This window comes from Apostichopus japonicus, chromosome 21, assembly GCF_037975245.1.
Source record: "Apostichopus japonicus isolate 1M-3 chromosome 21, ASM3797524v1, whole genome shotgun sequence".
Taxonomy (NCBI): Eukaryota; Metazoa; Echinodermata; class Holothuroidea; order Aspidochirotida; family Stichopodidae; genus Apostichopus; species Apostichopus japonicus.
In genome coordinates, this window is record NC_092581.1 from 19654129 (window position 1) to 19942486 (window position 288358).

The window sequence follows — 288358 nt, forward strand, 5'->3', positions numbered from 1 at the left end:
GATAGTTTATCCTCAAATATTAATGTAACCCAACACAGACGAAAACGTGACACTACATTTTAAACGTAGTACATCATTTTGAAGGGTATGGTATATCCTTCCCACCCCTCCCCTTTGCAAATAAATATGATATACGTTTGGACATGCTGGTGCTGATAACTATTCACATAAGGGCAACGGAGCCAGGGTCAGTTACCCCCTTCCCCACACTCAACTTTTGTGAAATCACAAAAGTACCCAATTTTTTTTTCTATAAATAAGAATGTCAATTTGTTGTTTTTGGAAGGTATCGTTTGTAGAAGGCATAAAGGGTCAACTTTGGGCGTTTTGAGATGATTTGCGGTTAGCTTCCTCAAATAAACCAAATGTCCAATTAACCTATAACCCCCACCCCCCCCCCCCCCACACACACTTGAACCTACTTGTGGGCCGCCTCCGTTCACGAATCTAAAACAACATGATCATTTCGCTGCGTCTTGCGCCTCAATCAAGGACGCAGCATAAAATCGTATTTCTGTAAAAAAGGTTAGCGCCCTCGAATCATAACATTCACACATTTAAACGTGTCAAAGTCGCCCAAGAACAGACATAACGCTAAAAATATATATAATTCTACAGATGGAATGATGATTGCTGAATATTTTATTACTTTTTAGTTTTATTTCTTGGCATTAATGTTAATTCACTGTCGTGAGTTTGATGATTAACGGACTGATACCTAAAGCGACTTCGTTTTGGTTCTTAGAATATGAAGCCCTAAACAATTAGTAAATTATAAACTTGTCAAAAGAAACACTTTGATTCAAGAAGTTCGCCACAGGATATAAAAGTGCGTTATATTTTATGTTACAGTGCGACAACTACTATTCCACACTTCCATATTAAACTTGGTTCTGTCTTCGACTGATATGTTCAAACAAACAACCATTACCAGTTGACATTTAGAGAATTGCCGAAGGCCCTGGGTACTGGCGTCGGTGAAATTGTTAAATTATCTTAATTTAATTGTAATCACCAATGTCTATGCTGGAATAGGCCACAATAATATATGGCGAACGACATAAAGAAAATTTTCACAATACTTCCTTGTTAAGATTATCTTGAAGCGAATGCTACATTATTGAAAACGAAACATTCGACTTCCTTCTGACATTTGGGTGAAAATGAGTGTAACAATGAACAAGATGAGCAAAGTTTAAACCGCAGCTAGAATCGAAGAAGCCCTTACAATCGAGATACCTTGACGCATCATGAGCAAGAATTTTGAATGACTTTGAAGAGAAAATCGCTGGGAGGGGAAAGTAGGAAAGGGAAAGGAAATAGGAAGGAAGGGGGAAGGAGAGAAGGGAATGTGGTGGGTACGTGGGGGGGCAAGGAAAGAGGGAAGGTAGAGACAGGGGACGGAAGTGAGTGATCTGGAAGGCAGGCATGTATGTTATAAAATAACACTTGCTATTATATGCACTGAAATACAACAGGTAAGAATATCAGCTCAAACGGGGGGTGTTACTGCGATTGCATGGATAATTACTAATTATCGCTTAACTTCTTCGAAAAGTCTGTCTACGCAAAAAAGTACCTTCCATGTCACATGGTAGCATACTCTATATTAATTTCCCAATTGCACGTACACACTAAACCGTCGAATTGGTATGTAAATTCCTGTTTAGAAGTTCTCAAAAGTTAATCCAGGCTACCAATCATTGGATAGCTGACACCTTCGCCATTCATAGCATCTTCGATATTCCGAATCATGAACGTGAAGCATTTATTCGGAGAGCCTGAAGTTTTAGTCACTTGTAAACAAATCTCTTTACTCAGTACAGTCTTTACTCAGTCTCTTTACACAGTTTTCGTACTGCTGCTCTTGTCTACAGTCGTTAAAACTTGCCTCAAATTTCTCCAATTTTCGCACAACGTGTACTTCCATTTATGTATATACTATGAAAAAAGCAGAATCCGTGTTTGATAAAATATCGAAGAAGATGTTCTTTTGCTATTTTTCGTCACCTTTCCTGATGTTATTGGACAGATTAATAGAGACTCTTTATGGAGTACGACAGGCTAAATGATGTAACTGAATAACCTGTGAGTCCTGCGCATGTTTAATATCCACTACACCGAGGAATCTATAGGATCTATAAGTAGGCCTTCATGATATTCGCTGGCGATACTATAACAACGAATTGAAAACTGGATAATTCCACCCCTGCTCCAAGTATCACCATCTTCTCCTCGATCGAGTCCATTTGAACTTAAAGCACCGTTATAGGTTAAATTATTCCATTCATATACCATTCCGCTCTGCGAATTGAGACTTCCTCCGAACAGCAAATGTTTCCTCCAACACTCTGAACATCGAGACAACAGTTAACCTGCAGTATCCGTATATGCTGCTAAAGTTGAAATTCATTTGTAATCAATATAATTGATAAACAATAAATGTATAGTCCAGGTATAAATTTATTTTTGACATAATGAGAGTGGAACCGATCAATTCTTAGCAATATGGTGATATCTGTATTGAGTTGCTATTGGCTAGTATAAGCCTATACGTATTGATTGTACCGTGAGATATATACTACTAGTACGCATTGTCACAGTTTGTACCAACTTGGAGCAAACAGATACTGTAGTATGATGTCATAGTTGCATATACTCCCTATGAAAATGTTTTTACTTAATTTTTCATTCTATTCTTTTCATTTTGCCAGTGGACTGGGTAAGGATATTAGGTAAGGGAGTGTGAATTTGTGACGTGAACAATCATAGCATGTCACCGGGGTGTGGTGTACTAGGCCTGTTTTCATATTGTGACTCATGCATTGTCCCAACTTTTTTTTGGTAGAAAATTGGATGCATATTTGAAGAAAAACGAATATAGTTTTGTCAATGTGCATCAATATATAACATATGGTTGCTTAAATGAGGCACTTATTTGGCAATAGACCTATAAAACGTATCAACTGCAATTATTTACCATATATCGATCATTCAGGAAATGAATGCAGATTTCACCAGAATAGTAGACTCCTCTGGGATCAGTGTAACCATTTTGCAAAAAGGTACCGGCATAAACCTTTTTAATTTCCTTCCAAAAGGAGAGGGAAGGCCCCTTCCTCGTTAGAAATTAATCCTAATATATTTACAATTTTAGTCTACTCCAAGTGACTGGTTGTTATGTGTCAGTAACTTACTACAACACCCCGTTCACTGTTGCAGAGAAAGTTCATTCGTAGTGATTATGCACACACTCTGCGTGCGTCGCCGCATTTTCAACTTCCGTACGTTAGTACGGTGCAAGTAACTAGTGTTGCTAAGCAAACTGATTCACGTTCAAAGCCGAAGCCTAAGAGCTCCCCGCAGCATCTCATTCATCATTTTGAGTTTTTAATGATGACAACAGAGTACGTTGAGAAGTGATACCGGACAATCGATGAATGGCTTCATGTAGTATTTTCTCAAGGGATTTAAACTGTTGTTCGTAGTGTCCACTAATTCATGTAGTTTATAGTCAACCATCTTTCGACGTATTTGTGGAAAATTAAGGGAAACACACTTGGCAGCTATGACTTGTTTTTACTCGGTTTGGGTGACTCAGAAGTGAGGTGTTTAGTAAAGCCAACGGTCCAAGAAGTTAGTTTATCCATCAGTCGTGGATAAGGTACACACGTAAAATCTTGAGGTATGTTGCTGGTCTCAACAGCTCAATACATCGCTTGGTAGTTACTGTATTGGAAGTTTGATGTTATAAAACGTTAGCAAAGACTAAGTTAGACTTAGGCCTAGATTGGAGTTGTACGAATCGCATCGTGCTTTCTAGGAATAGCAACTTTATCTATTTTTGCGTTCAGTCTCGTAAGATTAAGACTGCAAATATAAAGATTCAAGTCTGGTGCTATTCTTGACTCTTGCTTTTTAAGTCGCTATGTTGTTACTGTAGTGTCAACGTAATGGTAGGCCAGCAACGACGTTCTATTCGTAGGTAAGATAAACACGGCCTTGGCTGAAAACTTTCCAGTTTTCGAGACAGTGGTAGACTTTTCAACCTACCGGGCAACGCGTAGGGCCGACATTTGTAACTTGACTGTAATCTACTGTGCAGTACAGTACTACTATATTGCTTGGAACATTTTGTATTGGGCAACCGATAAGTTATATAATATTATACGTGGCCAAAGTTTCTTTTATACTTAAACCTACAGTAAGCCTAGGTTTGCAATTACTCCAGTATTTTGCTCTTAGGTCGTCTACCACAAGACAGGTTAACAATTAATACTGTAAGACATCACTTCACACTTTCAGTGATATTTAACTTCAAAATGGCTAAATATGTGACAATGGCCACAAAGTTAAGAAACTTTCCAGACTTTCTGTTAAAGATTGTGATTGGCCTCTCATCTCATTGTATGGAGTTCATACTTTTATGGCAATTTTTATCTAAAACTTAGCAATTCTTGTTGATACACTTTATAGTCAATGTTTTATGCTTTGTCAAATTGTACCTCAGATCCACGTCTTTCACAAGCTTACAACTGCATTGGTGGCTGGACTAATTTTGTCTACCAAATAAATACACACTTCTTTTTCATTGCATAACATAATTTTCTTCTTCTTAAATTACCTTTCCTGAACGTTTTATTTAAAATATATTTGCTAACATAAATTATTTGTCATGTTTGCTTTAGTGATTGATGTAAACAACCCTTGTGGCATAACTTTACAAATGAAAGATTTCACTAAGATAACATCAGAGTGGCTGCCCGATTGTGTGGGATTTAGCAAACAAAGTTGCATTTTTATCGGACTTGTATTTTTTATTTAAAAAAAATGTCTGGCAGTCCCATCCCTTTGCATAATCAATTTGTAGAAATGATAGAAATTATGTGGTTGTAACTTATAAATGACGGAATAATTCAGTGTTAATATTTCAGGAGTTTTGATGATTGAATTACACTTCTTGTTAAATACTGGAACATAGAACTGTGGTTTTCTCTCCAGAAGGAACCTTACATTGTTATGTAATTAATCCTTCAATTTCCCCGTGGCCCTTCCACTTGTAAAGGATCAGCCCCCAAACTTAATCAGTCAGAGGCTACTTTGAATTTGGCCACGAATTAAATAAACTGCAGAGATTTATTCATAAATTGTGTTATTTTCTATTGCTTAGGACATATGTTCTAGGAAGTCAAAGAAGATATCACCAGGCTTTATTATTCCCTTTTGTAATTTAGAATGCAGCATAATACACTGAATTTTCTGCTCATGGAAATGGTGGAAATTTATGCACCACCCCCCAAAAACTCGCTTTATTAGTTAATTAATGAATTAGATAATGTATAAGTTGTTCTATCCTAAGAGAGTTGTTGCCCCGACACTCTGTACAGTATGAGTTAATCATATTAAAAAATCATTAAGTTTCAGTTTGTGTTTCTGTGTATGGAAAGACCCTTTTTGAGCCTGTCTAATAATTACAGTAACATAATGAAATTGTTATTTGACTTATAGTATACTTGAAATTTTGAATGTTATCTAAATTAGGGATGCACCGGATCCAAATTTTTTGATCCGGCCGGAACCGGATTTTGCCGGATAGTACGTGAAATCCGGCCAGATAAAATCCGGCCGGAACCGGATTTTTTCATTACACAAAAGAAAATCATTAATAAGAAGTAGAAGTATGAAACAAGGAGCAAATCTTAGGTGAGGTATATGCATATTATAAAGAAGGTGAAATTAAGACCCCATTTATGAGTTTAAATATGACTTGAAGTGGTGTAATCTACTGTACATTCTTTAATAAAATAACTACAATATTAAACTGATGAAGGCTGCAAGAAATGATTTCACTGCAAACTGTATTTGTTGTATATAGCTTCATATAATTACAGTAGTTGTATTATTTTGGTTGATCTTTAGAAACAGTGGGTCAGACCATTGAGAAAATTAAATTAAACATGTTAAACCTAATTTTTCCTTACTTTGAAAGTTTTTATTAATTTTTGGAAATAGTTTACATTGATTTAAGTTAATACCAACACCTTTTTAAGGGATGATTCAGGCCAGATTTTGAAAAAGATCCGGCCGGATTTTGAAAAATATCCGGCCGGAACCGGAACCGGATAATTTCTCACTATCCGGCCGGATAGTCCGGCCGGACCGGATATCCGGTGCATCCCTAATCTAAATATTATCATAATTGATGCAAATAGTCACTTTGAGAGTTGAATTAATCATGCAAATTCCAATTTTTGCTCAATCAAAATAAATTACTTATTAAAAAAGTTAAAGAAGAAGAGTATGTATCACTGTTTGATGCTTGGTTTTAGGTTCAAGAGAATGTCGAAAAAAAGAAAAGAAAAAATGAGGAAATGTAAAATCCAAATAATTCTAGACATTGAAGAGGATAATCTGGAATTAAAAAGGTTTAAAACTTGAGCTAGAAGGGACAATTTAAGAAGTTAGAAAAAGGATTGTTCAAAATTTGCAGCTCTACCAATTGATACAGTATGACCAAGTATGGATGAAATTTACACTGAAAATGACTTTTTTCTTTGTTTTCTGTCTTTTGAATCAAGAGTGTAAAATCCAAGAGACAATGGGAAGGCATGGAAACTGCAGATTACAGTAATATTGTCACCGAGTGGTTGAGGTCCCTGGACCTGGTTAAATACGCTACTGCATTCCTGGATAATGGATACGACGACCTAGAGACATGCAAGCAGATCGGACCCGAAGATCTGACGGCTATCGGAGTACTCGATCCCTGCGACAGAGGGGAACTTCTGACCGCAGTAGGAAGGTTGAAGTTGGAAGGGGGCACGGCAGTATACTTCACGCTCCAGCCTTCGCAGACAGGTGCGGAGGTGTGCATCTTAGATGAAGATGATGACTTCATGCTGCCCTCTACCAACGGGTTCTCACCAAGACCGGACCACAATCACTGTGACGAGAATGGGCTTCATGGTTACACCAGGGGTTATAGGTAAGGTCAGAAATCCTGTTGGGGCTGGAAATGTCAAATTGACTAAATTCATTCCAATTGTTATTGTGGGAAAAATTTCTTCCAACTATTAATAATTTCTTTTGAAATTAATTATTAAAGTTTCACAACTGTATAATATTATATTCAAGGACAGACTACTTTATTAATTTTCTCTCCCTATCATTTAGTGTAAGATCTTAATTTCTATTATTAGGGTTGTCATGGTTTATTAGAGTTCAAACAGCAATTAATTTTTTTTTTTACCAAAGTGGATTATTAAAATTACAATTAATTGGAGCTGGTTGTGTTTGTTTGTCATTTAATATTTCCATGACAACAAAATAAAACAAAAGTTATATATATATTTTTAACTACCAAGTAAAAGCTGCAAAGGGAGTTACAGAATCATAACTTTTGTTTTATTTATTGTTTTCTTCACCACGGTAGAAACTGCCCCAGAATAATTTATTGCTTTATGAAAGCAGTTACTGATATTTTATGACAAGTTTGGCAATTAATAGCAAAAGAAGAAAAGAAACTCCTTTTTGCAATAAAAAATGAAGTGATTGCTTGGGAGACGTACAAAGTTTAATTGTGTACTAAATAAAAAATATATTTTTGGATAGAACAATTGTTTGATGCAATCTCAGTTTTGTTTTGTTAGTCATTTGGGAGTCGACCTTTCCTTATCCTGATAATTATCTCGTAGGCTTCAAAATGTTGACAGTAGGACTGCAAATCACAGTCATTTTTCTATTATTGGATGAAGAACAATTTGCATATATCATGAATATTCATTCATACTTGTACAGTACTTGTTAGTTGTTACCCACCATTTTTTTCTTATATATTTCTTTAGTAAGTCTATGGTTTTGAACTCTCCTCTTCTTTACTTTCTCCTCTGTCTCTATTTTCCCTCCTCTCTCTCTTCTTATCTTTTACTATTTACCTTTTGTCTGTTAAATTGTAATTTCCTTGTATTTTATCTCTTGCTCACCTTGAAAACCTATGCTTCTGTCAAGTCTCCCCTGCACGCCTATTTGGAGTACTTGTGATATGTTGATATGTTATATTTGTAATGTTGAATGTGGAAATAAAGAACTTCAAACGAAGACCGCAAACCGCTCTGCGGTGCTGGTATCAAAACTTCCTTACACTCTGCAAGAAGTTACCACTTGGATGGGTATTCCCCTTTATTCACCAACAGTAATTCAACTAATTTTGTCTGTTGTTTAGAACTGTTAACTTGTATTGATATTTAATAAGTCATCAAGAACCACAAAGGCTAAACAAATTGGTAATTGGAGGAAGTTAACTGGAATATTTACTTGCCATTAATTCTGAATCAATAGGTAAACCAGAAAGTTGTTTGAGGATCATTGTGATTTTTTTTATGATCTATGAAGCTGTTTTCCTTATTATTGGAAACTAACTTTTAGATGTGACCTGATATCGAGCAGGAAATGAAACAATATATTTACATCGTGTTTCTAAGTTTGTCTGAGTGTTTGACTTAAAAACCACAAATATACATTTTAGGCCTTGAGTTATTGGTCAGGGCCATTTCCTACTGAGAATGGCATGATATAAACAATAGAAAGGGTGTTTGAACTTCCAAGGCTATATAGACATACTATGGTAAATTTGCCTTTGAGTACTAATTAATCTCAATGAGTGTGTGCATTGAGAGAATAATATCCGTGTTGTATGGTTTTGTCACTTTTGTGTATGTAGCATATTAGATCTGTACATTGGGTTGTCGGCATCAGAAAGTCAGAAAGTATCAATTTGGATTGAGGTGAGGAACTGCAACAAATTTGGAAAAAAAAACTATGTGCATTAAGTGTTCACTTTTAGCAACATTGGACAGCAAGTTTTAATTTAAAGTGAAAAGTAACCGATTGATCTATCACTCTTTGAGGCCACGGTAAAGCTTTAATTCAATGACATTTTCCAGTTGCATCACCAGGCTGTGATACAATCAGGTAGGAACCATATTGTGTACAGTACATTTGACAGTGAAATTGGACCTTTGTTATGGATTTCATATTGTAACCTACTGTAGTTTGCTTGGAGGCTGTACAGTTGCATGTGGATATGTGCATGGTACACAGTTGCTAAAGGGATGTTTCAAAGATAGCAGCAAAGTTGTGATTAATCTTTTCTATTGTGTCTTCTGTAAGTGCCGTTCTGTCAGACACTGTAGTATGTTCTCTATATATACTGCAGTGTACCTGTTGCATGTTTCTGTTAATGTTTTGTACAGTTTACTATAGCACTGTATGTTCTGTAAGTACTAAGGTATATAGTTATGTTGTTGGCGTCTATCTTGGCGCAAAGTGCTCTATGTTCGGTGGACAGCTCAAGGAGTATGATGGGAATTCTTTGAGAGTAGTGGAACACTGTATATGTTACGCATTGAGCGATTATCAGACAATTCCGAGACTTTGTCTGATGATCGCTAAATGTGTGAAACTCTGAATAACAACTACTGTACCAGTGTTTACTAGTCTCAACTGATTCTCATCTGTATATAAATGCATACAGTTCATATAATGCTGTATGCTCTGTATTGTATTAATGTTCCATAAATTTACAATCACTTTGTTCTGTGAGTGCTGCCGTATGTTATAATGTAATTAATAAATGTGTTCTGTAACTACTATATTATATAGTATGAGTATAACATGCTTATAGAGAGGAACACAAGTTACTGTATGTTATATGTGCAGTTGATTATTTTCAATTGTGCACAGTAGGAACAATATGTAACATTTACTATATATACAGTATGTTAGTATTGATAGTTACAAAGTTAAGTTTCATCTGTAGGTTATATAGTATTGTTCTGCAAGTGTGGTATGTTCTCTACTCTCTACCAATATATATATCTTTCCAACTGCAACAATATGTGACTGAGAGAATTGACAAGCAGTGACTATATGTTTTTCTTCCATTACCATTAGGAGAGGCATTTCGGTGGATGCAGCGTGGGATCACATCACCCGATCCGGAAAGAGTCTCAACGCATCTCCAGTGAGAAGGTTAGGATCGTCGCACCATCACAGAAGAAGCTCAGAGGGGAGGCTTCTCTTAGCTGGAGGTGATCGGACACCAGATCTTTTGAAGAAGGTAAGTGGCAGAACTGTGTACAATAGTGCATTCATCGTTGTGTGAAATGGGCCTCCCATCCCTATGGTGGTAACCGCTTTGGTATGCGGAGATGCGAGCTATATACAGAGAAGACCGTTGAATTTCTAGCTGGTAGTGTCTGGACATTCTTAATATTTAACAGTAGCTGCTGTATTTAACCATGCAGGGGATTGTTGATCTGGTATATATCACATCCATTCACAGAAATGTGTAAAGTGTAAATTTGTGAAGGTAATTGTGGCCATTTTAGCATATATCTATCTAGTTTGGGATCCCCCATCAAGGTACTGTATATATGGAGAATTTGGTTACATTGCCACAATTAAGGTTTCAATTAAAGTCTGTTTTACTACTGCTCTCTAATAATGAACAGTAAAATTTCATTTGAAGTAGTTTTTCTGGGTTTTTGTCTGTTTTTCCTCTTCACAATACTTTTAAACTACTTTGCTATGTTTTGCTTGTAAAGCAGCTGAAAAGCTTACTATTCCATCGGTATGCAATTTAAGTAAAGTATCCTAAATAAACCTGATACTTCAGGCTATGTAAATCAGTGCATGTTACACTTCTGTAGCAAGTGAAGTACTAATTTACATGAACATAAGTGTCCACTGGAAACAAAAAATGTTAAAAGTCAGGAAACAGCCTGGATTGTGGGGAAAAAAAAATCTTTTTACCTCTGATACCTAGTTTTGCCTCGGAAAGAAATATCAAGCGACTTTCATAAATACCTTAGTGTATTTATATTCTATTCTGTCTGCAGTGAGGAGTGGACAGAACATATAAGTAGTTATAAACTAGCTTCATTTCTGGCAATAATTGGAAGAAATTTTTGGTTAGTTCCCATTGTACAGGAAGTAACATTAATTACAAAGTTGTTTCTTTCTAGCAGAAACTTCTTAACGAGAGCTTAAATGGAGGAATGTTAATGAATAATCTTACATGTTTACTGTTAAAGGGCAAGTTGCCCTTTCCGTTGTTAACTGTGGCAGCTTCTCTCAGAGAAGTGTTCAAGCAGTTAAAGTACTATGAAACAAGGTAACATTAATTATGGAACATTGCAAAACATGATCGTGGTTTAGTGAACATTTCCAACCATTATAAATGTGACATGAGTGTTCTAAGCTATGTGAGATCATAGAGCAGGGAGTAACTACTGTCTTCAGTAGATGTGGGTGTAGTGTATTTCCATGTAATGATTACCCACAGTTAACAATTGAACGTTGCACACAATGTTTATTATTATTTAGAAGCAAACAATTCTACAGCACACAACAACATATGAGTTGTGTACATCTTGTATGCCTGCAGAGAGCATACAATCATTGCCAAGCTTGTTAAATAATACTCTTGTGTATAGAGAGAAATACAAGTTACTGTATGTGATATGTGCAGTTGATTATTTTCAATTGTGCACAGTAGGAAGGTTTTACAGTGCTTGCATATAACATTAATAGCTAATTTTTAGAATTCCATTATTATAGCTAACATATATATATGCACCTCAATAAAGGAAATTAAAACCTAGGGGTAAGGGGAGAGGAAGATGGAATTTTTTTTATTTGATGCAATCATAGTAATTCTTAGCATTAATCTATGGAGATGAGTCATACTTTAATGCAAAAAGTACAACCAGCAAAAACAAAAAGATGCATCCTTGGTTAGTTGTCATAAACCATGAATTAAAAATATACACTAGTTAAAAACATGTGACTGTGTTACTGTGGTACAACCAGCAAAAACAAAAGTTGCACCCTTGTTTAGTTCCCATAAACCATGAATTATAAATATACACTAGTTAAAAACATGTGACTGTGTTACTGTGGTACAACCAGCAAAAACAAAAGTTGCACCCTTGTTTAGTTCCCATAAACCATGAATTAAAAATATACACTAGTTAAAAACATGTGACTGTGTTACTGTGGTACAACCAGCAAAAACAAAAGATGCACTCTTGTTTAGTTCCCATAAACCATGAATTATAAATATACACTAGTTAAAAACATGTGACTGTCTTCCTGTGGTACAACCAGCAAAAACAAAAGATGCACTCTTGTTTAGTTCCCATAAACCATGAATTATAAATATACACTAGTTAAAAACATGTGACTGTGTTACTGTGGTACAACCAGCAAAAACAAAAGTTGCACCCTTGTTTAGTTCCCATAAACCATGAATTAAAAATATACACTAGTTAAAAACATGTGACTGTGTTACTGTGGTACAACCAGCAAAAACAAAAGATGCACTCTTGGTTAGTTCCCATGAACCATGAGTTAAAAAAGTACACTAAAAACATATGACTGTGGTACATGTACTATTCTAGTACAGTTCTGTGTCATATACACACAAACAGTAGATCTTTCTTGCTTTTGTGCCGGGTAGAAGTGAAGATTGTTAACAGATGCACAAATTCCAATCGTCATCTGTAAACACTTCGGATGTGAGTTAGTAAACAAACTATCCTGGCAAACAGTTAAATCAGTATGAAATGTTTCCCGAATGGTAATTAGGATAGCATAGAAGAACGTAGTATGCATAGACTCCTGATGTGTGACCTGATTAATTCACTTTGGCTTTGGCTTTGAGTATAATGTTTCTGTGTGTTGCCGTGTTGGACAAATCTAACCGTAATTGTAATTTTACCGACTTAGCGATCTGTGTTATAGTCATTGCTGACTTTGCAATCCGCAGTCACTCTCACAATTTTGCAAGGTCAGTAAGAGTGACTCCATAATTTCTCCCTTTTGGGAAACCTAAAATGACATCAATGAACCACTGTCACACTTTCAATGTTTTTCTCTTTCTTGTGAACTTTGTTTTTGGTACATATGTTTGCAATTGTATTTTGTTTTTGTCAATATGTCCAATTTTTTCTGATTCGGATATGATTCGTTATTAATTTCACCATAAAAAATATTAACAGAAAACACAGAAGAATTTTAATCAAGAATATTACCACTGTCAGCACTGATACATGAACTTGTATTAATGAAAACATTTCTTCTTAATGATATTTTTGTGTAAAAAGCCTTCAAAAAATATATCTCAGAACAAGATTGTCACAGTTATTTTGGTTTGATATATAAAACAATATACATGTACATCTCTATTCTGTTAAAGGTCAAAGGTCATCATTATTATCCCTAATTATACTATAAAGTCAGATAATGATATTTAAACACATGTTCAAAGTCAAAGGCATTTTATACTGCCACCCTGAAGCATTTTACCCTCACTGCGATATCTAATTGTCTAATTAAACTTTCTTTAAAATGTCTCGCATAATTAGGAGCTCAGTCAAAACGTTCCAGAAGGTGAATTTGATTGACTATTTGTTGTGCGCATACAGTATGCTAAAATTTGGGGCTAATACTGATAATCTTTAAGTTTAAAGACCTTCTTTTGGTAGTAGACTGTATCACCTTTTTAAGAACGAAAATGTGGTAGTTTTTCTGGGATATATCTTTTTAAATATGATTGTATACATATGTATTTAATCTACTGCAGCTGAGCTTCATTGAAATGTCCTGAAAAATAGTTTTAAAATTTAAATATTGTTTTTAAAATGGAAATCAGTGAAAATTGACAATAAGTGATGAAAGGATATTAGACTAGAGATGTGTTTCTTTTGTCTTATAATTGTGTTAATTCTATCAAATAAAGAATAAAATACATCAAAACTTGTTTTATTAGCATTCATACTTAATAAAGGGATGACAATGACTTTGACAATAGGCGTTGGAGAGATCGAACCATCGCTGTCAATATTCAACCCCTTACACTCACACTCATATGAACAACGGTTTCAGCCCAGCCATGCTGTGTGATGTTATGTAAACATTGTGGCATGTTTAATACCCGCCACTCTCCAATTTATTGACCTGTTCTTCCCGTTTTGTTACTATTTCTTAGCAGCTGGTCATCGACCTCTGGCTTCTTCTGCATTCTTCTCCTGCTGTGCTATAAATATTGATTTTGATAAGTTAATTGTTATTTAGGTCTTGTTGAGTACTTCAGTGTTGTGACATACAGACTCTGTGCTGACTATTTTGTAGCTATCCCGGGGAGCAACAAAAGTCGCTATTATTATTCCTGGATGGATAGTTCTGTTCTGTACCACCACCATGTTGCCTGGTTGTTTGCAAACTGAGGGGTGGTTTTGTCAACTTTATTGATCTTGAGATGAATTTGATTGTCTGCTAGGTTACTACTTGTAAGGTTCAATAAACTGTCAGAGTGGTACATGTGTGTCATCCTAAGTACAGAGTACTTAGTGGTTACATCAGAAGAGTGCAATATGAAAATAGACCAAGATACAATATTCAGCTTTAATACTTTGTCTGTATCTGGCAACAGCGTCACTATACAAAGAAGGTGGGGGGGTTGGGGAGCCTGGTGTGTATAAGCAATTTGATGCAAAAGGAGATTAGAGGCGGGGGGTTGGAAATGGGGGAGGGGCTGGGAATGGGGGAGGGGTAAACACACCCACCTCCCTCCCACCTCAGTCACTCACTTACAGTTACTCACTTCCTGGAGTGGCGCTATATAAATCCACATTATTTATTATTATTATATTATTAACCAAAACACTGCTATCCCAGAAGCTTTAGAAATAAAGGTCAACTGGGACAACCTCCATTCCTTTAAAGGTATAATTGCCCGCTTCCACTTCTCCAGCCCTATGGGACAACACACAGGTACAATCACTAATAGCTCATATTCACTAGGGATGTCATTGTGAACCTAAACCCCAGCAGCCTCTCACATCCTCCTCCCCTGCAATACGGGACATGAAACGACATTGTAATTATACAGTATAGACACTGTACACAGCAGATGATGTACTATTAACCAACATTGACATCACAGCTAAGCAAAACATTAACTGATACATAAATTTTGTTAATAAGAGTCAGCTGTGTCAACCCATTCCATTAAAGGTATGCACCTCCTTCCATATACTGTACAGTACCTTGTCACAATAATATACCTACAGGTCGAAGTTAACCCTAACCCAGACATCCCCATCCTACCCATCCTACCCCTCCCCCCCTCCCTCTCCTTTCCCCATCTTTTCCAAAAATTGATCAGTATTTAACATTTTACAGTAAGATTGTCTGTACCAAAGATGACTCTATATAGTATTAACATACAATATGCATACAAGTATCACAGAAACTTTTACTAAATATTACACAAAACTCAACAATAATCAAGTTCGTCAGCTGTGTCAACGTTCATTCCATTAAAGGTACATGCGGCGGCCTTCTGTTCGTATTGATCTGTCATCTCTACCTGTACAGTCATACAGGGATGTTTGTTTTTATGTATATTCCTAGCAGTGCTAATAGCCTTTACCATAAACAATGCAATTCACCAACCCCTTGCTGACGTTGACAAGTTACCAGAGGGTGTACTACTATTGAATGATCTCTAGGGAGGGGGTTCACATCTGCTTTTGTTACCTCTGGGCTCATTTCGCATCAGCAAATCTCTCTCAAACATCCGATTTAAGATGTTATCTGTCATCGTTTTTTAAGCTGAAAACTTTGTTGTGGATGTGATTCGATCTCTGTACTTCTTTGGTGAGGAATTTAAATATGCCAAATATTTCTTCCGACGACATCATTAACGAGGAATGGAGTGAGAAGATTTACATAAGGCATGTTAATAAAAATGGAAACTACATAGTCAAATTCTTAGCACCGTAGTTATTAAGCATTGTTCTTAGGCTAATAAGTCTGTATCCATGTATTAAGCGCTAAGATTAGGAACAGCTAAGAAATTATCTTCCAGACGTTAGATGTTAAAATTGTGACAAGAAAAGTCTTCCATGAGGAGGTGAATACTAAATTTCATAAGAATTGATCCTTTCTTGACACAGTTGTAAGTGACAGATTACCCGATGTGGAATATTAATAATTAATTAATAACGATTAATGATTCACCGCTTAGTGCTCGTTGTTTGGATGCGAAATATCCCTTATATGACGACTCCTTGTATAGTTTGATTGATAGCTAAAATCATGTATCGTGAAGAAAACACTTTAAATGCAGTCAAATATATCAACTGTTGCACACATGTTTACTTGGTCAATAATCCTGGAGTAGTTCAAACATGTAACCAGGTGAGACTTTCTTCTTCTTCATGGCATTAGGTAATAAATTCGGAGACAACTCTGTTCACGATTGTAATTTCAGTTATAAGTAAGTTGATTCAACTCCATGGACCTTGAAAACAAACAGTGGGTGTGGGAGGGATGGGGGATGGGGGGGGGTGCAGGGGAAGAATAGGAAGGAACAATTATAACTTTTTATTTCAGTTTATTACATGAAGCATTCTACTGTAGTAACGATCAGGAAATAATTTAGTGTTCACATTTTGTGCAGCAGTTATGAAGGCACCGAATTTTGCCTTTTTTTTAAGATACTTTGGTTCCTGTGAAAATAAAATAACTGTGACACCTGATTGGACTTATACATGAATTTGACCCTTTTGCGATTGCGATACGGGATAAATTTATACCCTGTAATGACACGTATAAATCGTTATAAACGTCATATACCTTGGGGTCAGTTTCAACTTATTCCAGCAGCAATTAGGCTGGTCAATTTAATATCCAGTACGGTTTCATCTCATCTATGTCAGAAACGATGATGAAACGTTTCTCTCCAAACATCCGATGTCGAAGGAGCGAGAAGTTACGATCTGTTGTGAAGAGCATCTCAAGTTCCTTCGTAGATGACATTTTTCTTAAACATATTTGAAGACCCAAGCCCGTCTGGGGACATCTCTGTCAGCGACAGATCGGACGGAATCAATCTTTTATTTTTCTCGAGACTGTTCTGGAAGTTTTACTCTCAGCTGTCCTCGGTGATATTCTTTCTCTGGCGATGTCTCCCTGCTTCTCGATTTTTAACCGGCCCATCCAAGTATAAACGAACGGAATCGTGGTTATCAGGAAGAGGCTACCCCTTAATCTGATATACAGAGACCTTCGAATGTTCCGCAATCGTTAGGGTTTTAATCGTCCGTAGGCGTCGCATCTCCTGAACAGCTTGTCTTATCTTATATTTGTATCTTTAGTGAGCCTTACAGTCTTCCTCTCTTCTCTCTCCATCTCGTATTTTTCCCTCTTTTTTCCATCTGTGTGTCATTCTTTCTCAATTTCCGCCCTTTTTAGGAGAGTACTTTTTCATTCGCGATCAACTCGGCTAGTCTCCCTTGGAAACGGCAGCTGCACTTTTTTCGCATTATCTTGTCATTCCCGAGGAAGGAAAAAAACGTTACTTGCCCTGAGGGGCTTGCATTTGGATAAATTTTAGCAAATTTTTGTTTTCGCCTTTTTTTCTTCTTCCCAATCCTTTTTAGTTTTGACATAGACGGCAAAGGCAGCGAATAAAGGTGTGTTTGAAAACCTTCATTAGAAATGGGATTAATACATTAAGTAGCAATTGCACCTTTAACGTTCTGCGAATTCATTGACATGGAAAATAAAAGGAAGAGGGGGGGGGGGGGGAATTCAACAGTGATATGTTTAGTGCCTTCCTGTTTATCTTGGGAAGGTTTTGATGAATTACGTACTACTAGAATTGTAGGAGGCAGAGTAAATGTTTTCAGCGTGCATTCCCAAATTGGGTATGTACACATACAGTAGGTACTTTATGTTATAAATGTGAGGGGAAAAAATGGAATGAGAGTAAAATTGTACTGTAAATTATCAAACACAGCTGGCTGCTATTGAATTGGTAAAGGAGTACTAGTTGAAGTCGGTACTTAGTTATATTGTAATATTTACTCCACTTCCTCACTATACCTGTCTCCTCACAACCTTAGCACTCTTGATCTACCATGTCTAGAGTAACTACACACAAATCCCTAGCAACCAGTCGCTTGAGCAACGATCTCATTCTAAAACCCAAAATGTCTAGAAGTGTTTTCGAATGCTGAATTTGTGGTCTTTGCTAATCTTCCTTTCTGATTGCCATTCAGATGACTCCCTACTGTATTACCTTACCATTGCCACTGAGGTCAAAGGTCATATCTGGTCAATAGAGGTCAATGACAGAATAATAAAATAATATTTTAATTTATGTAAATGAGCTTGATTTTGATTCTCGACAAATTTTGACTTTGACTCCATCATTTGAAATGAATACAATTTTTTTATTCAGCATTGAGTACTGTAGCATCAAATTTTTTTTTTTATTAATGTAACTCAGTATCTGCTTTAAAAAGGGAAAAAATGGAATAAAGTCGAAAAAATGTAATAGAAAACAGGAAAAGAAACATCAAAAGCTAGGATCTTTGCAATTTGGATGTTTGGGAGAACTTGTCAGATAATAATTTTCAGCTTTCTTAGTTTCTAATCTCCTTCAAAATCATAGTTTGTTTGCTTTATAGAAAGAAGTGTATTTCAACTTCCTGCTGTTAAGAAATTCTGTTAATTAGTAAATTTATTTAAATCACATCCAATAAAACAGGCATATAAAACATGTATAGAGTAAATCGGCCAATACAGCTTCTTTTACAACGTCCACTTTGGTTCTTTTGTTTAAAGTGCAGCTGAGCGTTAATTTTATGGTTCCTATAGGAAAGGTTTCCGTGGTGTTTACAACAGGCAAATTTGTTTTTACAATGAGCACCAAGAACAATGGTCTTGGTCGGCTCTTTCCGTAAACTAGTAAATAATTGAACAGAATGCCTAACCTAATTATTTCAAACCGCAGTTTGGAGTTCTTGAAGGATTTTCAATTTGATTTCAATCCAATATGAAGTGCTAGTCTCGACTTGCCCTAGATGGTGGAATTAGCTCTTAATTAGCCTAAATAAATCAATTGTTGACCATAAAATCATTGCGGTTCCATGTGCGAATTAAGCTAGAATTATCTGTATACATACAAGTGTTAATATGCAAAGGTGGTGTTGCCTGTGGTGTAGAGTTTGTTTTAATATCTGTTTTTAGGAAGGAGCAGCCTGTCTTTATGTCAGTAGATGTGATGCATTGTATTAAACACTAAGTTACTGTTGGGTGATACCCCCATCATGAGAGGAGAGATAAAAGGCACATGAAAATATTAAGCTACTAAAATATCTGTTGCTTTTTTGCCCCCCAAAATTTAAGGTGCGAACAATGAAATGAAGTATTTAAATGTAATAAATAAAATAAAATGATTTAGGAACAGCCAAAGTTGGTTGTTACAACCAAGTGGAATGCTTTGTTAGAAACTTCTGATGAGTGGTATCCAGTCATGCCATCGATTTAGGGGAGCAGAAGAGAAGGAAAAGGGGGGAGGGGGAGGATTTGAAAAGGGGAGGAGAGGGGAAGAGGGGGGGGGGAAAAGAAGAATAGGGAATGAGAAGAGGAGGTGAGAAAAGATAAAGGTAAAGGATATGGGAATGAGAGGGAGTAGAGGAAGGGAGTAGAGGCAAAGGGAAGTGAGAGGAAAGGATGAGGAGAGGAGAGGAAGAGAGGGGAGGAGATGAGAGGGGGAAATGATAATTCACATTCAAAAGATATATGAAAGTAGTAAAAAGAATTGGTTATAATCACATGCATGTGCTTGTTAGAATGAGGGTTATCCAGTGATTACATCATTTGAAGAGATGGAGAGTTGAAGAGAAGGAGAGGAGGGAGAAAAAGAAGAGGAGTAGAGATGGAGAGGGAATGGAAGAGAGAGGAGAAGGGTAGAAGGAGGGGGGGAGGCAGTGATGTGGTGTTTAATTCTCTTTAGATATCTTTTGATGAGTATAAGCATAAACTCTATGCTCTGAAAGTCTGTGACAGGGTTATTCTTAATGGCTACAGCAATTACTAGAGCTAGTGCTACTGTAGGCTGTGTACAAGGTTTTTTGCAATTGTAAATATCATCAGTGCCTATAATCTACTAGAAGCATATATTAGGAGGATACTAACAAACATGACTGGTGTTTACATTTAAGTGAATAGAACCTTGAAGAATGTGCAGTGATTTGTCATGCAGCCTCTAGTTAATTATACATTAGTTATGGTGAATCATCCAAAACTGTGGTTTGAAAACATTTTTTTTTTTTGTAGTGCAAAATGTCAAGATTATGATTTTACATCGTAAATGATCATGGTTGAACTTGCTTCTATATCTAATTTTCGATCAAACCAAAGAAGATAAAATGATTACATGGAAAAGATGAAATAAACATGCATTGGCTTTATCTAAAGATCTGTTTTGATTTTTCTAACAATGTAAAATACAAATTTTATTGACTTGATAAACAGACCTAGGTTCCAAAATGAAGACTCTAGTGGGATAAATTTTAATCCGAGTTTTGTTTGGGTATCCAATACTGTAAATAGTACATGTTACATTACCTTCTTGCCACCCTTACCCGTCTTCACACAATCATAAGACGCTAACAGTAGGGTGGATAGAGAAATGACTTTATGTTAATAATTCATACTTAGTGCTCACTAGATTTCCTTCATTTTACCAGATCAATTCCACAAAATTGATCTGAAACTAACCGTAGATTATCATGAATGCATGAGATAGTTGTCAAAGAACTACAATATGTAGGATACTGTGGGTTATATGGTTAGATTTGAAGAGGGGTGGGGCAGGGATTGGGCAGGGGTGGGGCAGGAGCATAGGAGGGGAGGTCCCAAATGCAGTGTGTAGCCATAGAAGTACTGAACATTAGAAAGACCAAACTTGCAATGTGCAATTATGTTGCATATATATCACTACTTCTGATCGTCTGATTTCATCGTTACACACGCATTTTACCGTCACTTTGATGCCTTGCGATTTGGATCTTTTGGGATAATACATGATCTTCTTCATCTCAACTGAAAGTGCTTGTATTATAAATCAAAACATTGTCTTTCCTTGTAACCCTTCTTGATTGCCTTTTATAAATCAAAACATTGTCTCTCATTTTCCACACTTTTTTATTGTTTCAATTTGTCATCCTTTCATTGCTGAATCCTGCCCCAAGGATGAATATTTAATGGATTTGTTTTAGAGTTTATGCCGTTCTTTTATTTGAAGAGGAAGTCTTGGCATGGCTAGGAAAAAGGAATGATTCCTTCAAATCTATTCATTCCAAAACCATGCACGATTCTCTGAATTGCCCAAAATAGTCTTGTTTTATTCAAGTTTTATTTTTTATTGTCGTGGGGGGCGGGGGGGGATGTCTGTCTACCTCTCATAAAGGTTTGGTATATCAAGTGAAAACTGTCTGCGGTTAGATTTACCCCCTTGTTGCGAAAAGAGGTGCCTCAAAAAAAAAAAAAACCTGGGAAAGAGATAAGCAAAATTTTGGCAAATGGGAAGATTAATAAAACAAGTCATTCTGTTTGACTGGCAAGACAAACTTTTACATAACGATCCTAGAAATGGAAGAAAATGAGTCGATCTCAGAATGCCACGAGCAAGGCTTCTTCGATTTAATTTCCAGAAGGCTCAGTTACAAAGCCAGTGACTGATGGAACAACGACTGCCTGACTCTGTTTCTTGCAACGGTCGAATATATATATTATATCTCTCTCTTACAGAGGGACTCGATCTGTATGAGTAATACTTTTTACAAAAATTTAGAGCGGGATTGATTAAAGCTGAAGGCAAAAACTTTGAAACAGTTTTTCTTAATCGGTGGCTTGGGCAATTTTTAAGTGAAGGGAAGGCAGAGGGATATGTTCTCTAAAATATTACTTTTGCCCTGAGCCCTAGCAGGTAGGAGGGAGATGCATACATATATATATATATATATATATATATATATATATATACATGCTTAAAGTCTCTTTCACAGATTCGGTATGTGGTAACGTCATCGATACAGATTTGACCGTTTTGACTTCATCAAGAGTTTGGGTAGATCATAAGACATTCATACTTTTTTTGCTTCCCTGCTTCTTCCTTCCTTTAGTGTAATTTCCTAGTGTCGTCAGCCAATCATAAATCTCATCAAAAAGAATTGGAAGGATTGGATTCACGATGGAAGGTTGGTAAAAGTGAGGCCAACCAATTTTCCTTTTTTGGGGTTTTGATTTTGCTGGGATTTATGACTTTTAGTTTTTGTGGATGAAAGAACTCTTTGGGTCCTGTCTCTGTCTTGCATTGTTCAATGGTGGGATCAAAACAAACCCTAATTTAAATTAATATTCTCTTTTATAGATATTAACAGTGTTAAGGGTATACCAGGTACACATCTTCAGTATCTTTACATTAAAAATACTGGGGGCTGATTTTCTTACTTACCGAGGGACAAGGTCTACGCTGCACGAAAAAGTCAGAAATAATGGCTTACAGGTATCTACATATTGTGGAGTATATGGCCGCCGAATTAAGTATGGTATTTGTAGTCATGAATATGCCAACCTTTTATTTCGAAATTTCCTTTCTATGCCATATTTAAGATCTGTTTATACAGAAGTATATCATACAATAAACCAGTGATTTTTATGACAATTGTGTCTATTACAGTATACTGTAGAAATCAACAGTCTCTTTCATTTCACAAATTGTCAGAGTTCACCTTTAGCAAGCGGTTATGTTCATGCTTGTGTTGGAAAAGTTGTACACCTGTACAGCGAACTGAAGGAGAGAGAGAGAGAGAGAGAGCGAAGAAAAAAAATTGCGACTATGTAGGCATGAAAAGATTGCAAACATGTTATCCAATAATTGTTGCGAAGATTTAAAAAGCAAATAAAGAAGATGCAGGTTTTCAATAGCACTGTTGTCACTTGTTGTGACGTCCATAGCCGGGAGCTGCTACAGTGTAACAAAGTATTAGCCTGCTCATTGCTTACAATTACAGCCAAATTCAACCAGGAAAAAAAAAAGGAAGGCTTTTGAACAGTTCCATGCTAATCCCAATGGTGTTCTATTGTATGAAAAGTAAAGCAAGATTCACTAGCCGTAGGCTATCCAGGTGTGGGCATTGATTTTTTGTGACTGTTTCTCGAGATACATGGGTTTAAAATATGCCTCTAAGTACTGAATATCCTTTTAAATTAGATTGTGTGGGAAGCATTGAAGGTACTCCTTTGGGGTTTTTATATGTTAGGCTGATAGGTTAGGTCTAATTTAAAATGCTGATCGAGTCCAGGAGACCTTTTTGCTCATCATCATCTTCTTCCGAGAGACAGGAAGCCCAACGATTGCCTCTCCTTTTCATCCGTTACACAAGCAAGGACTTATCAACTTACTAAGATGATGATATCGGGAATTGGGACAATTTATGCAAGATGATGACGGACTTAACGTATTTTCACAAGACTTGCCGGACGGAATGAGAACACAAGACGACGCAAGTGGAGTCTTGTCCTATTCTGTGGTTATAATAGAATGCGTGTTTTTTCAATCCACACACTTGAAATAAAACAGGCAAGTAAAAGAGGAAAGGAACATGCTGGTATACATTACAGTGTTATAATCGGTTAATTACCTTGTAAGTTGTCGAACGACGGAATCAAAATATCGACAAGTGGATGCCACAGGGGTAACAAAGCCGCTAGCTGGCTATCTCTTTTCTTAAGTGCTGCCTCAAATAAACCCAGATATGTTAAATTGGTTGGCATGGCCTTGACATTTTGACGAACCTCTGTAAAGGTCAAACCATGTAGGAATTCATTTTTCTCTCCTTTTTGTTTTGTTATCCTTCCAAGAAGAAGAATTAAAGAAATAGAAGAGTTGTCACAAAAGCCTGAAGTTCTTGGTGTTGAGGAGTTTGCATGCAGACCTAGTATTTCACAATGTTAGCCAAAAGTTTGCTAAAGAAATGCAAGTTATAAATAAATTCTACTGGTTGAAAAGAACTAGTTCCCAAGTGCTAATTACAATTAACATCAATCTTAACTTTTAAGAACAGCCTAATATTATTTGCTGATAATGAGAAATATTACAGGGCTTGAATTATGTATATCATGCCAATTCTTTGACTGATGATGGTAACACACCTACAATACCAATATACATGTTTATTCATTAGTTCTTAATGTCTACTGGTAGAAAAATTGCCAGTACATTTTATCTACTGGCACATATGTATATAAATATATACACACACATGTATATATGTGTGTGTGTATATATATATATATATGTATATGTATATGTATATATATAAATATATATATATATATATATATATATATATATATATATATGGTTTATATCAAAGTTATTAACTGTAAATAGCGCCAAAAGCGTCAGGAAAATAAACAACTCATGAATCATGAATGCTTAGTAAATTCACAACGTATCTATTAATGATTGAGGAGATTTAGGCCAACAAGATGGCTATCAGTTCACTGGGTTGAGTTCTAACTGCTACTTTTATGCCCGATAATGGAGCTAGATGATAAGAATGTCACTGTAAACAAAATGGTTTTTATTAGTCCTGAATTACCCAGTGAACTGCTGTTTTGAGCTTCCATTAAAGATAACAATCACTTTGAAGTTACAAGGATGGGGGAATACTTAGTTTTTTAACACAGGAGACAATATTTAATTAGTGAAAATAATCAAGAGGAGTTTTTTATTGATAATAATCAAGAGGAGTTTGTTAATTTGCATAAAGTAAAGTCTTATTTGGTTAATAACTTTTGTAGTACTTAAAAGTCTGGTTTCAACTCAGTCGGTGACCCAGCGCCAATTTTATAAAGTAACAGCAGTGGTTTGGTAAATTATTTAGCGTCCAAGTCGGTGAATAGTAACCAAACGCAAGAATACTAAAATAAGGTTAGATGCAAGAAAATTCTCCACACCCATGGCACATGACCATCATAAATTAACTTACATAAAGTGAAGAGAAAGGGCAAGAATGAAAAACATTTTTTTTTTGGAACACAAAGAAATAGTTACCACCATATGCAATAGTTTCCATATGTTTGTACTTTATATTAATTACGACTTGGTCTGCCTCATGTGATTAACCATGGATGTTGGTCCTTGATTTGCTCCGTACATGTGTCTGTAATATTTATACAGCACACTAATATCTATCCTTTATTCAGTATGAATATGACCATGTATTTGACAGGTGTAAGACATAAAGAGGAGGTACCAGGCTATAGTTAACTTAATTGAGGCATATTATTGTTGTATGTCATCATGTGTTGTAAAAACATTATGTCTTAAACTGGAGACAGCTGATGCCCAAGGCTATTGCCATCTTTCATTCTGTTTGAATGAGCTAATTTATGTGTACAGTATGTCATTGGGAACTTGTAGCACAGAGCTATATTACAGAACATAATCTCCATGCTTGAATGCACGTCAATAGTTTAATACTGTCTTGAGCGCTAATGGTTTCATACACTCATGATGTCGAGGAATGTTTGCCAGGGTAATGTTTTATTAATCCTCCTTCCCAAAAATATGCATTGATGATGTTCTGTGGGAGGAGAGGAGGAGAAGGAGGAGAAGGAGAAGGTGGAGGAGGAGAAGGAGGAGAAGGAGAAGGGGGTACTGTAGGAGAGATAGGGTCATTGGAAAGAGGAAGGTAAGGGGGGAACTTTGATGGAGATGATTGTAATTTTGTTTATATGTTAGATCAGGATCTATTCCAGGGTTGGATGCATTTTGCTTCTTCATGAATCCCCTTCTTGGTCCTGCCCCCCCCCCTTCCCCAGCCCTCATTTATAAGAGAAATTATGTAAGAATAAAAATCTGTGTAAGTTTATATACTGTGTGTATATAAGAGTCTAGCATAACAATGAACTACTTTTCTTAATTTACTAAAATAATTGACGATGATTAAAGGGAAAGACCTTGACGTTAAATTTTTAATTTAATCAACTGAGATTATATTCCCTGCACAGAAGTCAAAGTAGGATATGTCAGCCTAATAAAAAAATTATTTCGGTCGATCAACGTTCGGCTGATCTCTACTCTCTTCGATAGTGTACCCATGTTTTCTCTATATATTATCGTTTGTCTTTATCGTGTTATTTTTAAATGTCAGTATCCAATTAGCAGGCTGATGCCGAAATGCTTTTCTACAACTTTTTGAATTTGCATGAAGTCCTCTCAGATGTTCGCCGATGTGACAACTAACGACTAACGAGTAATTGGCGGTTTGTTTTCGTTGGGAATTTGGGAAGATGTAGGAAGCGTTGTTCACTCTTTACTGGCAATGTAATTGTATACTGCCGCAAGTGAAATGTTACCTGTTAGATGGAATGTTGTTTTCATTTAACACCAGATATATTTATCCCGGAGGCAATTCGCAAATTGGGTATACGTACCCGGTAATATATATCCAAGATATACAAACTGTGTTGTTACCAGTCACTGTTATTATTTCATTTTAATATGTCACTGTTTAAAAACAAGAGTCCTTTTAAAATAACAGAGTTTTTTGCATTTGTAAAATTGTCAGAGTAATCTTGTTGAAGCGCAGTGAGACGTCAAGGATGCATCCAGTACGGTGATATTGCTTGACGAAGGGGGGGGAGGGATGGGGGTGGGGGAAGTTACATGTTAATACATAGTCAAAGACAACACTAAAAGCAAAGAAACAAAAAAATTAAAATGCAGATTCAAATTATTCATAGAAACAAAGGTTTTATGTTGACGTAAAGTCTTAAATTTACTTTACCTCCTTGCATACCTGTCTCCTCACAATGTAAGCATCTCTTCCTGCCTTTCTTGAGTGAACTGGTAACCTCCTTTTTTTTATCACTGTACACCCTGTCTTTCATTTCTGTCATACGGTCCGTTGGTTCTGCTGTTTTTACTGCTGTTAAACTCGTCCGGTCTCTCGCTATTTAACTCGTAACAAGCGGCAAAATATCCCGTCGATGACAGACTCGCCAATTGAGAGTAATCATGTACGCCAATGTGTTTGTCTTTCCGTCTGTTTAATTCAGGACAAAGGGACGGATTAATTAACAAGTCTGTTTGCACGACCGTGCAGAAGACCCTGGCTCCTGTACACCTTACATCCTCCCCAAAGAAAATAGTCAAAATAACAGACGGACAAATAACATGAACAAAAGTCAGGTAGTTTCGTTCGTGAGATTAATCGTTAATATTGCTCGGAGGCCCAAGGAATGCTCATCTTAGTCCGATACTAGAAGGAACTTCTTCTCCCAATTGAATGAAATTACTTTGTAAAAAAACATACATGTTCAAAGCAGTGAACATTTCAGTTATAGTGCCTTTTATTTTCTGTTAAATTTTTGCTAAAGTTTTACATTCAAGTTTGTCGTGTATTGCTCATGAATTTTTGACAGTTTTACAAAACAGTGCAACTAGTGAATGATATTTGTAATGAACAACAGGAAATGAGTAGAACTGTATGTGAAAGACAAAGTTTTTCCATGTTTAGTGTTTAATTAATCTAAAATAATTGCTTGATCCTCAAAGTAAAGATTAAACCTAGATTATCCTGATATGTCTGCAGGACTGGAGCTTATCTGCGGATAATGTGGATGTATAGAAAAATCCAGTTTTCTACACCACTCTGTGTATTTGTGAATTTTGTGCCATGATCAAGCTGTTTGTATCCAGTGTATCCAGAAGTATACAATTATAAGTAGCTAAATCAGATATCTGAATATTCCAGAATCCTAAATTCCTAGTTATGAAAATCTCCACAAATTGTTTCATGACAAGGCCAAATATAAGGCTTGTATATATTATTAAATAAGATGCATCTGAGGGGGGGAGGGGAGGGGGAGAGGGAGGGGGTGGAGCCTGTTTTTGTTGATAATTGAACTGTTGTGGCCTTTAATGTAAATTTTAATTATTGAATTAATTGCCAATCTTATCTCCCCCACCTCTCTTTTCTCTACCTCTTCCCTCCTTTCTTCCCTCTAATCTTTTCACATCATTTACCAATTTACCCAATGGGACATCCTCTCTTTCCCTTATTCTATATATGCAGTAACTTCTACACGCCTCATCCACCGAAGTATTATGACTCACTACTCCACCTCCCCCCCCTCCTTAAAATGTCAGTAGACTGTATGCCTAGTATATACAGCAACAATCGTAGGCTCGTCAAGTTTATATACATCCATTCTGCATTCAAACTTCCATTGAGGGTTTATAAATGACAACAATTGTTTTTTTCTCTTTGGTCATTACCTTACAGTTTTTAGACTTTTCCAACATCAAATCGATAAAATTTTGCAGTACTTAAAAAAAAAATTGCTGTTGTGCATACTAGCTAAAAAACTTTGAATTCAATATAGAGTTATACTGTAGATTGTTTTAGTTAATAGGAGAACTGATAAAACCTTGGTTCAATTTTGAAGCCAATTTTGTTTCTAGATTTTATCATTTAATGCTGGTATCAATATTATTTCAATTAATTAGCATAATTAGGCATATTTTAGTATCCTAGGAATATGCAGTTGAGGCTCTATATCTGTTAACTTCTGAACGGTATGTTTCTTTATTATGTTCTACAACCCTCTCCCTCCCTTCCTCCCTCCCCTACCCCCTCCCCAACCCTCTGAGCCTAATATACTTTAACCACAATGTTATCTGCAATCTTATCTGCCGGCTTCATTTTGAAGTTTTGTCAATCAAAGCATAACAGAATCAATTCTCTGTGAAAATCAGTTCCACATTTTGTAGATTTGCTCAAAATATTGTTTCTAGCTCATATATGTAATACAAATTGGTCATAATTCTTTTTCGAAGTTTCACTAAATGAGAGTCAAGCATATGAATTGAAGAAGAAAGTATTTATATGGAATCAATGATTACTAAAAATTATAGCATTATTTCAGAAATTAAGTAGAAGCTGAGAACGTGATAGCAATAAAAAAAATGGGTTTTTCGGTCATTTTAGCAACATTGATTGGAAAAGATTTTACAGGAAATGGTTGCATACGACAAGTTCATCGTGACTATTATTTTAGCCAGTTGTTTTCCGTCAGCCGCTCTTTAAATGCAAACTAGTGCAACATGTTTTGTACAAATACTTTATACTCTTACTCGCAGTTAAGATTTTTGCAATTAGTGAATGCAATCAACCCTCACGCCGTAAATGCAGTTAATATAATATATACAGGATAGCTCTTCACTCTTCTTCAGTTTTGTATAAAGAAGCCCTGAGCACTATAAGAGAATTTGCCCTGCAACTAGTGTTTTAACGCAAAAGTTAAGGTTATGATTGAGCAGCTAGAATTACGTTTGGAAAGAAAATGAAGATATAATGGCAAACTGCACCAAGCTCTTAAGTTGTGATTTACAAAGGTGTCATGTATATATATATATATATATATATATATATATATATATATATAATATATATATATATATATATATATATATATATATATATATATATATATATATAGTTAAAAAGGTTAAAAAGATGCCGAGTGTAAATATCAGATATTCAACATTTTGCAATCTTCCTTGATTTAAGCTAATCTGAAGTACAAATGAAAACTAATTTTGCATCACTGTAGTGGTTTGCAATGGAATAACAATTCCTCCCTCTGTCCCTCCTCTCCCCACCTTTATATGTCCCTCCTTCATTCCCCTCTCCCCCCCTCCCCTCACTATAAAAACAAAGAGGGAGAGTTATATCTTCTGTAACGCTTGAAACCGCTGTTATTTGTCTAAGATTGTAAGAAATTCACAGATATGCTACTACAGTACGTTTGCAGAGTTTATCCTAAGCCTTAATTGGAATTGATCGGATTTGATTCGATTATGTATTCAGTCAGCAAATAGTGCAGGTGATAGAAAAGAAGGTAGAATCGCACACCGTCTGTTAATGGCATGTACGATGTTTTACCATTTTATTATGTTCAGACTTGAATTTGTTTTGATCTGCTGGTGCTGTACGTACCTCACCATGCATTATAAACAGAAATCTTTGGAACTTGTAGAAACATGACCAGTTACTTTAGTCTCAACCCAGAAATAATGAAACTACACAGGTTTGCAAATAAAACAATATATAACAATACATAATATATACAATAACTTTATGTTGGACATAAACTTTCCTGGAATTGGATATAAAAGCTAACTCTAACAAGGGAGCAATCAACTGCTGGTGTATAATCATAAAGATCTCTCCTTAAGCTGGCCTCGGCAGAAACGAGACGGATTCAACTTGAACATAAACTGACCCAGTTGTAAATAGTCAGCAATCAGGGAATAATTATCCGAGAATCACATCGCAAAATGGCAGATGCAAAGTGGTCAGATTGCTGACAAGTCCAAAGATGTAGCTGATCTGTACGCAGGAACTATAGCATTTTATTAACGATAGAAAGTTCAAGAGGCTTCAAGACTGCTATGCAAAATTTTGAATACCTAAATTATTCCCCGGCAATGCCCCATGTGTTACGACTAACCCCTGTACGTTGTGGAATGACTGATAAGATATCGGGACTGTTTTTTGTTAACGACAAATTCTCATTCAGGTCACATTTAGAATCATTTCCTTGAGATTGGTGACATTTGTAATAACAGGGGCGGTTGGAGTTGTGGTTCGCTATCAACTGACACTCAGGAAAACCCTACATGACAAGTTTATCCCGAATGAAGAGTAAAAACAACGAGACTTAAAAAGCTGGCTAATTCTTGATCAGACGTAAGTCTGGAGCACGTGTCGTACTGCTCAACTATCCAGGATTTTACATGTTACAGTCAATTAAGTTGAGTGAGGTTGTCTTTATTCCGGCAGTACATGTTTGCAACAGGCTAAGTTTGGTTGGGGGATGGATATATACGTAGAAGTACGTGCGGATACTATCCGGATTGGTCAAAATAAATAACACAATTCAATTCAATGTATGGGATGGATATACATAGAAGTAAGTGCGGATACTATCCGGATTGGTCAAAATAGATAACACAATTCAATGTATGGGATGGATATACATAGAAGTAAGTGCGGATACTATCCGGATTGGTCAAAATAAATAACACAATTCAATTCAATGTATACTTTATCTTTAAGCTTTGGTGTACTGTAACAGGAGTGGAATAGACTTTGATAGTACATAGTATAACTATAACAGTTTGTGACTTAAGCTCTATCTTCTTTGAAATCTCCTTCCTCCTCCTCCTCAAATCAGCAGACTATAGTTGTTGTTGTTTTTGTATGATTGAGCACTTTTCTTGCTTCCAGAACTGCTGCTGTATGTTCAGGTGTTTATGCAGTACAAAGACTATATATCAGGACCCTCCTCCCCCCTGTACTGCTATCTACTGCAATCTCCTCTAATCCTGCAGCTTTGCCCGATGAAGTGTGACGATAGATAACAGGAAAGCTCCTGTACATGAAACCACGACCCTTTTCTTATCTTTAAAATCCCCTTACTTAGCTTTATATCTTCTGTTTATAGCTCCATGATTCAAGGAAGCTACAAAACTTGAGACTACCAACTAAACAGTTTGCTAACTGTGACCCCCTTTGGAGAAGGAAAAAAGCCTTGTTGAATGCTTGTAAGAAGTTTACAAGCATATGTTGTTTGTATTTTTGGGTTCTCCCATTTGGAAGGTTTCATGACAATTACTGCAAGAGAAAGTAAAAGATAACAGGCCGCGGTTATAAGCAGTACATGCTGTTTGTGTGACCCAGACACAAACACATCTCATTTTCAGTGCTTGTTTAATGACCATGCATTCTAATTAAGTGACTTCTAGCTGTTTCTGATGAACTAACTGTAAAATACCCCAAACCCCAGACAAGTTTGGAGGTTCACAACACAATGTTGATTATCCATTTATCATATCTCTGTTATACTATTAATACATCCTAAACCTTCGGAATTCTCCTCCATCCCTCTTGTGATGTCATAGTTATATACTGGAGTATAGTCATACATTGTTATCTTAAGTGTGAAGATTTTAAGGTAAAAGCACCTTTTTGCATTAATTTTGGTAAAATTTTGACACTATAATGCATGTTAAAATCTAACGCAGCTCATCAGCCAAAAGTTATGCAAATTGCTGTTCTTTTCGGTGCATATTAAATAGAGTTGATGGTCTGATCGTTTGATTAATTAGAGCATGTTTTGAGTAGCTTATTCTTGGTTAATTTGGTATAAAGCTACCGCAAAGAAAATTAGATAGCAAATCAACAACAAAACTGAAATTTTTCTTGATTATTACAAAAAACAAAACAAAAAAGCACAAACACAAATATTGAAAGGGTTCTAATAAGAAGTGATTGTCTAAAAAAAGATTCAACCAATGAATTACAAAAACCTGCGCTCTACCGAATGAGCTAGCCACCAGACCGTAGGTTTTGGCAAAGCCTTTATTGAAGGTAAAAGGTATAATAAATTTTATTTGCTCTTTCCAAACTGAACGAGAAAAGTTTTTTGAGCAGATAGCATACAACTTCTTGCTTTGAAAATGTCCATTAAATTTGGATAATAAGTAGACAGCTAGGTGATCTTAGCCTTTTTCTTTTTTTATCACTTTCCTTTTAGCCCCATCATGTTTTATCAAGTAACTTCCCATGGGAATCAATCTCGGGGCTCTAACTAAAGTAGTCACGGCATTTCATTCCCTCTGTAAATGACAGTACAGTTGAATCAATTGCGTAAATCAGTATAAACTATCGTCTTAATGGGGTAGCGGTGGATAGTTAATTGAACTCGGATTCTTTAAAGGTGATCGTTTAATTGTAATGTAATATCTTTCTGCTCCTAAGTTCCATTATTTTGATTCGTCTGCAGCAGTAATAACATCACAGAAAGGTGGTAATTATCGGGGGGGGGGGGGGGGGGGGATGAGGGGAGGGTTGGTTGTGTCGTAGGAGGCAGTCACTAAGGGAAGTATGAAGTTTAAAGTGGAAGTCTCACCATCGTTATAGCTTTAATATTGAGAAATGAAATTCAGCACCCATTGCTCAACTTTGTATCTTTTAAAGTGCTTAAAGGGGGGAGGGGGCCCAAAGCCAACAACCAGAACTCTAAAGTGGCCTTACATCCTGGAGTGTGTTCTGCGTGATAAAAGATTAGCCCAAACAGCTAAGAACTAAATGTTGATTTGTTTAAGAGATATCCTAGTTAAATTACTTATATCTGTGAGCTGTCTTTTTGTAGTTTAACTGTGATGTCATAGTGCCACTAGGGTTCTGGAGAACCATTCACCTTCTCTTTATTTGTATTTATATCTTCATATTTTCATTTTTCACCGTAGTCTAGTCAGTGTTGAGATTAAAACCAATGCCATCATTTGGGGCATGTTAAGAGATTCAATATATTAGATTCAGTATATACTGTACTTGCAAACCCTATCTCAATTGCAAAACAATAAACATAAAATAAATTAGAAAAGAATATTAAACATATTAACTTTGCATTTCACTTACCTGTCTCCCCACAACCTTAGCACTCTCATATAATTTAGAAATGAAACACCTGACAAAGTGAAGCACATGTGGCTCCATGATGTCATAATTATACTTGATCAAGCCTTCAGACATGTATGAAGGATAAATAAGTCTGTGAAATCTACTAAAATATCATTTAAGATATTTTCCTCAGATTTAGAATTACCTCTGTCACATAGGCCAATGATGTACGTTGGTTGAGCTGTTTCTGTTTCCTTTAAATTAAAGTTGAAAACTGCACCCATTTCCCAGTATCTTCCAAATTTCTTTCTTCCAGGTTTTAAGGCCATGTTTAATATTCAAGCCAATTGCTTTCCAATAACTAGTTTGTATTCATAGAATCAACCTTTTGTCCAGGTTTACAGGGGACCTCTTAGTTGACACTGACCATTATACTGTTGTCCTGTATAAGTAAGTATATCTATGTAGGACAGTTGTGTTAATATGATAAAAGCCCAGCTATAGGCTTTGTTTAATTCAGTGCACGCAGTACTGAGGTACCTCAAAGTGACAAAATGCATACATATTGAAGAATCTTTAGTATCCATTGCACTTTTTGATATTCACTCCGTTGTTTCTGAATCGGAATGAAGATAATAAGAGACATGGGAACTTGAGAGATTGTGTAGGATAGAGATTGCTAGGAGATTTGGAATATGAGGTTTAATGTGTACTAAATGCATTATTTCCATCTTGTTCCATAACATGCTTCAAATTGCATTGAATATTGTAAAATTGCAAACCAGAATAAGACATCAAGGTACATTCATACAGTTATGTTTTGGTTATACTACTAAATATTATATACCTTTCCTTAATTATGCAAATTACAATCAATACAAAATTAGAATAACCATGACAATATAAATATGTCATGATGTAATTAAGATGAGATGAATTTTACAAGGGGCTGATGGAATGTGTGTCTTGAGTTGTACTGTTTTGGACATTTGCTTGATAAATGACCTTTGACATAGTATGTATCATGTCATGACCTGAATGCATGGAGGAGTGGGGGGAGGTTGGGTTGGAGAGGGTGTGCGGGGGGGGGGTTGTAGAGGGGCACCTTAAATATTACAAGGGGTGATTTACATATCGGCTTGTGCATATATACCCAAATTGTCTGCAGCAAGTAGGGGCGTTTGCCTTCTAGATAACATTTAATTGAAAAAGTAGGTATAAGTAATATTATAAATCAAAAGAGAAAAAAAACATCTATACTATCTTATCTATACTAGCAAACGCCTGAGTAGGTAAGTGCATACTAAGTTAGAGGGCCAGACATTTGGAGACTAGCAAGATCTTCTCCAGGGAGACAAACTGAGGCCAAATCATATTAAGGAAAGACACACATAATGTTTAGAAGTTTGGTGGGTGTGTGGAAGAATGGCAGAATCTGCATGTCCAATCTGGTTTCGTATACCAACTCTAAAAAGTCAACCTGGCCAGTACGAAGTGACATCTGGATTATAAATGGGGAGGGGGAGAGAAGAGGATGCTTGACACTGCAGGGGAGGGAGGCCATTGCCCCCAATAATTTTCACAATGAGTTTCTCATGGGCATGGTGTTGCTTCTGACGGTAATTTCCAAACCACTGAACGTTTTTGTCTCGTGTTTGCCTTCTCCAGGCCTTTCTCCCGGCCTTTCCCTGGCCTTCCTTCATCTCACACCTACAGTGTCAGGGTCCCTGAATGGGGAAACCTTTGATATTTGGCGAACTAATCGCTTGGGTAGACATACTCTCCGCAGGGTATAGAGGAATATTCATAGTTTCTGTGCTGACCTGTACATTGCCTTTATACCAACAGTATTATACAACAATGTCCATGAGTAAGAAGTGGAACAAAGTTGTCTTCAGTTATCGTTACCTTATCAAGTTTGATAAATTTGTTGGTATTTTGACAACTGCTTGTAAAAGAATTGCATTTAGCATAAACCTTGTTTGAAGGATGTGTTTATGAACGCATTTTATGAGAAACATGAAAGTAACATGCTTGCGGAGTATGACAAAGTTGCATAAAATTGCATTTTGAATTTTGAGTTAATTCCACTTATATACATATAAATATATATATGTCATCAAAATAAACATCAAAATTTATTATAATCAAATATTAAAAACCATGCAAGTAAATATCGATAATTTCAAAATTTACCATCAAATACAAATGACATGACAATTAATTCCTACTGTATATACAGTAGTCTTCCAGCATGATAATGACTGTACACACTGAGTAATACCCTTCAAGTGTATACCGATATCATACATACACACACCATTGTATACAGATACATATAGTGCTGAATAAACAAAACACGACCATGAATGTAACACTGCCTGTCATCGTTCATTCTCTAATTTTGACTTTAATCATATCTACATAGTACGTTTTGCAGCACGAGGCATGTTTTTTCTCTCTCTCCCTTTCCCTTCAATCTCTCAATTCCTCGTCCTTTCAACCAAGATGTCTTTACAGCCGAACGGTAATGAGACGCGACAAATACAAGGTGACTCACGGTATGTTGGAATATTACCCATTCGGCAAGTGGCAATTTGATCCGAATCTCAGGCAAATCAGGGACATTAGAAGGTCATCGTGAAGATCGGCGGATATATGTGCCGCGGAATCCTTCGGGAGGATCCCCATCCAGGGGGACTGTGGGATGAATTCGTTAGTCTGGAGTTGAGAATATTATGTTACACCGTGTTTGAATTAATACACAAATATCCCCCACGCAGACGTGATACAAGTGTTGATGAAGTATGCCCGATAATTGGCTAAGTGGTCGCGAGGAATGCACCTCATCGAGGCAAAAAATAGGCCAGTTTTATTTCGGGAAAAGGAAATCTCTCTTACCCATAGGATCTGATAGATAGAACTCATACTGACTCATCCAACTGGTGAGCTAGATTTATTCGATATCTTTGGTTAATTTATGGAAATTGTGTGTCCCTTTCTGCAGAAAATGTTTTCCGAGCGGGGAAATACTGGAAGTTTACGGTTTTATGATTATACAATTTTACATTCGTAGTCTGCGTATGTCATTACCGTAGTGGGCGATCATAAATCAAACTTTGACGAATAGATGAATAGATTGATGCCCGAGGATTTCAGTTGAATGAGTATTGTAAACTTTAATAGAACTGTGCACCCTTAATATCTCTTAATGCGTTATCACTATGAAATTTGGATTTACTTGCTCCTCTCTAATACCTGTCTCCCACCCCACATACATGGTGCACTTTCCCATCTACGTAACTACACATTGGAACGTTTTAGCGCTGCGCCCTCGCTCCCTTGGCACCACCCACTCACAACTCCTTCCCAAACTACCACTTAGGAAGATACTACACGTTAGCGACTCTTGCGTACGTAACAAGTTTCTCTCCAGCTTTGGAAAGTTCATCTTGGACCTGCGACCAAAGGAACTCTTTTCCCGTTGTTATCACTATGAAATTTGGTTGTGAAGTAAATGCTACAGTATGTGCAACTTGGATTGAAACTTAAAGAAAAAAAGCATTAAAAACAAATTAAACATTAATGAATCAATGTATTTTACTTTGGTTGTGCTTCATCAAGTTGGTAGTCGTAGAAGCTTGAGTGCTGTACATAAAAGCTTGAGTGCTGTAGAAGCTTGAGTGCTGTGTGCCGTAGAAGTCTGTCATCAGTCTGAAGTTGAATCGGTTTGTTGTGCTGGTAGTTAGGTTGCATCGTATCACCACGACCCCTGCAGTAATTCACACCGGCAGGAGCTTATAAAATCATTTTAAATTCATCGGTTTTTTTTCACGTCAAAGTACTTGTTCAAGGTCAGTGCTAGATGTAATCAGAAATGATTATAAACATCTGTAGCTTAGTTAACTTGGATCGTTGTCAAACTTTTAGTCAAATTACTCACTTTAAACCTGGTACCTTTTTATTCAACTAACTAATAATTGCTCAAGTGTAAATTTACCAGCACATATTACACTTTCACTATATTATATATATTGTATATACAGTATATAAGTGACATATTACATGTGAAATAGTACAGTGTTTTGGTTCACCTTTCTAGAGCCCAGGTTCTCTATCCTGTAACATGAACAGACCTCTTGTGCTGGACAAGCAAGAAATGTTAACATACCCCTAGACATAGGGAGTAACAACACCAATGACCACAGCCCTACCATGGTATGGGTTGAAGTCAGCAAAAGTTTGGTCTACTGTATGTTGCCTGTGATGGCTGTCTCACACTTAGCTTAAAAGTTACACCCCTGCTTGTCCCCTTTGCTCTCACATAACGCCAATGACCACAGCCCTACCATGGTAAAGACTGAGGTCAGCAAAAGTTTGGTTTATGTTGTCTGTGATGGCTGTCTCACACATAGCTTAAAATTTACACCCCTGCTTGACCCCTTTGCTCTCACATAACCCTGAAATGTTTTCGCAGTCTCCTAGGAGTCCGCCGACCCAATGTTGAGAGACAGAGCTTGTAGAAGGAGATGAAATCACTGGATTTTTGTTTTCTGACTTCTTTCTGTTAATTCATGTTACTAAACAGAGACATTTCTTGGTGATGATAGGATTTATTAGGCACATTGATGAATGTTGTGTTTCCTTCTGTGCATGGTGAGTACCTTCTCCATGGGGATCATGTACAGTTTAGGGAATGTTAACAAGGGATCTCATACCTATCATCAAATACGTTTGCCGAGAGCCCTGCCAAACATCCACACGTACTATAGATATCCACACTGCACTTGTAATTTCTGTGTTCCACAATAATAGCTGCTGGTTTAGGATAGCTATTTTTAATTTTTCATGGTTCTGCCTCTTTTGTGTTCTTCCTCCCTCACTGCAAAAAGCCATTATTTAAGGGTACCCTTTGATCCATCTAATCTGGTAACCTGCATTTTATCTCTTGAGACATCGCACGGCATTTAGCGTGAGCTCAACAGATTTAATGAGGAGGCTCTATCAGACATTTGCAGCCCTTCACGTCATTAGAGTTGGAAGGAAGAGGAGGCGTAAGGTGACTCAGAAATGGGTCATGGGGGGGAGGGGGGGACGGGGCATGTAAGGGCAGAGAGAGGGGTGTGCAGTGTAAACATGTAACCAAGTACTGTTAGCTAGGAAGTTCAGAGTGCATATGTATAGATAAGGCCAGTACAGTAAATACCATAATTTGTAAATATCCCAACCAGTAATGTTTAGAAGTACTTGTGTAGTCTTTGTTTCCTCCCTATACCTGTCTCCGCACAATCTTAACACTCTTGATAATTCAGTGTCCTTTAGGATGAATTTGTGCTAAGAAGGTCACCAGTTCATGCTTGACACGGTATAGCGAGCTTGTCACTCATAAATATTCAAACCTGGTAAGTCTTGGAATTTTACACGTTTTTGAGTTAGCCCTCGATCGTTGCCAATTGATTAATCTGCATCAGATGTCCGACGGCAGAAAGCAATAATTTTCTGTTTTCTTTGCTGCTTTTGCTTAGAATAAGAGTGCTTAGGTCGTGAGGATACAGGTAAGCTTATAGCTATCAAGAGTCCAATAAATTTTGGAATAGCGCTGTATAAAATCTTGAAAGGTAACAATTATTTTGCTATGTGTAGTAGGAGGACTCCGTCTACAGTATTAGCTGCAGTTTATTCTACTAGCTAGAACAGAAACCCGAAGAAAAAAATAATAAAATAAATTAAAGCACAGTTTCATATGCTTTTAGTACTAATTCTCTGTTCTCTTCACACCAAAAAGTATAAGTAAACCCTATCCATTACTCTAAAATAAATATCATTCTCTGAGACATGAAAAAACCCTCTACTTTCAAAGTGCCAAGCTCTTTCAACAAAGATATAAAGAAATGGTGAGGTTTTATTTTATGGGCTGGTGCTCCTAAGTTTATCGTCTTGGAGATGCAGCATATCAATTTATCATTCCCGAAAATTTGGAATTGCGAGAAAGAAATGTTCTCTGAGTCAGAAGGAAAAGTAAATATTATAAACAGTCTCAGAGTTTGCTTTTCAGATGATTATGACTACATTGTAAGAAAATTTATAATAGGGAGTGAAAAACTTAGCATAAAGAGTCGGGTATCATGTTTGTATCGTGAAGGCTGTGTGTGTGTGTGATATATATAGGTAATGAACTAGCCCTGCAGGTGTCAGAATGACTCAGAAAAAGTGTGTCGTTGATGTAAAGGTTATATATATACCGTAGGCAGGGATGTGACAAACAAATGCTAGTTACGATGAGAAATTTCATGTTTTAGAATAATTACAGGTGTGTGTAACTTCAAAGTTCACAGCACTCACGAATGCAAACTCTGGAACCATTGTAAAATTGTGGATTTTCAATAATTTAGATAATAATTTTAGAAGCAATTTTTTTTGTTAATAAAGCAAGCTATCCCTCTTTATGGATAAAGTAGCAGGATGTCCTTTTAATATATAAGTTTATTTTCTTATTGATCAATACTGAAGCAGCATGCAAGCTATGTTTAATTACTTGTTGAGATTTTCTTATTGGAATATTACAACTCATGTATCTTTATCAGGCTAACTCTTTATATTCGACTGGATCGAAGTTAAGTTTTGCCAAACAGTGACACTAAGAAATTTTACGTGAATTTTTGGTACAATCATATTTTCCTGTGAAAGATGGCATAATTCCTTATTTCATGTAGAAGCAAGGTGCCACTGTGTTGGCAAACTAGTACATAGGCGGTATGTTAACTTGAATAAAATACTATTATTTTTGGGTGTTTATAAATGTGATTGATTTTTTGTTTGAATTTGCAAACAGTTGCTTTAAGTAGACTGAGAGAGCAGTGTAATTAAATGCCGATTAGACCCGAGATTTGAACCCTGCGATAGACTGGGAACATAAATGTGGATCAGTCCTGTGAGATTTGATCCCCGGGATGTAAAATGTGCAGACCTGTGCAGGGTTCAGAGTCAATTTAATTGCTGATCATAAGATAAAAGGAGAGGGAAGAGAAAAAGACAATAAAAACAAAAAGAACACAAACTTTGTCAGATTTTTATCCAAATTTCAGTATATATTGGTTTTCGAAAACAAGACAAGTCAATAACCCCCATGCATGCATACATGCAGAGATAAAAGGTTGACTCAACATGTCGGTAATTTTATGTTTTCAAACTTATCTGGGGCATTGTATACAACTGTTTAGAAGTGTACTTTCTCTTCTCACAACAGTAAGAGGCAAGTAACATACAGTAGATGGATAGATGCCCTCAAAAGTCGTATGATTTCATCTATAGATCCCTTGAAAATTAACTTTAAAACCAGTTTTCCATTCCTTTACAGGAAGTTCCTTGTAAGCTAAGTAAGCAGACTGTGTAGGAAATCAAGAGAGGTCGGAAATAATCACATTGTCAATTTTTACAATTATTCATCAAAATTTCTATTTTGTTTATTAATATCCCAAACTAGCAATTGTTTTTGGTTTCTATTGAATGGTGGTGATCCTGTTATATGAAACAACAGAACTGATTAATCCAGCAAAATAACCTGTTTGAGAATTATGTATGAGATTAATGACATATTTCACCCTTAGTTTATATGTACCATTCTTTCCATCGGATCGAAAACGATTTCTTCAGCTCCGTTTCGATCAGCATTTCTCAATCTCTAGCAGACCTGAGAAAACTGCGTTGCACAGTTTTGGGGCTTCAAAATTTATCCGTCATAATACATACTGCAGCATACATATACGCAGTTTTAAAGGTAATTCTAATATCACCATCCTGTTAGCCGTTTGAAATATTTTATTACACTTTGAAAGATACTGATCGCAAATTTGTTGGAAATGGCTGGTAATCAATATTTTTCAAACAGTATAATCTTCGATTTCATTTTGAGGCCGCTGTCTCGTACCGTGTCACTACTGCACAGTCGTTTCTGTTGTTTATTGAACTGGAGGGAGGAAGTTAGTATAATTGGCCTTTGATGTTCGTCCACAAATTTGACGTAAGCAATGATAGATTTATGTAGATGCAGCATCAATACTGCAGTTATGGCATAAATAAAAAAAATAGAAAAATGTTATGTCATATTAAAAAAAAAATTTAAAAAAATTAAGGAATTATTTTTCAGGCTATAATTACTACTGTAGTTATATCATGCCGAGTTGCATGAGGAGGCTTCATTAATTTAATTGGTCTAAATTGTTATTAATAATTTGTTTGACTCAAACGGAGTCATTGGCTAAATATGGAGTCAAGTCAGTAATTGACTCAGCTACTGTACAGATAATTGATGTCATTTTTTAATACTTTTATTGTAGGCAACATTCATAACTTTATAGTAGCAATTAATGCAGGTTTTCATTTTAGAGATGTATATATAATTGAAATTGTAGTAAGTTGGAAACCCAGAACAGTGTAAAAACTTTCAGCCTCCATCAGGATTGGAACCTGGGCCTCCTGCTTTATATGCGGATACCCTAACCACTAGGCTATGGATGCTGATTGTATGTCCAGAGGTTCGAAACAGGTAAGGTAGGTGGTAATTCCACTGTAGGCGTTTGTCACCTGTATCGAACAATACTAGTTCTGTTTTGGTGACATATTTGCCTTACTCTAGAGATCAAACAAGATGCTAACCAACTCAAACTCATTTGTGATTCCTTAAGCCGGATCTCGAAAGATGAACAGACTGTTAAATGAAATGGAGGTAAATGACAAAGGCAAATGAATATATATATATAATTGAAATTGTATTGAGTTGGAAAATCAAGAACAGTGAAAAAAACTTCCAGCCTCCACCGGGATTCGACCGGATTAGCATGAATATGTATTCATGCTTATACAGAGTTTATTGTTGATAAGCGTTTAGAATGTTTCAGTTGGTCTCAACTTTATAAGAGTATGTATTTATTGTAGTTTTAGCTAGCCTGTCTCTGTGTGTAACTTAAGATATGTCACTCTCACTATATCAACACACATATACACATACACATACACACAAACTAACAGTTGCAGTTTCAATTGTCCAGTGATGTGTTCTTCCTGCCTACTGTACCTTTGGTGGAGACGTGGAGGAATTCTAATACTGGAAGCAAATTCTTATGAAATTAGCCGGAGTAGCTCCTTAGAATGTTAGGATGTGGAGGGATGACTAAGTGGGCGTCGACATGTAGGTGGGTCAATGGGGGCACAGTTTTTAAATGGTACCAATTGATATTGTATCTGCATCTGTTGTCTGCATCCACAGGTTAGTATGGTCATTCGTAAAAACCAAGAACCAGACAAGTTTGGGGAGGTGGCGGGGGAACTCGGGAGACGGAACTCATAGGTACTGCAGTAAACTCGCAAGATACAGACAATTAATACACCCAAACAGATGAAATTCTACCATCAGTAGAACTGTACCCTGCATGTGGGCTTGGGTATAGTTAGAGGATTATGATCGATTCATGTATAAGCCATCCTGCAGTGTAGGCATGATGCTTAAAGGTCTCCCAACAATACAATTTATGCAATTCTTAAAAATGTTCATATTTATGAAACTATTTTCCAGTATATAGATACAGAAATTACATCCCTCCAAATTTTCCTATAGATGATGAAAAGTGATGATAATTGAAGAATCTTTGAAGTAGACAGAAAAGGTTCAAGTGAAAAGAGAAAAGGCTGATAAATGCTGGGGGTTTATGGTCTCTCTCGCTTTATTGGGGGGGTGGGGTGTGGGTGGGGAGGGGAGGGGAGACTTCACAGATCATTCTCATAAAGTCTTTTAAGTATCAAGTTACCGTATTGAATGTTTAGATATAGTGTCCAGGCCATATATGAGAGTATTTTGACATCATAGTCATTATCAATACTGGGCAATGGTATGCTTTATATTGTTTCCAATCATCGTAGGATTTGTTCTTATACGCTGTATATATACTCATGCATATTAATAATATACTCATGCATATATAATTACATATAATGTACTTAAACGCTCACAGCTGATTTGTGTCTACCAACGTTTACAATTAACACTCTTCCCTTCGTATGAATTATTATGTGCTGCAGGCTTCTGGAAAAGCCGGAAACAGGAAAATAAATCTTGATACGTGCAGCATCTAAACTTGATGAGAAGTCATCGTTAAGCCTTGGAGACTAAATAAGCAGCTGATATCGCAGTTTGATGAAAGCCATCTCTAATTCCCCCGCAACAAAATTTGAATCAATATTTAAATGTATGAAAGGTATATTGATCAGGAAACAGTTCCGGAGAGCATAGAAATCTGTAAATAAATGATACAATTTATAAAAAAAAAAAAAATTCTTATTAACAGTATACTTCATAATATATATATTCTTTATTTATATATATATATAGCTAGGAATTGTGCCTCACCCAGTGGACTTTTTACATATAAACATGTCTTTAAGTAGCGCAGCGTTCTACATCCCCTCAGTACCTAATAGAAAATATTCTCCCCAGATGTGAACATGTATATATCACGTTATATTTCTCTCCCACATTCCATTCGGGGATAACAATGCCCTTAGGGTTAGAAACAGTTGCCTCTATTTCTAAGGGTTTGGCTGGTTGTAGTATATATCACCATGCCTGATTCCTGGACTTTTTGAGTAGGAGACTAACACAACTCAGTATGTCACCCTCACCAAACCACAAAGCTACCCATCTAGTAACTGTAAATATATCTAACCTTGTCAATCTTTGGCTACCTTTTAGTAGGTCTTTGGGGGGAAATAATATGGGTCCTGGTTTGCTATTCATAAAAATCTGTTGGATTATCTCTTGCTTTTGTGTCTCTTTGAAAAGTACAGGTCAATAATTTGTCTTAGGTTTCTAGATTTTGTGACTAGGGGGAGGTACTACAGATGGACTTTCTTCATTTTTATTTATTTATTTACTTATTTATTTTCTTTCTCAGGTTTTTTTTTTCTTCCTTCAATATGTTATATCTTTTTTTTATGTTATATTTTGGTAGGCTAGCTGAAGACCTTACAGGTCAACAGGTTTAATACAATGTAAAATGATGACCACTGGGGGGTGCTTGTTCCCAAGAGCTGAAAATAAAGTTGGCAAAGGGCAATATACAAAAAAAAATATATAAAATCAAATGGAAACAGTAAAATAAGAAAATAAGATTGTAATTCTGTAACTTAGGGACCTACTGTACATATGAACAGAGGTTTGGCTACTTCAGGAAGCCATGACATAAAAATTGGGTTCATCTCAGACCATGCATGTCTGCAGAAGTTTTTTTTTGTGAGTGGAGGGGGGGGGGGGAGGATGAGTGGAGGGAGGGAATTTCATGCTACAAGATATTTCAAACTGTCAAAGAAATGCTGGAAGAGTATATTGTGTAAGTTTGAGAAGGTTTGTGGTCATATTAGCATAATTCTAACAAGATTTTTTATATTTTAAAGCTTGCAAAGGCTTTTGCTGGTTAAATTTTTGAACTATTGACCGTCAAAGTAAGTACCAGATAGAGAGAGAAATAAGTGTACATGGCAAATAATCACACATAGGATTCACAGGTTTCAGTTTCTACTGTGCTTTGAATGCAAGAAATTGGTTGATCTGAACTTCTAAAACTCATACAGAGCAATAATTGTATCAAACAGCTATTCATATTCAAGTATTTCAACAAGAGAAATCTTGGAAAATTCAAGTTAAAAATAAACGTTCGTTGCAAATGAGGCATTGACCTGATTTTAGCACTTTCATATTCGTTAGACCATCCAAAGTACAAAGAGAAAAATAAGAAAGGAAACAAAAGTTGTTTATCAGAAAGTGGCTCGTTAAAACAAAATAATTCACGTAATAGCAGTGAAAGCTTATAACCAATCTTGAGTGGTTTCTGTATCATGAAAAACAACTAAAGTTGATTAGCAAATTAGCTATTAAACCCTGCACTTTGCTAGAAGGCTGTGAATTGAAGGAAAATGAAACTGTTATATATTCTAAGAACATACCCACGTTATGGTTTCATAATTATTAATTAATATGAAGAACACTGAAGTGAAAGTCTCATCTCATATAGTCCCCAATTAGATTTTACGCATGGATCCTTCTTTCGTTTACGTTTGTTTCCATTGTTTTGGTCGGTAACATTAATTATTGATTATGAAGATATGGTTTTTATTCTTGAATGGATTTTTTTTTTTTTTTTTGACTCTGTGTTCTATAATGTTTTGAGTACATATCTCAACTGTCTGATGACAGATCGAGGGAATATTTATTCTTCTGTTTTCGTTGTTGGTTCTGTAATCTGGAGTAGGTTAGACAATACTTTGACAATGGTATCAAGTTTGCTAAGAATTTGTATATATAGGAGGTCATTTACGCTACAGTAATAGATACTGTTAAAAGGAAAGTGTAGAAGTTTATGACTGGGTGGGAACTCTATTCATGTTTGTTTCATCTCAGCACATGATGTAAACCGAACAGCGAATGTGGTTTCTATTAGCTGTTTGATCTCAGAAACCGCACAGTTTCCTCGCTTTTGGACTCGCTTTCAGAGTAATGCTGGCATTTGAGAAATTCAGACATTTTCAGGAAAAATGTGTACATGGCTCAAGTTGTTATATTTCATTAAAATGTGAGAATGCTCCCGTTTGTTTTCCTGTGGATTGAAACCATTCTATGGAATGTCGGACTAACTGCGGTTTGATTATCTGGACCAAAGCGGTATAGTTTCTCTAAATAGTTGTTTGGGTAATCAGCTACTCATACTTCGCCATGCCTAAGTGGGCTAGCAACGTGTATTCTTGGGTAAGTTAAACTACAGATGTACTGCTCACTCTGTTTGCACCATTTTGGATATAAGCAATTTATTGAAATTGAATAAAATATGAAAAAAAGGAAAAGGAATGCTTAAATATGAAAAAAATTGTTTTCTCTTAAACTTCTCAAATTCTTAATGGCCGTTAAGTTTTTATACATGTCAAGTTTACAAGCAATATCGTCATCCCTTAAAAACATACTCTTTGCCTTACATGTTATTTCTTAATCTTCAAGTCGATCAATTTTTCTGAAAATATTCCAAGTGACCCCTCTTAGATTTGCATAATGTTCGAATAGGGTGAAGTGTGGAGCTAAGTTGGTATGTGCGCATTAATATTGGATTTCGGAATTATTTACTTGGGAGGGTGCTTTGGAGAGTGCTGAGGTTGTGGGGAGACAGGTAGACTCGTCACTCGTAAATATCTAAACCAGTAAGTTTGGGTATTTCCATATTGAATTAACCATGTAAAGTTTTTATTCGATCACCGAGTCAAAGTAATACTTAACATTTTATCTGTAGGATTTGCATGACAAGAGTATTTTTTGTTGTTTTTTTGTAAATGAAGAAACTGATATACGGTGATCAATTATATTGAAGCATCATGAGATCTGGCAGCTACAGCATGCATGAAGGTCAACAAAGTAAATTTGCTTTTTGTACTGATTCATGAATGCATAAAATATTCAAACAAATTAACAAGATGGAGTAATTTATTATGTGAGAGGATATATTGAGAGAACTAGAACTGTTACTGAACAAACACAAGAATTTCAACATATTTGTCATGCACAGGCTGTCGTTTCAACTCAAGCATTCAGTTAATACTGTATGCAGGAACCGTTCAGGCTGTAAGTTGATACTTGCATATGTCAGTATGTGTGTGTGTGTGAAATACAGTACATTCTTTAAAGTAGCATATATGCACTGGGATTGATATGTATATAAAGCACAGCAATTTATTACTGGTGTACAAAGTGCCCTTCAAAATAAGATTTGCATTATACAAACCATGACTTTTTCTCACCTCCCCTCCCTGCACCCCTCTCTACACCCTCCCCACACCCCTCTCCTAACCCAGATCAGATTTACAGTATTACCTCCTCGAAGGATAGATCTTGACAAACTGTTGCGCTCGCAAATGTTCACAAGATCTACATATCCCTTTAACCATGGAGATCCTGACCACGGTTGTGTTCCCAAATGTTAACAAGGCCAATACATATCCCTTTTACCATGGAGATCCTGATCATGGTTGTTTCCAAATGTTTACAAGGCCTATCCATATCCCTTTAACCATGGAGATCCTGACCACGGTTGTGTTCCCACATGTTAAAAAGGCCAATACATATCCCTTTAACCATGGAGATCATGACCATGGTTGTTTCCAAATGTTTACAAGGCCTATCCATATCCCTTTAACCATGGAGATCCTGGCCATGGTTGTTTCCAAATGTTTACAAGGCCTATCCATATCCCTTTAACCATGGAGATCCTGACCATGGTTGTGTTTGTAAATGTTTGCAAGGCCTATCCATATCCCTTTAACCATGGAGATCCTGACCATGGTTGTGTTTGTAAATGTTTACAAGGCCGATACATATCCCTTTAACCATGGAGATCAGTATGCTTGACTGGCGGGACTTAGGCATGCAGCTTGTAAAGATGCAATCTCTCTCTAGTAGGATCAGTAAATCAGATGGTTTGTATGCATGGATGAACTGGATGAGAACTTTACCTTGGACATGCAATGAATACAAGCCTAGAGGATAGATTTGGTACTCAAAAGGAGCAGTGAAGAACATTAAGTGGGCTTTCCATTAATTAGTTTAACTGCATCGTCCCTGAGCAGGATGGAAAGAAGTGCACTCTCGCCTGCTAAATTATCTAACATTTAATGTGCATATTTTCTGCTAAGTACAGTTTAAAGGGGAAGAGGATGCTTCTGCAAGGTTCTTAATCGTGTTATACCCAAAAAACTTGTTAACAGTAGAACTCTGTGCCCGTTTGAAGTACATTTGACTAATTCTTCTGAAAAAATAAAGAGTATAATATCAGATTTGGTCAAAAAGTGAACATTTTTACCTGTCTGTGCTGGTTATGTTTTCATATCAGATTTTAAAGAATGCAGTAAACAACTTCATAACTTATTTCCGGCCATATCAGCTATTGACCCTCTCCACCCCCTCCCCCTTTCCAATAAAAACATAAACAAATGCGTGGACCTTCGACCCTTACAGGTGCAATTTTCCCTACAGGGTTAAGAAGCTTTTCTCATGTTTTTGGCTAGAATTAACACCTGTGCAATTCCCCTGCTGATATGAACAGTTCCAAGCATTGACATTTTATATACAGCAGTATATATTATTCATGTAGTTTTTTTTTTTTTCTTGACCATGCCATGCGAACACAGACATTGGCCATGGCTGCCAGCCAATATCCTTGGTTCGCATGGATTCCCTGCTGTGTCTAATATACAAAGCTTGTCATAACATTTGCAGTGGCTGCTCCAAGCGCCTTGTCAAGAATAGTCAGTCTGCGTAATTTAGAAAGAGCCGGCAGCTTTCCTGTTTAAAATTCAATTTGTTAGAGTGGCGATTTTGTATTGGCCAAGTTGTGATGTTAGTTGAGTTTTATTTATTTATTTTTTCTCATTTACACAAAGGCAAATTGTAGCATCGACCTTCTCAACCTTACGAAAGTTATCAACATAATCCTCCTTTGGTAGATTTGTGGACTATAAAGAGTGTGGCGATAGGTACCACAAGATAAAAACTGGAGACTAACTGACATGGTTCATATTAGGATGGTCACGTTTTATTATTCCTGGGTCATAACGATAAGTCACATAATTAAGATGGTCTATTCGCCATGCATGCTTATACCTACGTACATACCTACGTGTTGACGGGACAGACAGACAGACATACTGTACAGATACATACTACATTATCTCTGATATGCTTTCCAATTGTTTATAATAACTGAGATAATAATAATAATAATCAGCAGTTATTTTTTAGCGACAACAAATGTGGGAGAAACCCGAAAGGGCTTATGGATTACAACTTACACGTAGGGTGGCTTCCAATTCAACTTTTGGAATCAAATTTGGAATCTTTTCAACTTAAGAAAGTCATCAGAGGTTGCACTATGTCTAAAATCCAGACATGCAGATAGACAGACAGACAGACATACTGTACAGATACATACTACATTATCTCTGATACGATTTCCAATTGTTTATAATAATTGAGAAGAGGTTGCACCAAGTCTCAAATCCAGACATGCAGATAGACAGACAGACATACATAACTCATTTATCTACTGTATATACCATAATTTTGCACTTTTCAAATCTAGACAAGCAGACAGATAGACAGACATACAGACACATAGACATACAGAAGGTAATATAATCACCTTAACTGAGCTTGGGATTGCATTTTTCAAATCCCTAAGTTCAGAATTCAATCAATTAATATAATGTTAGAGAGAAACCTTTGCAGTTAGAATTGAGTTGTTTTAGTATCTCCATCAATCCACACTCTTTCATTTACTGTCTGTAAATACAGGGTAGATCGTTAGAACAGTAATTAAGCTGCCTGCCTCCCCTCTCCATGCTCAGAAGCTAATTACATGTTCAAAAAGAAAAGAGAGAACTAATCAGTGCCTATTTAATTAAGTAGTATAATTATCTCTGAATGATCCCAAAAGGCCATGGAGGACCCAAGAGGCATATTGGCATAGTGCTTTGGAACTGTGTATGATGTTAAAATGTGGGCATATATATGCCTTAAGGGAAAAGAAACTAGGGGTAGGAGAGGGTAGGAGAGGGGGAGGGAAGCGGAGGGAAGGAAAGAAGGGGAGGGAGAAGGGCACTCACCCAACAGAACTTACAAATATTAGTTCAAATATGGTGGGTATATGCCTTAATTAAGAGAAAACAAAAAGATAGGGAGGGGAGGTTTAAGGGAAGGGGGCTCACCCAACAGATAAAGAGAGCCTTTATATATTATTTCAAATAAATTTGGTTATAGGCCTTAAGAAAAAAAAAATGGCGAGGGGTGGGTGGGGGGGGGGAGGCTAGGGAAAGGACTCACCCAACATAGAAAGAGAGTAGGAATAATAGTTCAAATAAATGTGGGTATAGGCTGTTGTTAAGAGAAAAGATGGGAAGGGAGGGAGGGTAGGGAAGGGGTCCAAGGGAGCTTTCCCAAGAGAGAAAGAGAGCCTATGATTATTAGTGTATACACCTCAAGTTGGGCCAGTGTGGTGTTCATTTTCATGAATGCATGCTGTCTCTATTGATGCTATACCCTCATATATAACCATCTGTGTCATTTGTCATTGTGATAAATACTGGCATGTTTGTAGAAAGTTCAATGGTATGACCTACCTTCTGTTGGTTCATGCATAGATGTGGAGGAAGGCTAGAAATTCCCTTTTTCGCAGCCTAGACTGCTTCCGACTACTAGGTTGTGTACTGTATGTACGTACCATGTTTGGCGGTGCCTATACTGTACTTTTGAAAGGAGTCAAATTTATCCAGGGTTTGATAGATTACATTTACACTGGAAAAGAAATATATTAGAGATTTATAACTAGGTATTTCATATATTTTAACTTTTGTCTTGATCAAAGCTGTCAAAGCAGTGCATAGTACTTTCCATTTCTACTCTTTAAAAATTGAAATTGACAAGTTTTGCATTGAATTTTTTTTAAAACTATTTTACTTTTTGAAGAGCTAGGTACAGTAAGTGTACATTAAGTACGATATTTCCTGTGTCCTTGCCTAATTCTAAACGGTACATGAGAGCAGTTTTTTTTTGCAGCAATTTATCTGTCTCCCACTCCACATCTGCAGGTTTCCATCTACCTAAAGTACAGCTTTAAGCATTTTAGCACTGCGCCCTCCCTCTCTCCTTCCTTCTGAATCTACCATTCTGAAGGAAAACTATGCAAAAACTTTTATTTTGATGACTGTTGGAATTGTGCACACTTGGGTGTGTGGGTGTGACAAGTTACCAAGAACCAGGGGCTAAATGTTGTAAAAGTCAGATTGAGAAGGCCTCATCTTGATACAAGACAGTTGACCTTGAAACTTTGAACAGGGTTTTCTAAATTCAAATGAATGAATCCATCGATTCTAAAAGGCTCAATCTCCAGAGTGCATGTTGATGATCACTTAAGTTAAGGCCAAAAGAATTAAGAATTTGCCAAACTCAATTTATCTACATTTTCCCCTCATTTGAAATGAAATAAAGTGGAAAAGCCCGACTTAGTGAAGTGCTGCAGTCGTCTTTGATATATTTTGTAAGTACTGTAAGTGAACATTGTGTATGTAATGAAAGGCATCTCAGTTAAAGGGCCAAACTTAAAAAAGCTTACTAGCTTGAACCTTTTTTTCTTTTGGTTTCATACTTACATTTATTGTTAATTTTCATTATTATGTATTATATAATAATTGTGTATGTATGTGTGTATGTATTGGAATTGAAAATTAACAAAATGAGAAAAAAAAGTTCAAAAATGTACCAAAATCATCATTAAAGCTGATTTTGAAGAAAATCTTTCCATTTGGAACATACCTAGATACATGTTTAAAAAGTGCTTGCTTCATTTTCAATATATCCCCCTTTCACACTCCCACCAACCCCACCCTGCACCCCACAATATTTCTTATTTTGCTCAACCAATCTTTAGGCTAATTATGCAAACTGACAAAATGAAAAATAAAATTGATAAAGCCAGCTGTCTTTTTTCTTTCTTTAAGCGAACCCTCATGAAAACCTGGCTCATTTACTTTATTGTCAGCCAATTCCATCCAACTTGTGTAATAACTCTACATATACAAATTGCCTTAAGGTGTGTACTGTCTGTATATGTGTGACTGTAAGAAGAAGACCTTGTATTCCACAGGTTCAAGTGTAAAAGGGAAGTCTTTACTGAGGATTTTGCCTTGAAAGGTGATGCTTTCAAGCTGAAATAACTTCAAGCGATATGTAGCAAGTACAGTGTAATGTAAGAAATATGAAATCTTTGGTTTACTTTTATTTTTATAGGAAATTACTTCATTATTTAGAAAATTGCTTGGATTAACATTACCATGACATATTATGAAAGGACTAAAAAAAACATAAAATAAAAAAAATAAAAAGAATAAAAACTGTTAATATTACCATTTGTTTTCCTAAATTGTAAACTGTTTAGAAATCATACACTGCTTTAAAAATGTAATATGTTGAGAACAAAGACATGGAAGCTATATTTCAAAATTTGAGCTTTCAAATATATAGCTCAGACAATTTCTTTGAATCTTACTTTTCCAACTGTAAACTTTTTTATATATCTATATATTTTTTATATAGTTGATCAAGATTGTAGTTGAGGGCACATTTTGTAGGTGGTAAAACAGTATGGTGTATACAATCTGTACAAAGACAAAGTAAATCTTGATTATTGTTTATAAATTGGACGACTGTTAATATATGAGCAGGATTCAATAAAAGAAGCACAAAATTTATTGGAGCAGTTTTGTAGAGGTTCCTGTGCCTGATAAAATAATATTATGATAATAATAAAAAAAATAGCAATTATAATAAAAGTGATATATATGTCACTCATATTCTACATCTTGTCCCATGATTCCTACAAGAATGAGTTTTTTATAAGACTGCTTCAGCATATTATGAAAATTAAATTCCTCGATGAACAATTTTACACAGTTACTTACAATTTTATACAATCTTTATTCAGAAAGGTCAAGTCGGAAGAGGAATTGCGAGGGTGGGGGGATTGGGGAGGGGGATTGAGTGGGGAGGGAGACTGTGAGGGGATCTGGCGTTACCTGCAAGTCATTAAGTCAGACTTTTTGTATGGTAGGTCGATTAGGATGCATTTGTTGACGAGAGATTACATTGACTTCTTAATATAGTCCTAGTTCTTTTCCTGACTACAGTAAGTAACTAATTATCTTTGGTAAGATTAAAAAAAAAAACGCTCTGTCATGCAGTACCCAAGTTGTTTGAATGGTAATCATGCGTATATACCACAGTTTGATCAATATTTAATATACTTGGAAAGTAACTTGCTGAAAACAGTTGCTGCCATGAGGAGCAGAATGAAACCCTTACATAATTCTCACATACCCCATGTACCCAGTCCACCCCTCCCCTCCCCCAATCCTACACGACCTTTGACCTTTTGTACCATGAACTGCAGCAGTGATAGAATATCCAGTTACGATTAGATTTCATATATGCAACACAGAGATTATCAAACTAAAGTTATGTACGAATGTTTCCCCGATTTGCGTTAGAAGCCAGATATGATGGTCTGTCTGTGCTGGTATGGTATCCAGACTGCTTTCGCTGCACCTGTTCTAATATTTTCAGTAATTACACTTTAACCCTGACAGTTCTGATCCACTCCTGACAGGTTTTACATAATTTATTGAATCAAAATGAAATCTGTCATTTTCCTCGCTATATGCCTGGTTAAGTTTTTAAACTTTTTTTTCACAGTCTTTTTTTTTTTTGAAATTGGGAATATTTCACCTGCCAGTGACATTAGATTAGAGGATCACAATTTTGAGGTAGAGAGGGGAGTAAAGGAGAGAGTGAGAAGTGGAGAGCAGAGAGAGAAAAAGTTGAGGAAATTACAAAATTGTAAATGGAGGGAGCAAATGGTTCAGATTTTGTGGACTTCATCGAAAGAAAGACAAAAAGAAACAAGATGAAATAAATTTCTTTCCTTAACTTTCCATCACTTTAGAACTTCTCTCCTTCCACTATCTCCTGGTATGAAAACAATGAATCACTCTGTTAGAATTTGAATTTGCTTTGAATACGCAAAATAATGTATGTTTATAATCTTTATCCTGGAATGTTGATTTCTTTAAAAAAAAATTTCTGTACACGAATATTTTCTCCAATTACAAAAGTACAGTTATCAGTGTTGCCATTTGGATATATCAGTTTCCTATGTGAGAATGCATCAATTATTCCCAGATGTAATTAGTGAAGGCAAGTTAATTATAATTATTATTTCATCGTAAAAAGTGATCGCTGTTCCATCAATATGCAGGTATCTATTTAAGCGGAAGAGTGTACAAATTATAAAAGAGTGACCACCATTTCTTTGTTTCTTTTTTTTATGTCATATTCGGAGCCCGGTGATGATAAAAATATTTTGATCATGTGGTAATTGGGATTATAGCTACAGTAATAGATGTTATTGTTTATATTCTGTTTATATATAAATTCAATTGTTTATACGCTTGATTGGTATTTACGTCTTCAAGGCCAAAAAACAAGAAAGAAAAGGAGGAGGGAGGTGTGATCTTTGCCGACAAATAAGAACGATGATATACAGCGAGTGTCCCATGAGAGAGAGAGGGCTGTAGTCAGTCACAGTCTCTGGTTGAACGGTCCGATTAGTCTCGTACATTCTTCGACTGTTTTGAATGCCGACACATCAAACCTCGTCAAGACCGTCTGTAGACTCGTTTGACAGAGGGTGAAACTAACGATGAAGACAAAGCATCCTACCCATCTTCTTTTGTTTCTATTTATGATCAGCTGTCACGGTTTTATCCATATTTTTCAAGTGCAGAGGTTACAGGGAGGGTCAAAACATTTCATCACTCATGTCCCATGTATTTTGGGTTTTATAAACATTGAAATATGAATTCTTGGTATCAATAGATTGGGAGGGGGGGGGGGGGGGAGATGACTGCATCAAGCTATAAACACCAGAACTGAAATGGGAATGTAAACAATTTCCCATATTTTTAAGTAAGTGTATGAGTTGGGTAGAAATGTGAATTCTCTTTTCTTGATGGTTGGATGATTGATGAAGTCTCTTCTTACTTTTTTTTTTCCACTTCCTATCTGTAACTTCAATCGCTTTTTCTTAACCATTTGAAAGTTTCTCTTAAATCAAAATCAACTGCTAACTTCTGATTTTACCCAAAGAGTGACTTGTGTCAATGTTTCATGTACCAAATGCAAATTGATTCACCATGCACATCCTGAAATACAGCAACACTGAACGAGATAAACAGATATCAATTAAAAGTGTTGCAAAACAAGTTTATGGTTTCAACAGATGATGATTTGTATGACATGTTGGGAAAGTTAAACATTAATGTAACAATTTATAATTGATGTGTTTGTATGGGATCTCAAGCCTAGGACATCCTTCATCTAAATTATGCTAGACAAATCCAAGACCTGGGACACCTTTTGGTTAATAACTGTTTTAAGATGAATGTCAGGTTTGGACACACCAATTAACTTGGATTAGAAAAATATTCGGCTGAGGGTGTATCCTTCGACTTTGAGCTAAACAAATTTCAGGGCTAGCTAGGAGACATACCCATCAACTTGCATTAGAAAAAACATCTGGAATTGTATAAACCTTTCAGTTAACTTGTGTTTGATGAATGTCAGGTTTGGACAACTTTCAAGCAGCCAGGGATAGACAAATTAACTTCTCTCCTCTCTAACCTGTCTCTCATCTATATACTATAGAGGCATATCATGTTGGTGACATTTTGGCACAGCGCCCCCACTAACCTCCTTCAGGGTCAACGACCACTTCTTTTTCCTTCCAAAGCAACCATTCTCAAGGCTTACAATTATATACTTTTATTTTTTTCAATCCCCTAGAATCAGTTTTGGTTTTAAAGTTTTGGAGAGGTTTCTGTAATAGTTTAGGCTCAGGACAAAATTGTTGCAAACTTGGGATCCTGACTAAAAATGCCAGGCACGTGACACCCCTCAACAAGCTTGGGCTAGACAAATTTCAGGACCTTGGGCATCCTTCAACTGAGGCTACACAAATCCCCTTCCACTTACTTATTCCTTCAGCCAGGGGCAGTTGGAGTACCGAGCTCCCTGCATCAACTTATGGGCTGTGATTTTGTGGTTTTGTGTAGTAGGACAGCCAGTCATGAATCCTAACCAGTTTTGAAGTCTGTAAAACTGTTGCTGCTTTTGTCATCTAGTGGTGTTACTATATAGTGTGAGTTCACAGAAGTGTCAAAGGTCATAAGGGGGTTACACATTTGTTGAGTCTGGTGATTGTCACAGTAGGACTGCCAGATGTTACATCATTTTGATTATGTGTCTGGTTTATATCCATGGCAGTCTATATATACATACTGCAGTATAAGCCAGGCACAGACAATAGCCTGTACCAGAATATCAAAACCAGCTGTCCTAGATATAACTGAGTAACACTCCAAATGTGTCAATATTCCTAATAGAGATGTCAAACACAGTTAGGGATAGATGGCCTCTGCAGCTGATTGGAACAGTTATGTTTCACATCATGATTTTCTGATAGATTCTATCTTTGGGGAAAATTAACTTGTTTGTATGCGTCTGGGGGCCAACTGGCAAAAGTCTTTAAGTAAGTGTGCTTATGAAAATAATGATTGATGGATGAGAAACAATGTTTATTAACTGTTATAGTATTTTTATTTGGGGGTACTAGAAAGAGAGTTTTGAGAATTGTATTTTGCTCTATTAGTTGTTTAGCTCCTTTTTGTAACATTTGTTGAATGTGTTCTTAAGACATCAGTAGTCTGCTATTGGTAGTACCCCTCCCCCACACCCCACCCCCAAGAAAAGAAAAACAAAAGTAAAGAGAAAAACCAATGCATGATATCTACAATCAACTTACTTTGGATGTGAAGGAAATTGTGGATAATGTTTGTTATTGATTGTGATAAGAAGGTCAACAGCATGACATGGTTTGGAGTCAGATATGGGAGAAGGGGAAGGGGAAGGGGAGGGGGAGGAGGTGTGGGGAAAGGGCAGAAGGAGTTACTGAGGTCAATCCCAAGAGTATATCTTTATGTTAAATATTATGTTTAACAGAAACTGGTATAGTGTGGCCAATTTCTGAAAAGAAATTACATTTCTGGAATAAATTTCTTTTGTATTTGTTCCATATGCATTACAAAGTATCCACAGAAAATTCTAGAAAGACTAAATCTTTAAAAAGTCTTTGGAAATTTAATTGGGGAGGAGGCGGAGAGGGATTGCAGGGAGGGAGGGGGGAGAGGTGGTGCTGTAGGTTTTGGAAATTTCAGTGTTGAAATGAGGCTAGTAACCTTTATGGATAGTTATCCCGACGACATCTTGTTCATTATATATATGTAATTAGTTTTCAAAGGAGAAAAATTCTTGAAACCTTTGGAATTTCTTTTTAATAGACCCCAATATGCTATTGACTTAATATATTCATGGATGGGTATACTGTATATTGAGAAAGTAACCACTTTGATCCCTAAGGAACAAACATGTTGTCAGTCTTAAAAGCCTCAGCAGAGACTAGGGAGTATTATGCAAACGACTCTATGCATTTTGTTGATTCACTAATGCACAATTTGAAAGTCATCTAATGGCATTCTTTCCCTCCATCACAGGGCAGTAAAACTAACTCCTTCTCTTGAAACGATTGTTTATGCATCCCTTATGGTCAGTTGCGTACCCATCTGTGCAGTCCTCTCCATGCCAAACAGTCATGATGTAAGCACGTAAAAATAAAGTAACAATGTCACGGTTCTTTGGGCCCACTGATCAATACGACTCAATTAAGCTAATGAGGCACTAAGAGTAGCAACTAACCGGAAAAAATGCGCTTTCTTTGAACCGCGCCATTAAAAAAAAACCTACCTGTATCAGTTTTGATTTATATACATACTCACGGACGAAAGTACGGTACGACCACAAGAGAAATACAGGACTTAAATACTTTCAGCGCCTAAGTATTATCAAGTAAAATGCACAATCATGAAATTGAAAACAGGAAAAAATTGGGGGAGAAATGGGTTGATATTTCGTAAGATTGAAAGTAGCTTTGTGAGTTTCGTCGATTTGAAATCAACCTACTTCAAGCAGCTGAGTTAAAGATTTTGTTTGATAACAGAAAAATGTCCTGGAGTGTTACAAAAACGCCAATCCTTGTCCGCCAGGTTTAGTAACGCATGTAAAGAATCTTTTGCCTTGTTATTGGGCAGTGTTACCAAACTTAAGCTTGACTAAATCCTCCAGGAATTAAACAGGAGAGAAACATTTTCCTTTCATTGGTTTTAGTTATATGTAATGGCGGCTGTGCTTGAAGAATAGTGAATTTTAGTGTAAAATACAGTATCATTTATTCATCGACAGTTTGATAGCTTTCACATAAATTTGTACCATCCTGTTTTAAAGTGTTTGTTGTCTTACTGGAAAAGACTCGACCTAGAAGTACTTTTGGGAAACGTTTCCGTTTTTGACATTTCCCACTTTTCCACCATTTTATGTCACGAAAAAGCTGTACTTTTTTGCAGAACATTTCATTTGTATGTAAATTCATCTCTTCCGAACTCAATATGGGAGTCTTTTGAAGAGATTTCCAAAGTATGGCACTTGAAAGTGAGAGATGTCTCGAGATAATTATGAAGTCAAATACTGCACTGTGGGCAGATGGAGTCTGAGTCGTCTGTAATCCCTTTGAGAAATCCTAGCAACTTTTCTTCCTTTGCAAATGATACAAGCGTTTAATCTCGGCTGAGGAGTCTTTATAATCTCCGTTAAATCTTTCGCCTTCCCCTGGAAGGTGACCTTGGTATTTCAAACCTCACTCGGGCGAGTATAAATTTGGAAAATTTATGAATAATTACTCTACAAATGCATATGGCGTAAATAAGTTGTACATTGCATTTCTGATTTTTTAAAAGTTAACTTATTTTTTTTATTTTGTAACTAACAGAACCTGTTTTCATGGATTATTAAATGGTCACAATAACCGTAAATAACACAATAACCATAACACAATAACCAATAACCGTTGATTAGGTAATGTTCATCTACAAGTTTGTGGATATGTTCCATTCTGTTTAGTAATAATGAAGTAAAAGCATCAAATATTGAATGAGTTTTCCTTACATATTTACCAAGGTAGCTGCTTACACAACTCTACATTTACCTATCTCCACACTACTCCAGCACTCTTGCAAAATAGCGACAGTGCTATTACAGCCACAACTCCAAGACTCTGGTATCCTTTGCTATTGCAAGGCACCAAAACAGCTTCTGTTGTAAGTTAATTGAGACAGCAATATTAATTTATATCTTATAGGAATGTTATGTTCCACCAAGGAGTCGTTTAGTACCTGACCTTTGACACAGGAGGTTTTGAGGTCTCTGATGTCGCAATCAAATCCACGAACAACGTCTTTTTAACGATATTTTTGCCTTGTCCCAGTTTGTAGTAGTATAAACTGATGATTTAGTGTTGATATTTCTTGCTAACACATTAAAATGAAAGGTGACCAGATGTCCCTGATTTCTGGGAACGGTAGCTGGATCAAAAGTGCCCCCCCCCCCCAAAATATCCCAGGATTTTATGTATTGTCTAGGAAATATCTTCGTATGTGTGGAAGAAAAGGCGCAGAATAATGTCAGTTTCATCTCTTTTAGCCTCCTGTTCAGTAGAGACAGCTTGAAGCTAGAATTAATCGGTGATTGTACGTTGTTGACAACCACAAACGTAAAGTTCATTCGTGGCTGATAGATCAGGCAACCCAGATTAAAGATTAGATTCATAGCCTGAAATTTACATGAAAAGCATCATGTTGCACTAAGTGATGCATAAGGACATTTTCAATTACCTTCATCTTTTCCGGCACTGGTTTTTTATCATCTCCCACGAAAAAAAAAAAAACTTATTTCTGGATGATGCTTTAAAATTGGGCATATGCTGGAAAACTTAACTATTCACCAAAACATTCCGAGAGACCTCAAAATGCCACCCCTCACTTTTAAAATTACTTATTCTTATTATTTTCTTTTTTATTATTGTTTTATTCTTCATCATGTAAAGCGCATATGAATATATATATTTTATAGTATTTGCGCTATATAAGGAACCATAATAATAATAATACGTCCTAACCAAATTGTGTCATCATGGAGGGAAGTGGCAAAGGGGGGGGGATGTCAATATCAATATTATGACCCTGGATTTCTTGGAAAAAATATGGTCACCTTACTTAATTGAAAGACAAGTACTGATTTCAATTCCATATGCTCCTGTTTATATAATAACTGCAGGTATGAATAACATTGGAATTGATATAGCATGATGTCACATCAGACTTTAAAAAATTAATAATTCCCATTTGTAGGGTTAGGTTACATTGACTCAATGCATAGCCTTTAAAATGATATGTACTGCAGTACTAACATGACTCATTGTCAAGAAGCATTGTGATATCATATATTGTCAACATCTATGAAGTTCACATCTTTGATGTCACATCATAAATAAAAGTACTGATTTTAAATTGTGACCCAGGATGAAATTTTCAAATTGTTTTGTTGCCTTGGTTACACTAAAGCTTTGAAGAGAATATTGACCGGCTTTTTCTGCATCTAGTTTTATAATATTTCATGTGCATGTAGTCTGTTAATATCCTCTCATCGGGACATAAAAAGTGGTACAAAATTAACCAACCTGTTACATCTTTATCTATATAAATACCTTTGTACCCATAACATATTAAGACACAATCACCTAATATTAATTTGTAAATCTAAAACACAGATCTAAAATGGAATGGCGCCACCACTTGGTTTTTTCCTTGTCCCTGTGTAATAATAGAGACTGCCCTCATCCTTCATGAAGTGGTTTCTATTGCATATTTATGGTAATTTTAGTCCAATTATTTCTTCCTTTGGTCAATTCTTAATTTGTTGATAATTCATTTACTTCCCTCCTCCCTTACCTGTCTCCAGTCTACAAGTGCACTCTTGTCTACCTAACCCACTGACTTGGTAACCTATTAGCACCGCATCCCGTTCCCACTTCCCTAGCTTCAACTTTTCTCTCTGATCTTCAGAACTTATCATGCAGAAGTAAACCTACACGTCAGGCGCTTAGCCAAGGGGGGGCCCCCCTTGAGCATATTTTTTGTATTTTATTTGTGTCTTTATTTATTTATTTTTATTATGATATCGTTAGTAATTTCAAATAGAAAATGCTTAGATGCAACTTCCAAGGCCTGGGAAGTTCCATTTCCAGCGGTCTGGGAGGCATTCTCGGCCAAAATTTTCTTGTACGCTTTGCGCCAACCCATGGTGGCGCTACACGGTTTGCCTACAGCTTCGCCCCTCCCTTGGCAAATACTTTGCTATGCCCCTGCTACACGTTTCTTCGTGAACTTTCAAACCTGGATTCACTTGGTTGTTGACCACAGAATGATAAGCTCACGAAAAACAGGAGCTTTCGTAGATCAGTTAAAGTCCAGCTTTCCTTGTCCGACCTTAGAAGTCATTTACCCCCCAATCCATTGTTTTATTTCTGGTAATTCAATTAGCTAGGGTTCAAGAACATATCTGATTATGCCATCAATTCATCCATTCTAGAGTACAAGCTGTAGATTTCAATTGTTCTCATATTTTAAATTGTTATTTATAAATAACTGTAGGATCCTGTTCTCATAATCACTGGTGCCAGTATACTTACTGATGGTATAAGCAATTCAGCTTATTGAGCCGGTAAGTTTAATAACAAAAAGCTGAGGACAGCAAGAATACTGAGGAGTTAAAAACATTTGTTTCCTTCTTTTTTTTTGGTGAATAAAGTGTTTAGTTAAAAGCAAACATAAGTACCCTAATTCAGAACTAAGTTTCAGCCAGTTCGTAAACCGGGAAGTGACTAGTACTTCCTGATATTACTATATTTCATTAAAAATGTTACAACTCATGCGCTATCCTAATCTGGTTTGAGTCATTGCTTTCATACGTGTCCAGGATGGGTCTCCTGTTAGACGGCACCGTTGCTTGGAAAGATTCGCTAATATCGTAGCCTATGAGAAGGCAGGAAGACTTAGACTTCTTAAAACATTATGTAATTTGATGGTTTATTTAAATTAGTTAGAAAACTATTTGAAGCTCAGTACTAGTATATCTAGCATATTTCTCTTCCAACTTTGCAGTAATCGACGATTTGGACAAGTAACCCATAGATCTTGCGGAAATATTCATTTGGACAGTTTGTATTCCTTAATTTACTTCGTTCCCCACTTACCTGTCTCCCCACAACCTAAGCACCGCATTCTACCATGTCTAGTATGCCCTGGTAATCTTTTAACACTGTACACCCTCACTGACCCTAGTGACATCCTTCATTTTTCTACCACCAAAGTGTCTCATAGTGTTTTCGGATTGGGAAAAATTTTCGCCGAAATTCGCCCGGATACCTTGGATTATTATACCTAGAAGTTTCCTACCAGGAGTTCTAGACTTCCAACATCTTTTTATAGTTTTATAATATTCTTTCTAACGAAGTGTCGATTTCTTTTTCGTGTGATAGCTTGCTTCAATATTTCAATATTTTGCAAGAAAAATTGTCTCTCGGGTTGTGACTGTACCTTTGTATCCCAACAAAAATTTTGGAGAGCATGGTTCCTTAATTCAGATTTTGAAACATGAAATTTGTACCAAGATCAAGTCCAACTTGATCTTGATTTGATTGCTATATATACAGCTGAAAGCTGGTCAAAGCTACAGAAAATATAAATTGTATTAAAGTTGAGTTTCAAAATGCTAGATAGTGTATGTCAGGAATCAGGATTTGTTGCTATGATGTCATGTCATGTCATGAACTTCCTGTGAGGTGTTTCCATATCAGGAAGTATTGAAAACAAATTTAAACTCTGATGGTAAGGGGGAATCTCTTGGAAAAGTGAAAGTGCATTTTACAGGAAATGTTGAAAAGAGGAGAAAGAAACAAGAAGTGACTTTGGTACTTTTTTGACTCAGTATGAATGAAGAATGTCTTCAATGATTTAGGGAGAAATGGTTTCTTATTCTGGTCGATGTCCTAGCTTCCTTTTACTTCCGATTCTGAGAACCTTTCAAATGGGACAGATTTCTGAAAGATAATGAAAGTATATTATGTAGACACTACCACAGTATGAAAGTGTTCTTTCAGAGGTCGGTGTTATCGGATTTGATGGCCAGTTCTGTCATGCCTGATTGAAGAACTTTTCTTGGAGGGGAGACCAAATTGTTTTGAGAACTGTTCATCTGTGGATCGGGTCACTGTTTGTGTGTTGTTTTTTTCTGAGAAATGCTGCAAAAGCCTACTTGTCTTTGAGTGAAATTGCTGTGATAAAGAACGAGATCAACGGGGAAGAACTAAGAGGCATATATGTTAGCTTTTAAGGACATTCCAGACTTTATTTCAAAAGATGGTCGTCTCTGGTAGAGGTTTGTCTCTTGGAAAACTTTGGATGGAGTGTTTTTGAAACCATTTGCTGTAGATATTGTGTTTTGCAATATTTTTACTTTCTGTGATTCAATAGACAGTCTTGCTGATAATATTTCACATTCAGCATACAGTAGTAACAAAAATTGTGCACTGACTTTTAAACAGAGGAATGATTTTTTAATAATATGGGCAAAGTGATTTAGTCTTAAATGCCTTTCTGTTTTTATCAAATGAATTGCCGTTGATTGGAAAGGTGTCATCTTGGAAATATCTCACTTACTGCAGAGTAGTGCATGAGAACTGTGAAGAATCTACTCATTGTATCAACAAGGTTTTTGACATTCAGGTTGTAAACCAATATTGTGACTTTTCTGCTGTCTTCTCTGGACAGCTGTATCTGACCTTTTGACCCTTCGGAACTTCGCAGACTGTTACAAAAGTTTTACATCCCCACTTTTGGATAAATTCAAAGTCTCGACAGCTGAGAAATAAATGTTCCTCCTATGTGTGGACTACTTTAGTAAAGTGTTTGTACACCAATGATGCCTCTACAGCTAGTGGTACCAAGGGTAGAACACATTAAAGTAGACCTTCCGTGCCTCATAATGGATCATTATATATCATCGTACACCACTCAGTAGCATCATCTTTGACAGCGGCAGCTTTCTCACCTCGAGGTGGGTTTTCAAATAAGCGAAACACTGCAGAGAATCTAGCCAATTAAACGCCCCGTCACGATTGATGAAAATGAAGAGATTCAGTCTGGTGGATACCTACCTCTCCGCCTCTCGTAACCGGGGAGAAGATGAGGACGACACCAATTCATCGAGAAGGATTTCCTTGCCAGTGAAATTTAAGAGCAAATTAAGGGTAATCTAGTCTCTTTTAAATATTTGGGATGAGCTTTGGAAGGTGTAAAGTTTATTGGTTTATTACATTGGGGCCTCTCAGTCAGTTCAATACAAACGGAGGTTGCCACTGCTAGAGTGTACAGCTACAAAATACTGCTGGAAAATGTGTAGCTGTAGTGTAGCTGCTTGGAATAGTTCTAGGGTTTGTCTGGAGCTTCCATTGGGAATAGGATTTTATCAGTTAGTATTTGTAGCTATAATAAATAGTAACTTAACACTGGGAGTATAGTAGCTACTAGTGCTACTGGGAAATGTGGCTTTACTGCACAGAGTGGTAGCTACCACTGGGAATATTAGCTACCAGTCAGAATAGAACCTACTCACTGCTTGAAATGTTTACCACTTTTGTAGCGAGGTGTTTCATTTTGAATAAAGGCTATCACTTTAAATCTTAGCATGACCTCTCAATTGTAGCTACCCACCACTTGCAATAGTAAAGCTAGTGCTCATTATAAAAGGCTCAAACATAACTAAATGAAATGGAATTAACAGTTTTTCAGGTTTAGTTCAGAATGTTTTTAAAAGTTATTTTTGAAGAAGATGATCTTTATGCAAGCTGCGTACATTTAAAGCTTATTACTCTATACAGCATATGAAAGTACAGTATATATACTGTATCCTCCGGTATCAAATAAATTTGGGAATAAGTTGATATAATACATCAAATGTTAGTTATGTAGAAATATTCCATTACCTACAAAGAGGATAAAAGTATGGTCTTTATTTGACTTTTGTAAATATTTAGTCATCAACAAGGCATATTTCCTGAGTATTTCTGGGCCCCATCTCTCTTATTCTCTTTCCCCCTTCTTTTACCTTTTCCTCCCCTCTTTCCCTATCCTCTCCTCCCCTCCCCCATTCATTTTCCATCCTCTTAGCTACCCCTTCTCTTCTCCTAACCTCTCCTGTTCTTCTCCTTCCCTCTCAAAACAGATGAAATGCTTTACATTTCCCTCATGTTTCTATTTTTGACACCAGAGTTGGTTTTCTTCAGAGAATAGCTTGTCTTCTTTATCACAGTATTATTTCCCTTCACGTCACCTGTACCTGTACCGTATGAAGCACTCGGTGTCTAAACACCGAGGGACATTACCAGCTGTTAGCTTAACTTGTAATTTGTCATGTTAAATTAAAAACTGGTTCCTATGTTCACCTGTTGACAACAACAAAAATTTCCCTCTGGTATTATCTGAGACAAACTTAGTAGTTGAATCATGGTAATGTGTGCTATATCTGGACTATTAGGAAGCATTAGATCTGCTGCAACCGGACAATCGCGAGGGTTTCAGGAAGCAATTTAAACCGCATCCTTAATGTAGATCCCATTCTAAACTTGGAAACCAGCTTACGGTTACATGTTTGGGTAGTTACCTCAGCGGTTTCTATATCACTTTCACTACTTTCACGTGAGGTTGCAAGTATTTTGTTTTAAGGAACTTCATAAACTATGTGGGTATGTTTATAGTTTTCTCATAACGATATCTCTCCTCTCGGAGAGCATTCTCAACATGTACAAAGTATGGATCTGGAATGTTAACTATTCGAAAAACCAGAGAAAAAAGGTAACTTTCATGAATATTGCTATTTAGATAGATTCTTTTCAAGGCTTTTACTTTTTCAACTATCCAGAGAATTGGTAGTGAATATAGTTACATATTCTTGTAGTTAATATGCCTCAGAATCTTTTTCTTCAGCTTTGTGGAGAGAAATGTTTGCATTTGAACTACTTTTTTTCCACCTCGATATTCTTGATGTTGAGTTTGTGGCTGCTTAAAGTTCATATGGGTAAAACATAATAATTAATAGTGAAAAGTTTAGGTTTTTTTATCATATTTTCGGTAATTTTACTTAACCTAACGAAAACTTAATCAAGAATAAGATTGTAGTTGATCACAATAAAACAACTTTGTAGGATTTTTCTTCCACATAATCTAAAAGTCTTTCATTAACATTTTTGGTACACAATTAGTTAATGATTGCCATGTTGTTATTTAACTGCCCGGACTCTATTTATGTGAATTGCACATGTATCATAGATCATCCATCCAAATTATAATAGGTAATTGTATGCGAGAAGAAAAATATGAAAATGAAAATTGCATCGTTTTCGATCTTGCAGAAGGTACTACGCCCCAACGAATACTGCTCTAAACTGAAAGTTTTAAAGTTTCTGTCGACACCAAAAATGTTTCATATTTGTAGAAAGCTGGAATATTATAGGTATATTTTGCTGTTTTTATATGTTATGCAGTTCCTCTTTTAGTGACAGGGTACAACTTCAAATTAGATTTATGCAAAGATATTAAAAAGTAAATAAACAAGATCTCTCCAATCCTAGTTTTAGCCAAAATATCTTTTATTTTTTTTATTTTTTGTATGTAAATAGTCTCAGGAAATTTACCGCACTCCTACCTCGTTTACCTGTCTCCACTTACTTATAATTACTTTCTCAATTTTCAATCACATGACAAACTGTTTATGTAATAATAAAAAGCAGTGGTGTCTTATTACAGATTACTTCAAAGTTTCTTTAAATTCCTTGGGAAGAATTTGAAGGTTTTGTTTCCTTGGGAATACACATATTCATGCTTGATCATTTTGTATAAATTGTATGTATGGTTGAAAAATTGTTATTGTCTGGAAGCTCAAGTTTCAGAATTATAATAATTATTAAAATTTAATATAATACTGTAGTTTACCTATGGGAATTGCTTGCAATACAAACAACTACCTCCAGGTACAGGTTTCCGTATAGAGAAACCTGGTAGTTGGTTGTCAGATGTGCTAGATTGGGAAGGTCCAAGGAAAGTTGGCATTGGACCAGAATTGAGAGCACTTTCAGTGTTAAAATGCTTTTTGCAGCCATGTACTGTAGTTTTACATAGATAGGGTAGTGCATATGTAGAGTTTGAGACAGGAAGTTATTATCACTGGTGATTCCCCAATCCTGTAAGTTTTAGGGATTCTGCTGCGGATTGATGATTAATAATGATCTATTTATAAATTCATTTTAAATTACTCAATGGATAATGTTCAGATGAGCCACAATTTTACTAAGTACTATGAACACTTACAGTACACTTTGCTTGAAAAAGTTTTATTTGCTATACGGTGGTTAATTACCTACATGGAAGTTTGTAAAGAGTTGAAATTTTACATTAGAACTGTGGCACTGGTAAGGGTCACCTCTGGTCAACTTACTGTTCCTTCTCATTCTACCACCCAAACTGTCTAGTTCATGTGTACTCATGTGTACTCATGTGTACTCATGTGTATTCATGTGAACTCATGAACACTCATGTGTACTCATGTGTAGTTCTGGTATATAAGGGTTTTCACCGTCAGTAACCAGGAATAGGTAGTTTGCGGCTTTGGAAGTCAGAAGACCTATCCTGTCAGAAAAACTATTACCTGTTCATTTTGATATACAGAATTTTTGTGTCCCACAGATTTTATGTAGTGAACTTTCTGTTTGTTCATTTAAAAACCACTTTAGTTTAAAGTCATATTAATTTTATCATTTCTGATGGTTTTTTTTTTTTTTTTAATTAACCGAATGTTTCTCTGGAGCCATGTCCATCCTGTAACTTGTGAGTGGTACCGCCATAATTTGCCAAATTTAACGCAGTTAAGAACACTTACAGAAAGACAAGATTTGTTTATATCCAATGAAGTTCACTTGAGAAACAAAACAAAAACAGAGTAAAATATACTATCGTTTCATTTTCTACCTATTTGCCAAGCGATATAGTTTTCTTGTTTCATCTGGTTTCGTTGTTCTCATGATTTCAATACTTTTGATACATCAGTCGTTGTTTTGCGTTCGTTGTTTATCTTGCTCATCTCGCTTTCTCTCTTTGACTTTCAGGTCTCCAAGGCTCTCTCGAGTAGCTCGTCATCGTTCGACAGTATTGATGCACACACAGGGTAAGTTAAGTTTCCAGGATTTCACCCAAGTAAAATAAATTTGCGAGTGTCTGGATGCATCAACAAAGACTAACCAGTGGTCAAATTGTGAAAACCTCGTAAACACGATATCTCAAGAAGGGAATCATGGGGCAGTCTTCATATTTAGTGTGTAGAAGTACCACATAGAGTTAAAGAAGCCGATTGTTTTTGGTGGAGGTCAAAGATCATTTGGGGTCATCATAGGCTGAATCGTGAAACCTTTGTAAACATGTGCACCCTCACTACTATACATAACGTCAGATTCATGAAGGAAACTGCTCATCATCATCGAAACCACAGTGCATTTTTGCATTCTGGTTTAAAAAGCAGGCAGTATGATCTTTTTGTAACAAGAGTACAATGATATTAAAATATAATTGATTAAGTAATAATAATTAAAGTTATTCAGGAAATAAACCAGACGTTCTGTCAATGATTAATGTTATAAAGCTAGGATCTGTAAATATTAACTCGCCATCGTCCACGGCTCTCGGAAATCAGTTTCTACGTCTTTGGAGCATGGCAGACAATGAGTGCAAACTCTCTTTCTCGCATATTCAAATCCGCAAAGTACATTCCCCTTTCGCTTTGAAGAAACCCTTTAATTCATCTGAGCTGTAAGAGGAGACGTCCGTTTACCACTATATACAGTAGCTGTTGCAGGCAAATGACAAAGAGCTACCGTTAGGCAGATTCTGCAAAGTAGAGAAACTAACCAAAGTTACGGTATGAAATGTTTCCCGAAAGGTAATGAGGGCAGTATTGAAGAACTTATGGACTGCATGGACTCTACATGTGTGACCTGATTAATTCACTACGGCTTCGGCTTTGAGTACAACGTTTCTTTTCTGTATGCTGCCGTGTTAGACAAATCTAACGGTAATAGTAACAGTTACCGACTTTGTCATCCGTGTTATAGTCATTGCCGACTTTGTAATCCCCCTTTCGAGGCCCCCCCCCCCCCACACAATTTTGCAAGGTTGTAAAGATTGACTCAATAGTTTTCCCTCTTGGGAAACCACAAATAGCAACAAAATTAACTACCTTAGTTGAGCTATATAGGCTTACTGAGGTTTTAACACACAAAAAAAAGAAGAGTCTTATGAAGTGGTATGGCATTTTAATGAACCGTAGACTTGACTAGACATTCTACGATTTATTGTAGAGATTACAGCTTTTCATTGGCTGAAGTGGTGATAAATGTTAAAAGATTTATCTGTTTCAAAAGTCGTAAAGACTTCCTAGGTGCGCCGTAGTGCTGTGCTGTCTATCCCTGCTATTGTTCGCTCCCTGTTCCACTTTCTAACAGCAGAAGTTCACGGAAAGGTAATAATACCACAAAAGTGCAATCGTATATTTATAGTTTTGTCATGAATACAATTCCCAGGACACTCTCCCCTGAAATATATTTTTGTGTAGTTTACTTAAAGTCAAACAAAAACCACTGATTTTTGTATTTATAGCATGATGCGGTTAATCGACAATGGCTCTATGGAAGCACGTTGGGTGTTTTGTGTTTTCTTGTTTATCACATGCATAGTTGGTCAACTGCCAATATAAAACAATTAATAGCGAATAGCCTAAAGATACTGTATGGTTTCCCTATAGGATAGCATGATCAATAAAAGTCATGTTAAAAACAAGAACGTTAAAAGTCAGACTGTCAAGTTATTGGACAAGCTGCTTAGATTAGAGGCAACATCTTGGAAATAAATAAATGTTGTTTCTTCTTCATTATTTATTCTTTGAAAACAAAAATTTATAAACCGAAAGTTGTAAAGATAAAGTCAATCTTTAAAATACTTCTACCAATTTGTTGATTTATTTTCAAAGAATTTAGATGACTTGTTAATTTCTCAGGAATTTGTTAATGTCTTTGTTTTTTAGTTAGGTGGGGGGGGGGGGGGGTTAATGTGGGACGTGATCAGCAATAGGCTCATTTGAATGTTTAGTCACGTTACGCTGTATTCTACTCTGACAAGGGCAGAGGTTAAGAATAATTTACTCCCCCTGCCAGACACACACACACACAAACAGATTAGACAACTAATCCCATTATGGTATTTAATTTTAGAGATTCTCTTAATGAAGTTTGCTTATTAATTAACCATAAGTACACAAATACTTTAGAACCTCCCTGGTTTAACCCACGCATGCTTGGCTACTGTGCTATCTAGCACAGTTGAATTAAAGCATTTTGTCAGTTGGAACGTCAGTTGATTATTGTTTTCCAGTTCGGAAGATACACAATCAAATCTTAGAGTGTAAACGAGACTTCCAGGTCATATTGATGGAGGGGAATACCCATTGGAAAACAATGGCACTTTTAACTGGCGTAAAAGACTAAAGATAAAATTGGGGGAAAAAGGGGACTGTGTTTTTATACCACAAACTACAATAGTCATCAAATACTGAATTCTTGTTCTGTGCAGACAACAATTACCACAGTTTTATTGATCAAGTTCAAAGGCTGTTTGCTTCCCATCTTGAATGGCAGATGACAGCAGGGTTTTAATGGTTATTGAACGGGTTGGCAACCACATCAAACAAGCTTTTATGATACATTTATCGAAAGCCATGACATCATAGGGAGACTCTTCATGAATGATTCGTGGATGTTAAGAAATAGCTCGGAGAGAAGTGTTAAACCGATTCTGCTGTGAGAATGGCTCAATTCAGGACAGGGCAAAGGAAGATTTCTGGCTCCTCCTTGTCTTCCCAGAATTCTCTTCAACGCAGTAAGAAACGGTACAGTTAGACTATGAGAACTTGGGGAAAGTATATTACTTGCTTCCTTAGCTTATTAAGCTAACTGAATCAGAAAATTATTACTTTCGGAATGAAAAATTAAATCCAGTTGTCAGGGTTTCTATACTCAAACACACTCTTGTAATTTGTAATTCGAAACAAATTCAGTTTGGTTTGTATATAGATGTATGTATATATATATATACTGTACTGTTGTTTAATTATGAGTATGCCAGCCGTAAGCTATACCACAGACATGACACATGCTAGAACAGAGATAGATAGCGTTTCATATGTACAGCTGGTTCGTCCAGTTTAATGTATGATCTGATGGGTTTTTCATGTGTGTACCTATGTGTGTACATGACCTAATTGAGCATATCTAACATATATATGTAAATATGTGGTAGGCAGGGTTGTAGGTAGGGAAGTTTTAGTGGTGGGCAACGCACCCAGTCGATTGCTGTTAATGCTTGTTATGGCAAGAAAAAACTATATAAAGCCCAGATTGTTATTGGCAAGCTTTGTAACTGCAGTAACGATGCAAGTTGAGGGAAGTACCAGGAAATGTTGCGGGTGGTTCCCCCCTAAGAGAAAATATTTTTGTGGGACCCTCTAGATAAATTGCGGGAATCCCACTATCGCGTGTCCTAATGTGAACACTGCAGGTGTACCACTATTTCGGTTATATTTCATAATTATCTCCAAAGTGATTGGAGGGTTATAACAATTTAACATTTTAGCAACTGGATGAAAAATGTAACTGCAACAATCGTCTTTGTCAAGGGTCTATTGTTTGTAAGTTCTGCTCCTTTAAACAAATGAAATGACCATCTGCAGGTCATAAAGCTATCAAAGGAGATCCTTTAAATTTGCAACTAAAGTTTGTTTTTGCAGTCGTGACAATTAAGTGCAATAACTACATTACAAAAACTCTCATCGGACTCACCCAAATTTTGCTGAATTGGTTTAATAATTAGAATAATTTTGATGCAAAAATACTTAATATATGCTAATAAGACTAGGAGTAGCCAATATTTGCTATAGAAAAGTGTGGTAGGATAACTTTTTTCGTTGTTGTTGTAAAGAATTCATCTTTTATATCAAGGGATCTGACCTTTTTCGTGTATTGAGCATCACTTTGCATTGTTATAATACCAAATAGTTCTATTACTTTGCCAAACTAAATCGCTTACTACATGAATTTTCAACCACAATATTCCTTGTATATAGTAGCCTAACGTGCCTGGATGCATCCTTTACACTTAGGCTTAGCAAACTTAATACCACTAGCTTAGATACAGATATAAACTAATGCTTGTTGTTTATAGAACTTCACAATTTTGTGAAATTTTGTTCTGTTGACCTGAAACGTTAGTTTTTTACCCTCCATTGGTTTTGTTGTTGGTTTTTTTTTTTTTTTTTTTTTTGATGAGGAACACCATTGCTGGTTCCAAAAAAAAGAGAAAAACCTGACCTTAATCATATGTAACCTAATTGTCCTTCATGAGATCTCTGCCAGTAATATATCAAAATTAAACTTTTTGGTTACATAGAAATAATCTTATTTTTAACGATTTGAAAGTATTTTGGCTCAGGAATGTCAAAAGTTGCAAAATAGTGGTGTGTAATATATACAGTATGTACCAATTTGTATAAAGTCTCTTTAAATTTTCTAAATGAATGGCTATATATAAGAAGAGGTTTGCTGTAATGTTGTACTGCTGTACTGCTGTACTATATATGTGTGTATAGTATGTGTATAGGTTTGAGATGGGTGGGAGACAGGGGTCAAAACAAATGTTCAGGGCACCAAGCAATGATTGCTCTGAAAATTAAAAGTGAAGGAAGAGGGATGGGAGAGGGAAGGAGGGGTTTCGGAGGCTGGAATCCAAACCATATCTCTAAGTTGATCAAACTATTGGAATGGCCTGGTTTGGGGCAACAACTTTTCCCACAAAATAAAAATTAAGATTTCTCTGGTAGGTTCTTCTGATGTATCCCACTGCTGTCAGAAACTGTGTGCCATCTAAATTGCAATTTTATAATTTCCAAGGGTTAGGAAACTGAATCATAGCAGGGATTAAATTTGAACCTCAGAGAGGGTAGGAACATCAGATATTTAGTTGGTGAGAGAGGAGGGGGGTAGAGTGAGTAGGTCAAGTTATCTGTTTAAGCACATTCGATTGTCGGTCTTTGGTACACTCCCATTTTTGGTTGGATATATGCCTAGCTTATAGATCCATTTTTTTCTGAAAGGAAAGTCAAAAGAATGATAGAGCTTGCTGGGCATGAAAGCCAAACAAATTTATTCACTCTCAACCCAGTCCCTGTACATCATGACTGTAACGACCGGTCTGTAATCAATTGTGAACTAACCTCCCCCTCCCCTCCCCCTCCCCTCCCTCTCCCCTCCCCCTCCCCTCCCCCTCCCCTCCCATCCCCTCCCCTGTACATCAAGTCTGCAATGGCTATGCACATGATCTCTGAAACCTTTGGATCATGCAAAGAACATCTTACATTAGAACAATACATCCAATATTGCACACTATTTCCAATAACCAATAATGGGGGAGGGGGAGGGGGGAGATGGGCCTTGTTTTTAACAGTAAGGACTGTTTTCCCCTTCTTACAGTAAGTGCATTTCCTTTCCAGATTTAGAAATGAATTAAAAGGAAGGAAGTAAAAGTGATGGTTACCACGATCGTCACAGAAACATATGAACCATGCTACCAATTTAAACATATCCAAGAAGTCAACATTTCCCTTTATAAATGAGTGGTTAATAATAACCAAACCCTACCTTCCTATAAATATATAGTAGTTGTTTCTAAAGAAAACAGTAAGGTCTAGTCATTGTCTATTACCATGAAGCCCAGCATGAAGCATGCTCTGACTTTGTTTAAAATAAACCTTCCCTAGGTCATTTTCTGTCTTTTATCTATGTTTTGCATCAATGATCATGAATGGTGACAACCGACTTGCAATTAACAACTCCAGGACCAAATGATTTGTACAAGTTTGTTCTCATCCTGTGCCGTGTAAATAAAACTACCTGTATTCTGGGATTATTAGTTTGGAGACCTGTATTAATGGTGGTCATGCTACAGACACTGTAAGACTGACTGGGTTTATGCCAAAGTTTGTGACTTGGGTACGTTCACTGAAGAGGGATCCGATTATTGCTTGCTAGGATATATACAGAACTAAACTCCCAATTCGAAGGTAGGATTCATTACATTTTATTATGCTCGACCTTGAAGTATAACTACAGGGTCATCTAGTTGCAATTTATATATAATAAACTTGAAGCAAAGTTTTGTACTTTCAGTTGAATTTGATAAATGAGGAAGTGTCATTTAAAGAGAAGTACACCAAACCCTGAACCTGTAACCTGGTTTCTGAATACAGGCCTATAATTTACCTGTAATTTACCTGTAACTACAGGTTTTTGGTCTGTTACTACATGGTTCCTGAATACAGGCCTATAATTTACCTGTAATTTACCTGTAACTACAGGTATCCATTACATGGTTCCTGTATACAGGCCTATAATTTCATAATTTATGAGCAAAAAAATAAGGAAAAAAATGCTTAAAGAGATCTACTGGCTCAAAGCATTTAGTTCTGGTTTAACGTCTTCTGGTCTCTGTCTTATTTGTAGAATGTTTACATCCCTCTTTAGCTGGGAACTTATCTTAAAGATATGTTGATAAGATGCATATTACAAGGATTTAAAGGTTACCATTCATGCGTGTATTATTGTGTCTTAATTCCTCTTGGGGAAGGTTCTCTTTACTCATCCAATCTTAATCTTTAGTAAGAAAACTAAGAACTGCATAGGGAATGGAAATGTGTTCTTAAAGAATTGAGCCTATATGTTTCCATGACCATTTTAAGAAACGTTGAATCATGAGATTGCATTAAAATCAATGCAAAAGTTAAAGCAAAATACAGTTTAATTTTATCTCAGGAATCTCAGGAATATTTTGTCTAACTTTAGCAGCACCTTCAGAACAATGAAAGGAACACCAGATGCATTGGATAATATAGCTTAAATTATATTTCGCCTTCTAATGATAAAAGAATATCAAGTATAAAAAGAAAGGACAAAAATAGGGCTAAATTACCGGAGACACCTATCAGGGTTGTTTGCTACTCTGACGATTGCTGTATGTGTTTTTCATGAATGCCTGCCTGCGTGCATGTAACGTCACATACGCTGTGTATAACGTCAACCTTTGGGTGTTTCTAATTGGCTGGTGAAGATGCAGGGTGTAATCTGCAGGTCTGGTTTTAAGGTTCGTGCCGTAAAGATATGTAATCACATTGTGGGTGTTGCACTTTTCGATCGGTTCTCAGGTTAAACCGTTTCAATTTGCCGGTACAAAGTCAGTCCTTGTTGGCCAAATAAAGAGCATATATGCTTATTTTCTTCACCCAACTGTGGTATAACTATTGGGGGGGGGGGGGGTAGGGGCCTTTTAAAATTCTTCTCACATGTATGGCCAGTGCATGCAGGAGACTATCACACGGTGCAAATAGAGACTGTAGAATTGATACTGCCAGTTGACTTTGTATATTACAAGAACTCCAGTTTTTTTACCGGAGTTTGCCCATATATATGATACTGGTTAAGATCTGTCCATGGAATTATATGTGCATTGCTTTCATTTTAATACAAACAACTAGATTTGATTAGTGGGTTGCAATGTTTGCAAACCTAGTGTGTATTCTTGGTAAAGAAAGCTGTCATTGGTGAAGAGTTTTGGTTTCACTACACAAAACGTCAAGTGCTGATAATCAAAAGCAATTCCAAGATAAAATATACTTTCGCTTAAGCACATACATACTTCCTTAACTTAAACACATATATAATTTCAATTAAGTACATATATATTTTCAATTAAGTTCATACATGATATCATTGTATGGAAAATTGGTTATGCTTAATTAGGTCACGACTGCATGGCGAAGTATCGTATTTAGGTACGTTTTTACTGTACATATTAAAACCCACCGTCCAACAGTTGAAATATCCACTTGAAAGTTAAACAGCTAAGTATTTCCTCCTGTAATATACTAAATTTTGTGTTCTCCATAATTTGGTTTATCGATAGTCGAATCCAAATCAAACTTTTGTCCCATTTTTTTCCTTGTGCATTGTATAGAAAGGAAACTTTCATGGAGTACTTGTAACACCTTAGTTCCTCTTAGGTTTTTAAGTGCCATCAGCAGGCTGCTTTTTGGGTTGAAATTTTAGCATTTTAAAAAGTGCGAGACAGGTTTTTAGACAGACTTTATTATTGAACATTTTGACCTTACAGATTATAATTCTTAGACAATTGTGGGAACATTTAAAAATGAGAGGGACAATGAAATCAAAGTCCATTGAAAGATGCAGTAAATTTCTGCTGGGGGGGGGGAGGGATCAAGGGCAGTATGATTACCTCTCAGTATTAAACATTTGGAAAAGATTAATAAATGAAGTTTTATATTGCTGTGATAGTCGCATGGTTTTGCGGTTTTCATGGTTTTGCAGTTTGGAGTCGTAAGTAGTCATCTGTAGCTCTGAAAAATTAAACAAAGTTCTATACACCAAGCTAGAATTGTCTTTTTGATGAGAAACATGAACCGCCATAAATAGATGAGGATTAAAGGTTTGTTAGCTTGTGATTCAAGTCCTGTTAGGTTAATCCTGCATGATTTACTTTTCTCCTCGCTTACCTGTCTCCCCACGACCTTAGCACCCTCTTTCGACCATAATCTACCAGATGTCACCCTCAGTCATTCCTTGTAAAGTACTTCTAAAGTATCCAGCCCGTGTGACTGGATATTATGCTTTGCTTCCTACATTTATCCTGTCTCCTTACAACCGTCACACAAATAGAAAGAAAAGATAACCAACAGTGAATATTTCGGTATATCCCTTTTTCAAAACTTATCCCTAATAATAATGTAAGAAACATGTGAACTTCTTTGAACTTTTGTCATTCCTTTTGGCCAATTTCTCTTACGTACATGAGACTGTTATTGTTTCATGTTTGTTTTTCATGTTGCGATATGCATATATATATATATATATATATATATATATATATATATATATATATAAATATATATTGAAAACGTAATGAGAAGGAAAATCCAGAACAGTGAAAAAACTTCCAGCCTCCACCGGGATTCGAACCCGGGCCTCCCGCTTTATATGCGGACACCCTTAGAACCACTAGGCTATGGACGCTGATTGTATGTCCAGAGGTTTGAAACCGGTAAGGAAGGTCGTAATTCCACTGTAGGTGTTTGTCACCTGTATTGAACAATACTAGTTCTGTTTTGGTGACATATTTGCCTTACTCTAGAGATATACATATATGTATCCTTGAATACGGATCAAACCCTGACACCTTTTTTTTTTACCGTTTCTGATTAATAATGAACTTTGCTATACATGCAGTCAGTCACCTACTGTAGAGATGGGATATTTCAAAAAAACATTTAATCCCTTTTCCCCTTTATAATTTGTATGTAGTTTATTTAATGTTTGAATGAATGTTATGCAAATTCACTGTCGGAGTACTTTCACACCCCCCCCCCTTTTGTCGGAAACCATTTAAAATGCAGGCCGCTTTTTTTTTCATCACACTTCAGGACTCTGAGTCAGTGGATTAGTTTCAGTCTTTTCAAGCAAACAAGTATTCAAGTGGTGGTGGTCTTTCGTATTTTTACATAAGGAGTGGGTCCTTGACAGTGTCAGAGTGTGTGTGTATTAAGTGATATCCTAGCCATGCTTGTCCTTTCACATATGTTTTCCTGACCAGCAGTATGTATGTATGTATATATATATATATATATATAAACCAACGTTGTATCGGTAAGCTAGATACAGAATCCCCTAGACTCGAGTTGAAACCTTGAGGCTCCGAGTTGCGAGGGAAATGGAGACAACATAAATGTATAAAAAAAGGGAAAACAACAAGAGGGAAAAATATCGGGGAAAAGACAGAAGCCAGTGGGAAATAAAATATCGCTGTTGTGCATTTTTAACAGCTCGATAGGTTTACGTTTGGTTTAAAGTTTCAAGTTGAACGGATTTAAGAATATAAGGCCTAACAATAAGCCCAGAAGATTCAAACCCCTCTTCTGTTTATCTTGTTTTGTTTTGAGGAAAGCTCTGAATTCAAGCATGTCTTCAGGACACTATTTGTATATATGTAGTGCATGTTACCTAGAGAAATCGCATGGGTGTAACAAATGTGTGTTTGAATATAAACTATTTTTGATTTGAAAAAACGGGTACTTTGGTATTTGTTATAAAGTTTGGTTGTTTTTTTTTTAAAAAGGGGGGGGGACTCTTGCTTCAAAGGTTGTATGTTTTAGATTTATTTAAAAGAAGTCACGATTGTAATGCTATCAGTTGTTCCCCGATTAGCAGGCAAGATTCCAGGGGGTGGGGGCGGGGAGGGTTGGGAGGGATGTATACACTGCTCCTTTCAACCTAACGCATAAATTTAAAAGTAGTTATTAGTACCAAGTTGTGTTCAGAACTGATTATAGACATACATTATTCGTCTGAATGTGCCCTCAGAAGGCAACATTTTACATGTCAAGTTGAATTTCTGTGGAGGGGGAGGTGGGGGGGGGACACTCCATGCCCCTCCTTTCCTGATTCATCCTAGATTCTGCCCTGATTCCATCGTGATTGCCAAAATTTTAACGGTTAATTAGTACACGCATATACATCCAAGATGGTGTAAGCAATTGTTTTTCAAAGCATTCTTTGGAAGGTAGGGGTGCGGGGATCTTAGGGATGGACCTTGGAAAGAGAAGGATGATGAAGGGGAGGGGATGGGGTGTGGGGATGGGGTGTAGAGAAGGGCTGCACTGCTAGATTATCCATCCATACATGTGCAGATATTACTTGTGCTCTACTTTTCATTTCACCTTTAAACTTCTCTCTTCATACTTGAACAATCCCAAGTTCTAGCTCTCCTGAAATGTCAGATAAATTTGTCTTCAGAGAAAGACATTTATCAACCTACTTAATGTGGTTCACCTGAGATTTTTGTCAGACTTTGTTCGTTAAGATCAACAACACCTATGAGCCGGAATTTCCTGAATTCCATTGATTTTTATTTCCCGCTCAAATGTAAGTACGCGTCGAGAACAAAATAATGTAGACCAGTCGTCTCAACTTGTGGTTGCCTGTAAAGATTGACATTCATTCTATCGTGAATGAGAATTACTTCCTGAAACCCAAGTTGCATTGTCCTACCCCTGAGTAAATAAACAAAACAAACATGCAAACAAATAGTAAAAGACACAGAAATTAGTCACATGGTTCTCATTTGAAATTTTAACTTTGCAAAAGAAATTATGGCTATGCTTCAAGTTGCAATTCGAAGCTCATATAATATCAGTGTGTGCTATAATTTTTATGCAATAGTTGTAAAAGTTTTGGTAAATTTGTCCTGTTTCCAAGGTTTGGGGATCCTGCTAGATACTGATGTTAACTATATATACAATTTTAGAGTTAAAATAATATGTCCATTTGCAAGTATGACATTCAAAAACATATTGGAGAAGCCTTAGAGTTAAAAAAAAATAATAAAAATAAAAGAGGAACAAGTTGTGTTTCATATAGTTTCAAGATTCCATTGCATAGGTCTCGATAAGCCTATATCAAAGAAAATTATGAATTCTATTAGGCGCATAGCCAGGGAGGGCGAAGGGGGTAACCGCCCCCCCCCCCCCCTTGAGCATATTTTGTTATGATATGGCTAGTAATTTCAAAATAGGAAATGCTTAGATGCAACTTACAAGGCCTGGGAAGTGCCATTTCCAGCGATCTGGGAGGCATTTTTGGCCAAATTTTTGGGGTACGCTTTGCGCCAACTTATGGTGGCACTATGCTTAGATAGTTTGCCTGCAGGCTTCGACCCTCCCTTGGCAAATTCTTGCTTCGTGCCTGAATTCTATGTTCCAAGGATAAGAAGGCATATTCAGAGATGTTCAGAAACGCAAGAAAGTCCAAACAGAGTTCGTCAGTTATTTGGTCACCATGTGGTTATTTGTGTTGTATAGAGCCGAGAAGGAAGTACACTGAACTATAACTTTTGATTTCTTGCTGCAAGCATTTTGGAATCTATGCGGTGGTGGTGAAGTGTATTCGACCGTTGTGACTTCCTTAACTTGTAAACAATAGCTGTAAGCTGTAAATGATGGATTAATTTCATACTGAGTGTGTTAATAATTCAGTTTAGTGAGTCCAAGAGCCGTGTTGGCCTTCATAGAGGTCTGAGGTCACCAGCTGTCACCATTTGGAAATACCTTGTTGAGATATCTTTTTCTTTACAAGAAATCCAACGACCTGACAAAATTTTGTTAAGTTTTGTATCATAGCCTTAATGCAGCTGCTTTTGTGAAATTTTAACTTAGTAAATGAAAATTGTGATTTTTCCTTTTTTCTTCTTTGATTTGTAGGTCTTCAACTCCATTTATGTCCATGGCGCAAAATTCGGATGAGGAAGGTATGTATTTACTTCGCTCCCCGCTTACCTGTCTCCCCACAACCTTAGCACCGCATTCTACCGTGTCTAATATGCCCTGGTAATCTCTTAACACTGTGCACCCTCAGTGACCGGTCAGATCCGGTCAGTGACCTCCTCATTCTACCACCCAAAGTGTCTACACATGTTTTTCGTATTGGTAAAAATTTTCTTTCGAAAACTGCCCGGAATACCTTGGATTTTTACCTAGAAGTTTCCTTGTAGGATTTCTAGACGTTCCAACAGCCTATTACAGCCTGATAAGTATCCTTTTCTTTTAGGGAAGGGAGTTTTGGGGGCTGTTTTTATGTCCATGGCTCACAATTCTGATGAGGAAGGTATGTATATGCAGTGCCATGTGAACACTTATATTAGGTATTAAAGGAGCATAATTATGGATTTGAATGTGCAAAGTATATATGCATTATTTTTCCATTATTTATCTTAAATTTTGCTGGCATATCTGGGGACATTAGTAACTTTTAGGTAACTCAGCTGGAATGTTTTGAACTTAATAAAGTAATTAGTTTCACAAGTTGATGGTCTGAAAGACACTATCACAAAATTACAAATTAATATTAAGATTATCATTTCAAGTGTTGTATGTTAACTCATTATATGGCTCCAGTGGATATGTTGAGGCGCAATCTCAAGTCAGCAAAAACAGCTGGTTTGCCCATCAGTCTAAAACAAGGGAATGGCATGTCAAGTTTCTAAAAGCAACTCGACTCAGTTTAAAGCAATCCCCTCCCCTATAACCCCCTCCCACCCCTTTCTCTCCCACTCATCTTCCTTCCTATCTTCTGAACTGCCCTCTTCTTTGAGCTCTCCTCTCCAGTCCTCTCCCCTCCCCTCCCATCCACTCCTCTCCTCTCCCCTCCTCTGCCATTACTACTCATGATGTCTTTGTAACAAGAGCTTGTTTTTTAATTCACAGAGGCGCTAGCCAGGGCGCAGAGAAGTAACATCTCACATGACAGACTCAGGCACAACAGTTCTCCAGATATGTCTGGTCGAGGTCCAGAGGAAGTCGAGCAGAGACATAGAAAGATGAGTGCTGGGCAAAAGGTGGCATCCACCCTTAGGAGTCTGGTCTCAGGCAAATCAAAACCAAATGAAAAAGTCAGCAGTAAAGGTGAGATTCCACACAAAATGTGAAAAATATTTACTGAATTTATAGTGGTGAGATTCAGAATCACTACCCATCGCAGACCCAAATTACCCAAATAATTACTTTTAATCGAATAGTAATTTCTAGGCTGAGCAAATATTCAAATTTGTTTTGGTTTTCTATGCATCACTGATCATAGCAACCCAGTGTTTTTCCTTTGGGTGTGTGTGTGGGGGGAGGGGGGTGTGAGGGGGGGCATGAGAGGAATCCCTTTTCAGATGTATTGCCTTGGTTTTAAAAGCAACATCAGTCTATAAATGGCTGGTTGGTTCTTCAGAGATATTTCGTGATTATCAAAACTTGATACCGTTCATTTGACTTATAAGGTCAATTGTACGAGAACATTGATGCGAGACTTAATCCAGTTGTGATATTCCCCTGTTTGAAAATAAAAACAACAAGTCTGGCAAGCGTTATATCTGCTGGTTAATAGTCCTCTCTAGCTGTTGTCCTCTGCTTGCCATCTTCCATCAATCAATCAATCAAATAATCCAGAGTCCCCCTTTGAGCTTCCTCCTAGCGAACGTGACAGAAACAGAATTTTCAGGGAAAAACAATCATTCCGTGAGTAACTAGGCAGAAGGGACATACCTTATGGTGTGATAAACTGCCCATGCCATGCATTATGAGCATAAAAAAGACCATTCTTGTTCTCTCATGGAGTAGGAACTCAATTATTTGCAAGGTTTGAAGCACTGAAGTTTGCACAGTATCTGCTTTAATACAGTTAGTCAATACCGTTCCCATAAACTGCCCATGCACATTATGAACGTAATAAGACCATTTTTGTTCTCTCATGGAGTAGGAACTCAGTTTGTTTTTGCAAGGTCTGAAGCACTGAAGTTTGCACAGTATCTTCTACAATACTGTTAGTCATTAGTGTTTCTTTCAAGTTTCAACCTCCAAATGTGATTACCACGGTTACATGAAAGCCTAATACCTTGACTCGAAACTGTGATTTCTGCTTAGACGGACAATAGATGTGAAACCTAAACAAAAAGGAATTGCTTATATGGCATCAACTTTCACCAAAACTTGTCTGCCTTGCCATCAGTTTAACATTGTCTTGTAAAATTTTGAACACAAAAGATTGTCTGAAACTTATGAATACATAACCTTTAAGTATTCCAAAGCTTAAAATATGCATTGTCAACATGCCATAAAAAAAAAAATTTGGGGGGGGGGGCCATTTTATAGAGAGAAAAAAAATTCAAACTGGTTGTAATGCTTTAAACAGGTTTTGCTATAAAATTGGTCAGGATTTTCTCTTTTGAGAGAATAGAAGAAGAGAAAAAAAAATGTAAATTTCACATTAAATTCTCTCTACACCAGGTGACAATGCTCCGGAAATAAAGAATGCTGCCGACCTAAATTTGCCTCAAGAAGAGATTCTGGAAATACTGAATGCTGTTAGTAGTCACAGCATGACTCAAGATGAAGCTATTCACGAGGTGAGCCATCCTCCCAGAGTCTGATATACTCATCTACTTTAACAGATAACAGTCTTTCCTGTGTATGTATGTAAATATATATATATGTAAATATATATATATGTAAATATATAGGTAAATATATATATATGTAAATATGTATATGTATATATATATATTTAAATATATATATATTTAAATATATATATAGATAAATATATTTAAATATATATATATATATATATATATATATATATATGTATATATATATATATATATATATATATATATATATATATATATATATATATTTATATATATATAGAGAGAGATATATACAAAACAGAACTAGTATTGTTCGATACAGGTGACAAGCGCCTACAGTGGAATTACGACCCTCCTTACTGGTTTCGCACCTCTGGACATACATCAGCGTTCATAGCCTAGTGGTTAGGGTGGCCGAATATAAAGCTGGAGGCCTGGGTTCGAATCCCGGTGGAGGCTGGAAGTTTTTTCACTCTTCTGGATTTTCGAAATAACTACGATTTCAATTATATAGATATATAGATGTATATTTTAAAGGGGTATTCTGGTGACAAGCATTGTGAAACATATTGAATAGAAAGGTATTCTACACTGCTGGTTGAAACCCTTGTTGATTTATCCTTGAAACCTGTTACATTTGGAGTGTTTGCATAGCTCTCAAAGCTTTCTGTACTTAGAATTTCAACAAAGTGTATTTTGTTTTTGTGTAAATATTCTTTGTGCTTGTGAATGATTGACAAATTATAAAGAAAGACTGAAGACATTTTTTGCTGAAGTGCCCTGATGACATCATCCTTTCTGCTGGTGCCAGATGCAAACATCACTAAATTGTCAACAATTTTCAAAATACATATATTTGCAATACAAAATGCTGTGAGGATGTGGTTTTCACAGTTAGATTAATAAATCAGCAATCAACTTTAGCTACCAGAAAATGCTTTTAAAACAAGACCCACTTGTCATTAAAACATTTCCCACCACCAAAGTACATTAGTACACCAAAAAATATTGTTAGTTTCTTGCATATTAAAGTTAACCAAATTGTTGTAAAATTTCAAAATTGTCTATATACAGAACAAGAGCAATGCAAAGGAAAAACATTAGTTCAAGACTTCCATCTTGATGGCTGGTTTGGTTGCTGAGATGTGAAATCTTATTTTGAATTATTTCATGTCATAGATGGAGAATACATCCAATTACCTTTATTTTGAATTATTTTTCACTTATACAATTAGGAAACACCCCATCCCTCCCCTCACCCTTATGATGGGTGTCGGCCAAATCCAAAAAACTTTGTGTAACCAAGAATTATACCCAATTTTCCATTTGATAAAACCCAGAAAAAGGGAGGGAAGGAATTTCAGGATAAAGTTGGCTATATATTAAGTAAATCAACGATGAAAAACTGACAGGGAAAAGATTGGCCTTCTCCATAGGACCCCCCCCCCCCACTCAAATAACCTCTTAGATTAATCCAGTCAGTGAGTTGGCACATGTGTGAGCAACTAAATGACCTTGTTTCAATCCCCCAACATTTCAATGCCTCTACTTTTGGTATTAAGTACAACATAAAGTCAAATTTCTAAATTTATTTATTTATTTTATTCTTTTATTTATTTTTCGTTTTTGACATTCCTGATACTTTTAAAGATGAAGCTTGTGTACATTTTACAGCCAGCTTATGACCTATATTGGTGTGGAATTTTAGCATTAAAATACTTGCAAATGATATCATTTTTTTTAAAAAACCGCTGTAAAAGTCCAACAGCACTTTGGCATATGATACCTAAGAAGGCTTACGCTAATATTTCTTTATAGTTGTTTTAGACTGACTTTGGTGTCGTGGAGTATCACGCCACGCATCGACTGATTGCACCTTACTGTGCGTGGAGGAAAGTTACATCCAAGCAGCTTTCATTGACAAGACATAGTTATCCGAGTAAAGAGGGCAAACAAAATGCAAAACAGTGGGGAAAAACTTTATAGCAAATATTTTTACGGACGGAGTGAAACGCAAAACAGTGGAAACATTTTTAATAGCGAATGTTTTTACATATTAAAAGAGGACGAGAGTGTTCTAAATTGTATGTCAACTTTAACGACCTTTTGCCAAAAAAATATTAAATGTTATTTTCCTTCTCTGGAATTGATATTTAGAGACCACGTCCTTCTTCCTCACAGGTTGAGTGACATTGCCTTTTGCAGATTTGAGTACCGATTACCTCTGAGTGTCGAAATATTTTTGGCTTACCCGAGTCACTCTTACCGACCTTGCAGAATTCTCTGAGGGGGACGGTGAATTTTAAGGTCGGCAGTGACTATAATACGGAATGCAATGTCGGTAACTGTTACTATTATGGTTAGGTTCGTCCAACACGACAGCTTCGTGCAGAACAAATATTTGTAGTTAATTTTGTAATTAATAACGATATTTTCTTGAATACTATTTGATACTCACCTTTGTTTAATCAACAGGCTCAAATGCGGGCATTAAGAAGAGAAAAGGAAAAGGTAATTTACATATAATTCTACATGCTTGAACTTGGATCGGATATTTAATCCCTTTTGTAAAGCAAGTTTTTGCATTAATTTGTTTGTACGTTCTGTGAATTTTTGACAAACGACCGAGGAAAACTCATATACATGTACGTTGTAAAGTGTCCTACTATAAAGACAACTTCTAGAATGTGTGGGACCAAAAGAACGTTACCTAGCCAACTATTAACGATAAGTTAGTACCAGACTTGCGGCCTGGGTACCACAGTACCAGTACAAGTAGAATTCCCCTCGATATGAGAATTTCCATGTAAGACAATGAGGGAGTTTATGAGTACTACGAAATAGCAAAACTAGGGGTACTAGATTTCCAGAATGCCCCCATGGGAGGTAAGGGTAAGGGGAGTTCAAGTACAACAGACTATACTAGAATACAAAGTACCAAATAAAAGACTCAACTGCAGGTTTGCCTGTCACTCTGGGAAAGGGGCAGAGGCAGGGGATGGGGAAAGGGAGGGCAAAGGTGAGGAAAGGGAAAGACATGGGGAGGGGAGGGGAAGGGGAAGTGTAGGTAAGAGGGAGGTTAGAGTTAGGGGAGTTCAAGTACAGGACAAGTATGAATACAAAGTATAAATACAGACTCAACTTAAAGTTTGCCTGTGATTCCAATAGCTGATCTTATAATACAAGTTCACACACAGTAGTAGCTGTACGGTTTTAATTTTTTTTATATATCAATAAATATTTCAGGTGATACCTAACCAGACAGCTTTCTATAAATTATGATATCTGATGATCATCTTCAAGTAACAAGAGTGTCTGCCATCCTGATCTATGTTTACCATGTTTACAAAATGACATGCCAAGAACAAAAACTGAGACACAAGTTTTGGAATTTTTAAAAATGATTTTACGGCTCTTTTCATTATTAAACGGGAAGTGAAAGTGGAGATTAATCACGCTCAATGATGGTTGTCACGGGATTTTAGTGTCAAGTACTTATTCAAATCAAAAGTCGACAAATTGGAAATGAAAAAAAAAGTGAAGGATATGGTTTGTGACAGTAAAGTGGTTTTATTTTAGCAATATCAGTCTAATCAAAATCATTTATAATGATGAAATATGTTTAAAAGATTCTCTGTTGAATAATCTCTTTCATTGGTGCTTCAACAAAAGAGAGAGAAGATCCCCCACCCCTACCCCCACCCCCAGAAACAGACTATTAATCTAGTCAGAGTGAAGTAAAGATGTTAAAAAATAAAGTTAATAACTAACAAAATAATCGCTGACCAGTCCATATCTTAGAGAAATAAACCAAATTTTCGAAGCAAAATAATTATCTTGTGTTTTTTTAACTTTTGTGCTCTTGTGGCACATGACTCAAATTCAGTATATATTTTCCTGTTTATGGATAAACTCTGTATTAGAAACAGCATGCTGCTTGAATGAATGTATCCTTTTAATTCTCAAGTAGCAATTACTCCATTAAAAATCAACGTACTGAAGGCTGGATGAGCTTGATCTCAACCCACTTTTGCAATTCTAACTTTGGGAGATTGAACATTACAAATTTTAAAGCAATGCAATAATCCATATCGTTGAGACAAAAACAAAACGAAACCTAAATGATTTTAAATCAAACTTAAACCCTCAATTTTGATTGGTTTTCACCCATGTTTATTAGAGGCCCTTTGAATATTTAATTAGCTGAATTTATTTTCACCCCCATTTCAAGCACACTGTTCTCCTTTAATTCTAATTCCATAGCTGTTGTTTATACTTTGAAGTGCTTTTTAGTCAGTTCACCTCATCCTACTTGTCGTCATCTCATTAGGCGCACAATTTGCATACAGGATCGTTATCGTTCTGCAACACTCTACCTCATATCTCTGCTTAAAACTGTAGAGAGACCTTCCTACGCCTATTATGCGATCATTTAACCATCCACCTCATCGGAGAGATTTGAACTCAAACAGTTTTTACCTTTTCTGAGCCTAATTTTTCCTAACCTTTTGATTTAATTGCTGCTATCAGAGGATCTGACAATCAGTTGTTTCCAATTTATTTTTGGGAAACAAGTTGTTGTTTGTGTTCTTTTTGAAGACCCACACGTACAGTAGGGGGGCGGGGGGCGGGGGGAGGGGGCTCTTAGATCAAAGATTGATCTGATTTGAAAGTCTCATTGTCTGTTGAGTTGTACAATTGCCATGTATTTATTCATAGACCAATAATCTAACTTAAAGATAGAGATAGAAAAAAAAACCATCTTGACTTCTCCCAGACTGGCGAGTTAGACAACGTTTAGAGCATCACACACAATATTTTATGTCCCACACATTTATGTAATCTATTGTTATATGATATTTTACATAATTTGTAAACCTTTGGAGTTGATAGACTTGTTTCATTGTGTCTGGGTTTTATGTTGGTTTTGTGCTGATTCTTCAATAGTTTAATTTAGTATTTATTAAATCTTGTGGTTGATTTAGCCTTGGAATGTGATACATTTGGAATGTGTAGTGTTCTCTCTATTGCAAATTTTGCAAAACTGCAAACCTTATTCATCTCTTTTTTTTTGGTAGAAATGTTATTTTCCTCACTGGATAAATGATTAAATATTGTAGAGAGGGGGGAAAAAATAATTTTTCTGCTTACAGGTAATTGCCTTTGATGACATCAGTGCCATTTGAAAAGTTGTCACCTTGGAAACATAAAGCTGAACCCACAAGATGAATTTCATATTTAGGACAACCCTCTTCTCTTTCTAGTTTTTTCTGTATTTTTTCTTTCCTAAATGATATGGTTGTGTGATTCCTTCCCTCCCCCCTTCCAATCTGTCCAATCTTTTCTCAGTTATAGAAAGAAAAGCACTTGTGGGGTGGGGGAGGGGGGATGTTTATAGGCATGAAAAACATAGCCAGAGGCAGAAGTAATCTTGAGGCCATTGTCAGAGGTCTTTTGTAAAATTAAAAGCTCCATGTAAGGAAGTGACAATTGTCCATTGTTGAGAATCCTTGAAAGTTAACAAAATAAATACAGTTTATCTCACCCTGCATGTTGAGGTCCTCCTCCCACACAGATGATAATGAGCAGGCAAATGGTCCAATTTATGCCTCATTTCTCGACATTACGTTTCATGGATTGTGTTTACATCTCACAAAAAAAACAAAAATTGTCTTTTTCCCCTCAAAAAAAGCCTGCAGGTACATTTTGTGTCGAATTGTATTGTATAAATCTCCCAAAAATAACCGAACAATTTCTTACGAAACGATAACATTTATTGATCATCCTCAAGACATGATTATTCATATGAGCTTTTAGTTGATTGATCATTTTCCACGATTTTTTGATATTCAAGAGACCAAAAGAAGAAGCTGGCAAATAAACAGCATATTTTGTATCATTTTCTGTCATTTTATACTTTAACCTTAACACGCACAGATAATAATCGTGTTGGGGTCGAGGGCCATTTAGGTTTGCAGCTTTATGGTAACCTATCATCATCTTTATCAAAATGAATAATCAGGATTGATTTTAAGCTCTGAATCTGATTTTGTTTTACTTTTAACATATTAGCATTTTCATATTTTTCCTCCCAACAGTGTATTAGTGTTTTGTTTGATATATATATATATATCTATATATTTATATTCATATATATATAGATATTGGATAATATAAAATATATAATAGCATTCACTACAGGTCATCATCATGTGATGGACAATGTTCTGGTTTTTGTATTGAATCCATGGTAACCTTCAAATTCATCCTTTTTTTTCATTTTATACTCTCTCTTCCTTTTCTCATCACTCCGTAAGGGCCGAAACCAATCTGTACTTTAGATATACACTGACATTAAAAGTAAACAAATTCTAACTTTGATACCATTTGCCCTCTACAGAAAAGTAAACTTGCAAATTCCATAAAGAAAAACTTTGCGAAGCGTGTGGAACGTCCATCGGAAGGCCGCCACAAAATATCTTCCTCCGAAGAACACCTCTTGCCTGGGACATCTGCTTCAGGTGAGTGAAAATATTAAATAACACTTCACAGAGACGGTGAAATTAGTATATATTTTACAACAATGTATAGAGCGAAATTTGATGACAGAAACAAATGTTTTTCCGTGTAATTTTATTTTATTTTTTGCTCCATGGTCCAAATTTAGTTATTCTTTCCATCTGGATATTTCCAAATGCCCTTAGTGTGTTTTTGTTTTGTTTTAGACTTTTAGTGTATGTCAAGCAGATTATGCTAGGATCATCTTAAATATTTATATAAAATAAGCTACTTGTCTATGTAAAAGTTGTCCTTTGTGAGTTTCATCAATTCTAGATAGAGATGTACTTTGAAACTACAGCTGGAATATCATGTGTATATAATTGCCTAACCCAGTCGATAAGAAAAGTTCAGAATGTTAGATGGCTGAGCCTTTTACTTCCAAGAGCCACATGCTAGCTGCCTCGTTGTTCCCTCAGGTGCCGTTGAAAAGAGAAACAGCTTCACGTGAGCTGACGCTCATCCAGGGTTGTCAACCAGATAAGGTTTCGAATGTTTTTCTTCCTCAACTCTAGGGTTCAATAAATAGCAGTGATATGAGTGGTAGGTCATTAGCCTTTCATATTACAACCCTAATAAATTTATTCACAAAACGAGTATCGGTCGTAGCTTTTGTAAAAAAAAATTGTCACTTTACGCCTTGAATTTTGAGAACTTGTTGCGTTAATTGTTGAGTTTTGAATTCTTTCGCTCTGTCCTTCAGATACTTCTTCCATACAAGATGAGGGCACAACAACTCCACCGGATTTCTTCGAGCTGAGTCCGACTCCGCAGAAGGAATACTCTCGGAAGATCTACAACGATGTCTTCGGAGACGACCCGCCAAAGAGGGCGCCAGAGAACCGAGTTTCCATGGATTCGATTGGCTCTATAGACTCTACGGAATTGGAAACCGATTTCGAATCAAACTCAAGACGATCGAGTGAAGTTCAAACAGATGTGATCAGAGATGAAGGAAGTTTGAATGAAAGTCGAAAAGTTCAGAACCAATCCCAGCAGGTAATCTTCACTTTAAGGAAGACAAACTATTGAAATGTGATTGAGATGACTCAAGCAATCCATAGCCTAGTACAATTTGGGGTGCGGGGGGGGGGGGGGGGGGACTGGGAGAGGGATGGGAGGGGTAGAAAGGGGGAGAATCAGGGTGCTTACAAAGTCATAGAAAAATTGGATGATTTTTGTAAAAGTATTTCTATCTTAGTCTCTTATTCCTCCTTATATTTGCCATCTCATGTTGTACTTAAACGGAGGTGGAATTTCATAGTTTTGTCAGGGAAGAGCGATTGCATTTTATTTTGTAAGAAAAATGAAGAAACTCTGTATTTTTTTATTAAATCTACTATAAAAAGCTAATATGTGAGTCTTATCACCATGCAATATCCAACCAGCTTGGTACTCCAAAGAGATTGATCAAACTTTTAAGCCACAACTGGTCAAATTAAGCTCTCTTTAATATTTAATTAAATATGATTTCTTTGTTCAGCAGATTATTGATATGAAGTAAGAAATTGACTCTCAAACTCTTTTGGGGGGTCTCCATGTCACTGGTTTTCTTTTCGCATTTAAAAACAGACAAATTAGCGACCCTGATATTCCACGAGCCTTGTCAACGTTTCTGTTTTTCATTTTGTTTAAATTTGAATGCAACTCGACCCAGTACAGATCAAGAGAACCGTATTCTTTCTAAATGAAACGTAAAAGCTACTCCTTAATAATAAAAACAAATGACTGTGTGACATGAAGTTCATCACCAATGTTGTCGATTTGATAAATTTGACCAAACCTACTGATTGATTTTCCAAAGAGGATCACAATTGATCGAACTGAACCACACCTCCAGAGTATTTTTTTAATTCTTTGTCAAGAGCTGAAACCTAGCATGCAATTACAGAGTTCAACAGGTTTCAAAACTATTTTTATTGCTTTTTTGTTCTTCCTCACGTTTTCTTCTCTTAAAACTTTAATCACAGCCAAATATCCCCCATTTTTTTCTTTCTTAAATAATCAGGAAGACCAAATTACTTTGAAATACGAAGCATTTGTATGGGCAGTCTTCATTTGAGCTGTATTAAATCAAACATTTAATAGTAATTGGGACGGGGTTGAGTATATGCCACATAATCCACTCTCTGTAGTACCTCATTTTTAAGTGTTTGTTTATGTTCAATACCATTTCCCTCAGTTGTTCTCTTTCGTTTCGTCAGATCTGTGTTCATTTTAAACATGTTTTCTCTTTCAGGTAGTTGACCCCGTACAGGCTCATACCAACACGTTAGAGTCCAATGCCAGCAGTACGAGTTATCATAGCACCAACAGTGGAGGTAAGCCAATTGAATACCACTTGTTTCATCATTTAAACATGGGTGACAAAACCAGTGGGGTGGGGGAGGGGTGGCTGACAGGAGGAGCTGGGGAAGGGAGGGAGGACAGGAGGGAGGAAGGGAGGACAGAAGGGGCTGGGGGAGGGATGGAAAACAGGAGGGGATGGGGGGGCAGGAAGGACAGGAGAAGTGGCTGACAGGAGGGGCTGTGGGAGGGGCTGTGGGAGGGAATCAGGGGTTGGGGGAGGGAGGGATGGAGGACAGGAGGGGGTGGAAGTATTATGACATGTATGTTCCCTCCTTTCCCAAATTTCTGACCAACTCCGGTAAAAACATTATGTAACATTAGTATACAAGTGTATATTCCAAAATATTAGGTATGCTGTACACATTTATACCACTATGCCTCTCAGACACACACACAAAAAAAAGCAGAAAAGGAAAGTTAAAAAGGCTGATGGCCATGCAAAGTTAGATTGAAACTTTATAACTACATTTTATAACAATTATAGAAAGAAGTATGGAAGTGAGAAATAGGAGAGGAAGATAAGGGGTTCAAAGGTTGGTTATTCAAGTTATGTCCCCCATCCCCCCTACTAAAAAATGGACTATCCCATCTATAAAACTTCAAACTTCACCAATTTCTGGGTCACATTACTTTTGGTTCACTGCTTAAATGTATCCTTCCAAATCAACCATTTCAGAAATTGATCAGCTTCCTCTTCTTGAAAGTGGGTGAGGTCAGAGGCAGCAAGCTATGTTGAAACTTTCCAAACATCTTGGGTTTTGTAGATGGGTTAATGTATTTTTTTGAGGACAGGTTGAGGGGGTTGTGGGCAGTCGGGGAAGTGTGAAAGTCTTGCTGGTGAATGCGGAAAGCGAAGAAATGTTTGAGCTCGTGCATAACAGGGTTAGATGAGATAAAGCTGTGAGCATTAGCGAAAACAGACCTAACGAACCGAAAAACACAATTAACATTGCAAGGCTCTATGGAATATATCAATCCCTTTCATTTGGTGTTCATTAAGGTGTGAATATTGTGGGTTTTTCTTCCTTTTTGTTTTTTCACGTTGAACAGGGATTTTCGGCAGTTGTTACTCAACGACTCGCAGTGATTCTAGTTACTGGACCATTAGCAGCTCAGGTTATCATTGTTTAACTGTCAATAACCATAAGATACACTTAAGAGACTGCTCATGGCATTAGCTAAGGGATTACTGTATTATAAAAGTCTGCAAAGACTGGTCTAGATATGCTTTATTTGAGGGAGTGGAGGAAATGTGGAGGCGGGGAGGAGGTGAATGGGTGTGAAAAGGGTAGGGAGAATAGCAGAGCAAGTTTTGTCTCATAAATATGTTTTTTCTTTTCTTCTGTGAAGAAGATTAATTTTTCAAATTTCTCCCAAAATAATCTTGATCAGATTTTCCAAAAATGTGGGAGGGTGATGGTGGGGGAGATAAGGGGGTGGGAGGTTAGTCGGATCAAATGATTGGCTGTTGTAATAGGAAGTGGGCAAGTAATTTGCGCCAAGTTTGGAAATGTACATTTCTACTACGGCCTCCTCCTCTTGTGAGGTTCAGTGCCTTCGTGTTGGTTTTGAGACAGCCATGTTGAAGATTGTCAGGCGATGTTTATTAGGTTGTAGAGGAGCCTGTGGATATTTAATACTGACAACACGCATAGGAAGTTGTCCAGCTTCCTTAATGATGGACAAATTGCTGTAGACTAAATGTTGATTGGCGGTATAACAAGACAATTTGTCTAGTGGATTGGGTCGTTAAAGAAGGATGTTGGAAGCCTTGTCAAATAATTACAAGTCTTCCAAACCTGGTAACTTAATCTTATTCCATGAGCAGTCAGTCAAATGCAGTGTCACTGATTAAAATAATGAGAATAATAATAATAATTAATTAATTAATAATAAACTGATTAACTTTTGTTTTCATGTGGAAAACGACTAACATTGTTTAACAAGATTTAGTTTTAATCATTCTTCCTCTTCTGCTTTGTGAATTAACAAGTTTGCTGTAAGTTTTATAAAACACTACTCATACAGCTGTTTGTTTCATTATGATTTTTTTTTCCTTAAATCATTAATTCTGACCTCCATAGATCGCTGGATGGGTTTGTCATGCTATCCTTTATTTATCGTCCGGAAAAGCTTCAAATACTGTCTTGTCTTTAAGTCCAAAGTAATTTAGCTCAAGATAGAGATAAATTATCTCATTATTGACGGCTGGTATTAGCCTTATATAGTTAATATGATGCAGAAATAATAAGTTGTTGACCTGCTTAGCTACACAGTGTTCACTAAATCTTTTATTTAAATCAATATCCCATTTAACCAGTTGACGCTATCTGTGAATGATTTTTAAATTTTACATTGACGTCTCAAACTTAAACCTATCAATGGTTGTTGTTATCCTTGTTGTTGTTTTTTGTTAACAATTTTTGTTTTGTTTTTTAACAAACATGTTTTTGGCTCTGTAACTTTTGTGAGGTAGAGAATTAACCTAATTTGAGGATAAAATTTATGATGTCTTGAACCTATGAGTTTCATGCAAGGGGTGATGTATGTTTTAAACTCATTGTTGGATAAAATATTTGTGACGACTCGGGCGTTTATGCGGTATGTGTAATATGATATTGTCATATGACCTCAATTAATAATAATAATGAATTAGTAAAGTATATTTGAAGTTGTCAGGTAGATGAGAGAATGTATCTGTCTGTGAAGATCACGTTTTAGGTAAAATCTTAGAAACAGTTCCATGATAGCATTGGTATTAGAACGGACCCATACTGCAGGATTATATGTGGAACATTTAAACATACCCACATTGCAGAATGTTTATGGGGAACATTATAGCATGCCCACATTGCAGGCATTTAATTAGGAACATTACATACACATTTATTCTACTGCCATAGTATCAGGAACATTAAAACATGCCTATGCTTCAGTTGTTGTATTAAGAACATTAGAACATACCCACATTGAAGGTATTATATTAGGAACATTACATACACATTTATTCTACTACCATAGTATCAGGAACATTAAAACATGCCTATGCTTCAGTTGTTGTATTAAGAACATTAGAACATACCCACATTGCAGGGCAAACCCAAATTGCAGGCATTGTATTAGAAACATTACATACACATACTACTGCCATAGCAACATGAACATTAAAACATGCTCATTCTACCGTCAGTAAGAATATACCAGAAATCAATAAGTGACGTAAGCTACAAGCGATACAAAGAAGTTAGTCGCATATTAACAAAAAGTTTTAAGAAGTTTAATTTTATTGCAGTCACGAATGTTAGGTCTTAGTGAAAGGAAAAGTTTAATATCACTGACTGTTGAGTTGTTGACATCACCGAAAGTAACTACAGACACATGCAACAAGTCATAAAAATAAATCCACCCTAAATATAAAGTTAATTAATAGGGTAAATGAATAACTGAATACTTGACTGACAAACAAAGTTTGGCCAAACAATTCGTTTGCATTTTTCCATTGTTTATAATGTATCGGCACCTCTCTGAATGTCACCTTCTTGTTGAAACAAATGACTATATTGGAATCCCTGCCAACTAAGGGCTGGATAGCTCTGTTGGGAAGTAAACGCACGACTTGTAAACCCTGTGGTTCCCTGCTTGGAAACCCCTTCTAGCCATAAATGTTTCTTTCCATAAACTCAATTGTTCTCCCACCCTTAGAGCTGTTACAAAACATTCCCCCCCCCCCCATCCACGTGCTTGCGAATTTCAGATAAATGTAATCTGATATGTTTGCAATAGCAGCGTCACTGCCTACATATCTATATATCTCTTTGTTTCTTTCTAATTAGCTATAACGTTATGTGAAGTAGGAACCGAAACCCTGCTACAGCTGTAAAGGGCTTTTTCCCAACACCATAAAATGTTGGCACCTGTGCCCAGTCTGAAAACTACCCTTTCACACGCACACACACAGTTTTTGTAACTTTCTCGTTTGTGTTGAGTTTGAGCCATGCTTGTTTACTCAAGCTTATGATGCTTGCTTGCTTTGGCCTCGGTTGAATGATAACAAATTTACAATCTAGTTTGTGTCAATACATGTTACAAATGCTGTATTAGAAGCTGTATCTTGACTTTGAAAAGCTACAGAAACAGAAAATAAAAATAAAAACACCTTTTGTGTATTTGTATTGCTGACCTGATTAAAATGCCTAAGTTCATTTCTATCTTTTCGCTGTGGAAAATGACTTTTGTGGGAAAGTTGTGGTTGAATGTAGTTTCTGGGATCACGAGAGAGGGTGGCCCAAATTTCTTATTTTAAAAAAAAAATGTAATCCTAATAAGTGCCCAATGAAAGAGAGAGAGAGGGATCATATATTATTTCTGTGGAAGTATCAAAAATGCCCAAGATCTCCACAAGTTAGCATATCACAGAGCAGTATCAAAAAGCACACATGAACTTACTTTTACATCTTCTTCCCTTAAAATTTAGTCAACATTTTGCAGATTTTTTATCTTCAAATGGATGTAAACTTTTTCCATGGATGTCAAAATTGTAACTGTCTTATTTTTCTTTCATGACTATACTGTTATGCAGCAAGGCTATAGGAGGCTGCAGCCGGGCTATGTGGGAGTTAACATATTGTGCTCCACAGTTACACACAGTAGGCCATGCATTTTCTTAAAACAGGCAATGCTGATCTGAGGAGGTAGTCTCTATTGTTTGATATCGAGTCAGCCTTGCTGCGGGGGATTAGCAGCTGCTGCAGGGGGGTTGCAGCTGATGCAGCTCTTCTCCTTAACACTGTCCCTTATACCGTGACCGTACAGTGCTTGTTACACACAAAAGTTACACACAATAGGCCATGTATTTTCACAAAACAGGCACTGCTGATCTGAGGAGGTAGTCTCTATTGATATTGAGTCAGCCTTGCTGCAGGGTGTTTGCAGCTGCTGCAGCTTTTCTCCTTGACACTGTCCCTTATACAATTACTGTACAGTGCTTGTTACACACACAATAGTTACACACAATAGGCCATGTATTTTCACAAAACAGGCACTGCTGATCTGAGGAGGTAGTCTCTATTGTTTGATATCAGGTCAGCCTTGCTGCAGGGGGGTTGCAGCTGCTGCAGCTTTTCTCCTTGACACTGTGCCTGATACCGTGACTGTACACAGATATCAGGGACAGTGCTTGTTACATGTACTTCTCTTGTGCGTTTGTGTCATTTGTGTCATTAAATAACCGGGAATAGTTTGTGGTCCAATTTTATTTAGCAATTTAGCTCAGTGGTTAACCCCGGTGCCTTTCAATCATAAGGTCCCCAGTTCGAGTCACTCCAAGATTAATGTATGTCCTCCAGTTACAGAGTTGTTGACAATCTTGCGGCTTTGATAAGCCAATGAGACTTCTTCACGAGTTCTTGCTTGCAGGAGGATCGAAAATACATACATACATTTAGAAAACTCTGAATAATGTTTGCTTATAAAAAATACTACAGTCTCTGTGTTACACAAAAAAAGGTGTACAGGGGATTTTGAATTTTTATGGTAATTTGACCATTTTCAATAATAATTTTTGTGAAAATTATTCCCCATATAGTGCAGTATTCCAGGATATATGACAGGATTTATGTGAATGGTTGGGGGTTGGATCAGGATATTTCAGATGACAGATATTCAGTTAATCTAAGGATATGCTTTAGTGTTACATTTAATACACACAGATATGCCATTGCTATCTATTTGTCAATGTATGATGTTCGTTTCAGTCTCGTTGCATTCAGTATTTCGCCAACTCTGAAATTGGCCTCTCACTTGGAAAGTTAAAACCCTACAAATGTTTCTCATGTCTCCTGTAATTTACTTCATATCAAACAGTTTTTCTGTTTTCTACTTAAAACAAGAAACTTGTGTTCTTTTATGGTCTTATAAAGTATCATATTACAAGTGCAAGTTTCATTGCGATTGAAAACGAACTCACGAGGGAGTAACAACTGTTTGTAAAAAATGATGAACACTTGTAGCCAAAGAAGAGTTTTAGAATGTGGGTTATGAGTTTACTGGAACATTTGTGTAGCTATCATTGACACCATACTCATATCATTGCTGACAGCTGACAACGCATGCTGAATTTAAAATAGGATTCAAGTAGAATTTGAAAAAAAACCACAGCAAAATAAACAAATTGAATTTGATATGAAGCCTTTCCTAGTACGCTGTAAGTTTCATCCCATGAGGGTTAAAGAAACTTAAATATCAAGTCTTCTTCTTCTGTGTTTTTTTTTATTTTTTTGTTTTCGTTGCAATCATATCAAATATTGTAACTAAGAGCTAAAATTTGTGTCAAAGATGTCAGGTCTGATAGTTGTTGAGTGCTACACTTTTAGTTCATATTTCTCTTTTTGTAATTAGTAAATGTTTATTTTTCTGTTCTTGTTTGTAGAATCTTTTGGAGCAAGACACAGTGCCTCTGTTCAAACGCAAACAGCTGATGGACCACCGGAGAACTACATCGCAATCGGCCAAGTTACGTCAGACTATACGCCCAATCCCTTCAGGGGACATCTTACTCTAAAGGTAGGTCCCACTTAAGGGATTAGTGTTGGAAGAATGGGGAAGGGGAGGGGTGATTAGTGTTGGAAGAATGGGGGAGGGGGGTTGAGGTAAATCTGCAATCGGCCGAGTTACGTCAGACTATACGCCCAATCCTTTCAGGGGACATCTTACTCTAAAGGTAGGTCCCACTTAAGGGATTAGTTTTGGAAGAATGGGGAAGGGGGGGTGATTAGTGTTGGAAGAATGGGGGAGGGGGGGTTGAGGTAACTCTGCAATCTGCCGATTTACGTCAGACTATACGCCAATCCCTTCAGGGGGCATCTTACTCTAAAGGTAGGCCCCACTTAAGGGATTAGTGTTTGGAAGAATGGGGGGAGGGGGGTGGGGTTGAGGTAACTCTGGAAGTAAGATGGGAGGGGATGAGGGAAGGGTAAGACTCTTCTGTCTGAGGATGAGGGAAGAGGTAAGGGTAAGAAGGGTAAAGTGAATTTATGATAATTCTGCTTGTTGAGTTAATAGTTAATAAGAGTAGCAGATTGCGTTTGCAAGGCAGTGTCTCCCACCATGAAAGTGAATGAAAACCAAACTTGATTGTACAATACTTATAATAGTACTGTAAAAGATTCTTTTAATCTTATTATGTAAATTACCTGTTCATTAGCATGTGTGGCTGGTTATTATGATTAAGCAACATGTGTTTCTTTTTTATGCTGTTATGTTTTCGTTTATTCGTATAAAAGCAAGGAGCTACTGTATTCCTAGCGTTTTTCTTCCTTTTTAAGATCTTGAGTTTTGTACACCTTGTGAACCTGTGCTCCACACTTTGCCTGATTATCATAGTTCATAAGTAAAGAAGTCCATATAAGTCTATGTAAACGATATATTAAGAGGTGTTTGTATTCCTTGAGGAGTATTGTTCTTACTGTAAATTAAAGCCAATAAACAGAGGTTTCACTAATCACTAGACTCTAGCACATCTGAAAATCTAGAACGGTGTGGTCATCATCCAGCCTCCTGCTGTATGTATCCAGACACCCTTACCTGCTAGCTAAGGAAACAAGATGTTGAGTCTAGAGGTCCCAGAAATGATAATTAAAGGATGTATAATCTCACTGTACAGCTCTGCCATCTACCACACAGTGTGTGTATGCGTTTGTTTTGTATTCTGAGGACTTGAACAAAAGAATTCCAGGTCCTCGGATGTGATTTCTAAAGAAACACCATGTCCTCGCAAGAATTCTGTTGTTGTGGGGTATTGTTAAGGTTAGGGTATGTGGATTTGAACAATGGAAAAGACAATGGGGTCCTCGGTCTGAATGTGAAACACAGCTGGATGTGTGTGTGTGTGTAAATACTGTTTGCTCAAACGCTTTGTCTGCCTATGCAACTCTTGTTCATCTTGCATTGATGTTATATATCTTTATATGTATTTATATACATATCTAGTCTTTACTCTTTGTCTTTCAACAGAAAGGAGATTTAGTTTACATAACATATACTAGTGAAGACAAGACCTCTGGAGAAGGTGTCTGTAACAATAAGAAGGGGGTATTCAAGTATAGACACATCCAAATACTTACCGAAGAAGAGCTGAAGGACATGGATAAGGAAAAGAACCTCAAATCCCCCGAAGCGGTCTTAAACTTAAACAGCGTGAAGGAACTGTTGAAGAGGATTAACTGCGGGGTAAGATTTTTATCATCAGGGATTAGGGGGAACAAATAAGTGAGAACAAAACATTTCATTTCATTCATGTGATAAGAAAAACTGTAGGAACTCACTTGATAGAGAAGATGGACTAGTTTTCTAAAGGTCACCGGTACCAATCTTATTCCATTGGAAAAAATCAAAAGTCAAATGTGAGCCTTTGTATTTGAAGAGTTAAAAAAGAGGGGAAGAAACTTGTATTTCTATGAAATGTTTGCCTGAAGTGTCGGGTCGTATTATTGATGAATTGATCAAATAATAAACTTGTCACCACACACAACTGCGGGACTCTCCCTTTAGACGAGGTAACTGATAGTAGAGGCTACCTTCAGTAGGTAACCAGTATTACCTGCACTCAAAATCACCATAGCAACTTTTCTGGTAAAATCCAAAATGGCAAACCAACTGTAAAACGATAATTGGATTTGATATTTTACTTTATAATCGTCTTTGTTTTTTTAGAGCTATTATGTTCGATTCAAGTTGTTAGGAGTGGATACCTTGGAACATTTCAAGAATTTGTCGGAGGATTACTTAGATATGCTCGGAGTTACGGACGACATGCACCGCCTTAAACTGCTGACTGCCAGAGATATCATCAAAGATCCAGACAGAGGTAACCAGAATATCATGTAGCATAAACTGCTAGAACAAAATACTTTCAAGAGGATCATGTTGTGTAGCTATTAGTATACAAAGTTGGCTGTATTTTGCTTATTAAATGGGACTTTGTAATGACAGAAAAAATGCTAGATATGCCCCAAAATGGCCACATTGGGCTTATGGGCAAGATAGGATCCAACTTTTTTCTGTTGTTATTTTCTCGATTGATTTGAATCGAATCAAATGGATCTAGGATACATCGGGAATATTTTTGTTACGTTTTCGGGTGAAATTCTGTAACTGTAATTGCTGCTTTTAGTACCCCTCTGTCCAACTCAGGGAGTGTTAGCTCAGTGGTTAACGCCAGTGCCTTTCAATCATAAAGTCCCGAGTTCGAGTCACTCCAAGATTAATGTATGTCGTCCAGTTACAGAGTTGTTGACAATTGACAATTCATGGACGTTAAATATACTTTGGTTGAATCGGTCAGCTTGTGGCTTTGATAAGCCAATGATGGCTTCTTCACAAGTTCCTGCTTGCAGGAGGATCTAAAATACATACATTCATACATACAACTTGTTTAATTGTTGTTCACTGTTTCTTACTTTTCAGTTCAAAATTTAGATCCAGAGCTGGAGCAGGAGTTCCTCTCTGATTCAGCTCATCAGGACCCTGGGGACGGAGACGATTCGGGCGTGGCTGAAGACATGGCCAGACTGCAGCTCAGCCCCAGGGACTCGGGATGCTACCCTCACATGGATCCAGGGGCCGACAGGGAATTCAACCTGCTGGGTGCAGAGGCTGTCATCAGTGAGGAAGACACCAATGATAGTTTACTGAGTGAATGGGGTATGGGAGCGGTGCTACAAAGGAGAAGAACTAACTCCATGGAGAAAGAGATTAAAAACATTAATTCCAATAATTCCAATGTGATTGGACAATTGGATTGGTGCGAAGATGGTCACGTCCTCAGGATGACGTTACCTGGTAGTTCCACCCATAGACCCCTGGGGGGTGTTCCTTGCGGGCATGAGGGTAAATTTGGTCAGGAGAGGGGGTACAGTCCACCATTGAGGGGGGCGGGCGTGCTTAAATCCAGTGGGGATATCACTGGAGTGGACTTGCTTAAGAACCATCCCATCAACGAACAGAGGTACAGTACCAACAGATATGAGCGGCCATGGGCCGATGGCAGCTCTGAGGATGTGTGGGGTACTGTCCCCAGGCACAGGGTACCACATGGGGCGCACTCAAGACACGAGGAAATGCACCGACAAACCATATCCCAGCTTCCTCATTCGCCACCCTTAAAACTCTCTGAAGATTCTTTATACTTTCGGAGTTCTTCCTTAGAGGAGCCCCTGTTTCAGACTCAGGTTTGGGCCGGGAGTTCCATACATCCCTCGCCGACTCACCCAAACACATTGAACTTGAGCCGGAAAACCAGGGTGAACATTAAGAGGCGGAAATCAAGAAGCGTCTCGCCTCATAAGAGAGGCCAACTCAGACACGGGGCCTTGTCTCATACCACTGTGTATTCATCTCCTACTCTAGGACTACGCAAACTGGGAAAGGGGGGAAGGCTCATCCCAACCACTCGGGAGAAACTCATCGAGAGAAAGTTAGAGAAGAAGCTAAGACACGACGGGGTCGACTTAAGAGATGAGCCGTATTCAGATAAGGTAAGTGGCCTCTACTTTTCTTTTGCAACTATCAATATGTCTGAGAGAAGACACTCGCTATGATTGATAAGTTAAAAATCCATTTCAAGATATGGTAGGAATTCAACAGAGCATCCTTGGTGGTTTTGCAAACTTGTAAACGTGTCGACCTTTGTTGACCTCACTAGTTGTTGCTTTTTTATCTTATATAAGGTTTTTTTTAAGTATAAGTATCATCAATGATACAACTCTTGTGTTCATAACCAAACTCATGGCTTTCGGCAAGGTTGCATGCCAGATACCCACCCCTCAGACAACGTGAATGTCCTTTCAGTAATTTCCGAAAAGACAACGTGGGTTCCTTAATGTGCTTAAAGGCATTGAAAGACTCGCCCCAAACCGTATCCCACGCTCTGAAAAAGTTAACTTTCCCTTGCTTGCAAGTGAAGTTTTTCCCTTGTCGCCTTGTGATACCTTGTTATCTGGACCTGAGATGTCCATCGCTGTATCGTTTGTACACTGTGCTGTGGGTATTGACTGCAGCTGTATGTACTGACTGTACACTAGTGTCAAATTACCGACGGTAGCAAGCAGTGTGTGTATTTTATGGGATCGATGGTGGTGTCTAACACTTGTGTTACACCTCATTCGAAACTAGGTCAGATTACCGGCATTAGACGTTTCTTTTTGCACGAGTCTTCACACCCTTTAATGCACAGTGGAACCAAAAGAATGTATGTCTACCAGGTTATATTTTCAACACAGTGGTCTTTTCCTCAACACAGTGGCTGTGAAAGATATTAAAATTAAATCATCCAGATGCAGGAAATAATAAAGTAAATGTTCTAGCTGATGGATCTGACTTTTGTCTCATATAAAATACTATAGTTCCTGTTTACAAAACTTATTATACATCTTTGCACATGGTTAACAAGTTACCCTGGGTACTTCGCATAGCATTATGCAATGCGTTACAGGATAAATCATAAAAAGCATGAAATGTCATACAAACTATTAAAATCCCTAATCTAAACAACTTCTTGATAATGTTTTATAAATATAACAAATTTTGTCATAAATTTCTTATTCAGCTCCAAGCTGTCTGGTTAACATTTTAATCGAATATTCATTGATAAAGTTATAATAATGAAAAAGTTTACAAAGCATTGCAGATTTAGACTATTTCCTGCATCTGTTTAGTCCTGTTGCCATCCGTTTTATCTTGCATAGAGTGTTACCATACTTTATCTGAAGAGTAGGAGAAGTTGTTATGTCCTGTATGATCCACAATTGATGGGGTACCAACTTAGAAAAGAAAATATTGTTCCAAATTTGAAGAAAACAATCTCAGTGTAAGATCAGAATTGTTGATAACTTTGCCCTCTTCTGTGCTCAAATTGGAGTAACTAGATATCCACCATATCTAGTAGATAGATATCCACCATATCTAGTAACTAGATAGCCAAAATATCTAGTAACTAGATAGCCACCATATCTAGTAGCTAGATATCCACCATATCTAGTAGCTAGATAGCCACCACATCTAGTAGCTAGATAGCCACCACATCTAGTAGCTAGATAGCCACCATATCTAATAGCTAGAGTAGCTAGATAGCCCCCATATCTAGTAGCTAGATAGCCACCATAGATATCCACCATATTTAGTAGCTAGTGTAGCTAGATATCCACCATATCTAGTAGCTAGATAGCCACCATATCTAGTAGCTAGAGTAGCTAGATATCCACCATATGTAGTAGCTAGATAGCCACCATATCTAGTAGCTAGGTAGCCACCAACCATATCTAATAGCTAGTGTAGCTAGATATCCACCATATCTAGTAGCTAGATATCCACTATATCTAGTAGCTAGATAGCCACCATATCTAGTAGCTAGAGTAGCTAGATAGCCACCATATCTAGTAGCTAGTGTAGCTAGATATCCACCATATCTAGTAGCTAGGTAGCCACCATATCTAGTAGCTAGTGTAGCTAAACATCCACCATATCTAGTAGCTAGATAGCCACCATATCACCATTTTCACTTGTATTTATTACAACTATGTCAGAGCTACCAGGATATTCACATAAGGTAGAAAACTGACTACATGGTCAGGCTGTCAGGGAAACCTGGAGATAGGATAAACCGTATTTTCTGCATTTGTTAGTTCCACCCGTTTGGCTTTTTCTATTCTATTTGTCCAAAATTTGATGCTGTCAGATGGAATTAATAGCTATAAAAGAGTACATAACCCGCATATATAGTATGATTGATAATTCATGAGGGTACTTTGTTCAGCAGTAGAACAATGCATTAAATATTCAACTATAATGGGATTTCTAATCAAGCTGGTTTTCTTCTTTTGAATTAAAGGAGGGGGGGGGGGGAGGGGGAATGGGGGATTATTTGTACTAAAAGTGTGGATTTCTTAGTAAAGCATGTGGAAATCATAGCATTTATGCCATTTCCATCTGAATTGTGTACAATTTCGATTTACAATAAGGCTAAAAAATATATGATACCTTATTGTTGCATGTTAAATCCTAACGATGGATTTAGTTTGAATATTCATAAAAAAACATTTTAAAAACCAGCATGAATGTTAGAGGGGAAACAAACACCAGTTTCATTTGATGAGCAGATTGAACCTGCAGCTTTAAGGTATGAACCAGGACTTTAACAGACTGTGTTATCAAGATGAGTAGACTGGTGTGATATAACGGTTGATATTTAACACACAGCAGCTAGGCTATGGTCAGCTATGCAATGACCCTACCAGCCTTTTAGCTGATCTGTGTCTGTTATTTTTCCTTTTACAGACTTCTATCTGCGGTAGTTAGCAGTTTATGGTGTTAATACTAGGCAAATATATGTACAGAGATAAATATCCCCAAAGAATTGAGTCTAACCTTCTCTAAGAATTCATGAATCATTTTTATCGTTAGGGTATAGCCTCACTCATTCTGAGTAATTCATGACTTCTTCGAGTTTACGTCAAACATTCTTCAGAGGTGACAAGATATTCACCATCTTTGAAAAATGGATTGTCAGAAATTGTTACATCCTTAAATACATATTTTTGTTTGCAAATAGTGCTACAATAATCTTTGTTCTTCGCTCCAGCAGCAACTAGCCATGTTTCATTGATTTCTCCTCTGAATGAATAAGTTGCATCCGAATATTAAATTTGATTCTTCTACTTTTGATTCCGTTAAGATGGGATTCTGTGGTATACCACCTGCCTTAGTCCAACGCTATGCAGAAGAAATTCAAGCCAAATTATCAGAGGTTGCTGACATCCTCGAAGACATCAGAATTAGAAGTCTTCTGGAATCGGGAAAAGTTTGTGTACGTCACAAGATGCTTATTTTTGTAATATTTTTTGCTTTTTTTACGATCTCTGTGAACTTGGACGCAGTGGTTGTAAAAGATTGCAGCATTTTGTTTTGATTAGATTTATGTAGTAGTTGCAACAAGTTTGACTAATAAATGGAAGTATTATCTATGTAATATGATTGTTAACATTGCAACAATGCGTGTACTTGAACACAGTAACCAATAATGATTGCTACACTGTGTGTACTTGATTGCAACAATTATGATGCTTTTAAATAACATGTGTCTAACTTGATTGCAACAAATTTTGATGTTTGTTAGAAATGAATGCATATTATAAATAAGTGCAATGTTTTGGGTTATTTGCCTTAGTTTATGTTTACTTGGCATGTGGCTTCCCATCAATTAGTACAAGAACCCTATTGTTTTGGGTGGAGGTCAAAGGTCATTTGGGGTCAGCAGAGGTCCAAATGGTCAAAACATCAAAAGTACTTTATCTTGAGATCTTTACCTTTGAAAAAGATCATATATGCATGGTAGATTACCAATAATTAAATTGCTTCACAATTTGGTATAGGTGAAAGCTCATTTAAGGTTTGAAGTCAACCCTACAAAATTTCTAAAGGTCAGAACTCAATGAAGATGTGAAACTTTTGCTGATTTGACTTCCCAATATGTAGCAGAACTTGTTTGTTTAGGTGGTCAAATGTCAGCTTAGGTACATGCAATATTAACTTCAGCCAGGGTTAGCTTGGCAACTACTCCTGTGTTACCTAGGTATGTAAAGGCAAGTAACTGCTGGGAGGGGTTTCCCTCTGGTTTTTATTGTGTGTTTGCATGGTTGCAGCGATCAATAATCACTGTTAAAGGGTGCATTTATTCATTGTATGCTTATGAAGGTGTCTGGATTGTCAGAATGAAACAATGATTGTTAGAAAAGCATGTTTTGATAAATCGCAAAGAAGTTGTGAAAACTTGAAAAAAGTTGAAATAATTGATATAAACTGCTCATTTTCTCTCCAGACTAATCATCCATAACATACGATGTACTTTACTTAATATTTACTCCAAGTGTTTCTCCGTTGCTCTTGACAGTTCAAAAGTGATCATCTATCACGCGAGGCAGAACAGTTGGTCTACGAGGGGAGAGGAACGTCCATATCCGATTGGTTGACTTCTCTAGGACTGCCTATGTACATACAGCCGTTCTTTGCCAAAGGCTGGGATGAACTGCACATCTTAGTTAACATGGAGGAGGAAGACCTGCAGACCTGCGGGGTCTCGGACCCAAAACATTTACGAAGACTTCAGACTGCCTTGGAACATCTCAGATCAACGTACAACAGTAACCACTCGTGATGAAGGGTGTAACGTTTTGGAACGAGACAGACGTGAGGACCGAATGAATCGGAACAGGAAGGATGAATTAGTTTGGATTGGATCAGGTGGTACATGCTTGAGAGGGGGCATGGGATGGTGGGGGGTGAGGATGAGGTGCTAGAGAGGGTGTGATTTGATCAAATTCTCATTGTTCCCTGGTATTCCATTCACACTTCATAAATTAAGTTCCCTCTTGAGTTCAGACTAGCCTATACCCCTGTAACATCTCATTTTTGCAATCTTTACTATTGAGAGTACTGGCAAAATTGTTATGTGAGTCCAGTTTGTACACAATATGGTGAAGTATGCCCCTTTAAAACAATTTGAATTTGCCCAAGGGTAGGTTCTTGAGGTTTCTTGTCACTGTATGGTTAAAAGAGCCATCTGTTGTAAAGAACCAAAGAAAGTATCCAAAATGCATCATCTTTTGATCTCTGTGAGTTCATCTGGGAGTGCTTAACTTATATGGCACAAAAATATGATATAATAAAAAATATATATATGTAAAAGAAAGAACTAACCAAAGAGTTAAATATTTGCTGATTATTTGGATATTTTTTAACTTTTTCAAAAAGGGATGATAGGAATTTCTGAGAATTGTCTGTCGAAGGCAATCAATATGATAGTTATTTTGACCATAAATTAGATACATTATGCACTCGGTGTGGATTGTATAGGTCATGTGATAAAAGAAATATCGTTAACATTACCGTTAATAAAGCAAACAATTATGTTTCGGCAAGGAACTTCTCCCTTTGCAATTTAAAAAAAAAAATCATTAGGATTTTTTTTTTTTCAGTTGTTCCAAATGTTGCTCCAATTCTCTGTGCAACAGTGTAAATGTTCCTGTCCACCATGTTAAATAAGCTCTTCAATCGATTGCGAGGAAATTTGTCTACCCTCCTAGGTTCTGAAACAGTAGTCATGCTTTGGGTTATGTCTTTATAGTTGTCCTTGTGTTGTACACCATTCCTCATCAAGAGATAAAGTTTTATTTTCACACATAGTTCCATACATTTCAGTCTAAGAGATTTAAAGTGGTTTACAACCACTAGGCTGCTACTCATTTGATGTCTAGTTCTTTAAATAATGGTATACTCTAGTACACACAATTTAGTGTATCCTGGAACCATATTGTCATGTTTAATCAATTCATTTTCCCACCTTGAAGTCCCACTCCCCTCCCCCCATCCATATTTTTACTCCTGTGTAGAGTAAATAACAACATTTTGAATGCAAAATGATAAACAGAAAGAGTGAGTTGTATAAAAAAAAAAAAAAATGTGGTCATACAATGTAGGCTAAAGATGAGATTCAGGCCGGGCAATATTAGGAATACAAGCCCAGTGGGCTATCCATTTATGGGTTAGGCCGTTCATTGGAAACCATGGCACATTGCATCATCCTCTCTGTTACTGTGAATATATTTTGGTTAGAAATTGTTAAGCTAAAGGTCGTGTTTATACCATGGCCAAGTAAAACATGGTGTTGGGATGACAAAGGAAAGTAGATAATGCTCACCTCAGTTTCATGTTTACACCCTGAAATGTTACTTTCAATCAATCCCCTATTTTAAATGAAACAACAGAGGAAAGTTTTTAATGCAACAAACAAGCATTTTGATACTTTTAAACACTAATATGGAAATTATACCATGTAATTTTTTAACTTGTTTTAAGCTTATTACAAAATGCTTAAACCTTTATTTATTCTGATTAATTATTAATAGAATTACTGCCGAAGTATAACCTAAAACAGAAATTGAGAACTATCTGAAATTTTAGATCTACTTGATTTCCCCCTTTGGGGAGATGTGGGAGGGGGTGGAGGGGGGGTTGTAGGGGGGGTTGTTTTTTGTGATAGGAGATGAATGATTGGACTTGGTAGTATTTGAGATGAGATGTTCTTCCTGCCCTGCCTCTCAGTTCTCAATAATTTCCAGATTTTTGTGGAAAAAGAAGAAACCATAAAGATACATTTGATGAAATGTTGAATGATGATGGGGGTGAATAGCTGCTGTTTATACTATTTTTTGATGTTTGCTTTGTATATTACAAAATTGTTTAAATGCCATCATCAATGGACAAAACACACAAACTGCTCATTGATACCACTTGTACAGGTTCTTGTGCAATTAAAAATCATTGATATGAAATTTTATCCACAGAGTCGTTTTCCATTTTTTGTCTCTTGTTGTAAACAAGCTTAAATGTTTTCCAAAATAGGTTTTGGTGTATATGTCAATTTTCCAATGTACTTTGGTGTCCCCATATATCCCATACACCGCAAGCTTATACGCTTAAATCCAGACATTTTGTCCTTATCGATTTAGACATCCTCCTCATATGTTGGTAGAGACGTCCTCTTTATAGCTTGATGAAGACAGCCTCTTAATACCTCAATAGAGACTTCCTCTTGATACCTCAAAACAGGCGCGTAGCCAGGAATTTGCCAATGGAGGGGCGAAAGTGTAGGCAAACTATAAGAGCCGTAGATTTGGCATTGCAAACTATCTAAGCGTAGCGCCACCATGGTTGGCGCGAAGCGTACAAGAAAATTTTGGCTGTAAATGCCTCCCAGATCGCCGGAAATGGCACTTCCCATGCCTTGTTAGTTGCATCTTAGCATTTTCTCTTTTGAAAATACTAGCGATATCATAAAAACCTTAAAAAAATTTGTAAAAAATATGCTCAAGGGGGGGGCGGCTGCCCCCTTTGCCCCCCCCCCTTGGCTACGCGCCTGCCTCAAAAGAGGCTTCCACCTCATTCCTCGATGGAGACTTCTTCTTGATACCTCAATAGAGACATTCCTTCTCATACCAACCCCACCCCACTCCCCTTCTTTCTCACAAACAAATTTAAAGTAGATTTTACCATAAACTTGCATGCAGACCTACCTACAGACCTAATTTATAGCCTAAATTTGCTCAGATTGCACTATTTCATGTCTAACAAAATAATTGGGGGGAGGGGTGGGTGGGGTGAGGAGTTTCCCCCACAGACAATACAATAGCAATGACGGGTTATAACGTTTTGATAAGGATTTGGTCAAACGACTTTCTGTGGAGTCTCGTACCATTCATAAACTGACCAAATAATCGACATTAACACGATATAAAGACTTGATCCTGTAAGAACCAAAAATACGATTTCACTGGAACCAGTCACGTCGTGCACAGCACCTGCAGAAAATACAGAAATGGCGAAACAATACAACAGTTATACATAGTACTATATAGCAGTAACATAGAAGCTACAATAACACTACAGTAATACAACAATAACATAGTTGCAGCTACAATTTAATTAATAATACCCACAAAAGCCAAAATAGTAATACAATCATAGACTATTGAACCCAATTTAGATTGACAATCTAACTAATTGTTTAACAATTGTGCTAACTTCAAAATCACGTTTCTTACAGCAAAGCTGATATCACTGTATCAATACAGTATCAATACGTCTCTGTCTTGACATATTTTGTTTATTATTTAATTTAATATATATATATATATATATATATATATATATATATATATATATATTTGGGCCCAGGAGACTATCCTACATGTCACAGAACATTAGCGATCAACATTCAAACCAAAGTTAGAATTGAACATTTTAATCTATGCCAGTTGGACAAACTTACCAGTGACACCGCCACCTACTTCAGTTCCCAACGCGATCGGAAGGAAAGTTAAAACGATGCCTTTGTTAAAGTCCGATTCTCGAACTTTAAGGGAGCAGACACCACCGACAGAGGAACCGGTACAGCCAAAACATATCCCAGTAACAAATGATATTCCAGCGAGAGTATAGAAATCGGAAGGTGACTTTGCCAACAGAAAGAACATGATACTCTGTAACAGACAGGGCATACCAAAGAACTGAAACGGACTCTTGGTACGGCGAACGAATAAAATAATGCTCCATACACGCCCTATGAATGCCCCCATGCCTGTAAAGGTGGATAGAAGTACCGCGTCCTCTGATGTGAGACCTTTCTCCTTCCCCAGTGGGATCAGAAAGAGAACCCAGCCAAAGTAGGAGAAAGAGGTAGATAATGCTACCAACATAAGGAAAATGAGAGACCGGTTCCTGTTTAGAACAGCGTAATATGAATCTGACTGGTCGTCATGGTTACTGCTTTGAATTTCTTCACTTGACGCGGGAGATGAGTTTCCCGCCTTTTCTCTAGACTGTGAACTAGTTTCGGTCTTATTCGTGTCATTTCGAACGTATCGCTCGATGCTGTCATTCATCATCGCTGACCTCCCTCCCTCCTTCTCGCTGTCATGGACTGTCGAATCCTTCATCGCCAAACTCTCTCGTATTGTGGAACGCCGAATGGGTTTTAGAAGGGCAGCAGCAACCAGAATATTCAAGTTAATCCCAGCAAAAAGAAGTAAAGCTCCTTGCATTCCATAGGCATATTGCAATTTATCAAAGACTACAGGTAGTATGCTGACTCCTACATATTGAGCCTGATCCGCTATACCCTGAACGATTCCAAAAACAGTTTTGTCAGGGAAGGCTTCCTTGAGGAACATGTAAGTTGGAGTAGATGCAATACCGAAACCAATACCTATTGTATAATGAAAATTAAAAATATATAGCAAAGCCTCAGACAAAAGGTATTTCATTTTCTCATCTCCCTAAAATCCCCCACATCCTCCCACAAACCCCTTCATCCGCACCTCTCCTTCATAAGGTCCCTTCCTATTTCGTCATACAGTTTATTAGTCACTAAACGTGTCTACATAAGATACTTCAAAACCATTTATATGAAACTATGTGTAATCTACTGAGTATGACAATTCATTCTTAATAATATATGTCGTGCCACTTCACCCCCCCCCCACGTGAGCCTCTACTGGGAGCCGAAGGTCCCTGTTTACCGGGGGATCCCGTTACCACATTGTACTGGCTCCTTTTTTTCGGGAGCCTTCGCCACATTGTACTGGGAGTCTCTGTATACTGGGAGTATATAAATTAGCACAGCGCGAGCTCATATTAATATATTCAAAAAGTTTATCATTCAAATGTTTGTTTAATGGCTCTCATTTCATTTTGCTCTTGCTCTTTGAGTCACTCATTTTGCGCTCGCGTGCTCATCGCATCCACCGCATCGTGCGTTTTTCTCGGCATTTACTGTTTCTGCTTCACTGTCACCGATGCAACCGTCCGTTCTAGCGACATATTTAACTTTTGTACCGATTAATTTAATCACACGTTCTGCAAATCCTATTCGTTTAGATTTTAAAGTTATATATAAACGTTAGTTGTTTGGGACAGTTCACGTAGGAAAGTATTATTATTATCATTCGGATGTATATCTATCTATACATTCGGGAGCCAGTACAATATGGCCAAGGCGGATATTAATCGCATTGGTAGGTCTTGCAACTATTGCTGGTTTGTTACTGCGACTTCTCTTTTATACTTGGTGGAAGCTTTCAGTACAATGTGGCGAAGGCTCCCGAAAAAAACGGGAGCCAGTACAATGTGGTGAAGGCTCCCGTTTTTTCGGGAGCCCCCGGAAAACGGGGGCCTTCGTCTCCCAGTAGAGGCTCCCAGAGGGGAGGGGGTGAAGTGGCACGATATATACTACTATTCTGTCATATCCAGTGAGCATGACCATCCATTATGATATAGCTAGTGAGTATGAACATTCATTCTATCATATCTAGTGAGAAAGACAATTCATATCATATCAAGTGAGTATGACAATCCATTATAACATTTTTGTGAGGATGAAAACTAATTCTGTCACATCCAGTGAGTATGGCAAATCTATTTTAACACATCTACTGAGTATGAATATTCATTCTGTCATATCTAGAGTATGACAAATCATTCTATCATTTTGTCATTCAAGAACACACAGCAGCGTTGACCAATGAAATATTACTCAAATTGAACAAGGAATGACTTTCAAGAGTGCATTTTTCGATAGTTCCTGTTCATGATCATGTGACCAGAAACGATGTTTAGCATGCTGGGATAGTATTACTAGCCAGTCATGATGACGTCATGATGACGTCATTATTCCTTTGGCTCAGTCTAACCATTACTAGTGGCATTCATCCTTATATTATCAAACGGTAATTCTCATTGATTTTTTTTACCGGACTTAAGTAGTCTTTGCCAATTATGATGTCATATATACATCAACAAAGAATAACATTTTTCGTTGACACCCTTAACATATAGGCGTAGGAGCCTAATTTGATTTGGAGGGGCTGTAACGACTTGCCCGTAAAATATAACCAAAATTTTCAACATGTTAATGTGCATATCATATAGGCATTCATCGGTTATAACATCACATGCCAATAACATACAATCACTTCCGTGTTATTACCCTTCCATATTGGTTAAAATTATTGGGGAAGTCGTTAAAACAATAATGGTCATAATAATATCAGTTTAACCATTCAAAAACACATTGCAAATTATTCTTCTCTCAACAGGTGCCCGAAAAATTATCAGCGTATTGCCGAATTTTCACCAAAACTTTTTAAAAACACACTGCAAATTATTCTTCTTTCAGTAGGTGCCCGAAAAATTATCAGCATATTGCCCGAGTTTTCACCAAAAATTTTGGTTGGAGCTGCAGCCCCCCAGCCCCCCCCCACCCCGCCTCCTACGCCTATGACCCTTACTTACCAGCACAACAGCAGAATATAAAGAGGAGGATCGGATGTAGCGGAAGAACACCGTTACCGATGTACCCAAATGCAACCAATAATCCTCCGCAAGAAACAGCAACACGAGCACCAAATCGTTGGTATATGACTGAGGCAAGAGGTGCTGTAAAGATATCAATGAAAATGTAGCTGTTTTCTGGGGTGTCACTAAAAGAAACCCCATCCCCACCCCCACCCCACAGATGTGAATCTTGCAGTATATTGAGACAATTATGGCGTTTGTCGGAAACATTTCTCCCAATTGCTGGGGCGGTTATCCAACCGAGGTGTTGGGGCAGTTATCCAACCGAGGTGTGGGGGCGAATCATGTTCGCTTGGTTACGAGGTTGGAGTAGGCTTACATTAGCACTCAGAGCAATGAACTTTATTTATCTCGGTTTTTGTTGTTTTGTAAGTCCATGTTTTATCTTAGTATTCGACGCTTCATATATCGACATCAGGGTTATAGCCACGCCGGCCGGCGGCGGCCGGTGGTAACCGCCACTCACGCCTGCCGGCCGGCATTGGAAGTGAATAAACAGTCTACTGGCCGGCACCAATAAAATAGTAAAATGCTTGTGAAATACAACAAAAGTAACAAATTTATCTTTCCCTTGACGTAAAACATGATAATAACGTCACCTTTTTCTGTTATTTACCAATTGTAAATCTGAAAAGTAGCAAAAATCGCCCTTAAGCGGGCCCCTGGACCCCCGGCCGTGAGATGCGAGAGCTTCGCTCGCTACGCTCGCTACGCTCGCTACGCTCGCTACGCTCGCTACGCTCGCTACGCTTCGCAAATTTATTTAACCAGCACTCACAATCTCCTAGCTATAACCCTGATCGACATATTCGATTTTTATCTATTTCCGTATCAGTTCACAAGTTAGACAAGAATGCTGGTATTTTTATCTCGAGTTTAAATATAGTTACAAAATATCGATATACATTTTTAGTAATTTATGCTGATTATGAGATATATGAATTTCAAAGTGAAAAATAGATCACTTAATTGATTGTTCAACTATAGGTGTCAAACGAGCGCTGGCTTAAACCACTCTCCGCCTCTGGCTGATTGAGGTTCTCTTTTAACACCTAATTTGCTAAATATTTTCATTTTCTGCTCATGATATTTACCGTATTTCTGTATCCAATTTGAGATGCCCTTCCAGGGAGTTGAGGCAAAATTATACCGGTCGATTAAGTTGTTGGGGGGTCGAAGGGGGTTTCCCATACCCCCCCCCCCCCTTCCCCATATATATCTAAGGTGACGTTGATCCACAAAAACAAGGTTCAGGAAGTTCAACTTCGTTCAAACTGCACGCAATGGTTCCATGCAACTTTACACAAAATGACCTATCACCTCCACGGCGTAACCCTACTGTCACCCTTCTGCTGCTGTTTTGCCAGTCCTCAACAGTCGGCATTCTCTTATGTATACAAGAGAATTATAGACTAATATTCCGCTGGGACGTGATTCCGCTACGGATGCAGCTGGCCGGAACATACTATCATGTACAACCGCCCTTTACTACACGTACACCTACTGCTGGTGCTGCTGCATTGCCTTCAATACCGTAGAAATCAATGCCATTTCCGCCAGGCAGACTGCTCCCAAACCCAACCCATGGGCCCGCTCGGTTTTATGGCGCCGACCAACCCGCCAGTCGCATTGTAGGTAATAATGGCTTTTTGTGTGCTTTTTATAAGACGTTAGCCTGGGACTGACTAACCCCACACACAGCCTCCCCACTCTGCCTGGGTGCAGTTTAACGTCATACCCAGGTCACCCTACTCTCCATAACAGGTTAAATTTGAAAGTTGACAGAACTCCTCAACCAAAAAGAAATGTCAAGGCTTGCTAAAGAAGAGAATGAGAACTCACCTAATAAATATGCCAGGCTTTGTTGAAGAGGAAGAATAAGGCCAGTCAAAGTGAATGACATGTTCGCTTGTCGGGTTAGGCTGTCTACTAACACCCCGTAGGACTTGAGCGACCCCCCTTGCATGAAACAGGATAAGCAACGAGCCGTAAAGGCAACAACCTGGGCCATTCCAATTCCATGAAGGATATGTATGATCCCCATAACGAGGTATCGTTACTCTTACACCAAACCAAAAAAAAAAACTGTTCCACAATTAAAGAGCAAAAAATCCGAACGAAATGTTCACAAGTGTTTGAATACAACAAGATGTAAGGACATTTTTTGTTGTTGACTGGTTACCATAAGATGACAACAGATGTTTCATATACAGGCTAGAAAACTCGTTTCTTTAGCACTAAATCTAATTTACATATCTACAAAGGTCGATTGGCCATACCGTTGTTAGCAGATTATTGCTGTCATTTGATCGTAAGATTATCTTCGACATGGGAATCCTTTTCGTAAATTCGCACAGACCATTTCACTAGCACCTTGAATAGAAGTTATCAAACAATCCGAACGAAATGTTCACAAGTGTTTGTGCGCGAATAAACTATATTGCGAACCGAAATCTCTCTTGGAACTTGGCAGTTTTACTAATGTCACACAAACTTGCCCGTAATGAAATATGAAAGGTGAATTGTCTATCTTTGAAATATGCAGTGTGGGGTTAAAGAAACTTATTGCTAATACAACAAGATGTTAGGACATTTTTTGTTGTTGACTGGTTACCATAATATGACAACAGATGTTTCATATACAGGCTGGAAAAATACGTTTCTTTCTTTAGCACTAAATCTAATTTACATATCTACAAAAGTCGATTGGCCATAGACGTGGTTAGCAGATTATTGCTGTCATTTGATCGTGAGATTATCTTCGACATGGGAATCCTTTTCGTAAATTCGCACAGACCATTTCACTAGCGCTTTGAATAGGAGTTAAAAACTGTGCAGTAATCCGATGGCCTGCGAGGACATGAAATTTCTCAGTAATAATCTACAAACAACGGTTGATTTGTAGCACCCGCTTAAAGTTACGTGACCCGCCCTTTTTTGTGTGCGTGTGTCGATTTACAGCCGGTCATGCAAAGAATAATTACTGGCGATATGCTTGATTTATACGGTGTTGCCAAATTGAATACAGTGCAAAATAGACGTTATTCATGATATAGGATTCCTTGGTCAGCCCTTGTTGTGAATTCTCACAATGATTAGGCATATTGGTCGTTTTCACTGGTACAAATTGACAGCTGTATAACTAGGAAAACACTTTTATTACAGTACCGCGGCCTCGGTGTGATATGGTCACGAAGATTAAGGCTTCAGCATTAGAAGAAATATAACATTTGCCAGGTCATCCTAGGTTAGATACTTGGCGGGCCTAACTTAGGTGTTTTTTTTTTATCCAGGAATAATCCAAGTTTTTCCCTATCAGAAATGGTCTTCCGATCAGCTACAATATTCATCAGACATGTGGCTACTTAGCAACGTAAAATAACTACATTCCGTGCAGATATATCAAATATTACGAAAAATACGTTAAAAATATAAACTTCCTCATTTCTTACAAGTCACGAACCGCAGTTTGCTTCGAGTAATTATAGGCGTAGAAGCCTAATTTGATTGGGGGGGGGGCAGGGGCGTAGCCAGTATGTAGCACTGTAGGCCCGGGCCTACACTTTTTTTGGCCAAGTTATCCTCTTTTTTTTGGAAACACCCATAATTTAAATCCATAAGCTTGCTGGACGAGTTTAAGAGTCTAGACAGGAAAAACTATTGAAATGAACGTAGCAAGAATATGGCTAAATTAGGTGACCTATTCTTCTGTCATCTAGGCTGTCATTTCTATCGCGTGCCGTTTCTTTCAACACTCTACCCGTGGAAAAACTACATGCGGTCTACAACGAATGAAGAGAGACTCAGTGGTTTGGCACTCATGCACATCCACAGAGACTTTGCAATTGACGTTGATGCTGTGCTGAAGAAATTTGCATCAGATGACAATCGTCGGATAGCTCTCGCCTTCTCTTATTAGGCTAACTTAAACATTTACTAGCTACAGTTGTATCAAAGACAATTACTGGCTATAGTTGGATCAAAGACATTTCAGGCCTATCTTTGTATCTATACAAGTATCAGAAGTTGAAAAGTAAGACTACTCTGTACATGTTCCTTGCTAGTTTTAAATACATTATGTAGTATTGAATTACGTACTATTTTAACTCGTTTGTTTTTGGCGGGGGTTTAAAAGTGACATTGAATGAGGTGTCTCAAGTTAGCAAGAGGCCAGGGAACCAGAATGAACACTCGGGAAGGGCCGTTTCCGGCCATCTGGGGGGTTTGTTAAACCAAACATTTTCTTGTACGCTCCGCGCCAACTGATGGTGGCGCTCCGCTCAGATAGTCGTGCCTACAACTTTGAAAATCCTGGCTACGCCCCTGGGGGCTGTAACGACTTGCCCGAAAAACATAACCAATTTTTTTTTGCGCGCTTAGCTCGCGTTCAATAGCTTAATGTGCATATCATATAGGCATTCATCGGATATTACATCACATGCCAATAACATACAATCATATTCTGTGTTATTACCCTTCCATATTGGTTAAAATTATTGGGGAAGTCGTAACAATAATAATGATAATAATAATAAAAGTTTAACCATTCAAAAACACATTGCAAATTATTTTTCTTTCAGTAGGTGCCCGAAAAATTCTCAGCATATTGCCCGAATTTTCACAAACATTTTTGGTTGGGGCGGCTGTAGCTCCCCAGCCCCCCCCCCGCCTCCTACGCCTATGCGAGTAATACCTGTTATAAAACATCATTTTAGTCCTGTCAGGTTGCCAGAGAATCCGACAGTACATCTATTGGGCACGCCCCTCTCAAAGTAATTAAGTCTTTCTGACTTTGTCGAGTACGAGTACGAGGTCGTCAAATTTTATCAAACCTAGCGAAGAATACTAAACAATAAAATGATTGCAATGGATAGGCTTAAGACGTCCGTCTCGAGTTGTTTAACCAAATGAACTATAAATGACAAGATAATAATGATTCCCCCCCCCCCCGATTCCGACACAGAAATATGCACAGGAATTATCAGCTTTCTGAATAGCACCTTCAGTGACAAAAAGGAATTAGACGCCTTTGGCGCCTCGACACAGCCAACCCATTTTGGCGCTTCGGACGAAACTAGCATATCATAGTGGTGGGGTCTCGGACAGAGCGTTGTACCTGTGTCGAGCCTGTACACCGATGGACCAATCCACCCATGTCCTGATATTAATACCAGAGTCAGTTCCAGTAAGTTTAAATGAATTATAACTATGACAGACTGGCAGGAAGAAGGATAAATAAAGTTATATGCTTCCGCTTATATATGAGAGGAAGATAACTAAAGGCCGCTTTAGTTGCTTCTAGTAATGCTATTACTAACAGGGCGTCACCTGAGGTGCCATGGAGGGGAGGGGATGGGAGGGGAGGGGTGAGAGTAGTTCACACAGGAAAATGTCCTCGTTGAGGCAGAACGACCGTTGTCCGGCAAATCATACGGTTTGTCCAAAGGCTCTTGTCGAGAAAATTCTCCGCGTTGTTGCCAGCATTGAAAGTCTAGCCGACTTTGACTTCTTATCTCGAAATTTTAATTCTGGTTTTACAAGATATCGACATAAAATTTTAAAATTTTCGTAGGATTATGAAGAGATGAAGAATTGTGACAAACTCGATTATGAAAGACAAGTTAAGAAACTGGCATTCACACGATCAACATTTAACTCTCCCAAAACAATGATATTTTAGACTTTATACGAGCACGCATGTATGGTAGGCGGAGCTTAATTTGAAGTGTCTCGACTTCACATGCCTTTATATAGCCTTTATATAGGCTAGTTAACAAGCCGACTGTTTTATTAAACTTTGTATTGAAAGTGACTTTCTTTACATGTGACTTAACTTATTTGTAATTACTTTGAATCAACATTCATTTGAGAGAATATATCGTCATTAAACCAAGTATAGAACATTTTACACATTTTCCAGTTCTGGAGGGATCGCCATCGGTAATTTCTACGCTTCGTAGCCTAACTTTCTATCAACCCCCTCCCCCGCCACTCCCTCCACCACCTCGTAAAATGAAACTATAGCTAAAATTGAATAAAATGAGAACTCACCAGCCAAATATGCCAGGCTTTGTTGAAGAGAAAGAATAAGGCCAGTCAAAGTGAATGAGATATTCGCTTGTCGGGTTAGGCCTTCTACTAGAACCCCGTTGCACTTGAGCGACCCTCCCTGCAAGCCATAGACCAGGTAACGAACAGTGATTGCAGCAACATGGCCCATTCCAAATCCATGCAGTACCTTTTTGATCCGCATCTCCATTTTCTGTTACTCTATATGGTAGACCTATAAAAAAAAAAAAAAAGTTATTCTGTCAACAAAACAGTATTCAAATATTTCGCCATTATATATATTTCGTCACTCTTTGGTGACAATGTTTTGTCACACAAAGAAATGAAAACTAAGCCTATTTCCAAAATGAGACGAATAAGTCATAGCTTACACCTGAACACTTACGCGCTGCTGAGACAAATATACACATTGAACGCACGTCGAATTGCTACACATTGTGAATTCTCTGTACAATGTTATGCCATTCATTTCCAGTAAAGGAAAAATCCCACCCATTGCCATGATAACTGAAGTAATATTTAGTTATAGTGTACTTATCTGATGGAAAAACAAAATATATCAGTTTATGCGTGTATTCACTGAGCTCTTAAAGCGCCAACAAGATATTAGTATAGTTTAGGTGAATTATCTTAGCATTATGATCTTAAATTATTGAGATACGAGATGTAAATATCTGAGTATATCTATACGTTGAGATGCTGAAATATAGCTAGTTACTTAATACAGTAAAAATATGTGACAATAGCATGTCGAACGATTTTAATTGTGTGTTCTCTAGAATATTGCGTCATCATATATACAGTTGCGTTGGGAGTCAGGTGAGGGCCGCGAGTCAGTGGCGTCGCCAAGGGGTGGCCTGGGGGAGGGGGAGGGGGCGGGGGAGGAGGGACCCTCCCTAAAAAATCGCGTCCCCCGCCGCAGGTTCCCCCCAAGATGCGATTTGTATTGTTAAAAAAATACTCAAACAAAATCTTTATCTGCCTCAATTAAAACATAAATATCGGACAGAATAAGCCCGAAAATTCCTAAACATAAAGTTACTTCAAGTTGCAAAATATTGCACCAGATTGCATCTAAGGACCCTTAATTAATCAAAAAATTCTCAAAGGGGAGGGGGACACCCGCTCCACTAGCGAGTTAAATTTTAAATAAATAAACAGTAATCTTTATTGGGTCTCTCTTTTAGGTTGTTCGGTAAGTAAGGCACAATGGCGCTCTTCCCCCTTTTACATTAAGACACAGATCATAACATGGGGATCTATATATCATTACAGCGAGGAAAATATGTCACCTTCTTGAAAACTTTCATTTTTATTATTCATTATTGGCATATTTTCACGCCCCCGGCCCCCCTAACTATCCCCGGAGCCACAGTGACCCGTTTCGTTCCCGATCCGTTAGGCATCTAGTCCATAATAAGTATCGTATGCAAATACTTCTACATTTACTTAAACATGTTATACTGCGAATGCTATTTTCTTCACAAATAATTTTGATTCATTTTCAAAACTTTAGAAAAAGTCCTCGTCATTGCTAACATAACGTTCTGCAGTATTAAAGAACGAATGTTCGAGATTGACTTTTTATTGTGTAAAACTGAATATGCTATGAAATGAATGTAAGCGACTTGAACTCGTTAAACTAAAGTTTGGCCGAGACCATGATTCTCATGAAACAACATGCAAACGAACACACACACACACACACTCAGGCGCGTAGCCAGGAATTTGCCAAGGGAGGGGCGAAACTGTAGATTCGGCATTGAAAACTATCTAAGCGTAGCGCCACCATAAGTTGGCGCGAAACGTACAAGAAAATTTTGGATGAAAATGCTTCCCAGATCGCTGGAAATGGCACTTCCCAGGCCTTGTAAGTTGCACCTCAGCATTTTCTCTTTTGAAATAACTAGCGATATCATAAAAACATTGATAAAAATTAAAAAAAAAATATGCACAAGGAGGGGGGGGCGGCTGCCCCCTTCGCCCCCCCTTGATCTGAAGATCAAGCGGCAGATCAAAGCTAGATCTATGTATGATTTTCCTGACAGACTAGAGCGTCCGCCTCGTCTGAACCTGTTACTAGTCTATATCAAGTAATCAATTAGGTATCTTTCTAGTGAACGCCCTATTGTAAGTCGGCGTAAAAAGTCTATTATCCGAAATAGGGCATTTGTGACACTATATTTTAGTGACGTCATAAATAATCGTCGAGTACAAAAAAAAAAAAAAAAAAATTGAGAAAAACTAAAAAGGTAATTTGATATTTGAGAAGGGATAAAAGTGGCAACCTCGTACTACGATATAATACCGTATTCCAGGACAACTTTAGGCCAATTGTATAGTTTCGATCCTAGCAGGATCTTCTTCGATGGCAAACAACAAAAGGAACACATATAGGAAACGGCATGTTAAAATAAACAGACATGGCAGACAATTATAACCATATACCTACATAAGTTATTCAAAGTAGAGAAGCAACAGGTTATTGCAGTATAGAATTTCTTTACCACTTTTCTACCCCCCCCCCCCCCCAATCAGTGAAAACCAATGCAACAATTTGACCGAAACGTGTTACAAGTCTATACGCGCCAATGAACTGTGGCGGTTCTGGAAAATTGCTAGAGCTTTGAAATCTGCAGGGTACTATAAAGCATCTGATAGGGCGACATGCACTGTAAATTAACATGGACGCGTTGCTTAAGGGCATTGAAGACTCGCACCAAACCGAGTGCGGCCATCTGAAAAAGTTAACTTTCTGTTGCTTGCAAGTGATGTTTTGTTCGTGTCGCTACAGAATGCAGACAGTAATAAAACGTGATACCTTGTTATCTTTAGCTGTATGTACTGACTGTACACTAGTGTCTAATTACCGACGGTAGTAAACTGTGTGTATATTTTCTGGGATCGATGTTCGTGTTTAACACTTCTGTTACACCTCATACGAAACTAGGTCAAATTACCGGCATTAGACGTTTCTTTTTTGCGCGAGTCTTACCCCCCCCCCCTTTAATATTATCAAGGCTTATATGTGATGATGGTAAAGCTAGCCGTGACCATACGTGCTAGACAATAGCAATCACTACGTAACTTAACCAAATAACTTAAAAATCACTGGTAGGTAGGCCTAGCAGGCGCGTAGCCAGGAATTTGCCAATGGAGGGGCGAAACTGTAGATTCGGCATTGCAAACTATCTAAGCGTAGCGCCACCATGATTGGCGCGAAGCGTACAAGAAAATTTTGGCTGTAAATGCCTCCCAGATCGCCGGAAATGGCACTTCCCATGCCTTGTTAGTTGTATCTTAGCATTTTCTCTTTTGAAAATACTAGCGATATCATAAAAACCTTAAACATTTTTGTAAAAACTATGCTCAAGGGGGGGGGGCGGCTGCCCCCTTCGCCCCCCTTGGCTACGCGCCTGAGGCCTAGCATGAACTTAGTTGAAATTGAAAGTTATCTTACTTCCATAAATAAAATGTAAACCTAGATTAGTTGAGGCTAAGCGCTATGCGGTGGTAATCTAATTTTTATTTATTTGTAGCATACAATTTCCTTGACCTAATGTAGGTAGGAAAACAATTCACGGTTGATTTATTAGGTATTGTCATATGCAGTGAAAATTGACCTATGCCAATAACGAACGCAGCTCAGAGAACATACAATACTAACATAAGGGGCGCATCTACATAAATAAGTTTCAAGTTCATAAATGGGATGCGTGTCGGGTCTGAACATATGACATAGCACACACGTTAACAACATACTATCGATGAATATGGCAAACAATGCAGGAAATCAATAAATAAAAATATATTATCTATCTATTATCTTTTTATATTTTCTTTTGTAGTTTTCATTTGTCACCTATTGGCTACAAATTGATGGTTATTGAAAATAGCATTACATCCAATACTCAATAATGTGTAGAAATTAATCATAATATGGATTTGTTGTTGGCTGTTAGCCAGGCTGGGGTAAACCAATAAAAGATCAATTTCTACATATTACATATATATCCCCTTGCCCAATAGTTTTAAGATTGTTATAGTTCATGGTAAGGCTGAAATACTTAAGTTCAGTAATATGATATTAACAACCAAACCAAAACAAGGATGATGAACAAATCGTCACATTGGCACCCTCCTACCCACCCTCCTACCCCCCTTCCCCCTTGCTGCCCTCAAAACAAAATAGAGAAGAAATAACAAATTTGAAGTGAAATGAAATTGTTTTACATCACAAAGATGTACTTTATTGAAATATGTCAGTAGATTTTAAATCATTGATTACACTATAATTATTGTCTGGAAAAAAGTACTGTTCCCTCCAACTTCTTCTTACAGATAAGTTCAAATAACTCCACTTTTGACAGAGATATTTCAATTCAAAGAACCAAAAAGCAGGACAGATAACAGGTTAACTACAACAGAATTTCTGAGGTTCTCTAGTAATATCTACCACTGTCCCACCAAAGAAAACTGCAGTATGAAATAGTTCCAGAAAGGTAAATGAGGGCAGTATTGAAGAACTTCAGCATGCATGAACTTAGGATGTGTGACCTGATTAATTCACTTCGGCTTCGGCTTTGAGTACAACGTTTCTGTATGTTGCCAATGTTGGACGAATCTAACCGTAATAGTAATTACCGACTCCGAGTTATAGTCATTGCTGACTGTGCAATTCGCAGTCACCCTCACAATTTTACAAGGTTGGTAAGAGTGACTCCGTACAGTCTTCCCTTTCGGGAAACCAAACAGGAGAAAAGAATAAATCAAGACACAGAGAGAGATAGAGCGAGGGTGCAGGTCATGATAAATACCTACTTTGATTTTCATGATATTTGTTTTGAAGAAAAGTTGGGAAACTTTGGTTATTATTGACACAGGTTATAATCAACCTGATCATGTTAAATTGAGACAAGGGTTTAATCTCGCAGCAGCTGTTTCATTTTGGCTGCCTTTCCACCAACTGAATAAGGAAGGGGTATAAACCTTTGCAGAAGGACCAGAGGCAGATGAAGGGTGTTATAAAGAAAGTGCATCCCTGGGGTCATTAAGGCCTAACTGCTATGGAGGGTGAGGGGGGTTTGGGGGGTCCTCCTCCAGAAATGCATTACATGTTTAGATGTCAAACGACACAATCTGAAGCATATTGAGACTGAAAATTATGGACCAAAGTTAGGTCTAACTGCAAGGTTGTGATAATAAAAGCTCTGGAATTGTTGGTGTTGAGTGGTCTAATTCTTACCCCACAGAATGTGAACATTCCCTGACTGAACCATTTCCCTCGACTGAATGATGGAGGTGGGGAAGGGGCATAGTCCCCTAGCCTCAACTGACCAAACTCAACAGACCCTAGCAGACCCAGTACTTCCATTCATTTAACTATGGCATTTGTATCTTGGTAAAATCAATGGCCCATTCTTACAACCTCAATTCTTGCAAACTTGCTTACTTACAAGATGGACCCTAGGTGTATCCCCTACCATACCTAGGCAGAGGTTGGGTAAAGAATTCCCCAGTAAAGAAGTCAATTTTCCTTAAGGAAATAAAATATCTGTTGTAACATCAAACTATAACCATATTGGTCTGTGTTCGTATCTCTGTCTTGCAGTCGCCGTGACAACAAAAACACTCGACTCTCTAATGGTTCGTTAAATACGTAGTCCTCCGTATCATTTTTACATTTTTCTTCAGGAATCAGGTAGTTGTTGATAGCAGGAAGGAGAGAAGCTACCAGACCATAGCTCTCTCAATAAAACTGACAGTCGCTCTGGAAAAAATTAACACCAGATGTTATAACATTACTTGTGATGCAGGGACCAACACAATGAAAAACTGAACATAAACTAACCTCACCATAGTGCCAAAATATAAACAACAACATTATTATAACATTATTTTTAATTTCTTTTCTGCAAAACTGTCAGAGAAAACCAGATTTTACTAAGTATTTGGCAGAGAAATAGTTTATAGTTAACAGTGGCAACTTACAGTTGAACATCTTGGTGCAAAGTACTTTTATTTAACAACAGCAAAAAATATCATAAATTGTAAAAGATTTGTAAGTTTACATATTTATGAGGGGTAAATCTTTGAAATTAATTACATTTATCTGTGTACAGAGAGAAATAAATGGCTAGACTCACCTTGGTCAAATGCTGCCAACATGGAGTCATCTTCTTGACCTATCAACTTTGACCATTTCTTCAAGTGACCTTTAAAGGACTTCGGAACCTTGGTAAACTTTGTTAAGTAGAGAAGTATTTCATTTAAGGCACATAGTATTTTCACCCTTTCCGCATGATCAAGGCAGCGGTTTCTGAACGGATCGGTCAGAACGTGATAAATCGATAAACATGATTTGATTAAATTCTCTCTGATTCCTCCATTTTGAAAAATCTCTGACTCTTTCGAGATTGACTTGAGCACCAAACAAATAGCAGCTAAAGTCTGGCTGAAGTCTGGTCGAAGGTTGGTTAGTGCTTTCCGCCTCACGAAGTGAGTCAAGCTCCAACACATACACGTTGACAGGAGTATCTGGTTTCTCAGTCTAACCTTGCTATCACTATGGAGACAAGCAGAAGAACCATTTGTGGTACTGTCTGATACACTGTGATTGGTCACCTCAGAACTTGAGAAGTATTTCAACCAATGATAGATAAGATAATATAAAACATCAGCTGCTTCTTTATTTAGAGCTTCTCCAATCCATTCTTGATGGTCTTTAAGTTCTGTTGCTATGGCATCCTGAGAGACTGGTTGTACAAGTAACTTAAAAGCAGGATCATGAGTGGTCCTGTAATAAATCTGGACTAGGTTGTGCATCACAACTTCAGATATAAATTGCTTTCTCACTCTAGAGGCATCCATCTTCCTCCATTCAAGTTTCTGTAGGACCTTCTGCATCAGAGATATTATTCTCAGAAGCAAATCGGAGCTTGGTAATCTGTGAATGAAACATTACAAAATAGTATCACAGACAGTCAGTTAGTTAAAAGTAAGACACAGCTGTCTGTAGACTTTCAAACCTTACACATATATACCATATACATATATCTATATATATATATATATAGGAATAACGGAAAAACTGTTAAACATTATATATGTATATACCATATACATATATATCTATATATATATATAGGAATAATGGAAAAACTGTTAAACATATATATATATATATATATATATAATGGGTATCTTTGCAAAATCACTACAACACATTACTTACACAGATGTGTCACACTTACACGTGTGTACTACTACATCATTAAACAGGTATCTGTGCAAAGTAACTAAACACACAGACCTTACACACACAGACCTTACACAGATGCCTCACACCGAACACACTTATTACTACCAACACCACCAGGTATCTGTGCAAAAGAACAACACATAGACCTTACACAGATACCTCGCATCTTACATATACTACTACATCCACAACACAGGTATCTGTGCATGACAGATGCACACAGCCTCACCCACACATACACCTTACACACACAACTTGCACTGATACCTTACACACTTACTACTACTTATTGCACTTTATATGGTCTAAATCTGCACACACCTTACACAGATGCCTCACATCGTACACACACATACTACTAGTCTACTACATAAAATACACAACTGTATTTGAAAAATAGCCAAACCACAGGGTTGAACAAAATGAATTTTCTGGTCAGAAGCTTTCAATGTAAGTCCTTGCTGTAACATTTAACACACACACATACAAACCCACACAAAACAGTACCAGGAAAGAAAGAACTGTTATTTCATGATCTTTAACATACTTCAAGCTCGTCAGCATAGAGTGACAGTTGATGAGGATATCATCACAAAGTTTGGTGATCACTTTCTCCAGATCTGAGGTGGAGTTCCTTTTCCAAAGGTCCATGATTGACCTCAAAGTGACCTCCAAGATGGAGAGAACCCTAGCAACCTCTTCTTCGTCTTGTTTACTGGTCGTCAGTGTCCAGGTCATCAGAGAGTGACTGGTGACCAGAGACAGAGCTGCTGGAGGGATGGACACCGCCCTCTCAAGGATAGCTAAAACTTTCAGCTGGAAAGACAGGCAGATTATTGATGAGTTTACACCTTGAGATGGAAACTGAAGATTATTAAAACTGTAATTTCTGTCAATTTATCTTAAAATGTGTGGGTACAACCCATTTGACAACTCCAGTTATTATCCATTGAATAGAGCACAGACCATCTAGTGTCACACAAAGGGAAAGTTTAATTGTTGCCGTAGCAAGGTCTATGACTGGTTTCATCATTCTAAAGCAGCATGTTCTGGTGGATTTTAAACCAAAAGAGATTATTTTCAGGTACCGTAACCCCCCTTGTATCTTTCCTTCCATGAGTTCAACTCCCAAGTCTGTGATATGTTGAGAAAGTTGACAAGGTGGGGGGGGGGGAAGGGCCATCAAACTAGCCATTTTTTAAAAATATCACTAAGAATAAAATTCTATTTTGTAGAAAGACTGAAAGAGGAAAACTGAAATCTGAAAGCAATTTTCTCTAAGAGAAATAAAGTAAATGGGCTTTACTTTTTCCTCTGAGCTACAATGAGGAGATGAAGCTAATCCCATGAGGAGAGACCAGAGGTTGTTCCTGACGTAAATGATGAAGTCGGGGTAGTCTCTCATGCCATCCTCCAACAAGTCCAACATCCAACCTCTCTCCATTTCATGCTACGAATACAAACCAGAAAAAAAGTATGATTAATTAAATAAATGAAAACAAAAGAACAAGAGAATTGAGTCTGAAAATTGTGCAAATTCATAAATTAAGTCCAACATCCAACCTCTCTCCATTTCATGCTACGAATACAAACCAGAAAAAAAGGTACGATTAATTACATAAAAAAAACAAAATGAGAATTGAGTCTGAAAATTTGTTTATAAGAAACTGTTATAAAATTACAAACACGCATCAGTTTACTGTACAGGCCTTTGAGAGCAGCCCAATAATACTTGCTGAAAATAAGAAGTAATACAGGGCTAATTTTAGGTACAGAATACATTCTGATGCTTTGACTGACGATTGTTAACTGACTTACCAAGTGTTTATGTTATAAGACTCTGCTGGCCTACCTGAAAACTAACAAGCAGCAAACACCGGTTAGTATTTAGCCGGTAATAAGCTCACAAGATTTCCAGGCCTGCATCACACTGCATTATATATTTCAAGCTCAGCACAGTATGTGATGTATGAAATAAAATCACATCACATAGTCACACAAATCCACATGCACCATGTCATATAAGAGACCAACACGTGAAGTAAGTTGATGTATCATGCATGGTAACACATGATTTCACATCATACTACATAAAATCACATCACACCGTCTCACAAATCGACATGCACCATATCATAGCAGGGTCTGCCACATGAAATAAGTTGATTATCACGCAGGGTATCACATAATTTCACAACACACTACATAAAATCACATCACACCGTCTCACAAATCGACATGCACCATATCATAGCAGGGTCTGCCATATGAAATAAGTTGATTATCACGCAGGGTATCACATAATTTCACAACACACTACATAAAATCACATCACACCGTCTCACAAATCGACATGCACCATATCATAGCAGGGTCCGCCACATGAAATAAGTTGATGTCTCATGCGGTATCACATGATTTCACATCACACTACATCAAATCACATCACACATTATCAATGGCTTCCATAAACAAGACTGTTTCGTACAAACCTTTTCACTCGCTGAGAAAAACAGTCCATTAAAAGCTGGTACGAGATTCAAAGGCAGTTTTGGCTCCAGAGCGGTGTACTGTATGATATGTTTGAATAACGGACCGCTGGCGTCTAACATTTGGTCGAATGCCCGGCCCACGAAAGCAGTAGTAACCGACGGCAGGCGAGCGTTTGGCTCTGTTACCGTGTTCTTCAAACAGGTCAACAAGTAACTGATCTGAAATGAGAGAACAAACGCAAAGACACTGGGACACTATTTACTCAGTCACATTCTTAGCTGATGGAAGACTTTAAAGTACCCTAGGCTTGAATTTCAGGTGAACAGAAGATAAACAATCTGTTATAAGATTCAGAGATTTAGTTTCAAGCGTGGCCGAAAAATGAACCTGGTCAGAAATAAAGATTGAATAAAAGAGTTACAGTCTTGGTTTTGTTGGCTGTAATTTAATTACGCTTTTGAGATTGAGTAATACTTACCATAGTATGGTTGTTATCATAGTAACAACTTTGCAAAATGATATGTGACTAATATATCATCCCACATATCTAGCTGTAATTAAGTAATACCTACCATAATATGTAATAAACATCTATGTAAAATGATATGTAAGTAATATGTAAGCCATATATATACTCACCTGTAAGTGTATAATACCATAATATGTAACAACTATGTACAAAAGATAAACCTAATTCTCTGTGACCTCTGAACCTGGCCCCCACTAAGTGCTGGTCAAATTGAGCGAGGATGTGATAACTATGTAACAATTATGTACAATAGATAAACCTACCTCTCTGCGACCTCTGAACCTGGCCCCCTCTAAGTGCTGGTCAAATTGAGCAAGGATGTGATAACTATGTAACAACTATATGTTCAATAGGTAAACCTACCTCTCTGCGACCTCTGAACCTAGCCCCCTCTAAGTGCTGGTCAAATTGAGCAAGGATGTGATAACTATGTAACAACTATATGTTCAATAGGTAAACCTACCTCTCTGCGACCTCTGAACCTAGCCCCCTCTAAGTGCTGGTCAAACTGAGCGAGGACGTGATAACCAGCCTCCCTCATGCTCTGGTATTGACTGCTCAATGCTGCTACAGTCATAAATAGTCCCTTACACTGGACAAAGGTCAGACATTCGACTAAACACTCTGCATACAGAATAGCAAAACGAGAGAAAAAAATGAAAGATCAGTAAATTATGATTGAAGATAAGATTACAAATAGAAACTTAAGTGGGCAATGGAGGTGTATTTGCATTGGGGCGGGGGGAGGAGGATGGGGGTTGTAAATTGTGTGTGGTAAATAGTATCATATTTAATTCCTAGCTGTTTCATAAATTTGACACAATTAATTAAAAGGCTACACTGACTTGAAAATTCTCTACTCTTTATAGACTGATTAACAATAAAATAAAATTGATTTATTTTCTTTGATACTTTGGTCTTCTAAGTTCATACTAACCCTGGCCTAGCAGAGAACTGAACAGTGGCAACAGGAAGCTGGGGTCATAGAGGTCATTTGGTTCCGACACTTGCCACCCTGTTTCCTGCAAAGATTAAAAGTACACAGGTTAGAAGATATCAAATATTCTTACATTTAGTAACATTAATCTAACATTATCTGGATCCCCTATTACATCATTGGACACTCTCATGTACAGATGGGATTACTTTCATGGGTTTATTAAGAACTTTTCATTTGCCAGCTGCAATGAATGATATCATCACATTCATATGCCATTCATAGATTATCATCATGTAACCCTTTGATCAAAGAATTTGCTATATTCAAATTACTTTCTCTAACCAGACGTGAAATATGCACAAATCAATTAACACATCATGGAAAAGTTTGAATTTCACAGTCAGAAATGTTCTCGCCAAGTCTTTATCAATGCATTTTTAGAAGTTACAGTGACTTACGAAACTCTGGTGGTATTTAAAAGAATACTTTAGCATAATGCACTTGCCTAATTCGGGGAGAAAATATTTTTTTATTTTTTTTATGGAGGTTTTTAAAAGATGACTCACCTGACGAGATAGTGGCTGATCCAACGGTAAATGTATCGATGACTTTAGCATTTTAGAGTGATCCAACAGACCAAGGACCTCTTTCATGGTTGGTTGGGTCCAAAGGGCCTTGCCTAGGGATTTCCTGGCTGCATGCTGTGTCACTGCAGGCTGGCCCCATAAGAAAGGCCTGATATAATAAAATAAAACAGTTGGATGGATGGATTAAATCAACATTGCTTTGGGGAATTGTCTGGAGCCAAACGAAAGGGATTCAAAAGCGGGGAGTTGAAGCAAACAAATCTATGTTACTTTGTTTCATCAGATACATTCCTTTCTATAAGAAGACCCCAGAATAACAACAAATCTTCATAGAGGTATCCAAACTTTGAGGAGCAGTGGGATATGTGACTTTGAAAACAACAATTTACAAATTTTTAAACAAGAGGGCAGTTTGCATATTACATTACTTTTCTTTATACCTGTAATCGTTAAGAGAAATTCCATTCTTCTCGTAGAGTTCTAGCATTTCGAGTAACATTCGGTCACTTGAGCTTCTCGTCGCCGAGTAAGCGCCCAGCCAAACCACGACATGATCTGAACTGCAACACGAGGGCTCCCTCTGAACGATGAAAAGTATCGTTGAGATCAGATGACCTGCCGGAAGGAGAGATGATAATGAAGGTGAAGAAGAATAGAAGGTCAAAGGAGAAATGCACATGACCCTTGACCTACTTTGGATGTTAATTCACATATTTAGTAACATGCCCCACTTTGACATACATGAATGGACAACTTGATAAAAGCTTAAACCTTCCCTGACTACCGGGGAACTTCAGCAATGCAAGTTCTACTTGTTTGTCAAAATCAGCTGTAGTAGTTGAAGAACACAATATTAGCTCGAGAAAAATTATCACAATAAAAACATGAAATTCTGGAAAAGCTTGGATGACTTCAATATTTACTATAAACTCAAAACCAACTTAAGCGGCAAGTACAGTACAAAATGGCTGTCAAGATTTGTCAGTTTAAAAGCTCTGCTGGAGATAAACTCACTTTTTGGGATGTTTTTTACTCTCCATGGTATCTTTTCAAATAATTACTTACCTTTAACATCCAGGACAGAGGCATCATCTGTTTCTTCCTCCTCGTCTCCCATCATCGAAGGCAAGAACATCGAATGACTGATCATCATGTGAAAGATCTTCTTGAGAGATAAAAGACCTTTGACCTCTTTGGTTTTGTCTTGATAGACTTGACATATCAGCCGTTTCAACAATGTTTGGAAAACTGGTGATTGGTAATGATTCTTCAGACCGTCTTGAATGAACTGTTTGATGTTTGAGATGAATGAATCGCTGGGCTCAAAATTTTCAACCATCTGCAAGCAATAGGAAATAATAATAATAATCATATTAAATTACAGTTTTAATTTTTAGGAAAGAATGAGGTTGATGTATTTAATGGAATATATCCTCACTGAGAAGATGAGTAACTCTTGAAATGGAGAAGAATCGTGATATAAGCCATTTCACAAACACTATTGTGTATGTGAGGGGTAGGGGTATGGGAGGGGTGGGGTAGAGTTGGGTATCTGAGAATAACAAAAAGCAAGGGTGAAACCACCATTTGTTATAGGGGTGGGGGCTAAGAGTTAATGTCAACCTTGCAATGGGTTCCCATCCCCTTTGAGAAATTTTGTTAAACAAAAGGGTGCTTAGATATAAAATGGTGCTATATTTTGCAGCTTTTAATTTTCAATCGTGGGATTTTCAACTGTCTAGGTCATATCCGTACATGTTAAAGATTGATGTACTGTACGATAGAAATTATTTGAAATATTCTGTCCATCAGCAGTTAGTTGGTTGGGCCCCTGCAAGAAAGTTGCATATAGTTTCATTGACAGGAGGGACAGGCCTTTCGCTCTGATATAAAAGCAAATTTTAAATACAACTGCAGGTCAAACATTTCTGTCAGAGAAAATAATAATTGATACATGATCAAAAACATAAAAGCTGTTTGGGAGTTGGCAAGTTTTGACAGAGCATTGGATAATTCAGCTAGAAAGTGACAACCTAAACTCGTCTTTAAAGAGAAGGTTCATTTTCTTTACCTGCAAAAGAGAAAGAATTGTATTGTAGTGGAGAAGCTGAATGGAAGAAGAGCTGGAACCACAGCTGACAAGAATTGCATCCAAGATGTCCGATCTTCTCTTCTCAGCGTCTCCATCTCCTCGGGAAGATAACTCGGTGTTGAGAGTTGTCAGCAAACCTAATCTGGACCTGGCAGGGATGAAAAGAATTATAAGAAAGTTCAAAACTGCACAGTAGTCCCAAATTTATTTTCTGGACCCCATCCCTCTCCCCCCCCCCTGTGATTTTAATGTACTTGAGAAATATATAAAGTACGACCAGTGAACAGTGCACTGTTGGGGTCATGACCCCAACTGTTATCCCACACGACAAGAGGCTGAAGGACTTCCTGTCTAAACAAATTTTTTATACATGCAAAAGAATACACTGCCCCCCCTCCCTCACTGACCCACCCATCCACCACCTGTAACATACAATGGCACAAACATTTTCTGCCTAACCTCTTTAAATTTAATCTCAATAAATTCAAAATTGATACAATTGTACAGATAGTCCCCTGAAGTATTTCTCTGCCTCCCCTTTCTGTGACATTACCTCTCTATTACCCATCACCCTGTCATGACTCCATCTAACAGTTCTTACCTGTTCAGAGTTTCTTCTTTAGAGCAGATCTTCTCGACCTGTGACTCTAACTTTTGCGTAGATACCACCTTGACCATCACCGCGAGGAGATCATCCTGTAACTCTCTGAGATCACCCTCCCCCTCCCCCTCCTGGTATAACTTCATCAGACGAGACCACACCAGATCCTGCAGGACATTAAAAGCCTCCTCATCTGAAAAAAAAATATAAATAAAAAGCATTGTCATGAAATGTCCTTACCTCATGAATATTTAATGTAGCAAGTACGACCCAAGACCTAGCTTTCGCACGTCACAGACGGATGATCCAACTTACTACAATAACCCCAGACATAAATATAACAATACCTTGAACTGAACGGACTAGAAACGTTACAGAGATTTCAATATTGATTATAATATGTAAGGAATGAAAGAACTTCATCAAACCTTCTGTCTGTCTTTTTGTCTGTCCAGCTGTAATTGACAAGTAGCTATAAACCACTGGCATGAAGGTTGCAGATTCCTTCTTCAATTTCTTCTTGACGACCTTCTGACCTTCATCAGAAGAGCAGAATCGAGCGAAATGAATCCTGTGAGCGAGGCTGTGAGTGATGAGTGATCGCAGGAGACGACCGTACATCTCCTACAATGAGACAGAAAAAAACAAAACGGGTTCTTGTAGCATCCAGAATATAAAGCTTTTCACGTTTACTAGGGTAATGAACCAGATCGGTGTGATACAATAGAATAGTCACTCCACTATCCTAAGGAATATAACGCACGACACAACTGATTAATTGTGGCTTCTTGTCTAAGAAATCACACAAAACTAAACAACAACAAATAAAGCCTCACATTCATTTTTAAAGAACTGCAAATGATATACATTTCTTTCTTTAACACTTAATGTAGTTACCTTGCTTTCCTCTGTTGCTAGGCAACGTTCCAATAGTTCCATAGACACCCCCATAGTGACATCTGGCATCAATTCAATCGTCGAGCAGAAGATTTCATCTAATTTGGTGTTGCATTGAAGCTCTATGGCAAGAACAAAATCTGTAAGAGCTGGTTTAGGCAAATCCTCCATATTTTTGGGAAGCTCTAGAAACAAGTCGGTCAGTGTCTTACTAGAATCGTTGGATTCTGAGGACAACATGCTGATAATTTTACAACAGAGACCTTGAAACACTTTGGGAGAGGTCAACCCAACATGCTGCAACCAATCACTAGCGCAATAATACTTGTTCCATTTGGAATACTCTGTCGTATTCTGTAAGGTCGTGAGTCTCTCGTGACATTCCGAGGATATCTGGCTAAAAACGTCATCCGCTATACCCCGGAAACGTTCGGATGTCAAACAATCTGTGAAAAAGTGTTCCAGGAGTACAAGAAAATGCTTTTGGAGACAACTACCGCCCAAATCCATCTCCAACTCTTCCGGAAATGACAAAGATGTGCCGTACTGCCTCCAGGAAGGCATGTTACCATTCTCAAACAATGCATGAGCAATGGCCTCCCATGGAATGTCGCTTTCAGTTATCACCTCACTAAGTCCTCTGGATTCCCTGGATGCACCGTCGAGTTCCTTTGCTCTTTGCAGTATAGTGTACAACATATAGACCAGGGTTCCATTTAGTCTAGATGCATCACTGCCAATCACATTCTGAAAATACAGATCAAGTATAAACAAAAGGGAAAGGCTTTTAGCAGTAGTTTGTGTTGACTTGTTTCTTTGCATCATTCCAAATAGCCATGTAGTATTCACACCTACATGGCAGCCTCTTAATTGTACAAAATTCTAAAGTTTCACAAAGTGTATAGCTAAATGTCACCATCCCTGGTGCGATTTTGTGGACTCAAACAGTAGATGATGCTTCAGGAATCTCATCTCTTCTTGTATGGTTGAGTACGGTAAATTAAGACAAATCCAACCCCAAATGAAGCGTTCAAGAACTAACTATACCCCACAATACCTGTACCTCCCGATGGGTTATTGGGCTGTCCAAATGAATCTGTAATACCAGCTATCGACTGGGATGTTCCGCCAACTGACAGGATGTTTACACAGGACAGACTTTTAGCAATTTCTTGGTGCTGTACAACAATAAACAGCCCATCCACTCCCACTTCTGAAACTTTCAAATCAGAAAAGAGCTGGAGCTAAAATGGACTCTCTACGGAGCAACTTAGATAAAATATTTACCTGCATGTACAACATGATCTGTTTTATTACTGGTAAAATCTTTTGAGTTGGTAGACTTTGAGCAAGTCCAGTTAACGATGACATGACATCACCATCACATGACACCTCTGAACCAATCATAAATGAGTCCTGCAGTAATTGAGAGAACGAGTCATAACCACCGAGGGTTTTCTTCAACCTTCTGAATGCCTCTGCATCTGTTGTTCTCTGGAAGAACACAAAAGAAGAATAAAAAAATGACACTTAAGAACAAAAGAACAACAAGTGGTTTCAACATTTTTCAATCTTACATGACTGGAGAACCAAACACCAGTCACTTCAGGAATACAGGTTCTTTGCATGTTCCAGAACTATCAAAGATGAGCCATTGACACGTAATATCTGTTGTTACACCACATACAAGGTATTGGGACCCAGGGCGTACCAGAAGGTGTCAATTAACATTACCTAATCCTTATTTTTTTTTAATATACCTAAAATAAAGAGTGTCATAAGAGGGCTCGTTATCTAAATTGTTCCCTGGGTTCTACTATTGCTCTCAACCCCGTGGACTGACTCATGGTCTCTAACTAGTACCATCCGCAAAGATTGGCATCAACTGCTGGCTCGATGGCTCAGTTTGAGAACAGGACTTGCATTCTAACCTCACTACCATTCTGTTCCATAGATGTAACTTGACCAGAAATGGGAGATCATGTAGTTATCTCAAACGAACAACACATCTGGAAGGAATAATTGAGCAATAAATCATCATCTCACCTTGCCCTTTGAACCAGTTTGAAGCCAAAACTGACAGTACTGTAGACATTTTTCAAAATCTGAAAATTTGATTTCTGTCTTGGCTTTCTCGATGGCAGACTGATGGCAGTCTTTGATCAGAATGCTGATTGGGGCAGGATCTCTTTGTTGGTTCATGATCATAAATGTTACGGACGTGACGTACCTCTCAAAACCACCTGAAAGAGGAAGAAGGCTCGTTCAATCAAACTGATTTCTCTTGGGGTGTAGCTTGAAAGCATTGTGGGAATTCTTTTGCTACATAATAAAAGTACTTACATTTGACAGCATATCAAAATATCAAAATCAATCCAATCACAATCAAATCAATGCATACAAACTATTCTTTTCAACAGATTAAATGAATTTTAAAAAGGAAAAGTTAATATTATTTCTGATAGAAATCTAATGGAAAAATGAATGTTTACACCTCAAGTGCACTTTGGCCTCATTCTTGCACTAAACCCGTTTGTTAATCAGAGGATGCTTGTGAATAACTATTACTTTATCCTACAAGTCTAATAGTTACCTGTTTCACCTTTACTCTTTATAAGTAGATTAAAGAATTCTTCTAAAGCTGCAGGGAGTAGGGCACTGCAGTACAGAGGCTTGTCCATAGTAGGCCACCACACTCAAAGTGACTGCACAGAGTCTAATAGTTACCTGTTTCACCTTTACTCTTTATCAGCAGATTAAAGAATTCTTCTAAAGCTGCAGGGAGTAGGGCACTGCAGTACAGAGGTTTGTCCATAGTAGGCCACCACACTCAAAGTGACTGCACAGAGTCTAATAGTTACCTGTTTCACCTTTACTCTTTATCAGCAGATTAAAGAATTCTTCTAAAGCTGCAGGGAGTAGGGCACTGCAGTATAGAGGTTTGTCCATAGTAGTCTTGCCGTCTGAGGCTGAGTTGGTTTCCATGGTGACCACATCACTCATTACTTCTATGGTGTACTCCTCTTGATCCAGTATAGCTATCATGTAAAAGAGAGAAAAAAGCTTTTGGAAAGGTACAGACATTTTAACAGTGCTACCTTGACTGGGTGGGGGATGGGGGCGGGGGGAAGGTGGACACAAAAATGGAAGATGTTGATTGGCCTATCCCAGTGACATGTTCTCAGACTATTTTCGCCATCTCTACTGGTATACTAACACAGTGTTACATAAAGCAGGATATTGTAACAAGAAGCATACAAGGCAAAATTAAATACTAAACTCAATTTTTTCTTTTTAGTCAATACTTAATCTCAACAACAAGAATTTAAAAGAATCATTAAACAGTTTACCTGCAATTCCTGCTTCAGCAACACTTGCTGTTTCACTCTGAAGATCGTTTTCCAAGAGTTGTTGTCTCTTCGTCATTGCTTCTGCGATCCTGTCGTTGAACGGATGAGGGTTACGGACTATCTTAATCAGAGACTTCCTCAAGAGGTCTATGACTCCAACTTGATCCGATTTTGAAAGGTCATCAAGTGCCACCAACCAGGACATTGCTTCTTCTTTGTTGTTTTCAAAATGGCCTGTTTCCATCAGTATCTGTTAAGATAACCATAGCAACAAGATATTTGACCAATCAGGTGTCATGATATTAGCCGATAAAAGTACACAAACAAATTTAAGGCTACAGGGATTCTGTTCATAGGATACCTTCGGTTTTGATTCTGGCTTTTTTCTACGGGCAGATAAAACTGTAATGACCTTGCATGATCCTTACAAGGAAAGGATAAGGCGACTAAGGGGGCAGAGGGGGGGGGGGTCGGGGCACAGATGGAGTGGAGAATTTACAACACTTTGACAATGAGGGTAATCACCCTGCATTAGGAAAAGTTAATAGTTGCCTCATCACAACTCTGGATGATTATGTCTTAGGGTACATTATATATCATAAAAAAAACTTCTGAGAATTGTGCAAAAAAATGTGCTAAGATCCAAAATGGCATTCTCTAGAAGATGCTAGTAAAGTGCTGGGGCTCTCCATTTCCCTTCAGAAACTTGAGGTCAACTCTGTAGATGACTTCAATCCCTCAAACGAAAGCTAAAGCCACATACCTTACACAGAAGCTGTTCGGCCTCTTGCTGAACCAGTTTTGATGAAAGCAGTAAAGTCAGAACCTGTGAGAATATAGACCCTGATCGCTTACTCTGGTAAGAAAAACAAATATTAGTTTTTATTATCAGTTACTACTCAGTTTTCTTCTTGTCTATATTACACATATCTAATCCTAACTGACTTAAGTTTTTCTTGACTAAATCTTTTTCTTCTCTCCATCCCTTGTCTACTAATCCCCTTACATCTATCTCTTTGTGTTCACCATGTTCATTAACCTGTCTGTATTCTGTGCATGTTTTTGTCCCTTCTGTTACTGTTACTTGTCATTTAGCCTCTGAAGAAGATCCTGCTAGGATGGAAATGTCAGGCCAACTTACTTTTACACATACCCTTACACAGGCTCTCTAGTGGATAAGCAGTTGCTAACAGTTTAATTTTATTCTAAATCTGTTGACAGTAATCAAACTGAGAAAAGAGATGTTGTCTGTCTTTTAATTTAGTCCAATAACTGCTGAATCTTATTCAAAGACAAACCTCTTTAAACCAAAGAATTTTCTTTGGTGGCACTCCGGCCAAGAACTCCATCAGTCCCTGAACGATTGCGATGCTCAAATTCTCTTCATCAGACAAGTTTTTGATGAACAAAACTGAGAGGCTTTCTGAAAAGATTGCATTTAGATCCAAGGACAAACCCTGCAGGCAGTTGGGAAACAGTGTTTGCTGAAGTCGCAATATATCTAAGACCCCACATATCACCAATTCTGGTTTCGGGATCGGGACTGGTGTAGCCATCTGCTTTTTTACCCAGTCTGAGAAAAGACAAAGACAAAACAATCATAAAATTTGGTTATTTAAGGTAATTAGACAAGACACAAGAAGAAAACAAAACTAAATAAAAAAAAATAAAAGTACCAACAGGAACGACACACTAATTTTTCAGTTTTATTTTGTATTTATGTTTTTGGTTCAAAACATACCAGAATTGAGACTGGTCCTTTAACAGGAACTGGGTCAAATAGAGGGCCTGAGAAACTATGGATGGGGCCTGGGAACATAGGGGATAAAGAATGATGTTTTCTCATTTCATTTTATACTGAAGGCAGGACATGGCTCTCAACACTTCTGCTGCATTTTGTTCTGCTCATGTATCGGTACATCAGGAAAGTTTCCCCATCCCATCAATCGTAGCCATGTTCGGCTTACCTTTATAGTCGTCCTCCTTCCTGTTTTCAGACCTCAGATGAGTCTGGTATTTCTCATACATTCCAATGAAGAACTCAGCATCTGGCATTATCTATAAACACAACAAAATGAAAATCATAATTGAATTCTTCAATTTGCATATCCAGGCAAGAGTTTAAGTGGTACAGAAATAACTCAATAAGGGTGATCTACTTTTCCTGAATTGACCAGTCCCCACGGGAAGTGTGTCGCCACGGGAAGGGTGGAGGACAGAAAGAGCATTTATGTCATGGGGACCTTCTTAGTCTTCCCTTTCAACAGCCCACCATATTCATACTGCCCCCCACCTACTTCCCTCCCTCCCCTTCCACACAGACACATACTCAGCACCAGTAAAGATTTAGGAGGGTTCTCAAACAAACAGCAAAGAATGGTCAATCTTTCTTGATGGTGAAAATAACGCGAGTGCATCTGACAGCGAAGGGTCCATCAACATCTCCCGTTTCTTCCTTTCCACCAAACAGCCCCCACCCCCCACCTCCACCCGCTCCACTCCAGGGAAGATTTGAAAACTGTAAGATTTACAATCTTTACCTCTCTGGCAGACTTTTTCAGACTGTCAATAAACTCTGTCCATTCTTCAGGAGACAAGATGGAGTTTGCTTCTTTTTTTTGGTCCTCGCAAAACTTGATCGTCTTGAGAGTCCTCTTCAGGAAGATCTTACAGATCTTGAGGAGACCGAAATGAACTGGAATACACAACCCCTGAAAAATACAATACAAACATATCAATAAAATATAAACAAATACAAACAAGGAATATGAATTGGTAGATAACTCAAGCCAAACACCCACCAACCAAACAACCAAAGAAATGAATGTTTTAAAGGTGTTGTTATGATTAGTTGAAAAACAAAAGATACACAACCCCTGAAAAATACAAACTTAGCAATAAAATATAAACAAATACAAACAAGGAATATGAATTGGTAGATAACTCAAGCCAAACACCCACCAACCAAACAACCAAAGAAATGAATATTTTTAAGGTGTTGTTATGATTAGTTGAAAAACAAAAGATACACAACCCCTGAAAATACAATACAAACATATCAATAAAATATAAACAAGTACAAACAAGGAATATGAATTGGTAGATAACTCAAACCCCAAGAAAACACTGCAAACATATATATATCTACATCTTTCTTATTTCAAATTTTAAAGCCAAACACCCACCCAACAAACGACCAAAGAAATTAATATTTTAAAGGTGTTGTTATGATTAGTTGAAAAACAAAAGATACACAACCCCTGAAAATACAATACAAACATAGCAATAAAATATAAACAACTAAAATATAAACAACTAAAATAAAAACAACTAAAACAACTAAAAACAAGGAAAATGAATTGGTAGATAACTCAAACCCCGAGACAACACTGCAAACATATATATACATCTTTCTTATTTCAAATTTAAAAAGCCAAACACCCACCCAACAATTGACCAAAGATATGAATATTTTAAAGATGTTGTTATGATTAGTTGAAAAACATTTTTCAACATTCTTTCTACCACAGTCGAGTTTAAACACAAAGTGAACTCTTGAATTAGGTAGGTTTAAATAACTGCAGGTCTTTTGCTCACCTTAAAATTTTTAACATATTCCTCTCTGGTGTAAACAAATGGAAGGGTAGTCACGGCAACCAATCCCAGTAACCGTGACACTGTGGTATTTCTTTTCTTCTCCATCAGGGCAGGACTTATATCAGGAAAACAGTTATAAATCTGGAGAAAAAAATAAGACAAATAAATGTTGGGATATGTTCTGATGGAAGTCATGGAATAATATATGGGAGAAAAATATTTTTCAAAATAACATTAAAAGTGTCTTTTTTATTGGGTTTTGGGATTCTGTGTCAGGTTGAAAAATCACATGGTAAATATCTCTACAACTAAGTAGGCTGCCTTATTCGGATGCAACCATTTGGTATGCTCATTATGGGCAAGCTGGTTACTAGCCAATCTAACAAAATGAAACAAATTTGGTGTCCCACAAATATAATATAATATATATAATTACATGTGCAAACCTTTTTTTTTATACCCCTGTATCCTCATTTGAGGTTTCATTTTAAGTTGATTAAAGGAAAAAGATTTTGCTCTCAAGTACTTTTTTCAGAGGTCCAGCATGTAACACCAGATGGCAGCAAATTGAATGCAGGCAAAGGATACATTCAAGATGGTGTGTCATGTATCATAAAATTTTTTGCCCAGGCATCATGATGCTTTATCATGTTTAGAAAACTTTTGCGGCTGGTTTTCTATGAGTACTTTTGGAAACTTTCAAAGATGTTCACATATGTATGGATATAAGCAGTGCTATTGGCAGTGCCTAAATGCTAGCAAGAGGAAATTGTATCTTGGATTCTTGAGAATTTCCAACAAAGATTTGAAATTTGTAGGTCACTTGAAAAGGTTATCATAGTAGTAAGATGAAAGCATTTCTATCAAATTAACAGAATTTATTATAACCCGATTTTGGAATCTCTCCGGGGCAATCTGTTACCATGTCAAAATTCAAACCTAGTATGGCTGAAATGAAAACTAGCTGAGTGACCTGTTTAATGTTAGCGATTGACTGCACATCATGAAATCTAACAGCATGCTGCCAATTATTGCTTTAATAATTTGTGTGGCAAGAGATGACCAGTTGTGAAAACACACGCACCATCTTACATGTGATATCACAGTTAAAATAAAGAGAACTACTTTACCTTTTCAAAAAGTATGATGTTATTCAACCAATCAGGGTACGGCCTAGGGGTGAACTTTGTACTACGACCTTTGAGGTACGGGGTCAGGACGTCAGGACACACCTTGAAGATGCTAATGAAGAGATCTTCCATGAGTGGATCATTCAGGATGGATGTCGTCTTGAAGTTAGACACAAACCGCAACAAAGTTAAATTTGCAACTCTGCAGAGAAGAACAAAACTTATTGTCAAATCAAAGATTGAAGCCGACCTTGAGAATAAATGCATTTAATCGCAGAGACAATCTTTGTAAGTAAAACATGAAATTAATCTAAGCTGCTAGGAGCAAAGCTCAGATGTGCGTGTCAGAACCATCCCCAGCCCCTCCCCCCACCTCCTCCCAAACACCCCAGCACCCCCTTCATATTAACATTTAAAATTTCTTTTCCTTTCTTTTAATCAATCTTTTGGCTAAGTTCATTTAGGATAATTGAGTTTGCTTCACTTCCCAAGTTTTAACTCCCCAGTATCAATCAATCTCAACCATATGAATGTCCACATATTTGTGATTGTTCTGGGCATATTTTATATGGTTAAGTAGCATTTAAAAAAATGAAAATCAAACAAAAAAAGCAAGGATGGACGATAAAAGAGATTAATCCATACCTTCCTCCATTTAATCCCAGTGATGCATCAGTGTAGCAGATGCCATATTTGTGTGAGCAGCACACCAACTGTAGGACGTTATGCACCATATGTGGGATGTCAACATCAGCAGCCTGTTTTTAAACAAAATTTTGGAGGTAAAAAGTAAGAAAAAGAGACGAAAATGAATCCTACAACAAGGCATTCTATCTGAGAATAATCATCCATTATATAAATATCTGTGAGTCATTCACATTGATGATGACTGTTGTTATTGTGTTATCTGTTTCAAAATGTGATTTTCCTCCAAAAATTTGTAAAAGTAGGGTGCAAAGTAGACAAGAAAATTTCAGCATAAATTGATCAACTTTTAAACATAATCAGCTGAGAGCTATCGACAGTAGCCTCTTTACTGAACGAAACGGTAAATATAACAAAACAGAAGAGGAACTTTCTTCTTGGAAGCATTGCTCTTGTCAGAGAAAGTCAAACCTGGCCTATACCTAAATTGAGCAATGTTAAGGGTAGGCTGGTTAGGTAGGCAAGCCTAAGACAATAAGAGCCCAATTAGTGCAAGATGGTGGACCAATGATTTTTTCATAGGCCTGCAGGGCCTCCTATTGAGAACTTCAGGCACAGACCATTACTCTAGCAATTCTTTTTTTTTTAAAGTTGAATGCTTATAAAAATTAAGTTATTATAAGGTATACAGATAATTGTTACAGAAGGCTAACGAGCTAACCTCCACTGGTTTACTGCAGTCGTAGAGCTCGATCAGCTGACTGAGAGTAAAGTTATTGAAGAGTAGCTTCTTGCTCTTCTTAGGGATGACAGGTTTCTTGATTACTCTGTCTTGTAAAGTTCTGAGTAACAGCTGAATGGTGGGCACTCTGTCCAACGCGATGTGATGGAAAACGTTGCGGCAGAATTCTGGTGATTCAACATAAACGATATATGACGAAGATGTCTATTAACATTAAGATTATATTTAGCAGATATCTATTTCTATTTGTTTAAGTTTGTGAAGAGTGGTCACCCTTGAGAATTGAACTTTTGTACAGCATTATGATATCTTTGGGCATATCATTCATAAATAAATATGTATATGTATTTTGAATTGAGGGCTCCTCTGGAAAGCAGTGCTTCTGCACTGAGTAGGACTACCTCATTAAAGATGACAGTAATTAAAAAAAATACATTAGCTGAAGTAAAGTGATAACAAACTCTGAGACTTAAATAACATATCATACAGAGCTAATAAAATAAAATAAAAATAAGCTTTATTTATGCTGATTATTTTCGTATCTAGACAGATACTCCTAGGCTTACAAAACTTGCAAAGTCTGCATATTGCACTGAATTTGATACCAGTTTTAGTACCGCTGAAGAAGGATGTCTATAAGTTTGTTTATTCAGAATTTTTTTTGTAAGAAAAGTCACCCCAGATAGTACCTGTATATATTAACCAATAACTTGACCCACTCTCAACCCCAGTCTCCAAAACATAGCGAGAGCAAATTGTGTGATTATGACTGCGTTGTGTCAAGTGAGGTTCAAGAGTCCCTTCGAAACATTGATAATACAGGTTGCTTACCTTTACTTGCCACAGCTTTTTCGATAATGTCACTGTTCCCAGTCATAAAGATAGACATTGCAAACTGCACAAAGTGTGTTCTGGGATCTTCTTTTTCCTAAAGTAAAAACAAGGTATAAACGAAAGATGTTTTTCAGGATCTGAATTTAACCCTCTTTTTATGAGATATTGATGGTTTTCTGACTTTTTGTGTACAAGAACTGTTTTTCACATCTTTACACTTGTATAGCGAGTTGCTGATTTTGTGGAGTATTTTGCAATATGACACCTGATAGGTAATATTCCTGAGTCTCAGAAAGGGAGTAAAAAAGATGTGAATTATAGAAGAGGGATGTTTGTACAGCAATCTAGCTTGCATTGCAGATTTGACATTGAGTTGAGCAGAAAGGACGACTTTACATTGCAATAATATGGCTGCTACTGTTGCAGAAACACCAGTGGAGAGCAATCTCTAAGTCTGTATGAATATGTGTGCTAATGGGATGTTTGGTAATGGGACTTCAACAGGTAATGGGATGTTAGGAGGAAGTCTTGTGTCAAGGGTTACCACATCTGAATTACACTTGACAGGTATTCATGCAAAATATGAGAAGTGCAGCATTCCACTTTCTATCTTTTTCTGCATGAACGGATGTATGAAACAAACAAATACAATGCACAAACAGATAGTTACATACTGTACTCTGAACATTCTAGCATATTCAACACATCAGATGGATACTGGCTGTATAGTGCATATCAACCAAAACTAACATGTGTTGGCTTAAAATCTACATCAGGGGGTTCTCAATGGGTCGTCTAAGGGCCAAATGTGAGTAGCAAAAGATCTTCATCTGGCCTGTAAGAGCCAAAACAGCACTAATCCAGTATGCAGGCACTTAATTAAGGCATTAGGCTCGAGCAGCCTATCAGCCTGCCCTGCACATTTTTCAACCTAGGTATAATGAGAATAGGTTTTCTCTGCTACCTTCACTCCTACTATTGTTTCTTACTGGGCCTTCCAGAAAATTAATTGAGAACACCAGCTCAACATTTTCATCATTCATAACAAATTCAAACACGATATTTTACCTTTGGCCTTCTGCTTTGTGCTAACTTCTGGAGAGACGGATGGTCTAAGTTGAAGACGCTTAGTAATTCTTGAGCACATTGCTTCCCTAAGGTCATTATCACTGTCAAAAGACGAAGCGCTGTTTTCGTACTCCTCCAATCCTTCGGAACGTTTAGAAAACTCATCACGATTCCAAAATGGACCCTGACTAAACGACGTACGATGTGTAGTGAGATCACTCCATATTTGCTCTGACTCTCGGCAAAGCGGATCAGGACTGTGGTAAGGATTCTCAAGGTGCAGATGATCTGAAAGAAAAACAAAACAAAACATTTTACTAAATTCCCAGAACAATAAAGTTTGTGAATACCACAGAAAGTTAACTTTCTTTTCACATATTGCCAGAAAAAAAAAACAATCCAAAGTTTCTGGGCAACAAAATTTTTAGAGTTGAATTTAATCATGAATTAATTTGGCAGGTTTATGTTAAATTCAACCGTGAAATTTTTTTCAGGTACTGTCTATTATCAAATGTTGCTCTTCATCATAAGAAATGAGGGAAAAGTAGGTAAAAATTCCAAATTTTAATATTGCATGTCCAGCCCTTGATTAAATTGACCAGCTGGTAGCCCGGCTGCATTTTGAAGAATGCATTTGGATCTTCGACACGGTTTGGAATATTTTGGCATTTGTACAACGTTCTATGCCTATACGTGATTTCACACTCACCACAAGGTTAGGCCTGTTTTCGTCATTGAGAATGTCGAGAAGCTCTTCACACCGAGGAGAGACTTCCAGATATTGCATAATGACATCAACACCACTTTCTGGGGCTGTATCGTTGCAGCTGATTAAAAAGTTCTTCAAGACTGGAAAAAGGCATTAAATTTTAATTAAGGAAACAAAAGATTATTTGGTTTTGTCTAATAAGAAAAGAAAAATTGTAATGAAAACAGAATATACAAAGCAACAACTGAAAGTTAAAAGAAAAATAGGTATTAGAAATAAGACAACTATTTAAAGAACTCCCAAGCCTCAAACTGAAACGTTTCCTCACAGAAGACATTCACTTCACAAAAAAAAAAAACTTAAGGAACTTATTGGAGGAATATACATAATTTGATAGGAGGATATTAAGAATTTAGAATATGTGCAGAATATCAAAGAGCTCTTATAATTATACAGCCACACAAATTTGTGCATGAACCTATAGGCATTGTACGACTCCTGTCCCACATGTCCCACCCCCAGCTTTTTAATTTTTTTTATAAATTTGCAAAACAGCCAGTGAGGGATTCAACAGTAGACTTTCTTTGTATTTGTGGAAATCTTGAAATTTACATATGAGTGTAGCAGATATTGCATGGTACCTAAGACTATAGACTAGGCCTGTTCTTTCTTAATTTTGAAGTAAGTTAGATCTTTGTGATGCAACAATAACACGTCATGCAATATTTTGCATTACTTAATGACATATGAGAAAGGTAAAATATGTTAGTAAGGCTTTAAGGACCGAGGCTAATTTATTTATGGAGAAAGCTATTTACCCTATCATTGGGGTAAATAAGGATGGCACTCTTGCTTATTCAACCAACTGTAGGTTAACTAAGCAATGCACAAGTGCTTATTTACCCGACCATCAGTCACATAAGCTCAGTCCTTAATTAAGAGATATTTGGATGCCTATTTAACTGATTGTTGAGTACCATATTGGCTATTACATCAGTGCTCAAGTTTGCAAGCTTTCTGATAACAGGAAAGGCTCAGTACTGACAGTAGTATTACTATTCATCATCATCATCATCAACTTCGATGCTGTTGGCCAAAGGCCATTTCATCGCTCCACAGAAAATTAAACTCCACAAATTAAACTCCAGAAGTTACTGTTGAAAACCAAACACTAAAGGTTTATCCTTCCAGAATGAATCAAGCCTCAGTTTAAAACAGTTCAAAGAGGGAGAATTAACAACATGTTCTGGCAAAGAATTCCAATAACTAATAGATCTCTGCGTAAAATTCTTTTGACGAAGCGAAGTGTTCACTCTAGGTTTAACTAACTTGTAGGAGTGACCCCTCGTAACTGATCCATGTGATCTTATAAACAGGTCATGGGTAGAAATTATCAATCCATTCAGATACTTATATACAAACACCATATCACCTCTCAAACGTCTATGTGACAAGGAAACAAGGTTCAGTTCTTGGAGTCTCTGTTCATAGGGCAGACTACATAATCCTGGCACTAATTTAGTTGCTCTGCATTGCACAGATTCTATAGCCTCTGTTTCCCGACGATAAATAGGTGACCAAGCTGGCTGACCATACTCCAAAACTGGTCTCACTAAGGCCTTATAAAGAAGCAACACGGTGTCTCTATCTAAATACCTAAAGGTTCGTCTGATTATTCCTAGAATGCTGTTGGCTTTGGAAACAATTGACGCAACTTGCTCCCTAAAATTAAGGCCATTGTCAACAACCACACAAAGGTCCCGCTCTGAATTCACGACTTCTAAACTTTGGCTACCTCCATCATACTTTGGCATAGTGTAATGATATTCCAGATAAGAACAACCAACTCGAAGAACATGACATTTATCCAGGTGAAAGTGAAGTTGCCAAGTCACCGACCAGTTGTACATATTATCAATGTTATTTTGCAGAACATCACAGTCCCTTAACGAGTGCACAGCTTTATATAGTTTGGTATCATCCGCAAAAATTTTCACACTACACCCAGCAACGCTAGATGGCAGATCATTAATATACTATTACATGGACACTTCGAAGTTCGGACACCTAAGCCTTAAAACACCCCAAAATTATATCTTCTGGTATAAATCACCTGAAAATATACTTGATATGGTGGGAGAAGTGTGTTATATTACGATACACGGCCAAACTTTCTTTCCTGCAAACTGTTTTCACGTTGTATTCCAAGAAGATTCTTTGTGATTGTGGAACTGGTATTTCTTGGGTGTTACTAAAACGAATGACAATTGCGTTACACATAACGAATGACAATATGTTGTACACACTAAAAAAGTGCGTTGACTAAAACGAATGACAGCACAGACATTTGCTTCAACCGGATATCACAGTTCAGACTTCGTGGGTATCTAGATCTAGTAAAGTACGGACAAGATAAAAACGCACCTTATAGTAAGCGAAATTGTAAGTCTGATTTTAAAAAGTAAATTTAACGTCATTTTTCCGATATTAATTGTTAGAAACTAACAATACTATAATCCTGAAATGGCTTCAGTTATCTTTCTATATAAATCTACAGGGGTAAAAAGCCCAGCACTCAAGCGCATTCTCACACAAAAACTTTCCCTGTGGTTTCTATCAGTAAATTACACCAAAACCCTGCAACCACGTTATATGCGATTTTCCTCAAATCATTTTTGCGCAGAAAACCAATAACCGCATTTACTCCACTCCGTTAATCATTCTATCTCTTCTCAATACTGTCATTCGTTGTCATTCGCCTTCATTCGCTGTCATTCGCAAATGATAATTAACCCTGTACAAAGTCAATTGTCATTCGTTTTAGTTTGTTCCTATTTCTTTGCTAGAGTATTGCAAAGTTCGGACACCCGGTTCCACAGTGTGGCGCTGGTGACAAAATTGGTGGCGCAGTTGCTCTTCAGTAATTATAACAGACTTCACAGATCTCCGTCATTTTATTGACAAATATGTAAGTACTTACTTGCACATGCACGGGTCATTTTGGAGAGAAACTATCTGTAGCTTCGTAGTTTTTCGTGAAATTGGCTGTTGCTGTAGGTTGTCATGGTGAAATCGTGTATTTCTTAGGGGTGTCCGAACTTCGCAGTGTTCCGAACTTCGCAATACTGACTATACTAGTACTAGTACCAGTAGACTATTAGTATTACTACTAGGCTATGCCTATTGGTTGTCAATGATAAACAAAAATGAGGCAAAATGTATGTGACATTCCAATTAAACAATTGATTTTTTGCTATCATGATCGCAATGTTGATATTTTGAAGGTGAGGAAAGGTATCTAGGTGGTGAACTTGTACTGTGCTGTTGCCATCCCATTTCCTGCTGAGGGCCTAGCCTTCTCCCATAGCTGAACCACTACTGTACACTCTATAGGCCCTAGCCTACAGTAACTCACTGTCTTGCAAATCGCCACCTCCTTCTTTCAGAGATTTTCTAAACTCCCTTCCATCCTGTGCTTTCTGCACTTTTGGTGGATTTTGATCTGGTTCATCCGAGACACTCTGATTTGCTTGATCTTCAGGTGCATCGTGACTTCTCTTTCTTGATTTGCGATGACTGTCTTCCCTCATGTTGTCGACGGGGGCTGCCATTTTGCTTTTGAAGACAGGTGAATCTGTATATTGCGACATAGTATAAACAATGTTATGAATACTAAAAACAGGAGGTAAGCCGACGTACTATATTGCGTCTACTTCTATAAATTTTCCAATCGCAGTACGGCTAACGGGCTGATTGAAAGGTAAGTTCAATTTGTCGAGGTACCGTTTGATCATTGCAGAAAATGAACTGAATCCACATTAGTCATACTGCATCTATCCACACCTTTGTTTCGCATAATTTTGGAGACGTTTGAAGTCACATTGAAAGCAATCACGAAGAAAGGTAGGCCAATATTTTGTATAGACCCAAATGGTTACTGCCGAGATATGGGCCTTTGTATCATCACGCACACACTGTTTAGGAGAAGTTGTATCAGGCCATTGAGTTCCCTTAGTGATTACAGTACACATTGGATTGTAATATTATAATATTACAGGCCGAAATTAATGGATCCCTTAGTACTTTAATACATATGCTAGCTTTTTTCTATACAATATACGTTGCCTATGCCTAGTTTGACTAGGCCTAGTGAAAGGAATTTTTTTTTAAAATTTTGTGGCAGTCTATTGGGTACATGAAAAAACTACATAATTTTTTCATTGCTCCAGAAGTGAATTTTTAAACCTCGTGCCAACTTAATCTTATATATTTTGAACAGTGGAGAACGACTGTGACATTACCGGGGGACTTCGTTTTGTGGGCTGCAGGGACGCTATCATTATACTGTAGCAAGGAAGATTAAAGGCTTTGAAGCCTCGCCCCCAAACCGCGTGCAGCACTCTGAAAAAGTTAACTTTCCATTGCTTGCAAGTGAAGTTTTCTGCTTGTCGCTACAAAATGCAGACAGTAATGAAACGTGATACCTTGTTATCTTTAGCTGGACCTGAGATGTCCATCGCTGTATCGTTTGTGCACTCTGCTGTGGGTATTGACTGCAGCTGTATGTACTGACTGTACACTAACTAATTACCGAAGGTAGCAAGCTGTGTGCATATTTTCTGGGATCGATGGTGGTGTCTAACAATTATGTTACACCTCATTTGAAACTAGGTCAGATTACCGGCATTGGGGTGTTACTAAAACGAATGACAATTGCGTTACACATAACGAATGACAATATGTTTTACACACTAAAAAATTGCGTTGACTAAAACGAATGACAGTAATGACAGCACAGACATTTGCTTCAACATCACAGTTCAGACTTCGTGGGTATCTAGATCTAGTAATGTACGGACAAGATAAAAACGCACCTTATCATAGTAAGCGAAATTGTAAGTTTGATTTTAAAAAGTAAATTTAACGTCATTTCGATATTAATTGTTAGAGACTAACAATACTATAATCTTGAAACGGCTTTAGTTATCTTTCCATATAAATCTACAGAGGCAAAAGCACAGCACTCAAGCGCATTCTCACACAAAAACTTTCCCTGTGGTTTCTATCCGTAAATTACACCAAAACCCTGCAACCACGTAACATGCGATTTTCCTCAAATCATTTTTCAAACCAATAACCGCATTTACTCCACTCCGTTAATCATTCTATCTCTTCTCAACACTGTCCTTCGTTGTCATTCGTTGTCATTCGCTGTCATTCGCTGTCATTCGCAAATGATAATTAACCCTGTACAAAGTCAATTGTCATTCGGTCATTCGTTTTAGTTTGTCCCCGGCATTGGACGTTTCTTTTTGCGCGAGTCTTCACACCCTTTAAAATTTCTGAAAGTAAAATAGTGATTTAGATGGAAACTTCCGGTGAAGTTGCAAGTTAGCTATATTTTGGAGGGTTAAAACATTCCAGAATTCCATAACTAATTCTTCTTCATAATATATGTTGTTCAGATATTTGTTATTTGAGAGATTTTTTTAATTACAGCGGTACGCAAAGTCTGTACACATTCCTGTGTGTTGTATCAAGGCCAAGCTTAGAGTGAGATCTGACCGAGTCTGACCAATGTGCCAAACTGACGTCACGTAGCAACGTTATACTCATGTGTTAGATTTGTTCAAGGCGCTCAAGTGTGTACGTACGTGACAAAGCACGGATAGTGACAGATGCTCGCAGTCTCCATGAATAAGAACACCTTCATGGTTTACGTTACTTGAGCTAGAACTTTCCATGACAACAAGGTTTACCTCATTAAGGGGCGTCCAGAACTTTAAATTACTGCATATGGATTTCTACAAGTGGCATTCCATCAAACTTTGTTTTCTGTGGAATTTCATTCATAATTTTGATTAGTTGCTGGGATATATTTTTCTTGCATAAAAAAGTAATTAAATTTTTGGATTGGATCACGAACCCCTGTGTAAGGCTACAAATATGGCACCATTTTGCATGTAGACACCCTCCAAATTCATAAATTCTTTTTTTCAAAGGGAAGGGGAGAACACCCTCCCCTTTAATAGACCCCTCCCACAGGACGTTCAGAAGTGTCCTCCTGTCAGACAAACAAAATATGGTAACCCTACTCAAGATACACTGACATTCACAAACTTCTCCTGGGTAAGGGACTTAGGGTAGATAATTGTATATATGTAGATCATATTCCAAGAGTTTCTGTTAGTCTAGTTACAGGCCTTTTGAGGATAAATCACGCATTAAAAGCATGAGATGAGCAGATGAATGAACAAAATATATATTTATTTCCATTGTGTTATTGTTATTTTGTTTGTTTCTAAACTTTAATGTAATTTTTTAATTCCCTTTTCTCTATTTCTTTGTGCGATTCTTGGGATCGCGCTTGCTCGCCTCTAAAGACAAGGCCTGATAGAGCTGAGAGGTGGGGTGGGGGTGTCCAGATGACTCCTTCTGGACTGTCAGAAGGGTCATCCTCACTAGCTCTAGTGCTAAACTATGAGTCACAATAATTGTAACTTAGTCATGCCTCATGTGGATCCATTAGGCAAGGTGCATTTCCCTTGTAGAGTTCCAGTGAGCAAAGTTTGTAGAAAAGTTGGGAATGCATTAATTCATCGTATACCTCAGTAGGGGGAAACTTGACAATGTGGCATATATGTGAAAACAATTTGCAACCCTCAATCACTGTACTGTAAAAACTTGAAGACATAATTGATGATGGAGCATTAATACATGATGAACCAGTTTGGTGTACATGTTTCCATGATGGTTGTAATCAGAACTTTGACAAGTTACTTGGGTAATTTAACAATTATTGTGTTCACTGTTCTATGAGGACCATTTACTAGGGTGAAAACCAAATCTTTTGTATGAGAAAAATAGATCATAAAGTAGTGGAAAAGATATATAACATAATATAATATAAGTTGTTTAAGAGTAAGTTGACCTGACGTTTCGATCCTAGCAGGATCTTCTTCAAAGGCTAAATGATAGTAACAGAAGGGACAAAAACACTCACAGAATACAGACAGGTTAATGAGCACGGTGAACACAAAGAGAAAGATGTAAGGGGATTAATAGACAAGGGATGGAGAGAAGAAAGAAAGAAACCAACAGGGGAAGAGTGGGGGTAAGAGGTAAACAGTGGAGGGACAAGAGAGGATTATTAAGGGAAGGGGGTAGGGAATAAACTGGAGAAGGACAAAAGACAGAAAGGTGTGGAGTAAAAAGGGTGGAAGAGAGCTATGAGAAGAGGAGTGATAGGTGGGACAGGACAAGGGGATGGAGGGGGGGGGGGAATATACCTTAGACTCAGACCTACTGTACTGTATGCATAGTTTGTATTGATGTGTGTTCAGTCCAAATGAAATCTTTTTGCAGAATTGCTTTGTTATTAAATGGAGTGAAAGAGATATAACAACATGAGCTGATGGAATTCATCTGCACCTGTAAGTGAAAGTTGATGAAGAAAAACCTTTTATGGGGTTTCCATGACTTAAGATGTTGAGTACTATACCTTATTTATTATCAGAGTTTGGATATCTGCAGTGTTCTTAATTACAATGTAAAAGTTGTCATAATTTATCATTTTCTTATCTATTTCTATCACAGATTCTTCTCAATTTTGCAGGGCTGTGTTTTAATTATATGATGAGACAATGATTCCTAGAAGATGGAGGTCACTTCGTTGCGTCGCTGGATTTGTGGTCATTTTATTTGTTTTAGGATGCATGGTGGCTATAGCAAACATAACCCAAGTAGTCGACTTTGAAGGTCGGTTGTCAGTGTTTGAACCCTTCGAGGGAAAGGAGCCAAAGCCTGCTCTAAAGAGGAAAGGGAAATTCCTTGACGATGCCTTTGTACTCAGAACTGAAATACCAAACGTTAGAGAACCAGAAAAGGTTGATATTGAAATACCAAACGTTAGAGAACCAGAAAAGGTTGATATTGAAAGCAAGGTAACAAATATGATCATACCGCAACAAGAAAAGGAAGTGAAAATAGTCCGCGAGAACCTTAAAAATGTCACAAATCACAAACTAGGTTTACAGAGAAAAGGAGGCAAAAAGCCTAAAGCGAAAAAAGTTGTCAAGTTATCTTATCTGAACGAAGATTTATTGAAAGACACACGGGAGTGGCATGAAATCCCCCCAAATTATAATTTACACGCTTTCTATTACCCTTGGTATGGTAACCCGGACAACGACAAATTGTACCTGCATTGGAACCACGAGTACCTCCCTCACTGGAACAAGAAAATGGCCAGGAAATGGCCGACTGGCGTTCACCAACCGCCAGATGACGTCGGATCAAACTTTTACCCTCAGTTGGGATGTTACAGTTCCAGTGATGATGTCATCATTACAGAGCACATGAAACAACTGCGATTTGCTAGTATCGGTAAGTAGCAGTGAAAGAAAATGTCAAAATTGCATAACTTCACTGAGTGTCTAGCATGTTGAACTTATGTAGATCCTGTCTGTACGACTTCCCTTGAAATTGCTAAAAGTTTCTAGAAATACTTCCGTGAAGGTTCGACTAATCCTTTAAATGTAATAACTGCCAGGAGGGTCAAAGTAATCATATTGGGAGAAAAATTCTATTGTTGGCTTGTTATCTAGCATTCTAGTAAACAGAGTTTTGGATAAAAACTGGAAAAATATTTCATGCATTTATGATATGAAAAGAAGATGGTCAGTTTGGGCTAGAAAGGGAATGTCACCATCTGAACTATCTGCCCGTTCGTTGGTAGTGATCCCCACTCAGCCATTTCAGAAGCCACAGTTCCTTGTATATAAACCTTGTAATCACACCTGTTATAAATACTACCTGGCCACTTTCTGTGTACCTATATATGTTTGTTTTTGCTTTATTCAGAGCTGCTGTGGTTAGTGGCATTGCACCCTCCTGGTTATCTTGTATACATATCTCTATAGCACTGACTTTCTCCATTTTGTCAGAACCATCATTATTCTTAATGTTTACATCTGTGTACCTATATATGTTTGTCACATGTTATTCAGAGCTGCTGTGGATAGTGATGTTGCACCCTCCTGGTTATCTCTATAACACTGACTCTCTCTGTTTTGTGAGAACCATCATGGTTCTTATTGGTTACATCAACTCTTTATTCTTCTCTCAGGTGTTTTAGTCCTTTCTTGGTATCCTCCAGGGCAGGCAGATGAGCAGGGCAAACCATCGGACAAACTAGTCAGGAAGATAATGGATATTGCTCATGACCACCAAATCAGGGTAAATTATTATGACCAAACTTTTGCTGCAAGGGAATGATGCTAATGTGCAAGTTTGCTATGAGAATGGTATGGTAACTAGTGGAAAGGCCAGTTTATCCTGTGAACTTGAAATTTGCTCTCTTGTGGGTAGTACTTGATACATTCATACTGTGGTTGATGTATGTAACTTTAAGCTACTCTATTATTAATTAATAGAACAAAGAGGACTGCCCATCATTCCTTTCCCAACCCACCCATCGTCCTCCCCTCTCCTTAACCAGTATGCCCAGTTTAAGGTTTTAGGCTCAGTATGGTGTGTTAAAAATGTCCTATCTTTGTATCAAAATTTTGCATTTGACAAAAAAAAGAAACCCCACTTCTATCACTCTCTTATTACTTCTGTGGACAGCTGATGTATCTAATTTAAAACGAAATCAGAAGCAGTAAATTGAATCCAGGAGTAAGGAGCTATACATATGCATGTGTCTTGGAATTGACTTTCATTTCTTTACCCTGCACTCTACAAAATACCTGGCAGCATTTCCTCCATCTTGTAATACCAAAATATACAGCTACCCCTGACGTTTTCTTCTCTAAATGCTTTTGTTAATCTTCCTGTTCACTTTTCCTTTATCCCAGGTGGCTTTTCACAGTGAACCGTATGATGGCAGGAATGAGATGAAGTTTTCCGATGATGTACGATATATTATCGATACCTACGGCAACCATCCGGCCCTCTACAGACAACCCACCAAAGACAAGAGGCTACTTCCACTCTTCTACCTCTACGACTCCTATCTGGTAAATGCCACTCACTGGGCAAAGATATTTCGCAGAGGTTTCCCTACGTCTCTTCGAGGAACCAAGCACGACGGGATATTTCTAGGACTCTTCGTTGAGAACAAACATCGTTCGGATGTACTGCGGGCGGGTTTCGATGGGTTCTATACTTATTTTGCTTCCAGCGGATTCACGCACGGTTCGACCTGGACATCCTGGAAAACTCTACGTCAGTTCGCGGGTCAGAGTAATCTGTTATTTGCGCCGAGTGTCGGACCGGGATACATGGACACGAGAGTACGACCGTGGAACGGCATCAACACGAAATGGAGGGAAAATGGTGACTATTACGACAGATCGTTCAGAGCGGCCCTGGCGACTAATCCATCGATCATATCGGTAACGTCGTACAACGAATGGCACGAAGGGACCCAAATAGAAAGCGCGATACCGTACAGTTATGGGAACTATTCATACCAAGATTACAGTCCTAACCAGCCAGATTATTATCTCAAATTAACCAGGCAACTGGGTGAACATTTTGAACCTACCAGATGAGGTTTGTCGGCTCGAACGTAGCAGACGTTCCTCGGAGTAGTAAAGCATTCATGTAATGATCCCATTCCACCATGAGATCACTCTCAAGTGTGGCATGAATGCTAAAAGGAAACAAGTTTTTTTAAGATTTAATTCGTTGAAAACTATTCAAGAAACCTTGGAGGCTTTGTATGTATTTTAGATCCTCCTGCAAGCAGGAACTCGCAAAGAAGCCTCATTGGCTTATCAAAGCAGCAAGCTGACCGCCTCATTGGCTTATCAAAGCAGCAAGCTGACCAAAGTCATTCTCTTTAGAGTCATATTTTACGTCCATGATTATGAATTGTCAATTGTCAACAACTCTGTAACTGGACGACATACATTAACTTTGGAGAGACTCGAACCTTATGATTGAAAGGCACCGGCATTAACCACTGAGCTAACACTCCTTAACTTTGACTCCTTAGCTTTGACTCCCCTCTCAGTCAGGTCTTGTGGTCTTGTGTGGAGTTGCATCGATTTTCAAAATCTTGTAAATTGTTTCATTTCTTATGACTTGACCAGCATATGATGATATAAAACTGCAGCTGTAATTACGTTGTAAATATGACTACAATTATTGTATGTATGTATGTATATGTGATCTTCCCGCAAGCAGGAACTCGCGAAAGAAGCCATGGAGGCTTGTAGACTCGCAAGCTGACCGAAGCCAATCTCTCGGCACACATCCATTTAACGTCCATGTCGGGAAGTTGTTATTGAACAACACCCTTGCCAGACGACACACATTGCTGTCGGCGGGGAATCGAACCGGGGATCTCATGACTGTGAGACGCCGGCGTTAACCACTAGGCTATACACTCCGCCACACGATTGTGAGTGATCGTCTGTTGTGTTGGAACCTTCTAAAGGCTTTTTTTGTGGCTTGGTAGCATTATGAGCCGGGGAAAACAAAAGTCACAGAAGGATCTGTTCAGATATAGTTTATTGATTTGTTACGTTTATTTGGTTGGTGATTTAATTACCATAGTGATTTTATTTCCATGTTTTCAAATTTTTGTGCCAGAGATCTTATGCCTTTGAGATCTGCAAAATGACTGTCTTCTCAAATATGATGCACTAAAAAAGAAGAATAACTTGCAAACCGTCAGCCAATCAAATGCTAGAGTTAGTTACAGGTGAATAAGGACCAATCAATCTACCTCAATACTGCTCTTCTTGGATAGTGGTAGTGAGAAAGAACAAAAAGTTATATCTACATATTACTCAAACACATTGGTAGGAGGCTAAGAGAGCAATGGCCAATGCAACATTGTGAACATATATAATGCAGTTGTTAGGTGAACACAAAGTTCAGGAAGCAATAACATTAGGTTGATACGTCCTTTCAATAGGGTGATAATGGATGTAAACTTACTTATATCAAGCGTTCTCTTTGTAAACAATTTAACAATTTAAAGTACAGTGTAAGCAGATGTATTCACTTTCACTCCGGTCCCCCCCCCCCCCCCAATCTAAGGGCACCTATTAGGTTTCCATTTGTTGGATCATGGTAAGTGTGAACCTAGATTGGGTCATTTTATCAATTACTGAGGAAGGTTAAGGCACCCCTGTTCGCCATCACTGCAGTGCATCTTTGGTGACAAAAGTCCATTGAAATACCAATGGAAGATATCGAAAAAGATAAAGTTTGGCATAAAATCAAGAATCATCATATTTAGCCCATCGAGCATCACAGCCCAGTGGTTATTTTGAATGGATCAATACACTGGTTTCTGGTGGCCTTTGATCCAGTGGGCGTACAGTAGACAATGCAGTTCTTCAGAGTGCTGTCTGACAATGCTGTACTTTATGTGCAACCCATCAAGCAAACCAAACCTTACAGAACACCTATTGTTGCATACAGACTGTGATAAATCAAATTGTAGGTATATTCATTTATATTTAAGGCAACACCTGTTTCAGTTCAGTATTAGAGAATAAGGTATAACGTCCATATAACATACTTACAAATCTGAGTTGTTTGATTTTTTTTTATTTATGGTGATAGCCGTGATTTGTCAGATCTAATTAATATTAATCCAATTAATATTAACCCAGTGGAGGGGGACCCTACAGTCCATTGGCATTGCAATGATATTTGTCTTTCAAATTTTTCTTTCTTTGCTTCATTTATTTATGTATTTTGGTGATTTTGTTTACAGTGAACTAGTCACTGAACTGTAAAATATATATATAAATTTCTGTTTTTGTACAAAGCTTGACTTGTGAAATGAAACTATGGATGCAAGAATCATGCTAAACTTGATGTTAAATTATTAAAAACTGTGCACGTAACCTTGGTATTAAAGTGAATATAAAAAATATTTGTACTATTTTTCAGCCATAGCAACATATGGAATTGTGGATTTTGTTACATCAGTGTAGGCCATTAATGAACAGTGTATAATATTCCAATCTATGTGAGATTCATGTTAATTTTATGTGATAGTTTAACAGTACTCTACAATCTTGCCAATCATATTAAATGTGTTATTTTTCTTCTTTTATTCACCATTTTGTTATGCAAGTTGTCGCAACTGCGTGTTATTTGTCATCAGCAGTAAATAATAATAACGACCACCGCCCTCATTCTTGGCAAAATAGGTTAGTTAACTCTGCCAGTGGTATAGGCTCTTTGGTAATGCCTGTCTCCTGAAAAGGACCAGACTTTTTCAAGATTTTAAGCATCTTTTACAATAATTATGGCAACAAATTTTGATGTTAATGTCCCTAGCTGATATTAACCTCCTTTTTCAGACAAATTTGTTTTTCAACATGATCTGCATATATATTGTTAGGACCTTAAAGGTATGCTGTATTGGCCCCAATTATGCTAGATATTGAAATATGGTCACCTTTGGTCAAAATTTGTAAAATGTTCTTATTACAACCTACAAAGAAATTGTCCTCACTGGGACATTCAATCATCGTGTGTGTTCCTTAAAAACACAACTTGGAGTGTTAAGAACTCCAGGAACGTACTTTTTGAAAACTTCTAGTAATTAAAGTGTGCTATAATTTGGGGCCTATACTGACTACCTTAAAGTTTCACTTACCACCTAAATCTGGAAATATATTTTGGAAGACTTCAATATTACTTGTTACCTTTAATTACATTGGCATAGTGAAACATGACTTTGGGGAAAGTCACAAATACATTGTTAAGATAAAACTGCAAGTCACCACCTTGTATATTTTTCATTACCTTTTGTTTACAATTTCATATTTCTTTCTTCAAGCCAGCATTAAACATTAAGTTAAAGTATGAAAATATGAAAAAGTTCTTGCATTTTGTTATTCTGTACACATCCTTCTGTTTTTTTTTAAATTTATAAGTGTTACCTTGATTTGATGTGCTTGTCTGAAATTTATAATATTTCAATACACAGGACTACTGAATAAGTAGAAAGATATGTTGCAAATATTTTCTCGTTTATTGGTCTCCTTTCATCAGTTATACTGTTCATTCTGGGTTGAAGAACAAAAAACAAATTCTAATTCAGAAAAAGAAATAATTGCATAATTTCTTTACTTTTTAGCAGGGTCTTGGTTAAACTCAAAACAAAAGATTTATACAAATACAACAAAATACAGGAGAAATGGACGAAGTTGTCAACAATATTGGTAACTTGAATAAAGGAAGCATGGTACATCTCCCATCATGTGATTCATGCAGGAACTTGCAGATCATCATATTATATCGTGAATGAAGAAATAGGTTTTGTAATGATGCAATATCAAATGTCACTGTTTGTATTCTACAAGCCTTTCTCAGCAAGCCCAAGTGTGGATATTATTTTTCAAGTTGTCTTGAGAGTTGAGAGTGCATCTGAAGATGAAACCAACACCCGTCCCTAACAGTTGCATACATATCTCGGGATGGATATGTAACGATGATATGATCCGAAAAAGTTGAGGTTGTCAAGATTGTTATGATGATAAATTCTTGGATAAATGTCAAATGTTTTGTAGAGTTATATTCAGAAAAGCAAATTGCTTCTTTATATTACCAATTACAACAGGTGGTTCTTGGCACGGGTGACTTGGTTTACCAGTTTAACAGCTCAGAATTGGTTTGCTGCTGGATCCAAGGAGCAAGAGGTATTGTAAGGTTGGGGTGCCGCCCACGAAGCTCATATCTTCTCTTTGTCACAGAAGGCAGAGAATGTGCTGGTTCTTTCAAGACTCCAGCATGGCTGACAGGTTTCACTGAGCTGGTAACAATTGGAGATTCTTGTAAAAATTAATCCAAGTGGTCATCTTTTTGAAACGTTGCCCCATTTCTCCCCCATGTTTGTATGAAAGTTAGAGGGACTGACATTTTAATCCCAGCAGGATCTTCTCCATGTAATGTAAGGTTGGCAGTCTAACCATAAAAAACATATATGAAGGTTGGTGCCTAACTTTAAGAACACTGGACAGTTCTTCTACAAACGTTATCAAATCTTAGGACAGATCCAGCAATTCCCCACGTGGTGAAGGTTTCCATCAAGGCAATGCAGCACACAGAATTACATCTCATCGAGAGGACGCATACCCAGGACTCGCATGCCATTAGACAATACTTTACGGGCTGACACCAACAGATGAAGCCTGGATTCGGCAAGATTTCTTTCCGATCCTCTGACCCTTAAAGTCTGGGCAGCACGGGATGCAAGTCGACTAAATATGAAAAAAAAAGGGAGAGAGAGACCTTTGAATTTCATGTTACACCTCTGATATACATCTATGATATAGATCATAACTAGTAACCAAAATAGAACTATGAACTGAAAATAATCAAAATAAAAAAGTGGAAAACAGCAAAGAAATATATAGCTAGAACAGGATTCAAACTGGTGCCCTCTGGTTTATGACTTTCTCATGAAATCTCCTTCCTTTCCAAATTTTGACAAGAGACCAGGGTACATTTACTAAGAAAGTATTTACATTGAATAGTAACATCAGTTGTGATATTACTGTAGCCAATTGATATACTACGTGTTTTTGTTTTTGACAAGTGTTGCGTTTCAAATGCAAAACATTGCTTTTAATGAAAACAAAAAATGTAATAACACAAACAAGGCAATTTTTTTCTATGAATATAGTAAACTGTTTACCTTAATCTCAAAATGTAAGCAACGATATGTTTGGGTTCCATCTCATCAAATGAGTTTTGGACTGCATCATCAAACTGAGCGATATGCCAGATGAGCTGCTCTGCCTCTGGTTCAGAGAGGACCTCTGTTGATATAGAATCTCTCATTTCATACTCATAGTTTGCTTCAATACTGGTACCAACAGAAAGAAATTAAAGAACAAAATAATTAAAATAGAAAAATAAACAATTGAAATATAAATGAGAGACACACGCAACCCATATTTATAGCCGTAACATCTGTTCAGTCCTTTTAATATAGAGAACAATATCTACCTAAGAAAACACAACAAAGTGAACAACATGTTTTGTGCCCATAATTCCATAGTGATTTTGATGAATATATTACCTTGCAAACATTGTAAAGTCTCTGTAAGTAAAAAATTCCAATCAACTGAATATGTTAATTCATGTGAAAGTTTTTTTCTTTTACCTTTTTAACCTTGCATGGGTATATTGTAAGAATACTCCTGTATCTCCCTGACTCTCAAGGATTCTCTCCCAATCAAATTTATAATCAGAAATCAAACTTGCTTTCAGATCCTGTAAAATGAGAGCCGAGATCCCCAGACATTGGGCAACATCTTCTGGATTGGCTACATCCTTGGTTGCTTTGTTGGAGGAAGAAACAAGAAACAGACCTTTTATTGGCAAGCTAAGAAGAACATCTTCAGATCTACTTTAACACAGACACACAAAAGAATCTATCAGAGCAGTCAAGAAACAGAAAAGGCCACAGAACAATTATCCTCACCAGGCCACCCTTTTGCCGTAGTATGTACAATGCAAAAATGAGATTAGAATATTCTTTATCCCATATTTTCTTGGGTCCCCCTCCATACTTACCCTGGGCCTCCTAATTGACCTTGTGCCTCCCTGACTGAAGACCCACCTTCTGACCAACACCCCACGGCCACCCCTCCCTTGTCACACCTGCATAACATTTCCTAAGCTATGAACCTTTTTAATGAACTGTTTGTATCAAGAAACATAAAGGAACAATATGAAGCATTTAGATGTTCTTTAGGTCAACTTTACCAAACTGTCTAAACCCATTAAGTATAAATTGAGATTGGATCTCACTGCGGGGAAAAAATGAAATCAAGTGTTTTATTACTTTATTTTGTCATTTTTATAGACCTGTTATACGAGAAGTAACCATACTGATACTGATAAATTTTGCCATAGTTTGGTCTTTCAAATTTATAACATAATTACTTGAAAAACATGAAATACATTTATATGAAAAAAAAACTTACTAGTCATAATTTTGATCAAAACTGGTGATTTTTATAAGTATTTAACCATATCAAACTAAACAGAAAGGTGATGATGGGAAGCAGTTTCTTACTCTCTTTTGCCTTCATCCTCTCCAGCATACGGTTCTTCACCTCTTCTAAGATATCTTCCAATAAGACCACATCTCCCGTTCTAGTTTGCATTCCAAGAACTCTACCAAATGGCACATGTTCGATCCTGCAAATTAGGAACCAGAAATATGTACACTTTTCTTATGTTTTGCATTATCGTCTGGAAATATTTAAACCCTTTAATGGTTTTAAAGATGTCTGTAAGCTTAATTTTGAGTACAGTGTGTAGCCCCCGAACACTTCATGCCGGAAACTTTACTAATAGAAACACAAATTAAATACTTAACTTTAGAAAGGGTAAACAAAAATTCTCACACTTGAACTTCTATTACCTCAAGCCATTAATAAAATTTAACACACACAATATCGATATCTTCACTATCTTTGCCAAAGAAGTCACACATCTTGTTCCCAGATGTACCCAATCAAAAAATTTAAAAAAGAAAAATAACTAAAACTTCTACAACAACACTGTTCATAATCCAAAGAACTTTACCATTTATTTCATCAAAAACTGATTTAGACATTTTGGATTTTGACAATTAAAGACTGACAATGGGAGGGGGGGGGGGGGGAGGAAGGGGATTTAAATAAGGAATAAATGATTTTTTTTTTACCTAAACGAAACACTAAATTGAAGTTCATTTCCTGCATATATCTTGTTTACCCCTACCCTACCTCAACACTTTTCTCCTTCCCTAACATGGCCCTTGTAAAGTTACTCCTACTGTATCTATGCAGATGCAACAGAATAAGGCTCAATATGGGTTCAACAAAGGGCACATTTAAAAAAATGAAATGGCACTTTCTCATAACTGAAATGGAAAAGGCTACTGCCCATTAAACCACAATGGCACCTCTAATTTATGGAAAGGGGCATTTTTGTAAAATGCTTATCACAAAACTGAGTGAAGGGAGTAACTTCCCCTTTTTCCCTTCCCACCCCAGCTCTGCCACCCCTGAGTGACCCTCTTTGCCCTCATGAGACCCATTAATTTAGAGTCACCAATAAATCAACTTACCCCTCTGCCCAGCTGAACTGCATCTTCTTTAGGATAGCCGTAAGTTGCTTGAGGTGGTTCTCCTGACTTTTATCGACGACGTATATCATCCTGTGAAACCTGTACTGCTGATGGCGGTCGATGGCAGCTGCCACGTCCCTCGTCAGGTATAACGATGAGCCATCGCTCTTTGCTAAGGTGGCCGTAGACATAGACTTGAGATAGTCAGATAAATCCATGACACTGGTCCCTTCTCTACGGGGATAAATCACAAAATCACAAAAAATACATATATTTTTTTATTTCATTTTCATGTTATGCAACACTTTCAAAATCTCAAAATATTATTGTCAGAGAAATCCTGTCAAAACACTGACAAGCTATATCACTTATCTTCTAAACAGAAAATATCACAAAATATATTTTTTTGGAAGCAACACTGGCAATATTACAAAATATCATATTGATAGAAACACTGTCAAAATACTGCCAATGCCATAAAACCGACACCTTCCCAACTGAAAAGATCATGATATTTTGTATTTTTTTGGTATAAAACTTATCTGTTCCCTACTGGAAATCTTGCAAAGTATGTATAAATATATAAGTTTTTTGGAGGGGAAAGGTAAAGGGTAGGGGGGGGGGGAGGTGCTTAGAGCTTCAGCATATCTATGTCATAATCATACTTCCTTCCATGCAAAGCAATATTTTTGGGAGTGAAAATACTGTCAAGTATCTAACAGAACCACAACACTAAGTTGCTACACTACTTGGTTATAAACCTGTTCTCTTTCACGCAGTTGGGACAATTTTTTCTATACTGTAGTGTCATGTTCCGCTTCAGAGCACTTGTGTTGTCAGAACGAGCAGTATGAATATCATGTTTCTATCTGATCAAGGTTAGGAACTGTTTGTACTGTCAAAACCAGTGCTTTGAACATGATATTGGTGAACAGTTTAGAGAGGTATTAGCATTAGGAAATTATCCCAACTGGCTGTTTCTTTCAGTTGGCTAATGAATATGCATAGCTGATCTGCTAGGGTACTCATGAATATTAAAACACACTTACTCTGATTTCTGTATTAAAGATTGCTCTCTGAGGACACTGAGGACATCTTGAGCCATTTCACCATACTGGGATTCTCCCTGGTATGCATCAAATCCTATACCAAGCTTCTGAAAGCATAAACAGTGAGAAGATGGTGAGGCCTCATGTAATGTGGCTAAGGTCTATAGTACTGAATGCCAACAATTATAAAGTGCTATCCTAGCTGTTTTGACTGTCTGCTGACACTTAGAGGTACAGCAGCCTATTAAGAAAATAGCCACAAAAGAAAATTGCTAACATTTTTCATTTTATTAGGAAAATGGTAAAAGTTCAAAAATTGTTACTTTTGAAAAACTCAACATTTTGACCTTCAATCTCAAATGTTGACTCTTAAAGTTGAAGTTTTGTCTTTAAAAGTCAAATTTAGAGTTTTCATCTCAAAACGCGTCTTTTTTTAGTATTCTCATTTTATTTTTTACTGTTTCCTTTTTACAGAAACGGCATTTCCAATTAGCCTACCTCTGTGGCTTTTATAATTCCTTGTCTACTATCCTCCAACTTCCAATAATTTAATTACCTGATAAGTAGAAATATATTCCTTTATGCTAAACTCCCGAAATCTTTTCCAAACTGCCAAAGAGTCCTCATCACCTGTAAAGAAAGTTACACTTAACATAAACAGGATTCAGGTTGTGAAGAAAAAATTGTTACTTTTCAGCTGCTTTATTCACCCTTATCCAGCTTGGAAATTATTTATCTCTACCTTTTACTACAATTTTTTTTAATAAACCTATTAACAAAAATGTCTGCCTCCAGCCTAGTCGTCACATCCTAGTAAGTCTCCTGGCCTCTGTTCATCTCTTGAAAACAATATGTCAATCAACTGCAAAAGCTATCAAACCTGTTTGAGACAGCAAAAAATATGTCACACTTTACATCTACAATTCCACATATCAGGGCCTGAGTTTGAGTCACATGATGCAAAGAAAACACTCACCAGACAACAAAATTTAATGACACTTACCAAAGATTCCTATCATATTTTTAGACCATAAACTATTTCACACTGAGTTTAAAAGGACATGAAACAAATGCAACCACATTTACCAAAAATTCTGATTGCATTTGTAGGAAACTGAAACTTATTTCACACTTTCTGGCACTTGTATGTACCTGAGGTTGAAACCACATAAAACACACTGTGAAAATATAATACTAATAACCTTTTTGACTAAAAGAAGTACAGTATACTCAGTCATTTATCTCTCTTATTATTTGGTCGCATTTCAATTGAATTGACTTGAACAGAACTGACATGAAAGTGATAATTTATAATTTGTATTTCTCTAAAGTCACCTTGCTCCATGGCTGTGAAGAATTTCCTGGCAGCTTCCATAATCTTTGGGTCTTTCTTTGAGGCTGAATTGATCTTGACATAAACATTAAAAAGATGTTGAATAGGGTTCTGGCTTAGTTCCTTTACAGAACCGTACTTCTGAAATCCAACTGCTAAAAGACCTGAAATCAAAGGAAAAAATGATCCTGACTTTGAAAGCTACACAAGTTTCATTCTCATCAGAAAAATGAAATTTCAAAGGTGAAGTCCCAGCCAACATGTTTCATTTATTGGTTTCATTGAAGTTCATTCACCTGTATTTGGTTATTTGGTGTCACCACCTTAGGACGATATGAACTGCATGATAAATATAATACTGTAGAACATCTTTTGAACAATTTCCCAATCAACAGCATACATTTATACCACCAACAGGGCTCATTTCATTCCAAATTACTCAAGACATTTACCCATAAAAGAAGCCTTAAAAAGGAAAGAATACTGAATAACATAATTTAAGATGAAGAAAACTAATCTTGCCCTAAACATCTTTATAAATGAATCATCAAATCTCACCAAACTGTGTTCCCCAGTCGCCCAAATAGTTAAGACGGACGACATCATGACCAAGCTGAGAGCAAAGATTGGCCACAAAGTGACCAATCAGAGTCGATCTTAAGTGACCGGCATGAAATGGTTTTGCTATGTTTGGTGAGCTTTTGAAAGTGAGAAAAAAAAAGAGGAGAAATTAACTTCTCCATCAATGTAGATCCTCCCTTAAATTAGGAAAGTCAAGAAATAGAATTGAAATAATTTTTTTATGATTCACATTGAAATATGAAAGTACCTACTCATGCTTACAATCTACACCTTCCACCACACCAACGGCCAGAAATAACCTGCAGTCTGAGTTAAAACTGATATTATCATAAATCATAAGCCAAATTATTTGCTGATTTTAGTCAAATCAAAGTGTTTTATAACATTGTACAGTAGACATATCTGCTATAAAACTTTTTGAGGCCTAAGTTAACTACTAATATTGCTTTCACAACCGACTTTCTTAAAGGGTGTGAAGACCCGCACACAAAAAAACTTCTCATGCCGGTAATCTGACCTAGTTTCGAATGAGGTGTAACAGAAGTGTTAGACACCACCATCGATCCCAGAAAATACACACACAGCTTGCTACCGTCGGTAATTAGACACTAGTGTACAGTCAGTACATACAGCTACGGTCAATACCCACAACACAGTGTACATAACAGCGATGGACATCTCAGGTCTAGATAAAAGATAACAAGGTATCACATTTCATTACTGTCTGCATTTTGTAGCGACAAGAAGAAAACTTCACATGCAAGCAATGGAAAGTTCAACTTCAATGCCTTTAATGTAGGGGACGAGGCAAACGCCTAGTATTAGGTGGGACAGTCAGTTCTGCCCGCTGTCCTCCATCCAACATGTTCTCTTGCCCGACAAATGTATGTCCTACAACTCAAATAAGTTTGGTTTGCAGTAAAACTTAAAAGTCACAATCCTTCAACTACTACACATTTTAAGACATTCCTTGTACATGAACTCTACTGGCTTCTGTATGTAAATATTGGACTACATACAACCCATAAGCATTCACCATTGTGCAAACAGCCAACTATTGTACTTATTTATTGTGTATAGTTTGACGTTGTGGAATATGTAACTAATAGGGTTTCCCACAAGCTATTGTGGGAAGAAACAGCCCGACTAGCAGCTCATGTCGTCTTGTATCGCCTCAATTCCTCGATGTGTCCTCCATTGTGCTTTCATTTAATGTTGGCCACACTATCTCAATGGTTTGATGATCTGTTATACCAGTAAACCAGCAATGTATTTTGTGTGCATGTACAGTATTTGAATATCCAAAGACATTTTGTGAAAAGGAACCATTGCATTAAAAGTGCTTGGGAAGATTTGTCACCTGAATTCTACCACAATCTTTTTTCTCTTCCACTGTTGCCATGGCTTTGGCTGGAAACCATATTGATCTCCTTGCTTGTGGACATCTTGTAGAATAGTCTGGTGAAGCCAAGAATGATGATAAAATTCTAAACCATTAGATGAACTAGAAAAGACCAACTATCACACAAAAGAGTATACCTTTCACATCCTAATTTCTTACCATCTTCATAGAATTTTTCCTTACTGAGACATTGACTAAATTCACCTTCTTCATATAATTTGGAGCATTAATCCAAACCCTCTAGTCTCCAGCAAAAGCACCTTTCAAAAACCCTTTGAAATTTTGGCATGCCAGAAGTTGAGAGGAGCAATCATTACTAAGGACATTTATGAGAGAGATTTTGATATCAAGTACTATAAAACACTAGTACTTCACAGCTCCAATTTTTCTACCTTTCTTTTCTTCATAAATTTAAAGAGCATGCAACTTTAGTCATCTGATTATGTTCCAATTCAGAGACCACAGAGTAAATCAAGTCCATGTACATGAGCATATACTGTATGCGTTACCTTGTGGTTTGTGTGTGGTTTTCCCTATTAAACATTTGTTAGCTGTAGGTGCGATTCAGTTGCCATAGTGTGACATTTAGATGCCACAGGGTGCCATTCAGACGGTACCCTACATTTTCAAGGAGAATCATTGATCCATCTATTCCATACCAACTTCAGAGCAATAAGGGATATTCCACATGTTAGCTATCCTGTAAGGTAATTGGATTAACTCTAAAAACCCTACCACAAAATTATGCACACAATTATTAACAAATTTGATGTATCTAGAAACCTTTTCATTGGCTGCCAAACATGAAGAAACAGAACCAGTAATTATGCGATTGACAATGTATATCTACCATATGCATATATATTATTTTCGTCTGTGTTAAGTAATGGAATACATACAGTAAAATTATACTTACAGAGGTAAAAGTGAATATAATAAAGACATACCTGAGTTATTTCTGGCACTGATACTTGAAAGCTGAGATGTTGTTTTTCTACCGAAACATTTTGGATGTGATCAATGCAGCTTAACTGAGAGTGATATAAAGTAAAACAACAGAGACGTTTGAATGAAAAATGATGAATGTTAAAAAAATTAATCTTTTTGTTAAAATGAACATAATGACCGTATAAAGTGTGATATCATTGTTATTTGATATTATAAAGTCTGTTCTGCACAATCCTTCCTTGCAAAAGTGATATAGTTTAGATCCATATTTTACAAGTTTTAAGCAAATGATTTTGACACACTTTTCAAGTTTTCATTTAAAAGTGTTATTCTGGTATATTTTGTGTTTTAACTATTAAATCAAGTCTTTTCCCTACATTCATCGTCAAACCCTTTAATTCTTTATAGTCACACAGACATGTCATTTCACAAAACTGCAAATGACAGAAGGAAATTATTGAAATCAGTGTGAAAGCTCAAACAATCGAACATGTGCTAATGAACAACTAGTTAGGATAAAGTGAATTGGCAGACATAACAAATTTAAAATATGTTAGTGCTCGGCTGACCTGTTTAGCAACATTTCTACCTAGCCTCACAAGTTCATCTTGAGACGTCCTTCTCTTTAGTTGTTCCTTGTCACCGAATAGTTCATTATGCAGACTCTGAAGGGGCAGGGTCAGAGCTGGTTTGTATCTAAATATTGGCAAAGAAATAATAAAGATTTAGAGATGATGGATCTTGTATTGCTATGTGTTGCACAATACTTTCCAAATTTAAGACAAATATGGTTTAAGATATAATGTAATGCATCTTGTACAATTTGTGGCAGGGATGGTAAAAGGGGATTGGAAATTGTTGCAACTTTCACAAAGGACAGCTTTGAATTTTTTTAACCAAGGCTGCAAGTTCATTTTTAATAATGAAGAAGATTATTCTGTGAAAAATAATACTAATATTAATAATGAAGAAGATTATTCTGTGAAAATAATACTATAACATGCAATATTGAGTACAATTACTTCCACACAAAAAAAAAAAACCTGTAATCTTGTAAGAGCAACTTTAGGAAATTTTTAAACAGGTCAAACACAGTGTAGGGACATACTTTTCTAATGTTGACAACAATGTAACAGTGATGAAAATATCTTCAATACAAACACAGATATCAAGAGGTACAATCACCTTTTCTGTGGTGTGGGGGGGGGGGGAGGGGAGGGGAAGTCTACTGTGCTATGTCATCTAGAGGTTGTGTCTAAATGCTCCGGGTCCATTCCCCATGAAGACTTTTTGAACTGTCATGTAATATGTATCTCATGTACTGTACACTAGGAATTATTGTAATTATTCTGTCCCTCTGAATGGTTGGGCCCTTTCATATATGCCCTCATTTTTAACACGTTTTAACAGGTTTGGTAATACAAAGATGTAAGCATGACTTGCAACAAAACGTTTTTCTTTTGGCCCACCATGAAATTCATAAACAGAAAAGCTAACATTTACTGATAAATAAAACAGAAAATCTTCTTATCAAAATTCACACACCCTTTCTTTGGTAAAACTGGAAGTGGTTTGATAAGTCGAAGGAAGGTTGCTTCTGTCAGTCCAGTAACCTTTGAAAGCTGAAGCAAGAGAAAAACTCACGTTTCAAAGTGGTTGAAATTGTTTCGCATGCAAAACTCTAAATGTCATCTTCTTAGATTAGTATTAGTACCCTCTAAAGTTTTGTAGATATTCTAAAGTTGTACAACTGTCTGTACTGGTCTGTTACTGTTAGGCATCCAGTAATACTTAGGCCTAGCCTTAAAAAGTTGGGATAGAAAATCTTGTGATGTAGGTTTAATACAGATGCTCATTTACCTTCTTCGTTGGGTGTGTGTGCGTTTTGGAATATGAATAGACTAGGTAATATGGCTTGCCCTATGACTTAGACTAGAGAGCGCTAGCTACTGCATAGTAGCTAGTATAACTGTGTGCAATATGACCCAGGCTACTTTACAATACTATGTTATTCAATGCAGTTTCGCGAAAGATGACACAAATCATGACTTGAAGTTACTGATGAGGTAACTTTTCTTACTATTTTGAATCTTATATTAGATTACCTTAATTGCGATAACTCTTCGTAGTACACCCGTCATGGCACAGGCCTTTACAGTGACACAAAAATGAAAGATATTGCTAAGTTTTATTTAATGTTTATCACTTGCTGTGCCAGACGCAACTGGTGTGGCACAGAAATAAGATCTCACCCATATCTCTCATTGTTGGACAAGTTCGTAGCTTCTTTCTCAGAAAAGGAGGGAAATGAAGGGTAAATAAAAAAAAATAAACGAAAGACGACGAAGAAGTTAAATAAAAACAAAATATCTGGTGTATTCTAAAAGCAAAAAGCTTAAATTCTTGCTCAGAATCACATGGCATAATCTCTTTATGTAAAACATGGTGCTTTCATATATATAAAACACATAGTGACAGAAACGTAACACAACCTGTGTCTAAACAGCTGAACGATTGGATACGGTTCCTACTTATATCACCTCATAGGTTATATACAATTGTAGAAACTATCTATTTTCTTCTCTATTAATAGATATACTTTAATTTGCGTATTGATTTGTTTTTCTCTGGTTTTTAAATCAAGAGTGTCACCGCTTGATACCATACGGTAGCCATTCGTCAACCCTTTGTTCTTTGAAAGTAAAGTCTATAGGCTATGAGAATACAATGGTAAATATTTATTCTATATCATAATAAACCCGCAACTTATTTCCCTTCGGTCGCTTGTAAAGTGTCATTTGTGACACATTTAATTGCTTAGGAGCCAATTGCAAATAATGGGTAGTCAGCGTATAACGCTCCACTTGTTATCCTGTACACAAAGTCACACCCGTATCACATAATCATGAGTAGTTGGTTCTTGTTTTTGAATACTTTACTTGAAGTTAGATGTCGTTATAACTCTCTGGTCACTCTTTTGTCGAGTCAGTAAACGCGCACCAATTTTACAAGTGATTTTAAATCAGAAGCGAAGGAATGGGAACATGTGGACGGTAAACATGGTATCGGCCTATTACTAACTTTTTGTACTCAGTGCAAAACCCTCATCAGTCGACTGATTTATTTATAAGCCTATCGGCTTATAAACACACTCACTCCCGGATACCCCCACCCCCCCCCTATGTTTCTTACTGTATCACGCCGGATTAAACATATATGTTACAGTGTCCGAATTATCGAATAACAGTAAATGACGGCGTCACTTTCAAAACTGTCCACAAGAAATATAATAAAGATCATCAATAAATTGTCCCAGATGATAGCATTCTGAAGTGGCTATAAGATTGCAAACGTCCATATAGTGAGCTGAGGGGTAGTGCTTTAAGAGTGAGTAGACCAGATGCATGGTGAAGTTAGAGGACATGTATGAGACATTACTTGGATTTGCTTATTTTGAAAGAAATATTTTACACTTCTACTATTTACCTGACGACGCAAAAATACACTCTGATATATAACTGACACGTTAACATGTTTTAACTATATGTGTAGCTGCACGTAAAAAGAAATAGTAAATTTGATGTTGAAAATCATGGAGGTAAACCATAACAGTGACGTCATAAATACAGTGGCCATGCAGTTTAGTAGCCTAGCTAACTGTTACATCTGCCAACTTTTGTTTCAAGTTCGATCGATTGCAAATAAAGTACGATGTGAGGCGTACACAACCTTCATTGGTTTTAATTGTATCGACAAAATGTTCACTGATAGGTTAAAAGTTCTATTATATATACGTAAGATATAATTTGTTTGTCCTTGTATGTGTTGGACGACCTGTGGAACTGTGTAGGCTACGTGGGTCTATCCCTCCATGCACCATTGCAGAATGTCACAGGCACCTGTGTTTCGAGTTATAGATTTTGACGTACAGTGCAGTACATTTTGACGTCATTTTGAGCCAGGACGGATTGGGGGGGGGGGGGGGGGGAAGGGGAGGAATTGAAGGAAGGAAGAGGGGAGTGAAAAAATACTGCACACATCATTTACAGCTGCACTGTCATTAGGAGGAATATTTAAATGACGTAGTTTCGTCTTGAATATGAAGTGTCGTTACCAGCTTGGGAGGGTAGGCTAGCCTGGATAGAGCCCCTCTGTTAGAAATCTTGTACCCACCTCTCTCACCCCACATCAGTGGCGTAGGAAGGTACTTTTGAGTGGGGGGCTGAAGACTGATGGCCGGCCTGGGGGAGGGGCCTAGGGGAGGGGGTGTCCCCCTCCCCTTTGGAATTTTTTGCATTTCCAGGTGGCCTCAGATGCAATTTGGTGCAATATAGCACACTTCAACACCTACTCCATTTTGTAAACTTAATTTTGTATTTTCACCTGGCCTTAGATGCAATTTGGTGCTCCAAATGAGATTTTTTTTCTCATTTGGAAATGAAAAAGGGGTTTTCTGACTTGCGAACCGGGGGGGCGGAATGATACTTCCGCCCCTCCACATTTTTCACTGGGGGGGCTGGCGCCCCCAGCCCCCCCGGTTCCTACGCCCTTGCCCCACATACATGAGATGAGGGAAATATGTACCTACCCAAGCATGGGAAGCAATTTAAATCAACAACGTAATCAGGCCCAATTAATTCACCAGAGCAACGGAGCTACAGATCAACAGAGCTATGTCCATAGGGACGGTCGTGAAACTGTATTTTGTCGACCGGTGGACTTGTAAATGTTACATTTGTCCGCAGGAATTACAAATTGTGTGTGCTTACAATCTTAACAACTTTTCATCGAAAGCTAGTATTCATCGAATGACATCGTCATTACATCGATATATCTGAAAGAGGGTCGGGGTTGGGACGTTGGGAGACCGGGCAGTTTGAGAGAACACATATTTGTGTGGAGTGAGGGTGGATGAGAAGGATAAGTTAAAATCCTTCCTTCCATCTTTATTCCTGCTGTGTTTGTTCTCTTCTTCCATAATTGTTCATCTCATAAAATTTGACTCCTGAACAAGTCACATAAATGACAATTAAAGGTAAACAATTCAGATAAATTCGATTATTTATTTTGGTATAAGTTACATAATTAAGATCCACACCGAATACAACATTCGGAATAAAGATACGAAATTAAAATATAAGGATTTATATACACTCGAGAAAAGCATCTCTATCACACGTGATAGATAATATCGAACATATTTCGTACAATATTCTGCAGGGGGTAAATTTATTATGACATCCTCATTAGGTCACTTCACAAATGTAAATGTCGGTAATTCTATATGCTAATAATTAGCAATAATCAACTAACATTTATTTTTCAACATTTATTCTATTTCGTCTCCACTATATCGTCACTATTGATAAAATATCTTTAGGGACAAACGAAAAGCTTTCTACGAGTTGTTACAGATGACTTAATGAAAATTTATGACAAAAATTGAAAAAATAATTGAAAAAAAAATGTGTCAGTGAATTACGATTCAGTTTTAGCTTAAATTTTAGCTTAAATGTTAAAAGAATTTTTCTAGTTCTTCTTGGCGCATTATAAATATTATTAATAAGTTATATATAATAAATATATAGCAGAAAGTTTAAAAAAAAATTATAGTTAAGTATATAACGAATACTTTTAATTTTTTTTTGATAATTGAAAAATGAATGGTAAAATTGTACATGTAAAATTAAGGTAATGTAAAATAGCCAGGATTAAATTTGGAAGAAGAAAGGTGAACCAAAAAAAATGGGGGTGGGGGGAGGGGAGAAATGCTGCAATGATCTATAAATGAAAGATACTAGGAATAATCAATGCTATACATAGATCATAAATAACTGTTGATGATAAACGATCGATAACAATGCTTTTAAACATCTGGCCATTGTACTATTACAGGATCATCCAAACCGGTTGTATTCCGCAACATATTTTTGAAAAGTTATTATAATACTCCATTCTAATATGCTGACGTCAATCAAGCTAACATATTTCCAATTCTTACACTATTGCATAGGTTTTATGTGTCAGTTATTTACGTTGACTTGAAGTATTTTTACGCCAACTTTCATAGTGGATACGTCATAGTGGATATTTTGTATTTAATTAAACATACTCGTAGTTAAACATTAATGTTCACTTGACGAATGTCTCTTAAATTTGGCAACAAATCTTTTTACTTCGTAAGACAAATAATAAATTTCAAATGCATATATTTGCAATCTAATTATATCGGTCAATTTGTTACAAATCTTCAAAGTGGGTCATGTGAACGTATGACGTTTCCAGCCAACTCAGAATTATTAATAATACCAAAAGAATTTCAAAAAAGGAAGGCAGATCGAAAATTTAGTCTGTTAAAATGATACCCACTGCCTTAATTGTGCGATGAAAGCCTCCACTTTAAGGTACTTACCTCCCCCCCCACTTACCCCTAACGTCTCCATTAACACACCCCTTTACGTCCCCCACCGCAGTACAGCAGCGCAAGTTCACCTTGTGATGAAACATATTACCGGCTGTAGACATCGATATATGCACACAATGTTTGCATATTTCATTGCTTGAGAATTTGTAGTTCATATTTATAATTTCCATTACTGTTCATTATTTCATTTCATATTGGTTTACCATGAATTACTTGTAAGACAATACTCTCTGAGTAGTGAGTATAGATTGAAACTTTCAATGTAAGTTCGATTGTAAAGAATTGTTTCACTCTAATTTGCTGAAGTCGTTGTAAGAGATACTGAAGATTCCTTAGATCAGCTTCGTACATCATACCAACCTAATCCCTGATATAGCCATGCTTTGTATATACGCTATTACCAGTCTAGAAGAAAAAAAATACTTATTTCTATACATGCCCACCCCACTTAGATACATCAATATTTGCACACGATAAATGTGAAATTTAATAAATTACAATAAAACGTTCAGGCAGTATCGAAATTTAACAAATGTATTTAACTCTACGTATTTGATTTAAACTTAAAAGATTGATAACATCAATTAGACGAAACTAAATTCAGCTGTATGTAAATTACATTTAATTAATCATAAATTCCAATAAACATCATGTCATAAAGTGTGCACATAATTCAAAAAGATATATATAGAGAGAGAGGGGGGAGGGGAGGGGGGGGGGGAGAAGGCAAACATGGTGCCACTCCACACGGTTATGATTTGAAATGAATAACCTTGAATAGTACAAACATGGTTGCGCTATTCAAACGTAAGCCGGTTATTTCGTAGAATCATAATTTTTTTTGAAAGCCCAGATTTTCATCTTTGGCCGTCATGCCCTATAGGTTTATGACAGTGGTACAAAATTTAGCCTTGAACAGTAACACATGGATTATAACGGCATGTTTGGGGTCAAAGGTTATTGACATAGCCTATACAAAATAATATGAATAATGATATCGTTTTTTTTTCACTGTGCTCAATCGTTAGTAAGAGCAATGGACTGTGTAAAGTGTATTACAAAAATCTCGTTAGAGCCATTCTCTGGCGTCTGTGTTGTGTTTTACATGTAACTATATTATGTGTGTATATACTAAACCTATACGCACATAATAATTACATTCGTATGTTTCTTATGTAACTATATGAATAGCTGGGCGTCGGATTCGGATGAAAGAAGTCAGATTTTACTTCATAGTTTACGTATTGTAAGTTTATAATCATACAATACGTAAACTATGAAGTAAAAAATAAAGCTAATTAATTCAGTCAACTTATTTACAATATTGAATCAAATTGAAGGTAAGCATCTAACGCTATTAAAAACACGTATGCTACAACTACTTTTGGGAACTTGCTACTTTTTTATGACGGTGAAAGGGATGGGAGGGGAAGGGGAGAGTAAGGGAATGGGAAGGGGGAGTAGGGCATACCTAACATATTTCCAGGCCTCATGCTGGGAGAAGGGAGGAGTAGAAGAAGTTACAAAATTCTAGGGACCTGCATAGTTCCTCAAGAATCTTAGTGGTGGTGATAACACTGTCCACCGAATGCAGTTGTTCTAACCACCCGCTGAGGTCCACGAGAAGATTTTTTGGGTGGCTTAAATATTTTGGCACCAGGTGACATTTGGCAGTTGCAAGTTGTCATATCAATACCTAGATTCTGCATTGGTAGGGGACAAGTTCAGCACACCGATTCCAATTCATATAGTGAAAGGCTGCTCACTTTCATAGAGTAACCTCTAGATTCAATCAACCAGCCTAAACTCACCCTCTGTCTTCTTGGCAAGATAACGATGTCTGCAAACATGCAAACACCGAAACCACCTCCGTTGGTTGATTTTTGCAATGTTTCTCTACGGTAAATGAGAGCCCATGGGGTGAACGATTGTTACGACAAATGTTAACTTCTACCGTCAACTGAAGGTAACACGGCTAAGAATTAATCATCTCTCACTTATTTAGGCCTAGATTTATTCTCTCCACCTCCGCATAAAGTGCTTTCTTAGACTTTACGTTGTTATTCATTCTCCTTAAAGTTGGACTGTTGTTACTTTCCTTCGAAGAAGACATTCCCTCCAATCCAGAATCTGCATTCTCCGAGTCCTGTTTACGGACCCTAGCCAAGGAACGATCTTTGCCCACGTCTAACATATCATCCTCGTAGTCATTTTCGGTACCTCGATTTCTTAAACGATCCCGTTCGCTTCGAGTTTTCCGCTGTTTCTCCCGTTCAGTTGAGTCGTGTCTGGTTCCTTCTTTCTCTAAGATGAAATTCGGATTGATCATATGGTCTTCAGGAAGGGGCTTTTTGCGATCAACTGTATTCTTGTCTGGTCTTATACCAGCGTTATCTCTCGACCTGATTGATCTAGCAATGAAATATTCGTCGTCCAGGTCCACCGGTCCACTGCCGCGCATGGTCATGGCCAGATTAGCTACTGACCACGTGCGAACTTTAGGTCCCTGCACGTTATGTTTTCTTTTATCGCAACACTTCGCCAGCAGACGACAGTCCAGTACGCAGATGGCTAGAAAGATGACCAGCATAAGAAATAACAAAATGGCGCCCAATGGTATAAGCCATATCAAAATATCTCTTTCAAGATCGAAAGGCCGCTCGGAGAGGGTAATGATGCTAGTAGATGTCCCTGTGCCGATGCTGTTACGTACGATACAGGTGACCAGTGCGCCGTCGTCATTTCCCGACAGGTCAAGAACTTGGAGCGTTCTGCCGTTGGTAATGTTTCCAAATATCAATTTATTTCCTCCAGGTTGCACAACCCTGCCCAAATAATACCAGGCATATGTGATATCCGTAGGGTATGCTGATATTAGGTTGCATGTGAAGTTTGCATTGCCGCCCTCATCAGTATCTATAGAAACGGGAGTTAGTTCTACGATAGGAGAGTGTTGTACGAGTAGGGAACCGGTCGAGCACGTAGAGGTCTTTTCCCCGGAAAATTCTCTTACAGTACACTTATAACTAGCGAGATGATCGGCTATAGTTATGGTCACCGTCATTTTTTTAACGACATAACCTTCTCGCCCAATTGGACCTGACAAAGGAAGAGCATTTTGTATGACCCTTGGACCGGACCTCTCCCACGTGACCGAGGTCATATTGTTCAGTCCATCAGAGGGGACGTAGGCACATGTAAAGTCGACGGGATCGCCTTCGGCTAAATTTCCCGTCTTACTGGTCAAGCATATCGGAGATGGCCCGTTTGGTACTTCCATAACGGTAACGTCAGCTGGAGATGAACTTATTTCGTTTTCACCAGGGTTTGCACTAGTTGATTTGCACATGTAAGTACCCGCATCAGTTTGTTGTGATTGCAATATCTGTAAATTATATTCTCCCATATCGAGGTCGCCAAAAACTGCCCAACGGTCCGAAGCGGTATTCTGTCCATCTCCAGGAACGGCAAACGTTATATTATCTTTATCCCAATAAGTTACACCAGTTTTGTTCCCTACTCTGCAATAGAGGGTAAACGACTCACCGTCCAAGACAGTGGTATCTCCCGGTTGTACTTTGAAAAATTGACCAGCGTTACTTTCTCCAACAAGTAGACATAATATGACGTAGTGGGAAATTATTTGTAACAAATATAAGGATTTCCGCCTTAGATAATATTTATGCAAAGTCATTGTCATTTTGTACATTATACGCTAGATCAAGTATTAAGATAACAAGAAGGACGCTGACAGCGAATTCTTGAAGTTAGGATCCTTAATCGATAATCAGAGCTTATTAAACTTTACATATGATTTGTACTTAATGTCACGTTGTTCCACAGTTAAAACAAATAGCGTATACAGTGTTTTACACATTTCGTCCAAAGTATTATCACTTTACACACTCACTCTGTCCTCCATCACGTGGAAATTCGCATATTGTGGTTGATTTTTGTGTCTGTATTCGACAAACACAGGTGTTTGTGTCACAAATCAAACAATGTCATGACGATTATTAAAAAGCATCTTCTTGATTTCCCGCCCAACGTAACTCACGGTTAAAATTAAACATAGCACTTGAAACAGACGACCATTGCAGTACACTATACTAATGATACAGCGAAGCTATAACTGTAACGTCTATGTCCGTGGACTGGAATATTACAATACAACCTGATAATTGATAAATGATAACTTGTGTTGTATTTTGGTATCTGCTCCTGGGAGTTGTCACTGTTTGAAGTTCTGGGTGGTGGCACAATACCACAAAATTTAACACCTTTCTTTTGTTTTCGGTAAAGAGGAAGGTATGGGATAAAATATCAATGAAACAGCTGTGTTCATCTCGCTGACGTATTACGTGTATCAGTCGTGAATAGGCCTACGGTTTTGCCTGTATACATTCGTGTACTTTTTATAAGTAAAATTCACATGGGATCAATATTTTCACGGGAATGTCATCCATTTTGAATTTTTTGACGGAGTCATCATTCAGAGATATACTAGAATGGGCAAAGATATGTAAAATTGTAAACTTGATGTGAACCTGGTAAATTCGAGAGAAAAAACAAGACAACTTATCGCATGTTTTGTTTATTGTGTATATAGGACACAGACTAGAAACGTGTGTTCATTGTATGAGAATGGTATGAATGTGAGCGGAACCAGTGACAGAACAGTTATTCACAAGACATGCTCACTAATTCCGCAAATTATTTCTAATTTAACATTATTTCTCGGTCTTCATTTGCCACGTTTTAGCATCGGAACAATTCTTGACAAATTTTGGCAAATATTTGTAGGTGGGATTAAACACCGGGTTGGTAACCGATTAAACATAAACCCAATTACACAGAAAAAATATTGGCACATCAACAAATAATCATGTGCGATTTTGGTTATTTTTGGTAAGTGAAGAGTTAATGTTCAATGCTACACAATAGGTGAGCTAAAACCCGTACGTTTCACAATTTGCTTACGTCATATTATTATAATTACTATTATAATTATTATTTTTATTAAATTTTTTTTTTGCTGTTGTTGTGTCCTACACTTAACTTCCTGATGCAAACAGAATGTAACCAGTTGCCTTATATTTAGTGTTTATCTATTTAGTCTATTATATACAAACTACTCAGAGCGGAAAAATTTCAACGAGACTAAAAATTGCAGGAATAGTTTACAGTCAAGGTGTTGTATTATAAGATCCCGAATAACGCAAACTAGAGAGGAACAAATGGTCTACTATAACGTAACCTTCAGTTTAGATAAAAGATTGCCAGACAAAGGTGACAATAGAAACGCAATTCGACAATACTCTATCATTTGAAAAGGCAAACTTAAAGGTGGCACGTTACGCTCCAGTAGTTTTCTACAAAGCCCACGGAAGGTACCATTCTTATGAACAGGGACCACCAAAAACAAAAATATATGACATTTTAATTGAAAATTCTTTTACGTCTTTTCTAAGCATGTAACCACTAGGTACGTCCAATGGTCAACAAATCAGTTATACAAAATAACGAAAGAATATTTAAAGCTAAACTCGTCAACGATATAGGTATGAAAGTTCCTAAGATATTTGGGATGGTTTGTAGCTTTTTGACACATATAAAATAGTGGTTGATGCCTTACCGTGGTTCAGCTTGAGCCCCCTCGAACCGCACCCCCTATGACTAATGGAAGTACCTTTCTGTTATGCATTACAGAGTGTACATGTTGAAATCAAGATCGTGTACGGACATCTACATTGTAGCCTCCACGTATATGTTGGACTTGACGAAGAAGGTGTTACAAAATGGAGGAAGAATCTTAATAACGGACTGTGACATCTTTAACCCATATTTCCAGCCATTTTTCCTGATTCCTTTGATAAACGTTAAAAGATAAGCCTCTACAAACAGAAGACGTATTTTGCTCTATCATGGCCAACATAAGATCTTCATCTATTTTCATCACTATCTTTGTGACATCGATGTTATGTTCTGTACAATGTCAGTTTGTACTAAAGCCATTTCCAGTTTCTGGAGCTCCCGGTAGAGATGTCATCGTTTATTGCCAAGTTAATAACACAAATTTCGAAGGTGATATATTCTGGGGTCTCCCCAATGATTTAGGAGCGATAGGACCAAATGTGAACGACAATGCCGGCCATAGTCGATATTCATTTACTGGTAATGCTACCCAAGGTTATTTCAATCTGAAAATTGAAAGCGTTACGAGCGCCGATGAAGGAGAGTATACCTGTGTTTATGTCGGTACCAGAAATGATAATGATGAAAGCTTTACTGTTGAAGGTGTAGCAAGCTTAACTGTGATTAGTCAAACTGAGGAAACTACTGTTAGTTGTGACTCTGAGATGGGAAACTTACAATTCAACGACAGTGACAAACTACCAGCTTACACCTGTGTAGCTGAGGGTGGAGTGCCGTTAGCTGGTGGGTTTGACCTAAGCTGGTACCTCCAGCTTAAAGACAATACTTTGAGAAAGATACCAGGCATTATCACTGTGGATACTAATGGTGAAGTATCATCGGTGACGTCACGGGTAGACAGTGAAAGTGTCATTTTGAGTGGGGATGAAGACGACTCGTTTCTGATATGTACCACTGGCCCTCTAGATTCTGAAACGTTGCCACCGACATGTTTCGTTCCAGTTCCCGATGGCAACACGGAAAATAGAATTCGAGTATTTTACCCACCGATCGTCAGGTTCCTTCCATCTGAGATAGAGGTTGGTATGTTCGAAACTTTTCAAGCTCAAATCAAATGCTTAGCAGACAGCAATCCACCCTTGGTTGGTGCTCCGGTTTTTACCTTTGAAGAAGGAATTGACCTAAATGATGGTACCTTGACTACAGGAAACGACAGTTTCATCACAAATCGTCAATATTCTCGCGCAACTATTACCGTGACGAATGCCGACGTTGGGCGTACCATTAATTGTACGGCAAGTAACGGCGTCGACACAACGACAGTATCGATAGAAATCAAATCTCTTTCCAGCTTCCCGGGCTGGTTTATTTGCTCCCTTATCCTTTTAGGAGGAGTTTTGGCGTTTCTTGCTCTTCTGTTTAGCATACTGTGTTGCTGCAAGTGCGACCTGGAACACGAGGGAAAGAGGATGGAACGACGAAGAAGAACCACTAGAGAGACAAAGGTGAATGGAGTTGACGACGAGCTTCACGATCTGGATCTTCGCACTTACGACAACGCTCCTGTCATGATGCCGGAGTCACCCCATGACAGCGGTAACTACGCTGATAGTGACACCGGATCAGTAGCGATGGTGAATGATTTCAAGATCGAGGAGCCAGAGGAAGGGCACGACATGATCATGCATACAGCGACTACCAATGTCGCATATGAGTACGACGATGAGTACGACGACCCACCCAAACAAGAATACTTACAGATAACGATAGCTGACGACACCGACGGCGAAGAATTGCAACTGGAGGAGTTATCACGTGATGATTCTCCGAGCCTTAACGAACTTTGAGAGGACTGAAATGAAGACATGGAGGTAAACCGATCAGGCTTTCTTAGCCTGCAGTTTCTTTTCTTCTTATTATAAAGATCACCGAGGAGTTATTATATATTATAAATATATATATATATATATATTGGTTGGTTGGCGTCTATCTTGACGCAGAGTGCTCTATGTCCAGTGGACAGAGCGGGATATATGTTGATACTAGTTGAGAGTAGTTGTTCCACTAGTCTCAACTAGTAACAACATATATATATATATATATGTATATATGTATATATGTATATATATATATATATATATATATATATATATATATTAAATATATATTATATAAGATATATATATATTATATATATATATATTAGATGCCTAATATACGCAGTGGATATATAGCCACTGCCTATATATTGTATTAGATGTGATATGTTTATGTTATATGTATATATATGCCACTTCTATGGTACGTATGGTGTTTATTTGAATAACTGTTTTACTATAGATACAATGTATGAAATTAGACAAGTGGGTCAACTTCGTAATATCTAGCAACTGTAAGCTTGATTGCGCAAGTTCTTTACCAGCTGGCGCAACTTCTACTCAGTTATCCAGACTGCAAAAGTTTCAGAACACGGTTGCTCGAATTGTTCACAGGACGAATAAATATACTGCCATTTATAGTCCAATACTGAAAGAGCTGCATTGGTTACCCATAAATCCATACGCATAGATTATTAAATCCTTATTTTGGCCTTCTGCGCTATTAAATTTAATACCCCAAGTTACTTATGTGATATCTTGCATCAACAATCTACAAAACAATAGGCTATCTAGATCACAATATCTTAACCAGTTTAATGTTCCAGTGTGTCGAATGAAAACGGTGCAACTCTGCAGCAACTCTCCTATAAAATCCTTGGTTTGCCTCTGGTACCCCCATTAAGTTTCAGACCCCCTATACCTACTGTAAATCAGTCTGGGGAAATTCCTTTAAACTGGCCCCATATTTGAAATCCTTTGCACGCCACTTGGCGTTACCGACATTGAAATATTTAATTGTCTATTCGAATAATCCTCAATCGATGAGAATGAATTCATCGGGAAAGTATATTTAACTTGTAGCATTGTTAATCGCTCTAAAGTTTGGGGCCAGATACTGATGACGTTTCAATATTAACGCCATATTGTAACGTGAAAATGAACAGACAAAAAAGAAGAAAAAAGGAAGCACAGCATTGCGTGGGATAAAAATCTAAAAGAAATCGTCGAGGGTCTATATACCTGTTTAAGAGGCTTTGGTAAATATTTGCCAATGAATAGTTGAGGTAGATATACAAGCTGCAACGCCCTTGTTCGCCTATACTTTACTACAGTAAGAGTATTCAGTTTAGTATAATACTGTAGTATATAATGTGTATGAATCATTGCATGGAAATGTGCAGTTAATTAGCATATTTTCCTTCTCATCTATGAATAGTTGAGAGGGCCTTCTGTTAAGGGCCTGTGGTTCCTGTAATGGATATCACTAATCGCCCTTTTTTTCGTATAAATCTCATCAAGGTCTGACCGCAGATTACCAAACGATGACAGTCCTCACTTCATAGCTTCCGCAACGTACATTAAAACCTTGCGAGTTTGGTACGAGCTCCCGCGTGGGCGAAAACTCCTGTTTTACAAGTTTTTAAGTTTTGCTTTCGAAGTTTCTCTGCTTTCTTTAATACTGGAAGGAATATATGGTCAATTTGTGTTGCTCAAATGAGAAGATCATTTTGAAACTTAAGATAAAATAAAATACTAAAAATACTTCCCAAATTTTAAGCAAAATGACACTTCCCGGGCCTTGTAAGTTGCATATATGCATTCTTTGGTTTGAAATCTCATCATTCCCATGTCTAAAGAATTTAGATCCCCAATAGTTTCGTATGATAGGCCTAGTCCGCACGTTAGGGCAAATTTGATATTGCTTCGCCTGTCGCGGGAAAGGGAGCATCGGGCCGCAGGTTGCCTGCTTTAGAAGGAGTGGTACGGTTGTAGTAGGTGATTGAATTTAGTGGCCAGTTTCCTTACTCCTTCCTCCTTGAATTTTGTACCACAAGTATCATATAGGCATGAATGTTAATGCCTAAACTTCAAGTTGGGAAAACCCGATCACCTATTTTACTCCTTTCATATTCCTTCTTAAGTATATTATGAACATGAGATTACAATATTCTTTAACCAATATTTGCCCCGACCGCCCCCCCCCCTCTATGTTTTAACTCCTGCAGTGCCCATTAATTAACATCGGGTCCCGGGCTTACAGCGCGGGACGCTCTCTCCTCGGTCCCCCCTCTACAATTATACTTTGTATATGATTGCAATGTACAGTATAAAAAGCTGTACTTTATACAAATATCAAAAACTGAAAGACTTCTTTCTCCGAGTTCAGTTCAATTTCTTTATTTGTCCTTCTTCTATCTCTCCATAGAAGCAGTTGGAGCCTCTGTTATCTTCAAAAGTTTCGTTGAATCGATTTGCAACGAAAGACAGCCCAACTAATTAGGTAATGACACAGCTGTGAGTTATATCCAGGATATCATGCACCAGGTGAATGGACATGGTGGCGTGCGGATATTTCTCCACTTTCTATTTCTTTCAAGATTGTGAATATTAATAACAAAACTGCTTTTCCTAGCAGCAAACGTCACAAGATGATTCGCTGAGCTTTTAGACCTTTGTTGACAATTGTTCATAATTTGAGAACAAAATTTAAAATTAAGATATGTCAGTTTTGAGAACCAGTTTTGCATCAGACATACTAACAGATCAGTATACGAGACACTTCAACGCAAAGGTGAAGCAATAAACGACTCACGAGATGGGGGCCATGGCCCTCTGTGCCCAGAGGACCCAAGAGTTGTTCCCAACGATGCTGAGCCACGGATCACAACTGTCAGTCATGTTTTGTCATGTTTTAGTATATAGGCCTATAGGTGTTTTAGTCTTAGTACAGTGTTGATGAAGTAAAGGTGAAACACGCTAGCTCTAACAATAGGACCAGGGCCCACGTGATACACAATAGATACGTCACTGACCTTTAATGACCTGTATCAAAAAACAATGCAGAGATATCACGTGTTACATACCGTGACGTGACAAGTCTGATGTACGCGTAACTATCGTCAAATTAAAAATCTTAGAAAAATTGCAATGAATTTAAAGATATAAATGCAAATGTCAAACGACAATTATAAGGAAAATAAACGAATAAGGTAGATTTGTATGTACAGTACTGTAACATGCATTTTAATAGTTCTTCTCTGATTTGTATTAGTATATTAGACCTCTATAATGTTAGAGTAGATGCATAGAGACATATGCCCTGATTTGACGCCTATGTCTCTTCTGTGTCACTGTTACAGTACTTGCAAAACTTAAATTCTTTTTAAAAACTAAATGTCTTTCATTCAAAAAACGTCTTTCATTACCCACAATCTTTCCTGTAAGTGATCAGCATATACTTCTTTTACATCTCTTTAACTGTGGTAACTTGAGCAACCCCTCAACCCCCTCCCGCCATCCAAGTCCCCCTCCCTAGTCCCCACACCCATCGCTTGGATTGAAGATATTGTTAAGTATTAAAATTACATGCTAGAATTTACTATAAAGTAACCTGTAACCTTTTATAATATTTGAGAGAACCTCTAATTTTACAAGGCAAATTTTACCATATGGTCACACTTTCGCTGTGATCAAATCCATCAGACACCCCCACCCCACCCCTGTCCCACCTCATCCCAACTTTCTACTCAATTACAATATCAATTTAAAATAAAATAGTTAAACTGATGTGAATAAACTTTATTACAGATATTATATTAAATTTATGAATATGACGTTCGCTTGGACATAATTATATATGTCTTATGTTGATAGCATTACGTGAAGGCATTTGTAAACAACTTGTAAAGTAAGATATATAAGATTTATATGATTCAAGGCCTGCTGTGTCTACTGATTATGTCCAATTAGTGCCTTAGTATATAACTTTTATTGATAGGCCCATATAATATATTACAAACACAAATATATATAAATATTATAAGTATAAATAAATATATATATTATATATATATATATATATATATATATATATATATATATATATATATATATATATATATATATATATATATATATTAGATTTAATAGGAGGTGCATCATATCACTTTCGAGGTTAAAACTATTTTATTTCAGAGAGGCTGCACTATATTTGTTGTTGTGAGTATAAGAGAGTATACATCATGGGTCACATGTTTTCATGCATTCATGATATTTAATGACGAAACATGTTACAATATTCATTGATATTCTCTATTTCGATTTAGTTCGATTTCGATTTATTTTAAACCAGTATAAATATAAAATATTTATAAATAGGCGTACATCAAAAAACAGTTCTTGTTAAGATTAAACAAATGATATGGTAAATGGTAAGTGAAAGAAATAAGATTGTTAAATGGTTTAAACATAAAATGATGAAACAGTCATTACTGAAACTATAATAAAGGTTCTAAACTATCAAATTGTATAAACATTGCTGCACGGTATATAAACGAATTACTATACAGTTGAATTCTATATTTGGGCAAGATATTTGGATTTATGAGGGTTCTGGTTGACGTCACTAGATGACTCATGATTGGGACATGCAGTGGGCGATGATACGCGCTTTTTATAGTTTTTATTTTAAAGACTTGCAACTGTTATTTTGAAAATACGTCATTCTCATAAAGATTTTGATGCCGCTGGAAAGCATAAAGCACGTCGGTAAACATTAATTTAATGGTACAAAGTTACTATTGTGTGCAAGTAATTGGGTAGTCTACCTACATAACAATGATACAATGACTACGCACTACTGCGTGATAGGAACCAGAGGTTACTGATATTCCCAATGTTGACTCCCAGTCTAAGCGTGTACAATACTGTTATTGTGAACTTAACACCAACAAAGGCGTTATTTCTGTTTACTCTATATTCATATTGGGTGCATTCCAACAAACTTTGCTCAGAATTTGAGACGCCCACTCTCCAATATTGAACTTGATTTTTTCCAGGGTAATGCATGGTGTGAAATGAACAAATAGCCGAGACTTAAAAATACCGAGTCTATGTTTTAGGCAAACTTTTGTGACTTCTGAGGATTTGCTGTGTGGAGTGTAATGCGAGTAGCATGAGTACAAGCAGACGAAGTTCCTCTTTTGGTATGAGTACAAGGCCTTAAAACGAGAATACGAATGAATACTATTATCATGATTATTAAAGGTTTCATAACTGCCCCGACGAGAACATCCAAGAAGGGCGAACAAAGGAAAGGTGTCTGCACTAGAATTCCATAGTACGGATAGCATTACAAATCTACCATATATATACATACGAAAAGTATAGCTTATAGTATACAGGAAGTAACGGCAATAATTCTTTATGGTTTTCTATATATATGTGTAAACAACGAACTACTGTAGGAGTGTCCGTAGTAATGACTTTTGGTTCGCAGTTTAAGCAGGGAGCTGCTATACGCAAACTCACTGGTTTAAGGATAAAGTGCGGTGTTGGGTTGGTAATACGGGGAGTGTAAAGGAGTGTGAAGCATGCCTGCAGGGTGGAGAGAGAGAGAAAGGGTTGGGGGGGGGGGTGGAGAATGGATAAGGGTCTTTAGTTTACCGATGAATTTTACTACTACTAGTTATAATGTTTCTGGTATTATAACTGTACTTTGCGATTTGGTCCTGAACTCTCCACCCCCCCCCCCCCTCACGACCATCCCCATCCACCCAAACTCAAAGATCATTCGTCGATGATGGCCTCATACCATCTTTACATCTTAAGTTTCTTTTTCTGCATATTTCTGGCTAAATATAATAAATTGTAAATTATAAGTCATTCTTTATTCTGCTGAGCTATGCTGTATTAGTTTTATGGTGCTTTAATTCCCATTTGTACGTGTAAAATATTGCAAAATTGCGTAATAAAGAAGTTCGTGTGGACGAATGTTCATTGCTTAAAACATTTCAATAAAATATGGAAAACCAAAGAGACTGTTTTTTTTTTTTTAAATTTTAGTGACACCATTGTCTTTCATTAGGGGGGGGGGGGTATTATAATATGTTTCATTCCACATCATATTGGTTTATTAGATACTATTCCATTTCATTAACATATCTTAAGTTAGACCGACATATTACGATATGGGATCATGTCCCATTCGTCTATGGTTGTTTTATTTTGGACTATACCATTCAATTATAGGTTGGCGGCGAGTTTAACTGGTAAAAGGACAGCATATGTTAAGGATTAATACTGATATTATAATAATACACATTCACTACAATGAAATAGGTACCGATGTGAAGTGCGTTCTCAAAGAAATTTGAGGACTACCAAACAACGACTGGTTTAGACTCTGCAGAAATACAAAACATCCCTGCTTAATAGTGGAATATTCCGACCAGGCGGATATGAGTGGGAAAATGATCCACGATATGCTAAAAAGTATAGCTTTCTGAGCATAAAGTTCTACGCAACTGCTTGATAATCTGTTAATCAATGGAGAACTTATATGAAGCGTGCTACCATATATCTCCAACGCCATTTTACATCTTATGCTATATTTGCTGTCGTTTCACTTCAATAATTACCTTGTCTATGAACAATCTATAAGAGAACAATAGCAACCGCTAACAGTATATACACGTGTTCATGTATAAAGCAATCGATAAAGCCTTCGCTTTCATCGTCACAACAACTGAACTGCAAATTCTGCAAATCGCCATGACAACAGGCTTTTGTTACTTTTTCGTTTAAAATGAGTAATACCTATTCAACCTTATATGCAGAGTATACAGTGATCATTCTTGGAATAGGATGTTATACAAACATTAAGGCGGCCGTCGAAATATAAAGATCTTCTTTTCATTTCTTTGGTGTAAAAATAGCAATTTGCAGCAATAAACTATAATTGCTTAGTAAAGATATTAACAATTTGCAAAAAGAAAAAAAAAGTTACACATTCCCTACATCTAATATGGTAAGTGCTGAATTCAAGATTGTACTGCAAAATGATTATAGTATTTATCAAATGTTATCAAGTTAAACAAAACAATGGAGCGAAAAATGATGTATTGATCACTTAATAAATATTCCCCCCCCCCTTCTCAAAGACATCATTTCATCAATTTTTAGTTAAAATGATAAATTGATCTCCTAAAAATCTCGTTAATTCAATATTTGCAACAAAACGATTAATTACGCTCGCATCGGAATTATTGCCGTCACTTCAATATTTTTGTGGCAAAATGATGGATTGCAGCTAAATTGCAGAAATTGCCGCCGTACTGATGGTACGAATATAGTGTACTGAAAATACGTTGACAGTGTGTGCTATATTACTTTGGAGTATGGTTCGTTATATTTGTGTACACCAATTGTACTTTACACTATCACTTTATGGACACCCAATCGATGCTGTCTTGTTCACCTCGTCGACCAACTTTAATTATCACATTTGGTGATGAGGATGGCGTCCTTCGGAATTAAAACAATTCTAGGAGGGTGTTCGAAAATTAAGTTTGGGCTGTATATTTGTTTTAAGAAACAAAGTCGCAGAAAAGCAAAGTTAAAACGGTTTTAATGCTTTCACATACCATGTGTAATTTTCAATTTCATGCAATGACTTGTAACAAACTATAACACACAAAGAAAAACAGTTGTGAAATTAGTTGTATTTTCGTGGAATTTTTAGTACCAAGGTACCCAAAATAATGAGGAAAATTGATGACTTCAAAAGCACGAATGAGTCAGAAAAGATACCGAAATAACTAAAGAAAATGGGGGAAGGGAGGGGGTGGACGGGATTCATTCATTTAATTAATCTACAAGTTACGAAAGTCTCTGCTGCCCTCTATTTATTGATTGGCTCACCCATATCGTCGATTTAGTTTATATAGCTTTTTTGTTGTTTATAGTTTTACTTTACTGAATCGCAAGGGAAAGGAATCTTATAAATATCAGTTCATTTGTGACACCTTCCATATAATAATCGTAGATGAACATCGGATTATATCAAACCTTCTCTTTTCCATATGTGTTCAGAACAACGATTTCAGTCGTGTGGTCCTAATTGTCTCGCCAATTTCTGCTCCCGGGATCGCCGCTTAACGTCCTCAGTCTAACGGACTACAGAATGTTCTTCAACGACTGACAACTTTCCTAAATATTGATGGGAGGTGAACACCCCCATCCTCCCCGTTGCATGATCACTGCAGTGCACCCATGGTGAATGAAGTTGTCACGAAATCCGATCCTACCAACTTTGCAATGCAGAATTACCAAATCACCGAAGCTTCCCATCAACAAAACAAATCTGTACAACAGCAATTTCGTAATAAGTCAAGGGAAACTGGTTCACGGTGTGCCGGGTAAGAACCAGGAACCTAGAAGTTGTTGCATTGATGGTCACTCCCACCGGGTGGGTGGGGGCCACCTCCATCGTCAATCGAGGGATTTTTCATAATCCAAAAGATTTTTTAGCAGAACCTTGCGTTTAGACCTAGTTATAGACATAATTTATTGTCTAAATATGTATCAGAATGCGACATTTTACCTCTACAGTTTATTCTTTTCAGTGGCAGAACCCCCCTATTCCCAAACCCCGAGTCGTAATCAACGACCCCACAGCCACACCCCTCATTTGTAAAATTTTTCAGTGCATCCGTCTTCATCCCGTCCAGAAAGGTGCATGCCCCTATATCTAAATCAGACGGGGAAAAAGTTGTACCTATGAACTTCCTGTGCACGTCAGTGCCTCCCACCCCCCCCCCACACCTCGCCCATCAATGATTTCCTTGATCATGTCACCGAATTCGTCCTAACACCTTTCGTCCATAGAACCATTACCCACAACTAGCTACGTAAAGTTAAAGAAAAGTTATTCAGAAATGCACCTTAAGTGGTCCCCAAAATGTGCTATAGTGATTTAACTAATCGGGCCAATGTCCTTTGCGACGTGGCCATGATCCACCAAAGCAGAGTCTCGCAACAACAGTGTTCACAAGATATTTTTATTAAGATACTAACCCAGCACATGTAATCATATAGGTAGTACTGTCTGCAATGTGCAGCTGTACACAAGTCATTTATTAAAGGATGCCAAATACATTATTATACAAAACACAGCTATGTGTTATAGCCGATTCATACATCTACATCATAGATATATCTGTAATTGAATGTACTATGAAAATTGTGTGATTAGACCAAACTAACCGGAGACTTCATTAAGTTCTCCTATAGGCCGAATGCCAGCTCTTTATGCACGAATGGCTATTATCGAAGGCCTGCACTATACACTATAAGCTGTATTGACATAAAACCAATCGATAGATCTCTATACCGATATAAACTGATAGAGAAATCAGGCGGAGTGTCTTCCCCTAAAATTACCATAACAACGAACTGTTGTTAGCTTTTCATTCATCTTAAGTAATGCCTATCCAACCGTGTCAGTGTCGGCGTTAGATGTTGAGCAGTAGCGAGACTGAGATATATATCAGCCTATAGTTTGAATAGCAGAGACCGTTGTGTTGAACACTTACTTAAGAAAGAAAATTAACCAATTTTTTTTAAAAACTAATCAACAAATGGCTAATTTTCAATATTATTGCAACTCTATTTTAAATCATTAGGAGAGGAAATATTTGGTATCAAAGGGGAAGCGACAATGCATCTTGATTGGAAGACGTGTACGGAGGAATTTGCTAACCATCCTGGAGTGTTATTTATGTGTACTAGTTCCGCGAATTGTTTAATACAATCTCTCGCATAAAAGGAACGTAATTGCGAGAGTGGATCAGTTCCGGAATAAGTGTTTTAAGGACTGTAAAATGTTTTAAAATCTGTTTTATCGAAGCGAATTGTTCGATTGAATCTCTTTTATAAAGGAGTTGGAAATCATGGAGAAAGACAGTCTTAGCTACCCAGAGAGACAAACGTTCGTAACTAATGCGACCACATAAGATAAGAAAACATGCGTGCTAAAGCGTAATTTTAACTGAAAATCATGTGGATGTTTATAGTGGCTGCTATGTTGATGATAACAGTTTGGTCTTGTGACCTGGTAAATGCTACATTTATTATCCATCCCCGCAGTGCAGCTGTTATAGAGGGACGTGAAATAGAACTCAATTGTCAGGTCGAACCAGGAAAGTCTCCAGCAGTATGGTACGTCTATAGGAATACACCGACCTCAACCAGTGAAGCGCAACAAGTCTCTGGTGGATTCCAAAATCGTTTCTTTATATCTCAAAAGGAAGATGTAACGAATTTATACGTCAACAACACGTCACCATCAGACGCGGGAACTTATTTTTGCCTCAGTGGCACGGAAGCATCCCAAAATGCTTCGTTGAGAGTTTTATCCCATGAGTGGGTCCCCCGATGTACCTCTAGTCCACTTGGGGTGACGGAGGTAGGTGAACAGTTAGATATCGTGTGCTTATCGAACGGAGATCCCGACACTTATCTCAGATGGATGAGAAATAATGACGTCATTTCCGGGTCATCTCGAAAGGTCAATGGTTCATCGGTATTCCTTTATACAACCGTTACCATTTCCGATGAAGCTGAGGTGTTTATCTGTGAAGCATCCTTACCGGACTTACACGACACTGAAATATGTGTCCTCCGACCAACCAAAGGGTTGCAGACGACGTCCGGTGTGCAATACGTCGCATATGTAGTCGTCGGTGTCCTTAGCGTAGTCGTCGTGATTCTATTTATAGTCATGGTTGTAGTCATTTTACGACAACGTCAGTGTCGCTACTGTCAAAGACAACTACCGCCCCCACAGACTGTACTAGATATGGACCAACTACAATCCGGTCTGGGGATAGTTTTTAATGAAGGAGGCGGAGACGATACTAATAGTATCGGGTCAGCGTTTGATCTCACTAATTACTCACCACCGCCAGATGTTGTACCGACAGTCTATAGGAGAGGAACCCTAGGCCAGAAATCGCCAACGTCAACACTTCGGCATAACATGGACTCGTCGGATGAAGAAAAACCTGGCGTGAAAACACCAAAATTACATAGTCCAACTAGAACACGAAGAGAGTTAGATGGCTTACAGTTAGGTACAGAACTAGAAAGCTTAGGTGCAGGACTAGAAAGCTTAGGTATCGATTTAGAACAAGACAGGGATTTAGTGGATGTATCTCTAGATCCGAATTTACCCTCCACCTCAACTGGTAGAGCCTCATCGAGAAATAGAATCGCCTCAAAAAGTAGAACTGCGTCGAGAAATAGAAACTCATCAAAACAAAATCGGGACAGTTTAAATGATTTAGGAACTTTACAGAAGGAGAGGTTGTACAGGAAGAGTAAGATGGTTAACCTTGGAACCAGGAAGGACGTAAACGAGACTGATTCTGTAGAACGGAATAGTGACCACGCCAGTGCTGACAGTTTAAGTTTGAATATTAAGGAGGATGAAGAGTAATTACTGTGGGTCCATTTCGGTGGGGGACGGGGGAGGGGGGAGGTTGGAGGAGGGGGGGACAGAGGATGTCCCCACCTCCATCGTCAGTGGGAGGAACCATTCAGTCCGGGGATTTTTTTAGTCAGTAGGGGAAGAATTAAGCCCCACAGTGCCTATAGGACCTCCTTTCGTAAAGGTCCATGTTCAACCTAAATCATTCGAGGAAATTTCGAATCCCGTCCCTTCTACATCCACACTATTGATCCTGTGCACCCCACTGTCTAAGTGGGCATCAAATCGTAAATGAGACTAAAGAAGCTGACTAAGCCTAAGTTAGGGGTGGGAGGGGTGGGGGTGGGCGCCTAGGTGCAGTTTAAACGAAGGTTTTCTACCGGTGTAGTATTTTCTGTACTGTTTGGACACTTTGAGGTAGCATGAATCTCGCAAATTCAATGGTTTAGGTTTTTAAAAGTTTATGTATAACTAATTTTGACTTAGAACATACCGTGCGACCTCATTTTGTGACCGTATATCAGTTTGAACTCGACAACCAGTTATAAGTTTACTAATAGTGTATGACGACGAGCTTTTACTATTTTATTTTAATTGATTGTCTTTAATACGTTAAACGTTTTAATTCAAGTTACACCTCATATGTCAGATGCTAATACTCCATTGCATCATATCTCTGCATTTTGGACATTTTTTTTATATCTTCTTTTATTCCTTTGTATTTGCTTTTAATTTAAACTCGTCAGCTCAAACTTCAAGACTTCATTATAATTCAATTTAATAACAGATTTATACCGGTGAAAAACAAATATAGAATAAAGTTATTATCGGAGACGGCGCTTTGTTATTTAGACCTGTTAATCGTTTAAATGATATAAGCGCGAAAAATATTGTTTATTTCGTTTTCCCCGTTATGTCTACACCGATAATCTTCCAACTTCAACTTCTAGCCATTGTTAAGCGAACATTTTCTTTATTCAATAATCGCAGCTATGTCAAGAGTTTTGTTTATTAGTAAACAAATATTATGACGAGTGGACAGTTTTATTTAGAGGAATTCGCTTCGGTGTACGTTATTCGTTGCGATACTAATACAGAAGAAACAAAAACTGGAGAAAAATTAGAATTATTTCAGAAGATTGACTGGTGGTTATTAGTCTATCAGTTGTTTTACTGTGACGATGCTCATTATAAGTAGTATAGTTATGAAGGGTTACAGTCTCGATGTAAGGGGACTGGAGTTGTCAAGTGGTTTGGTTTTTATGTCCAGGCTATATCTTGGGTGACTTTTCGTAAAAACAAAATATTTACCCTTGTCTACTGTGCCACGTATGGAACGGAGTTATCAGATTTACTGATCAGTTATTACTAGGGAGTTATACATCTCGAATGACGTCACGGCGCCCTCCCCCCTGTTCCATAATTCGCTAGTCCATATCCAGTTCAATGCTACCCCTTCTCTCTCAGTGTGACCCTCCAACACAACATTAAATTGCTCAATATTGCCCCTATCTTTTGCATTGACCCCGCCCCCCCCCCCCGCCCCTCTACTCAGTGTGACCTCTTCCACAACGATACCTCTTTAATAGGATTGTTAAACTCATAGTCCTAATTTCTCCTGAGAGACCAAAATACTTCTTTTTAATATTTCACGTGGGAACTTGATGTGCTGGATCTTCCTGCAATGTCATCAAATATTTTCTTCTGAATTGGGTGAAAGTACACAAGTTCTCAATCTCAGACATGCTGCCAATCTATTTATTTGCTTGGAGGGGTAGACGAAGGGGCGGGGTATCAGTCTAAAGCCAGATATCGGTAACCGTATAATCCCCTGTGATACTATACCCGAAAATCGAAGGGAATGAAATAATAATAATATAAATAATATATATATATATACATTTATATACGTATTTATATATATTATATATAGGCCTATTATACATATATATATATTGTATATATTATACATATATATTATATATATATATAACCGAAGACATAATATATATATATATATATATTTGAAATTGTATATATATATATATATAGGAATAACGGAAAAATTGTTAAACAACTATATGCTGCATTTAGAGAAAGGTTGGATCTCGAGTGAGATACAATAATTGAATTAGGTAAGTGATTGGAAGTAAAACAGCCAATGTTTGGTTTTTGCAGAGCTTTCGAGCAAAACTAGCTCTTCTTCAGTGCATGATCACCGAAAGTGACAAGGAGTAGCAGGAATTGAAACTATTTTATAGAGAAGATGTCGGCATGGTTGTAAAGGCAAAGCGACTTACTGATTTCTGCTGAATTGAGCAGAAGTTTTAGAAATTCGGATTATTTTAATCCGAGACGGATTATTTTAATCCAATTCCGTCGTAATTGTAAAGGAATTGTTTTGGTTTATCTGGGACGGCAAATCGTTTCTGATGTTTAAACCGAATGGTGCCGTGGTCTTTAGGTTTAGTTCCCAGAAATTTTCTTTCGCTTTCCTAGATTTATCTGTCCAAGAATCGTTCTGGTCAATGGCAATAACACGCAAATTCTCAATTGAATGATATATATATATATAAAACCGAAAACATAATATATATATATATATATATATATATATATATATTTGAAATTGTGTGTGTGTTGGGGGGGGGGGGGGGAGTGTACGTATTTGTGTGTGTGTGTGTTAGTAATCTGAAACTTAAAAACGGTTTGCCACAAAAAGTTCTTTAAATCCGTGAACCCTGAACTTTAGTACAGAAGAAGGCTATCAAAGTCACACAAGCGAATCCATATATTGCAACCCTGTATCCTTCGATATCGGACTGATATCTACCAATAACGAAGGAAAAAATGAAGTGTTACATTTTAATGTCCTCGATTTGAAGAAGAGGTTAAAAGCTTTGAAAAGCTAACTGTTATTAACCAAAGAAAATTCAATTGACCTGACAGAATTCACGAAAGGGTGCGGTCTTTCACAAAAACCATTCGAGTGAAAACATTCCCTATTCTTCTCATTCTCAACTTGCAGCCTTGTGCTATTCACGATTATAAAAGCGCTTGATTACTCACTGTAGTCTTTGTTTGTACAATAACATGACGTCACGGGTATAGGCTCTCAGCAGTATACAGTATGTGCGGTTGAATTATTAGGCTGCCTACTTTTAAGTGTAACTTAGTGGTTGTTATTGGTGGTCGAGACTTATTAAGCATGACAGTGTTATAGTAGTCTAAAAGCTATAGGCATATGAATTCCAGGGAGAGGATTTCCAAGCTGGTAATTTGGAACGGGTTATGATATATTTCGAAGCGGATGGTTCCTTTTCTTTGTTCTATGTGAAGCAGTTCTGAATTTGACAGTAATCAATACTTGACAACCGTGTTTCTTTGCTATCGCTAATTGACTTTCAAAATGGCGTCCATCAGACATGTTTGTATAGGCCTATGTCTGTTATCTTTGCTATATTCTGTGACGGCCGTAACGGTTGTTAACAACGAACCACAGAAAGAGGTACTAGAGGGTTTCAATGTTACCATTTCTTGTGTTGTTGAAGATATTTTTAATCCGTCGAGTATGACATTTCACTGGACGGTTCCCGGTATCAGTGGAAGAACTGTACAGGCGTCCGATGGTATTCCAGATGGACAGTACTTAGTAACCAGCGATTTGCCGGAACCAAGAGGTGACATTGGTACTGTGACGGGTACGTCGACATTAACGGTGTTCGGTGCTAACGACACCACGGATGGTACTTATATATGTCAACTATTTGATAACGACAATACCGTGGTCGCGACGTCGGAGACTGAACTGTCAGTGATAACGTTCGACAAGACGACTGATTCCGCCTGTTGGGTCGAACCTTCTAAAATAGCACTTGAAGGTAGTAAGGTAACATTTAGGTGCGCTACCCGTAACCAAGGTGATCTGAGTGAATTAGATTTAGCAGTTGGCAGTACCCGTTTAGATGGTGTAAAGACTGTCGTTTCCGGGACCACATTTGTCAGTCAGACTATCTCCGTCCCTCTCGATTTAGACCAAAAAGATGTTTCATGTGTAGACGGTATAAGCGGTGACGTCCTCTGTTCATCCTCTGTGTCGCTCATGTTCCATCCCCGGGTTACCGTGGTCCCTGATGGCGAAATCGTTTACGAGTCCGATGCCCGGTTTAACTGTACCGCCACGGGACGGCCGATGGACGGTTTTATCTACCGATGGTGGTATGCCGATGTACCGATTGTACAGTCATCTCACCATCGCTTCAATAGGGTTATTCTTGAAAATAACAATCAGACATTGGTCCTTCCAGATCTCTCGGCATCGGTAAGTCAAACGTCACACTTTCAATGACATGGGCAGGGTTCGGTTTCTTCCTAATTCTTCCAAACCTATTTCTTCCAGGGACGTGGAAGAAACTGGAAGAAACCTGTTTCTTCCAGTTTCTTCCGGAAGAAACTGGAAGAAACTGTGAAAATTGGCATATACGCAGCACAACCCACATACATGATAAAGAGACAAATAGTTTACCACCATCTGACTGAAATGCATACCATTGAAACCACCAAAATATGATTTTTTTTTGTTTTGATTATAATTTTGGGTTGTTTTTCTACACCAAAAGATGTTGCTTATAGATCAAAATATGGAAGGACTACTTATCATCTCGCTACCCCCCCCCCCCCCCATCAACCAGAATTGCATAACTGGCCATACTGTACAGTATGAATGATTAACCTGGATTGGCCCATGCACTGAGGCTTCAGGAGTAGGATTGAAACTTATGGTCATAGCGGTCAATGTAATAGTAGTAATGAGTGTGCATTGTAGTAGGCCTACCCTAGTTTCCAGGGTACACACTTTTTAACTAAGAACTGGGCTATAATCAGGACCATTCTGGTCTGCAAAATATTGCTTGCCCATAGTTGTTCCCTGAATTGTCCAATGCCAGTAGCCTAGTACAATATTGTGTACAGTATATGCTGGAAGCAGGTCATGTGCTCCAAACCTAGATATAGACTACCTAGATGACACTATATTGCTTCTTGTCCATTTATTACATAGTTAGAAATCATTGCAGGTTGTTATGAAACTTTATCAACAGTTTTTCTCAAAAACTGAGTTTCTTCCATTTTGTACGGAAGAAACTGGAAGAAACCTATTTCTTCCGAGTGGAAAACACCGCGGTTTATTCCGCGGTTTTTCCACACCCGGAAGAAACCTGCGAACCCTGGACATGGGTAACAATACTAGGGTTACCCTACGTAGTTATTTTCCAGGACAATAATTAACTGTAATACCTTTCTGATATTGTAACACTTTTTCATCAACTATAGCTTTCTTGCTTTGCAAAGTAAGTGATCACGAAAACGTTATATGACATGCGCTCACAGAGATTAATAGAAATTGAACGAATTTGGCCAAGATGGATGTCAATATGGATACAAATATAGATATATATATATAGGCTAACTTAAACTGCAATGAATGGGTAATCCAGATCCGTGAGAACGTCTCCACTCTCCACTCTCGACCGGGATTCGAACCCGAGCCTCTCGCTTTTTATGCGGACACCCTAACCAACTAGACACTGATTGTATGCCTAGAGGTTCGAAACCAGCAATGAAGGTCCTAATTCCACTGTAGGCTTTTGTCACCTGTATCTAACAATGTTTTGTTTTATCGCTGTTTGCAGGCATATTTGCCTAATATATTTACATATATAAATAACATTCACATTTCTTCCTCTGTAGTTCGATGCTGGAATCAATCTGACATGTGAAGTCACCAATGCTGTAGGTACTGGCAGGAACGACCCTTACACCATTGAGGGACGTGAACCTCGATCAGTCGCCTCTACGGTAGGACCCATCCTCTTGGCGGTTATCTTCCTCATCATCATCATTGTCCTCATAATTTTCTTTATCTGGAGGAGAGGGCAGAAGAGAATGGTTCGCAGTATCAGTACTAGGAGAAAGATGACCGCAAAGGACAACCGGAATACCTCCGAGCTTCCTACTTTACAAGGCAGCGATTATACTGGCCATGGGTCCTTCGTGGCTGTCTCACCAATGGACCTTGAAGCAATGGGCTATGGACCAGACATAACGAGCAACAAATCTAGCAAGGTAGGCCAATTAAATATATAACATATATTCATATATGTATTAAATACACACACGCACAAGCATATATATAATTACATATATATATATATATATATATATATATATATAGTTTTTTAGTCATACTATGTAGTTCACTTAACGAGTTTTGCCCTCAACCGTAAACATGTTATACGGTACAAATGTTTGACGTCATGTAATTTGAGAGGACCGTCACTTTTAAGATGAAAATATGAGTGAATTTTGCCATCGCTTACGTAACGTCAATGTTGTATTCGTACTTTATTTTGAAGCCCATCAAGCCAGCGAGAGACGCCTTAACTTTTTATAATATTTTCCCGGTAAGAGTATAAACAAATACGAAATCAATCCATCTATACATAACTATACATTACTACATTACTTACGATACTGATCAATACATTTCTACAGTCTACCATCTACCATCAAGAGTGGTTACTATGACGACCACTCGTAATCATTCCATTAACTTGTTCATTATTGGAATGAAAACATAAACCATATTTATGGCCAGATTTGTAGAAGGGCCACCTCTGTAACTATCGATTCCTGTATGTATCTTATGCATGTTTCACACATAACATCACATCCACTATTTTGAACTACTATAAACGAATAATTCGATACACACTGTAATCAATCTCTGATCTATCTGATAGAAAAGAACATAGCCCCATCAAATTTTTCCATTCCAGATTTGTTGCAATTCTTTTCGTTCATAATTTGCAAATTTCAAAATCCATGGAATGTCAAAAAAATATATATATATATACCTCGGTTCTAAGTCTAAAATGTTATCTTTTAATTTTATTCTGTTTTGTTTTAAACAAGCAAAAATTATTCCGGATCCTACAGGACAGTGATGGAAATTTCTTTTTGGTGAGGAATAAAAGTACAAAGAATCACCACAATTTGTCATTTTTGTGTCTCAAATTGCTGACTGACATTCTGCTTGATCTTTTGCAAAATGGATTCAATTTTAAAACAAGAAAACGTGAATGTCACTGATGCCTTGCCTGATAGAATATTTCTCATATTTTGTAAATAACCCATAAACAACAAACAACCCTACACATTAGATTGTTTACGTATCTGATTATCATGGTTGACATAAAATAACCTTTACTCTTAATTATGTCATCCCCCTTCTCCCCTGACGACTTTTCTTGAAGCATTTTTTGTAGAATAATGGTCGTGATTCACAGATTCATTTAGTCCAACCTGTTTCGCTGTGCTCCTCCACAACCATTGTGTTGTGTCAGTACATAAACGCTTTTCACTATTGTGATTTGCGGTAACGGCTCATTTGAGACGAATCCCATTATAATTATTTGAAGAAACTTATCGGTGTAAAACCAGTGCAATTGGTTTACTCCTTATTTCTGAAGCAAGCCAACATTTGGTTAAAAGAATGGCCCGAGACCAACGTATACGTTTGATCTACTCTGTGGAATCATTAGAAAAATAAAAACTTCTTTAGCTGTGTAGAGCCGCCAGCAACACTATTTCTATACATGTAACTGTACAAACTGTACATACTGTACTCGCGTTCTAGTGAGTTTGTCGTCCAAAAATGTGTGTAAAAGTAAGCTGACCTGACGTTTCGATCCTAACAGGATCTTCTTTAGAGGCGAAATTTTAACTTATAAATTTGATGTACAGAAGCAAAGTGAATCTGTGAATCTGTCTAACCATGTTCGAACTCTTGAATCTTGTTGCGGAAGAGGGGGAGGGAAGGAGGGGGTTATTTTCAAATGTAAAGTTGTTCTGTCAACCTGTAAATCAGTTCAGTAAATGATCGTTGTAGCGTTGTTTTGTATTTATTTCGGGTTGTGTGCGAAATAGACCTATTTTTGTTTAACTTTCAAACTGACTAAAACGTAAAGTAACACAGCTCCATCTATTCCTTTCTTTCTTTCTTTCATTTATTTATTTATTTATATCATTTATTTATTTGTTGATGTATCCTTTTTAGAAGTCACCATACTAACTGCTCTGTTATTGTATATTTTGCTGCATGATATCTTCGTTCCGTTATCTATGTTGCGGCACCCCCCCCCCCGCCCCAAGTTTGGTATCACAAATATGAATACAAGGGATGTGGGTAGTGGGCGGGGATTGTATTTTACGTAGCATTTTCTAGACAATGTACAAAAACAATTAAAAACAAATAGTTGGAAATTCAGCTCAAATTTGGTAATTTCAACTTAAATTGAGGGCGCTGCTTTCAAATGAGCACTGTCGACTTAAATGTCCAGCAAGCACTTTGTTCTCAATCTTCGTCTTTCCTTTGTTTACTGTTTCGTTGTTTTTTTTAATCAATGTTACTCTTCGCTTGTTTCAATTTCGGCCAAAAAAAATAAAAAAAATCTTTCTCAAATGCAAGAAAACCCCCAAAATGTCTTGTTAATATGAAATGTATTTTTATTGTCCGGTGATTGCGAAAGAGAAAACTTGGCATGAAATAAAGTCCCTGCACAATCTACACGTAACAATACATTGTTGACATTTGTGGTAAGTTTTGGGAAACGTTGCCAAGTTTAGTTTGCATATGCAGCTCTGGGCGGAAGTGACTGGCTATTTTCGTTATTAAGTGACTGAGGCAATTGATGGCTGATTTCGTAACTTTTGGTAAGCCAAAGAAATCCATTAAGTAGGAAGCAATGCACATGTTAAAGACTATCAGTGTTACGCTGAATAATAAAAAAAGGTCACATGTTAGTTAAATTATGTAATCTCTCAACTAGCCACAGTGGTTTAAAAACTCCAGAGACTTAATTATGGCAACTTTCAGCAATAGTGTTATGCAATTTCGTGATGTGGGGTGATCGAGGGCCGGGGTTAGGGCAGGGGCAATGCAAATGATATTTAGCTGTATCGCAAACAGTATAAATGGCAGGGGTCTATTGGGTCTAATTATTATGAATGTGTTCGATGCTGTTAGAAAGTTAACCTCAACTAACGCACATGCCTGGTTTAGAAGCTTTAGAAGCTCATACATCAGTTTAAATGTGTTTCTATTTTTGAAGGTTGAGCCAAATGACCGAGACAGTGGAGTTGGCGATGACGGTATCCGGCCTATCCCTCGCAGGGGGAGTGTCTCATCCTCGGTAGGGAAGGTCAACTACGGATACGAGCAAGACACTCAAAGCCAAAGCGATATGAACTTTGAGTCCGCTGATGCACCAGTTGATCCTTACGAACAGAAGGTGGGTATACCTTTTTAAGGGTATAAGGGCCGGTTGTGGCCAGTGAGGACCAAGCACTAAACTTACTATAGAATGTAGTATTCATAAGTGTAATCAAAACCGCATTCAATTTCTGGGGGGGGGGGGAGGGGCGAAGGATAATTTTTTTTAATTATAATATCGCTAGTAATTTAAAAATATAAAATGCTTAGATGCAACTTACAAGGCCTGGGAAGTGCCATTTCCAGCGATCTGGGAGGTATTTTCGGCCAAAATTTTGTTGTGCGCCAACTCTTGGTGGCTCTACGCTTAGATAGTTTGCCTACAAGCTACGCCCCTCCATTGGCAAATTCCTCGATACGCGCCTGTTTCTAACTCGCGTTATGTTTCATAGTTAGCATTGTATATAATTCTTAATGAAACTAAAGCAAGTGCTTCAAGCCGTAACTTCCGCCACGATTTGACGAGTGGTTTCATATTTCAGTCAAGCTTCAGAAGATGCTGTGCTGATATGCATAGCTTTGACGACAACCTTCATCCTATCCTAATGTTATAATAATCCATACATCAGAGATGTCAGCAGGAACTACAGTATTGTTTCAAAGTACCCTCGATATCTCATGACAAATATCTTGAGCATGCCATCTCTACAGGTGGAGACATGATAGCTATGAGTGGGGGGGGGGGTGGGGGAATGGACGAGAAGGTGTTGTAAAGATAAGGCGCTGTACATACATCGATAGTTATTTCCTTTAAATCTAGCTATCCGTGTAGGAAATGATCGCAACATTATTCACGTGTTTCTTAATTCTCATATTATCAGACAGCTGACAAGGGAAAACCCCTCCTCCTTAGACCCCCCCCCCCCCCAGGGCAGCGTCTCCTGCATTAAGGGTCCGTCCCGGTGCCGACTGCTCTATATACGCCACTATATCAAGACAAAATCATCTCACCTGACTTTAAGTTCTACAACATTTAACCACTGGTCAGTGGTAACTTGTCACACCCACACACACTAGTGTGCGCAATTCAAACAGTTGCTCGCGGGGCGCCAAATTGCATCACATCAACGTGTCTCCTGAGGCACTTCCCATCGTTGCAGCGAGCCACAAGCGCACGCAACTCATACTAGCGGTAGCAACGGATAGCGGAGTTAAAGGTTGCACATGTTCTGTTAGATTCTCCATATTGTGCTTCAGGGTTTATTGTGTTGGTATAGTCTACACTATAAAACTATGTAATGTTGCAAGATGATACCTCACTTGTCATTAATTACACTGCACTTGTTTTATATACTTCTCAGCTCAAGTCCTACAGTTACGAGGTGAACCCAAATTTCAACAGTTATCGAAAATCTCAAATATTTGACGTCGTCACGATTCCGACCTCGGATAACGAAAACGGCGACGATTCTGATACTGAAATCAGGACCATTGCTAGCGATTCCGGAGGGAGCGATGACGAAAGCGTAGGCAAACCCTCGGCTAGCGGTCATATCGAAAGTACTACTCTGTAATTAATAATTGAGTTCGCACATCAGTGAGACCGTTCCAGACATTGCGTTCCAACAGCACTAATCTCTATATTTGAACGTGCATATTCATTTCACAGGTAGCGTTAAATGTAATACAATGGGTTAAAAGGTCATATGTAGGGTCTAAAGATCAAACACAGAGTTAAAAGGTCATGCACAGGGTTTAAAGGTCATACACAGGGCTAGTTAAAGGTCATACACATGATTTAAATGCCACATACAAGGTTAAAATGTAACGTACGGTATACCTATACAATTGGATGCCTATATAACATTGGAAGAGGACTTAAATGTCACACAATCATTACGTATATATGTTAACAGAATGGCTTCGTCTCACATAGTCACACTTAGTGCAAGCAAAACTCACATGAGAACTGGTAACCAAGGTAACCATGTCCTGGAACAAGTTTTATTGATAACACACTGAGTACGTACATGAAGGATGAACGCAAGTAATTACAGGTCACATAAAGGGTATATTAAAGGTCAAATAAAGCGCACGTTTAAGGTAAAAAAAGGGTATATTAAAGGTCAAATAAAGGGCAAGTTTAAGGTCAAATAAAGGGTATATTATAGGTCAAATAAAGGGCAAGTTTAAGGTCACATAATGGGTATATTAAAGGTCAAATAAAGGGCACATTAAAGGTCATATAAAGGATATATTAAAGGTCACGTGAACGATATATTAAAGGTCACGTAAAGAGTTACTTATATATGTAAGCATGTACCATAAAACATCACAGTTAGGGGTTAAAGGTCACATAGTCACATTACACAAAAAATGTTAAACCAACGCAGTCCTCATTCCATTGTTACAAAAGTACGAAATGTGAATAGTTTTAATCGATCTATTGCTTAGCTTTTCCACTTGTTCTTATTTTATTGGTAATAATGACATATGTTTTCTGACTTCCCGTTTTCGAGGTTTCAAAGGTTTATTTCCAAGTTTCCTTTCAAACATGCGGTCCGCTAACGATCCTAAGCCTATGCAATCAAATTTTAATCTTACTCACTCTTGCCATATGAAAAACATAAATAATAAACAAGAAACGCACATGGTATATGACTTAAATTACGCCAGGTTTGAAAAGTGTTTGAGGTGATTTTAAAGTCATATTATCGGAATTACTCGATAGAGATCATGACGTAATACGTTAATCCTATGCTGTCCATTCAGGATGGAAATGAGGTATTTTGGCAATTTTTATAGCAAGTTATAATTCACCTTCTATGTAGATAAGTTTGCTCTGTCGGCTTTGATCACACTGCATAATATAATGCATTATTGTATGGATATGTCTTTCAAATACTAAAAATGTTATTATAAATATGTTATTCTGAATTACGTCACGTAAAAACAACATGTCAGTAATGTGTTTTGCTGTATAAACTCATTACCATGCATCACTTTCACTTCGGTTAGCCATTTCATCGGACTTGTATCTATATTAATCTCTAGGAACTTGTCTCAAATTATGCCGAGGGTTGACGTGTAACTCGTTCAAATATTTGTCGTCTTTTGTTGTCCAATATGTCTGAATATGAATTTTACTGATTTTAGTAAGTTTAAACATGCGATTTGTACTTTTATAGCTTTATCAATGTGTCTTTCATGGCCCTCGGAAATTATATAGGATATGCGGTCTTCATTATATGCAGCCATAGTTTCGACAATTTGTCCCTCATTGTCCTTGGGCAAATGTCGTCCTAAATAGCTGACGTGATTCAATGTCTTCGAAATATCTTCCTTCCTTCATCGATGAGGCTTAATGATATTTCATCGGCTTTGATGTATGTGACCATCCAAAAATACTTACTCAGTCACATTAATGTGTCTTCTGTTGTCTTGAGAAAGCATATCACCTTAAAATGTCAGCAATAGATTTTTGCTTTATTCAGTAATATGTATTTATAAGTACTTTGCAAGTTAAGGCTAAAATGTGTCTGTTGTCGGCTAAATGTATATGAGCCCATATGCGTGATAATGCTACTTAATATGTCTTTCATTGTCTTTCTGGAATGTCTTTCTTAATATCTTACAAGGTCTCAATTGTCTTTCATCGTCTTCTGATAAATGTCTTTCAGGATTAAGTTAAATGTCCACTAAGGTGAGATAAAAAGTAGTACGATCATTTTTTTCTTTTTAATTAAGTTTCAACACCTGTTTGGTCTTTTTTGTACAGTCAGTCATTTTTAGTGAAATGTTTTAACGATTTGATGTTTTTTAAATACTTTTTACAACCTTTTTTAATATTCTGAAATAAGTTTATAGGAGTTATGTAACGTAAATGAATAATTGACCAAGTTACATATTGTTCGCTGCTTGTTTTTGTTTCTTCCACCACTCTCATATTTTAATGCTGTTAAGTTTCTTGTAAAGTCTACGTGTTACGAAAATCTAAAAGTAATTGGTATACCAGATCTCAGTTTGGTAATCTTTAAAAAAAAACTTTAAAAAAAAAACGGATTTTATGGTTTCTATAGTTCAGTAATGCGAAGAACCAATTTCTAAGAATTTACTAATAAACATTTTGTTTATTAAAATTCTAAATAGTCGAAAGATCCTCCTATTCTATAGGCTTGATACAACTGCAGAATGAAACAAATCAACGTTTTGTTCTTTTAGCCTATATTCAATTACATTTTAACCATTTTTGCTCACTTTGGTTACGTATAAGCTGGTTGTGTTGCTATATTGAAGAACGAAGGTATCATGTTTGTTTGTTTACTTAGTAGGATAGTTGAAACTAATTTTCTTTAAATAAGTATTGTAAAAGTTTAAAACAGATTTACGAACCAATGAACGGAAAAGATATAACTTTTTATTTTTGCATATATTCCTACAGGCTGAAAGTTCCCGATGACGTCATCACTCCAACAACCAGCTGATTGCGCAATTATATGCAAAACAAATAAATGAATGATATTTAAAAATCATGGCGTCCGCCAAGCGATGTTGGGTGAATTGAATGGGTTATGTGTTGTCCATGGTATAATTAATGTAGTATAACTAAACACATTCAGCTGAATCCAGCTAAACAAAAAATAATACGGCCGCATTTCAACTCTCAGCTTAAGTAAATTGTTTTATTTCAATACTTGGGATGTCTTTCATATTATATAGATAGAGAGAGAGGGAGGGGGGGGGGTGGGGAGTTTATTCAGAGGTATGGGATATTATTGTTTAATATCCTTAAATTAACTTGTAATATGAATCTGTTCGACGTACAACAGGCAATCATAATTTACATAGTACTCACGACACCACTATCGTCAGATACCATGTACTGTACAAGCACGATGTAACGCACGTTTCACTATCATATAGTGTCCACATACACCTACAACATTACAACATGCATTCCAACATTGTAAGCACCTTGGACTTCCATACAAACACAGAAGAACATTAGCGCAGGATTTATCGTGTGGCATGTTTTCCTTATAAGCCAATGTAACACAATGTAACATCACATTGCGTAATGGATCCTATATCCTATACTTCTGTATAGCACAATACAACACCATTATACAAACATGTATGAAGCAACATATATCATATAACGTGCATTCGTTAGTAATACTTCTTATAGTGGACAACGCTATAAATCACTTGCATTCCATTGTATCCTGTTGCACATAAAACAATAGAATATCCATCTACTAACTTTAACAGCATGTACCTAAGAAAATGATAGACTAACCACATGTTTAACCATCGCTATTGTAGTACAGACAACAAATTTCTGCTACAGTAGCCCCCCTCCTCGCCCCCTCTCTTTAAAACAGAAAAACACGGTTTATAGCGGTTGACATTGTCACAGTCAGTGATATAACACCTAATGTATATTAATTTTATATTGATTCAAATATTAATTTTTTATAATTAAGAGCTTCTCTTACAAGCTGTGAAGTTATATTTTCCGTTAGAAAAAAATAGCGCTGGCGCAATAATAGTAGTATAGTTTGGGTGGGTAGCTTCGAAATACTAAAAGACTTGTTGTATGACACGATTGATGATAAATAAAATAAAGAAAGCAGAAAATTATCGATTTGTCTTGTCTGATGTGTTCCATATAATAATATTCCGCAAGTAGATATTTAAATATTTCTTTTGTTTTGTTTTCTCTTTTGTCTCCATAGTTTTGCTCGCATTTTCTTACTCAGAAAATAGAAAGTTACCGTACAACACCCCGTTCACTTGCGCACATAATGTATCAGAGAGTCGTTGTGGTGGTGGTGGTGGTGGGGGGGGGGGTTGGTTACTATGGAGCTATGATGATGATAACAATGATGCAGATAATAGATAAAATATGGTACTGTCTACCACGAATATGGGTGACTTGCGCACATAATGTATCAGAGAGTCGTTGTGGTGGTGGTGGTGGTGGTGGTGGGGGGGGGGGGGGGTTGGTTAATATGGGGCTATGATGATGATAACAATGATGCAGATAATAGATAAAATATGGTACTGTCTACCACGAATATGGGTGACTTGACCCCTAGACTAGGCGGAAATAAAATGGTTGAATACTGCTGGCTTCTATAAAATGAAGATATGCGCCCCGCCTCCTCTTCACACATATTTCCGTTCTTTTGATATAATGACTGAATCAAACGTCATGACGAATGAATATGAAAAAGGAGAAATAATATTAAATATGAACACGAATATGAAACACAACAAACAAACATGGGTCCTGCTATTGTTTCAACAGCTATTCCGGTTTTCAAATATTTAAAATATGCTTGATTTCTAGAATGCACCTTTAAGGCTGAATTAATGTTAACGTCGGTTCCCCAGTGCAGGCCTAAATATTAATTATTAATCCATTGTTTTATCAATTCTGATAACTCAACTAAAATAAGTTCTTTCAACCTCATATCAAAAACAGAACACATTCAAATGGCATGCAACACTATTTCTCTTTGATAAATATGTACTATATACTGTAAACATGTTTGTCCCATTGACATCTGAGGGACTGACGTAATGAGCTGCGTATTAGACTAACCAGTCCAGCCACTTTAATGGATGAACCTCACTGTTTTTAATTGATCACCAAGTTTCAATATTGAAAATAGTATAAAACTACAACCTGGACTAATCACAGTGGACTTTCAACGGTCTACAACACATCAAGATTGAATGGCTTCATTTAAACTAAAATCACCCAAAATAGAACCTGAACACGAATCCAAAATGATACTCAGTGTATCAAAACACCCCACAGCCCTCCATGTCTCGTGATGTTAGCTTTAACCACGTGATCCGGACGTGGCAAAGTCTGTTGTGGTAGTATAAACGATTCCCTTGTTTATATTATAAAATAAAAATAATACTACTACCTACATCTTGAAGAAAATAAAGTAATGAACATAATATTAGTAAAAGAAACTTTAAAAATGAAAGCATCCGAGATGTATAGGTTTATATATATATATATATATATATATATATATATATATATATATATATATATATATATATATCTTATCTCTATCATTATATATATATATATATATAATTTAATAATGAAGGAAGATTTTATGTTTCCTTTATATCTTGGTTTATTTTCTCTGCAGCAATAATGTATAATTCTAGTGATATTTACATGATGCATATAGATTTTAAGTTTAATTTCTTGCCTGTCTCCCCCCCCCCGCATCCACGGGCAATGATAATCTTTTTTCCTAATCCTTTCGTGTATCACGTGATACGACTTTCCTATAGTGTTGTGTACATGCTTAAAACGTGATGTGACTGGCCGTTTAATAGCACACTGACTTAATATCTGTATATTAATATCATCCTATAGAACTCCCAAAGGAAATCCATTTTAAATTTGACTTAATTTGTAAAAGATTTTTTCTTTTTTAATTTCTCAACTTTGATTAAAAACAACTCGACTCTGTTGTTTTATTTTCTTTACCGGTAGAGATAAAGTGGCAATGTTTGTGTAATCACAGACTGCACAAAGAATTAGATAATATTAAACTTCCTTCATGCGTGTCGTAGCATTGTAAGGAATTTATTAATACTGAAAGCTTGCCTCAGGAAATACTTTAACGGATCGAAACGAACGTCTTCAGGAAAAACAAAAGTAGAAAAAAAAATATTCTCTGAAGAAATTGATCATCATTAACAACACACTTTAGGCTGGTAGCGATATTGTGAAAGTCTGTCACAACGACCCCCCCCCACCCACCCACTACAATTCCTTGTCTCTCTTTCACTTCGTTTATAACTAAACCTGTCTTAATAATTAAACATTTTGTTAGAAACTTGATGTAATGAGACAAACTCCCTTAACTAGGAAAAACATTTGATTTTCTTTTCGGTAAAAAATAACATTTTATACTCTGAGGTGCTTTTTATATTAGTGACAGCTTTATGTATCGAGACAGCCCACTTAATTAAGAAATGTTTTGTAATTGGCAATGAGATGAAACAATGCTAGCAGGCAGGATGGTCGCTGAGGATGGTTAAAGTACTGGTGAACTAAACAAAGAACAAATAAAGAAGGGAAAGATATATAATTAAGATAAAGAACATAAGCGGCCATTGGATATGATATTCCACAACCAGTTATGGACCATTGCCATGGAAAAAATATAGATATAATATTCCACAACCAGTTATGGACCATTGCAATGGAAACAAATATTATATATATATATATATATATATATATGATATTCCACAACCAGTTATGGACCATTGCCATGGAAACAAATATAGATATGATATTCCAAAACCAGTTATTGACCATTGCCATGGAAACAAATATAGATATGATATTCCACAACCAGTTATAGACCATTGCTTGAAACAAATGTAGATATGATATTCCACAACCAGTTATGACCCATGCTGGAAACAAATATAGATAGTCTTCAGTTTAAGACCACCTCTTGTTGGGTAATTAAGATATTATCATATAGCAACATAACTCGGTGCTATAATACAATTAACAATTAAACTACACAACTAAAATATAAATCTTTCACTTTAGTAAAGTATGGTATTTGTCAGTGTGACGATATGGTGAATCAAAGAGATCACGAGGGGTAGGGGTAGGGGTGCGGTGGGGGAGGGTCTTTCTACCGGAATGACCCAACACCTTTCAAACCTAAGTTTTGTTAAAATATATGCATTTTCCAAATTTCAAAGGGCATTGTGAAGTAAGCTGTGACGTCATTTAAAGCCCGTTCAGTTACAAATATAAAATATAATATTTTGAGTATTCGGTAATTTCGTGAATTGACAGCATTGTTCTCTATAGATTAGCCATCCGTTATCGTCCTTTTCCAACCGAGAAAATAGTATATATATATATATATATATATATATGATATGTCAGCAAATATTGATGGATGCGAAAAGACATCTATTTTTGATATAACCTAAAGGCAGGTAAAAGAAATTGCTTGGAGGGTACGCCTCGTTTCTAACACGCGATCTAATGACGTCATCCATTGTGCATGGTATACCTTTTAGAATGATTGTTACAGTCTGTTCCTACGGTAACATCTGTTTAAACGGACGAAGATCTATTTCATGATCAAACGCCAAATATTATTTATTTTACTGACAAATTAACATGAGACACAATACATCCCGGAACAAGTGTACATTTTAATCTAGAAAATTATTCAAACATAATATATAAACCGTTCTGTGTAATTTCAAAAGGAAAATAATTCAAATGATAATGTTATGAAATAAAAAAAAAAAGAGAGAGAGAGAGAGAGAAGGAATGATACAAATACTACAAAGGAATACGAGAATAGAATGTCAGTTCTCACGAGGTTCAGTCACGTATGCCACGTGGTGAAAATGTGAAATTCTGTCTCGATTCTGTCTTTATATATATATTAATCACAACATTAGAATTTCTAGTGTAAACCTTGAATATAAGATACACGTGAGCTAAATATAAAATCTAAAAAAAAGAAGGGAAAATAGACTATTATATGTGCAGTTTTGTAACAATTTTGAACTTTTAATTTTTGGCGCTCGTTCATGTCTTGGTAAAGTAAACTTGTTCTATTTGAGGCTAACCAGTGGATTGCTATCTCATGTTTTGTCATTTGTTGACATTCACACGTTGAAAACTGTATATTTGTGTTGAAGTTTGTGTCAACCTGGTGTTTTTATTCTCGAGAGTTGAAGGAAAGACAATGTATCTTATAGAACATCGTCTCTTTCTTCAGGACATGAAAATCACAATATATATATTTATCTCAGTGAGAAAGATTGCTTTGAGGTGTAGCAATCAAATTTAAAACATGGGTGACCAATAGCTGAGTCATACTTGAGGTCAAAAGTGTTGACCTTTAATATTTATTCTTTGTTCATGTATTTTGGGCTTATGTGAGGGCTGTAAGGCTTCTTAGGGAATCTTCTTTCCCTATCACATGCCGCCACGAATCGCGTACAACCTGGCTGTTCATCTATATACAGTTTTCCACCCTCTCCTCACGCCATTCTGACTTTACCAACAATGAAATCGCTCACATGACTCGGACCAATCCTATAGCCGAATCAATCAGTCGCTAGATCTCACAATTTGCTATTCTGAATTCACTTTCTACAGTTTCGTTCAAGCAAAAGATTTTCTTTCAAATCATACATAGAATGTATGAAGCTCGGAACGAATGTGATAGTATACACACCGGCTACGCAAAAAACAAACCCCAAAAGACAAAAACAAGAATGTCTCCCTCATTTATGGGCTTGGTCATTGAAATTGTTAAATGTTCTTATCGGAAGTATAACGGCTTTTATGACTATTGATATAAGAAAAAATGAACGATAAATCATATAGCAGTACACCCAATACCCAAGTTGCAGCCCCGATAAGGATACTACTAGGGGGCTGACGGGGTCATAGATTGCTACCGGCCCAGTGATCGATTCAGGGTTGATGGGGCCTTGAAACATGTAAATAAAGGTTGAAAACTCAGTTATAGGCTGTTTCTTTCGGTACCGTACGTTTTAAACATTCGGTGTATCGCCATAAGTCAATTAGGTACATTTTGTTTCACAATTCGTCCCAGATTACGACAAAGGTTGCTTTAAATGGCCAGCGATGATCATAACGCGGTCCCCTAAACTTGCCAGCTACTTCATTTCATCCGAGACCGTTTCTGTCACCTAATACTGTAATATATTAAGATCTGCAGTATAAATATAACAGTAGATCTTACTAAATATCATTCTGTTCCTTTTAAACACTCCACCGTGCCTCTTTAAGAGTCATCTATGTTTCTTCCAAGTAACTCATGTATGTTTTTACTGCCTTGGTCAATGGCTTTAAGTCGAACGTGACTGATAGTATCTTTAAACGCCTATCATAAGTAATGAATCGTGTGTTTTGGATTTAAAGATTGTAAAGCGATCCATAACATAAGTAATCAAAGATACTGATAATGAACTGAGTGCAAAAGTAAGGTGAATGTATGAAACATCATATTAGAACTAAGAAAGCAAAAAAAAAAATGAAAAAAATTGTTGACCTGAGGGAAAATATAGGCCGTTTAAATTGTTTGTGTATAGTGTGAAATGCTGTATGTAATCATACGTAGAATTCCCTGATGGCAATGTATAAAGAATAAAAAAATCTTATTTATATATATATATAAATAAGTGAAAAAACTTCCGGCCTCCACCGGGATTCGAACCCGGGCCTCTCGCTTTGTACGCGGACACCCTAACCAACTAGGCCATGGACGCTGATTGTATGTCCAGAGGTTCTAAACCGGTAAGGAAGGTCGTAATTCCACTGTAGGCGTTTGTCACCTGTATCGAACAATACTAGTTCTGTTTTTGGTGACATATTTTGCCTTACTCTAGAGATCAAACATGATGCTAACCAACTCGAATATATATATATAGGCAGCATATGTGTAAGAAGTAGAGGGGGGAAGGGAAGAGAGAGAGAGGGGGGTGGGGGGAAATTACATTTGTAGTATAATATTATCTCGAGTTATGGTCATGGTATGGAGATGAGTTTTTCCTTTCGACGTATAGTGTGAACAATGTATGTCTTTACTGTAAGTGTGACATCGTCTATCACCGCAACTTCATAGTTCAAAAGGCATACGGAATTCTTGACATACTGTTCTTAAGAATTTATGTCAATAAACCAACTATAGCTCAAATAATGCATAATTCTTTATTCACACTAGAACTTAAAGTAAAAAAATATCCCCAAAGCACCGCAGAACTCCAGACAATACCTTAATTCAGATCAAATCTGATATTGCCATATATATACTGACAGTCGCATACCCATAAACCATGAACGAACATAACTCTGCGTATTGGCAACTGGATTTTAATTTAGACTCATCTTTGGTAGGGTGGTGTTTCTTGAAAACAGACTCATGTGTAACACATAATCCCATGAGACAAGACTCCCTGTCAATGCAATAAGTCACACCAATTTATTTTATACCTTGTCCAACCCCCTCTTCTCCCCCACCCTTCAGGAGAAGATTGATTTAATAATCACTTCAAACAAGCTGTTTCGTTTTTACTTTTTGAACACTAAGGTTACAGTAACTCGTCGAAGGTATAGCTACTGTAAATGAAGATTCTAGATTAAAAATACATACACATAGGCACAAACACGCATATGGGTAAAGTGCAAAAGAAAAAAGAACGAGGTCTTTTATTTTCAGACACGAGATCCTGGTTGGTAACATTTCTGAAGCAATCTCTTTCCAAATCCAGATCGATATAAAGAAAAACCGGAATGAAGGACTCGTTTTTGTTTTAGTAGTCATTACCTCGCTCTCTTCAAACGTTAAGAAGCCAATAAAACCGCCAGTAAATCAACAGTTCGATTTCATTGGTTAATACTGCTCACATGATATATCACTGTTCTCGGTTGGTTAACACTCCCACCGTTTTTTCGCGGCGGTTTATAAGAAGAGGACACTTAGGCTTCAGAAAGCGTTTTATCAGCGGAGTCGATGTTTGCATGGAGTGAGGGTATAGTACGTTTCAAATTCCAAACCGTTTGCTGAAAATTACGAAGCCCGTGACTGGTGGAATCTCTTAACTTAGTTTAATGGTGTCTGTTTGTATCTGTTGTTTGAAGAAAGCAAGACTGGAACATTGTAACACTTAATGTTGTATAGCTCGGTCATGTCGAGAAGAAATCTCTCAGCATGAGAGCATTAGCGTCAGAGCGCTTTTAAAATTCCTTTCAAATGTTTTGCTCCTTGAAGGAAAGAACGAAATAAAAGCATAATTAAATTGGAAATGATAGATTTTTTAAATGTGAGAGTAAAAGGAACTTTGAAGGAAAAGAAAATGAAATATTAAGCTTATTCATCTCAGAGCCTAGAAACAAATTGATTCTCATTTTCACTTTTCTATTTTTTTTGCGAAGGAAACCAGACACGTCCATTGGGAATCCGTGCTTACTGTTCTGTATTTCTCTTAAAGGATTTCTTCAGAGGAGCTCTGAGGCAATTGAGAATACTAAATTTCGTCTATTTTTTTCTCTCTCGAACTAACGTACACTGTCTGTGCGGAATCAGCAAATCAGATTGATATGAAATTTTCTTTTGCCGATGGAATTCTTAAAAGAAAATTGTTTAACAATATAAATAGAAAATAATGACCCATAGCCATCGAAATTTGTTTGTATCATCAAGAAAGTGTATGGTATTGCCAATATAATTTATTCTAATCAAACGTATGACTTTATTTCGACATTTAAGTAAAACAAAAAATAATGGTGGAAACTAAAGATCAGTTATTTGACAAATGAGAGTTTGAGATGCTTTGATGTTCTGATCGGACAATTCTAGTTCATAGTTATTATTACTGGACTTCAGTTGGATTTTTTTTGGAATTTCACATAATCTTTGAAACATTTTGTTCCATCGTTTTTCAACCTGCACTTTTGAGGATATCTCAACTCTTGTTAAATTATTATATCAAGTTTGACAATACTTTTACGTGGATCTATTGACAAATATTCATAACTGTTGGTATTCTTCTTTCATAACGACCCGATCTTACATATACTAGTCAGCTCATTGGGTATTTCAGTATGCCTATACAAACTTACTGAATGTTCCGTCACTCTGTTACCGTTCGTTGTGAGATCATTGGTCGAATTCGCGCGCGCAAAGAAAAGACAAAAACAAAGCAAAAAGACTAAACTTCTGGAATCGTCAATCCTGGACTGTTCAAAATGGAGTCAGTAATACCGTATGAAGTTACTACTGTGCCTGGTATGAACGCCACATCGTCTTATGAGTACGAGTTATACGCGATAGGATGGAAGACATATTTAGAGGTTGTATTCATGTGTTTTTTCGGCGCAGTTGGTACCATTGGTAATGGTACGCTCATACTAATTGTACTGTTAAATGCTGATATGCGTAATGTACCTAACACACTAATTGCTAGCCTAGCCTTGGGAGATTTCGTATTTCTCGCATGGAATGTCCCTTTCACAATTGCATCGTATTTTCACCACACCTATCCATTTAGTATGTTCGTTTGTAAAATGAGTTCCGCCATCCCGATTCTCTCGGAAGGTGTTTCTGTGTTGACATTAGGGGCACTAAGCTTTGACCGATATAACGCGATCGTGCGGCCTATGCATCGTCGCCGTAGCAACGCAGTCGTACAGACGTACCTTTTAGCGTTAATTATTTGGGTAGTGGCGACCGCTCTCTCCGTTCCCAGCTTCATAATCGCAAAGAGAGTCGATGTCGGGATTCCTCTTTGTTATTCGCTGCCGTTCGGACAACCCATCTCGATCGTTCACGAGATATTTCGGTTTTTGGTGCTTTACGTTTTCCCGCTCATCGTCATTTCGCTTTTCTACACTCTCATCGCACTGCAGCTACTGGCTAGCTCACGTGACATGCCTGGAGAGAGTCGTGGTGACGCAACCAAACAAGTGAAAGCACGACGCCGATTGGCCCGGTCTGTCATCGTTCTGGTGGCCCTCTTTGCAATATGCTGGTTTCCCCATTTCGTTTATCAGTGAGTATAATGTCTAATTCATTGTTTAAACAAATTCCCGCTACGTCACTGGACATGCGGGATTAATGCATCTTTACCTTTCAGGGACATTAATGTTTGGTCCCAAAGTTGAGCATGATCAAAATTATGTGTATATATTTTTCAAAGTAATAACCTGGTGGTTTTGACACACCATACTAATTGGCAGATACAACTTGAAGTGGTTTCAATAAAATGCCATAAAACGTGGAAAAATACTTAAGGGTGACGGTCATATGTTTGTTAAACTGAGCCATTCTTTGATATTTTAGCAAATTCGGTAAGCTATGGGGGAGTATAGAGGGTGGGATGGGTTGGGGTAGATAATGGTGACCCTTAGAGGTAAGAAGGTGCACGCCTAATGATATGCTACAGTAAAGATATTGCCCAGTGATGGGTCCACGATTTCTTGGAAGAGGGTACCATGTGAGGCACCTATCGGTAGATACCGCACTTATACTAGCGAAATAGCGGCACACAAGACAAAAACATCGGTTATTTGCAAGGAACGTCGGCGTGCGAAGCGTGTTAAACCGTTTTCACTATTTGCCTTGATTTGAGAAAAAGTTATTTTGGAGCTAAAGTTTAGCGCCAAAAAATTAAAAAATTCAGAAAGGGTCATGACCCCCCCCCCACCCCCTACTCCGGATCCGTCGCTGTGGCCAGCATTATTCATGCCCAGTAGAACAGAGGAACATTATTACAATCTTCCATTTAAGTGAAATGACAGACAAACGTTTAAATGGGGGAGGGAAGGGGAGGGAAGGGGTGGGGTGGGGTTGGGTGGGTTTCGAACACTTCATGAAAACAAAAAAATCACTTCTTGTTCTTATTTTAAGGAGATATTCGAGTCAGCTTTAATTTCGTTTTTAAGTTTGAACATCAGACAAAAAATAAAGAATTGCTAGGATCTAAAATGCCGAAAAGTGGCAACGGAACAGAAAAAAAAAATGATAAATGACGGATTTTGGAAATGTCCCCCTTACAACCTAATAAAGAAAAAGATTGTGTGTGTGTGTGTGTGTGAATGTTTCCACTTTAGCGCAAATCTAACGTCATTGCAAAACTATATCACTGAACAAGAGCAAAAATGTTGACATTAATGGAGAAGATGCCAGAAATAGCAACAAGAAAAAGGAAAGCAATATTTCAGCAGTATTCTGGGTATTATAGGTGGCATTTCGAGAAGTGAAGCATATCGCAGCATTAACTATATTGGATCCCCTAGGAGCGTAGGAAGGTGGGAATCTCCATCTTATAGCACTCTAAAACTGGTTTGTAAACTTATCCGAAATTTGCATAAATTGATACAGGCCTGTAGGGATGAATAATATCCTTCATGTATAAGCCAGATGATTTTCAGACATAATGGATTATGTGTATCTAGAAGTGGAATGATCTCAAATAGTTACATTAGAGTATGATATTTGTTTTACATATTGTTACTTTCTTTAACAAGTTTTGTATGCATAATAAAGCATGTTTCTCCTCACGAAATTTTGAGACAGTTGAAATATGGGTTTCTAAATGAATAATATAATCAAATTTAAACTAAATTGAAACTCGGTATGAGAATTAAATAACCATCTTAAATCATGCATTTATTTAATGTCCTTTTAATTGTTAGTATTTTTTTCTGTTTTGTTTGTCGATTCGACCTGCACGGGCAAAAAAAAGGCAATGCACCATATAAATGAGTAATAGAAAAAGTGCATTTGACATTACAATTTCTGCGTCTGCAATTTAAGTTGGAAATTGCAAGCCACCAGTAGTCACACAAGCTTCTAATTTCGTATTCCCCGTCCTCAGAAATATAAGACACAGTTGTAAATCTAATTCAAGAAACCCTGACTGATTGATGGTGAGGTTACATTACACCCATCACCAGCCCCCCCCCTCAAAGCGCCCTTGCGTCCTGCCAATACATTATTACCATTTGATATCATTTAATTACATCTATAGAGGACAAAGTTCCAACTTGATTTTATTTGCTTGACAGATTCTTCATTAGTATTCTTCACAATTCAATTGGAATTCAGGAATGTTTCGAAAATATCGAAACAGGTTACTTTCCACGCCATATAAAGCACGAAATTATTAAATTATAATAATTTCCTCTAGTTTGTGCCCTATCCAAAAACAACCCATCTAATCAAGTCTAAACGTTTGTGCCGATGATTTGAATGTAATATCCTATAGTTAGAAATTTTATGAGATTTTAAGTTTTTTGAAATTATACCTTGTCTGAATTTTTAATTAATTTGACTCTAATTGTCCAATGAACAATGATTCACTAACAGTTACCCTGATAAAATTGACATAAATTTACATATCACGATCATTCCTCAAGCTTAAATAATCCCAAAATGAATTGTTTTGATTGGACAAACATTGAGACTAATTCATCAAAATTCATAGATTTATTATATGAATATTCATATTGTATTTAAAACTTGAAAAGTTAGAGTATATGGCCAAACTTATCTTTGTGACTGACTGATTGCTCCTGTCGATGAAGAGATTGAAATGGTCTTTTTAGTGGTTACAAGTTATACATTAGGATGACATATTTGGTCAAAAGTAATGGAATTTAAACAAATTCTGTTCATATAACTGATTTAAGTTTTATATCTCAAATTATAATTTGGTTGCAATATAAGGACAGATCAAGTGTATTCCTAATACTTCATGTGCTGATGTGAGGCGGCAATATGCTTCCGCGAAACTGAGTTGAACGTTAAGAATATAGCCTATATATAGAGAGAGATATCCCCTTTTAATAGTCATATGGAATCTTGACTTATTTCATGAAAGTATGGCGATATGATCATTTCTTCCGGTATATTATTTCATTGAAATGCAAACTTTCTAATACGATATGTCTATATCATCGAATGTTATCTGTATATAATAATTCTCCATATTGCGGTTTTAAATGGGATAGTGGTAACCAAGAATATACCTTATTCTAGGAACATCTGTAAAACGACTTTCAAAAGTATACATAACATCTGTAAAACGACTTGCACAAGCATACATACTCATCTTTGGAACCTTATATCATTTCTTTGCAAACTATAGACTCATTATTTATAGTTTGATGGCTCCTTCAAGCCAAAAAAAAAATATCGAAAATGTTCACTCTTTTTTTTGGAAATACTGTTACTTTAACAGTAAATATATATATATATATTGATATTATCTCAGCTGAATTGTGTAAGTATATGTAACCAAAGATGACTTGATACTTGTATATATCTATCCACTGACTAAGATAAACATCTATTCTGTCCTTGATTTTCTTTTTCCAACTGTGTCTAGCTGAAGAGGGAGAAATGTTCGAATCTATTAACCTTATTAAGCCAGGAATCTACATGCAAATTGATTCCAACCTTCACAAACTGTTTCATAATTGGTTGAGTCTGAATTTCCAGATGAGGACACTGACATTATAGTTTTATTCCAGCTCTTTGATGATATCTCACATAGAACATTGTAAAGATGATATGGCCAAGGATGTCTCAACGACTGGATCATGAGAGGAGGTGCACGTACGGGGGGGGGGGGGTGAGAGTGAGGGGTGCATGGTGCACTTGGAGCACCGACGTTGCCACCAAATGCTGATTAATTTGCATATTTTCATGTCGTTCTTCCGTTTAAGGTCAAATAATACAAAGGTAAGAAAGCAGGGCCCCTAAAATCGCAGGCGGATTGCCTGGTAGGGAGCAATGGTCCGAGATAATTTTCACAGCGGCAATATTCACACCTGTTCGTGCCGCTGGAAATTTCAACGCGACAAAAAAAAAATGGTCTGACTTCTGCACCCCTCCCTGAGAGGTCTTCTTTGAGGTCAGTGGTTAGCTAACTTCCACCCCATGTCTATATCGTCAACGAAAAGTTAAAACTGAATTGATTTAGTTTCATATTTTATGGACTAGACAAGGTTTAGTCAACACCGTACAAACTGAATTTATAGGAACATCTCTTGTTTTCATCAAGTACAAGTTTGCTTTGCGCATGCGCGGGTGGAAAGACAGGACATTAGTACATTATTTTACTGATGTATTGCAGTTAGGGATAATGATGACGGCCTCGTTATTTCCGGTCATAATCTTACAATTATTCTTTAAGCAAATGGCTTCCGGCTTTCTCCGTTTTACCTGAATTTCAAATAAATGCGATTGGAAGTACATTGTCGTAAACTGATCGAGAAATCCGACATGAACTGTTTCTTGAAAGGTCATTTCTAACACGGTGTCACATGATACGTCGTTGCTGTAAATGAAAAATATTCCCTCAGTATTTTTTGAGTGTTACGTTTTTGACGTGCGGAAAAAACCATGTCTTTGACAGAACAGGACATGTCTAAACCAAACTTTTCATAGCGAAAACTGTAAAAACTTGTCAAGGTGTCGAAAATAATATTAGATAACCGAAATGATGAACACTTGCATGTGACCATAACACATATATATTATACACGCAAAAACAAACGCACACAGGTGTGCTTTACATTCAGACCGAGGAACCCATTGTTTTCCCCTATTGTTGAAATCCTAGTACCCTGACCTTAACAATTCCCTGAACAAAAGAATTCTTGTGAGGACGTGGAGATTCTTTTAAAATGACGTATGAGGACTTGGAATACCTTTGTTCAAGTCTCCAATCAGAATACAAAGCAAGTGCACTGTTACACATCCACACACACATATTTTTTTATGTTGGTGTTCAAGGCATTGCTCTTCTTTCATTTGTAATGATTAACCAATCTCTGATATCATCACCGTAGACTCGTTTGCATATCTTTAACTTCCATTTGCCTTATGTTGGAATACATCAACTTACATCGTCCAGACGACTTCTGTTTTATTTAATAAGTTTCATCTTGTCTTTAAAGAGGTTAAACGATAGACATAAAATGAATTAATTTTCATTTGTTTGCAGTATCATTTAATACGCGTCGCATTATTTTCAAGGTAAACTGCAAAATATTTCAGATTTTAAACCGAGTAATGTGAAGAGAGTGCGAGTACCAGAAACACGAAAATGAATTATTAAATATTCGAGTACAAGTGGAGAAACATAAACATTCTTTAGTAATATTTAAGTACTGTGTACTCCAAAACACCAAGCAATAAGTAAAAGACGTTTTAATGTATCGAGAGGTGTGCAATATTTGTTTTACCAATTACATGTTTATATATAAACTATTATATACACCGATTGAAATCAATATAGAGTGTTTGCACAAGTACCATGTAACTATCACGGAACTATATGTACATGTATGTATACAAACTCGCCGGGGGTGTGCATGAAACGCCTCTGGTGATAATCCCTATGCGGTGTTAATAATCGTAGTGTTTCACCTACGGAACGCGAAAAAGACCAAAAGTGTGACAATACTAAACATATAAAAGACATCGTAGTATACCTTTATATTACTATCATAACTTGCGGTCCATTTCGCGTTCCATATTCACAAGCTGTGCGACATATGATTGACAGCATCGCACGAGAAATTTACCAGCTGACGCGAGTAACTGTAAATCTGCCCATCAGGGGCCCATTAATCCATGCACGTGAGCTTACATCTCCAGTGGCGCTTCTGTACACGTCTTCTCTTGATCCATTAATCTTTACATTTGTATATGAATCGCAAGTAACAGGGATAAACAAATGTGAATATTTCTTGCCCTTGTTGTCACCGATTAGGGACGGCGTGCGTGGTCTCTGGCTTCGTACATTTCAACCAAATACGATACGTTAAAATGTGCATATGGGGGCACGTAATAAGACAAGCTTAAACCCGCTATTTTCCTGATCTGTGAGCTGTTATATTAATTATCAAAATTAGAAACAAGAGCTGTTAATTATAAGTAAAAGTAGAAAACTACATAATAACATATCATTATGTAAGGTAATGGGAATTATTTCACTATTTTTAACTCAAAGATTGTTTTAAGTATATTAACAAAAGTATATTAACAACTGATGGAAGACGAACCTGTTTTAATTATCTTAAGAAATTTGCATTCTGTCTTACCGTTTTAGTGATAACAACATCTAAAGTGTGTGTGTTTTTTTGGTGTTCGTTTTTAAGCACCAAAAAGTACCGTCTTTGAACAAACTCAGCTTCCCGACATACATTTCTGCAAGTACATGCAGCATATTCCATGCTACAAGTATGAATACATATAATGTAGATATCTAATTTGCATCTAATTTGCATGTAAGCTTTGGGGCGTACGTTCTTATTTTCAATAAAAACTAGGTCTAATACCAGGTTATTTCATCCTTTTATATGAAAACAAGTCGTTTACATGGTTTTTGCAAGAAATGCTCTAAGAATTTCAGGTAAAAAAAAATCTTTGGCGCAAAGTATGAAAATGTGGACCTTTTCCGCAACTGTTTGCGTTATATATATATATATATATATATATATATATATATTCTTCAGTCATATATTCTTCAGTAGTAATCGTCACAATGATTTTCAAATTTAGAAATAATAGGATCCAGTCAACTGATTGAACAAAATACTCTCAACCAATTTGCAGATATGTTTATACCCCCAATATTTATTCGATATACAATTTTCTTTTCAAATTTCCCAGTCTCGTCAAATTTCCCACGTGGCAAATAAGTTGAAGGTCTAACATAAAATAATTTCATACAGGGTTTCATTGTTTACAGATTATCGAGAATAAGGTTAAATCTTCCGGTAAAAAAATCTACGATTTTTGTTTACTGGTTTATTAGTTTCCTTATTATACCATTGACTAAATATATTTTCAAGATTCCGTCTAAAAGCAATCTTTATTACTTTACGTAACGTTATGTGGGAGTATCTCAATCTAATTTTTTTTTTCTTTATTCAAGTCTGACAAAAACTGTTATATGAAGAAAATTTACCCCCTTTCTCTCCCTCAGTCTTTCCTGGCACCAGTTTTTTTTTGGATACACTCGAAATCTAAAATGTAGGTCTTCTTTTCCCTACAGACCGTGCGCTTATTATAGGTTTTCAAAGGGACCCTTCACTAAAACCAGAGCACTCTTCTTGTAAAAAAATATATAATAGATTAAAAAAACTCTTCATATTAGGTCATATGAAGAGACCAAAAGGTTCTTTTGTTTCTCCTTTGTTCTTGTTATTCCCGTCGTTCTATTATTCAATCATATCGAATACAAGTATCGGTGAAATCCTTTGATTAATTATATTCTATTGTCATGAAATATAGGTTACCATTTTTATGGAACTATAAATTATGCACTATTTTGGTTTTTATATGGAACAAGCGAGAAATATAGTAGTATCAAAGTTGCTGGATAATGCTAAATTTGGAATTTTGGGGACGGGGTGGTGTATGGGGAGGGGGGGGGGGAATACATAGAAATTTGATCTGTATTAAAGTGTAAATTTACATTTAAATCCCATATAACTAAAGTAATACTATTTCGTTCTATATATAGAAGAGTATAACGTGGATTTATCAACTTTTTTTGTCTTCTAATTTTAGATGCAGGTAACAAAAAAGTCCAAATAAATCTATTTAAAGGCCAATTTATCTTTGAAAATTTAAGACTGCAGGAAGCACTTCTCTCAGTCCAATCTATTCTATTGTAAAGTGAAACCACAAAGCTTTAAAATGATCGAGAGATTGATTCTTGAATGTTACGTACACTCTGAATTTTGTCGAGTAAGAACTCACTTGTTGAGAGTATCCAGAAAAATGAGTCTTTCTTCGGAAAAAATGATTCCATTCCACAAAGTAAATTCGAGCAACGTTGAGATATCTCAAACTATGATTCTTGGAATTATAATGATGTGTTTTATGAAATGCGGTCAGCCCATGTGGTGTGCGCAAGTGGTGGAGTGAGGGAGGGGGGGGGGGCGCATGGCCCACCTCCCATCGTCAATCGTAGGATTTTTTACATTCAGATGGGGAAGAATTAAACAACTGTTACGGATCAACACTCCAACCCCTCCCCACACTACATTGTCTAAATATCTGAGAACTTTTTCTTGCTTCTCAAATCAGACAAAAATATTCTCTTCAGTAACAAGTTACTTAAAAGAATGCCATTCGTACCGAATTGTCAACCAATTAATCCTTTTTTCCTTTGTCATACATCCTTCTAATTTTCTGATTGTCGTTATGATGTAGAGTTCATATCATCCTTCTCCTTCTCTTTACATCGAGTAGAGAGTACTTCAAAATGTCAAGGCATGCTATATCGAAACATTCTCATTATCATCGAATTATTATGACTTTCTCTCTCTACGGGTTTGCTTATAATCTTGATTGTGTTAATATCCCCCCATAATTATTTCAGAAATGCTTTTGAGTATCTTATCGAATAAACAAAAAATTCAACATGTCATCTCATTTAAGAAATGAAGTTGAAATCTCTTGAGAGACTCCCGCCAAGATACTTCTGTTTTCAACAATTTTTAATTACATTAAGTAAATGGAGCTGACAATATACGGACGTCTGTTCCTTGTACTCGAGATGTTTTTAGGAATCCTAAAAGTCGAAGCAGTCTCTCTCTCACGTTATTTTTTTGTGTTACCAATGGTGAAGGACAACTGCCGATCCTTTCCAAGAAGAAACTACAAGTAATATCACAATTAAGTAAAGTGCCTCCAAGGGTCCAGTCATATTGATTTCTCTGAAGGTAAACATTTATCATAATTAAACCAAAGACGAGCCACTTTAAATCATTGGAAGATAGGGAGGAAAGAAAAAGAAGAAGAAGGGAAAAAAAAACGAATAGTCTTAACTAATATTAATAGAGGGAACTAACAAGTTACTTAGTTCGGTTTTAGCAAGTAGCTTACACGATTTGGGCAAGGAGAATGATTCTCTTCTTGTATTTTTGTAAAAAAAAAAACTTTGACATAAATAACTATATCTCTTAATAACAGCGGGTAACTTTCTTTCTCAGATTGATTAAGCTCTGAACTCTGTTTCAAATGAAGTAAGAAAGACACCGCTTGACATATTCCATGCAACCAAAATTCGATCCATGTACGTGCTTGTAAATGTCTCGGTGCGGAAGCCATTTTGTAATGCATTAGTTAGCATGAGACACCTTGCATATACGTTGGAATCGTCTTGATTGCAACAGGTATGTGAATTACACGCAGAGACCGCGAGCCGTAGATACGCTCACGATCTTAATCCATGTATATGCCTACAAAGGAAAGGCCCCACCAGGGAGAGAGGAGGGGGGGTGGTCAGGAGTGCAGCAAGGCACCGGAGAAAAGTCACTTCTTCTCACTTTCATAATATACTTAAGGAAACATGGAGACATCAAGGAGGGGGCCTGCTGACTTAAGTCACCCGTGGGCCTAGTCTTGGGCAAGTCGCTTGTAATACTCTTTTTCTCGCGCGCAAACTGTAATGCATTAGAGTCCGTTTCTGCCGACCACGAATGTGCTTGCCCTATGTATTTTACGTGCCTGAGGATCTGTCCGATACATCTAAAGCGATGCCGCGGGCGTTCTCCGGGCAGTACAGCAAATAGATACGGGAAAATAGCTTTGTGGAAATGAAAGGTACACTATAGGCTGTACATACTAGGGTTTTAACAAGACTACCGTGGGCCCGGCCTAATACGCCGTATAAGGGACGGGGTGGGTCGTACAAGGGACGGGTTGGTGATACGACGAGGGTACTCTTAGGGAACTAGGCGAAGAGAGAAAATGGATCAAGAGTATAACACCAAGATCTTCACAATTATATCGCCATTTTTAAGTTGCTGCTATATCAAACGTACTTTCTTCCCACTGTACACAGTGTTGCTCGAGGGGTCACCTATTAATTAGTCTGACCATGCACGTCGCAGTTAGTATTTATATTTGGACAGAAATAACACATATTTCGGTTGAGTTATTTCCACTCATCTACTTATAGTGGTTGTTCTTCATTGAAAAATGGTCTCTGTAGTGGTCTATGGAAATAAATACAAAAATAACAACTAAAAGTTATTTAGTGTGAAAGTGAAAACCTGTCTTACAACTGTTCTCACCTTCATGCTTGTTTATGGTTTAAGCCAGGATTCCTCCCCATCTCCTCCCCATTCCAACTTCTCCCAACACACCTAACAACGTACCAGGAAACAAATATAAGTTATAATTAACCAATTGTTAAGAAAGAGAAAAAGAAGAAACGTTTTGCCCTCACCCTCCTTTCATTTGAATTATTTCACAGTGGTGTTATTAAGTTACACCGAATTGTGAATCCATACACTCCTTGAAAAATAATGTGCTATGTTCTAAATTACGGAGGCACGCCTACAGGGAAGTTTTAAAAGTGAATTCTGTATAATAGTTGATTTTGTGAAAGTCTTTCTTCTGGAACGTGATGTCAGGGTGTGTCGTCGTTTCTACGATTTCTTTCTATGTAGTTGTCCCTGGAGCGGTTGAATATGTTATATGTATGCTTTGTGAATGATCGTTACACCTATATATCTTTGAAAAAGAAATAGCTTTGGGATATACCTTACCGCATATGACATTTACACGTTTATTCAATAGGTTATATTCATCGTTGTGAGATTCAGGGGTTCGTTTGTGAATTTTTTTTCAAGTTTTATCAAGGTTTTAAATTCAAACAATCGTGTGCACTCTTGAAAAAAAGCTAAAATTTCTGAGTTGTGTTTTTCACCGTACAGTTCTCGGTGAAGATCTTCCTTCCCTTCCACACACAAACCATAACTAAATCGCTCTCTACCCATGCGGTTACACATTCCAACTACATATGCAGTGTTCACCTGTATGGATAGGGTGGCAAAGTAAGGAGGGGAGGGGATGGGGGGGGGGTTCTTTGACCAAGAAAAGTATCAATCCTATCTATAGCTGCCATTTTGTTGTCTGATGATAATCATTTTTAACCTTCATTTTAGCATTTTTTTGGGTCAAATCTACAATCTGCCGTAATCTGCCGTACGACACACGCATGGTATTGTTCGTAACATGAGACACACTCATGATAACATACGACAAAATAACTTACAGTTGTTATTATAATTGGTTGTATAGGGATGTCGTCGGCTTATTTACGCATGAAAAGACGATTCATTATTGTAAATGCCGTTGAATATTACGCGCTAGTTAATTTTATGGCTTCTACCTTCAGTTCATAATTAGACTAGCCTGCAACATGTACGCTCGTGTGCGTCCATATACATACATACATACACCAACACATACACACACATATATATATATATTTTAGACATGTTTCGAAAGTCACTACTTTCATCTTCAGGTTACAAGCTAATAATGAACGAATAATGGTAACATATGGCGTGTAGCAATAACACAAGGTGAAAGCAGATTTAATTTAACAGTGTGAACAATTGGCTCTCAAGCTGGTTGTTCAAAATTGGCTTCTCCCAGCTAATTTTGAGACTTTCTTTGAACCTACACTGGAGCTAAGAGCTGGATCTAAGATGCTCGAGATGAGCATCTCAAAAATGACAAGAATTCACATATTTACAACAACAAAAAACACTGAGGTAAATCAATATTTCAAAATTGTTCACTCAGCTAACACTAGTAGAAAGTAATTAATTGCTCATCATTCTGACATTCATTTGTTTGAAACATTTTAGAGAGCTCCTTGGTTTTATTCAATGTCATGGAATGCTGGATAATACCCTTCCATTCTAATTACTACGTGTGTATGTATCACGTACTTGATGAAGAACAATTAATATAAGCCTTTCAATTTACTCGCTGGTATTTTTTTACAAAAGTACAATTTTCAAAATTAGTACTTGTAACAAGTACATCTTATATCTTGTTGCAGTTTTATGTAGTATTCTTTTTTTTACGAGTATCGTGTTTCAATGTCTCCTTCATTAGATCGAAGTTCGTTGCGTTATATTGCTGTGCAAACAGTACAAACTATTCGTGCATTACATTTGATATGATTAATTACACAACGACATGTGGTGAAAAGAAATGCCGATAGACTTTTGTAGAGCATACTGACTAAAACAATTTACGCCCTGGTTAAGGTTTTCCATAAATCAAGTTTTATCCCGACATAAACACAAGGCCTCCCGCCAATATATGTATACGTTCACAGCAACACAACAAAATATGACGTCATCTCACGTTCTACGAGTATCGCTGTAGGCTACTTTACGCAATGAGTGTTTACACGTTAGGCTAAGTGAACGTCTACAGAAATCGAAACAAGAGAATATGCGTTTTTATCTTCTCTTTCGAATTCATTGGATACTTTGTCCAGGACTTAGCAGTGCCAAGAGCAATACTATCTTCAAAATATCATCTTCTAAAAAGGGAGATTTTTTTTTTGCTCAATATATTGTTAGATGGACGTTTCGTGGCCTTAAGTTAAAAAATAGTGTCGCGATCAATTAAATTAAAATGGTTTATGACGATGTACATGTGAGGCGTTGAACCAAGCTGTACACCGATATAGTGATATATACGTCTATAGTGCGGATAGAAATTAATATAATTGTTTGGTAAAACGTTCAAAGTTAAGTTGCATGACAGACTTACCCGATTATTATAGTAAATGTTCTCTGTTGTTATTTTACCCCAGAGGACATACATGAAACAAATATGACTTGATTACATTAAAAACTATCGATGAATTCAAAAAAAGGCACCATTCATTTTGCTTATTACGAATAATACGCATAACATTATAATACGCTCGATTTATGCTCTCGTCAATACTTAAGTCGTTGTAAAACACCAAAGTCATTTTGTTAGGCAAAGTACTGCTCTTTGGACAACGACTGAGCAAAACGTTGTTTTGATCTGAGTTCTGATGTAAAATTTTGAATTAATTCAGTGTAAATCGATTTTGAGGTCTTTTCTAAATAGTTTCAGTTTCAAATTTATTTCTCCCTTTTTTAATCTCTGATGATATATCAAAGACTGAATTGACACTAACCTTAGCAAATTCACAACGACTTGTTTTACAGATGTTAAATGAAGCTAATGGATGCATTCAAAGGATAAAGACGAAAGTTACCAAATATGTGAGACGAGAGAAGAACACGATCGTATATCAAAGAGAAATGTCAATTAAGTCTTGCCGACATTCGACTGAGTAATATAAAATTGAAAAACCCAATTATAAACAATATACAAATATTGCAAGCCATCTGAGATTATAGTACCCTTGTGATATGCATGTGTCTGATTGTTCGTTCAGATCTATAACTTCATTTATTGCCCAAAAAAAACCCCGTCTTTGCAACTTTCTAGAAACTTTTTCAAAGTTTGGCAACACGGATTCCTTCATTAATGTAATGGCTTAAGTAAACGGAAGGATCTTCTGACAGGAAGGTTAAAAGTAATTAACAATTTTACATAAATCACACTCTTAGAAATATCGATTAATTGTCAAACGTACGTAAATGGATGCAACCGAGTCACTTACAATTAGAAAGACAAGACGTCATGGACGTAAGCTGAAGAAGATTTCCGGTTTTCTTTTTTCTTTTATTTATTCTTCTCATCTTAATCGCTTGTGTTTTGACTTCCAAAAGAACGTGTCTACCTGATATAAGCATATATTTGTAGCACATAGTTACACCATGTTAGTCTTCTGACGTCAATTGATTAAAAATAACACACTTACACAACAAGAGGTGAGTCGGTAAACCTTAAGAGTTATCTTTACGGAGATGATATACAAATATTCATAAAAGGAAACACCGAAAAACAAAGTCTCTGAAAATGTCACGAATATTATTGTTAATGAACCGATATAACAATAATAATGCTGCTGGACTTCACATTCAATATTTATCGTCCATGTTAGGAAAACCAGTATATATATATATATATATATATCCAGTTTTGTCGTCTAGTGATGGAAATGAAGTGATTGTGCAAAAATTGATTGATTATTTAGGGTGATAATCGTGTCATATAGCTTTTAACTGTTACCGTATCTGATGAGAAGATTTAAGAATATTTTATAATATGAAAAAAATACAGTAAAAAGAGTAAATATTTGCAATTCTTTACAAAATGCAGAATATGGTAGTGATTACTGTTTTTACAATAAAACTGATAATGGTAGTTGACAGCTTAGAGATACATAGAGAGAGAGAGAGAAACTTTCAATCTGAGCGTTTATACATTTTAATCTGGCTTGCGATTGAAACGGAATTAGTTACCACTCTAATTATAAACTAAAGAATACGGTTCATGGAGTCATGTGTCGTCATTGGATGAATTACTATCAAATGAAACAAGTGTGTTGGTATTATTATTATTATTATTATTTGCGTTATTGAGTTTATTAATCACATACCATAATACAAGAGTGTTCGCTTTTAGTCGCCACTGTCACAAAACTTGACGGATATTAATCCGAACTATGATTAAACTTAACAAATCTGAGATTAAAGATAATTTCACAAAAAGAAATGAGAATGACAAGTAATTATTGAGCCCAGTCAATTTCAAACAAAATTAAACTTAGATATATTTCATATTAGTGTTAACACACCCATAAAGAAAAACAACACTTCGAAACTTTAAATTCATTAGAAAGTCACGGTTAACGATTGCATAACCCTTTTGGATTCAAATATCATAAAGCGGTAAAACTTGCAAAATAGAAATATGCATTATGGATCCTTTCTCTTGACATGTCACACACATCAGCAAATACAATTTAAAATGAAGATTCAATTTTTAAAATTTGTACAGTTTTGGAAGGCGTATGATCTAAATTCTATATATCCGAGGTTCATAGCTCACACGTTTGAATATCGAGTGGTAATTAACTCTAAAACTTTGTTTTGAATAATTTGGGAGTAAATTTTATTGAATCATCTTGTCCTTTTAACATTGTCATGTCATTAAAAAACACCTGTTCATACATTCAGCCCCTTGAAAATTTTACTTGATTTATATTTTTATAAGTTTGATGGGACAGTTTACCCAATATTAACATACCTCTAGATCGGGTCAATATGTTGAAGAGCCAATTATTTCGCCGTTATAATTTTATCTGGTTCAACAATAAAATTATATAACATAAATTTTTGGTGATATGAAGAGCTGTTCACGTCAGCTGAATTGGTCAAGTTGCTTATTCAAATATTGATAGGATGTCACTTGGCTAAATGTTGGATGATATTTAATCATTGTGCATATACCATGTTTGACTTGCGACGGCTTCTCCTGCTACTGGGTACACATGTTTGTCCAATTATGTACACCCTTCTATACCTTTGTCCTCTCATGCTACTGTGTGATGGTTACCTCAATAACCAGAAGCCTTAAGCATAACATAGTTTCCATTATCGTCACTAAAGTACGACAAAAACGGTTTCGTTTTAATGCTGTTTTGATATTTTTATATATCTCTGTGTGAATACACTGTTAAGAAAATGAGTCCACTTGTCCTCAAAACGTGGATGCAAGCAGGCTACAAACAGGCTTTGTGGTGTAATCTCAAGTTTCCCAAGCAGGGTATCACTGAGGTTTCCTACAATGAAGGAAAATTAACAATTCCGTTATAAAGAGGGAAACATTAACACCACTTTAAGAGTTAATATTGAGTTTGCCCCATTATGTGGTGGCAACCGAAGTTGCATCTTAAAAAGTAGGGTGAACTCTACCTTACCCTCTATTGAGGAAAACTTCGGATTTCCCCTAAAACACAACTAATGTATCACACTAAAATCAGGGGCGTATCCAGGATTTTCCAATAGGGGGGGGGGGGGGCGCCAGGCATGAATGATCGCCGTCCTGGGGGATGGGTCTAAGGGGAGGGGGGTGTACAATTTTTGCTTTCAAAGAAGGGCTGAAATGCAAAATGGTGTCATATGCATGGGCGGCGATCCGTACTTCCGAGTGGGGGGGGGGGATATGACCTGGTTGACTATCTAAGCGTAGCGCCACCATGGGTTGGCGCGAAGCGTACAAGAAAATTTTGGGATTAACAAACCCTCTAGATGGCCGGAAACGGCACTTCCCGAGGTTTCCAAGCGGCATATACCCAACTTTAAAATAGGGATGTCATGTCCGAAATATCTCATAATCAGGATCCAAAATACTTTTTTTTTTAATTTCGGGTGTTATTTTGGGAAAATTGCCCCTGTCAATCTTGTTTCAGGCGCAACGTTAGAATGTTCGAGACCTCTGTTATATTATTCGATGAAGAAAATGGCCTCATGCAGGCTATTATAGGCCTATACACATGCAATACACAATTACACATAGTTACATTCCTAGGTACCGATTGCTAGTGCATCCAGGTGAAACGTGTATTAAGCATTACCCTGGTTACATGAGATTCTCAGCTGTTCGAGGGAACATGTACGTGTGTAGGCCTACCATAGGGCCTATATGAATACTATGAGGGTGCATATATGTACTATATCAATACCGTGGGCGCAATAATACATTTTGTTGTTATAGGGCCAATGAAGCCTACAGTCAACTATTTTTGCTTTATAAAGACGCTTTATTTGAAAAGATCGCACTGCGTTTATGGTAGGCGAGAAATGAAGCTAAAAAAGAGCCGTACATTAACGAAGATGCATAAATGTAGGCATGAAAATATTCTTATCCCTGGCATTTGGTGGGGGGGGGGGATATGGTGCATTACATCCTCTCCACCCATTTTCATGGGGGATATATCCCCCCTCCACCCAGGATCGCCGCCCATGGCCATATGTTTGGCAAACAAAAAATAAAGCATACGGGAGGGGGGGGGGAGGTTGAGCCATCACCGACATCTCACATAAAGGTCGTCATCAATTATTTTTTTTTTTTTGCTAAACTTTTTTTTTTTTTTGGTGACGGCCAATAGGGGGGCGCGCGCCTGTTGCGCCCCACCTGGATACGCCCCTGAAAATAAAGGAAAAGTCTTTTTATTTCTTCTCGAAAACCGCAGTTTATTGCCTACAACTGTTCATACAAAACTTGATGAAGTTTACATACAAAATGCTGACATGAATCTGTACCCTCCATTATAACAAAATTGGGGAGGGGAAAACAACTCCCCATGCAAGTATCCCATCTTAGCCCCCAATAAGAAAAAACAGTTGCTGTGCCCGGCAAGGCTCTCTCCCTCCCTTTGACCTCTTCTCTATACTGAAAAATAAAACGAGCATGTAAACATTTCTGTTAACATAATACCTTCATATGAGAATAATGTTAGGTAATAGTGCAGGATATCACAACTAATACTGGATGTTTCGTGTGTCCTCAAAGGTAAATGACTTTTCACTTCCTCATTTTGTCAACAAATGAAATAACCTTTTTTTTTCAAAAAGCCTATCAGTCGATTGTGATAATTGCAACACTGGCTAACCATTTCAGTATGTAAGGCGTTTATGACAGAATCAACTGCAAACAACTAAATTTCATAACTGTAACAAATGTTACCTTTGTCCAGGCCATACCTGTGTATAAATGTTTCACCAGATTTCTGTATGAGCATTGTATTGTAGCGTGGAGTACATGTTTTCTCTTACAATGTAACCAGTGCAGAGGCTGAACTTATCCTATATAACAATATTATACCCCTGGATGGCCATTGTCCCACATAAAATAAAATAAAGAACTGTAGCCTAAAGTTATTTAATACCGAACAATAATACTAACAAATGTAAACGTTTTTGTTAACGTAATACCATCATATGAAAATAATGTAAAACAAATACTGTAGGCTCTCACAACCAATACTGAATATTTGGTATGTCCTCAAAAGGATAGTAAGCTTGACTTTTTTAAATTGTTTTTCAACAAAGGAAACCTTTCGTGGTGTTTTCTGTCTGTCAGCTGTACCCATAGGAATTTTCGGTTGAAGGTGTAGGTGTCTTGCTCCTTAGGGAATTCTAGGTTACAATCGTAATAACCCCCCCCCCCCCCCAGTTATACAACAGGGTTTGGAATTCTTAATCTTCCAACGCCAGCCACATAAGACTTTCGATGCAGAGGAGTTCAACTATATCATCTCTAGGGCAATCTTCCTATGAAAAAGAAAGAGTATTTTGATTATGTGAACAGTCACTTACTATAAGTATAGTTTACTTAATGTAGAATGACAACATTTCTTCCTGCGACATTGCCATTGGTAGTACTTACCTTAAATTACTTTACCAACTCAGTATGGTTTCCAATCATCTGTGGTAGTATATTGAAGTGCGGCTGCTGATTTCATATCAGCCACCAAACTACCATCTAGTTGTTCTGTCTTCCCAAAGTTCCAGACAAGCCCACACTGCACCTGATGGTTTCTTTGACACAGCTGACAATGTTAGTTGCTACTTCAAGCAAAGCTTTTTTCGAATGTGTTGTGTAACTCTAAGGCTGTTAACCCGTTGAACTCATTGGCGATCTCTTGACCAGTGAGTAGAATGCTCGCACATCTGCAATTGGGGAGTTAGAGTTGATGTACTCTCGTCTTTGTGCAAACGTATAAGTTCCATTCTTTGTGTAATAAAATGAACATCTGTTACAGCTTTCTTGTTTTCGTTTTTCATTTGTTCTTGGTGTTTTGTCAATGTATCCTCTATATATCTGGTATCATAGGGTACCAGTTAATTTCTCATCTCTTAGTCTGGCAATAACTAAAAAAGACAGCAAAAAAATATGCATATATGGAACGTGAGTAAGCAGTATTTTAAAATGTTCTGCCTTCGGGCACTTATTTCGTTTAATTTATTTCTATAAATTACACAGCTGATATGGGGTTTTTTGGTAACCACGACAACATAACACCTTGTACAGCAAAAATTAAGAAGACACAAACTTCACTCAGCAGGTACTTATTCAATGTACATATATAAACACAAACACGCACGCGCCCACACACAAACACGCAAATCTATATGCATATATATATATATATATATATATATATATATATATATATATATATACATATACATATATATATATATATATATATATATATATATATATATATATATATATATATATATATATATATATATATATATATGAGAAGATCATTAAATACTTTGATACATTTTCTTTTATATGGATATGCTATATTATAATACCCCTGATGAAGATTAATGTATAGAAAGGTCTGCAAATTTTCATTTCTCATTTGTAAATCAAACTAATTAAAAACACCTGTCCCTTTTTCATAAAGCAGTATAGTTGATAGATATTTTGCAGCCATTTTACCAAAACGTATACACAGATTCCTGTCCGCAAACTGATGTCTGTAATAATTGAAAATACGGCACAGATCTGGCTAATTTTACTTTTCGGCCAGAGATCGCTGACAAGTAATTTAATAGAAATTTCGTGCGATTTCGGTGAATTTATGAACAGGACAATTGTATTACATTACGAAAAGTCATTTTCCAAAGCGTAGAACGTATAACAGAAAAAAAAAATATTTCTTGATTATTTCACACGCATCTTGAATAATTTAAAGCAGGATTGGCGTTGATTCTGGCAAATGTTCGATACGATTTGACGAGAAAGACACCATAAAATGCACATTTATTAGCAAATAATGAATAAAATTACGAAATTCTCGAGTCTCTTAAAATATGTGTTATGCTGTTTGTATGTGATGATTCCATACTTCTATGACTTTTTTTTTTGTAGATGCATCCTTGTAAGAACGAATAGAGTCTTTAAATAATTTGCTAATTCATTCAATATATTTGCTCATCAATTCATTCGATGAAAAAGTCTGTTTAGTATACCGACAATAAAAATTAAATGTTAACCAAAGTTTTGCGTTGATTCAAAAAAATAATTTGGAGATTCGCCGAAATAAATTTTAAAAAAGGGAGAAAATAACTAGCGAGATTTCCACTGTTATAGAAACATTTATGATTGTACTTCGTGTGAGCTCTGAAGCTTGTAGCTTTGTAATTGCTGTAATTAATTTAAACTGTAATTAATAAAGTCGAAAACATCATTTTCATTAGACATTTCTGCAGTTAAATTTAAACACATATATTATGATTTCATTGTAACGGGGAACCGAACCCAACATATGATATAAAAAGGAATAATATTTTCAAATGGATTTGTGCAGTTCCGTAACTAATTTGTTATTACTTCGCGTACTTACTCAAACTCGAGCTTACGTAATTAAGGGCCACAATTCGTTATTTTACCGTACTAACCCAGTATTACCCCCACAGTATACATATAAATTATATAGCAGGTTGTGAGCACGTGGTAATGATTTAGGTTTGCCTATTGCTCTCGAATAGAACAAACACATATACTATACACATACTATTATCATACCCCCCCCCCCTCACTCAAAGAACGAGAAACTTTTTTAATTCGAGAAGGTCAACACAGGCTCAGAAGGATATGGAAGGATATGAGCAATGTGATATAATAATGAAAAGAGTAATCAAGGTCACAGTCTTTAGCAAACTATCTATACTTTATGGTTGTTAATTATTGAATTGACCTTTGTATCATAATGTTTCACCCTTTAAAGCCGTTTATTCTCTCTCTTTCTTCCTTTTCTTTTGGTTGATGTAATACCAAAGCCATTACACAGATGTCAGGGAATAATGAGGCTTTTGTAAATATAATTTGTTACTTTATTTCCATACACCGTTTTTAAATGGTTAATGCTTGGCTAATATATAGTAACGTGAGAGTGAAATCTCACAAGTATAAGAAAAAGTCCAATGTTGAAACAAAGCTCAAACTACAGCTGTAAAGTATTTAATGAAGAGATCAGAGGAAGTTAAAGGGATAAAGTGCAGGAAGAGCAGCCCAACATTGACGGTGCTATATATTAGCAGACACAGCAACATAGAGTGCAAACCAAGATTGACTTTGAAATGTTATCACAGATAGAGTCACACAAGAATGGCTCTGAGGTAAAATCATAGACAGAACAACACAAGACTGAATATGAGGTCTAAGAACAGACAGAGCAACGCAGGACTAATTTGAGGTATCACAGCAAACAGAGCCCGAAAGACTTGACGTTATATGTATTATGGCACACAGAGCAACACAAAGCGAAACTTTGAGGTATAATAACAAACTGAGCAACACAACATTGACGCTGAGGAATGATAACAGACAGCAGCAACACAAGAATGAGGTATAGTAGCAGATAGAGCCACACGAAACTACCTCTGAGGTATAATAACAAACTAAGCAGCAAAACATTGATGCTGAGGAATGTTAACAGGCAGAGCAACACACAAGACTGAGGTATAGTAACAGATAGAGCCACACGAAACTACCTTTGAGGTACAATAACAAACTGAGCAACACAACATTGATGATGAGGAATGATAGCAGACAGAGCAACACAATACTGAGGTATTGTAACATAAAGAGCAACACGAAACTACCGTTGATGTATGATAACAAACTAAGCAACACAACATTGATGCTGAGGAATGATAGCAGACAGAGCAACACACAAGAATGAGGTATAGTAGCAGATTGAGCCACACGAAACTACCTCTGAGGTATAATAACAAACTAAGCAGCACAACATTGATGCTGAGGAATGATAGCAGACAGAGCAACACACAAGAATGAGGTATAGTAGCAGATTGAGCCACACGAAACTACCTCTGAGGTATAATAACAAACTAAGCAGCATAACATTGATGCTGAGGAATGATAGCAGACAGAGCAACACACAAGAATGAGGTATAGTAGCAGATAGAGCCACACGAAACTACCTTTGAGGTATGATAACAAACTGAGCAACACAATATGAGGTATAATGACAGACAGAAATACAGAAGACTGATTTTGAGGTCAGTATAGTAACATATCCATCAACACATGACTCAGTTATAATAACAGCTAGAACAACACAACTCACGATATTACAACACTTGTACAGTATGCTAACTCACGCAAATAATGCTTCTGCTAATACTAGGCAAAACTAGAGTTAATATTCTTATACTGCTGTAGCTCTGTACTTAAGCAGTGTATAAGTGAAACATGTAATATAAATGAAAACTATATTATTGCTAGATAAGTATTACATTCTCAATTCTAAGACTATTTTAGTCTCTAGCTCAATGATACACTGATAAACATTTTCATTTATAATAGTGTTAAAGATTTATCCTACCAGTTAACAACTAAACAAACATGACAAGTAATACAAAGTATTTGTGTTACTCTTCGCAAGGAAATGGTTGATTCTTCACAAACGAACTAAAAAGCACGAAGTTCAATATCGTTCTGTAAATTTACAATTGAATGGAATATATTTAGTTCAAGAGTTGACTTATGTTTTGAAAGTATAACACTATTTTCAGAATTTTAAGCATATTACGTTATCTTACGGTAACAAAGTAGCATTATATTTACGTTCCAAGAGAATTTTTTTATAGGGAGATTACGTATGATACAACCGCGACAAACTGCCTTAAGTAACTGAATATGTTTTCTCATCTAACAAAACAAGATTGATCAACGACATGAAAGTCTTTCTTTCTAACTTCATCTGCAGAAATGGAGGGTTAAAGATAACCCCTAGGTGTTCAAGCCAGTTGATTTATAGTATTTGGTTACTGTTTTATTAACTCACTGTAGTATTACGCCAACGAAAATCATTTTTATTAAACAACACAAAAATAAAACATGTTTCATCGTTGCGTCAAGCGAAAATTTCGTAAAATAACGTTAACTCTGGGAACAGACTCCAGAAGCCCACGTTACCATGAGACAGAAATAAAAAAGGTAGAATGGTTGTCACCCGATATTTAAATACAATTTGATTTGGTCTTAAACCAGTTTTGAAAATGTTGACAAATTTAAGACACGTTTCATATCCTTGTAATTAAAGTCTGCCTTGTGATTCAGCTTATATTTCTTACAACTGTCTCGGGCATCAAGTTTGACATTTTCCCCGTGTAGATTTAATTTATTTTATTTTGTATCTGTAAAACACAGTCATGGTCACTTCCTGATTCGTACGTTTTATTATGATTTACAATGTCACGTGTTCAAGTGCTTTGGTACTTCATTTACATTTGCTTCAAATATTTTGTGTTTGTTTATATATCTGCGTATTGAAAAGTTTGAATAATGTGTCAGTCTTAATTGACGGAGCCCTAATGTTAACAATTTACGTATGTTAGATTAGTATCAATGAGTTTAAGCTTTTGGTAGCTTTATGCTATCACGAGCAGTTAATTGGCGTTGTTATCTCTTTGGTTTGTAGGATCTTAGGATTTCAAGTGCTTATAGGGCCTCAGTTGGTAATTTCTTTCACTGTTTGCATGTCTTGTAAATAAAGGTAAGGCGATTGAAAAATAATCAAAAATGTGAGGCGTTTGTTGGTTTATTCGACATTTCCCAGCACATAATTGATAAAGGATAGCCTGGGTCAATTTTTTTTCAGGATTACGGTACTTTAGACACAACATTTTATTTCGATATGTTATAGACCGTCACATAAATATATTACTATCATGCAGCCATGCATGGTGTCTTTATATATCCCTTTATTGTTTGAGAAACGGCTTTTTCAACATCTCATGCTCATCAATTGAAGTGACTGAATGATGTAGTCTAGTATACCGACCATTAGGCCAATTCCAGGCATGTGCGATACAAAAATGCAATGGAAAAACATACGAAATTTATGTCGACCAATAATATTTTGCAGTGTGTTACAAATTTGTGAAGGACGATTGGTTCTGAATGTCACCGAAGGGTTGTTCTGCTGTTCATAAGAAGTTAAAATAACATGGTTTGGTTGAGTCATAATTAATAAAACAATGCCAGAACATGAATATTTAGGCCTGCACCGAGGAGCCGACGTAGTCATTAGTTAAGTCTTGAAAGAGATTCAGCACATTTTCAATGTATCTTGAAAACCAGATTATAGCCACACATAACCAGGGACGTAGCCAGGGTGGGGGGGGGGGCAGGGGGAGCAACTGTCCCCATTTCAGTCTCGAAAAAATGATAAAAACTATTGTTTTTTGTGAATGGTATTTTGTCAGTGCTCTTTTGATCTTGAATACTCGTCAGCTCCGTTAACTCGATTATAACCGTAGTAACATAATTAAATACATATTGCCTACCTAACCGCACTCGATTGAGTGTCACGAACCGTATGCAACTTGAAAACGACGACGACAACGTGCGTTCTCATCCTTTTTATGATTCGTCATACGTTGTTGCACGAACAGCATGGTATGAAGCTAAGCTAGCAATCGACACCCCTCCCCCTTAGACCCCTCCCCCATATCAATCGCAAAATGTGCTTCCCCCTTGCAAATTTCTGGCTACGTCGCTGCACATGACTATATTATCTAAGGGTTTGCTGCTGCATTTTACAGCAGCGGTCCACAAACATATAGTCCCACGACGCAGGATGTTAATGATGACTGAACGACGACCCAGCAGACATCCATACCTAAAAATCGATGTTCACAATGCATGAAACCAAGCTTGAGCTATAGGCTTTGATGTTTAACGAGAATCTTATCTTAAACTGATTATACGTGCGTACCGAAAGGAGAAACAACATAAAATAATGTTTCAATGTACCACCGGTGTTGTTTATAGATGAAATATTTCATTTAATGGCTGAAAATGACAGTGGTAGTTGTTAAAACTATCCGCTTAAAAAGCGTATGAAAAGAATTTTTGCAACAACAGTTCTCATTATAAGAGTTCAGACCACGCCTACATGTGAGTTTGGTAATGAATGTGCAACACTAACAGCGACTGTGTCACCCGTGTAACACTATGCTTACTATGCATGAAATCTCTCTGCAGCGGACAATTTTTTTGATACTGTCGATCATTAATTTTTTAATTAATGAAACGTTTTTGGCAAAATGAGCTTGTTGAAACCTTTTCATTTTTCATGGTTAGTCAAGTAAATCAGCTCAAACGAATTTCCAGTTTTTGAACCTGATAAGTTTTATGCTTTTAATTTTTTTAAGCGCACAGAATAACTTTAACCGATTTCTGTCGGCAAATTTCTTAAACCTGTAGATAACATTTCCGAGATCTGGGCAAAATCCTGCGACCTAGTGCCAATTTTTCGCAACATTATTTGGGTCGCACCCGGAAATATACGGGCCATCGGGATAGACTATGACATGTAAAGACTATACTTCTGCCTACGGTCAACCTTTTAATATCGACCGTGATAATTATTAATAGAAGTAAAGTGTTTAATGTGCTATGGGTAAGTTGTAAAGCCAATAGGGTACCGCATGGTCCATTAAATATACCGTCAATTGTCTTTATTATATTATTGCCTTTTTCATGATAAAAAAAAGCACAAGAAAAAAGAGAGAAAAAATCCCCATTTAAAGCTCTTGAAAGCTTTTAGAGATTTTAGTGGAGGTTTGTTTGGGTTAGTGAGAAACTTATTTTACAAATGCTTTTAATTTTAATTTCCTTTTATGATATTACCTTATATAATTCCTACATAATTTAATGTTGAAATTCCACCTGTAATAGTGTGACCCTTTTAACTGGGGCATTTGGGTGATAAGAACGACCCCTGCACACGCTGTGCCCCCTCCCCAACCCCCAACCCCTCTCAAAGCGGCACTTTGAGATATGTTAGAGACATTATATATTTTAGTAACTGGCGAACATTCATATAAATGTCATGCCTTTCAGGGTCTTTCTTATCATCGAACCTAGACCTAAGGGATGTCTGCGGCATACATGTCTACCGCCTCAGTGATCCATCAAGCGACTTTGAGGCCTTGACACAAGCAGCGCATGGCGAACCTAACTCCTTTTGCGACAAAAGGAAATCCGCGCTTTCGGCACCTCAGCGTAGCGGCGCTTTAGGCGCATTGGACCCCGAGCCAATAAGCCTGTAGAGCAAGCCAGCCCTTGCCTATAATCCCCACCTTCGGCTTTTACAGTAGCACTCAATCCTTCGACGGGAAGTGGATTTGTTTACAAACTTGTGACACTCAACACTATAACTCAATCGTGTCGTAATCATGTCATGGCATGGTATGGCAAAGAAGATTTTTCACTTTGCGATTAGCCCCTGCATCCATCTTCAAACAATCGAAAAATAAAGAAAATACCCCATCAATCGTGGCTTAAGTTAAACCAAGCTGATTATTATCTTGTAATTATTCAAACACTTTATATTTCAAAGATTTGTCATGTCTGGATGAACTAAATGCTTTAGTGTTGTGCCATTTATCGGTGCACTAAGCATATTCGGTATACCTTCATATACGGCCCCAACACTTTTGATTGAAAGCGTCATAAACACACACACAATAGTGATCTTCCGTCTTTATTTTTATTGGGGCTTGAGTAAGTATTGGCATCTTTAAGCTGCAGTTTGATCACTGTATTGGAGAATTAATAAAGGAAATATATCACAACATTCTCTTCAAGAATAATACCCAATTCATCTAGTGACAGACTGTTCAATATTATTAAACCTACGATGGAATGGGTAGCGATAATAACAATGTGACACCTCGAGGTCAGCGCGAAAGCATTTGACGGAATGATCAGGTGTTCCTTGGAGTGACGTAAACCTCCTATGGTTGGTTTATTGTTATACGCAGTAGAATATGGAATATGTAAACGATACCACACGGATTGATGAATATATTACCTGTCAAATACGAGTATGAAGACACATCTATATAAAAATAATAATAATTGCACTTGATATGTAAATATACAGTATTTCTAAGCTTAGTGCGATTACAATAAAAAAGTTGTGGGGAGGGGTGGTTGAAAAGTTTAACAACAAACATACGGTTGCATGAGCGGGGGCAGGGTTATGGGTTGGGGGGGGGGGGTTCATTGTTCATGGACGTATGGCTTATATAGAATACCGCATCTGGTTAGCTAATATAAATAATTGTATAACTAATATATAAAATGGAAGTTGCGTTCACGTTAAAAGCACGAAAATAAGCGTCTTTCTTGTGACGTGTTTTTCTAGTGGGATCTGGAGGGGAAAACGATCAAACTCCGTGAGATCCACTAAGATATTTAAAAAGTTTTATAGGTATTGTGTCTTACAAAAATAGACTGTGTCTTACAAAAATAGACCGTGTCTTACTAAAGGAGACTTGTGTCTTACAAAAAGAGACCGTGTCTTACAAAGAGAAAGTGTCTTAAAAAAGAGAATTTTTCTTACAAAAAGATACTGTGTCTGACAAAAAGAGACCGTGTCTTACAAAAGTGATAGTGTTTTACAAAATAGACTGTATCTTACGAATAGAGACTGTGTCTAACAAAGGAGACTATGTCTAACAAAAGAGACTATGTCTAACAAAAGAGAAAGTGTTTTACAAAAAGAGACTGTGTCTATCAAAAAGAGACCGTGTCTTACAAAAGAGAAAGTGTTTCACAAAATAGACTGTATCTTACAAAAAGAGACTGTCTTACAGAAAGAGACTGTGTTTTACAAAAACAGACTGTGTCTTACAAACAGACAGTGTCTAAAAAAAATAGTAAGTGCCTTACAAAAGGAGATAATCTCTTACAAACAAGAGAGTTTTACAGTCTTACAAAGAACAAGCAATATGCACACACTAATATATTGTTTTTATTACGTTAACTATACGACGACAACAGATGTTTACAAGAAATGACGACTATATTAGATTTACAACAAATCTGCCAATAAGACAGATGGGCTGGTTAGTGCTAAATATTAATCAAAGCAAGAAAGCATATGCTCTTCTGTTTTCTTAAAGTGTATAAAAGGCTGTGTGCAGTCATTACATTTAATTAAATTTACCTTAAATACGTAACATGACATAAGCCTATGGTTTATGTATGACCCATGATTAGCTTTATGATGGTTTTTATTTATCTATGGTCACGGGAGTTGTAACTTGATATCAATTGCAATGAAACAATCTCTTTCAACGTGTTATTAAATTGTTGATATGCTTAAATAATCTACAATGACATATACATTTATATACATCTCACAATAGCTACTACATATATTACATGTCCTTGTCAATGCACCCATCAAGAAAGTACAAACACTTTTTCGTGTCTTTTCTTGCGATATATTGTCATTGATTACGTTTTTCTTCAATTATCAACCAAAAGAGGCTTTTTCTTATTTCTCTTTCATATTTTTCTTTGATGCCTTATGTATCCAGAGTAGAGCCGTTCGAGTAAATTAACTATCAGATCATAATAATTGCATCATTGAGCAAAGACCCTTAGGAATACGTTTCTTACATCTTTTTCACAAATTAGGATGTTAAGTGGCAGAAGTTATCTTTCATAGAATATTTAATCTTATTATTAGGAATAAAGTGCTGTGCGAGACATAACATTGAGGCCAACCAATTTGTACTACAGATAATTTGGTGAAAAGTCAAGGGTTTGCTAAGTAGAAAAATTTATAAATATCAAACGATAAATCACGTTTTATGTCCGATTTATTTTAATTAATGGCCAAAAGATCTTGTAAGTGTGTTTGTGTTACACCAGAGTTATAAAGCCTTACAACTGGGAAGGAGGTGAAGCACGTGTCCCCCACCCCCTTCCCCCACCTGACAGTATATACTGCCCTGAGGCTAGGTAGATGTAGGACTACGGAGATTGCAGGGATAGTGTTAAAAGCTTTGATAAATAGCTAGTCACTTGTTATCGTTCTAATCGATTTGGAGAGAAATATTAATAACCTTAAAATCTATGCTTACAACTGTACACAGTTTTTCCTTTTCAAGTAATAACAGGGACTAACCCTAGAACATTTCAAATCTTGGACACGCCACTGCAAATAACCGAATATAACTGACGCTATATTAGTAGGTCTACGACTATGTTGAATAGATGAATACCTGCAAAAACCTGATCTTTTTAGTACATTCTTGGTGGTTCTGTTTTCTCGTCTACTTTTATGGTTTAAGTTTATAGTTTTAAGTTCCGCATATCAGTATCTTCATTCTCCACCACAAAATAAAATTAATACATAATTAGCGATTTGTGCTGGTCGAATCTCCTTCATTATATATATCTAAATGTATATATATATATATATATATATATATATATATATATATTTATATATATAAATTGTCACAGTTTTTTCTAGTACATCAGCATTGCGCTTCAAGAAATACAAAGGTCGTATCAGTTATTAACTGCAAGGTTTTCTCACTTCCTGAAATTTCCTGTGAAATATTTCTGTCTATATTAGTTCATTCAGATGCTCGAAGGGTGACATACTTTTACTGTATAAGTATAACCTAGAAAATCCATTTGTGTTTTATTTGTCCAAAAAGCAAAAAAATAGATTATTACAAATTTTGCCAAATTCCTGAATCCAAGAAAGTGTAACAAAAATATTACTTATTTTTTACCTTCTCAGTTTTAAAACTTGTCCTAGAAAGGTACTCAAGGTTATGCTTAATGAGGGATAAAGTTATGATCGTTCGGTAGATATCCTTGTCAGTACGTTTTATAGAATGACTAGTATCATGTATGGAGGCAGCTGTTCTTATTACTAAAGTTACATGTAATTACATGTTTGTTTTACTGCTATAGCTAAACTCAACTCATGTCAAATCCAGCCAAATTGATTACTAAATTAAACGGTAAAGGAGTTACTTAATTAAACATATCTACCGTTGAAAGAAAGAAAGAAATTGCATATTCCTACAGCTGAGAGTTTACAAAACTCGATTTTGACTTATTTGTCAATATTGAAATAAGTGACGTAACAAAAAAGAAAAAAAAACTTGATCAGTCAAATACACTTAATTTTATTGAAAACGTATTTTTTATCCCTGTGTTTTATAGTACTAATTGAGTAGTGGGGTTACTCGTTTTTGAAAGTACTCGAATCTCGCACAAGATGAAAACTATTCAGTTTTTAAAGTGCTCGTAGTTTTAGTAATTTGGCAAAATAATAACAAGATCAGAGCACTGTTATCTCATTCAACTGATTTATCATATTCTTATACAATTCACACCAACAAAATGTTAGTATAAGGTTCTTGTATAGTGTTTTAATGAATCAAAAGTACTCGGAATACAATTAGTTTGCGGGAGGGACAAGATATAGTTTTGTTGACAAAACGGGTGAGTCCTTGTTAATCGGGATCTATGGTAACCCTACATATAGTCCAATTCTCACTTTATATAGACACACTCGACGTAATTTGACATTATCATATATTAAATCTATGAAGATTTTCTTTTCGTCCAATACCAAAAAGACACGACAAACCGTACAGTTATAGACACAGAGGTTAATGGCAATAACGAGTTCAGCGCCTATTCCTATATGCAAAGTAGGCTAGGCTAAGTACTTCCGTTATGAAAGTGTGGTAGGCTTAGGTTAATCGTCGGTGCTCGGTTGTTGATTAAGCCAAGTGTTTCTAGAATGTAAGTGTGGTAGGTTCACTATACCAAACATTTTCTGATAAATCCTGTTTGAAAGCGAGAAAGAAATGACGCAGCGTATTCACAAAGTGAGCTTTTAGATCGGTTACTCACCCATTCGGTTACTCGATTAGCCGACCATCCGACTCAGTTGCTAACGCTACTAGTCGAATTCTAGGTATAGTGTTATACCTGGTCAATGCCCTAGTAGTATTTTCAAAGATTCAATCTACTTGCATTTTCCTTTCGAAATCGTCAAAAAATTAACGGAAAATGTCTGCCACCATCAGACAACAATTGTTAGGCGAACGAATGATAAAGAGATAGAAACTTTAATCGTATTTAATCTATCCAAGTTGTCACTACCATATTACTAGAAACAATAATCTATCAGCTCTCGGTAAAAGATGTCTACAATAATGATTATGATACGATGGTTGTATGACACGTTATGCTATTCATAATTAAGTTTGTTTCTAAGATTTTGAATCTATCTTGACCTTCGCCAATGTAAATCGCCTGAAGGTAGTTAATGAAGCTCGCTTAACATTCATGTTGTTCCATCTTGCTGACAAAACGTTGTTTGCCTACTTTATTTAATCGATAAGAATATTAAAGTAACAAGGAGTGAACTACAGTGGAAGACAAAATGCAGTACACTTATCATTAATGTTTACCACATTCAATGAGTTGCATATTCAACAAATCAATCGTTTGCATATGCATAACCTAACCCGTAGTCTAACCTTTAAAACCACTTTTATTATCCCAGGTAGGATTAATTGTAAAGATATAACCTATGAAAAGTGCATTGCCATAAAACAAAAGATTAAAAGAACCAAAAACATTCAACCATAAATGAGTATCTGGTTTACATCTCTGATCGATTAGTGGTGCAATCTTGAAAGAAATTTGCAAGGATTTACTTGATGGCCGCAAAAATTGTTGGCAATGGAAATGGAAAGTCTGAAAATGTAAAATGATAACATCATACTGCAATAAAAGATGCTGTGTTGATCTATTATAGAGTTTGTAGTTTTTTTTATGTTTATAAAGATGTATAGTTAAGAAAGGCTCTGTATCCTAGATAAATGAACTAATGTTGCAACTGTCATAGATCATTTTACCCATGCACTTATGTGTTATATATCAGTTTATTTATAATGGTTATCAATAATACTTTATACACCACTTTAAGTTAATATATCACAGAACTGGTAATACCCATGACAGTGAATTTGAAGGGAAAAAACACGGACCAATTTGATAGTTATTTAAGACAGATATTGCAAGAACTTATAGTTTAGAGCTTCGCATCAGATCTGATGTTGGCAAGACTCTTATTAATCTAACGGTTTTTTCCTCATTTCGAATGTTACAGTATACATGAGAACTGTAAGCTGGTAAGACTTTCTATATAACACTCAATTTACCATCTTGGTATAGAAAACCCCCGGGTTAATACCTTGGACACTTTGCATATGATACAAGATGATTGCTTTATCACTATACTTCCACCCTATACATTTACACTGTCAATGTATAGGTCTATATAGTGGCTCCAGGCAGTGTTACGTGTCACATCATGGCGAACGCTAAGATGCATATATATATATATATATATATATATATATATATTATATATATATATATATATATATATATACATGCATATATATATATATATATATATATATATATATATATATATTGTTACTGTTGGTTGTATGGTTTTATAAGAAATCAATTGTACTACAGCAATGCTCCTTTAAAATATGTATCCTATATCATGATAGCATTACTCCCTCTCATCTGGTCTATACTGTGTTACTTCATTGTTTTATTAATTCGAATTACCGTCCTTTCACATCCGTCTAGTTCGGTCTCATGCGTAGAGCACGCGGCACCCAAGAATGAAACTCAAACGCTATTTGTCCTTGCAAACATGACATCACGTTATTCGAGATCACAAAGTCCCAATTTTTTTTAATTCCTTTATATTTTCCCACATTATATTTTGCTTGTGTTACTATGTGAGTATTTGACTCAATGTGTTGAGTGTTTGACTGTATAGTTAATCTATAGCACGTTTATTGATGAGGCCTATGGCGATTTTTAAAGGGTAATTCCTAACATGGAAAATAAATAAATAAAATAAAATAAAAGTGGATTATTAAAATGAAATCACGTACCGAGAATACTTCCTTTTAATGATCTGCAAGCTACATATATATTAGAGTTTTTGATTATCATTCGTCTAAGTAGTTCTAAAAATGATTTAGATTGGTAATTCACCATTAAAATAAGATGGCAGTTTTTGTGTCATGTAATATGCAATCTGTTCATGTATTGCACAATAGTTCCGTCTTTCTTTTTATCTCAAATAAATTTGAGGGGTAATGGTGTATGTGTGTAGGTGGGGGGGGGGGGTGGGTGGGTTGAGGGGAACGTGGAATTAGGAACCAAGAAAGGATGGAAACTCACTTTCCCATTTTCGTATTGAAGTGGCCAAACAAACAATATCCATACTGTTCCAAATGTATGTTCTATCCTATTTTGCAAACTTTCTGTCATTGAAATACGGTTATTCGGTTTAGGCATGTAATTCAGTTTTTATGTGGCTATCATCCGTGTGTAGATGTATCGTAGCACAATCCTTGGAAAACTGCTCTTACTAAAATAAAAAATAAAAAATAAAAAACCCGAAAGCAGAATATAAACTATATACAATTCAATGAGCTATTCGCAAAGTGTTGCATGTGAGAACTTCAAATGTAGGGTATTTTGTGAAGGAAACACAACAGGCAGCTATACAGCTCCTTTATACTATATTCCTGTTACATTTACTTTTTGATAAGCTAGAGAACAGTTTGAAGAGAAAAACTAAAGGGCTACATTTAAAACAGCGACTTTTGCCAAATGTGTGGATGGATGCGGCAAAATCATTTGAAAAATAAAATACATGATATGGTATAAACAAGTACATGGAACCAAAATGCATAGCAAACTATCAAATTCTGAGATAACCTTGAATATAAAATGGCAATGATAAAACTTAATCATTTGGAATTAATAAATTCTTTGACGATATCGAAAATCAAAAAAAAAAAAAAAAGTTTCACTTGATCCTGTAGGCTATAATATGTAAATAGAAATAGATATGTATTTTTATAAAACAAGTGCAACGTATTAAATGTCGAGCCGTTATGTTTAATCATTGATATATTAAAGGAACGAGACGCCATTATCAATTGTGACGTCAGAGAAATTAACATGCAAAATGTAATTTATTCGATATGGAGAATAATTATTCACAGTTTCTTACTGCACGAGTGACGTTATTCCACAAGAGAACAGGTTAATGAATCATAACTTTTCAAATGCTTTACAATAATTTAAAGAGAAACAGACAAAATGTAATATCTGCTTAAATAAATTAATAACCAAAGAATTTAAATGGAATAATGTTTGCATCATTCAGATATAAGTTTTCGTTATAGATGTATATAGTTTCAGAGCGTCATGGTTTTTGATTACTCATGCTCATATTCGTTCCTTCAAAAGTTGTTTAAATTTCCAATTAGTTTTCATATTAATATTTACAAAACATTAATCTTTAATACATAGAAAATACATAACATATCTATTACCCAAATCACCATATAGAATAACGTACAATATTTACCGTTTCGGAAAATCTTCAAATCAGGGAAAATTTTTGCCGTAGAAATACTTATAGTCATGGTTAAAATGAATTCAGATCATCGAACCGTTTGTATCTCGTATTTCTGATTGGAAGTGTTTTAGTTGGAATAATAATAATAATAACCCATTTTGAAATTATAATAAATATACCTTAATTTTCTTTCACGTTCACTACATCATTAATTCTTAACTAAAAGAAAACTAAAATTAAATGAAAATGAAAATGAAAAAATGAAATGAAATGAAATGAAAAATTGAAAAAAATGAAAAAAATATGAAATGAAAATGAAAAAAAAAATGAAATGAAAAAAAGTAACATGAAAAATATATATATAGAAAATTAAGAAAATATATTTATTGTAATATTTTATTCAAATTCATGCAGTATTTGTGTGTGCTCCTTTAACTGTTCAAATATAGTTTAAGTAAATTCTAGTGAACTATTCTGGCGTCTCTCAAGTTGTAAGAGGTCCATAGGGGATACCTAGATGAGGACCAGACCATATATATGACATATAAGGTTACTTAAAATTTCCCCACAATTTGTTTTTTTTCCTCTCCCCCTCTTTATTTGTATGTTAAAACGTTAAACTGTGCCTGTAAAAGACATGTGTGAAAGATACAAAAGCGATGCACATGCAATGCGTAACATGATAACATTAGAGAATTGTATAAAATACACTGATTATATAGATTGACACTTATTCTGCCAACATACCTGTTATCATGCATTTTGAGTACATTTGACCGGAAGTGATGACGTCATAACCCTTCGTGGCATAGCATGGAACGCCAATAGGTTGTTAAGATGTAATTATGTCCATGTTTTAAAAGAACGAGATTTCATGTAATACAGTTATGCAGATTTAGTGAATTTATATGTTGTTGATGTAAACATATTGTTGTTGATATGTTTGTTTGTTGTTGCTTTATATCTCATATTTTACGTATCAGTTTACTAGGTTTCAAGTTCAGAATATCATCACCAACTCCCGAAGAAAAAAAAAAAAACGTTGAAATCCTCGAAAGATTTTTACAATGAAAATAATGAGCTGATTTTTAATTTGCTAACAAAATTATCATAACGAATCTCAAATTCTATCTTGGTGAATTTAGCCAAATCACTAATTATACAAAGAAAGTACTACTTATGCACAATTTTATTGCAATAAGAGACATATTTATGATAAAAAGAAAATGCGATATATTAATAAATTTATTTATAAAGGGAAATAAAAATCCTCAGTGATAATGATCCTCTCTCCTGTAAAATAGACAGAGATCCTTGTTTTGCATATTGTTACCGTTCAATTAATTCCATAGGCTGGAGTTATATTTACACGCATGATATCCTTCAATATATTTAAGTATAAGGAATTATTTTTGGCATTTGCCCAACTATCAGAATCTTAACCGCATGTTGTGAAAGTACAACTAAACTTATTCAAGTGAGAAAGTTTTTGCTCAAGATCTTTGATTACTATCGAAGATTAAAGTCAGTGAAAGGGAAAACCTGACTCGAAACACCGGCGACATTTAGCAAGGCCAATCAAAAATAAATATACAGTTTTGAAGGTCTATAAGACAAATCAAGAGTAACAATTTGAAAGACAATACAGAAAATGGGAGTGGAAATAGTTATACACTAAAGGACCTTGCAACCTTTCTGTTTACTTCCATGGTTACAGCTTTTTGGTTTAATTCTAGTATTACGTGACAAAATCACTATTCCCAAAGATAATATTTCCAAGCCTCTTCCTTTACCACCGGAGATAAATGGTAGAGGGTGAAAATGAGAAGGGATGCTTTTACACTCTCTATATACTTCATTCTTTGGTAGTCATTGCTCTTTCAAAAATCATATTAAATGAATGTCGATTGGGTTTGTTCAACAATATCACTGAAATTCTACAAGTATATTTACTCCAAATACAATAGCAATTGATCAAACTTAGGCATATATTCATCCATCTATGGATGTTCAGGTACATGTATATATATATATATATATATATATATATTCCCCTGGCGATTTGGCATCTGGAATTTCGATATTGTTTCTTATGAAGAGGATTCATTACAGTCACAATTAGTATATACCCTCTAAGAACCATTACTTTCTTGAAATACATACTTATTTATATTTCTTCTCTATCCTGTCATGCATAAAAACAAATCGGTAGCTTCTAAAATGTTGTCGTCGCTTCATCGATGGATCTTATACGCAGAGGCATATTATGTTAATGTCTACATTATTTTGTTCATTAATTGACAACCAAAAAAGTAGAAAGTTAAAAAATACAATTCAGAGGTTACTTGTTTCTATTTCTATAAATAAAAATTACAACTTTTAAAATTTTCTATCTGTATGGAGCAAAACTTGATAAAACCGTACAGCATAGATGCAATAACATATGTAATAATTGAATAGATTGCAATTTTATTTTGCACAATAAGAATATATATATAATTTCTTCTGTTAGCCTTCCTCCAAAAATGGCGTTCAATTATTTTGAAAACACAGTGAATGGAATACTTGTATGGCTTCCTTTACATGTATAATGACAATTTTCAACAACAATTTTCATCTCTCTTAGTAAACGATGGAATTACTTTTGTCATAAATAAGCTCAATCACTTCATTAAACTAATAACGTTAGCCTTGAAAATTATATGCAAATTAGGGTATGTTTATTAGGTGAGTACCCTCCCCATTGTCTTTACTTTCGAACAACCTGCAGACCTTTTCAAACATAAATCGGCCTTGACATTAGCGCAACAAGTAAACAAAATATTTTGCGCTGATTTTTTCTGCGTGACATTGAAAGTTACTTTACAATAGCAGCCATCTTTCTTCTTATGATTTAAAAAGAGTATATGTATGAATGTACGTGTTTTAGATCCTCCTGCAAGCAAGAACTTGCGAAGAAGCCTCATTGCTGACCGAAGTCAGACTCTTACATTCATATTTAACGTCCATGATTATGAATTGTCAATTGTCAACAACTCTGTAACTGGACGACATATATATCTTGGAGTGACTCGAACTCGGGACCTTATGATTGAAAGGCACCGGCGTTAACCACTGCGCTAATACTTCTAAGTCAGTCTCTTAGATTCATATTTAACGTCCATGATTGTCAATTGCCAACAACTCTGTAACTGGACGACATATATCTTGGAGTGACTCGAACTCGGGACCTTATGATTGAAAGGCACCGGCGTTAACCACTGAACTAATACTCCTAAGTCGGTCTCTTATAGATTCATATTTAACGTCCATGATTGTCAATTGCCAACAACTCTGTAACTGGACGACATACACTAATCTTGGAGTGACTCGAACTGTGGACCTTATAATTGGATATGATTGGATATTTACCGAAGACCTTGGACCGTTTTCTATGTTTCCCCTTCCGAATCTGTCTCATCATCAGGTAATATACTCCTCCGAGACCATCCTCTCATCCGCTTTACTCTTTTTCTTTAAAAACGTCTCCATCATGGTATATCTGTATGTCTCTCGTCTCCACACCCCTGCGAATGAACTCACCTAGTTTTTAAAATTCTCAACGAAACTTATAAAGTAACGTGTTGGAACTATCCACATAGGGACACAAAAAGCTGCGGTTTTATTGCTTCAAATTCTATATGAAGATAAAAAACCCAAAAGTAATCCAATGAACCAAGCGTCAAATGTCCCGCATTCTAGCGAATTATTCCAAAGACCAGATGCAACGAAATACCTTATTATCCCCATTTCGCAAAACATTTCAAGAGAACGAAACAAAAAGAAGGAATTTAAATTCGATTATTGATCACACGTGCTTTAACTATAGACATATATCCTATAGGAGTCATCTTTCCATTTCTTACTTCCGAAAGATAGAAAGGAAAAGATAAAACGACTTCGGATGGGAGCAGGAAGAGACGGATCAATCCGAGCTAAAGATAATGTTAATAGAGAGTAAATGATGAAACAACACGTCATTGCATATTTATTTTAGATAATATCATGTTAAATGCAGCTTTAGGGCATTATTCTTAAAGACGTAACCATAATATAAAAAATATTGAAATAAAAAAAATATACATACATCTGTTTTTTCTTGTCATGCTTAGGTAAAAGTACGAGACACGAGATATGAGAGATAGGATTTGCGTCTGGGTTTTCCAATATCCAATGAAAGTGTAATTATACTGCACTATTTGTAATATCTATCAGAGAAAGAGACTTTCTTTCGCCTTATTTCAGAGAATCAATGAACACAATTACTGTGTCCTGCTGTGTAGCCCAATGTTAGGCTACTCTAGTCCTAGCCTATGTACAGGCCCGTATACAAGCCCCCCCCCCCCGCCACAATCCGAGCAGATTGTGTCCACTCCCCCCTCCCCACATTCTCCGTAGATGTGTACCATGACGGTGAACAAAAATTTCACAAGTCACAGAATACAAGTACTGTGCCCATCCTTTAAATTGCTGGTAACCTGGCTACGTGCCTGCCTATACAGGAAAAATAATACTTAATCTGTCTACACAAATCTACTGTTTACTTCATGTTACGTCACCTGGTCACGTGGTCAATATCAAGAACTAACGATTTTCGATGTGTAATGTTATATATACATCAATTGTGCTCTCTCACACACACACACATAAAAACCCCAAATAGAAACATAACGTTCTGATTCTAACAACTCGTATATACATTCAGCTTGACAGAGCGCTGACGAGTTTTGTATCAGAAGTAGGACGAAGATGATATAAAATATCCATACATCAAAATGTGAATAGACTTTATGATTATGGTTGCCAGAAAGAATTAAATATTAAATTAGACAAAGCATACAATCTGTAGTGACTTTATATAAACCTACAGTATACCGCCCGAGGCATTGAAATAAACGACTTTCTCGCCTATTCAATTTACAATATCCTTGTTGTAAACTAGTTTTTGTTTGTCTTCAGCTAATCACCTTATCACGATCTTTATAAAGCAGGGATTTGGGTAGTGTATTTTTGTTTAACTATAACAACACGCGCGTTTTACGTCTTTGGCTAATCATTGACCTTGTGTATATAGCGTACATGTATTATTGATACATTATTATTACTTTTATTTTTTTATTAATAAAACACGCAAAGCTAAGATGCAAAAATGTGAGATAACCGAATAAAACGATTTCATTGTTGTATCTAATTTTTTTTTTAAATTTGGTGATACTTTATGACACATCTGGCAACAACAGAGCGAGTGACGTCATCACGGTAAATTTAGCTGAGAGGCGTTTGTTTATAGTTTTGTATGCGTGTGTATGTGTGCCTGTATGTGTGTGCTTTAGGGTTTATTATAATATACAAATCACTGCATTTTGATGGAATTTATAAACTCAGAGGAACATTGACAGCTAAATAAACATTCCAAATGAATCAAATATCAATGATAAATCAACAACAAGGACATTATACTAGGAGAGTCAGGATTTGGAAGAAACTCTAGCATGATTACATCATCGGAACACTAACTGTGATCCATTCCTTGGTAGGGTCGAAGATTTTTAGCCTATACAATAGGTTACATTCAATCCACAACATCTCGAACTATATAAGTACAAGATATTGAGAAGTGGGTTTCATCTAACAGTGCGGAATGCGTTGCATTAACGATAAGAAAAGCATTTATCTGTGACTGGAATATTACTTTAAATAGTAAACTCGCTTTGGTTGGAGATACTTTGTAAGATATTCTATAACTGCATTCACGGCACCCTCATCATCTCATTTCATCAACTATATCTCGCGTGGCATGGCGTGGTTGTCCGATTTGTCTGTGCGGATTGATAAATGAAATCCAGTATACGTCACAGTGAGCCTTGCTACGCAGGCAACCCATCAAGACCCGGTAACGCATACAGTATGGAGCAGCTCCCTAACGGAAAGTAACACCTTCCATTTTTTTTTGGAGTTGTTCTATCTCTATTTCTCTTCCTTTCTGTCTGTTTTTGGTTCAATTCAACTTCGTCGAGTAGCATTTTGAAACGTAATACAAAATGGTTTTCAAAATCCTTTGAATCTCGGACTTGTTAAAGACAGTTGATACCGCTACGAGATATTTGTCTTATAATATCTTAGTAAAATGAAGTTTCTATGGCAACATAATATAACACCAATTTGTCTATATATACCATCGCGGACCGTTCTGTTTAACCTAGAGTGGGTACAATATTGTTTCATTTTTCTTTCGTCCGTTTTCGTATATCTTTTCTCTTTTTCTTTTCTTTTATGAGTAGGCTTGTGTATCGCCCTTAAGCAAACAGTTCCGTTGCTACAATTTTGTCACTCAGTTTATCACACGATAAGTAAGACGATATATTTTAGCCTTCGGTTTTTTTTTTTCGTTTTTTTCGTTTGATGGATTCTACGCGGAGCTTCAAAAATTCAAAGTCACTTGTCCCATCATGTTTGACGGTATACACCCTTTTTTGATCCTCATTTGTATTATTCCAAATATAGAAGAAGAAAAAAAAATAAGAAAAAAAAGCAACAACTAAATTATGGTCCCTTCTAAAGTTTAATACCTCTAGCGTTCCAATATATATCATCATTTATTTTTTATATTTGCCATCAAGCTAAAATAAAAGCAGGTTTGAATATTCCAGACCAACTGTTGATTTTGTCAAGGGATATAATGCTCCCAGCTGTGTAAACCTCTGTGTCGCTTTTAGAAATGCTTTACCGTAATCTCAAGTCTGTCGAGACACGACTTAGAATAAGAACAGCACGTAGACTACAATTTTAATTCTCGTTAATATTGAGTCTTAACAATCGTTTATCGCCAGCATTTGAATACAAAGTTCACTGCTAATAAATCACCAAATATTGCTTCGTGATTTTTAAGATAATAAAAACGACCGTTTAAATACGATTGAGTAGAGAAACAGGCATACATACATACACATACATGTTTGTATAACATTCCAACCGAGGACCCCATTGTATTTTCAATTGTTCAAATCCACGTACCCTAACCTTAATAATACCCCATACAATAGAATTCTTCCGAGGACGTGGTGATTCTTTAGAAATCACAACCGAGGACCTGGAATTCTTTTGTTCAAGTCCTCGGTCAGATAGAAAAACAAACGCACATACACGCACATATACACACACATATACACACATACGTACATATGCATATTTGTATATACATATGCATATTTTTCTATATACTTTTTGTCTCTATACTGTACATAAAGTATGTTTTATATTGATATTGTGTTTGTCTCCGAGTCTATGTTTAATAATGCTAATATTTAGAGATATGACTTGTCTCAGACGTTATTTCTGGCAAGAAATATCTTTAGTTTTAATAAATAATATGGTTGACCACCCCCGTGTACTTCCATTCAATGGCTTGTCAATTAACTAATTATCCTTGAAAAAAACATACATACATAATGATAGGAAATTATATTAGAGAGCCGATCATGCACGGCGCCGGCATCTTCTGTATAGTTTAAGTTAATATAGAATTTAACCAATTTTAAAGTTTTTTTTTTATAATATTAGCCTGGCTAGTATCAGTAATATTGTAACTAACTGCAATATTCAATATAACACAGTAAAGTAGCCTGGGATACAAAACCACAATGGAGAATGGGGAATGGGACGAAATATGAAATATAAGAGCGAATATATGGATGAGATTAATATTACTGGACACGGAAGGACATTCGTACAACTTAAGGCATATATAGGAGTGATACGGGATATCATGTTGGAAGGGAGTAGGGAAAGGCTGAAATGTGTTATGGTTGAGCAAATTGCCTAACTTTTCCTTTCTTAATTCGTTCATAAGTTACGGTAGGCGAGCGAATGCACAATGTAGTACAAAATTGTTGTACGTTGAATGCTACAATAGTTGACCTGTATATTTCTCCTATTTAACGTGCATGTCTTAATACTTAACACAGATATACAGTTTACGTAGAACTGCGTATATATCATAGGGCCTATCCCATATGTGGAATATTACTACATTCGACGTGTTCCCATATAAAACGTCTTTTTTTTAGTTTGTGTCACTATATTCCGACCATTTTACCAAACTCAATTTGTATTACTCCCCCCCCCACCCCCTCACCAAAAAAAAAAAAATCCATCGACCAACGTAAGATACGAACACTAAATTTTTACCATCAAATGTGAACGTTAATTGATCATTAATTAATACCTCTATTAGTTGTGACAACAACAATCTTATGGAAGCTTCTTTCAAATGATTATCACATGCTAAAAGTACAGTAGACCTTTTTTTTTTCATTTTTAGAAAGAAAAAAAGTTACTCGGCCAGCCCTTGAACGAACTACATTGTCTATGTTATCGCAAATTAAAGCAAAAATTGATGCAAAAACGAGGATTTAACATTAATTGTCCTTTATACTTAACCAAGGATCTTAAAATATGTGTAGAATGTTATTATGCACGGCGGGTCTCCGAGCGTTATAGCGTATACATTTTCATTAAAAGCTTACCATAGATCTTACGACTATATAGAAAAAATATCACAACCGCGAGTAGATTTCACCATTTGATTGATTCGATAAAACATCTCTTCTCGCCATTATTACTTTAGTAAACTCAGTTGAATGGCAAGGATTAAGGCTGTGTTTGCCTGCTCTAAATTCCAAATTTTCTTCGTTTAAATCTGGTTTGTTTTGTTTTTTGTTTCTTCTGCAAAATGTTAAAGTTCCCATTAATTACCTAGCAATGCATCTCAATAATGTCTAAACGATTTAGTAGAAAATTAAGGAAAGACAATTGGTTCTTGAAACATGCAGAGTTACAATCAAAGATCGGGTTATTGGTGAACTTACTATAAGATAAAGGTCAACCTCAAATATAAGTTGGTTTCTTTGGGATTCTTTTCGTTCCTATATAGATACGTCATGATGAGGCCATGAAGCATTCTCAGAGTTATGATAATTCTTCTAGGAAAAATGATAGATTATCCGACAATATAGGACTATATTTTTTATTACGTACATTATCGTGTATTGGGAATTAGCATCATACGTAAATGTGAGCTGTGTCTGTCATATTGCGGCTGAGAGTGTTATTAAACCAGGAACTATATACATCATGTAGGTGTTACAGACATGAATGTAGTGTTATATCTGTGCCTACTTCTCGGTAAGGCAATTTCGATGGATTGTCTGGTGTATAGCTTGCCAAGTATAGGAATAAAATGAAACAATTTACAAGAAAGAATAACCACAGCCATAACCAAATATGTTGGTCAGAGATCTGATCACAATTGATAAAAAATAATTATTGATGACTGAGGCAAGGGCGGTGGAACCGGGGGGGCACAGGGGGCACGTGCCCCCCCCACTTTTCCTCAGGTTAAATGTGCCCTTCTTCTACATTAAAATTGAGGTGTCTCAAGTTAGCAAGAGGCCAGGGAACCAGAATGAACACTCGGGAAGGGCCGTTTCCGTCCATCTGAGGGGTTTGTAAAACCAAAAATTTTCTTGTACGCCCCGCGCCAACTGATGGTGGCGCTCCGCTCAGATAGTCGTGCATACAACTTTGCAAATCCTGGCTACGCCCCTGACTTTGAATGAATTTCTGTGGGTCAAACTCAAAGCTATTTCGAATGGGAAAAATTTGTTAAGATATTAACAAAATCCTTGTTTCCCAATTTGCACATTGGATATTGCAGTGCTAGTATATATGCATATTTTCCTTGAAGGGGGGGGGGGGGCGTTGATGGAGTGATTTGTATACGCAAATAAGATAATACCATAAGAGTTATAAAGGGTACTAAATATAAGGCTGCATCAGTCCAATCGAATTTCTGCAAAGTGCCCTTTGATGTCGGTGCCCCCCCCCCCCCAGATTAAAAGTGCTTCCGCCGCCCTTGGACTGAGGCATGAATATCCTACGCCTTTAAGATGTACAGCAAAACTAATTATTATTATTATTACACCGGTGCTTATATAGCGCAAAATCCCAGGGTTCAATGCGCTTAACAAACATACAAAATACAAAAATACATATGAATACACTTAACCATAGGTTTGTTTGTAATAAAACGGCTTTAATTGCTTAACACAATGTGAAGGCAGTGTTTACTTCAGATTTAATCTAACTACTAGTATATTACGGCAGAAGGCAAAATGAACAATTGGTCTGTAGAAGCTAAAATGGGTAATTTGCATAATGAATAATCATAAGTTGAAAGAACAATCATATCGTCGATTTGTGATACAACGTGTGGGGAATTGTGTTGTTGTTGAAATACTTGGTTTTAATCCGGCTGATTGGAATAAATGACCAATCTAACATAGATTGGAAAATTTGCGATCCACTAGATGAATCCATTTGAAAATTAACTATTTTGATTAAATATGAATACCTATGCCTGCAGTGTGTGTTTTGCTAAAAGCTGTACCAAGAGCCTGGACTTGAGTATAGGTTGCAAAAATAAGTATTCTGCTTTTATTCCGTAACCATATACAATATAATGATTTCTGAAGTAAAAAGCTAATTCCCAAATCTAGTATACGCAGCTCATACAAGAGTTTCAAATATCTTTACGAATGTCTCAATGCTTTGATCGCTTGAAGTCGAGAACAATTTATGGCTTACGTTCTTACTCTAATTCTACAAGATTTACGATGGTAAAGGCTGCCCTCGTTAACTTCGTCCTGTCGGTTTCAATAAATCGATAGTGTATAGGGTTGAGCTCGGTAGAACTAAAGGGAATTCCCCATATCACATAACTGACACTAGAGTATTCTAAGAATGTTTCTTCCCGCGTTTATATATTCACATGGAAACACTTACTTTCTGATAAATGGATTAATAACAATTGTTTACATATTTTAAACGTTATTTATTTAGGCTTGTCGCATATCTTTGGGAGGTTGGAAATCGTTGATGTATTTCTTATTAAGAATGTTTGTGGGTGAAAAAATAATAAATGAAACAAAAGTAACGGAGTTGACAGATATACAGCTTAGTAAAATGAAAGCAGCCGATTCGGTTTTTGCAATTTAACTTCCTCTTCATTTGTAAGAAATTAGGCAAAATTAAAACAAAGTTGTTTTCTTTTGTTTCTACACGATAACATTAATTATTGATCAAAAAGGTTTGTTAATTTTAATGCAATACTTTCATTGGTTATATTGTACCTATGTGGCACAAAATTATCCACACCCTCGCCAGAAAAGTATTTAGGTGTTCCGCTGTGTTCATGGAATTGCATTTTCTGTCCGTTATATCTTTACAATTAATCCTAACTGTAATAATAAGATGACCTACATCCCTATTCGGACTTACATACGAGACTCCATTAAACCCGAAACAGCCCCAAGACAAATTTAACGACATTTAGCCAATTTAAGACTTCCAACACTTTTATATACTACAGGATATATGGGCCTAGTCTAATTTGCATATAACACCTTGCGCTGCTGGTGTTGACATCACATGATCATTAGGTTGATTATCAACTGACTGCATGTTTTTTTAGACCGAATTAAAGATACGACATTGTTCATCGGGAACAATGCCTTATTGTTATTTGAGTTAGGAAGTTACAATGTTCGTCCCAAACAATACACTATTGTTACTTGAGCGAGGATGACACATTGGTTGTCCAGAACATTACGCTATTGATAACTGAGTTAAGGAAGTCACAATTTTCGTCCGAAACGATGCTCCATGGTTACTTGTATGAGGATGTCCTATAAGGTTCGCCCTAAACAATACACACTATTGTTTCTTGAGTGAGAAAGCCACAATGTACGTCGGTAACCTTTGTTACTTGAGTTAGGAAACACAAAGTTCGCCAGGATATTTTACGCTACTGTTACATGGGTGAGAACGAGTAGATGTGGTGCAGGGAAGTGTACTGTCATGTTGTATAATTTTACGAACAAAAAGGCATCGCTGCTCAAAGTTGAAAGAGGGCCACTGAGCCTGGAAAATAGGGTCCTTGTGGGGTGACGGCTATTGGGTGAGATTGTGTTGGAAGCTAGGAGGGCCTTGAAGATCTAAGTACTAAATCAGTCACCCAGTCAGTTCACAATCTCATGCGTTACGTCACCACACCGATTTAACAGGTTTAATTTTCCACTCGTTGCTCCTATGTCAGCTGGTCTTGCATCACGTCATCAGGAATATGTGATGAAATACATTTAAAGGTAGTGAAAACTCGCGCACAAAGAAACGTCTGATGCCGGCAATCTGACCTAGTTTCGAATGAGGTGTAACAGAAGTGTTTGACACCACCATCGATCCCAGAAAAAACACACAGCTTGCTACCGTCGGTAATTAGACACTAGTGTACAGTCAATACATGCAGCTACGGCCAATACCATTAACACAGTGTACATAGCAGCGATGGACATCTCAGGTCTAGATAAAAGATAACAAGGTATCACGTTTCATTACTGTCTGTATTTTGTAGCGACAAAGAAAAAACTTCACTTACAAGCAACGGAAGGTTAACTTGTTTTCAGAGGGAGGCACGCGGTTTGGGGCGAGTCTTTAATGCCTTTAAACGAAAAAACAAAAATGCGTGACTTGTGTGTGATTGTGAGTAAACCCCATGTACCAGTTCAACAGGGGACCAAACATTTAAAGTACATTACAGTGCAATTCATTATACAACGCATCATTATTATCTACTTTGGGGTGTGTGGTGGTAAGGAAGGGGGGGGGGGAAGGAGCATTTATTACAGCTTTTTACTTTGAACTTTCCCTTGGTGTAAGTGTGGAGCCCTTTAAACATAAACCCGGCTATGGCGAACTTCGTTCTTCCGCCCACCATGGAAATGAAGGTCATCATTTCGACCCCACTATGTAACTGGTCCCCACTTGACCCCAGTTGACCCAACTATGTGACTCATCTTGATTTGGTTGAAAATGGAAGAAAACGGCAATCGCTACATGATATAACTGCTTACGATATGCTTGTCACGTAGTAACACGACAGCTGTGAGGTATCGTATTAGTTACTTGTTATGGCCACATGGCGACAAATTTACTTCAAAATACCGATTAAAATAATCGTTAGAAGGAATGAAAATCTAACGAATATTTCTAAATTGAATGCTCTTGGCTTCCCCCCCCCCCCCTTTATATATGTTTTACTAAACATACAATGGATTACCTCCGAGCACCCATAAATAATATACTTAATAACAAAAACCTTAATATTATTAGTATTAAATGAATATGTAGGTCAGTTTTCGATGAGAGCAAGTTTGCGGTATCAATCACGAACTACGATAAGATCTTTTTAAAGTCCAATACGTAAACTCATCATTGGCAGGATCAGAAGCTAACCGTCATGATTGGGTTATAGGTGATAGGGATAACTACCATGATCAAATATAAAACAGCTGTGAGAACTATTATGTCATTAGTTAGATATATAAATATATATATGTTGTAATGTTCCTTCGCACACAAGCCTGCATATTGTATAATTGACATATCCTTCAATTTTCTTTTATTGTTCCCTGTATTAACGACAAGCATTTTTTTCTGTAATGGATATTTCACATATACTGAATTTAAAATATTGAACAGATGAAAGAAACTCCGTGTCGTTACTGTATATATCCATACTGTATATGATCCATAGTTATATATATATATATATATATATATAACTATGGATCATACCTTAGGTCGACAGTTACATTGACTTACACACTAAATTCAATCTAACCCTAACCCTTTTTTCTAACCCTAACCCTGAACCGACCCTAACCAAAACTTTTAAATGAATATATATATATATATATATATATATATATATATAAATGAAAATCGTAATGAGTTGGAAAATCAAGAACAGTGCAAAAACTTTCAGCCTCCACCGGGATTCGAACCACGGGCCTTCCGCTCTGTACGCGGACACCCTAACCACTAGGCTATGGACGCTGATTGTATGTCCAGAGGTTCGAAACCGGTAATGAAGGTCGTAATTCCACTGTAGGCGTATATATATATATATATATATATAACATTTACCGACAGGTATCCTGAACCCCCCTCCCCAACTTTTCCCCAGTTAATCAAGTTGTTAAACCACGTTGCAAAATGCTATTTAGGATGTGGTTTTGGGCTAAAGATGCAGAAATTTCCATGAAAATTTGCTTAAATAATTTCAAATCAGCTATCCGAAACTTTCTTTGAATATGTGGCCAAGAACATTTACGTAGCTCGTAATTTATTTATTTTTATCATTTGATGAAATTTATATATTTCTCAGTTGTATTCAGTGTTTGTGACACCTGATGATCTTCCGGAAGAATATATTGATTAATTTTCGTACTTTTGTAACAAAAACCTACGCTTATAATATTTGAAATATAATATTTTTTATAATATTTGAAAATTATCATGCACGATTTCAGACCGGAAGGTCTACAATATACGACAGATTATTAACTACATTCTTTTAGGCGTTTCGAACTTTTCGTCAACTTTGCACTTCTTTAAGCAGGATTGTGTTATTAAATAACATATTCCTGCTTTAAGTAACATGTGACAACCGCTCTTACACGTAGGACTGCACGCAATAATGGCTAACGGTGCATTTTTTTTTGAGTAAGCCGTATCGGAGGAAGATTTGTTTAGCCTTAAGTTATATCCAGCAATATGTTTTAAAATTTTCATTTAGTGTCATAATAATCTCCAGATTCCAGTCATGTGTAATAAGATCTCGCAAGCCAAACGATTTCAAGTGACATGTCTTTACACAGGCGTAGTTTAAGATACAAAGCTATGAATATTCATATAGGTAAATGAACGTGTACGACACCTTGTTGAAGATTAAAAAAATCCTCACCAAAACAATTGACCAACAAGGTGGGAAATCGTCGATAGTTTTGTGGTATTGGTAACATGGTTCTGGTGTTGCATGGTAATAATGGTTATGATGATCATACTAGTGATGGTCGTGGTCGTAGAACTACGATGGAAGTACTGGTGATGGAAACAGTAACGAAGGTGATGATTGTGGTGGCAGCGGTCAGTACAGTGACGGTGAAGGTGATAGTGGTGGTGGTTGCAGCGGTGGGTACAGTGACGGTCATAGTGGGGGTAGTGGTGGCAGCGGTCAGTACAGTGACGGTGATAGTGGTGGTGGTGGCAGCGTTCAGTACAGTGACGGTGAAGGTTATAATGGTGGTGGCGGTAGCGGTCAGTACAGTGACGGTGAAGGTGATAGTGGTAGTGGTTGCAGCGGTGGGTACAGTGACGGTCATAGTGGGGGTAGTGGTGGCAGCGGTCGGTACAGTGTCGGTGAAGGTGATAGTGGCGGTATACGGTCAGTACAGTGACGGTGAAGGTGATAGTGGTAGTGGTTTCAGCGGTGGGTACAGTGACGGTCATAGTGGGGGTGGTAGCGGTCAGTACAGTGACGGTGAAGGTGTTATGTTTGATTTGTGTTCTCAATATGTTTTGTGATATAGTACACGAATGCCTGGGCGTTTCTTTAGGATAACAAATTAAGTTACTGACGTCATTTCAGCTGTTAACGCCTAATACGTCATACTAGAGATTTACTTTCGGACATTCCGAAGACTCTACTTTAAGAGTCACAGTTTTGGGCGTTACATAAAACATTGGCAGGGGAACTAGGAATTTAACCCATACGGTATACCATCTATATATCTTATTTACATTGGATTCGCGGGCGGGGGCATTCTTTACTTTTTACCGATTTTTTCTTGTACACAACTATTTCGTATCTACCTAAATCTTTCTCCAGAGGCCGCCGTCTCTTCAGAGAGATCCTGGAACAACAACGGTAACTTAACAACTTCCTGTCGAAAACTGTGAGAATGAAATAGTAGATACGTGTGAGTTTATATTGGTTGTTGGTTTCGCAAAAACTTTTAGAATCCCTTAGCACCCCCCAAACCTCGCCTTTCGCCCTAGGTACAAGTACCCCGAGTTTTTTTCTGTGTTGACTGAAATCATTACAGGTAATCTGTAAGTTTCATCAAATGTATGTACATACAAATTGAATCAAGTGACAAAAGTAGCCAAATATATATGTATTAAAACATGAAGAACATAAATGAATTCCTCCAATAACCAAAATATATCCCCCGTGGCATTAGAGATGATATTTATTTTGAAAACTCGACAAATATTACTGCAGCGACAAAAAAACCAACCTTGACCGCAAAGTTTCGTCTTCTGATTTCCTTCAATAGATTATTAGAGTAATGATTATGGGTTTTGTTTTACGAGCGTCGCAACTTGTTTTTTTGTTTTAAAAATCATACTGTCCTTTTAATTGAAAAGCAACACGTGAACAATGCTTAAAATGTTAGAAATGATGTATTGAAATTTATTAGATAGATTTAGTTATCAGTTGTAAGTATGAAAGCGAACTTTTAGTGATACAGCTTGCGTTCAGGTGCTCAGTGACAAAGTTTCATGGCTGTTTTATCACCTCTTTATCTGTGGTAGCGCAACACGTTATCGCCATCAACCACCCTATATGTTCACCAATGATAAAAGATACGTTTGACCTAGCTATGATACATTGGTCCATGAATTGATATAAATATACTTACATGAGAGAGGGTTTTAAATTATCATGTTCTTTGACGTAAGTACCATGTAGATGTATATCGGTCAGTCGGTCTTGTTTGGACAAGATAAGGATTAGCGTGGGCGAGCTAGACAGACACCTTCTAAATCACCGATCATACATCAAAATAGAGAATTTACCTCCGTCAATTTGAAGTACAACTATACCTTATACCTTAACCTCTACAGCAATAGCCTTAACTATAAATATATACATATATATTTACATATATATATATATATAAATATATATATATATATATATATATATATATATATATATATATATTTATATATATATATATATGTGTGTAAATATATATATATATATATATATATATTAAAGCAAGCTGCCCAAATGAAGAATATCCCTCGACGAATAAATCACGTGGTTACATGTTCTAGAACTATATATCAACACCAAAAATGTCAGCATAAATTTTCAATTTTACTCACAACATTTTTCGGGCACTGAACCGTATGTGAAAAATGACTAAATTATGTTCTTTATTTCTTTTATTTCTGATTAATATTAAGAATGATCGATTTTGTTCATGTCAGAATCCTCAGCCATAATACCACATCTATCTAAGAAAGGTCTCACTTCAACGTGATTATTACATACACTGACGCCCTTTTGTGATTTAGAGTGGCCGTGGCTTCGAGGCATATTCTCGATTCAGACTAGTCTTAGGGCTGGTTGAATGTTGGTTATATAAAACCTCACATCAAAATAGCGGTTACTGTTGAAACTATATAGATTTTTGTCACAAACTCGGGACTAAATTTAGACATATATCTGGTAGCTATCTAGCAAATCCATGACATCATAACAACTGCGGATACTCGACAAAATATTTCTCATATTTTTCTTCATTATTTTGATTTTATTCATCCAAGGTAGACGAAATCTCGAAGGATTTCTCCATTTCTTTCATGCCTGGAGTAATTATTGAGTGCCGTATTGAACAGAATGGTTTCGTGCAAAGCAATGTAACCAAATGGTTAACATATAGACCCGTGTTTGAATATATCTGTCCATCTGTCCATATATCTATATATTACCGGTGGATGCTGGAGGTATTTTCACTGTTCTGGATTTTCCAATTAACTCATTACCATTTCAAATATACATGTATCGATGATATAGAATGAATGGATGTGTAACATCTATATGTACCAGGGTCGTGGAAGTACCAGGGTTAATATTTCGATGCTAGAACGAAGGAAAGAATGCCCTGTTTATATAAACCGCATAGTTATTTACCAGGTGACAAGGTTCTTTGGTTTCTCGTAGTTTCTTTACTTAAGGAATGCCAGCATGCAATGGAAACCTGAACGGCATTGACTGTTGATTGATGGCTGTATCACCGTGTTTGACTCTTGTGTATAACGATTACACTGTGTGTACTCAAAACATATACAATGATGTTTCCGTGTGTTATAACTTTATCGTCAAGTCTAGGACACGAGTGAGTAGAAATTACAGTTGCTTGTCACGGTGTTATTTTTGTCCACTCCGAGAATCCATGACAAAAGAAAGGAAATATTATACGGTATTGCTTGGGAACTTAAAGATCAGAAAAATTCTACATACGATATTGTCCCGGTTCCGCGGGGCGTATTAAAAGGTTTTTAGAAACCTCGCACATTTTGCAGAAAATTTGCTCGCAGGCTGGCCGCATTTTTGTTTCGCGGGACGCACTTTCTCCATATGTGATGTTGGACGTATGACAAGTACTTTGCTTATTGAAAGTGTTATAACACATGTTACAGCATTCACCAATATTACAGGAAAAATCTGATATAGACCCCCCCCCCCCATGGGTCAATGTAGATATCGTACGAAAAGGAGATTTTAAAGTGAATAAGTTGTGGGATTCAATGTTGATTACAAGGTACTATAAAAGCAACACTGCATGTTACATTTCAATATTTAGTTATTAAGGAAAAATCCTTTTCTACGTATAAAAAGATAGTCAGTTAGAACAGTCTTTCTTAACCTCTTCCCCTATACTCGCACCCCTTTGCACCCCTTTGCACCCCTTTTAACCTGCAACTATGGATGAACCGCTATTCTACTAACTCGTACATTAAGTGATTATATAGTATCGCACCCCTTAGGTCATGCCTCGAACCCCAGGGGACGGGGGGGGGTTGACACGCCTGGTTAAGGAAATTTGAGGTAATGGGACTTGGATTACCACGTTAACACAACTTACAGTTTGTCAGAAAGAATTTATATGAAAGTAAACTACTTATATACGCATAGAGAACATGAATAATTCCCAATAACAAATTCACATGTTATAGTCAAGGACCTATCATTTCATGGATAATATTTGATGGTATCATGCTGTTGTAATAAGAAGTTGTGTCTTAGACTGTACCTATGATATAACTACCAAAAACATGCATGCCTTTTATATTCACCAGTATTTGACAATATTGTGCTAAGGCAGTAATGAATTGCTTGGGCACTTATTATTTTGTTGTTGTTGACATATATGTTCTCTTGTTAGGAAGCAGTAACTTGCAATCAGTGTGATTAGCATATGTCAAACAATGAATAAATATGAACGGTTCTCTATTCTGAGGTCATGGTCACATGTAATGCTATATCTTAATGGTAAATATTTCAGACTGCAACAAAATTAGAAATGTATCCAAAACTGATACAGAACAAAGTTGTTCGAGGATTGAGGTATTACCTACCTATAGGGATACATCGAAACTAGGCTCTCATCGCATATTTGCTTAAGAATAAGGCAACATTTGGATAAGCATAAGTAATTTGAGTCAGGTAGATAGTAGGTTAAACCATATATTGTTGTAGCCCACCCACTCCAACCCCACCATCTCCCAACGCACACACATTTAGCTTTGCGAAAGACATTAACCAATCGTGAGTTTGAAAATTACTTGTTATCACCTTGTTACCTCTCATAGTCGTCTGCAATCAGTAGTAGGAGTTATCAGTTACCTTGAAGATATATTCTTTGACCGACATATTGTTTATCTTCAGCATAGTCCCTCCCCTCCCCCTGTACCGACCCCCACCTCTCATTCTTTCTTTCTCTCTCTATCTTCTCCCAGTCTCTCTCCCATCCCATATACACCCTGTTCTATAATCCATCTTATTATATTGATGGCGATGATATTACTAACGACCTCTTTTTATCTCTTTCCATTTTTTGTTCTTCTCACAGGTTCATATTTCAGTTCAAGTTCAGTATGGAAGAAGAGGATTTGGCGTTCCTTGGAAGCCTTCCCATGAGCATTCTTCAAACTGTGTCACATAATCTGATTTACATAAATTCTAGTATCAACCCTATTGCCATGTGCTTTCTCAGCCAGACTTACCGCAGTTATTTCTCGCATTATCTCTGCTACTGTATACCATCGAAGAGACGAGAGCCAGCACAGAGAGGAAGAATGAGCAAGAACGGGATGGCTGGAAATAATTCCAAATGGACAACTGAAGGATCAATGCCCCCATCGGCGGTGGAAACGAAAACATGCGTTTTGTAAATATATATATATATATATTATTATTACTATTATATATAGCCGTACTATGTAGAGCTAATATCCTGTTTTATGCGTGCGTGCCTTCTCGGTACGAAAAAAAATCACATGATTTGTTTAAGGCGAAATGACATAACAGTTTCAGCGGACTCGTTATACAATAACGTTAAGCAAGCTAGAATCAGGAATTGGTTTTACCGACATTAGAATCACGCCATGGAGCATGCGCAATGATGACAACATCAAACAGGTATATATATATATATATATATATATATATATATATATATATATATATATATATGTATGACCTATCTATATGTTTGACCTAAACGTTTTCGTTTTCTGGTCATGAAATATTCAAAACGATGGTTTGCTGTCACTTTTCAATTATCAAATAGGAAGGGAGAGGGGAGAGGGAGGTCCGTAAAGTTTGGCTGTAATTGAAATCGCGATAAACGATTGTATCTGGTCCACTTCCGCTGGTCATTTTATTAAATTATCTGTTATCGAATCGAATATTTCTTGTTACATGAGAATTATTCTATAAAAAATAAAAACAATTAAATTTAAAAAAAGAGGTAAATACATGTGAATAGAATAAATTAGTAGAGATTGATGCAGACTATAGCGAAAGTTATAGAGCAAACATTTTTGTTAACAATCCTACATTGATATTTTTGGTAGAATAGCTACATTCAATGATATGAGTCCCTTTTCAAATTAAGTGCTGAAGTTTCAAACTAAAAATCAACGCCCCCTCTTAACACCTCCCCCCCCCCACTCTTACCACTCCCTTGGCCCTGTTAACATACATGAGGCTAACGTGAAACAGAGAAATTATTACTCCAAGCTTAACAAAGGTCCGTATAACTCAATTTTGAGATATCCTCTTTTTGCTCAACAGCCTCTGTTTTCATATATTCCTGGAACCACCTTCCTCTCATTTTAGCCCCCCCCCCCCTCTCCCACTTCGACCAAAGTTTTGGATTAATAGGAATACCAGTAATATTTGATAATTTTTTGGATACTAGACGAAGAGAATGAATGTTTTTCAAACATGAAATTCAAAACAGGAAATATATTATTTATGTGTTACGTGCTCGAACGTCCCGCCATTGTATTTTTACGGTTCTACAAGGTCAGTTCGCGCCTGTTAAAACACGATGCCAGACTATCGTCTGCTCATAAAGGTAAAACCATGGCAATGATTGCCCCTGGCGACAACTCATCGAACGCGGTTTGGAGCGGTTAGCAATAGTAACCTACCAAATTAAGTTCACATAATATTACATATATAGGCTATAAAGAGTCAAGGGAATTCAATCTTTATGACTTTTCGACTGTTACCATGGCAATGAAACAATATTAGATCACTTACATTATGTAACTTTGCATGTTGAAGCTCGAGATGTATTTTTGCATGGAATTTGTTATAATCGTGTTATACATGTACCGTATTGAACTTGAACTTAAAGGAACAATACGGTTTCTGGAGACATAATAGGCTAAGTTTACCAAGAGTTCATCAATTTCATAATTTTACTATCATATTTATTTGCTGTGGAATATCCCGGGAGAGGGGGAGGGTGGGGTGGGGGGGGGGACAAATTATCAAAAATATTCAATCTGTAGATGTATTCTTACCGCTGCAATTCCTATCTCTGGCAAAGTATAAATAATTGCTGGAATACTCCTTTTACATGATTGTCTTCAGAGTGTCTCTCATCATAATTAATCAGAGCACTCTAAATTAATTTTATTGATAAAAAGGTTAGATCCCTATATATGGGGATGGTAATTTCTGTTTATTCCCTGATGTCAGCAATTACAGAATGATACATACATTTATAAATATGAAGAAACAATTCTATGTATTAATTTTATGAAAAGAAAGGGGGGAAAGCGTTATTATATATATATATATATATATATATATATATATATATATATATATATATATATATATATATATATATATGTATATATATATATATTGTAATATTGTCAAATTGGTGTTAATGTCGCAATGCTGGACCAACATAACCCGATGGAGCTCAACGTGGCGAAATTGATGGTGGTAATGTTTTCGAAGCTTTTATTACGAAAAACAATACGGTACTACCAGTTACATCATTAACAAGTCAAGGGTTTTTTTTCGAAATATTAAGATGCAATTGAAAAAACAATGCCAATTTGCCTGTTTTGCGAAAATGTTTCTGGGCGACAAAATGAAGAAGTTTTGAAAAACGAGTTCATTTATTAAGCGCATAATATTAATACTCCTTTAAAGAAAAATATTTATTTAAAAAACAAAAATCAACTTTTGGAGAGTTTCTTAACGTGATCAATTACAATCTTATATTAGTAAAACGTAGTAGGTTAAAGTTCTTTTCATTATCTTACAATTATTGTTTATAAAGTTATTAATATGATACATTATATGATGTTGCCTGTCCAAGAAAGATTCGAAAAGCTATTTCATGACCGTTTAGTAATATACTTTACAAATAATAAACTTTACCGGAAGGGATATTTCACAATTGGTGGGCCAACAGGCACACATAGATAAGATATATTAATATATTCATTTTCAAAATATTTGTGGTACAAGCCAAAAATATGACATTCCGGTTTAAAAAAAAAAAACGTCTTTAATAGCTTCTTTTCCATTTTCCCCAAATGATTATTGAAGAAAAAGATGTATCGGTCAGGCCAAATTTTCCACTTCATTTATTTCTGTCAGCTTATTTGATATTAGAAGTCATACAGCGGGATTCCTGTCATTTCATAGCTATAAATGATCCAATATTTCCAGATTTTTCCAAATAATGGATGCCTTAAAAGAATATTTTTTTGGTTAACCTGAAATAAACCTTGCCAACTTTATCACAGAATTTCGCAAGATATGACATTAACGAAATATATAAGAATTTATATTATTTCCAGTCAGTTTATTGTTTTATTAATAAGTGACGATTATGAAAAATTTTGGATCCATAATGTGTTCAATAAATAATTTTGCCTCTAAATTATAATAAAATAATTAAGCCTAACTTAATAGTAAAAAGGTGTTGATATGATGCAATTATGTTCAATGTTTTATACATATCTGTACTTCAAGAATAGACAAGATAATGTTTTGGTTTCATTCTGCTATATCTCCAGCAGAATGTGGGTGCTGGTGAGGTTCGGAAGGGGGCGGGGAGGGGGTGGGGGAAAGTGTCGCAGTTTTAGTTTAGGGGAATCAGTGCGGATGAGGTCAATAACAGAAGGATACTTTGATCTGTTTACTACAAATTTAGTCAAGTTGATAGAATGCGTTTCTAGTTAATGATTTTACCTTAACCAGAATAATATTTGTCAAAGCTATGTTTTCTATTCTGTATAATACCATCTGTAGGACACAATGTTTTCTTTGTACATACTATGCCCTCCTTGTGTATTACGTCAGCATGCTGGAATATATATATATATATATATATTGTTTTTATGCAGATTGATTAAAATTTAAAAAAATTGACGGAAGTGTATATTAACGCTACCAATAAACAGTAAGCCTGTAGCTTCGAAACGGCTACTATTAAATACGGTGCACATCGATATACCAATAATCGAATATTCATATATTTGTACAAAGAAATATGAATATTGATTAATGTGCGGTACATTACTTTATCTATTTGGGTTCGTTACTTTTGAGATGTTTTACCTAGTTGAAATTAAAATAGGAGGTATAAATTGTGTATGTGTATGTGTGTGTTATCAATATATATTTGCAACATATTGGCCTATTTCTCGGTCCTAACACTTCGACACAGGGTCACCAAAAGATAATTTGTATAGAATTATGTATCAGATGTTTCAATGTATCTCTCTATATATATGCTGTGTTTTAAGAATCGAAATGTCATGTCTAGCGGTGGTTGTAAATTATCAACGAGAGATATTTTATGCAGCGCGTAAAAGACAAAATTGAAATATGAATCTCACAGTTATTACTGTTTGACGAGTAGAGAGTTTTGAATTTATTTCAAATGTTGTTTAGCATGTTCCTCGTTGAAATTGTGATTCATACTTGTTTTTCTTTTCCTGTTTCATCTATAATATAATACACTAGTGACCCATTTACCTGTTACATTCTGGTATAAAACAAGGTTAGGGTAAATTATAATGATGTTAATGGGTAATGCTATAAAGTACACAAAATAAGTCGTAATGTAATGTCTTCCACCCCTCTCCCCTGTAGGTAATAAACGAAACCACATCATTGAAACAACTGTATTTGAAAACATTGTAACCCTAAAGGAAATACACCTTAGTATCATAGTTAGCTTGGCTTAATTGTAAGCCTATATCTATAAAGAAAGTGTATTTCCATGAACACGCCTTTTTGCGGATATATCCTTCACAAACAAGAACAATTCCTATGGATATTTCCCTGGCGAGGGTCTGGATGGTTGGGTGGGAAACAAGCCAGGAATGAATAAAGAGCACAGAAAAAATATCCGAGAAAAGTCAGTTATATCATTGGGGGGGGGGTAAGAGGGGTGGGGGTGTAAGGGGGGAGGGGGCATGTTCAAGTCTTCAGTATAGCAAGTGAAAACAGTACGTCAAACAGTATACCTCTACCACAAGGAGTCAAATGATTTTTTTAGTTATTGAGAGGAATTGCTCTTCAGAGGCATATCTATATATCACATATTAATATCATGGCGAGCGGTAGGTGTGCTTCTCCTAAGTAAAGTACGTAGCCTAAGCCTCCAGCACTTTCAATGCAAACTAAAGATAACGCCTAGCCTGCAGGCCTAACGAGAGGAGGGGTGGATGAAAGGTATGATAATAGAGAAAAGGAAGGAGGGGTCAGGGGTAGATTCAGCCACGAGAACCGGGCAAATGGGGGACCCTGGTTATGGGGTAACGATGGGTCAGGTTAGTGTTTCTGCTGAATAGTACCATGAATTTATGAAGAGAACTTGGTCACAAATGTGAAGCCTGCGCCCAACGTGGCCCTCGGCGCCTCTTGGCCTAGCCTAAGTTGACACAAGAACGGTCTCGGTGGACGTTATCACTTGTCAAAGCGGTAACGTTACTGATACTTATCCAAGTTTTAGACTTCAATAGCTATACACGACAAAATATTATGAATAAAATGTGGTCAGTAACGGGATAGAGTTACATCAATTAACTTGTCATTAAGGCTTAATAAGCCAGGTTAAGCAAATTTAACACGGTCACGGTGTCACTTCATAAAACGTTCATAAAATCACGTTCATAAAAAAATTATTTTTGCCTCAAATATTCTCAAACATTGTACTAAAGATCTCATTATTTACTCTACCTAATTTGGTACACAAAAGAGAATTCTAATCTCTTGTCAAACTGACATTTTCAGTGCGATGTTTTACGACACTATTACCGGCAACATATATTTCTCCGACAAGGTGCTACGCCTCAATTAATCCATGTTTATGCGATACATTTTAATAAAACTCTTTCTTCTTCGGAAGAAATTTTGATCTGATAAAAATGTATTATTTTCGATTTATTAATATGTTTTTTTTTCATTGCATAAGGTTGTGATTATATTCTAATGTGTACATAAGCGAGCACTGACCTCCCGGATGCTCGTATATTCCACGCTTTATGACTCCTCTGTTATATACCAATTGAACAAAGGGCTGCATGGTTATCAAATTGGGTCTGTACAAATTAAACACATTTTCAGCTTACGTTTAAAAATCGTTTCAAGTAGATATTAAACTTTATTGAATTATTACGCTCATTTAATATCGTAAACCCTATATAAAATAATTAATTAACTGTTCTATTATTTTATAACTTTCTTTGTATTCGAAATACCACATGAATTTCTCAACCAATAGATAGATCAGATAACACAGGATTGTTTGCTGTCATGAAAACTATTTGCATATTTATCTTTGTCACTTAGCGTGCTTAACAATGAGATTACGTAATGATCATGTCGATTTAATTGAAAAGATAATATATTTAATTTGAGAATTAAGATATACATATATAAGTTTTTAAACATAATTTTGTCGGATAAATCTTTCTTGTCCGTTTCATTGTGAAATATATGTTGTGCAATATAAATGATCAATACTGCTGTTGTCCTTATTTTAAGAATTGAGCATTTGTAAGGTGTCTGAGCATTATACATAAACTTGTCATCGAGATGCAAGCGAATAATACAACACCTATAGTTCCTGTTTCCCAAATGTTTGCTTTACAAAGTCAGTGTGGCTTTAACAGAATCATTAGCAGATACGTGTATTGTTCTGTACTAAGAATGCATTTAATGTTGTGATACGTTCTTTGAACACTATATTTAAATCACCCCAACATCTCTCCCCCTCCCCCTCCCCCTCCACCCCCAAACAAAATCAAAGGAAGAAAACCTCAGCGTGGTCTAAATGCTATCGAACTTTATGTTCATATAGCTTGTTATTCTGTCAAATTTTCATTTATCAAACCTAAATACTAATTTGTTTCTGAATGTGACAATTTTATAAAGAGGGATTACGTAAATAAATAACGTAAATAAATATAATTAAATGAAAAACAAGGAAATTAAATAAGTCGTTCAAGCTGAATGCTAAAATTAATTATCATGTCTTAGGTACTAAAAAAAGTTCGTCTTGCTTTTCAAAGCAGCAATATTATCTTTTATACAAACAAGGGATTACCACAGCAAATCCTTAAACTTCATAATTATGATTCTGATACAGGAGAATACCTTCAACAAAACTTCTATTTTGATACGTTACAGATACAAAGGATTGCGTTAGCAAATATTTACTTTCGTATTTTACACATATAAGACGGTTACCTTAGCAAAACATTAACTTTCATATGATTCAGGCATAAGGGAATACCTTTAACAAAACCTTTACTTGGATACGTTACAGATACAAGGGATTGCGTTAGCAAATCATTTACTTTCGCATTTTACACATATTAGACGGTTACCTTTGCAAAACATTAACTTTCATATGTTTCAGGCATGAGGGAATACTTTTAACAAAACTTACTTGGATACGTTACAGATATAAGGGATTGCGTTAGCAAATCATTTACTTTCGCATTTTACACATATTAGACGGTTACCTTTGCAAAACATTAACTTTCATATGTTTCAGGCATGAGGGAATACTTTTAACAAAACTTACTTGGATACGTTACAGATATAAGGGATTGCGTTAGCAAATCATTTACTTTCGCATTTTACACATATTAGACGGTTACCTTTGCAAAACATTAACTTTCATATGTTTCAGGCATGAGGGAATACCTTTAACAAAACTTTTACTTGGATACGTTACAAATATAAGGGATTGCGTTAGCAAAACATTAACTTTCATATGTTTCAGGCATAAGGGAATACCTTTAACAAAACCTTTACTTGGATACGTTACAGATACAAGGGATTGCGTTAGCAAAACATTAACTTTCATATGTTTCAGGCGTAAGGGATTACCTTAAATTAAAAACCTTAACTTTCATATGTTTATAAAGATACAAGGGATTGACGAAGCCAACCTTAACATGTTACAACTACAAGGAGTCACCTTAGGAAAACCTACTTTGATATGTTTCAGATATCAATGAAACGACAATATGAAGCGGACATTTACTGGTTTCTGTTGGCGACTTGCCTTAAATGATAACTCTATGACCAAAATTAGTTCTGACATGTTGTTTAAAACCATTGCTATCAAACCAGACTATACAACTTTTTCCCATATATCACTTTTCTTTCTTGAGGAATGAAACTGTATGCATGTAAGGATCACCACGTAAATTGGCTGGACAATCGAGTCTAACAATTTACATCAGTTGCTCAAATGCAACTCAAAACTCGGTAGAAAAACAAGAGTTGTATCATCTCAAATTACACTATACTATAAAAAAAAAAAGATGATGTTGAACGTTACTTAAAGTTGCTTTATGTTCTTTTGAAGTTTTAAAAAGATGCGTTGATTGAGTTATGAATAATGGATTATCTTTTACAGTTAGGCCTGTATATAACATTAACTTAGCTAAAGATCCTGCCTATTGGAATAGCTACATATTAATGGCACTCAAGTTGTTTGATGTGTTGTTTCTTCCTTTCTTCTTGGAGTATGACATATCAAGATTAAAATGATACCCAAAGTCACCTTTAATCCCCCCCCCCAACTCCAGGGGGCCAAATTACATATACATAACACTATTATAAATCAGTGTACGCGGCTACACCGCCGGAACTGTATCGCTCATGTCACGCTACACTCGGCATAACAAACACCATACAGTCGGCTGTACAGCTGCATGTGGACGTACGTGATCATAGTATTGCACACAAGAACATCTCTGAATTCTCTTTATCTTGAAACTTTTCTCGAGACTCGATGTCACAAACATTGATGTATGAATTTTCAATCAACAATATCATTAATATACTAATATACATAATGAAAAGCACAACAAAGGAGCTATTTCAAATGTTCGGCATACTTTCGAGGAATTTGAGGAAAAGGTAATAAAAGAAGAGGTACATTATTGACAATTGATACACTTTTATTGGTAAAAATTTGGTTGTAAAATTGAAATCAATAAAAAAAAACATTTATAGTTTATATGCTTAATGCATATTTCTGCCAAATTATTCGTTAAATAGACGCATCCAGTTCTTTGTTTAACATTTAATATAGATTGCACTTTTTCAAACGGTGAAAATACTTTCGTTTGGGAGTAAGTTTCTAACGAGTAAAGAACTGCTACTTGACATAATTTATGCATAATTCTAAAAAAATAATAATTCTATAAAAACTTCCTCTCTCAACCAACTCAATGAGCTGAGCGCTGAACTTGATATCTGCTGCATAGGCCATGGACAGTGTCATAAGTCGGTCGAAAGACATTCGTCCTAACTAAATTATTTAGCGGTTTCCTAAACTTATATATAAAAAACGTCATCATAACATAGTGCAAGAGTCTTATGAAGTTTCAAAGGATTTATTTCATACCATAAGGGGAAAATTGTAGAAGAACATGTCACTCGTGTTTGAAAATGAATTACAACGGAAACACTAGGCTTTCGACATCTTCTCAGAAATGTCCATTGGAAATGTCAATTTCAAAAGAACACATGAGAAGTGTGTAGAATTTAATTATGGGTAGCGGTAAATTGACTCCCTGTTATCATTGGGGGTGAGCGTTATGTCCTTCACTATTTACATATAGCGACACAATCCATTCTTTCGGACAGGAACTTTCAGCGTAGATAGATCTTTACCGATATTTATTTTTCTTGTTTTGCGGGGCCTGAGAAATAAATATCAGAAGGAGTAGTTTCTATGAAAACTTAGACTTTTAACCTAACTTGGGAATACGAAATCTCAGAAAACCAATCAATATTTTTGGTGATACAATGTCAAAATTCTTCCTTTTTATCCATTTTTTTGTGAGTAAAATATATAAGTTTGCATTCATATTAAATTCAAACGGTGTTTAGTTAGAGGTTGTGATTGATAATTCTAATGCAAGATAACAACAGCGTCCGGTACCTGCCAGTTTTCACTTTTTTTGATTCAAATAATTCTGACAACTTGGCTTAGAAAAGTGGTGTAGTTACCAACTGTGTCCTTGGGGGCAAAATACGGCGACAATATTATCAACAAGAATTTAAATTCATTTGAGCTATTCCACTCTGACGGTACAAGTATCAATTACCGATGAAGAAAGTCAAGATCCATGCCTAGAGAGAAAGATGTATTCCGACAAATAAAAGAAGCGATCTGATTGGATGGATAAACTATGGAAAAGTAACTGAAACATCTCTACAAACGTGCAGCAAATATCTCCTACTAACAAATAATGAATCTTGTAATATCAATTTGGACTGAAAAACGCTACAAAATCCTGCAATACCATTGTTTTTATGATTATCGCACGATATTTAATCACAAGTGTAGGGAATTTTAAGGCATATTTTCCGGTTAAAGTTAAAGGAACTAATACAACGAGTATTATATCATACATGAGGTTGAATATTCGGAAGAAGAAGAAGAAGAAAAAGAAGAACAAGAACAAGAAGAAGACGCCTTTAATCAAATATCAATATAAGACACTTAAATATTGCCTGTGAAAATATGATTGGCGACAAGGTGGGACCAAATATTGCAACCGGACAGTTTAAAGTGTTTACCTTCTGTTACTGAGTTAGAACTCAAGTGTCTTTGAAACTGGCAATTTCCCGAGGCTACGTACGATCAACATCTTAAGTATCGTCTGACATGCTCTTTGCAGGTCACAACAAGAACAATTAAAATTCACTCTAAGAATATAGTTTAACGTTGCTGATGTCCCTCTTACACATAGAAGGATATAGTTAAGAGTACAATATGAAACATCAAAGCTGAACTATATAACTTAATCTATTCCCATTTATTGAGGTCGCGAGAAGTCATTGTACATCGCGCACGTGATTCATGACGTAACACCATTAAATATCGTAAATAGATGATATTGCAAACCATTAATTGGAAGGAATTGGTATTACGTGTTTTTATTTATTAATGTAAGCATTTTTCTTACAACCATACCTCAGCTAATGTATTTAGCAATAAAAAGAACAGATATTAAATAAATGCTATTACATTGAAAATCGTTAGAGATGTCAAAACACATCAGTGACGTTTTCCATTTGTTTCATTATCTACTTAACACATATTACATTTTTTATAGATTACGTTAGTTCCTTTTCGCCTCGTTACAAAAACTTTCGAGTGTTTAACTATAATTATCTCTTTATTTTCTTTTCAATTTATTAAAACTATTACAAAGTAATCTGTTTCTTTTTTATTGGTTGACAATAAAGGCAAGTTTTCGCTTGCAAATAATTTGAGTGATTGAAGTTCTTTTGATGCAAATAGAAGAGCGATATATATATATATCTTCCATCAATTAGTAACATCCAGTTAAATTGAGTGTTGTCATTTCAGATTTGCATTATAAGATGAGTTTGCTTTCTTTCTAAGACAGAAACTGCAGAAAGATGGATTTGATTATCCATCCGGATTTGACATCACAGTCCTTTAACTTCATAACTAAAATTAAGTATCTAATCACTTGAAACAAATGAGTGACGTAGATTACATATCTCCCTACTCTGGAGATATTATCTGCTTAATATCACGAAAGACATCTGACGAACTCATTATATAAAGCCCAAGTCATACTTATAACCTTCGGTGTAGCATTTTGAATGTCTCCCCTCCCAGCTTAGAATCGCATTTGCCTACAGCGTCATGTTGTAGGAAGTTTAACAAATTTACCGTTTATAGTCACTATATACGTCTTGCCTATACCTAGAACATTTAACAGTCACTACTCGGTAGTTTAAATGCTTGGAAACTTGACGGCGGTGTCCCGAATTGATAGTAATAAAAGACAACATTGTCAGTGAACTTGATGTGAAGTATCTGCGGCCAACGACCTGATATATTCCCGCAAGTACCTCGTAATCAGTTTCTCTTTGACTTCTTTCTCCTGTGAGCCATAATTCACTATGCCATCATCAGCCGACGGAATTAGTTTACGCCCTAAGCGAAGATATCTTACATAGCCTACCGTGTTAAAGGATATCAACATTGTAAACGTAGTCTGTTGCTATCGTAGGGTAGATGCGCACAGTAATTGACAGCTATAACATTCAAACTATGTATGGTCATGACTATATAACAGGTGGAACGATTGAATTGAATTGAATTGTTGCAAATTATGTCAAGGACAGAGGAGTGTTTTATTGCCTCTGTACCCCCTCGAGAACAAGTGTATCGTTTTGTTTACTCCGCTTCAACATTGCGAAAAAATCGGGGCAAACTCATTATGTTCTTTCATATACCTTTACTACTATTTAACAAGTATATTCAGGGCATTTTCCATATTTTTTTCAAAGCATTTCTAGACATGATATGGGTTACTCGCAGTCATTGTAGTAAAATACCGTCAATATATAGAAAGACAAACGTCATACTGTTTATGTAAACATCCATCATATACACCTAAATTTACTTGAGATAATTGTTACGTGACGGCATATAAGAGGATATATAAGATTTGTCTTGCGGCTTCAAATGTAAAAGTAAACATATATATCGCGTGAGTGAAAATTGAATAGGCAGAAATACTCAATCAAAATTGGGAACAGTATCGACAGCAATCAAAGATTTTACCAAGATTGTTTTAAAGAAAATTGTCGTTATAGACAGTCATTGCTTTTTGTGTTTTCTACCCACCATGGCGGTATGGGGTACACAAAACTATGTTCGTTATTCATAATTAACAAGATTGCGATCAGTGAATAAATTAACCCTGCATGGTAAGATAACACCCAATAATATAACCAGAAATTTATTATTCTAAATATTATTTTATTCCTTTATAAATCACGGTCTTCCACTGCCATTGCCAGTCTCTCATGCTGTAGATATTTCCAAAATCATAACATAACAAGGTGTTAAAGTCTGTGAGTATTACCAAACAATAGTATGTTTGAATTAATACAAATGGTCATTTGTATATAGTGAAGATTCTTCATCCATTTTTTAAGGCCCACCCCATAACCCCCCCCCCCCAACTCCCTCCCTCATTATCACTCACTCTCAGCTCGGAGTATTTCATGTTGAGTGAAATATGCATTTGTTTACATTTCATATATGACATTCCTCATTGTCTATGAATAATGTAGAGAATTGTAATCCATAGATTGTAATAACGGAAATTTTGTTAACTTTTTTTTGTCCAATTTCAGCATTATGTTAAACCTTTGAAGCAAACGATAGCCTTCACTGGCCACAAATTCATAACGAATATATAAGATAGATAGTATCCATCCATCCATCCATCCATCCATCCATCCATCCATCCATCCATCCATCCATCCATCCATCCATCCATCCATCCATCCATCCATCCATCCATCCATCCATCCATCCATCCATCCATCCATCCATCCATCCATCCATCCATCCATCCATCCATCCATCCATCCATCCATCCATCCATCCATCCATCCATCCATCCATCCATCCATCCATCCATCCATCCATCCATCCATCCATCCATCCATCCATCCATCCATCCATCCATCCATCCATCCATCCATCCATCCATCCATCCATCCATCCATCCATCCATCCATCCATCCATCCATCCATCCATCCATCCATCCATCCATCCATCCATCCATCCATCCATCCATCCATCCATCCATCCATCCATCCATCCATCCATCCATCCATCCATCCATCCATCCATCCATCCATCCATCCATCCATCCATCCATCCATCCATCCATCCATCCATCCATCCATCCATCCATCCATCCATCCATCCATCCATCCATCCATCCATCCATCCATCCATCCATCCATCCATCCATCCATCCATCCATCCATCCATCCATCCATCCATCCATCCATCCATCCATCCATCCATCCATCCATCCATCCATCCATCCATCCATCCATCCATCCATCCATCCATCCATCCATCCAACCATATATATATATATATACATATATATATATATATATATATATATATATATATATATATATATATATATATTAATATATATAAATATATATACATTTATTTATTTATTGC

At 36.7% G+C, this 288358-nt stretch overlaps 10 protein-coding genes across 20 annotated transcripts; 5 read left to right on the forward strand and 5 right to left on the reverse strand.

Moving 5' to 3' along the window:
* The first annotated feature begins 3345 nt into the window (after window positions 1-3345).
* On the forward strand, window positions 3346-109581 carry LOC139962519 (SAM and SH3 domain-containing protein 1-like). Of its 9 annotated transcripts, XM_071962545.1 has the most exons (18): window positions 3346-3685; window positions 6579-6985; window positions 9952-10117; window positions 68267-68325; window positions 80578-80624; window positions 81580-81777; window positions 83146-83264; window positions 85764-85799; window positions 89689-89809; window positions 90550-90845; window positions 92086-92167; window positions 93246-93311; window positions 98623-98756; window positions 100206-100421; window positions 100905-101058; window positions 101658-102727; window positions 105922-106053; window positions 107137-109581. In XM_071962545.1, exons 2-18 carry the CDS (start codon window positions 6609-6611, stop codon window positions 107398-107400), a joined length of 3537 nt encoding a protein of 1178 aa, XP_071818646.1. In that variant the 5' UTR covers window positions 3346-3685; window positions 6579-6608; the 3' UTR covers window positions 107401-109581. The 9 variants fall into 9 exon arrangements, with proteins under 9 accessions (XP_071818646.1, XP_071818647.1, XP_071818651.1 ...); XM_071962546.1 differs by lacking the exon at window positions 93246-93311 and having other exon boundaries at window positions 3348-3685; XM_071962550.1 differs by lacking the exons at window positions 3346-3685; window positions 6579-6985 and adding an exon at window positions 8812-8970.
* LOC139962522 (monocarboxylate transporter 7-like) lies at window positions 108848-120407 on the reverse strand. 2 transcript variants are annotated; one of them, XM_071962558.1, is made up of 4 exons: window positions 120207-120407; window positions 114093-114236; window positions 111073-112008; window positions 108848-110602 (listed from the first exon to the last, which is right to left on the reverse strand). In XM_071962558.1, exons 1-4 carry the CDS (start codon window positions 120373-120375, stop codon window positions 110469-110471), a joined length of 1383 nt encoding a protein of 460 aa, XP_071818659.1. In that variant the 5' UTR covers window positions 120376-120407; the 3' UTR covers window positions 108848-110468. The 2 variants fall into 2 exon arrangements, with proteins under 2 accessions (XP_071818659.1, XP_071818658.1); XM_071962557.1 differs by lacking the exon at window positions 120207-120407 and adding an exon at window positions 115998-117005.
* A 4059-nt stretch (window positions 120408-124466) lies between these two features.
* Window positions 124467-138462, reverse strand: LOC139962541 (nucleolar pre-ribosomal-associated protein 1-like). Its single transcript, XM_071962629.1, has 17 exons — window positions 138352-138462; window positions 137671-137867; window positions 136912-137118; window positions 135625-136371; window positions 135156-135351; window positions 134728-134920; window positions 134106-134274; window positions 133100-133373; window positions 132475-132649; window positions 132014-132182; window positions 131445-131529; window positions 130971-131131; window positions 129978-130196; window positions 128792-128935; window positions 128033-128301; window positions 126371-127170; window positions 124467-125994 (listed from the first exon to the last, which is right to left on the reverse strand). Exons 1-17 carry the CDS (start codon window positions 138437-138439, stop codon window positions 125915-125917), a joined length of 4173 nt encoding a protein of 1390 aa, XP_071818730.1. The 5' UTR covers window positions 138440-138462; the 3' UTR covers window positions 124467-125914.
* On the reverse strand, window positions 138460-151336 carry LOC139962542 (nucleolar pre-ribosomal-associated protein 1-like). Its single transcript, XM_071962630.1, has 14 exons — window positions 151115-151336; window positions 147700-147839; window positions 146991-147278; window positions 145920-146016; window positions 145068-145255; window positions 144347-144459; window positions 143702-143903; window positions 142572-142712; window positions 141515-141685; window positions 140942-141032; window positions 140273-140547; window positions 139738-139830; window positions 138975-139224; window positions 138460-138662 (listed from the first exon to the last, which is right to left on the reverse strand). Exons 1-14 carry the CDS (start codon window positions 151308-151310, stop codon window positions 138475-138477), a joined length of 2433 nt encoding a protein of 810 aa, XP_071818731.1. The 5' UTR covers window positions 151311-151336; the 3' UTR covers window positions 138460-138474.
* Window positions 151337-151452: 116 nt separating this feature from the next.
* On the forward strand, window positions 151453-162398 carry LOC139962544 (glycoprotein endo-alpha-1,2-mannosidase-like protein). Its single transcript, XM_071962632.1, has 4 exons — window positions 151453-151602; window positions 155296-156084; window positions 156827-156936; window positions 157557-162398. The coding sequence occupies exons 2-4, from the start codon at window positions 155343-155345 to the stop codon at window positions 158253-158255; spliced, it is 1551 nt and encodes a 516-aa protein (XP_071818733.1). The 5' UTR covers window positions 151453-151602; window positions 155296-155342; the 3' UTR covers window positions 158256-162398.
* Window positions 158352-173385, reverse strand: LOC139962543 (probable arginine--tRNA ligase, mitochondrial). The gene is made up of 15 exons (XM_071962631.1): window positions 173225-173385; window positions 172665-172741; window positions 171689-171815; window positions 171119-171202; window positions 170130-170227; window positions 168746-168885; window positions 168190-168351; window positions 167411-167484; window positions 166855-166961; window positions 165806-166039; window positions 164765-164889; window positions 163847-164024; window positions 163376-163546; window positions 158502-162938; window positions 158352-158468 (listed from the first exon to the last, which is right to left on the reverse strand). Exons 1-14 carry the CDS (start codon window positions 173258-173260, stop codon window positions 162788-162790), a joined length of 1764 nt encoding a protein of 587 aa, XP_071818732.1. The 5' UTR covers window positions 173261-173385; the 3' UTR covers window positions 158352-158468; window positions 158502-162787.
* A 2777-nt stretch (window positions 173386-176162) lies between these two features.
* On the reverse strand, window positions 176163-182445 carry LOC139962759 (kin of IRRE-like protein 1). The gene has a single exon (XM_071963070.1). It carries the CDS (start codon window positions 181250-181252, stop codon window positions 179537-179539), a length of 1716 nt encoding a protein of 571 aa, XP_071819171.1. The 5' UTR covers window positions 181253-182445; the 3' UTR covers window positions 176163-179536.
* A 763-nt stretch (window positions 182446-183208) lies between these two features.
* Window positions 183209-189135, forward strand: LOC139962760 (uncharacterized). Its single transcript, XM_071963071.1, has 2 exons — window positions 183209-185069; window positions 187504-189135. The coding sequence occupies exon 1, from the start codon at window positions 183468-183470 to the stop codon at window positions 185043-185045; it is 1578 nt and encodes a 525-aa protein (XP_071819172.1). The 5' UTR covers window positions 183209-183467; the 3' UTR covers window positions 185046-185069; window positions 187504-189135.
* A 10522-nt stretch (window positions 189136-199657) lies between these two features.
* LOC139962521 (uncharacterized) lies at window positions 199658-211480 on the forward strand. Of its 2 annotated transcripts, XM_071962555.1 has the most exons (5): window positions 199658-200887; window positions 202315-202689; window positions 203539-203586; window positions 205737-205916; window positions 207199-211480. In XM_071962555.1, the coding sequence occupies exons 1-5, from the start codon at window positions 199976-199978 to the stop codon at window positions 207409-207411; spliced, it is 1728 nt and encodes a 575-aa protein (XP_071818656.1). In that variant the 5' UTR covers window positions 199658-199975; the 3' UTR covers window positions 207412-211480. The 2 variants fall into 2 exon arrangements, with proteins under 2 accessions (XP_071818656.1, XP_071818657.1); XM_071962556.1 differs by lacking the exon at window positions 203539-203586 and having other exon boundaries at window positions 199663-200887.
* A 6897-nt stretch (window positions 211481-218377) lies between these two features.
* LOC139962970 (bombesin receptor subtype-3-like) lies at window positions 218378-274967 on the forward strand. Its single transcript, XM_071963395.1, has 2 exons — window positions 218378-220453; window positions 274363-274967. Exons 1-2 carry the CDS (start codon window positions 219651-219653, stop codon window positions 274682-274684), a joined length of 1125 nt encoding a protein of 374 aa, XP_071819496.1. The 5' UTR covers window positions 218378-219650; the 3' UTR covers window positions 274685-274967.
* Window positions 274968-288358: the final 13391 nt, after the last annotated feature.

Bases quoted from the DNA above. Each gene is read 5' to 3' on its own strand.
- LOC139962760 (XM_071963071.1), top strand. From the start codon at position 183,468: ATGGCCAACATAAGATCTTCATCTATTTTCATCACTATCTTTGTGACA.
- LOC139962970 (XM_071963395.1), top strand. From the start codon at position 219,651: ATGGAGTCAGTAATACCGTATGAAGTTACTACTGTGCCTGGTATGAAC. The intron at 220,454-274,362 runs GTGAGTATAATG...TTCTTCTCACAG, and splicing joins TTTCCCCATTTCGTTTATCA to GTTCATATTTCAGTTCAAGT.
- LOC139962543 (XM_071962631.1), bottom strand. From the start codon at position 173,260: ATGACGGGTGTACTACGAAGAGTTATCGCAATTAAG. The intron at 170,228-171,118 runs GTATGTCTTTAT...TGGCTTCACCAG, and splicing joins CAGTGCCAGAAATAACTCAG to ACTATTCTACAAGATGTCCA. The intron at 167,485-168,189 runs GTGACTTTAGAG...CTTTCTTTACAG, and splicing joins CTTCACAGCCATGGAGCAAG to GTGATGAGGACTCTTTGGCA.
- LOC139962522 (XM_071962557.1), bottom strand. From the start codon at position 116,199: ATGGGGATCATACATATCCTTCATGGAATTGGAATGGCCCAGGTTGTT. The intron at 112,009-114,092 runs GTAAGTAAGGGT...ATTATACAATAG, and splicing joins TATATTCTGCTGTTGTGCTG to GTATTGGTTTCGGTATTGCA. The intron at 110,603-111,072 runs GTAAGTTTGTCC...TATTTTCTGCAG, and splicing joins AGTAGGTGGCGGTGTCACTG to GTGCTGTGCACGACGTGACT.
- LOC139962544 (XM_071962632.1), top strand. From the start codon at position 155,343: ATGATTCCTAGAAGATGGAGGTCACTTCGTTGCGTCGCTGGATTTGTG. The intron at 156,085-156,826 runs GTAAGTAGCAGT...TTCTTCTCTCAG, and splicing joins ACTGCGATTTGCTAGTATCG to GTGTTTTAGTCCTTTCTTGG. The intron at 156,937-157,556 runs GTAAATTATTAT...CCTTTATCCCAG, and splicing joins CTCATGACCACCAAATCAGG to GTGGCTTTTCACAGTGAACC.
- LOC139962759 (XM_071963070.1), bottom strand. From the start codon at position 181,252: ATGTACAAAATGACAATGACTTTGCATAAATATTATCTAAGGCGGAAA.
- LOC139962541 (XM_071962629.1), bottom strand. From the start codon at position 138,439: ATGGACAAACCTCTGTACTGCAGTGCCCTACTCCCTGCAGCTTTAGAA. The intron at 130,197-130,970 runs GTAGGTTTACCT...CTCTCATTTCAG, and splicing joins GGTTCAGAGGTCGCAGAGAG to ATCAGTTACTTGTTGACCTG. The intron at 128,936-129,977 runs GTTTGTACGAAA...TTGTATTCGTAG, and splicing joins TTTTCTCAGCGAGTGAAAAG to CATGAAATGGAGAGAGGTTG.
- LOC139962519 (XM_071962545.1), top strand. From the start codon at position 6,609: ATGGAAACTGCAGATTACAGTAATATTGTCACCGAGTGGTTGAGGTCC. The intron at 68,326-80,577 runs GTAAGTTAAGTT...TTTGATTTGTAG, and splicing joins AGTATTGATGCACACACAGG to GTCTTCAACTCCATTTATGT. The intron at 106,054-107,136 runs GTACGTCACAAG...TGCTCTTGACAG, and splicing joins TGGAATCGGGAAAAGTTTGT to TTCAAAAGTGATCATCTATC.
- LOC139962542 (XM_071962630.1), bottom strand. From the start codon at position 151,310: ATGGCAGCCCCCGTCGACAACATGAGGGAAGACAGTCATCGCAAATCA. The intron at 144,460-145,067 runs GTTAGCTCGTTA...GTTTAAAAACAG, and splicing joins ACTGCAGTAAACCAGTGGAG to GCTGCTGATGTTGACATCCC. The intron at 138,663-138,974 runs GTAAACTGTTTA...TTTACATGATAG, and splicing joins TGCTGAAGCAGGAATTGCAG to CTATACTGGATCAAGAGGAG.
- LOC139962521 (XM_071962555.1), top strand. From the start codon at position 199,976: ATGGCGTCCATCAGACATGTTTGTATAGGCCTATGTCTGTTATCTTTG. The intron at 202,690-203,538 runs GTAGGCCAATTA...GTTTTAAACAAG, and splicing joins CGAGCAACAAATCTAGCAAG to CAAAAATTATTCCGGATCCT. The intron at 205,917-207,198 runs GTGGGTATACCT...TATACTTCTCAG, and splicing joins TTGATCCTTACGAACAGAAG to CTCAAGTCCTACAGTTACGA.